General features: G+C 47.1%; 6 protein-coding genes and 4 long non-coding RNA genes across 24 annotated transcripts; 4 read left to right on the top strand and 6 right to left on the bottom strand.

Annotated features, from left to right (window-relative positions):
• Positions 1 to 3622: 3622 nt before the first annotated feature.
• LOC135315939 (uncharacterized) lies at positions 3623 to 6740 on the bottom strand. Its single transcript, XR_010375430.1, has 2 exons — positions 4695 to 6740; positions 3623 to 4099 (listed from the first exon to the last, which is right to left on the bottom strand). It is a non-coding gene; the product is annotated as an uncharacterized LOC135315939 (long non-coding RNA).
• A 3081-nt stretch (positions 6741 to 9821) lies between these two features.
• On the bottom strand, positions 9822 to 13721 carry LOC135315938 (uncharacterized). Its single transcript, XR_010375429.1, has 2 exons — positions 13587 to 13721; positions 9822 to 12164 (listed from the first exon to the last, which is right to left on the bottom strand). It is a non-coding gene; the product is annotated as an uncharacterized LOC135315938 (long non-coding RNA).
• Positions 13722 to 35227: 21506 nt separating this feature from the next.
• On the bottom strand, positions 35228 to 89835 carry MAP2K6 (mitogen-activated protein kinase kinase 6). The gene is made up of 12 exons (XM_064467523.1): positions 89257 to 89835; positions 64011 to 64077; positions 63021 to 63069; positions 60409 to 60522; positions 58698 to 58817; positions 57798 to 57914; positions 57280 to 57331; positions 55077 to 55204; positions 54279 to 54356; positions 53356 to 53495; positions 50382 to 50427; positions 35228 to 46904 (listed from the first exon to the last, which is right to left on the bottom strand). Exons 1-12 carry the CDS (start codon positions 89270 to 89272, stop codon positions 46827 to 46829), a joined length of 1005 nt encoding a protein of 334 aa, XP_064323593.1. The 5' UTR covers positions 89273 to 89835; the 3' UTR covers positions 35228 to 46826.
• Positions 89836 to 103123: 13288 nt separating this feature from the next.
• Positions 103124 to 137706, top strand: ABCA5 (ATP binding cassette subfamily A member 5). Of its 7 annotated transcripts, none has more exons than XR_010375489.1 (41): positions 103720 to 103897; positions 106805 to 106910; positions 107566 to 107679; positions 108409 to 108613; positions 109710 to 109868; positions 110078 to 110175; positions 110840 to 111069; positions 112563 to 112704; positions 113448 to 113636; positions 113990 to 114137; positions 114926 to 115094; positions 116688 to 116746; positions 117302 to 117412; positions 117643 to 117818; positions 118259 to 118378; positions 119171 to 119309; positions 119473 to 119563; positions 119767 to 119906; positions 121417 to 121536; positions 122546 to 122747; positions 122987 to 123156; positions 123923 to 124056; positions 125003 to 125140; positions 125777 to 125890; positions 126246 to 126416; positions 127360 to 127473; positions 127723 to 127860; positions 128360 to 128434; positions 128986 to 129077; positions 129614 to 129740; positions 129836 to 129953; positions 130059 to 130150; positions 130307 to 130482; positions 131048 to 131123; positions 131207 to 131301; positions 131696 to 131815; positions 132023 to 132172; positions 133135 to 133214; positions 133448 to 133503; positions 134268 to 135292; positions 136105 to 137706. XR_010375489.1 is itself a non-coding variant. In XM_064467516.1 (41 exons), the coding sequence occupies exons 4-41, from the start codon at positions 107575 to 107577 to the stop codon at positions 134373 to 134375; spliced, it is 4947 nt and encodes a 1648-aa protein (XP_064323586.1). In that variant the 5' UTR covers positions 103720 to 103897; positions 106805 to 106910; positions 106988 to 107035; positions 107566 to 107574; the 3' UTR covers positions 134376 to 137706. The 7 variants fall into 7 exon arrangements, 6 of the variants coding, with proteins under 6 accessions (XP_064323588.1, XP_064323586.1, XP_064323591.1 ...); XM_064467516.1 differs by adding an exon at positions 106988 to 107035 and having other exon boundaries at positions 134268 to 137706; XM_064467518.1 differs by lacking the exon at positions 103720 to 103897 and adding an exon at positions 103124 to 103224 and having other exon boundaries at positions 134268 to 137706.
• A 5-nt stretch (positions 137707 to 137711) lies between these two features.
• LOC104045444 (ATP-binding cassette sub-family A member 9) lies at positions 137712 to 165732 on the top strand. The gene is made up of 40 exons (XM_064467522.1): positions 137712 to 137801; positions 137905 to 139986; positions 142862 to 142974; positions 143505 to 143715; positions 143938 to 144096; positions 144646 to 144746; positions 145123 to 145349; positions 146018 to 146156; positions 146681 to 146866; positions 147441 to 147573; positions 148222 to 148393; positions 149157 to 149215; positions 150188 to 150298; positions 150779 to 150954; positions 151282 to 151401; positions 151751 to 151889; positions 152431 to 152521; positions 153101 to 153240; positions 153702 to 153821; positions 154372 to 154531; positions 154831 to 154997; positions 155417 to 155544; positions 155978 to 156115; positions 156674 to 156787; positions 157213 to 157383; positions 157544 to 157657; positions 157827 to 157937; positions 158882 to 158950; positions 159504 to 159595; positions 160596 to 160716; positions 161059 to 161176; positions 161463 to 161554; positions 162299 to 162477; positions 162957 to 163032; positions 163690 to 163784; positions 164395 to 164514; positions 164797 to 164937; positions 165114 to 165193; positions 165286 to 165341; positions 165463 to 165732. Exons 2-40 carry the CDS (start codon positions 139872 to 139874, stop codon positions 165550 to 165552), a joined length of 4944 nt encoding a protein of 1647 aa, XP_064323592.1. The 5' UTR covers positions 137712 to 137801; positions 137905 to 139871; the 3' UTR covers positions 165553 to 165732.
• A 1666-nt stretch (positions 165733 to 167398) lies between these two features.
• LOC104045443 (ATP-binding cassette sub-family A member 10) lies at positions 167399 to 192050 on the top strand. 2 transcript variants are annotated; one of them, XM_064467012.1, is made up of 40 exons: positions 167399 to 168030; positions 168114 to 168163; positions 170348 to 170457; positions 170848 to 171058; positions 171470 to 171628; positions 171870 to 171970; positions 172792 to 173018; positions 173344 to 173482; positions 173855 to 174040; positions 175202 to 175349; positions 175854 to 176022; positions 176584 to 176642; positions 177057 to 177167; positions 177260 to 177435; positions 177822 to 177941; positions 178303 to 178441; positions 178576 to 178666; positions 178989 to 179128; positions 179744 to 179863; positions 180040 to 180235; positions 180986 to 181152; positions 181890 to 182017; positions 182389 to 182526; positions 183074 to 183187; positions 183479 to 183649; positions 184011 to 184121; positions 184768 to 184896; positions 185711 to 185779; positions 186231 to 186322; positions 186759 to 186879; positions 187216 to 187330; positions 187772 to 187863; positions 188236 to 188414; positions 189010 to 189085; positions 189363 to 189457; positions 189904 to 190023; positions 190236 to 190376; positions 190653 to 190732; positions 190813 to 190868; positions 191457 to 192050. In XM_064467012.1, the coding sequence occupies exons 3-40, from the start codon at positions 170356 to 170358 to the stop codon at positions 191553 to 191555; spliced, it is 4887 nt and encodes a 1628-aa protein (XP_064323082.1). In that variant the 5' UTR covers positions 167399 to 168030; positions 168114 to 168163; positions 170348 to 170355; the 3' UTR covers positions 191556 to 192050. The 2 variants fall into 2 exon arrangements, with proteins under 2 accessions (XP_064323082.1, XP_064323081.1); XM_064467011.1 differs by lacking the exons at positions 167399 to 168030; positions 168114 to 168163 and having other exon boundaries at positions 168951 to 170457.
• Positions 192051 to 203152: 11102 nt separating this feature from the next.
• On the bottom strand, positions 203153 to 237201 carry LOC135315949 (uncharacterized). Of its 3 annotated transcripts, none has more exons than XR_010375440.1 (3): positions 236786 to 237201; positions 207125 to 211024; positions 203153 to 205667 (listed from the first exon to the last, which is right to left on the bottom strand). It is a non-coding gene; the product is annotated as an uncharacterized LOC135315949 (long non-coding RNA). The 3 variants fall into 3 exon arrangements; XR_010375439.1 differs by having other exon boundaries at positions 203153 to 207243; positions 207340 to 211024; XR_010375438.1 differs by having other exon boundaries at positions 203153 to 211024.
• On the top strand, positions 237093 to 252907 carry FAM20A (FAM20A golgi associated secretory pathway pseudokinase). 4 transcript variants are annotated; one of them, XM_064467084.1, is made up of 12 exons: positions 240289 to 241644; positions 241724 to 242064; positions 243354 to 243538; positions 243961 to 244011; positions 244447 to 244525; positions 245710 to 245802; positions 247350 to 247465; positions 247880 to 248060; positions 248385 to 248494; positions 248864 to 248945; positions 249034 to 249093; positions 252228 to 252907. In XM_064467084.1, exons 2-12 carry the CDS (start codon positions 241952 to 241954, stop codon positions 252490 to 252492), a joined length of 1335 nt encoding a protein of 444 aa, XP_064323154.1. In that variant the 5' UTR covers positions 240289 to 241644; positions 241724 to 241951; the 3' UTR covers positions 252493 to 252907. The 4 variants fall into 4 exon arrangements, with proteins under 4 accessions (XP_064323151.1, XP_064323152.1, XP_064323154.1 ...); XM_064467081.1 differs by lacking the exons at positions 240289 to 241644; positions 241724 to 242064 and adding an exon at positions 237093 to 237574; XM_064467082.1 differs by lacking the exons at positions 240289 to 241644; positions 241724 to 242064; positions 252228 to 252907 and adding exons at positions 237093 to 237574; positions 249366 to 249928.
• LOC135315950 (uncharacterized) lies at positions 248941 to 254591 on the bottom strand. The gene is made up of 3 exons (XR_010375441.1): positions 254432 to 254591; positions 250470 to 250581; positions 248941 to 249274 (listed from the first exon to the last, which is right to left on the bottom strand). It is a non-coding gene; the product is annotated as an uncharacterized LOC135315950 (long non-coding RNA).
• An 846-nt stretch (positions 254592 to 255437) lies between these two features.
• On the bottom strand, positions 255438 to 272149 carry PRKAR1A (protein kinase cAMP-dependent type I regulatory subunit alpha). 3 transcript variants are annotated; one of them, XM_064467085.1, is made up of 12 exons: positions 272032 to 272149; positions 270862 to 270925; positions 269774 to 269952; positions 264241 to 264414; positions 263517 to 263608; positions 263232 to 263293; positions 262639 to 262685; positions 261860 to 262018; positions 261144 to 261204; positions 260740 to 260861; positions 260271 to 260352; positions 255438 to 257918 (listed from the first exon to the last, which is right to left on the bottom strand). In XM_064467085.1, the coding sequence occupies exons 3-12, from the start codon at positions 269948 to 269950 to the stop codon at positions 257746 to 257748; spliced, it is 1149 nt and encodes a 382-aa protein (XP_064323155.1). In that variant the 5' UTR covers positions 269951 to 269952; positions 270862 to 270925; positions 272032 to 272149; the 3' UTR covers positions 255438 to 257745. The 3 variants fall into 3 exon arrangements, with proteins under 3 accessions (XP_064323155.1, XP_064323156.1, XP_064323157.1); XM_064467086.1 differs by lacking the exon at positions 272032 to 272149 and adding an exon at positions 271985 to 272007; XM_064467087.1 differs by lacking the exon at positions 272032 to 272149 and adding an exon at positions 271594 to 271613.
• Between the last annotated feature and the right edge of the window lie 10146 nt (positions 272150 to 282295).

Here is a 282295-nt window from a genome sequence, read left to right as displayed (position 1 = left end):
GCTCCTCACCAGAGGTCCATGGTCACCAGCAGCAGAAGACCCTCTTGGTTCATGTAGACCTTTGCAGAGCTCCGTTGGAGTCAGCAGGAACTGGGGCTGGAGACCCTCAGCAGGTCTCTAGAGAAGCCTTTTTGGTACTGCAAGTTGTTATTTAAGCCTCTAACTCCAGATCTGCTATGCAAATCTGATGAAATTTGTTCACCCCCAAATTTCATGTCCCTGGAGAGGATCTCTGTTTGGCTAGAAACTAGTGAAATTTGTCATAAAGTTGGATCCCTTCCATATAAACAGTTACACGTGAATAAGAGGAGGGCTGTTAAATCCATCTGTGTATAGCATGGGGAATTTTTGCTTTATGCTCTGCCTATGTTCAGGCTTCATGGCTTCATTGCCTGCCAAAACAAAAAACCAAACCAAACCACCCCCAAAGAAGTCGTGTGATCACTCCAGAGTCCTTGGACTGGAAGATAATTTTGAATTAAGAACCTTACATTTACCAAAGGCTCATCAGCACCTTGTGCCTTTTCTCTCCTGACGGATTACTCACTTCTAGTAAGCTGATACCATTTCCAGGTTACATGTGATACAAAATTGCTCCAATATAGTGTTATCATCACCTTTTAGCTTTGCAATTCTCTTGCAAATTACCTCTTCTAACTTGGTATATCTGTCTGTCTGCCAGACATTGAAGGCAGGGAGAAAGCAAGACACAGGCAGAGAGTTCATTTTTCCTACTGGCTGACAAATTTCAGGATTAAGAAGGGATGACTGTGGGCATGAACTCAGCTCTCTGTACGGTTCAGAGGGTAGAGTCTTCCTTCTCCTCAAGCTCAACAGATGGTTTTGGAGGTAGGACCATCTTCCAGGGGCCATCTCAGCTTGACAGAACAATTTTGAAGGAATTTCAAAAGACTTCACCACTCCTCTTTCTCTTTTGCTCTCTCCTACAGCTATTTTTGGATTCACTGGTGTTGCTGTTCCTGATTCTGGCCAATCTGCCTTGCAAAAGACCATTTCCCTGCATATTTGCTGAGTGTAAACATAATCTTGCAAAATAGAGTATGTGCTTGCAGAAGGTCTGAGGAACAGCAGAGAAAAGGGGAGTTGCTCAAAGCACAGCTGATGAGAGATCTTGTATTAACAACAAAGAGTTCCTCAAATAAGAAATTGGCTGCAAGATTTCAGTGTCTCGGGCTACTGGAGCAGTTAATGAGTGAGGAAATAAATAATAGATGGCGAAAGCAAGCCCTGCAAGCAGATTGGTGTTTTAGGCAAAACTTAACTACTGCATTTAGCATCCTGGTATGAGGTTTCCTGTCTTACAGGGACATTGAAACATTAGTCCCCTCCTTGTATCAGCTCTTCAGGGAGCTGTATCCCAAATTTACATGCCTGGGTTGCTGCTAAATGGGGACAAACCAGACAAGCCTCAGAAGAAGCCGCTCAGTACAGACCGGACAGAGTCCTGCCTCGTAGCCAGTCTGAATTTTCTGAATGATACGTCAAGGCTGTGCAACACCAGGGCTACCTTTCGCTTAGCAAACGTCTCCCTTTTCCCATCTGCAAGGGCAAAGTTTGGTTTTTCGCCTTTGCAACCACTTTCAGAGACTGCTTAAAATTTAAAAATAAAACACAGGTTCTGCCAAGAAAACAGGTGTCCGCTCATTAACTCCTCATCACATGGATTTTACAGCAAGTGAAGGGACAATGAACACATGGGAAAATATACGACTCTGATAGTGCATTGTTTCTTATATTTTTATATCGATAAACACTGACTCACCTTCAAAATCATAATCCAAAAACAATAAAGGGAAGTACATGGGGATCTCATGGTCTTTGCTGACTTTGTTTTGCTTATGACCCCAAAACACTGTAAAAGGAATATCCATAATCATGTCCTCTGTCTGCAAAGTATGGCCTACAGTGCTGTGTAAGAGCTGAAAAATCATGCAGAACCTCTGCTTCCTGACAGGGAGCTGCAAACTTTGTGGAGTAATAGCTAATCACTTCAAGTTTGCACATAACAGTTGTTTTTTTCTAGCTTTAACTTCTTTCAGAGAATGAAAACGTACCATATTTTTCTCATTTGTCTTTTTCTGTCCCACCAAGTGCTGCATTTCATAACATTTGAAACGTTGGTAAAATGTATTTCCGATTCTTAAAGGGGATCATGCATGAAATCAACTCCAAAAGGGGCCAGCAATGCTCATAACTAATAAACATCAAAGGCGAACATTCTTCTTCGTGCACTGCTTGCTGTAAAAGCACCAAAATTCCCACTTCAAAGTGGATCTGCTGTGCTGCAACGACGGACGTTAGGAACATGTCCCGAACACAACATACCAGTATTTTGATGAAACACAACAGAGAAGTGACCCTAAAAATACTGCGCAACCACATGTGCTAAGACAAAGGTGATGAGATCTCAAGCCTCACGCCCTGATCTCTTCTGCAGGGAAGCAGGAAGGATGTCCAGACCTGCAAGATCAGGAGTGGTTTGAAGATCATCCCTATGAGGTGTAGACTATTGGCAGAAGGAAGGAGCCAGGTGTCTGTGGGCATTGATGCTCCGGTCCAGCACGGCAAATCCTTCCTTGCAAATGTATAACTCAATGTGAAAATTGTCCTACGTCCAAAAAGGCAGTGGGAATTTCTTGTTATTCTCACTAACACCAGGATATTACCTTACATGTCATAAAGCCTACCAAAAATCATTAGAAGTCTTCTCATTAAAAAGGAAAGAATGAAAAAGGCAGAGCTTTTTCTATAGGTTTGTGATATGTGAAAACCACACTGCCGGAATTTAAACGTCATCCTTTAATAGCGTTCATTTGAGCTCGTATTCACATATTCCCCCGAGGCTGAGGAAGATAAGATATAGGTACCTCGGCTCCCCAGCCAAGATTGATTGCACAGCTCTGAGCGGATATTTTGGTGGCAACAAGTCCTGGACAAGAAGAAGACGATGGTGAATAGTCAGAGCAGAGCCCCTCACAACAGACTTTATTGCCCAGTGCAGCCCGAGCAGGGGCAGGGACTGGCTCTAGCAGACACCCACCAGCACACCAGGCTGCATCCCTCTGCCTGCAGAGACAAAGTCCTCTGCTCCCCGCGACACAGAGGCGTGGCGGTGCCCCGCGCACTACACGGCAATCGTAGCTGCAGCCAGCTCTCCCACCAAAATCCCAGGGCACTTCTCTTGGTCCCCCTTTTCCCTGCGACGCCGCGCTTGCTCAGCCCGTGCCTCTCCCTGCACCGAGCCCAGCAGAGGTAAAGAAGCTGGTGTCCCGTTGCTGACAGCTTCCCTGCAGCTGGGCTGGGGGCAGCGGGGCTTCAGGTCTCAAAAAATAACTGGGTTGCTAAAACAGAGCCCTTGTCCTGTCTGCCATAGCTGTTTCTCTGTTATTACTTTTACCTGCTGTTCCAGGAAAAGTAAATACTTTCTTTTCCTTGATTTTCCTTTTATCACACACAAACATCCCACCCAAATTTCTCTATGTCTTTTTTTTTTTACTTAGTTACCACATAACAAAAATGTTTCTCTTATGTTAATTTTGTTACTCAGGCAAAGTAAACCATTGCTCCTCAGTATGTCGTATAAAAGCCAGAAATGGAGTGACTCAGTCATGCAGGATTTTATTTAAACCATTTGTCCTGTGGTCAGAGTAGATTAAAGGCAGATCAGGTTGCCCTCGGAGCAACACTGGGACAGTGAGAGTGAGAGATGTTGGCACTTGCTCCCTAAACCACATGCAGCTCGCGTGACTGCGGCTTCCTCCGGCCTCTCTTCGCCTTCTGTAAATGCGTCTCCGCGCAGGAGCACCTGCGCCCACGTGGGCTGGGGGGCACATGTGGGGCACCGCGGTGTGGTGACCCCCAGGGATGGCCAGCACGCACCAGGGATGGGCAGGTCAGGAGGAGGAGGTGGTGGGAAAGCGCACTTACCGTTTCCTTCTCCCTCCACATACCCAGGGGTACCTGCTGGGTTTTTTGCCTGGCCTCGTGCTGCTCATCTGCGGAAGGATTAATTGGTCTGGGAGCGTGGAGTGGGTACGTCAGAGGTTTTGGGGTGAAAATCCAAAGCCTCACAGAAGATCTGAAACAAAATACATGTGATAAACTCGCTGTTCCCTGCAGAGACATCCCTGCTGGACCATGGCAACTGCAAAAAGGATCCAGGTGTGTTTTACTTGATTTTAATAGCTGCTGTCGCAGAGTCACCACCATGTGCTTGGTGCCGACTTGGGGTGAGGTGAAAGACGGTAAAAACCAAACCCACTGGAGGTGCCCCAGACCATGGTTTCACACTACGAAGTGGTCAGGGATGATTCTGGGTCCTCTCCTCTCTCCGGCAGTGTCTGCTTGTCCTCCTATCACCCCGAGCAAGGATCCTTCCCCTGCCAGCACAGCTGGCCACGTGATTGCACAGTGAACCAGACTGGGAGTTGATCTGGCTTTAAAATAACCCAGCAGCAAAATAACATTTGGTTTAATTTTAAGGAGCATCATTTCCCTGATCTGGGTCTCAGCACGTGCCAGCACAAGAGGAGCAGGAACTGTAGGATGGGGAAGGAACCGGCATGGGAAACACTTTGAGCTGCAGGTAGCCTCTCTGAGCTCCGGGAGCATTAACCATTTTTTTAGAAATTTAATTTAGGGCTTTATTAGCTCTAAACAAAGCATTTACAAACCTGAGTCTGTCTTCTTTCTCCCATGATATATATGGTGACTCTGGCAGCAGATGGCCAGGGTCTCTCCTGGCTGTCTCACCAAAACACAAAGCACAAGAACACTAAAGTGCTGTAAAAAGAGAGAATAAACATAAATTTGCAGTGTGAGCTGTTGCAGACTGTCCTTTTCATGGCTACAGACGACATTTCTAGGGGCTTATATATACACACACGTGTGTGTGTGTATATACACACATATATATTTACGTAGCACACAGGAGGCTGGCTAGCTAAGCCCAGGCAGTGCCCTTGCCATACACCATAGATTTATGCAAAGCTTTTCTCCTAAATTTATCAATCCAGCAACTCGCATAAACAATAAATTTCCCCATATTAAAAAAATATGTTGAAGGCTTTGATTAACTGCCTCATCTTTCTGAATCCACCCATTAGATCCAGGTAACGGGGTTGCAGTCTGGGATGCATTCTGCTAAGGTCAAATCAACTCATTACCCTAATCCTCCGAGAAACAAAGCCTGGCAGCCCTGCATGGATTTTTATTACAGATTACAACTCTTGTGATCATTTAATCCAAGAAATTACTCAATTCTTCCAGTTTACGAAGTCAAAATATGATTGCTCTTCAAAGAATGCAAACTTGTATGAATTAATCTCTTCATCTAGGGATCTAATGGTTTTTTACTAATTTTATACAAAAATATTACCATGTGTGGGCTCCATAAATCTGTCTCACCCTGTTACCAGTTACTTTCCCCAGATGCTTTGAACTTTTGCGAAAAGTTGCTTAACCAAAAAAGCACAGCTGCCACATGTTGTAATTTCCTCTTTGGGGGCATCTGTTACCGTCTTTACAAAGGTTTTGCCAACTTCCCTGAGGATTTTTTCTCTATTTGTTGTATTTCTCAGTATCTTTTAAACTTTATCCCAGAAAACAAAGCTGCTTGTTACTGTGTTTTCAGCACCTTCTCAATACCCTGAAGGATGCAGTTGCATAAACTCAGGTTATATTCAACATTTAGCAAATAAATTAGATTTCCCAGCCCTTTGAACTCTATCAGACAAGTTTTCCAATGCTTATTGAGTGTCTGACTTTTTGTCTGACCAGCGTTGGTGTCAAGTTCAGGGGAGGAAAGGAGAGAGGAGAAACTTCCATAAGACAATAAATTAAAAATAAAAAAGAATAAAAGGTCACGATGTGAAATGTACCTTTATGTTCTACAGCCCAAATTCTTCCCCTTGTGCTCATGAGTCCTTCTCCTGGCTTCAAAGGGGTTTTTTTCAGAGAAGGTGAGTAGGACTTGGCCCATGTTCCTGATGACAAACACTGACATTCCTCGGGTGACCTCTAAGCCCAACACATCAAAAGTTTTGCTTAAGTTGCACCTACAAAATATGTCTGCAGAGGCACAAACAGCTGCTCTATTGTAAAATGAGCAGGCACATGCCAAAATGTATAAAGCAACAAGCAGAAGGCCACGAAGATCTCTGCTCTCTCAAGAATGGGGTCTTTGAGATGGAAATAAGCGAAATTTAGACTGGGGTAACATGCACCACAAAGCAATGTGGCAGCACTTTCGGGGTCCCCCCACGGTGAAGAGCAACCATCTGGAAAATGCCCGGCCATGCCCCGCCGTGGTGGTGGTCTGACATTTGACACGGGGAATGGAAACAGCGGTAATGTGGTCCTGATGCTATCAGGGTCTGTAACACACGTCGGGGGTGCTGGAGGAATCGGGGGGGTGCACTGGAGGAATGCTGCCTCCGTGTGAAATGAAAAATTACCCAGAAGTTTGCATTGCAATGCAAAATTATTTGCATGAGTGTTCCTGGGTTGCAGCTGTATCCCCTCCTCACTGGCCTGATGCATGCTGGTGCACACAAACTGCTGCTCCTCTCCAACATGCAGCAGTGCTGGGGGCCGAGCGATGCTCCCCAGAGCACCACTCGTTGCTTTTTCCAGCCCAGAAGCTTCCCCACTTTTGGAAAAATAAGCAAAGTTTGGCAGGAAGGGCACTAGCTGTGCCTCCAGTAACCACTGCCGGCTCCTCAGGCTCGCTCCTAGGTACCCTCCTGCTTGTCCTCAGCCACCATGTGCGGAGGTGAGTCATGGTGGCTTTCCAAACACTGCAGCGGTACAGAGATACGCCACAAACAACCGCACACCCACGCAGCAAATTGGCTCAATTACTCCATCTCTTCTGTAGTTTGCATTAACTAAATGGTCTAAATAACCATATCTATTTCCAGGCCTTGAGGGCATAGGTGCCATTTTGCAGCAACACGCTGTTTCCCAAGAAAATACGAGCATTTCAAGGAGCTCAAGCAGGAATCTTGACTCATTGTTTTCTAACTATACTTGAGGATCTGTTTTACTGTGTGGCCTTCTAAAAGTTTATTTCTCTCCTGACTAATACGAGGAGTGACTGAATGATTTTATTTGGCAGATATTGCTCATTTCTCCCATTGTTTTTTTTTACTGGCTTTTTTTTTTCAGTTGTTTCTTTTTTAAACCACAGATAAAATTAGCTGAGTTTGAGTTTTGTTTTGCCTTCTGCAGCTTAATTTTAAGTGCAAACCTTGTCATCATTCCCCTCTCCCGAAGACAAGGAGCTGAGAGAGGAGTGTGAGTAAGCCAGAGTTTCTCATCTCCTTCCTGCAGAGACGTGTCTCAGGTTCTCAGAGCACTGGTAGCTCTGAGATAAAAGATCAGCCTGAGACTAAATGTTTGGCTTTTCTTCTTAGATTACTCTTAAAGAAATCTACCTTTTACATTATGGCTAAAGCAAATTTGATCTAAAAGCTGGCATGGCTCAACAGGAGTTGCCTGTAACATGAATGTCAGAGTGCAGAGCCCGAGTGATGCAAGAGGAGCGACCCCAGTCCCTCCCTGCTCCTGCACGCTCCCACGTGAGCCACCACTCGCCCCGTCCTACAACCAACCTCCCGGCGGAGAGACAGACCTACATTTGGTGGAGTCTGAGTTGTCTTCCACGTTCCTTATTTTTATTGCACTGGCTAATATGCCTGGGGTTTTTCCTATCTCCCCATCAAGGCTTATGGACACGGTTTGAATTGTGCCTGAAGTTGCTATTTAGGGCTTAGGTGGTAATTACCAGTAAGCACAAGGGGAATTATTAGGCATCTCCCTACCCCATATGACTGGCCATTCATTATAATCCTAGGCTTAGTACCCATAGTAGCTCTGCTCTTGGAGTAATGCAATAAACTGCCAGAATTGCAGCAGGACAGTTTTTCAAACACATCATTTTATGGAACGCCAGCATGAAATTTGAAAAGGAAATAGGGAAAGAAAGGCCATCCTAAGCTCCAGGAGCTCAGCACCTCCAGGAGCTGAGCCCTTCAGAAGCAATACCCTAGCAGTGGTCCCTGCTATCGTTCTCTTTTAATGATCCATTTGACTACAATTTGCAGAAGCAGACTCTGTAATATAATTAATCTTTGACTATAAAGTAACTGCTGTGCTGCAGTGAGGTTGAGAAAAACATGCCTTCTGGAAAGTGCTTCGCCTTATAATACGCTGCTCTCCTAATATGTATTCTAATAACAGTGTAAAGGGGAAAACCATTTGGAAGGGTATGTTATATCTTGGTGCTTCGTGTTGGAATTCATGTCACTGTAGAAGTTATTATTGTAATAAAAAGTAAAAATGAGTTCTCAAAATACACTATAGCATATTATTCAGGACAGCCTGTAAGCAGAGCCTTAATGTTAAGCACATGCATGGATCACTCTGAAGTCAAACCAAAGACTTCTGCTGCGAATAGGGATGAATTTAAGTTAGTTGTTTTCCTGACTCAGGACTCCACGCCGACCCTCCAGATAATACAAAAAGACAGACGCAAACTCTTGGGGAAAAAAAATCCTAATCACGTTAAATCAGTGGTAAATTCCCCTTCACCGTATTGCAGCCCAGACTTCATTGCTAGTTCAGGACAGAGTAAATAACTCTGTTTTTAGAAACACTTGCGCGCTAGCTGTGAAGCCAAGCATGCACGTGGCGCTGCATTCGTACGCTCCTTGCCTTTGCACAAGACCCATTTCTAAAGGGATTAGACTCCATTGTTTGGTTGTTTTGCCTCTTCACAACGAGAAGGTTGTTCTGGTCCCTCTTGCTCTGATGGTTAGAAACCTTCCCCACTGCACCCAGGATCAGTGTTGCCTACCCCGTAGTTTACAGCTCCTCTCGCTACTTACGGGTTCTTCCTGATGTTCTTGTATGTATTTTGAGCCTTCGTTGTACAGAGCTGAGCAAAACCAACCTCTCCTATTTTTCTGTAAGAGGAGAAGTTCCATGTTCCAGTCATCTAATAAACCTTCTCTGAATCTGTTCTAGTTTAAACTAATTTTTCTTGAAGAGAGTGACCAGAACTGCAGTTTTTTGAGATGCCTTTGGCTAGACTTTGCTCAATGACAGGAATCTTATCTCTCTGGGAAATAATTGGGTGGACACATGGAGAATTACGTTTGCTCTGTTCATCAGTGCATCATGTGTCACAGTGTTGTTATTATACAAGAAATGTGTAATGCTCCATCACCTTCTCTCTGGTTTTGAGTTCATGAAATTGCTTTTCAACCTTAGCTGTGGTTTTTCACTGCTTGCACCTTACCATCCTGCTCCTGCACCTCTGCAGCTTACAAAGCCAGAATCTCAGCCGGGGATCTTCCTGCGCAAAAGAAACCTGGCTCTCTTCATTTCTTTATTTCTTATATTCTTTATTATTATTTAGTCTTATATGGTTTATTTCTTATATTCTAAAAAAAAAGTCTCATTTTTAAGACTATAATAAAAAATTTAGGATAATGCTTTCAACATTTTCAGTAGGAAATGCTGGGCTCCCGGTGAGGTGTCCCGCTATTTTCGTATACGTCCCAGTCTATGATCGAATTCACGCAGGAGAACTCTGAATGCAGGAAGCAGCATCGAACAGTGCATTAGGCTTGCTGAGGATGGCTCAAGCCATCGTTGCTCAAATTTTAATAACAGAGAAGGGCAGCCATAATCTGGAGCGACGCGCACGCCGCGACGCGTGCTGCCTGCTGCTACCCTGACAGCACAACACAGAGTTCTGCCACCGGTGGAGAAAGCAGCTCATCAACACAGAAACGTACATGGGACAGGGTTTTTAATAGCAGGAGAGGAACACATTGCAGTGATGTTGGTTTCATAGGGCATTTCAGATGTATGGCGTGAAATCAGGGTCTCTTGAGGTCTTTGTTTATCAGAATAGGTGAAAGGCTTGTTTGGGTGTTGTAACTCAGCTATCGCCTCTGGCTTTACACATATTCCTGCAGTAGGTTTCCTGGAGATTTCTCTGTTTTATTAAAGATTTATTGCATTATTTTCTTGCAGAGAAAAAAACAGGATGCCTTACACTCCGGAAACTAATAAGACCATAAGAGCTGCCCCACCAGAGCAGATGAGCTTCGTCACCAGCATCCTGTCCCTGAGAGGTGGCTGCCGAGGGAGGAGTGTGACATACAGTGACCCCGTAAGGATGGCTCCTGAAATGCTCTGCCAGCCCAGCGACCATGGCTTGGGCACGTCCCAAGCAAAAGCATCTGCGAGAGCACCTGCTCTGCGATCCCTCATACAGGTGGTGCTCCATGCCTCCGCCATCGCCCGGTCCCACGGGGCTGTGTGCCCATCCACAGCTCTCCTCAATTGTTCCTGATTAACAGGGGTGGGATGATGGCCTCAATGTGGCCACTGACAGATACGCAGGCGACCTCAAAGGGAACACGAAAATCCCTGACTATTTAAGGAGCAACTGCAGGAAAAGCAGTAAAGCAGAAAATGTGGCAAATACAGACTGTCTGAAATGCCGGGAGATTGAAATTCTGCAACTGAGGATCAGGTTGTTCAGAAGATTTACAAAGTATAGTAGTAAGCCGCGCAAAACATTTTAACAAACCCTCTGCATGGTGTTTCTCATCAAAAAAACCCCACGTATTGGAGTCAGCACAATGTATTTGATCTTTCATCTGGTTCAACTTCCATCACCCTGAATTCAGGGGAAAAAAAATGTAATACTCTGGAAAGATTTCCCAGCACTGAAGTTTTGTGAAAAGCGTGCTCTGCCATGCAGGGATCTCTAGCAGAGACAACTGGTGCCACCTAGGCCAGGAAAGCTGATAAGTCTAGCAGGCAGCAGATAAATTCCTCTAATGAACAACGAAAACAAAATAATGCCCACAGATACACCCATGCAAACTCACTTAAGGCATTGACACTGTATATGAATTGAAACTTGTCATTACTAAAGACTTTCAACTGAGATCATGAAATAGGGATGCAAAGTAGATGGAAAACATGCCGGCAGTTACGACTCCTGCTTTTTTCTTCTTATTTTTAAACATAGGTGGTTTTGTAATGCTTCCCCAAGAGGTGAAACAAGCCACTACTAACCCATACCTACACGTCTGGTGCAACCTGCCAAGACCACAGCTCTGCAAAATCCATAACCTGTCCCTGCTTTATCAGGAAATATAGTGTGTAATAACCCATACTATTGCCAGTTAACGTGATTCAAAGACGTATTTCTCATCCTTTCCATCTCTTCAAGATAGTTGCTCATTATGAGAACTTATTCAGGCAAAAGTCAAGAGTGAAGCGGCCTTCCTTCCTATTGTGCAATTTGTCAAGATACTTAAAGGAATTTTAGGAAAGCAAACCCACACTGAGCATCAGACTGACAAGGCAGAGAGCTGCCAAGTTATTATTACAGCATTTTGTTATTATTTAATAGGAAGCATCCCAGACATCTTAACAAATAGGAGTCCCTTGCGGCTATTTTGCACAGTATTTCTTGGATCCTGTGACTCAGCACTTTATCAACACAGCAATGATATAAAAAATGAGGCTCGAAGAGGCAATGAACAGCAGTTGCGGTGGATCAGAAGTGCTGGGTGCACTTGTCAGGACAGCCTTGGTGGGTCCTGTGCGAACCGCAGGAGGTCCCGGACCTCTGGGCTTCTCCCTTCCAACACCCAATTGTCCATCCCACTGCCCAAAGGAAAGACTCTGCACCGATGCTGGGTAAACAAGGTAACGTATCTGTCTAAAGGAAGACTCAAGTCATGCTAGTGCGTTTCCCAACCTCCTCATGGTGGCCATATGAGGGATGAAAACTGGTTTCACACCAGCATTTGCTGACAGCAAAATATAATGAAAAACATTTATATGAAACAATGTAGACCACATACTAATTGGCATTTTATGTAACCACCCTGAAGATCATAAGATTTCAATTTAGCATAGCTAATCACGGCATCGATTGCGTTCCCCTGGAGCCATGCACTGCTCCGAGGGCGTACGGCGGCACTGCTGTCCTGCGGCTCCAAATCACGTACGTCCGTGGATGTATATTCTCATCTTGTCAAACCCTTCAAAGCAAAACAAATACTGAGCACAGGAAGCCTGATGGTGGTGGCTGCGAAACAGGTCCACAGCTGTGAAACAGGAAAAAGAAGGAATTAAAATTCAGTCCAGTCCATTGAACTTGGACACCAGTGGTGTGTCAGTAGCTGATAGGAAGCCTGAAAGTCTCTTTAATCCTCCTCAAGGGTACCTGGGCCCTGGGGCCTTTGGACTTTACATCTTAGGTAAAGGCATATAAAGAAAGGCAAATGCAAGGGGACAGGAGGACATGGCTGTGGAGGACGGGAGGACAGGCAGGTGGACACCCAGCAGTTTCTCCACCTGCTGTGTTGCTGGTTCTGCATAGGACAGTGTCCCAACCATCAGCCCAAGGTCACCCAGGACATTTCTTCCACAGCAATGAGCAGATGCCCCAAGGTGAGATCTGAGTTGATCCTGTTTGAGAGTTGGGTCCGTGTTTTCAAAAATACAGACATTTTTAAATGTCCAACCCATCCTCCTACTGGTTGGCAAGAAAGCAAGCTCTGAGCTCCGGGCCACGTCCAGGGATGGGGCAGCTGAAGCAGCACACCCAGCGTGCGAGACCCGCCGGGCCGGCAGCTTCGCAGAAACCCTCACTCGGTGGTTTGCACCACTTGCTAATGTCTGAGACCTGGCATTTCCTCAGGACCTGGAAGTGGAAACATTTGCGTGTGCTGTGACTTCCAATGAAGATTGCCAGGCTGAGCATCTTGCTTCAGACCTGGAGCTCATCCCAATCTTGTCCACGAGGTTAGCAAAAATTCATGACCGACCTCCTCTAGGAGTCTCTTCTTTCTACCAAATATTTGCTAAGGAACCACACACCAATGCTGAACTGAATGAAATAATTTCATGTGCTGGTCATGACCTGCCACTGCTCCTGTGTGAGTATGTAAATAAAACTGGTTGCATCACACCAGTTTTTAAACTTCTGAGTCATTCCTGTATAAGCATCATTTTTGGCATAACATTTCAGGTGTTTTCTACCTTAAAAGTTGGGGTTTTTTCTTTGCAGGAACCCCATCTACTGTAAAAACCTTATTTTTACAAGAATCAGGGGTTGGAAAAAAACAGCAGAGACTCTCCCTTTCGCAGGCTGGGGAAGGCTATGCACCGGTTTGGTCCCTCTCGCGGTTTCCCTAAGCATCACTCTGCTCCCCCGGTTACCCCCGCAGTCACCCCCAGCCCTCTTTGCTCCATGTCCTGAGAGCCAGAAGCAAAAAAAGGCAATGCAGAAAGTATGAGTGGATTTCCCTTCCACGGCTTCGCAGAGCTCTGGCATGGGGCTGCTCCGCTCCTCCCGCTCCCACCTGCTGCAGACCTTCTCCAAGGGAGCAGCAGCATCTCGCAAAGAGCCTGAAACCTCCAGAGGTGCATTTTGCTTCCATCCTCTCCTCCCCCCCTCTCCAATCCAGGGCGTAAAAATACAACCAGTCACACAAGAGAAACATTAAACAACAACAACAACAAACCCAAGAGCCAGCTGCTGCAGCAGCAGGGAGGAGAGAGTGCTCGAGCAGGTCCACGGCCGCTCTGGAGGGCGGGTATGTGGGCGGCCGTGAGTGCCAGCAAGAAAGTAGGTCCAAGGTAATCAGAGTTAAAAACAAACCCACCATGTCCCGTACCCAGGGTTGTTGTTTTCTCGTGTGAGGTTACTCAGGAAGTTTGCAGCAGGATATGCCGATGACCTCTGCTCGGGCAATCGCGTTAACGCTTCGCTTACCTTTTCTTCCACAATAAATGGCATGTTTCCTCCCTGGGAATCTGGCTTTGGCTGCAGGTTTCCTGTGCTGGGGAGCAGCTTAACCCTTGGGAGGTCCCATGCCCCAGCCCCCCCGCGCACCCCATGAGGTGGTGGGGCCGAGATGCGTCCCATGAGCAGGTTGGGTGGGTGCAGGTGGGGCCTTTTTGCTTCCCAGCGGGGACACCGGAGCCAGGGAAAGGTGGGATGGGGTGTCCTTGGAGGTGGCGGGGCTGCCATGCAAGGCTTGGGGAAAGGAAGGAAAATGGAGGAAAAGGGGAAAAGGAGAAATGGAAGAAACCAGCATTGGTTGGTATTTCCAGGCAGAAAGCAAGCAGCATTTCAGCTGGGGGATGGAGGGAGATGGGCAGGTCCAAGCCTGTGGGGATGGGTTCACATTAACCTTTTGTCTGGAGTCACCTGGGGGGAAGTAGCTGTGTTGGAGATGCAGGCAATGCAGGAGATGGGTTCAGCCCTTATGCAGGAGCCCAAGGATGGTCCACAGGGCTGCAGGGTGATGGGGAGGGATTCCTGCACGGGGATCTTGGCAAAAGGCCAAGGGTGGGCTGGCGGGAGTTTTCAGGGTCTCTCATAACCTGGCAGAAGAAATGCTGCAAATAACACTAGGATAACACCTATGGATAGTTAGCGGGTACAGGACATCCACCTCCTCCACGTGCCAGAACAGCCCAATCACTCATGGGGCTGGTGGGACTCTGCCCAGCCAACCGCAACGGTTCCCAAGGTTAAGAAAACACTTTGTTCTCATCCAAACAAACCAGAAAATAAATCTGAGGACAGGCCATATCGTGACAGTTGGACGCAAATAATATCCTGGGGTGGCTGGGAGGCACCCCAAAGCCCAAAAGGGCTTGGATGTGGGAGACATAGTGCAGGAATAGCCAAGCTGCTCAGCCCTCCCTGCTGTCCCGAGGGATCCCTTTGGGATACTGCAGCAATTTGGCCTCACTGGCTGCCAGCAATGCTGTAGTCAGTTATCTGTGCTATATAGGAGGGAAAAAGGAATAAGTAATGAAAAGCAAACCAGCAAGTTGTTTGTTTGGCTTTTTTTTTTTTAATTTAAAATGAAATTGAAGTAATTTTCAGTCAAAAAATAGTCAAAATTCAGGGTCCATGCAGGGTGCTCTGCTTAATGCCATGACCATGGAGGCCAGAACATAGGATTGCCCATTCCAGAAACATGCGGAGGTTCTACCACGCAGATGAAAAATAAAGGTTTGTTAGCCAGAAAAAACATCTTCATCGTGGGGAGTTGGGAAGTCCTGTGGGGGCACCTCCCTGGAAGGAGCATGGGTAACTCCCTGGAAAGCCTTTGCTTTGTACTAAGAGCTACTCTGTCCCCACTGCTCACCATTACCTTACAGCCCCTAATAATCTTTGGACTAAATATTCAGGGTCTGAGGGGTGGAAATCACGTCCTACCCACGTATTTCAGCTCCTTTGAAACTAGAAGTAGCCTGGAAGAGAGCCGGGAAATATTCTTACCCTCCACCTGCAATACCTGCCTTTGCTGTGTCCATCCAGGGCTGTTGCATTGCAAGAAGGAGCAGGGCAGCACCATCCCCCAGGCTCTGATGGCTCCTACTATCTTGGTTTAATGGCACTTTGTCACTGGGGCGGGGGGGCCACAACAATGGCTCAAAAACAGGCTCTGGAAAGAGCGACTCACTTGCTGAGCCGTTGAGGATGTTGTTTATATGTTAGATCCTGTTTTCTTCCTCCAGCAAAGTGCTTCTCCTCCCAGGTGCATCTCCCGCAGCTCCCCACCACGCCGGGGCGAGAGGCGGCTTCCTGCCGGTGTGACCCCGCTGGGAGAGGCAGGGCTCAGCGCGGGGCAGCCCCCGCCGCGCAGGGCAACGCCGCCTGGGCCAGGGAAGAAGTGCTGCAGCCGGGCGCCTGGGCTGGCGACATTGCAAGGCCCCTCGCCTCCGTGGTGGGGAAAGCAAGGCCTGTATCGAGCACGACGCACGCTGCTGTCTCGCCCGGGTTATTTGGGTCCGTGCGGGGCTCCGGGCATCCTTCAGCCTCATCGGGGACTAAGGGTCCGGGGAGCTCGGGGTGGAAGGGGTCATCATCACCACGAGGCCCTCCATGGGCCACGGCTGCCCGGCCGGCCCATGGAAAGCCCTCAGGAGCTCGCGCGAGCGGCTTTAGCTGTGCACAGAGGCTCCCAATGCTGCGGGATGATTTTCCATAGCAATTATTCCTGATGATGCTTCCAAATGATAGCAAATGGGACACTGGTGCCGTTTCCAGCACATACTGCTCTGCAGGGGGACACTGACTCGGGGGTCAGGCCAAAAAAATCAATATTTCTAATTTTACTCCAAGGGAGGGAAGCTGTGAGCCCGGGGAGGCAGCACAGGCGCCACAGCGGTGCCATGCACGGTGGTGCCACCAGCCCAAGGGGCTCTTGCTGCAGCCTGTGATGCCCAGGGGACCCCTGGGGGGCGACCCACCTCCCACCCTGCCTTCAGCATCTCCCGCCTCACCGGTGGCCGAGGACGCTGCCCGGGCTGACACGTCCCCGCATTAGGGGAGGGGAGACGGGAACCGGGACATGAGCTGGGAGCGCAGCAGCTGCCAACATGGGAATGTTTGAACAAGGAGCGAAACCTCATTTAAACAAATAAATAAACAAGCTGACATCCTCTGGGCCCAGGTTTATGATAATAAAAACAGAGCGCACAGCTTGTGGGAGGAAAATACATCGTGTATTTTCACATCTCCCGTTTCCTCCTAGACCGTCGCAAGAATTTCCTCCGAGTCCATCACTTCCTTCTGACATTTTTGAGCTCAGAAATCCCTATCTGAGCCTGGTGCCCACTCCTTGAGGAGTGACGCAGGAAGAAATGGCTTTGAAGGATACCTCTCAGCCAGATTTTTGTGCCTGGTTGCTTTGAAGTGCTGGAGGCCGGGCAGAGACAAAGCAGAGCCAGGGATGGGAGCCAGCCACGTCCCAGCCTGGTGTTTTCCCCTTTTTCCAGCCTCATAACAACCTCAGAGGGCTGTGCAGAGCAGCACTGTCCAGGTTCGTTTACCCCCATGAGGGTCTTCTCTAGCTAAGCTCTTCCTATTGATTTTCAGAGGATTTTCAAGTGTATCCCTAACTCTGAGAAAATAAGATGCAGCTGGGACCTTCATTTGCACCTCTAGCTGAACACATTCTGGTTCGGGGGTATTTTTTTTGTTGTTGAAACCCTCTCTTGCAGTTTGCAGTTGAGGAGTGGATAGAAAAGTCCACATCACACCGATGCCACAGGGCTCAGCAGTCATTAATTCAGTGCAAAGCCACGGCTTTCAAGTGAGCAAATTGAGGCACCAAGAAAACAGCTTGCTTAGTCGCCCTCCCAGCTCCGTTGCAGAGTCCAAAACAGACTCCAGAAGCCTTTATTACTATTTTCATGTGAGGGTGCTTAAAACTACCTGTGCTTTCAAAAAGAGGGGATGAAGTGTTTTCCTGGTGTCTCAGCGCCTCTTGTGCTAGAGCAGCGCTTATTTTTCACTGATTCGCAAATGAGCTTGAAAAATTTGTGCTAAATCTAAGATTACAGTAAACAGGTTACGGAGATGTGAGCTGGGATATCCTGGAAAGCCCCAGCTGCCCTGAAAAGGAAAAAAAAAAAATAAAAATGTTACAAGTGCATGCCGGAGTCCTTTAAATTGAGGTGAAGTTGCCCTAACTCTGGCTCCAGCCAAGGCAATTTTTTTCCCAGGGAGTGGATGATTTGGGCACCTTTGCCCTAAAGCAGTGACCTTCAGCTTTCACCTCAGGGCCGTGTCCCCAGGGCAGTGCCATTCATGCTGCGCTGGCCCCCGAGCCTGAGAGAGACCCAGCGGCAGTATCACAGGGGAAAAAAATAAAGTCACCTTGGGAAGAGAATGCTTCCCATTTTTTGGCTCTCAGAGGTGTCAAAGGAAGCAATCTGACGTCGAAGGGCCGGAAAAAAACAGCTTCTTGGCTGATGTTGCTCATGTACAGCGAGGTCACTTAGAAAGCTATCAGTGGCTTAAAAATAAATGCAGCATGGAGGTTGCCATTCAGCAATATCCTGTATCCGAAAGCTGCAAGGGGTGTAAGCAGGAAGAAACTGGAATGACCTTCCCTCCCCCCACCCCCATTCCCACTTTTTTTTGTTTTCTTTTTCATGCTCCTGGCAGTAAATCACTGAAATTTCTGCATTTCAGTGATTGCGCTTCATTAAAAATAGCCCAGGGAGCAGCCTCCGGTGGGTGATGCCCGGCTGTGCGTGCTCCTGCTCACCCCCGCGCCGGCCTGGCAGAAGCGGGTGCAAGGCTGACCCGTGACGGTGAGCGGTGCTCGTAGGCAGCGCTGAGGGAACCGCTGCATGCCGCTTTTGTGCTCCCTGCCTGGACATCTGCGGCTGGACGCCGAGCTGAACATGCACCCTGGCCCTGGGCAGCATGGCAGCACTAAGACGATGATGGTCGGCTCCAGGTAGTCGGTACTCCATGCCCCATCCTGTCTGCAAAGTAAGTTCACAGACATGCTCCTGGGAAAAAAGAAAATCCTCTGTGTAATATATTTAGTTTTTCATAGCTGCTGCTTCGGCAGGTTAAAAAGGCAGCACAAATACATCAACCTCTTCCTAACATAACTTTTCCAGGCAAGAGGTACTGCAGTTGCTGTGGGGATGCTGGGGATGAGCACGTGGAAGGCAAAGTTGTTGGCAGCGACGCAGGCAATGTTTCCTTGCTTGAACAACAGCTCAGTGCTAGGAAATGCTCTGACATTTGTAGATCTGGCCCTGCTCACTATTGCCCTTTGGACTTCACCATTTTCTCACTTTCCTACCTCTCTCTGAGATGTGATGGAAGCTCTCCTGGGTCAGGCAGGGGCCTGAGTGGACAGACCCCTTTGGGAAAGAAGCCCCCAGCCAATGTAAAGGCTTAAGATTTCAGGCATGTTAAACATGGAGTAAAACAGACCTTGGCCCAAATGCCTCTCACCTAAGAAGACACCAAGGTATTGTTTCTGCCCCATCACTCAGTAGGTGTTGGAAGAAGCACCATCACCAAACCAGGCAGCTGTAAGGCTCTGTGGGAACGGGGTGCCCGCGCTCATGGCTTCCCTCCCTTGGACTAAAATTAGAAATACCAGTGATTTGGCCTGCAACCCCAGCTTCAGTGGGGCTGCTCTGATTCATCCCAGGGATGTACATGGAGGGGATGGTTTGGGGAGCCTGGTTCTGCTTCTCTCCATGCCTGGCCACGCTGAAAAGTTGGCACCACCATTGCCAGTATCAGTGAACCACTGGAGGCCTCTCCCCACCGCAGCAGCGCAGCCTTGGGTTTAATAAACCAGGTCTGTTCACTGGCCAGCTCAAGCTCCTGCTCTCCCTCCTGCACCCGGCAGAAAGGACCTTTCCCTTTGGAAAAGACTCCTTCCCAATGACAGTACATTATCCAACTAACGTTCAAGATAAGAATCACCACAGTAAAAGTCTGTAGACAGATTATAAACCTGCTTGCATTTTCTCCTGAGAAACTTCGGAACACAGGAAAGAATCGACACCCAAACAGAGAAAGAAAGAGGAAGAAGATTTATGTCTCCCATGCTTAAAGGATCAAAACCAGCCGTGATGTAAAATGTGATCGAGCTCACAATCCCCTTTTGATGTCTGCAGGAAGGAAAGAAGATGCTGAGAACTTTCTCAGCTCTGTGGACGCCAGCCCTTATTTCCACGTCCAGGTCAAGAGGTGGTGGAAAGAAAAATAAAGCCCAACCGGGAAATAAGTTGAAAGAGCTCTTTCCTTCCCCGAGGCCGCTGGGCAGGGGCAGAGCCATGCCTAGGGGAGGTGAGGCGGGCAGGCGGGTGCTGCCCGGGCCCGCGAAGGGCACGAGCGTGCCAGGGACGCAGTTCCGTCCCCGCGCTGCACCGCACGGGTGTGCAACGCCCGCACGGCAGCGGCGTCTGCAGGCAGCTGCAAAAGTTTGCAAAGGAATTGAGAAACGCAAACGGCATCGGCTGCTGCTGCAGGTTGACCTGAGTGTCCCCAGCGTGTTCCCTTGAACAATAGTGCGTGATCCCGCTACACTGTTCGCAGTGGATGAAACCCCTAAATTTAGATATACCAGCTGTGAGCGGTATGCAAGGTATTTAAGGGCCTATAATTTTAGACTAAGCATAATTGTGAGACCTATTTAATCGTGTTATATCTAGGGCTGAGCAATGCCAAATATTTTCCACCGTTATTCATGCAGATCTTTACATGAATTAGCGTTAGCCGCAACCATCCCTCTCCAGAGTCCGTCACATGAGGGAGGAAAGCGAAGCTGAATTTTTCATTTTACACCAGTTGGTGTTTGTGAAGGAAGCACTCAGGCATCCACCAGAGCAAGGGAAAGAAAAATCCCCACTTGCCTGGGATCGGCCACAGGCAGACAGCCTGCGTGCAACTGGAATGGATCCTGCCCATCACCAAAGTAAACACAAATAAATCAATCAAAAAAGGGGGTTTATCAAACAAGCCAAGAAATTTAGGGAAATTTTTATCTGCTCACAGATTTTCTGCAAACAAAAAGAAGGGCTGCCGGGGCCAGGTCAGTGACTGGGGTGAAGCGGCAGAGCTGCCTTGAAGTCAAAGTGCTAATGTGTAGCAGCTGAGAAAATCTGGCTTTGAGGTCCTGGTGAGTCACCGGGTGAGTTCTGCCGGTGGAGCCGATCGCTGCCCTCCCCGCAGCCGTGAGCAACCAGCACATGCCTGTCTGCCGGGGCAGACAGCCGTGCCCAGAGCCCAGGAGCATCTCAGAAAAATCCCCTGAAAACCACCTCTGCCCAGCAGCTGGGGAAATGAGTTTTGTTTTCAGCCAGGACAGTCATTTCTGCTCACAACCTGCTGGCAGCCGTGACCTTCCCTCTGTAGGGATGGCTAACACAGCCATTCATTTTTATGCCATTTTCTGGGCAGCTCCAAGATTTTGTAGGAACGCTCCCTTTGGGACACCTTGGCATGGCAGGATCAGGCTCCGTGGGAAAGGGCAGCTCCAGGGACTCCTGGAATTGCATCGGGGTGAGAAAAGCCGGGGTCCCAGTCACTCAGCGCGATAGGCTCAGCGATGTGGCAAATATTTTACTGCCTGGTGTATGCTTGGGGATTTTTTTTAGCAGCTCCGCTTATTTTCCTAGACCAAGTGATCGAAGGGAGCCTCTCCTGCTGCAATCCCCCTTCTCCACGGTTCAGGCTTTCATCCCTTTGCCAGGGATGTTGTGCTGCAAAACCCAGAGCACCTTTATTTTTATAGTCTGCTGGGGGATCATTCCCAGTCGAGCTGTCGGTCTCAGTTCCTGCCCTTGCCAGGCAGTGTTTTAACTTATGTCATTTTTAATAAGTCACAGCTAAAATTCTGACTAGATCGATTTTTTTTCCGCTGGCTGAATCCCCACTATAAGCACTCGTGTGCCTGCTTAGTCCTGATCGCCTGTGTTGTCTTAAAGAATTCCTTCGTGCCAGTTTGAATTATTCTGGGCAATGGAAATCCCGCTTGGCGTGCTCTGGGGTGCTCCTCCCGACAGCCCGGCACACGCCAGGGAGACAGAGAGCCTTCAAACTGCACCTACAGTGTGCCTTCATAAACTCTCCAGCCTCCAGAAAAAAGAAAAATGAAATTAACCAAAACAGCTTTAAAAGGAAGGACATGGTAGTCGTGGGGCTCGTCACTGAACAACGCTGGGGAGAGCAATTGTTGCTGCGGAGAGGCAGCACTGCGAGCGGGCACGGGGAGCGCTGCCCTGGGCAGGGAGGGACCACAAACGAGGCATGGGGTGTCTGAAAGAGCACCTGCCAAAGCCAGTGTGGATGCCCTAAGTGCAAGGTCTTGCTGCTCTTGGTGCTTTTTGGTGCTGTCTTTTAAAAAAAGGTGGAAATCTGGAGAAACTAAACCCGCTGGATTTTGGTAGGAATGCCAATGGGCTGTTATGCCAAAATCAAAAGCCATGATTAGTTTTGTCTGAATTGCTCTGGGATCTCCTGCAGCGTTGCAGAAAGGTCTCCTGGAAGGGTCTGTCTCTCTGTCATGCTGTGCAGCATCCCAGGAGCTCCCACAGGAGCATCATCCCGTGTGGACCGGTCCCTCCCCTACCCCATGCCGTCCACAGCTGGACCCACCGTGGCACCAGCCGATCCCAGCTGGCCCCATCTGACAGCAGGCGCATCATCCGTGATGAGGGCAACCAGTCTTTTCTTCCCTGCAGTGTTTCCAGAGTTCAGTGCTCTAAAGGCCAGACGCAAAGTCCGCTGCAGCGTTTTAGCTCCCAGCACTTCCCGAATAACCTCGCGCAGGATTAACAGGCATTCGTAGGCATTGTGCTCTTGGGGAGACAGCGAAGTCATCAGAGCTTCTCCAAGGAGAAACAGCTGCACTTTTTAAGCTGTCCTTATTTCCTCCTCCTGTCCCCTTCCCTTCTTCCTTTCATCTTCTTGTATTTCAGGAGGGAGAGGAGGAGGAGGAAGGAAAGGGTAATTTTGACTGATGACAAGGAAATAATTTGGTGTAACTCTAGCCAGTTTTTTGTCAAACACTCAGCACCCAGCATCATTTTCCCCAGCCTGGGGAGGCTCATCTTACCATACTACCTGGAGGGTGTTTAACGGGCTGCGTCCGTCCCCCTGGCAGGTCGGAGTTTTCCAGACCTCTCCCAGCACAAGCCTCTGCCCAGGAGCTGAAATCCAGACACTTCTATGGAAAGAGGGGATCTGTGTTTTGTTTTTTTCATTTGATTTTTTCAGACACGACTTGTCCCCTCTGCCTTGGGGCGGGCTGGGGAGCAGCTCCTGAGCTGGCCCCACGCTGCGGGAAGCAGCAGCACCTCTTGACAAAGAAAAAAATCCCAACAGATGGAGAGACTTAAAAATTGCCATTTTGGCTTTTGTACTGGAATATCTTCAATAGGGCACAAAAGAGGGAATGTAGGTCTGCAATATTTATGCTGGTAAGAGAAGACCAAAATGGATAGGAAAAGGCCGAACTACAGTTGCATTGGGGAGACTTGATGCAGGTCTGAGAATGGATTTTAATAAAAGTCAACACAAAAACATGAGTGATCGAGAGCTGGTCCAGCTCGCATGGGCCACAGGGGTCTGAAATTTCCTTCTAGTGTTTGAGAGGGTTTGAGCCCCTGTTTTGGTACCGCTCCCTCCCCTGTGGCGCCTCCAGCTCAGCTCATGGGGATCCCTCTTAATTTAAAGAAGTCTTTCTGCGCCAGCCTCTTCTCGATGGTGATGACCAAGGAAAGGGGAGATCACCCAGTCATGCTTTAGCCGTACACAGCCCTCACTTCGTATTCACGTGTGTGAATGTGCGTAGTCTTGGCTGATAACACACTGTACAAGAGGGTATAGAGGGAAAGGTGAAGGAGCTCAGAGGAAGGAGAGCTGGAAGAGAGGAGTCATTGTCAGGGCATGAATCACAAGGATAGGCAAAGACATTGTCTGCGTTATGAATAACACTCCTTCCTTAGCTGACTAAAAATCATTAACTTTTAAAAACCCGACTGCTTTTTATTATTAATGTTCTACCTGAGAGGCTTGCACTTGTGAATAAAATAAATATGGGTTGATTTCAGACTGATCTTCAGATGGTTTCACTTCAAGCATTTTAGAGATAAAAAGTGGTTTCCAACAAAAAGAGATTTTTTTAATATGTTTGTAATCAAATGGTTTCATGGACATATTCTCAACTCATAGAAGGTTTTTAATTGATGGGGTTTTATATCTGATGATTGCTTTGAATAAAACAGAGTTTGAAATTGGTTTGTTAGTTTGGTTTTTCTTCTGATTTGGGATGAATAGAGGTACATGGCATCTGGTAAAGTTGTGTGAGCATGTGGCTTAAACCTGCCTCGAAGCAGTTGCAGATGTCTTATGCATATTTGTCAGGGACAGAGGGATTATAATATGATTATTCACTACTAGTCAATAAAAAAGGAATTATCATAACACCTTCCATGTCATACATGGGATCACGTTGCATTTAGGAAGGAAGAGCCCACAGTTAATCACTCCAAATGCTTTCTTCGTGTTTTACAAGGTACCAAAGGGAGCGTTTCCAGGGAGAAGTTACAACCTGAGGATGCTGTGCCTCAGCACTCGCTGCCTCTGGGCAAAGGCGAGGGTGCCAGGACTGAACCAGCTACATCTTCCCGCAGCAAGGATGGTGGCAGCTCCGCAGCACCGGGCATGGGCACGACTCTGCAAAGCCCTCCAGCCAACATCTCTTTGCCACAGAAATCACTGGGAAGAGACACAACTAAGAGGATTTAGGACCTGAATGACTTCTGCAGGCCTGGGCAGATGTGGTCCTGTATCACGGCCAACATAGAAGAAAATTTAACCCAATTCCCTTGCATTAATCCCACTATGGAAAAAGAGTTTGTGCAGGGAAAGCAGAGAGGGAAAGGGCTGAGTGCTGTCCCTGGATCATTTATCCGCATTCGAGGGGGAGGAGAGGGGCAAAGGGAGTGGTGACAGCTGCCCCCCACCACGGCAGGATGCTGAATTACCTGCACGATGCTACAAAGCTGCTCCCTGTCACTGCAGACTATTTGCCCTCCAGGGACGACACCAGTGCCCATCAGAAAAGGCAGCGATTTCTAAACCATCCCGTATTCTGATCAGTACCATGAAATGGAAGAAGCTGCCTATGCTACTGTCAACGTATGGAGGTGGTGAGGGATGCGCGACTCATTTTTCTCCGTTAGCTGCTGAGGTGGCTGGGAGAGAAGTCTCTCTGTCATCACCCAGGTTCATTTCCCTGGGCTTCGAGGGGAACGTGCACTCATTTTCCAAAGTCTGCTCTATCGTGAAGTGCATCTAGCCATGGATGTGATAACTGTCGGAACTGCTGCTGGCGCTGGGTTAATTTGCTGTTGCTGTAATAGATCACTCCTCTTCCAAGCACAATAAATGCTGCGACCACCAGCCCCAGAAGTCTCTCCTGTAATTAAAGGCTTTAGGTATGGATATTCCAAGAGCTGCTGAGATCCGGTGGAAGTGGGACAATGTAAACACCTTGGAAAATGCCTCAGTTTCCAAATGAATTCCCCACATAAAAAAACCATAGCGGCTGATCTACCAGAGCAGACCAGCAGTGAAGCCAGTGCATTGGCCCTCGTTCTGCTAAGCCACCGGGGAGATGGAAAAATACGGCGTATTCCTTCATTCCTGATCATTATGGATCAGCAGCGGTCCAGAAACTTGGTAACTGAGATCTATTATTTTTTCCCAGCTTTTGTATATAAGAGTGTCTATTACTGTTATTGATTCCTGTCCTCTTGCACTGAATTTCATGCTCTGGGATGGGTTATAGGACCTAAAAAGCAAAAGCTTTTCTTGCTCTGTGGGCAATGGGAACTGGAAACATCTGATCCACCTTGTCAATGTCCTCCATGGATTTTCCTCTCCCAGGGAGGCTGTGACCTTGGGCATTGCCCATCAGGGGTATTAGAAACCATCCTGCATATTTTGACATTATCTTCGATCAAAGAACACCTGAGGCCTTTTTACACTCATTAATTAAACTCACATGTTGCCTGGGAGGTAGATACAGGTTATCTACCTCAATTTCCATTGGAAAAGGTTAATTGGCTCATTGGACCTCACAGAGCCAGGCTAGCAGGTGCCCTCCCATTCCTGCCAAGCTCCCAAATAGCCTGGGACCAAGTAACGTTGCACCAGTGCCGTTTTCTCTTGAATCCCATCACAGACCACACAGGGGAATCAAGTGAGCAACACCAAAAAAACCCTTCCTGCCTATATCCATCGCCCGCTTCCCCTCTTGCTTTTCTTAGTATCCAGAAGAGAGAAAGGAAAAAAAAAAATTTAAAGGCAACATGAAACCACTCCACACTCCCAATGAGAAAATAAAAATGGATGTTGCAGGCTCATGTGTTCTATACGTTTCCAAATATTTCCATCTGCTCCTGAAATTTCCATTAGGAGTTGCCAAAAAGTCTTACAGAATTGTTAACACGATGGTAAATTTAGATTCTTTTTATGGAGAGACGTTTCCCCACCCTCTTAAAAGTCTGGTATCAATTTGTTCTGTCACTGATAAGCCAAAGGTATTGCTGAATTTGCCCTTTTGCCCTGCTTTTGGGCTTAGAGCAGGCAGAGCTGCTGGCTGGGATGGGGATGGGAGCTGAGAGGCAGCACCCACACAGGGAGTGGGTCCGGCTTCACCCCTTGGTCTGTCCCCCTCCGTCCTCCTGGTACCAGGATGAGCAACAGAAATACCTTGCAAGAAAATTACAGACCATCTGTAACTGGTTTCCCCAGTCATCTCTCCATTGACCTGTTCTGCAGTTTGGGAACCCCCAAATGATGGTCGGAGGCTATTTTTGTGTCCTGCCCATGCACCACCCAGGCTCCCAGACCCTGATTAAAACCTCTGATTAAAACAAACAGGCTTCTGTGCTCAGAAGGGCTCAGGGCAGCTTTGCTTTTAGCTGGAGGAGGGCAAAAGTTAAGTTGGACATGTCCCCATCAACGCACCCACAAATACCAGCGACGGCTTAGTGGCGTCACGGGGCGATGACAGAGGAGGGAGCCAGACAGAGGTGGGGACCAGAGGGAGAGCATCATTCAGGGGGATGGAAGCCAAAACAAAAGAGCAAGATGAGGTGGGGAAAGCAGGGAGAGGCCGTAGCCTCTCCTTGGCCAGGTGCCGGCTGCCCCAAGGAAGCTGCTCTCTGCATCAGCCACGTGCAGGGGATGCAGTCATGAATATTTATACGTGCAATGATGCCCCACAGGCACAGCTCTGGCGTAGCAACTTGATTCAGATAAAGTTGTGTCATCAGGCTGTTTCATCAAGGATGGTTTGATCAAAATACCATTGCTTTTTCAGTAAAACAGGGTATTCTTTCCTGTTGGAAAGTGTTTTTTGGGGTTGGCTCTTGCGTGTGCTCCATTCTGTGAATTAGTAGTGGCATCATTCAGGGCTGATGAACCTGTATTGGAGTAAGTGAGCAAGAGCACGGTGAGCACTCCACAATATTATTTTATAGCAATTATTCTCTGTGACCATTTAATAATAGTTCTATTCCCACAGCATAGCATTTTCCAGAGGAGGCACTTAATAGAGATTAAAGATTCGGAGCCATTACACAAAGGCAGAGAGCACCACTCACTTCTCCGACAGCAGGACTGATGCTGAAGAACCAGGGGAGCCTGAGCCTTACACAACCTGTTGCTTTGCCTCTTGAGATAGACCCCATATGGCTTAGACAAGCGAGTCCCTGCTGTGACCTGGGTTTCTGTGCAGTATCGGAGCCTTTCCCGCAGCCTTCCCTGCCCTCCCGTGTGCCCAGGCTGTCCTGCCAGGCCGCCTCCCCCAGTGACCCTCCATCTCTCAGGATTAAATGCGCAGTACCAGGGCTGATTAGCAAAGCCCCAGTGCAAAAAAAAAAAACCCTTACAAACACCTTTAGCTATGAGTAAAACGCTGCTAAGCACTGAGAGAAGTGGGATTGCTAGATGGACACTGTAAGGGCATTATAATGCACTTAGGGACGCTATAAATCATAACCTAATAAATCTGAGTTTTACTCTGGTTAATCTTCCTTAAGGAAGGAAGGAGAGCTGCAGGTCTGTTTTCTAGCTCCCAGGAGAACAGCATGACAATGAGCCCAGGGGAGGAGAATTAAAGATGCCTCATTTTATTCTTTTTACTTCTAAGATATTCCCTGATGTGTCCCAGAGCCTCACCCATCTCGAGGGACGCTGCTGTGCTTCCAGACGACTTTGGCTGCCTGCATAACCCGTCCAGCACCGCATGAAGGCCAGTGGCTGGGCACGGGCTGAGAGGGCGAAGCAGAAAAATCACAGCGGCTGCCGTTAGAAATGAGCCTTTCCCACTGAAAGGAAACCTATTTGATCTCTTCCTAACCCCTTCCCTGCAATTATGCTTATCATATTTCCCTCCTGATGTATTTATTCTTTGAGAGCAACATCCTCCGCTCTGGTCCCGGCACAGCGTTTCAGGGAGCGCTCTCATGCTCCGAGACACGAGCATAAATGTATTGCCACCTGCAGCCTGCTTGTAAAAGAGCCGCGCTTGGGACCGAGCTGCTGAAACCAGACTTGCAGGCTGGTATCGAACCTGCTTGTATGCTTCCAAATCCTTAGATTATTCAGGAATGAAGGGTGTCAGCCCTCATCTCATCATTGCGTAAGTTAATTAGTCCACTTTAATTCAAATTTTAGAACTTGACCTTTGTCCAGAGATGCGAGCGTGGAGGAAACAGGAAAGTTTCCATCGGATCACATGCTCAGGCAGTGTGAATTATTAACTACCTGGGGTAGTCTTATACAAGCCTTGGTGTTAAGAAGATGTCGTTAATATCTTCCCTGCTTTTAATGTTCTTGTCCATTTTCAGAGCAAAACCTCCTTGCCTTCAGTGCCCAACACACGCAGGGATCCACGGCAGCACTCCTCAGTGCTGCAGAGCTGGGCTGAGAGCGCGCGTTTATGCTGCCATGCCTTTTAATACTTTTATCTTAAACTGTTAATATTTCATAACATTGCATTTTTTTAAGTATTAGTGACTGTGCGCTTAGCCAGATTATTTTTTTTTTTAATATTTGTAGGCGAAAAAATCATATTTGCCTGAAGAAAATGTCAAAACTTGAACAGATGGGAGTTTTTACGAAAAGAAGACTGTTTTGCTCAGAAATAATTCCATTTCCAAAACCTCAAATAAAGTTTCATATCTTTCAGCAAATCTTGGACTGGGATTATAAATTCAAAATAAAAATACAGAAATTTCCTATGTTGAGCTTATAAATGCTAGTTTACGACATTTTCTGGTATCTTAATGAGAGCCATGTGACCAAAGTTACATATTATAGGAAATAGCCAAAAGGCACATATTATTTTACAGGTATATTTTTAAATGTAGAGAATTGCTTTTTAAAATTTTAACACAAGATGTTATTATCCTTTTTTAATTAAAAAATTACTGGGCAATTTTTTCCATTTTTAATATGCTCTGCACTGCATTAGAAACCGAGTCCTGTCTCCAGAGTCCCCAGCGCGCTGCAGATGATCGCACCAGGGATATTTATAGTCCCCTTGCAGCTCCCAAAAGCTGACGCCCATTTTCTCCCCTGAAGCCCTCACAGCATTGCTTCAGAAAGGGTTTCGTGAGAACAGGCCCGCTGATGTTGTTGGATAGTAAGAGCATCGTTAAAACACATTTGTTTTACTTAAACCCAGCAAACTAAGACAGTGACCATAATGGCACGTAATGGTATCAGAAGGGGAAGACCCGGGGCCGTTGCGAAGCCTCACCGGTTATATGTTATCAGTTTTAGTTAGGGAGACCTGAGCTGTGTGGTCCTCACAACTTGGTCCTTGTAATTATCCCCAGCCCCAGCCCCATCTCTGCTTGTTTGTCCCTGTTGACAGTGTTGCTGTTGAATACCCAGTAATGGGTTGTAGCTTCCAGCGATCCTCCCTCTCAGTTTCTAGCTCAGGGAAAAGACAGCAGATAAGCCCATAAACTAAAAGGATGGGAGGCCATGCTCGCTAAAGCAGTGATTCCCTGTAAAGTCATCAGTGGAGCTCATTTGGGTCTTGGGCACGTTGGACACACACCCACGATGACCCAGCGGCAGTTTCTGTCTATCTATATGGTGCTCAACCTGCGCTCAAGACTCAGTCTGCAACCAAATCCATCAGCCGGGCGGGCATCTTGAGGCTGACCTAGGGAACAAACACACCAGCTCAGGTTCAGGAGCGGTACGGAGAAGGCCTTCACCTCGGGCTGGCTCATGCTGGGAAGGAGCCACAGCTGGGATCTGTCCTGGCTCAAGTCTTCGTATGCTACCACGAGAGCAACACGCGTCCCTCAGACAGTGCATAGAAGCCTTCAGTGGCACCAATTTCCTTGTAAAATATTTGCATGTTTTCAATTATAATTTAGCCCAGGCAGGCTTGTGAGGCTCTTTGCAATATTGAGACTGTGTAATGGATGCATTATATCGTTCTCTTAAGCATTGCCTGGTGGGCCAGAAAAACACTGGGTTTACAAGAGTTAAGGACTGGGGGCTGGGAATTAATTGACATCTTCCATCTTCATATGATCTCAGGTGGATACTTTATTTTTTTGTCTGAGGAGGTTTATTTTCCTCCAGACTGATTGGATGAATTGTGTTCCCAGAGATCAGAGAGTTCAGATGGCAGAGGATCCTCTTACCAGAAGATGAAAGCCAATATAATCAACTGCACAACTTCAAAACATGCAGCTTGTTCTTGTTGGCTGCGCCTAAGTTTTCCCTGCAGAGAAGCTGTCGACAATGATTTGATATCAATCCAGTAACAATCCCTGGTTTCTAATAATAATTTGCACTTCAGTAGAAATGTTCATGTGAGGCTCTGAGAACATTTAGCAGATGGTCATTAGTGAAGCTCTCCAGTTCTCCTGCAAGGGAGAGATAACAATTATTAGCCTTGTTTTACAGATGGTGACACTGAGGTGAGGCACTGAAAGGTGAAATAACTCTCCTAATTTTCCATAATGAGCCAGTGGCAACAGATCTATGAATGAAACCCAGGCATCCTGCTGCGATTACTCCACAAACCCTATATCCTTATCTCTTATAGGAAAATGTGGTCAAAGAGGTGAGCCTGGAAAGCAAAAAGCAAATGACTCAAAGGCAGGATTCATGACACATTTCTGGAAATAAGGAATTAGGTCTGGGTCAATAAATAACTGGAAAACCAGGGGGACGCAATCCGAGAGGCATGTGAAATGAGGATGGATGGAAAAGAAAGAAGATAATGGAAGGGAGGGGAAGGAAAACAGAGAGTAGCGCTGACTTTTTATTTCCACTCTTGGTTTCAATCAGTGTTGTAAAATTAAAGGATGGGGCTCTGAAAGAAAGCGAGCTCCATCTCCTCCCGTGGGTGTACATCTAATGGGTGAGGCTTCCAGCGTGAACTGCCGATAACAAAACCCTCCTCCTTGCGTGTCTGATGGTACGTCACCCTGCAGCAAAGTGCCGGCCGTGGTGCAGCCAGGGGACACCAGCTGTGTTTTGGGTGCCGCAGAGACCTGCCTCTCCCTGGGCAGGGCAGGGAGACGGGGCTGGAGCTCTGGAGAACGCCGGTTCTGCCCAACAGCATCTGCACGCTCTCAGCCACCGAAAAAACCGGGCGCTGGCCAGGCTAGAGAGCACCCACCCCTCTTCTCCAGCCAGCAGCGGCCGGGCAGCAGGTCAGCGGCCGAGCTGGAGGTGTGTGGACAGGCACTTTGGGGACTAATTTTAGCTTTCAGTTACACTGCCTTTTCCTTTCTCACCCAGAATGTCTGGTCTGCTAATACTGAACCTGCTAACCGCCCTGCTAACTTCACACGTAAGTGACGAGGGGAACACAGCCCCGCTAGCTGGCCCAGCGGTGGACTTTCTAAAACAGCCAAATAGAAGCCAAAAGACTTGAGTTTAATCCGTCCAGTTAAGACATCTAGATCCCTTCTCGCCACCAGCCATCTGATCTCAATCAACAAATCTTGGCCTTGATCTCCTAACCTAGCTGAGAGTTGCAATGCTCAAGCCTGAAGTAATCTGCATGCAGAATGCTTTAGTAATGATTCCTTCAAGAGGGATTTTTTTGATTATTATTATTTCCCAAAACCACTCTAATGTGAAAGTGGTAGGCAAACCAGAAAGGTGTATTAGGAAAGTTTGCCATAAATAATTTGATAACATTCTGTAATATTCTTACAATTATTTTCAATGCCTATAGTTAATAGAAGCATATTGAAAGAGACCTATTAACATGAATATGTTAAAACCAGTCACTGGGTACTAAAATGGGATGCTTTTAAGACCAAAAATACTTCCTATTTGGCTATTCCTCTCATAACAGTAGTAGGATTTGGCAAGAAAATGAAAGCGAATTTAAGATCTCTATTAATATTAGTAAACAAAATCACCTCTAGATGCAATGTATTCTTAAGAAACTTTGCGATATATTGCTTTCAGCATCATACCGTGCACTTTCAGCACCGGGGAGCCAGAATTGTAACCAAAAGTGTGCTGGAGTGGTAGCGCATGGCTTTGTAGCAGGAAATATCAGGGTAATTTGAGAGACCAGAAATGATGTCCGCATTGGCAAGATCAAAGGTACAGTTTGAAAAACCATAACCACGAACATATACGTGGATGCTGCCATTGCAGGTGCTCCTGAGGGGCACCGGGGTCTTGCTGGAAGGAGCGAGCGCTCCCCAGCAGCTGCCTGGCATGAAAACTGGGAGGGGGATTTCAGAGTGCTTCCTTTGGCATATTTGTGTTTTGGAAGCAAATATTACTGCACACCCAGAAGGGAACCCAAATGAGAGGAGAAAAGAGAAGACCGAGGAAGGGAGCCATGCTTGTGCTAACTGCAATGACATTTTTCATGCTACAGAGAAGATGGCAGAGTAGCTCATGCCGAGGAAGAGTGTGTGTCACCTCCAATACTCTTATTTCCATGCCCTATTTTATAAAACCTAATTGCTAAATTTCATGGCCACAAGGTAATCAAACAGCAGTGGAGCCAATCTGCAGAGCAAGAACTATATTTGAACCGGTACTGTGTGCTTAAAGATAATTCCTGCAGTTTCTTCAAATCCTTGGTCCATAGTCCTGGACATCTGTCACCATGGAGAAGTATTAGGAAAAAGCCATTTGTCAGGCCAAAGCGTGTCCCCGTAACAGTCACAAATCAAAGCTGGATTCTAGAGATATTCAAGGCTATCTTTAGCAAGAAGAGTTGTGAAACACATCTCTCCAATTTTATAATCTCTCATGTCTGCAAATTGTTTATGCCTCAGCATTTGCTTTCTCTTTATCATCTCTTTCCAGTTTCAGCAAGCACCACATATATGGAAAACGAGGACACGTTCAGAGGTTGAGGTACTTTCCACGAGGGCAGGGACATTTCTGTGTGAGTGCTACTTGCTGTGCTGGAGGATCGCTCTTGTGCCGTGAGAAGAGAAAATAATCCACAAAATAGTGTGTACATTCACACATGCACAACCACCGGGCAAGGGCATTTCAGCAGCCACCTCCTTCTAGCTTTGAGGATTTCAGAAAGCCTCTAGTAGCAGATTTATCACCATTATTAGTACAGAAACCTTAAGGCCACATCCCTTGTCTTGCATGGGTGCAAAACCAAAAGGCAGGAGCCCCTGCCTCACAATTGCTTCAGTTTCTGTAAAATGGCTGTTCTTTTTTTAACTCAGTTCCTTGAGACTGCTGCCAATAAAAGTTATTTGGGACTTCATTCCAGCTAAATCTGCATTTCTCTTAGAGAAAGATTCACCTTTGGTCATGCTCCGAGTGGGTTAAGGCAGGTGCCTGCAACTTCTGAGAACCCATTGCCAACCCAACATTGGCCCTACAAGTCACGTCCAGTGGGAGCGACTCTGCTTTGCGAGAGTAATCTAAAGAAGGACCATATAAAAGATATGCTTTAGGCTGGACATGTTTAAATATTGTCTTGCACAGGGCTGCAGATCCTGTTTGGCTGTGAGGACCTCAACTTTCACTCTTCTTTTCCTCATTTCAGTGTGACGTTAGTTGTGATAATGCAGGGCATAATTTTGCAATTTCATTTTCTGCACATACATGAGATACTACATAGAAGGCAAGGGAGGCGGAGGGAACAAGATCTGCCATTTCGCCAACTAAAATAATTGTATTACAAAGCTCAGCATAGCTTACATTATTGTGCCGTGTTCAATCAAACTCCATCCCAAAGGTGCACACATATCTCCAGATTATTTTGGGGGTTGGCAGCTGCTTCAGTACTCCTTTTTTGGTTTGGTTGTTTTTTTTTTTATCTTGGGGCTTTTAAAATTGATGGGAGGCTGAAGGCAAGAACTGATGCATTGTAGATGACAACAAAAGAGGCTCCATAAAATTGCTTTTGGCATCTCGTGTGCGTTCCGTCTACATCTTATAAATTACTGCTGCATTTCAGCGATAAAAATAGTTTTGTATTTGGAATTGATTACAGTGAGATAAAGATCTAATAAAAAAAAAAGTACTGATGCATAAATATTCTGAACGTACAAGGGTAATTTGATTTGATAAAATAGAAGTATGGCTCTTAATTTGTTCCTTTTAAACAGAACACACATACACACACACACCCCACAGTGCAGATAAAACTTGGGCAGCTGTTTTGCTTAGGATTCCCAGAAATGGTTATGCGTCTCTTGCAACTCTTCAGACATTTTTATGGCAATCTCCGTATCACCGGCATTCCCATCACCGACGCCGGGTAACGTTCCCCCTGCAATCTGAAAGCATTCAGCCCAGGCCACTGCGCTTTCTTCTATGTGATAAACATTGATTCCTTTCCTGTGCCCTTAAAAGTTAGATATTGACTGGGCTATTTTTGTTTAGTTCGTCCCTTAGCGCATCAGCTCTGCAACTAGTGCTTTTGCCTTAACTGGGACTGCAGGATCAGCAGAGGGAGCTGATATATTTTCAGCAGTCCTAACAGAAATGGAAGCATAATTTTATTTACATGAGAAAGAGGGAAGTAGGGATTCATGTTTCAGTATGACCCAGACCAGCACACTTTACTCAAGCAAAACGCTATTTGACTTAGCCTAATAAATTAAGGGTGAAAGTTGGCTTTACATCATGACAAATGCACAGCCTAATAGTTAACCTTTAAAGAAATGCAAGGCTTAATTGCAGATAATAGTGATGGGGCTGGCAGTGGAATCATGGTTTGGATCCAGGACCTGGTGAAAGACAGAGCAAAGCACCCTGTCCGTTTTCCCGCTGCACAAAACCCACCACTCTCTTCGGCCACATCGGTGCAAGGTGCTGAGCGAGGGGCTTCCAACCCCAACAGCGCATGCTGGTGTCAGCGCAGCCCCAAGACCCACACCCCCAGGCAATGCTGGCCATGGAGGCTGTGTCCACTTGCAGCCCCTTGAACCCCCCCATCCCCGCTGGAAAGCTGCTTTTTTGGGGGGAGGCAGGAAGCTGGCTCCTCTCGTCGCACCAGCGCCCTGCCAGAGCCGCGGCGGGAGCTGGGGCTCGTGCCTTTGATGTGGGCTGGACGGGATGCGGATGCGTCTGCTCTCACCAGCCACGCTAGCCGAAGCACAGAAAGAAAAACCAGCGGCAGAAAGACTGACAATTGTTTCTGTAGAGCAGCTTGAGCATTCCTGAGTTGTCAGTAATGTTCGATAAGCTGTTACGAGTCAGGTGATCCTTAAAAACCTTCCATATGAATAGCAAAAGCAGCACAAAGCGTGTCCCCAACAACTGGTAGTACTTCCACTGGATAAATACAGGTAGACTGACAGCACATTACTTTTAAATTTCATTTATTTATTTTTGTGTACATTTTTCTTAATTTGACAGACATACCATTGCTATAAAGATGCCCTGCTCTTTGAATATTTAATCCAAGACCACTAGTTCAAGTGTGGTTATGGAAAGTCACGGCAAACATATGACTGGAAAGAGGTGGTTGGTTTTGACTTCCAGGCAGTTGTCTGAAGCATTTCATAGATGCACACAATATTCAGCAGAACACACGCACACACAGTGCTGAGTTTAACACACGCACGCACACGCACACGCACACACACATCTGGAAAACGGTTACAGTGGTTGAAGTTTCAAAAAGGTGTACTGTCCCCTTCTCTCAGCAGCAGTGATAAACCTTTGGATATCCTGAGAAATAAAACCGAAGCGTAGTAAAGAAGATTAACTTACTCCATCAGCAAGCTTTGGGTTTTTTTTTTTTCAAGTTAAATATATTCTCCCAATCTAAATTATTTTTTTTTAAATGAAGAGGGTGGAGGGAAAGGATCTGGGGCAGCTGGGGTTAAAGAATACCAGTTCAGTTGTTCCACCAATATCCTTAATCCAGTACAAGACAGACCCTAAAAGCATCTCATTAAAATAACAGCAACATTAAATAAAAGCCTATCTAATGTTATGCACATGATCCTACTGTCAGTCTCCTTCTATTTATCATCTCCATAGTACAAGGAACGGCTTTGAGATGAATGAAGACAACACAGGTTAAGAGAAGTGTTTCAGACGGAGAGGACGTGAAGCCGTACAGGTGGGCAGTCGGGCGACTGCTGAAGTACTCTGGAGCACAGGGAGGACCCTGTGACCTTTGAACATCTGACTGATGAAATTTCGCCTGGCTGCAGACAGGAATAAAAGCTCAGAGCGACGGCTCGTCACAGCACGGGGCAGCACCGCCTCCTGGCCACCGGCTCTGCACTGCTACAAACACCGGGCAAAGCCCAAGGGGGCCTTAACCAGCACTGACAAGAACCTGGGTGCCATCTCACAAAGCTGCCTGCACCTCATTTCTTTTAAATATATCACTAGCACACGTTCACAAGATCTGGCCAAGGCAGAGAGAGTCTTTCTCAAAGCTTGCTATCTCTGGACCAAGCCACCCTCCCAAAGCTATGAATCAGGGTCTTGCCTTAGGATGCGGGCACTTTTGGTTCTCATGAGGACAGTTTCCTAAACAAGGCTAAAAATTGAAAATCGCTCCTATTGCATTGTCCTGCCTTTTCATCTAATGCTACTTTTTCCCTTCCTCCCATCGATGTGAACACCAGTGCTTTCCCTGATGAGCCGCAGAGCCTGTGCTTCTGTGAGCTCCCCTGTGCCATGCGCTCCCTCGCTGCGAGAGGGGTTGTGTGAGGTTACGGCTGCTAAGTAGCAACAAGCACTGCAGAGGAAACAGGCCAGCAAAGACTTAGACAACAAAAACAAACATGAAGCAATTAAAAGAAGGATGGGAGATGTGGTCTGATGTACTTTTGCCAAGAAATAAATATTTTACATTGCCTTTTTCGAAAACACTTGCATTGTGTTTTTTAAATCTCCAAAATGGTAGACTTACTCACTCCACCCACCCATGCACAACACGTGCGCACACACACGCACTCACACACATACACACGCTCTAATGCACATACGTTTCCAGCTTTGTAGAGCTACTGGATTTACTTTGAGACAAGTTTCTTGTGCATTTTGACAACTTACTTTGAGAAAAGTTATTTGCAAGAAGGCAAAGTTCATGCACGGCTTTGACAGTTCCACTTTCTCATAAATGGTTTTTGAAAAGCAGAAAGCAAATGAGGGCCAAAGCTCCATTTAAAGTTCACCTCAGATGCCTGAAAAGCATTTATACCCACATCCTTCTGAGGTCCCTGCTTTATGAACTTCTAATGAATTCCACATTCTGCTACCCAACATTTCTTATACATAGGGGGAAGAAAAAACAAACCAGAAAACCAGTGCAAGCTGTTTGAAAACAGATGCACCACAGCATTCTTTATCAGAAAGGCTGGGGAGGCTTTTGAAGCAGTAGAGCAGCAAGGCACCTTTGCGAAGAGAAGAAAGGGAATAAAAAGAACAAAAAGCTGATGTTTCTGAGCCCCCAGTCGTGCTTGTCTCACACAGGTCACGCTTACGGGATTTCACCTCAGCGTCTCTTTCAGAGCAGAAGCAGCCATTCATTAGTCGCTCCATCATTTCTGGCGGACTCGTGTCCTCCACACCCAGAGCAGATCTTTGGCCAGAGTGCCTGAGTGGCCCTCAGCCCTGCTTCGAAGCAATCCTGGCAACCCCGAGCCTCACTGGCTCAAGGGCTAAAGGAAAACTCCACGTAAATTTCATACAGAAAAGCCTGGTGTGAGACTTGGACGAACCAAGTTCATCACAAACCTGGTTTTATTTTTCAGGTGGAAAACTATCGTTTTCTCAGAATTCCAGTGCACTTTTTGTTAATGATGTTGTGACACAGAGCATTTTTACCAGTTAAACTGAACCCTTACACTAGCCAATCCTCCCTTGAAGGAACAATTACAACCCAACTGGTGCTTTTCCTATTAGAAACAAAAGAGTGAGTAGGTTTATTCAGATCCCTCCAAGATATTTAAAGAAAAAATGCAATCTTTTAAAAAAGATTCCTTATCCCCATCCCTAATTCTAGGTCAAACCAGGTTACTAAAAAAAAAAATCTAAATTGCTATAAATATAATTTAAAATAATCATTGGCCATCTACTGCCATGCGCCATCCCAGTTGTTAGGAGATATTACAGTGATTCCATATGGCTCCAGGGCAGGCTGGGGGACACCTTCAGCACATCTCGGATAGTACCAGAAATGGATAAATAATAAATAATAAGAACATGAGAAAGAATAATCAGCCTTCCAAACGTAAGGAAAAGCAGAGACTTTCACAGTTATAAAACAAATTATGTTATTGTAAAAAAAAAAATCCTAAAAATAAAGTAATATAAGGACTTGCACTACAACAGGTTGGAAAGCCTTCTCTTTTCTAACGTGTTCAAAACACAGGAGCTTTGCCTGTGCCCTCTTCAATACCAGCAGACCACTGGGAACTGGTTGCTTTTCCATTGTGCTCATATATGTTTTATTTTTTTCTAGCGGAAAGTATGTAGAAATATCCTTGTTGCCAATTTACCACCATCTCAAGAAAAAGCAGATTTCACACCTTAAGACAGAAACTCTAGAAACTTCATGTATTTTGATGCTAAACATGGATCTTTGCCAATAAAACTGTAATTCCTTAAATTGAAGATTTTGGACATTTTTAGACGGTTATTTTTTCCTACGAGAAATGACAAGTTTTACTCCAACACATTTCCAGTTTGCAAGAAACTACATTTAGCAGCTTCCCCCCAATGTATTGCTATTAAAAAATAAATGCAAAATTCCAACTATTTTGTATGTTGTGACTATATCCAGCAGCCCCACTGGCACAGTGACAGCTGTCACCAAGCACAAGCTGCTCGATTCACAATTGTGGAGGAAACAAAACGGTGGCAGAGCTCTGGAAATTCACTTCATACATAGATTATACAGGAAATGTTTGGAGCCAAATCCTGGGTTTGGTGATACTGTATTTTGAACCAGGCTTTTTTCTGCCTGTAGAGCCCTGATCTGCCAGAAGCCCACCAAACGGCACAGTCCGTGCTATTAGATACTTATGCAAGACTCATGACTAAATCTGGGCTAAATGTGGACGGAGAGCTCTGCAGCTGCACCTGTATATGTGAAAATTTGATCCTGACTTAACAGCTATGACAGAGACTGTAATTTATCTTTAAACACACCTTTTTGGCTCTTACGAGGCACTTAATCTACATCTCTTCACTTTGGCTGCGTAAATCAAGGACACCTGGCCCTTCCTGACTTTTCACAGTATCCGTCCTAGAAAAAAACATACAACTGAGCTGAGAAATACTGAAGTTTTTCAGATATTGTTCCAGGACACTCTGAGATGGCTGAATGTTCTTTACTAGAGAGAAAAAAAACCTCTAGACGTGGCAGACCCTGATACCTCCATCACACAACCCCTGGGGAAACCATATCTACCTATGTTTTTGGAGGCTATGGACAGGCTTGCTGCAAGACTGCTCTTTCCAGCCATCAGACATTGGCCACCTCTTACCACAGCACGATCTCCATCTGCCTTCTGGCACAATTTGGTGCGTACCCTTGCGTGATGGGTCACAGCGCTTTGGAACGACCATGGTCTGATCTCTTGTTTTCTCAAAAAGAATAACTATCTGGGGCAAAACAAGACTGAATTAGGATAAACCCTGAGCTGGCCTGAATTATTCCTGTAAGAGAACCAAACAGAAACTTTCCTGATCAGTTCAGTAATACTTGGGGTGTGTTTACTCTTTATTTAAAAATTACACTCTTCTGAGTTTCCTGGATTTAGCTAGGCCCAAAAGTGAAAGTAACATATCAAAATACCCTCAAATAAACTTCTAGGAAGGGTTTTCAGGTCTGGCTAAAACCACATAGCTTTGGAAATTGCCGAAAGACGTCTGATCTTTTGAGATTTCCATCTCTATTTCCAGAGCGTTTCGGATGCTTCCAAGTTTTTCCCAGCTTATCCTCACGGTACCTCACAGCCACTGGACTTTTGCCCCATCATTTAGAGAAAACCAAGAGCCTTTCGAGGAAGGAAATGCAGCCCATCCTGCAGTCCAGCTGCCAGCAAGGGCAAGCCACCTTGGAGCAGGCTGCTGCAACTCCAGTGCTACTCCACTTCCAGAAAGGGATTTTTAATGCAATGGCAGCAAAGCACAAAAGGAGAAGCTCTCACTTCAGCTGGATACCTGCAGGGTAGCTAGCCCTTGGCTCACAGCTTCCCGCTAAGCAGGCACTGGATAACAGGCAGGCAGCTCCTTCCTCTCCCAAAGCACTCTGCGGAGGGCTGGCTGGAGGCCCCTCTCCCTTGCCTTCACTCTCACTAACTGCCCAGAAAAAAAGGCTGCTAGTAAAATCCCCAGACAGTAAAATACAAAATGTACAGGTGACTGAGACGTAAGGTGTCAATGGAGGCAAAGAGCTTTCCAGCAACCCAGGAGTGCACTAAAGGAGGCCATGAAATAAGCATCATGCAGCCAAAATAGTTCCCAGTGGAATGGCACTGCCGGCTGCGTAGGCCCCCAAAGAATTCATTTATCCCTGTGGCCTGTAAATTAGATATTGGTACCATTAGGCTAGTTAGAGACCACCTTAAAATATATACCCTCTTCTTTCTCTTTCCCCATCGTTTAAGTCGGACCTCTCAATCTCACTGCCGAGCTTGGCAGGGGAAGCAGCACTGCACAAGGCCATGCAGCAGGCAACAAGCATCAGCTCGCTTGCAGTTTTTCTCTGTGGGTTTCTTCTGGGTTTTGGATTTTGTTTCTCTTGCTGGAAGTGGGGATGGAGCGGCAATCTGGGACTTGTGAGCAAACCCATTACCTACAGGTCTGGGCCTGAAGGAGTACATGGCATGAGAAAAGGGAGACAGGCTGCTCTCACCGGGCTATGCACTCCATCGAGTCCCTTTTGCCCTCTCTTTCTGCTCCAGCCTTCCCCATCAACTCCAGAACTTCCTTGGCAGAGTGGCTTGACACCAGCTGCCTATCAAAGGACTCATTTTGTCCCTATGCCATTAAAACAACCCTTGCAGTTTATTACACTCTCTTTAAGAGTCCTCTTCATTTATACAGCACATGAACCTTTGTGTCCAGACCACCGGCGGCACCACCTCCTAGCTGTGTCTACACACATCTGCAAACTCATAAAAGCTGAGATTCAACTGAGCTTTTTCTGGCCCCCTTTATTAACTAAATCAACTGCTTTTATGGTGTGGGGTTATGTGAAGGAGCAGCGTCCTTTCAACCTGCAACACAGCTGCTTACTGCACAGAAAGCATCTCTTCCAGCCACGGTCCAGGAAAGCGAATCTCACTGCACCACAGAGTTCTGGCCTGCCAGACTGCACGTCAAATTTCATACTATCCATCTGCTCCAGTAAAGGCTGAGCTGAAATATTAATTAGGAGATCTGATCCCTTCTCACCAGAAACAATCTGGATTTTATAGCTCAGCCAGAGGCCAGCAAAGCAGACAAAGCTCTGTGATACATCCTTTGCTGCTGGTTAACGGCTTTCAAGGAAACAACCAACTTGGGGGGAGGACACAGACTGTAAAACACGTGGACATCTGGTCTGTTTTGTCCACCCTTCATCGCCCCCATGCTCAACCCCCACCTCCTAAGTGCATGTTCAGAACAGAGAGAGACGACTCCTCTAACGTAAACAGCTATAATATTGCAATAAAGATTAATGAGTAAAACTTGCCATTTTATGTATAATCCGTGGGGATTTACAATCATTAATCTTTATTAGTGTGTAATAACTGTTTAGACATTAAGGACAGATTCTCAGCTGGACAAAACTGGCCTTATTCCAGCCAAGCCAATGGAGCAATGCCAGTTTACACCCTCCATGACCCTAGCTCTAAATGAGACCCATCCCCATATGCAGGAATCATATCACTAACAGTATTTCCCCAACAGCAGGGGCAGACCAGTGAAGGCAACTATTTGTCTTTCTCTGTATCCGAAAAAGAGAACTGCATGTGTCCAGGAAGCTCAACAATAGACATGTCAATAAACATGAGGAAATTCAATGAAAAAGCAACAGCAACAAAAGGAACCCCAAGGAGCAGGGAAGTGGATGATTTTTTGAGGCAAGACTATAAGATCTGGTTTGGCAGGAGCGTAACTAAGAGGGATGTAGCAATCTTTGGCATGTGAAAGAGTGAAAGCACCAAGACGGGCTCCCAGAGTCCCTCTAAGAGAAACAAGATGGAAGAGAGAAAAAAAAAGAGCATCTTGGCTGGCTTTTCTGAGAGAGGAGTTTGGGTTTTGTTTTTAATAAAAAAGAAGTCTATTAAACAAGGGAGCTGGTGGGAACCTTGTCTGAACTACATCAGACCAGCCACTAAAGCAATGCTGCACTGACCGAGCAGGATTTCCTCTTCTAAAATGTCTAGGAAAGAAGGGAAATGTGTAGGTACATACTTAGCTTGCAGCAAGCACGGAGAAATCCCAGCTAAGGTGTGCACGCCGGTGTCTCTGCCCTCAGCACCCCGCACTGCTCTGCTGCATGGGCGAAGGTCCTGGCAGCCCCTTCCCCCCAAGACAAGGTGCAGCTAGCACTGACGCAACAGGCACACAGCCGCCTCCCTCTGCACCTGCTGAAGAACTGGAAGCTCAACTGCGTATCTTTTTTTAGAGCTTTTTCTGAGTAGTGACCCGACTGCCTCCTCTGTCACACAGGGGACGTCAGCTGCCTCCAGAAATGGTGTTCCCACCTCTTTAACTAGTCAGAAATGCCTCCTTCCTCACCAGTAAACCCAACAAAAGTCAGGAAAAATGCAGAAATACAGTACAAAGATATCTGTGTAAAGTCTTGTACACCTGGAAAAACTCCAGAAAAGATGGGTATTTCACCCACTGCAGCAGCACAAACCTGGCGTTTAAAAACAGTAACCAGCAAATGCCCTCCAGCTCCCCTTTCAAGTTTAAAGGACCAGTGGGCTCTTGGGGATCCAGAAAATAGCTTTCCTGCCAGTGACATTTCAAGAGCTCTAGCGATGGCAAGGCCTCAAGTGTCCAGGAGGTTGTAGGAGCATCAGGAGCTGTATGGTAGAGGGAAAAAGAGGATGAACATCGTGCCCTGGTGGTCCCCCACTGGCTGCCACAGGAGTGGGCTGTGCATCTTTCATGCAGCCCGATAACCATTGCCTGTGCCAGAGTGGAGAGGCCCTCCCTGCCTTGCAAGTGGCTAACTGTGGGGGAATTAATTCACGCAGCCGATCCAGGTCACAGCTCAGTGCTGAGCTCTGAGCAGCTTTTTTCTCCTCTCCACCCCCTGGTGTGTTTTTGGTTTGTTTCAGGTCTATGGCACAAGACCTGCTACTTTTGCAGTTTAAAAATCCAAGCTCAGGACACTCCAACATGCTTCCCACAGTCCTGTGCAGTCTGAAAACAAAAGAGCTTTTTGAAGAACAGCTTTAAGCTTTAACACCTTGGTCATTCAGGGGCACGGTTGTTGGGAAAGGCTTAAAGTCCCAGAAACCGTGCCTGTCCCACGCAACCCTGTGCTCATGTTATAGCCAAGCAAAGTTCTGAGCGCTGACCAAAGGCTTTTCATCTTCACAGAGGTTACAATCGAATGAAAGAGAAAAAAAATCTGATTTTCATCTTGTAGCCCAGCATGTTTTCAGAGCTTTTAAGCACAGAGGAGTCCCTGGCTCTCCTCCCTGTGCCAAGGCCACCAGCTCAGGCTTCTCTCTAAGAAAATCCTGAGTCAGGCCAAGCTTTGTGTCCACACATGCCACAAGGGATGCAGAGACAGCCAGCCAGCCTCTGCATTTCTCTCCTGCCTTAACTACCTTCCACAGTGGTGATCTCTCCGATCACTGTTTTCATTCACACTGGTCATATGAATTCACACTTACTCTGGGGTGATGCAAATGACTTTCAAAGGAACAAAGTCGTGGAGAATCAGGAGGGAAGTGAAGTGATTTGTTGTATGCCCTATTGTAATGTCATTAAAACAAAGGGGTTAGGCGGCCCAAGCACTGCAAGAGCAAAAAGCATAAAAGAAAGCACTCAGCCTGTAGTGTCAAGGCATGTAGGAATCATTTCAGAGGGTTACTAGCTGCAGACAACACTGACATTAATTTTCTATTGGAAAACACTGGTGACATTAATATCTGCTGTTAATACTGAACTTTGACAGTATCTCATAAATTCAACCTGTCAATTACAGTGGCACTGAAATAAAGGTGCTCTGAGGTCAAGGAGATGTGGTGTCCAAATGAGACTTATATTCCAGGAGAAAAGCGGCAAAAACAATCTTTAACAAAAGCATCAGATCCATATGTAGGAAAACCAAAGGGTGGTTTTAAATGTCATGTTTTTCAAAGAGAGAATCGATGCTGGAACCAGCTCTATAAACTGGCTGGCTGGACTTTTAGCTGCAGCTGAGGACAATCAATCAAAACAGCTCTGCGACTCTGAGAAAGTGAGAGAGAGAAAACACACACACACACCATGGAATATGAGAGGGCAGATTATGAGCCATGTGAGGCCTCTTAAAATTACACTGCAAAGTACAACATCCTTGTGTTTCATCCGCAACAAAATGTAACCTGAAAGGTTCCCCTCATCACAAGGCGGAATACAGAGCTTATCGTTACTGAGGGCCCGGCAGGCTCATGAAACACAGATGAGGAAGAGGAACCTCCTCCCCAGAGTCCGCACGACTCATCAGCTTTTTGCAGCAAGGAAAACCCCGCACCCCAGCTCCTGCAAGCCTTCCTTAAGCTACCCTGCTTTGCAGCTGAGGGGCACAAGGATCGATTAATACCCATGAGCAATGCTCCCCTATCTCCTTTGAGGTTAGCCCCACAGCAGAGCTGCACCATTTTAGGGTTCACGGCCACCACTGTGGGCACTGCCAGCCATGGCCGCGGCAGTGACAGTGGCAGCCCAGGCACTGGCAGTGTCTACGTGCACCTCTTCAAAGTGGTTGGCACGTCCCTAGCACAAAAGGTACCACCGTGTGGGAACCCCTGCTCTAAATACTGCCCTCCCCATCAGCCCTTCCAAGGGATCACTTCCCAAACAGATGCCCAGGCTAGTCCAGAAGCTCAACCTGCACCAGCAGAGACTAGAGACACTGAGGAGAGAAAGGTCTGGATCCCAGGCTGAATTAAATCCTGCACAACTTAAATACTGGAGAGCAAGGCATGCTTCTAGTGGGATTTGACTCTGAGAGTCTGCACTGAAGTGTTGGATGGGGAAGGGAAGGATGGGGGGGAGCACAAGGCATGTGTGCACGCTCCGGTGCAGCCGCACGCAGAGGCACTCTCCTTCGCAGGGCCAGGGGAAGGAGACGCGGGCAAAGGCAAAGGACCTCATAGCCAAGTGAGGCAGCTATGCAGGTTTGGCTCAGTCAAACCAGAGTCAATCTGGAGCCAGTGGCCTTGCTCCAAACTCACAGCAACACCTTGCAGCGCACAGTCCCCCGTTCCTCTAGACAGTAACCGTGTTACCTAAAAGCAGCATGACCTGCTGTCTTCCCCTCCCACCCCAGCAGGCCCCATGCTCCTGCCCTTGGCTAGCAGCTTTTCTCTGAGGACCCAGCCAACAGCAACGAGCTCCTGGTACGGGTGGGCTGTGGTTTCCCTGCGTGGTTTCCCAGGCTGCATCTCTTGTGGGGGACACCTGCAGCCCGTGCCGGAGCCCAGTGCTCCTGGCTGCCTTCAGCATCCCAACCAGAGCTGGATATGGCCCAAACCGCATGCCGGCACAGGCTCCAGGGGAGCTCGCTAGCACTCCCAAAGTCTGTGGGCAAGCACAGAGGGATTGCTGCGATGCAGTGCCGAGAGCCCTGGAAACTTGCACTGAGATATCCCATTTTTCACAGATGTCATGCTATGCAGACTGTTATCCTTTCCCATGGGGAGAGGGAGAGAGGAACTCCCTTTTAGGCCCAAAGCAGCTCATCCCCAGCCCAAGGGAGCCCCAGACACTACAACACTGCTGGGCTCACAGGCAGGTGGGGACTGACCACTGCAGCCTCCTCCTGGTCTTTGTGCAACTTATCCGACAATCTATTTCCCTCTGGGCTTTTGTCCCAGACACTATCCCAGCAATGTCTTCCCACTCCAGACCTCATCACCCACCCGATACAGCAGGGTAAGTCGGTGGGACATAGGGCAGGGGCTTTCCCTGGGCAGGAGGCTGGCAGTGCACCGCAGGTGGCAGGCTGGCCGGGACGCACCAGCCGGACTTGGAGCGCGGTGTCCGGAGAAGAGGCGACCTCGCGGGACGCTGGGGCCTCCCTCCCTTACAGAGTCACTGCCTCGCACCCTGCCTGCAAAAGCAGCCCAAGTAGCTGAGCTGAGAACCTTGTTTATAAATTCTTTTTATGATGCACATTAAATATTTTCCACAACACAGACACTTACTTCTCTTCTTTCTCTTTTCCTTTGACACCTTTTCCCCAGCAAAGCCCTACAACTATTGCTTGCTGTGCCCTCATTTAGCATCAGCATCATCACCACGCATTCATCCTCATAAAACAGAAATCTATTCCATCAAGCACTTAACATAAATATTAAAATAATGGAAGGGACAAAATATAAATCTACATACAACTTCATGACTACCATAGCACCTATTACCATGACAAAGCAAATTCTGGTTCAGGGGGAAGGGAAGGGGGAGGAGGAGAAATTTAGGAAGAGGGACTTTGACTGTCATTAAATATGTAAATCACTCTTAAATTTTTTTTTGTTTTGTTTTTGTTTTAAGGTTACCAACCTTATTAAAATTCATTTCACTAACCAGCTCGTTCTATGTCACTATGGATACCAAAGAACCCTTTTAAAAACTTCAGTGAGGCGGGGGTTTCTCAGAATAAAAACAAAACAAAACAAAACACGGCGACTTTCTGTTGGTGCTTTCATGGCAAGTCCTGCCACGCGCCCCTCCCCTGCACCCACCAGTCCACAGAAGGGCAATTCATTTACAAGTCCAGTTCTCAGTCTCCCAGGATGAGTTTGACAAAAGAGGCGACGTCTGTCTCTTTGGATTCGTGCAGGGTGAAGAAAGGATGTTGCTGGGAAAGAAAAGAGAGAACAAATAGGAAAGTTTATTATTCACGATGCTGAGAACCAAACCTAAAATCTTTTCAGACAATCTTCGAGCCAGTGAAAAATATTTTGTCACTAGTATCATACTATTGGGCTTTACGTGTTTTGCAGCTGTGGCAAGTCGGGGAGCCTGAGGGACCACTTCACGAAAGCTGCAGATCTGTGCTATCCTCTCAGATTCCCCCTAAACCCTGCCCTCTCTGGGTCAGCTGAGCTGGGCTGCTCTCGAAGCAAGGGAAAGTATTAAAAAAACACTGCCTCCATCTCTAGCAGATCGTGTCCTTTGGCACACAGTGGCTGAAGCTCTGCGGTGCCCCGGAGATGCGCTCCTCCTGAGATGGTGGTTACCCACCCCACCACACAGCAGCTCCAACCAGAGCAAGGAAAACCTTGCAGGAAGGCTGACTGCAGTGGGTTTTCCCTCAGCTTCCTGCTTTATCTGTGTATTTACCCTCTGGTGACTTTTGAGTCTCATTTCTTCCCTGCAATTGCTCATACTCGCAGCAGGAGATGGCTACTTTACCCCTAACCACCGCAAAGAGGAAAGCCATCCCGGCTGGAAAGCCATCCACAGCTGTATGTTTAACTACTTAATCGCAACCAACATGGGAAGACATCCTGCCAGAAAATCTTGCCTACATTTCAGCACAAATGGAAAAATATGTGTAAGGAGAAAAAACCAACCAAATGCCCCCTGACAGCAACAGCAAAGCCCCTCTCCACTAGCACCAGCGATTCAGTTTGCTACCAGAGGCTGCAACACATCAGCTGAGATCAGCCAACTACCACCTGAAATCACCAAACACTGTCTGACACCCACTGTCCTGGCAGTTAATTCTATTTATTTATATGGAGGGTGTCCGAGAGAACCAAAAGGCAGCTGGGGCCCTGCAGGGCTCACAGGTGACCTCTGCTCTGTGCAAAATGCTGTTGTGCTTCCCATACACAGGCTGGAGGAGCTTGGTCTGATTCCTGACCCTCTCGTTTCAAGCCAGATTTTTAAAGACAATTTGAGGTTTCCGGGGTTTTTCAGAGCTGCCCCTCACATCAGTCCCTGAATATCGGCTATTTCAGTGATCATTTACAGCAGTGGCCAGGTGGAGAGAGAAGAGCAAAGAAAAGAGACTTTCCAAGGTGAGCTTGAGTGAAAATTTAAAAAGTGAAGAAAAAGAGGCAGCTCTGAGCAGCCGGGAAGCAACCCAAAGACACACCAGCACGGAAGAGGAAGCACAATTATGTGGGAAACAGAGCTGAAATGGGCTGAGGCAAGGATCCAGACATAATTTAAGGTCTCCCTGGGTCAGACAGTCACGGGAATCGAAGTGTCCTGAGTAACTCTCAGAGAGATGGCCCAAATGGCCTGCTCTGTTTTTATCCCAGTGGGATGCCACTGCTCTCACATCCCAACTAAGTCACACCCAAAGCAGAGCTACCACAGCCTGGAAGCACCTGCAAACGTGACATGGGTGCCAGTGGTGGCCTCCAGCCCCATCTCCCAGTGAACCCCAGGCCTTTGCAACAACTGAGTCTGGTTATAGCACAAAACACCCTGTGCCAGGTGGGATGTGCTCCACGCAACATGCAGACCACCGTGGAGGAGTCCTGCAGTAGTTTCATGCTCCACTTCACCTGGGGAAGTGGGTTTTAAAATTAAATTAAGCACCCGTATCAGTTTTCCTGATGCTCAAGATAGCACAGAGTCATATTTTCCATGAGAAACCTCAATTCCACAGGAAAGCAAGGGAGAAGTCTTGGTCTAAATGACAAGTCCAATCCAGTACCGCAACTTAATGCCATAAGAGAGAGAGGAGGGAGAAAAAAAACCCCAACAAAACAGCAACACTCAACCACAGGACCTCACAACATTCATGTCAGCCATAAAATACCACAGCATTGAGATACTCTGGAGAGGTGATCCAAGAACCTAATTCAATAGAAATGTGCTCTCTTGCCAATGGGTATTAATGCTGCAGCAGACGGAGCTGCTCCAGTGAACCTTTTTGATAAAAGGCCATTTGGCAAACTTCAGAAATTTGCTTAAAATATATATGTATTTATTCAATAATAAAAAAAAAAAAAAGAAAAAGGAAAAAAAAAGCCATAATCCTCAGGCCTCCCTTTGTCTGAAACCAGCATTTGGGCAAACTGTGAGTAAATCAGATCTATATATAGTCTGATTGCATTATAGGGCCCAGCAAGAAATGCCACAGGAATTATTCATTGCTTACAACTCACGTTCAAAAGGTACATGGATTTCCAGCATGTCTTGCAGCTAGAGAGCACCTTAAGCCCCTGGCTCCTTCACACCACAGAGGTCCCAACACCTCCAAGCAGTGTGAGGTAGCGATGAGGCTGACCCCCTGGATAGTGTAACGCACATCCTACAAGTTATGGGGCAGGAGACACTAATGCCCGAGGAAATTCTGCAGCAGTTTTCACCCTTAACACAGAAGCTCTTGCCAGTGGCACTGGACAGGGGCGGGCATGTTGGGACAAGCAAGCATTTGGGTCAGGATCGTCAGAAATAACGAAGTTAGGCACCTTCCTGACTTTAGCAAGCTGTGAAACAGCTGAGAATAAAAAAGGGGCTAGATTCTTATGGGAGTGAAACACTGACTTCTTAAGCTCTCCTGCTTTTTGCCAGCTATTAGGAGCACGAGGATCAATACCAGAAAGTCAGGAGAGAGAGAGGCTATGAAGTTGTGGAGCCCTATCAGAAAAATCTCACCACAGAACCTGTTCTTGCCAGCTCCAGCCCAGAGCTCTGGCTGAGTATACATCAGTGTCTGCACTACTCAGAGTTCATCGGCAGTTAAGTGCATCTGACCTCAAAGCCCTGCACTGCCTTGCATTTCCACTATCATAAGCCTTTATCAGCATTTTCTTCCTTAGTTACTCCTCTGTGCTAGACGTGCTCACAGCAAACAGTCTCTAAGCAGCAGATGAAATTCAATAACTGGAATTATTAGTCACAGACTTGTCCCTGTCCCTAACATCCGGGAATTACTCTGTCCAAAAAGTCTCCTCTCCAAGGCACCATGACAGTCAAGCCTAGCAGGCCACTCAGCTCCTGCAGCCCGTGTACAGCATCCGTGGGGCATCCCTTTCACTTAGGTGTCTGAAGCCATCACACAAACCCAAGAAGAGACTGACCGGTTCTTCACAGCCTGATTCTTGTTCCTTAGCAAATTTGTTCTCATTTGTTTACATAGTTTCCTCCCTTAATCTGATTGGAAGAGCACCTGAACAACATTTCAAAGAGTATCTCTGATTTGTAGTCACCCTCCCAAGATCCTGAAGTGCCATGATTCTCACATCTGTTACGGAAAGAGAGACACTGAGTATCCCAAATGATCAGTCACTACTGGAAACCCAGCCCCCAGCACCTCATTGTAATCCATCTCAGCTCTGAACTAATACACTGCTTAATGCAACACACTCACCATAAGCTCTGGGTATGTTGGCCGTTCTTTGGAATTCTTCTTCAAGCTTTAATGAAAAAAAAAGAAGAAAAATTTTACAAGTTACATTCTGTATGCAGTTTAAGCAAGGCCATACACCTACACCATGACAAAAGCAAGGTTTGAAGCCCCCGTAGAATAAGTTCAACTACTCATCCATATATTAAGCTTAGGCCTTGAGGACACCTACAGCCAACACAGCCTGCACACAGGCCCGGCATGGTACACAGTGCTGAGTACGCACAAGTGCAGTGAGCTCAGTCAAGGTCAAACAAGAGATCTGGAGACACCATATACACCAGTCAAGACACTGCCCGTTGCTGGGGGCCAGATACAATTGGTTTTCTGGGTACTGTCCAGTAGGCCAGCGACTAAGGGAATGGATACAGCCTCCAACCTCTGATTGGGAGTGGTGACCGAGTGGATCTGAAGCACGTGTACAACTATTTGTTTATCACCATGCTGTTATCAGCGGGGACGGTTACAAGGGACATCCTTTTTTCCTCCTCTCCTACAACAGATGGCTCTGGAGGGTTGTAGCTGGAGGTTATTTTGGTTTCCCTCCAGCAGAAAATAGCTTTTAAAAGACAGGACGTAATCTCTACTCACTTCCTGACAGTGTATTTAGGGGAAAGACACTTGGAGCAACTTGAAAAGATCTTCACACACGTACACGTTGGTGGCGGGGAAAAGGTGTCACACTGAGCAAAACAAAAGTGAGAACCTCAGCAATGATAAGTCGCTCCTCTGCTGGGATTTGCCGGAGCCCAGAGGAAGTGGAGGACACACACTGAATAGATATTTCCTGCTTGCTGTGTGTAGCGGGCTCAGTTCAGTGTCATGTTGTGAATGAACAGAGGAACCTAGCAACGATACGTGCCAATATTGCCGAACTGAAGGTATGGGATGTGTCACATCCTCTGAGCTCAAAAGCAGCCCAAGCTGAGATGCTAAGGTGAATTTGAAGGTTAGGTGTGTCCAGAAGCAGGATTTGGGTATAATCCTCCTAATTCAGACTCTCTACAAACAAACCCCTTGTTCACAGGTTACTAATACCAGGAAATCTGGTAACAAGTTACTGAAATCAATGTAAATCTTCAGGAATTAAAAGCCATATTTGGATCTAATCTTAACTCAGACATCCCAGGAACTTCCCTGCAGTGGCTATAGGTAATCAGACTTTTGCTGTCCCAGGCAGCAGATGGTGTGATTCACTCTGCAACCTCTTGAATTTAAGATACGCCTAAGCCAGGCCAATCTTGATACACTGAGTTGATGTGACCTGGTTCGGTGTCAGAAGGAACTCTCATGCTCTAACAACACAAAACTAGCGTGACCTGCAGTCAAAGCACACTTTTCCGAGTCCATGCCACTCCATGGCACTGAGGGATCTTCAGGATCCTGGAGGATAGGATTTGCAAAGGGAGGAACCTCCACGTGCTCCCCAAAGCATGAGCTTTCAAAACATGAGTGCTGCTCAGTGGGGTCATTCTTCCCTCTGCAGTCATCATGAACGGCTGTGGATACCTTACTCCTAAACCAGCCCACAGCTATAGCCGCAAGACACCATGCTTGCCAAAGCAAAATATTCAGTGGGGAACAACAGCCTGCCTGGCACAAACAGGCAACTTCGCAATAACAATTAGCAAGCCAGCAGCATGGGAGAAAGGCAGCTGGTCCAAAATCTCAGCGTGGGCCTTGCAAAAATGGTGGGCATTTTGTGGGAGGGTTTTTCCAAGATAGACACAGAGCAGTGTGGGCATGGGCAGGTATTCCCCAGCGCAGGTTGGTAGAGAGGCGTGCAGGTGAATCATGGGGACCTCAACAACATGTCTGTGCAAGACTCTGAAGAATCTGAGTGTCGGTACTTAAAGTCCCTGGGCAGGAGTGGCTGATAATCCCCTTCCTGGGTCACAGCAGAGTGGCCAGGCTCCAGGCCCTGACGCTGGCAGCTCAGGAACAGTCTCACATTTCTGTATTTGTCGATCTGCCGTCCTTTCTTGGCTACCACGCAAACCCACCATCCACCTGCCAACTTGGCAAGCCGCGGATGGCACTGCAGCGCCTGGAAAATAAAAACGCCTCCCAGGCGGTTTCCAGGGAAGCTGGAGGGAGAAGCAGTCAGGAGCCGCGGGGCCGCCGCCAGCTCTCTTTGAACCATACGATGAGGGCAGCTGTGAGTCTCCTCGGGTGCTGGGAGAGCCTGTGCTTTTATGCAGCTCTCACAACCTCCAGACAGCGCGCATCTGCTCCAACCCTTTTCCTACACCACAGCCAAACTCTCCCGCTGCTTCCAGCTCCGAGTCCCATGGAAAGCAGCGCAGCAGCGCGAGGGCCCCGGTAGCGGGACAGCTGCCGACGGGGGCCACCCCGGGGCAGACTCTGCACCGTCCCTGCCCTCAGAGCCGCGTCCCCCGGGAGCGGGAGCAGCAGGAGGACGCAGCCATTCTGCGCCCTGCTCCCCTTCGCCGCCCCATGCCAGGCCCAGGGACGCGAGGGGCCCAGCGGACCTGCCTGCCCACACCTGCCCGTCCTGCCAGCCCTGCCACAGACACCCTGTGCTGTTGATATGGGGGGAAATGGATGAGAAAGCCTGCTAAATCCCTTCCTCTTGCATGCCCCCCCAAAGCGACCAAGCCTGTTCCTCACCACCTCAGGCCGGGAAGACCCCCACAGCCACCATCACCGGCACTCTGGCAAAGGGTGCGTGTTGCCTGCACAGCGCCAGGGCCCAGCCTGGCCCTCACGGCTCAGTGAGGACATGAAGGCCCATCCCTTCACCCAGGGGAATGTTTTGTTCAAAAAATTTGGGTTGTACCCCAGAGAGACACCTGTAGGGACCGGGACATGGGAGGCAGCCGGCGCCTGCCCTCCTCAGCCTCCCCGCAGCATGGTGGAGGCGAGCAGGGCCAGGGTGAGCGGGACTAGGGCAACTAGGGCCAAGGGGGTATTTTACCATTGCGAGGTAAAATCGACAAACTCCGCCGAGAACTTCTCTGCCGGGAGCTGCGGCGATGGCTCCTCCACCACCTGCTTGAGCTGCTGGAAAGGTGTCCCCCAGGAGTCGTAGGGAAAGCGCAGGATGGCCAGCTCGATCTGGGGAGACAGAGCCCACGCCTCAGACATTGGGTGCAGACACCCCATGGCTCGCCCTCCTGCCCCACGGATTTCAGATCCCTGTGTGACCAACCAGGGCTGTGTTTTTTTAAGCCCTGCACAAATACACAGCATTTCCTCACCCCACGTGGCCCCAACACCTTCCTTAACCTCCCCCAGCAAAAGAGAAAGGCCTGAGGAGACTCAGTAGCCTCCATATTCACTCCTGTGTTACCCTCGTGTTAGACATCACTTGGGAAAGATTAGAAGTTAAAAAACAACCCCATGTTGCAAAGGGTAACTGTGCTATAAAATGACTCTGCAAGCAGATGGATTCCCCCTAAACGCTGCGTGGGAGACGCTACCCATCCCTCCTCTTCTGAGGGGGACTTTGCTAATCGCTAAGTGCTGGGAGTATTTTTTTTGTGCTTGAAATCCAACCTGCTCCAAGGCGACAGACATACGGCACCAGGCGCCCTCGCCTTAGCCCATGCTGCCATCTCCCGGCAGCCCACGGCCACCACAGTGGGGTTGTCCCTGCCAGGGTGGCACCCCACCAACACGTCCAAGGACAGCAAGGAGTTGACAAAGCAGCTCCATCCTCCTTCCCTTCATCCCTGCGGCATGCTCCTTGGTACCCCCAGAGGGGTATTCCCATTCCCACCCCACCACCTTCCCAGGGAACCAATGCCACCAGTGTCAGAGGGACTGTGGGGAAGAAAATGAATCCACGAGCGACACTCATCCCTCCTGGCATCGCTGCAAGCCCCCAGGTCACCCTACCATTGTGATCCCCAGGCTCCAGATATCAGATTTGACGCTGTACCCCTTCTGGTTCAGCTCCGGGTTAATTCTTTCAGGCTGTGAACAGAGACAAAGGTGGTTGAGGAACAGGGATGGTCCCAGTGCAATGCCCGCACCCAGGGCTCACCGACCTCAAATGGGTCTTTTCATGGTGGCAGGCCAGGACCACTTAGCCCATGCCACCAGCTTGCTCCCTTGGTTGTCATGGGGCCAGATGTGGTCCCACATCCTTGCCAGTAAGGGCAGGCAGTGAAATGGGTCACCAGAAGCAGATAGTACCTGCACCGGGGATTGGGGTGGTGGACCCGACCCCGCACATCTGGCTCAGGGGGGTGACAAACCCCAGTTCTCCAGGACCATTTTCACTCCGTGCAAGTGCTCCACAGAGAGCGAATCCTGAACAGCAGCTTCCACGAGGAATCTGAGGGACCCAATCCCTGGGGACTTTTCTTTCTCTCAGATGGAAAGTACTATTGTCCCCACAGGGCAAAAAGCAAAAGTGCAACACAGAGTAGCTAGAGACCTCCTCAAGGTCACAGGGAGGTGATAAGGCAGCAGGAAGCTGTGCCCAGGAGATCTGATCTGACCCATGAGATCTGTCTCCCCTCTCTGCCCCTTTACAAGTAACTTCAGGGATACGTCTTCCAAAACGAGTCCCCAGGACACATGCCGGAGGCTGATCCTTCCCCCTTTAGGATGACCTGATGCCCAGGCTCATGTTCCTCTGGCTGATCCCGCAGCAGCTTTCACACACAGCTTCTCCGCGGCTCAACTTACAGCCATGTAGGGTTTGCATCCTGCATCCATGGTTTTAGCAACTGAATCAACGAGGTAACCGCTAATTCCAAAATCGCACATTTTCACCTGCCCCTGCGTATTGATCAACACGTTAGAGGGCTTTACATCTGCAAGAAGGAACACATACCACAGTCACTGTCACGCATGGGTGGCTGTGCCAAGCCAAAAAAAGCCAAAGAGCTTCCCATCAGCAGAGGGCACCAAAGGTGCCTGTGCAAACCCCTGCGCTTTGTGCGCGCCAGAAGCCCGCTGGCTGCAGTTCCTGCAAGTTCAGGTGACTGCCTCATGGGCCTGTCATATGTCCTGCAAGTGTCCCTTCACTTGCCGACTCCCCTCTCTGATTTGGAGGGGTGGGAGGTAACCCTGCGTGTAGCCATCGTATCCCACCGCACAGGGGATAGCCACGGACATCAGAGCGCTCAAAGGGGAACAGCTCAGCAGGGCTGGAAGCATCGCCAGAGGATGTCTGCAAACGGCTGGAACCCTGGCAAGTCCCCAGCTGGATCTGGTCTCATGCCAGCAAAAGGAAAAACCCATGGGGAAAGGATGAGGGGTGGATAGGAAAGGGTGAAGAGGAGATGGGGTGGCAGGGGAAGGAGGGAGCAGTAAACTAAGAAGGATCAAGGTTTCAGAAATGGCCTCTACTTTTAAGGATACGAAGCTTGAAGGCAATGTGAACAACAGCAGGCGTGTGGGTGCTGCACACCTTATGGAAATTGGGCCAGTGTCTCATCTATTACTGCCAGATTTATCTGCTTCCCATCACGGCCTTATAATCCTTGGTGCATTCACACTTGCATCACACTCATGAAGGTAGTTATAATCACTATCAGAAAGGGAAATTAACGCACAGAAAGAAGCTAGTAAGTGATATCCACGAGAGGTGCTTTCCTGCACAGCAGGCAGTCACTCCCTGTGAGGCTAATCCCAGATGAAATCTCAACATAGCGCAGGTAACAGAGGCTGCCCTGTTTTCTCTTGTCCCAGCACTGCCCCTCAGAAGGGAGCAGTCCTTACCCTGTTGCCACCCAGAAATAAGAGGTCTCTTCTGCAAGAAGGTCCTGTGTCTACATGTGATAAATATTAAATAGAAGAGCTGAAACGCCATCTGAAGGAGGCCAGAAGCTGCTTTTTGAGTCCTGCTTATTAGAACTGGGTGGTTTACAGTCCGTTAACATCTGCTCTCTAATCAGCATTTTGCAATCAAAAGCTTCAGGTATCTCCGATCCTCACCCATCTGTTACTATGCTGAAATAAGACAATTTTCCATAGAAATCAAACAAGTAAACAGAGATCCAGAAGCCAAGCAGCATTTTCCACCTACTGTAAATGATACAGAAGGCAGAAACTCAACCCCCAGCCACATGCAGAATGTACAAAATGTGACTGCCTGCTAGAGCTGAACTCTGTTTGCTTCAGATGCTCCTTTCCCTGGCAGTCACACATTCCAGAGAGGGCTTTTTCCTCCTCATGACAAAATGAAAATGACCCTTTAAAAATGAAGGTGTCAAGCAGCAACACTGCAAATTTGTTTCTTTCTAAGAGTGTTCACGACATCTTTGAGATGGTCTAGAGGGGAAAATGTCAGAAGAGTTTAAGGAGGGTATTTATGACTTCACTTGAGGCTATTTCAGGTATCAAACTTTTCTGCCCCACCAGTGCTCAGGGAAGCTCAAAGAAGAAGATGAGGATGGTCAGATCACTGCATGAGGCATCACACTGGCATGGGGACGCCTCTCACTGCCTTCAACATGGAGCCATTGAGCTAAGGGTGAAGCCTTCACAAAGCCTGATCTGAAGCCCACCAAGGTCAGAAGGAAAAGTCTGTTTTAATTTTGCAGAGGTGCTGAAGCAGACCATGGGTTTAGACCATGCATTAGGGAAATGCAACTCATGGGGAAACAGCCCTTTCTCTTGCCAGCACAGTCAGGCTGGTGCTCGCTTCTCCTCCACCTCGAGGGAACACTGGGACCAGCATGCAGGTTTTAAAGAGCAAACCAGCAGACATTTCCTCTGACAAGGTTTTGCTAGTCATGAGATGTGGGGAATTTTTTTGCTGTCAAAGGCTCATTTTATCTCAGGTATTTTGGGAGCCCTGTGCCTGGCCGCAAGGCCCTTGCAAAGCTGAGAGCGTGCGGCATAGGGCAGACAGACAGGTCATGGCTGTGTGCCTGGCACTTACCTCTGTGGATCACGGAGAGCTTACTGTGTAGATGTTCTAGTGCTTTTACAATCTGAAACAACAAATCTAGAGTGAATCCCAACAGGCAGCACCACAATGAGGAGGAAATGCTGTCTGGCTTCACCTGCCCCATCCTCACCAGACCTCCTTGGAGGGAAGGAACTGCACCTCCCACAAGTCCTGCACCCTCACAGCAGCCCGAGGTGACGGTGGGTATCCAGGGATCTCCCAGGGGCACCAAGACCCTAATGAGAAGGCAAAGGAGCTGCAGGGCCCTCCCCACATCTAATGCTATGCCGCCTCTCAATTACATTTACAGGCACCTTTTGGGGTATTTATGCCTTATGAATAAAATCACCTCAGACAAGATACTGGAAGGCAGCTAGGAAAGTTCATGTGGGCTGGCCAGGGGACCATGCTCTTCCTGGTGCAAACACAGCAGGGAGACTGGGTCATGTAGGTCTCGGTTTAGAAGAGAAACATCCTTTCCCTTCCCTCCTCACCCTGTTAATACTCACAGATACGGCTATTTTTCCTAAGATGTCCTCAGGAATCGTCAGGCCTTTGTCAATGACGTGTTTGTAGAACTTGTCCAGTGAGGTATCCATCAGCTCCATACAAATCCACACGTCTCCCTGGAGGACAAAGAAAGCAAATATCTGCCCACTGGAACGAAGCATCCTTTCCTTTCCTTTCCTTTCATGCACAAAGGTTGTCATTGGCACTTGCCTTTTGCTGGCCTGTCTGCCTCTTCCCTGTCTTTTAAAAGTCATCCAACAAAACTGTACCGGGCTTTCTTTTTCCCTCCTCCCCAGCTGGAATGAAGTGCTGTCCGCTACCATTTAGGGTGTATTTTCTGCTGTCTTTTCCCAAAGCAGAGTCCCAGTGATTTAGGAGTCCTGAAAGTCATCAGGACTGAGGTTCCCTACATGCTCAGGTCATTGCAAATGCTCAGCCAGGAAAAGTTCAGCTCTGCAGAGCTATGCTTAAAACTGTTCAATAAATCTTGCTCTTCAGAGCTTTTCACATTTTTCCTCCATGTGGCTTTCTCATTGCAAGTCAGGACAACATTAACACTAACAGATCAGGCTGTGAGTCGGTTGTCCCCATCTCTCAAACCCACCACCAAGTCCCAGTGTCTCAGCACAGGGGCCTCGCACATTCCTGGCACTGGGACTTGGCTGCCCTTGGCTCCTCCTCGCGTGGGACCACGTCCCTCCCCGCTCACCAAGAAGTAACTGTATGTGACAGATCCTTAGGCTGGGATTGAGCAAATCCATATGGTACCAAGTCTCCATGTCTAGATGGAGATTAAACCCCTGGCGCTTGGAGGGAGTCTAGGCATGGGAATTCAGTCTAGGCATGGCAGATGATCCAGTCTCCTGGGGGTAGCGCAGCTGATCTCCAGGATGCCATACCTCTCGGAAAAGTGCCCCGTAAAAGGTGACAGTGAAGGGGCAATCTACCGTCCTCATGGAGATATCCAGATCCATCAATAACCTCTTCTGCTCCTGACTGTTCACTGTGGCTCGGATCCGCTGGAAGACAAAGCATTTTAGCGTTGGCTGTCAGCACCTCCGTACCACGCTGCTGCTGCTGCTGCAGGGGACTCACCACAGCCATACCCATGCTGGCCACAGTGCCCTGACATCATGCCTTTACCGTTTTATCACACCTCTGTGTGTCGTCCTTTTATCATCTCTTTGTCATAGGCACATCACAAGCACAGCACCCACAGTAGGAGCACCCCGGTGCAACAGAAGGTAACAGTGGCTGAAGGGGTCTTCTCACCTCAGCCCAAACTGCAGGTGATTTTGCTCCTCCCTGCAAATGCCACTCTTTGCAACAGCCAAAAGCCTCTGTGGCGTGGGAGAGGAGGAAGGAGCAGGAAATAAAATTCCAGGCTGGTGGAAGCCTGTGATTTTTGGAGCTGCAGTGGACACCTGTTTACATCAGCAGACTTTGGTCATAAGAGAGGGCTCCAGCCCTGCAGCCAGAGCCCATGTGCTCCCCATGGCTTTGGAAAATGGACATTTCCCAGTCTCCCAGGGAAGAGATGTCATTTATGTGAAATACCCGGAGCCCCTCAGCTGGGAAGCACCACAAAGGGCCATGGCACCATCCAACACAGGTCACATACATATTCCAGGCTCCTTGGCCAAAGTCACTCGAGGTCAGTAATGTGATAGAATTAAACCGTTCAGCATCGCAGATGCAAGTAATAGCCTGAATGTTCCTGCCATACCCTCTCCAGATCTTCCATCATACTCAGAGAGGTCTTTTGCAGTTCGGTAAACCCCAAAGCAAACAAGAAGACCAAATGCAGAGCACAGAGGCCCTGAGACACATCTCAGCATCCACAGCAAAGTCTGTCCACAACTGAGGAGCTAAGAATTTTCCTTCAGTTTGCTCATAGCTTCCAGCTCTGCCTCTTTTTTAATTTTTTCTTATTCTGAAAGGAAACTTTAGTTAAAATTCAGCCAAATAAAAATTGGTCCTTCCCAAAATACAAATTTTCCCATGACTATTTCCCTAAGCTGCAAGCTTATGAGTCTAAACTGTTGTTAGAAAAATTTTTCATAATAGTATCTACAAGCCTGTCATGAATCAAGATCCCACTGTAGCAGGCAAAATGTGAAAATCCCAACACAAATTTCCTGTTCCAAAAAGCCTAAAAAAATGTCCCAGCTGAAAAAATTATCTTAGGCAATTAAATTTACAGTACGCTCTTCTTTTCATACAATTAGTCTGCAGAGCCCTGAACCCGAGGGTATACCTACATTAGAAAAAAAATGCATATATAAAAAATGATGGCAAATAGCTTGTAAAGTCCTAACAAAAACAGGAATATTGTAGACAAAGGTTAACAATATGTTTGCATGCACTGCAATGGTGGAAACACGGTGAGCATCACACTTTTAAAAACACACCCCTTTTCTTGGTTAAATGGCCCAAATCTACCTCAGCACCCTTTGCCCTGTGTAGAAAGAGGATTTCATAAGGAAAGAAGTAAATCTCAGTAAAGGCATGTGTCAGAACAAGCGAGATTAGAAATGTGCACAACCGAGAGCGCAGAGGGTGGCCACACACAACGACACAGACAGAAAGCACCTCGGAGGCTCACTCTACCTTCACTGCCATGATCTGCCCGCTAGGCATGTGCCGCATCTTCTCCACCACCCCGTACGCACCTCGTCCCAGCTCGGAGATGGGCTCCAGGTCATCAGCTTTCACCTCAAAGTTCTGCAGGGGAAAAAACCATCAGGGCGAAGGTGGCCGCTGCGAGTACGTGCTATGGAAGGAGTGAATTGCCATCCTAAAATCTAGCCCTGCTTGGCACATAAATTCACCCCTGTGCGCTCCCCTCCCTTCCTGTGTTCATGAGGCTGGAAACATGGTCCTCAGGGTCTGTCAGAGGGATTAACTGCTGTGCGGTCATTAGCAGAGTTCTGAAGAGGGCATGTACATCTCTTCGTAGGACTCATAACGCATGGGCAGGGAGCCTGTGTCGACGAGCATCCTGAGCAGGGTGGGCACAGGAAGGACCGCTCCCTCGGTGGCAGGCTGTCCCCCGGCCACCCGCACCCAAGAGCCTCTCCCAGCCACCTTTAGCGGCCAGCACCTTCAGCTTCTCCATCCTCAACGGGCTGGGATGGAGAATGCCACGTGCAGCTTCTCCCCTAGGAATCACCTTCAGTCTCTTTTTTTTTTTCCCCCTTCCATCCTCCTCCTCCCACAGACAATCGTGGAAATGTCTCCAGGTTTTTTTAAGGCCTGTAAAAGCTTATTTCACCAGATCTGTAGATGGGCCAAATACCAGCTGAACGTGCCCCATTTTTAAACCACAGAGGACTTATTTTGTCAAGGATTTGAGATCTCCTTCTCCTGGCCTTACACAAAGGATGACTTTGTTTGGAGCCCTGCATTCTAACCTGCCCTTCTCCTTTCTGCCGCGATATTGTGCAGCAGCTCTGTTTTTTGCTTATTATTATTTTTGGAAGTTTAAAATATGTCTTTGCTACTAAAACCAGCCATTCTGTTTGCTGAACGCACAACCACATCAGTCAATCATCCTACAGAAAGAAGCTGGTTATAATGAACTGATTCACGGTGCATAATCCCACACCGCTTTTTGATGGCACAGCAAAAAAAAACCTGCAGCCTGAAATGTGCTGGCTGGGGATGCCACGGCGTGCAGGGCCCATACACTGCGTTACTGTGCGCTCGGGCTCCCGGTCACTCACTCGTAGCTACGTCACCTGCAAAAGGAGCCCTGACTAACATTTTTGTGTTACGGCAGAGATTTAAGCATCTCTGGCTACCAGACACTGCTCCTACTGTTCATCAGGACCCTCTCCAAAGAAGCACTTTGACTCTCTCAAGGACCCTTTTAAATTTAGCAGCAAAGTTTAAAGGGAGAGGAGGGAAAATGGCTTTCCCTAGGGATCAGGGGTGAGTGTAGAAAGGCTGGTGGAAGAGGGAGCACATCCTAAAGGAACTTGGCTAGACAAGCAGGTAACAGATCTATGGAAAATGGAAGCCATGGCATGTCAGTCCCTCCAAGATAGCCACATATCTATGTCTGTAAAAAAGACTGAGCTCTGGGTTTTACAAGTGCCTTTCTCTTTGCACCGTCCAACATGGGCTCTCTGCCTCGATGCATGGAGCCTTTTTGGAGCGCTTGAGCTTTTCCTCATCCCTGGGACTGCAGGGGAGAAATGATTTTCTTGGAGCGGGTGCCTGCTCTAGCAGCAGGCATTTTCTCTGCCTTGGTGCTGCACCATTTTGCTCCAGAGGCATCTCACACTCTTTCCACCTTCCAGCCCCTGCTCCATGCCAGGGAAAATAAAAAATCCAAAATGAAAGAAAAAGCATCCAAAGATAGACATTATAAAACACTATCGGATTAACATTTCACTTCATAAATTAACTTGCTGACACCAAGGCCCGTCTTTTGCACCTAATAAATTTATTGCCCAGCTTTAAAGTGCTTTTATGAAGGCTGCTGTGCCATTTTCTCCTATCAAAAATGCTGTCCTCCGTTTTGTTTTTTCCCTGCTATAATAGCAGGTGGACTGGTTTCCATGCTGTCAGAAGGATTTGCTTCCAGGACAGGAAGATCTACTGTGAGTTAGACTCCTGATGAGATGGCCTTCAATATTAGCAAAAGGAAATACTTTGGATGAAGGCTTTAAATCAGCAAAGCAACTGCAAAGGAGAGTAAAATCCGCTGTTAGCAATCCCCTTGTTTTGTAATTGTTATTTCCAGGGGATTCCAAGGAAGGAATTTGCAAGGTGGAAAACTTGCAGGGGACCCAGGTGTCATGGGATGCAGAGGGTGAGCATCTTGGGACATGTTCATCAGAGCGGTGACAAGCAGTAGGTCACACCGCAGCTGGCATTGGGGCCATCGGTCCCACACAGACAGCCCTTGTTGGAGAAGCACAAACACCAGACACTAGTCGGCTCTCTGTGGATAGAGGTGGCTGTAACGGCTCACACAAGCTCCCTGGCTGGCTCTTCTTAGCTTTTATTCATCCAGCAACTGCTTTCTATTTCAAGCAAAATGGGCTACATTTTTTTCTAATAGCTGGTGTTTATTAATCTGCCCTTTTCTACGGGCTGAAGTTAAGCAATCCCATGAGCCGCCTGCCTGGACAAGCAGCCAGAACCACAGCAGTCAGCCCAGGATGGTCACCTGTCCCCAGAGGTCATCTTCTCACCATAACTCCTAGTCTTACCTCCTCGCCAATAGAGATGCAGGCTTTGGAGTCTAGATCTCTGGGTGGCCTGCAGGAGAGAAAAAGAAAAAGATGTGAAATGTTCCTTACAAAGATCAAATTTCCCTCAATAAGTAAATATAACCCCCATGGTCCCCCAGGCCATACCCTTGGACCTTCAGGCCAGCAGCCCTCGCAGCCCTGAGCAGCCTAACCCATTTCCTAGCTTTGCAGGGTCAACAGGTACAGCCAATATTCACAAAGTCACCCCAAAAACAGGGCAGGAAGGAAGCTGCTGGAGTTGGCATTTCTTGCATCCAACTTCCTCATGCAGGAACCCAGAGAGATTCATTGCAAAAGGCAAGCCAGGTGGCAAGCACCAAATCTCTGCCAGCCTGTATGAAAAATGGATTAAATGGGCATAAAGGTCTAAAACCACTGTAAATTATTACCTAAGTCAAACAGCATGGGTTAACAGGCTAATAAAAGTCAATCCTCAAGGAAGCAAAGAAAGCCAAGCAGGCTGGAGTTGCACAAATTGCCTAAAAAACACACGGTTTTCTTTTGCAAGGTTGAGTATTTAGGGAAGGGGATGCATTTTCACGGCTTGACCATCAAACTGGGTGGCAAAAGTGCCACATCGGTTTAAACTGGGAGCCCATTCTGTTTTTTCCTTTTCCTGGGCACATCATTAAGCAGCACATGAGAGGTAGCACAGGCAGTGATGGGTAGACAGTGATGGGCTGAGCCCCCCTGGTTGCACCTGGGGCTACAAGAGAAAGACAAGGGTTGTTATTATCCTCCCTAATGGTGCCAAAATTAAACTAGGTGTTTTGCCCCTGTTCCTCGTGAAGGGTCCCCGTTATCCCAGACAAGCAAGCATGAGCCCTGGGTGCTGGCCACAACCAGCTGCCAGCCCCTGGCCATGGCAGTGCAGGCGCTAGCAAAGGCTGGAAGGCAGCTGGGGTTCGTGGTTTTCTTTTTATTCTGCCTTAGTGTTTGCAGACTTACGTGGAGCTTGTCTGTGGTTGCTCAAATGCTTCTTTAGGAATTTTCAGCCCAGGGTTTCTCTTCTTGCCTGTGAAACAAGAAAGAGGCAGAATTAAAGAAAGGCGCTTTTTTTGTTGTTGTTTTGTTTTGTTTTAATTTGCAAAACACAGCTTGTCTATATTTGTTGACCTTATTTAACATAAATGCCTGGCCAGGCTGGTGTAGACTCAGGGCACAGAGTTCAAAACATAAAGTGCCTTTGTTCAGTAACGCTTCATTTAGACCTGCAAGGTCTGGCTGCCAACTTGGTACAGAAAACAGGCAAGAGCTCTGGCAAAGGCAGGCCATGTGAAAATGCAGAGAGAAAGGTATTTCTCCTTCATCAGCCCTGCCCACATAGGATCCCTTAAAATGCTTCTTAGATTTTAAACTATTCCAGATACATAACTGCGAAGCCTGTCACGATTAAAAATCTTTTTAAAATTGAATCTGAAAGTCCAGAACCAGATTCTGGTTCTGTTTAAATGAATGTTTCACCTCTTGGTCATTAAAGTTGTGCAAACCCAGCAAAAATAAAGCAAAAATTAAGTTTGCAGGCTTCAAAGCCGTTTGTTTCTGTTCACACTGACCAGCCAAGCTTTTCTGAGCTGGATGAAGCTCAAGCTCTGAAGTAGTTCAAATGCAGGCTCTCCTGTAAAGGGGGTCCAAGCCGGCAGACACAAGAGCCAGGCAGACTAGAGAAATACAAGAACCTTTTTATGACTAAACATATACAGCCACATTTCAGCACGGGGTTTTGCATTCATGGATAAAATAACCTGAAAACATAAGTCATGTCACCAAAACCCCAAGGTAAATATCTGGCTGTTTGGCTGTGAAATAAAATCCCTGGTCCCCAAAACGGCACAAGCATCTAATTTCGGCGTTAAGCATTTTTAATCTAACAGTTTATATCAATTACTGTCTTTCTTTTAAGCATGAGTTTTACTCTCTATTCCCAACACTCTCTTTCAAACTTTACCTATACATGTTTGAGTTTGTTCTTTCTCTTGACACAAACTCATGTCAATAGATGTCTGTGCACCCCAGTGCCAGAGGGGTGGTAGATCGAAGTGCAGGCACCCAGAACTGAAAATGACCTTTTTGAAGCAATTAGACAATTCAGATTGCCAAACTTTTTTTTTTCCCCTTGTCTGCTCCAAAAGACAGGATCACACTCACTCCTTTTGGCAAAGAGTCATTCCAGGATGGGACAGGCTGTGACAACCCAGCCGACACCTCGTGGGAAAAGCACTTATTGGAAACCACTGTGCACACTCACTGTTGTTATTAGAAATCTACAGCGCTGCATATTTAAAAAAGGGGGTTGAGGGGGAAAAAGCCCCAAGGAACTTCCAGTCTAGCACAGAAAAGGCAAAATAAAAGAAGCAAGGTCACTCAGAAGCATGAAGAATAGCTCTCAATTTTCCCAAGAGGTAAAAACTGCTCCGTAAGGAAGTAAAAACATTGTAAAAACAAGTGGAGGAATTCCTACAGTTAGCAGAGCTGTTCTTTGACCCTTTTCCTTCTAGTTTTCTTAGTTGTACTACATAGGTCTCTAGAAGGCACAAGTGAGAAGGAAGTCCTGATGTGCAAGATGTTCTAGATAGCATTTCTTGCTCAAGCTGCGCCAAGTGCACATTGGATCCAACAGGATGCTAAATGGGTAACAGTGTTCTTGATGCTGTCATGCTTTAGCTAAAAAAGGAATCTCAAAAATACAGGTCTTGCAACGCAGGCAAACAAAACCCGTTTCTCTGGCAATTTCTAAGGCTGCCATCCCCGTGACCTCTCTGCCTCCAAAACCCTTCCTGCATCCTCTTGCAGTTCAAGCAAACAAGGCAACCACAGGCACAAGAAAAGCAGTATCTTCATCCTTATTTTGCACGTGGGATTCAAGACACAGAAATTTGTTCATTTGCCCACAGAGGCAGGAACTGCCTCTTCAGATCTAGAGCTGAACTCTTCCTATTAACGCTCACCAGCCGTCTCATGGCATACTTCTACACATTGACCATCTATCTGCACTGCTCCAATGACATTCACACAACCACCAAAGTCAAAAGAGAAACAAGCACAAATTTGCTCTGTTCTTTCCTTTTTTCTTTCTTTCCTTTGTGGATTTGCTCGTACAACCCCATGTGCTGTACCTGAACCTCAGGAACCTGCTCTCAGGCAGCTCTGCGAGGGTGAAAATGAACCTACTAGAAATTAACCTAATTTGAACGTGAACCAAAACAGGTTAAACAGCATTTAATCTTATCATGGTTCACAAGTGGTGTCAGCAGAAGAAGTAGGTAGCAAAATGCCAAACCCAAATAAATATTAAAAGCCTTCCGCCTTCTGGTGAAATAAAATCTGCACTTTGGGGAGTTTATTTTCCTTGTCTCTTCTTCACAGAATACAATATTTTGAAACTTTGCCATTTTTTTGAAGCACAATCTGTTCGCGTATTCGAGTTGCCAAGACACAGACACAGTTTAACGTTCTTTGGGGTTTTCTTTTCAAGAAAGAAGAACGCAACAGCAGTAGCAAGAATAAAACACGGATTTCACGATGGCACTAGGAGAAGGGATTGCAAACAGGAATTGCCACAGCTGGGACTCGCACCTGCAGCACCAACAGCTCCTGCAGGATTAGCTCGCAGTGCGGAGGGGGAAAGCAGTTACCTCTGCGCCGTGGCTCACCGCATGGTTATTTAATGAAAGTCTTGGGCTGCAATCAGGCAATTTCATGCCTCTCAACTGGATCAGGCAAAGTTTCTGAGCTCCTTTTGTTACAACATGCAAAATGCTTGTCTCTCCAAGCCTTCTGGGGCCGGTGTCTGCAAGTGTCTTGCAGGAAGCGTTAGCAATCCTGAACATGACACTGCCTCAAAACCAGAAGCACGGAGCAGCAGTCAGCACCGCTCTGCAGAGCCATGGCTGCCACCCCGGCAGGCTGCAGCGGGGTGCAGGAACCAGGGTCCCCCCCCAGCCCTGCGACGCAGCTCCCCGGCTCCCTGCCGCATGTGGGGGGGAGCTCAGCTGAGGCTCTGCAGCTGCTCCGAACAAGGGTCCAGGTCACACGTGCTTGAAGGAGTTTCTCCTCAAAGGCAAACACTGATACTTAGAGGGCTCTTTTTTTAGAAAAAAAAAAAATAATTGGAAGCCCCAAGATCAGTTCTCTTCAATAACAACTGCCAAGCAAGTATCTTGCTGTCAAAATAAAATCCCCCAGTTTACCATAGCAGACATTGGCTTTGAAAGATGACGCTGTATTAAATTGCAGTTTGCAGAGAAAGTCATCTGTACAGGAGCTCAAAATGTGGAGGCAGCTTAATAACATACAAAATTGGATGTTACCTGTTCCATCCACCAGAAAACCAGTATTTTCCGTAGTGTTTTTATGAATCATTATTATTTTTAGCTTTGTTTCCTGAAGAAAATCACCGCATGTGTGTATTTGACAGTCTGCATCCCTTGTGGTAAGTGTAAATCCACTGGCCAGTTTCAGCCCCATTTGACAGAGAAATTGAGCTTTTGGAGACTGCAAATCTGATAAAAACAGGTGACTAAATAAAGAAGTCCCCAACTCAGAGGCAGGCTGAAGCACAAAAGCAACCCATGGCAGACACCAGACATCCATGTTTGAGCTGCGCAGAAGCCCCTGGTGTCTCAGACACCAAAACAACAGCACGAGGCTCAATCCTGAGGCACAAACCAGCCGGGGCTTGAGCATCAGTGCAGGGGGTTCACAGCAACTCCTTGGGATTTGCAACAGGGAAAGTCCCAGCGAGCCACCATACAAAGCATGAAGTCTAAACGTGGCTCCTTCTGCAGAAAGGTTCACAGTCCTTGTTGATCAACAGATGGGATCATGCATCTGCTCCCCGGCATCCAAAAAGTCATGAGTTTTCTGTGTAAACAACCACTGGTGGCTTTCTGGTCTCTGAGCCTTCAAGCTAAAGCACATTTGAGAGCTCTCCCTGCAATTTTCCACACGGAGATTTCCACAAGCACTTGACTCAAAAGCCAAGTTTTAAGAATAATTGAGGGAAAAAAACAGACTGGTTTGGAGTGATGCTGAGAGACATCTCCAGAACCAAATTTTGATTCAGCAAAACATGCAGGGTATCCATAATGTTAAGCACAAGCTTAAACCTACTTGGTTTTAGCAAAGCAATCACCCACAGTAAATACTGAACCGACCAGTGCTAGAGAAGTTGCCACCTTTAAAAAAACCTCAGTGCTTTCTGGGCAAGTGCACTGAGCAGGAGAGCAGCGATGCAAGCACTGCGCTGCAACATTACTGCAACCTGCTGTGCCCAGCTACCCACGCCTGCCTCCCCCACGGGCATTGGCTAGGCCAGCCCAGGAAAGTCAATGCTGAGAACCAAGTGAGGCCCGAAAGCAAAATTGTAATAGGAAAATGAAAACCTGACTTAATGAAAACACATTAAATACTTCCCTGTGAAGGTCTTAAACCCAGATCCTGAGGGAGGGGAGAAAAATACAACTTCCAATGGGCTTGTTAACCTCTTCCCACCAGCACTGACAGAGCGTACAGAGAGATTAATGTTGCTAGCCCCTTCCAATTAGGGCAGCGTCAAATATCAATATTGAAAAAGGAAACTTCAAAGTTTCACAGCAAAAGGGTAGGAAGCATAACAGAGAATAATAAAGAAAGGGAAGACAGAGGAATTCACTGCCCACATACGCTGTAACAGAAAATAAACTTTTACTTCTGAAGGAAAACCCCATTCCCCAGTCTCCAGGCTTCTCACTGAAGTCAAAAACTTCTTATGATATAATCCAAAGTAAATGGTACCTTGCCACAAAAAGCTCCTATTTCCTTCAAAGGATATTAACCGGTTCTGTCTTCACCACAATTTATTATTAATGCTGTGTTCAATAGCCATGTAGCAACACTTTCTTTCAAATAACACTCTTTAGCATGTAATTTGCTGGTAAAATTTCACAGGTGAGAAATGCTTCTTTCTGCCACTTTTTTAAGAGATAGAAGTGGCTCATTTACTATTCCTGCCTTTCCTCAGGACTTTTTGTCTGATTTCTTGAAAGGGTTTGAAAGCCAAATGATCTGCTTTTCCCTTATCAGCTGTACTCAACTGCATAAGCAAAACCCTCACCCCTAGAATAAGGGCAAAATGGAAGTGCTGGATGTGTTTCCATGGAACAGGAGTGGACGGGCATCTCGTGGGCTCCGCACGACTGAGCCCTGTACCACACAGCCGCACAACCAACGCTCCACCTGACACCGACGTGCCACTGCGCCCACTTTGAGCTGGGAAAGGACCCGTGGCCATGCCTTAGGTGCAAAACCCCAAACTAAGATTGTTCTTGCAAAAGCAGGAAATTAACTTTTTTTTTTGTCCCAGATGCCCTGGAAATGGCCAGACGGAGACAGCTCTTTATGCAAAGACTTGGCCTTCAACTGCAAAGGGCATCTCTTACCCACAGTCCAGTTCCAGCCCGTATTTCAGGAAGCAATGGTAGATTTGATGCTGCCAGAAAGAAGTTCAAGCCTTACAGGCCAGGTGGAAATACCCAAACCTCTGAGGACTTTGCCCATTAACATGCCTGGACCCAGGCAGATAAATACTAAGATATCTTAAAGCTGCTCATGGTACCCAGGGCAGAGCAGGGTCACCTGGAGCAACGGCTGCTGTAGAAGACGTAGTAACCCCATGTTTAGCATCAGTCTCACACAGGATGACCGAAGAGGGGGAAAAAATATTTTTTAGACAAGTATTAAAGGTCATCCCACAGGTTTATTATTGCTTGCAATTTAGTAGAGGTTAAGGCACACATCATGGTTAGAGCTGATACAAACCCATCCTGGCACACACGAGAGCTCGACGGCAGGTGATGGACTTGCCCTTCTCCTTTGGTCCTCAGTCATCTGCCCCAGCAACCGCTCATCACTGCTCATCAGATCTCGAGGTGAAAAGCCTTTAATTCTGCCCAAGTCTCTCCACCAAGGAATCCCACAAGTGGGGACACCCCAGCCCACTGCAAGAGGAGCGGGAAGGCTGGGTGCGTTCCTGGTGTCCCCGCAGTCAAACACTCACCACCTCTAGACTAAATAACAGTCATCGAGCAAAGACACTTGACATTCCCTGCCAAATCGTTGAGCTTAAAAATTAAAATATATGTAGATAACAAAGTGTATTTTAAATGCGTGGGTCTGAGGGAGAAGCCGTGCTGCCAGGGCTGTACCTGGACTTATTTTTACAAGCTGGCTCTGTTCCAGCTGAAATGAAAATCAAGTCCTCAGTCAAAAAGAGCAAACAGAAATGGGTGTAAATTAATGAACCAGCCACTTCTGGTGTACAGAGGTGTAGTAGTACAAATGCATCTTCCTGGGCAGCTACTTGCCAGAGGCAGCCCCAGTTGCCTTCCCATGGGTTGTTGTGGTATCTCCACAGCCATGACCACAGCGCTTCCTGCATCACCACTGCTTTCCTCCATGCGCTTTGGCTGCATGAAAGCCTCTGAATTTTGCCATAATGGCAGTCAAAGCACGGGATCAGACCATGCCTTTTTGATTTAAATATTTTTGGGACAGATAAAGAGGCTGGTGTCGGTGACAGTGGTTTGGTGGCTGGGGTGGGCAGGTGCAAAGGAAGCTCCCTCACCACCTCTGCCTCCATGGCTATGTTGCGTATCTCGGTAACCCTTTGGTAAAGCTACATAAAACCACATTGCACGATGCTCAAAACAGGGTGACAGGGGCAGGGTGGGTGAGTGCCTGAGCTGTGCTCACCACCCAGTTTGCAAACGCAGAGCTTTAGTCAAGCCCTAGTTTCTGGAGAAAACCAAAAGCTAGATGTTCATGTAAACACCAATATTGTGGAAGTGGGCCTGAAAATCTGTTTTCCAACACCCCATTAAGCCACAGAAAAAGTATTTAATGTGCAAGAGATTCTTAAAACCTGTTGAAGTTTCAACCAAAGGCCAAGGGAAGAGATGAAGTGGATATTGTGCTTTATTTGCCTCCTTGAAATATAATTCATCTGCTCTCTCCATAGCCCTGTCAATAAGTAAGGGTGTCCAAGCAACACTGGCTGCCCCTCCAGCACTGCCATGAGCAACTGGGTCAAGTCGGAGGCAAATGGAGATGCTCCATCTAGGAACATGGTATGTCCTCTGCATAGGACAGGGACATTTCCTGCATGTCCTTTATCTGTGTCTTCCCTCGCGGTTGTCTGCAGTAACTCCTTGGAAACAGCAAACCTGAAATCTGTTTCCTTAACAACTCATTTCAGGGCTGCTCAGGAGAAGGGAGCCGAGCCTGCCGCGGTCGGGGGCTGAGACGTCTCCCAGCTCTGGGCTTGCTTCCTCCTGTTCTGGTGCCGCAGAGATGTCGGCTCATTTGGTGGCCGTTGGCACATCTGGGTCTGAGCACGCCACTGCTGCTGCCAGCCCCGTCGCTGCCCCCCGTGTCCACCCTGCAAATCACACCTTTATATCTCAAGAATTTAAGCCCCCCCGACAGGAACTGCATTTCCGGACGGGCAGCAGGAAAGGCAAAAGCGCTTTTATGACTGTGATGGATTTTGCCAACATGCATGGGAAGCAGGATATGCCTGAAACACTGCCCGATGAAGAGGTGCCACGGACAGCCCTAACTTCCTCTGAAGTCCTAGTCCTCCACTGCTCCTCTTGGGTGCTTTTTTCCAAAAATAAATAAATAAGTAAATCTCATTTCATACCAAACCTGGAAATGCCAGCAGGCTAAAGGGAGCACTTGAGTCACTTCTCCTTGCTCTGCCTCTCCTTTCTGGCTCTGACAGCTGAGACACACCACACCGAGTGGGGGCAACCTGCTCCTCCCAGAGACTTAACCAGCCAACACACTGCCCCAGGTGTGACCAAATTTGCTTTGGCAAAGAGGAGATGACCTCAGAGCCACAACCCAGAGGCAGATACTTTCTCTTCTCAAAGTCAGTTTGAGCAATGAAAACATGGAGACAGAAAAACCCAGCATCTCCATCTGGAAAACCAACATCTGGAAACCTGTACAATAGGAAACCCTGAACTGCTGGCACAAAGCCCGAGCAGATGATGCTGCATTCATCTTCCATTTTAATTCCCGAGGAGATAAGAAGAGCATGGCATGCGACTGCCTGGGCAGAGGTCACCCAGTACCTGTATACCGGCCGATCCCAAACTGCTTGCCAATACCGTAGCACCCACATTACAATGCTGCACATGTAAGTTGCTGTCCTGCCCCGTCGGCAGCCGTGCCCCAGCACCCAGCTGCCCCGGGGTTTCTCCGTCACAGGGCTCAGCTCGCTCCTCTGACTCAATTCTGCAACCTGTAATAAACCTAGTGCAGAAGAGGCCCCAAACCAAAATAGCAGGGCTTTTGCAAGGAGCGACAGAGGTGCACCGAATGAACCGCATGGCAGAGGTTGTGCAACGTCTGCTCGGATCACGCCAGGGTTATTTGTGTCTCAGGGCCTGTCTCCACTGCAAGAGCGAGCTGCGTTTTCAACTTGCGGCCGCTGACGTAGGTCAGCTCTGCTGAGGCACAAACACAATGGAGACAAAGATCTTCAGCTTTACTGCAAGGTAAAATCACAAGGTCAGTCCTTCGTGCCTGCCTCGAGATTGGCCTCCAGCAGGAGTCAGTTTGGTGGCGAAGCTCTGAACAGCACAAGAACAAAACGCTGGAAGAAGGCAAGCAGAAAGCTTTGCAATAAGGACTCCAGCAGACTAATCTCTGGATCCTGCGGTGCAGAAACATACAGAAATGTCACCAAACTGTGCAAATATCAGAACCTATTTGCCTGCCTTTCAATAAGCTCTGTATTTCAGTAATTCAATTTTGAAGGTAATTTCCTGATTCAGGCTAATCTCTCTTACTCTGGCCATTTTCCTCTTAACACATCCTGCAAAAGGGCTGCAGGCTGCTGTGTTTATTCGTGTCAATATAGAAACCAGAGGGATGCAATTTCTTCTTATCTATCTGCACATTTTGGTTACAAGAGCCTGTTTGTCACTCTGATAAGAGTGCACCTCTAAATTTTACAGGAGTTAAGACCAGAGTGTGAAGCGGAAGAGAAGCTTTGATAGAGATTAGACACGAGATCCTGTGCTAAGATATGCACTGAACTCAGGGCTGCAGGGACTCTGGGAAGGGGACAGGGAGCCCATTCTGTACCCTCCTGTAATCCCCCACTAAACAAGCTGAGCCCCTCTGCAGCTCTAGTCCGTAGGAGCACTGGGATGATCATGTGCTGGAGCAACCTTCCAGCAGGTTTTGTGGACACCAACACCCAACGCCAGGCTGGAGATGAAGACTGGCTGTCGGATGGAGGGGTAGTAAAACGCAACTGCATGGGAGAGGGTATCATGGTTTAGGATGATCTTTTGTGTCCCACAGAAGTTGCTGCCACCTCACTGAGCTGTTTCATGGGCTCCAACACTGCCTTGGACCTTCCACTGCCAGGACCTTACACTTCACCTCCCAGCTGGACTCTGCCCCGATGTGTTCCCTGCACCCTGCTCCAGTGTTTGCTTGCAGGAATACCATCATGAGAGAGGAACAGGGCCTTCAGCACCCATTTTCATACTCAAAGACCAATGAAGAGCAGCAACATGCTTCCTTCTGATGCTAACAGTTCAGCAGAAACAGGGAGGTGACAACAAACAGCTTTTCCAGATGATGCCCCTTCCAGCCCAGGTACAGAACCACTCCCAAACTCAGCGAGGGAACGGCAGGCCCAGCGTGGGGCCACCTATCATGTCCCTGTTGAGCTGGTGCCAGGACCACTGTGGTATCTGCAGATGTGGCAAGGCAAGACAGAGTCCTCCCCTGACATCCTGCACTGCTGAGGCAACCTCTAGATTAGCCAGTTTTTCTTCAGAGAACAGATGCAATGCAAACCAGCCCTAAATTCATCGCACTTTAGGTGCTAATGTAAGTGGGAGATGGTAGATACGAGAGGTTTACCTGCATACAGCTTTCAGCTTAGGGCACAAGAGACTTTAATATTAAAAACCCTGTTACAACACTTTGGCTGAACTCATCTGGCATGTGCATCCAGCTGCTTGAACTTCGATGGCCCCGGGGGAAAGGGCACGGCTCCTCCCAAACAGCAGCACCTCTGTGCAAACAGTGGCAACATCACCTCGCAGGAAAGGCACTCGATGCAGCAGAGCTGGGAGCGCCTGCTGTCATGGAAATTCCAGCCCCGTTGGGGCTTGGCTGCCCTGAGCTGACCCCCAGCACCAGCTTTCTCCCTGCATACCTCTCCAGGGATCAGCACCTTCCTCCTCGGTGCTGGGATCTCCCAGGCAGGCGCAAAGTGGAAACGTTCAGTTCTCTGCTGATTCACCCCAGCTGTGAGATGCTCTGTCAGGGACAGACGCTGCCTCGTGACCCATCGGATAAAGAGGGGAGGAGGCGATGGACAGAAGCAACTGGGCACCGGGATGTGCACGCTCCAGTTTCAGCTCTAACAACCCTGTCCATGACCACAGGAAAGTTAATCACAGAATATCTCAACTTGGAAGAGACCCATAAGGATCATCGAGTCCAACTCCCAAAGTTGCACAAGCGTTGTTTGTGTGCGTGTCCCCTCTCTGCCTAGCACACAGGTGTGCTGCAATAATGAATTAAGACAAAAACACCTCTGTTGCTTTGGGCTCTGACTCACATCCACCAAAGCAAAGAACTTCCATGGATGAGGACCGTGGCAGCTGCCAAAGGATGCTGCCCACATTGCATGGGGGCACAAGGCAGCACAGGTTCACACCACCGTCCTGTTCTCCTTGGCACCTGAGAGTATTAGCCCAAACCCACTGAGGTGGTTCAAGCCAAGGATGGGAGAGCAGCACAAATCCCCACCAGGCTTGTGAGCCTTCTGTGACGCCCTTTGGCTGGAGGTTGCCAAGGCTGGAGCCATCTGCGTCTTGATGCTCCGGACATGCTGGACCCTCCAGAGATGGTTGTGGAGGCCCATGCATAAAATCACAAAATGCAAAATTCAACAGCTTGCCTACCCACACCCCATCTCCAATAATCTTATAGAAATCCTATAAGGACCAAAGCCTACTCCTTCTTCTCACCTTGCTTTGCCTAACTAATTTTCCACCCATCAATTTAATTTCATGGGTGCAGCCAAGCCTTCCTCATCACGCACAGACAAAAAGCACTGCCACTCCTCTTCTCCCATCAGGCCGTTTCAAATGCCCTCAAATCCTGCAAATCACTCACGGCTGCTCGACATGAGGCTGCGAGAGACAAAAGCTCGGGGCGATCTTACTGGGGTCGAAGCAATGCCACAAGGGACTTTCTTTTCTGCTCCTCATAGTCACTGGAGCAGGTCGCATCCCTCACGGGGCTCCTGTGTCTCCAGCATTCGGGCAGCTGCATCCTCCCGTTGCTCTGGGAAAGACGCGATGCTGGCAGAGACCCCACAGAGGAACAGAAGTCACCAGGAGCCTCGTGGCCTCTCCTCTGGCCCCCAATATCATGAGAAATCACAGCAGTGGAGCTCCGAGGAGGCGAGCGGCAGGGGCAGTCACTCCCTCCGGTCACCAGTACACCATAAATCAAGCCCATATTTTTCCCCGCCAAGGTCTGCTGGCTTCGCTGCGTCCCCATCCCAGAGCCTGTTTTCTTTGCTGCTTATCTCAAATTAGGAAATCCACAGGAATTGCAGGCCGGGGAAGCTGTTTGTCAAGAGCCTCCAGCCCTCGTGGGCATTTTTTATGAGGGACTTTTGGTTTAGTTGCTGCTTTGTTTTCGAACCCTCGGCTGTCTGCTTGCAGTGGGAGTTTGCTGGAATCAAAACTGGAGAAAAGCTCTTGGAATTCACCCGGGGAACAAAAGGGCTTTTGTGCAGGAGGATTTGGAGGACGTGGCTGTTTTCATTGCCGCTACCTTCATTTCTATTTTCTCCCTGCCAAAGCGCACCTGCCAGCGGCGCCGGAGGAGGTGGGCTGCTGCCCGTGCCCGTGCCCGCGCGGGCAGGAGGGCGGATGCCTCCCGTGCCCACAGGCAGCGGAAGCAGAGCGCTGCAGGCATGAGGATGAAGTGCTTTCCAAACTTGCATGCATCGCGGTGTGCAAGCCTTACCCAAGCCTTTCAGCCAAGCTTCCTGCGCCCTGCCCTGGCTCTGCCCCTTGCACAGAAGGAGGGTGGGCTCTGCTCCTCAGTGCAGCAGCAGCATCCTAAAAACTCTCCCAAGGGACAGGCAGGCTCTGCCGTGCCGGTGGGTGCTCCCACGCAATGCAGCTCTGTGGATGAGGGGCTGAAGCTCCCACAGCCAATGTGTGAGTGGGGATGCTGTAGGTTCACCCACAAGCTGAGCATCATGCGCAGGACTCTGCTCTGGTTTTTTTACTTCCTTTTTTCCACTGAGATTTCACCTCAAAACGCAACAGTAAGTGACCACATGCAACTACAGGGCTCTGACCAACTTCCTACACGAATATTTAGCAGGCAGCAGCAAGTCCCCTATGTGCAGCATAAAGGCAGGTGCCCTGTCTGCCTCAGCCAGGGTGGGAGCAGGATGTGCCTTAAATCCACCAGCACCAGCCCAGCTATGAACAATTCTACACTTCCCAAACCTACCGCTCCCTGGAAAACTTGGCACAGTAAAGGGGCATCCACCTCCTTTCCCCATTGCTCTACAGAGCCTCAAAAACAACTTTCCCAGGTCTGGCTGCAGGGAGGTGATAAGGATGCCCTCCCCATCAGACACACTTTATTGCTAGACGTCTCCCTCCAATTTCAGTTTTGGTTTTCAGGTTTTTTAAATGCTTTTGGTGCAGCCAGGCTTTGCTCCCAGCGGGACCTGCAAGGTGTTTTTAAGGAAGCATCGCTGGTGGAGCAAGGGCCCCGCAGCAGAGCTTCATTTCCCGTGAAAAAAACAGACCAGCTTCTGCATCTGCCCCATCTGCCTGGACGCCGAGCGGTGACGAGTCCATGCACCCGGCAGAGCGGGTGAGGGGCAGCCGCCCCGGCAGTGTCGGCACCAGCACCACGCTTTCCGAGCCAGGGCCTCTTGGAGCTGTCAGATGTGCTGCCAGCCCAGGGAAATGCAAATTGCTTTGGAAAACGAAGGTGACATTTCCACCCGCTTGCTGATTTCTGCTGTGCTGCAGACTCAGAAGCCTGATTCAGGCTTGTGGCTCCAGCTATGGAGGTTCTTATGTCTTGATGGTGCTTGCATTTAAGCACGTGCTTACTGTAAGCATGCATTCCTATTAAGGCTGCATTAAGTGACAGGCTGAGCAGGAATATGTACATAAAGGCTATGCCAGACTTGTCTTTCTTAGCCCTTGCAATAGCTGCAGCAATTGTCCGTCCCCTGGGTACCCGGCTGCAGGCTTCAGCCCATTTTTCAGCCATACCCACCAGAAGGGACACCCCGCACACAGGCACTGGCAGAAGTTCCTCTGCAAGCAGTGGTGCCAGCCAGGTTGCAGGTTCCTCGTCATTGCTTCCCTGTGCCTGAGATGCTGCCCCGTAGCATCCACTGGCAAAGCTACGTGGGCAAGCACTGAGGCTTTTCAGCCAATAATGAGCCAAGAGGCTTAAACATGGGAAAAGAAGGACATTGCTAAATCAGGAGGGTGTGATGGGCCAGGAAGGACTCCCCTGGGGAGCTCAGCTAACTGGCCCTTTGGGGTGTCACCATCCCCAGGAAAGCATACACAGTTATTTGTCCTTCAGCTCTGAACGGCTGCTCCCCACGTGTTAATGCAGCCCCATTTCTCTGCAGATTCCTTTGCTCGCTGAGCACGATCACACCTTGTCTGTGGGACACTGGTCTTGGTGTCATCACCCTCGCAGCAGGACAGAATAAAATCTAATCAATACCACAGCGCAAATCTGAGCTATGGCTTTATTTCTCTTGCCGGGTGCTCCGGGCAGCCACAGCAGTCTCATTCTACCAAGCACAGATTTAATTTGTTCAGCATATTGTAAATGTTGGACATTTAAACTACGTCGCTATCAGCTGTCTTCTACAGCTGATATGCTGCATATAAAACTCAGGTTTATAACTTTCTGCTCATAAGTAAAGGCACCTTAGGACAAGATGGGCAATTTATGTTCCGCAGAGGGAAAGCTGTCCGCTGATTTTGTCATTCTGCAAATTAAAGAGTATCAATAAGTTTTACAGTGAAATGGGAATACCCATGGAAATAGAGGAATGCACCACAAGCCATTTCTTTAGTGAGTACCCTCACCCTCTGCTCCTCAGGGGAAAATGGCACCTCTGGGTTGAAAAGATTTAATAAATAGTGCCAAATTTGTACAAGACACCTCTAGACTGAATTACTTCTCTTCAGTTCCCAAGTTGTGCTGTTCTGTTTGGCAGCTGGCAACTGTTTGTTTCAACTAAAAGTGTTGAATTGAAGATAATTTTAGGATCACTTTCCTCTTCTGTGGTGCAAATAACACTCAGAAGAATTTCACATCAACGCCTAATTTTCTTCCCAGGGATATGCTGCTCACGCTCTGGCCTTTACTTGCGGCTCGGTCCAAACAGATAAATTGATTAGAAATCCGGTGGCAATCTCGCCTGGAGGTTTTCTTGCATGAGCCCAACACCGCAGCTCCCGCAGCACTGACATGGAAGGAGGGGATCTGCTTCCTTGCTTAACATTTCGTCATGGGGAATTTTTTAAAGGCTCAGCCAAATATTAAGTTTTCAACACAGTCAGGACGTTGGCCAATCTGCCTTTGTGCGACAGTGTTAGACAGATCTCTTTTGCTATTCTTTTTTCAATTTATGATTTTATTTGCTTTTTTTTGTACCTAAATTATTAAAGATGGTATTTGACAGCTCTGGACAGTGCAGGTGGGAGGAACTAACTCCTGCTCCCTCTGCTGGCAATGCCTCCCAGCAAACGTGTGGGTCCTACTTTAAAACCACACAGGAGCCCTATTCACAGTGAGAAGCCAAGGGCAACTGCAGGAAAGGCAAACCCACGGCCCCTCAGAGCCCCGGCACCCACCCAGGTCTCCAGCATTGCAACTTTGGGCACTCCCCCACCACCAGAGCAGGACAGGAGGCACTAAGAGAATATCTGCACCCAGTTTGCACTGTCAGCAATAACAGCAGCTGCTCCAAGAAACTGCTGGCAGCAGAGACGGGCGAGAACCGGAGCTGCTCCACCACCACGACGGCAACAGCGAGACTGTCCAACCACAAACACAAGTCTCGGTCCTGCAACCGCTTCAGCAATGTATCTTTGGACACGCAAGAAGTCTCAGAAGGTCAAGGCGATGCACCTGAAGGTCTGCAGGATGCAGCGCAGCTCTCGGGGGCTCCCAGGGAAGCTCCTTCAAGTTCAAACGGATTTTAGCCAGAGGTCAGAGAGCATGAACTTCCAGCTCCCCTCCCAGACACCTGCTAAGAGCATACGCTTGCTTGTATGTCATATAGTAAAGTAAATCAAGCAGTATGTAAAGAACAAAGCCTTTCCCTGGGTTTTATCATGCAATTTTATCTCAGTTTGGAAAGCGTGTTGAAGAAATGGATTATCGCATAGTACCTTGGCAGAAGACAGCAAGTCTTCTCCTTTTTTTCCCCCAATAGTGTCCCTGACACAACTGGGCAGATTTTTTCCTGTCCACATATGTCCACATGGATCAGACCCCATCAGATTACATCCCTCTATCCAGCCTTCTAAATCAGGAGCTGTAATTACAAAACGGCCTTTATAAGCCTTTCTGTCAAAGCCTCTGTAGAACTCCCTGTGCGAGGTTCAAGACTAGTTTCAGCTGTATGCATACACACTCGCAAACACGATACTGCTTTCTAAGTTGCAAGAACAGATAAGCAGAAATGGGAAAAAAGAAACCCAGAGAAAGCAGGGCAGTATAAATCATCGACACAGATCCATAACGTCCATCCTACTTAGCAACCAGGACAAAATACATCCGCAACCTTGTAAATTCTTATGCGTGTGCTCAACTCCAAGCACATTCAGTCCCACTGACTCCTGCAAAAGGACTCATATGCTCCAAGTTTAGCACATGCACAAGTAGTTTCAAGATCAGAGTATAAAAAAAAAATCCTATTTAGCTTCTTTTTTAAGGGGAAAGAAGATTCTTCAGACCCCACTCGTTCAAATGAGGGCCCTGCTTGGCTACAGCTGCTCTGAATCGGCTCTGATTCAATCTCCCAGATTGTTCCTTGCTTTTCAGCTGCAGCAATGCCTTTTTAAAGCAAGCTCCTGGAAAAAGGGCCCCCTCTCTTTAGCAGGAGGTGCTGGCTGGGGAGATGCTTGCACAGGATGGGCCCTAAATGAGTGTGCTACAAGGTAAAGTAAATGCTTGTTGATGCTGGAAGTGCTGGCATTGTTCTGAGGTCTGCGCAGGAAGAGCGAGAGGAGGAATGCTCTCCTATTGCAGGAAGCTGTTCCAGCCTCTTATCAGACATAAAGCTTCTGATTTCTTGCGGGGGAAGTACCAAATGTTTTTGAGGGGAAGAAAAAAAAAATCACATGCTTAGCTATAAAGGAAGCTGCCTAATGACATGAATGAAACTGAAGTCATGCTATGTGGAAGCAAGCTTGCTGTGCTGCCTAGCTCAGGTGGCTACAAGCAAGAGTGTGTTCCCATACTGTCACCCTGCAAGGACCTGGAGAGGTGCAAGCCCGGAGGTCCTTCCCTCTGCCAAAAAGGTGCAAATTCAGTCCTCCTTGTCTCCAGAAAGCAACTTACTACTAATCATCCTTGAATGCAGTGTCTGTGTCACCCTCCCCAGCTGCCAGGGACTATTTTGGGCTCTGCCTCCAGTTCAGATGCTGCTCTGTCGGGGGGCTGGCTTGCGATGTCCTTTCACGCAGTGCACTGCACCGATCTGGTCTTTTAGTTAATTTGTAAAACTGATTCCTTGGCAGGAATTCAAGTTCTCTGTAGAGATGTTCCAAGTTTTATTAGCAATGAGCAAATTCCTGGTGTCCTTGGGAAAGGTAAGGAAGTCCGAGTCTATGTTAATTGCCTTTAATTTTTTTGTAGAGGGTATCCCCCAAAGGCAACTCTATGCCACATAGAATGGCTCTCTGCTTATATAAGGACCTGTATATATAATGGCTGTTGTGGCTTGTTGCATAGATATTGGTGTGAACTTCAGTTTTAAGTGTGTTCACTATTTTATCAGACTTTGTGCTTTATTTGAGCCAAGCATTTCTCATTTTCAGCCCAGTTTCTCCTGGTAGGTTATTAGGGGATTATAGTTTACATCTCCTACAGTTAAAAAGCAGAAAACACTTTGGAACAGGTTGACAAACAGCAGCATCTAAAGCAATGCCTTTCTTCTCGTTTAATAGGCTACTCTGTCAGCCCTGTGCTTGTTAAATGAGAGAAAAATCTGTGGGCATGCAGTGAAGGTCAATCTTGTGGTTTTTGAAAACATTTAATTAGTACAGTTAAGTACTGAGGTCTGCTTGGAAGTGAGCTTCTGCATTAACCATCGGCATCTTTCAACTCAGAGAAGCAAACCTGCAAGAGGGGACTGCAGGTTAAGTCTACATCTCCATGACCAAAACTTCAGTGGTGGTCAAGTTTAGGACAAAAACTGTTGCAGCTCCCCTGTCCTGTTGCCAGCTCCAAAACCTGCCCGGGGTTTGGAAATCAAGCTCGATCTCTGTGCATCACTAACACCAGAGTCCCAGCTGGCCAGATCCTGGCTGCCTTGTGCAGCGGCTCGGGTGACCCTTTGCGCTTCAGGGACCCATCAGGGCTGCCAAAAGCCCTGTGCTGTGGCTTGCGCTTCTGCAGAGGCATTTTTGCTTAGTGCTGAGGTTCAGTGCTTAAACAAATCTACTTAATAAGTAGCTTTGCCCAAAGGGGTTTTGGCATTTTGATGATAGCGTGTAAAGTCCCTGTCTTCATGATACATCTAACGGGAAGAAGGGAGACAGCTGTTCTAAGCTCCTACAGGTGTTTCGCTCATTGAATAAAACTGCAATAAATGTCACATATCTGTGCTTTAATCCCTGGGCAGTAGCAGGCATAAATGCTATGATCACAGGCTGACAGTTCCTTTTTAAAAGGCCGCAGCATCAGCTGTTGGAAAGAGTAAATCAATTTCGGTCTTTTCAAAGCCAAATTTGGTTTTATTTCTTCATACTTTTGCAGCATTGGAGACCCTAATTGTAGGCAATGAAAGCAGCTCTAGGAAGAAAAGGCTGTGTTGAAATCAAAGCTGGAAAGTGCCTCTAAACGGGTGCCTGTTGCCAGCACTGGAGAAGTGCCGCAGGAACAAGGAGCTGGCGCCCGGGGCAGTGCTAGGCGCTGCGCAAACCCTCCACGCAGAGCTGGTGCCAAAAGGACCTTCTCATCTCAGAGCCCTGTTTAAGTGAACGCTTCACCTCCTACACGCAGGTACTTGTGTGAGCATGCAAGTCCAGCGGGCTCTTACTGGGGCTCCTGTGTACAAGAGATGGGAGATGCTGAGAGTTGATGAGAGCAGATATAATGGAGCGAGTCCAGGGAAAGAAACCCAGTAATCAATGCTGGGTTTCCCTTCCAAATTTTTTTATCTCCCTTTTTGATGTTGATACTCTGGCAAGGTTTGCCTTTGCCAGATGGGGACTTCCATTACTTTAGCGCTGTCAGAACAACAAAAGACTTTGAGTCATTTTCTATATCTGACCTTGAACTACTGGAAAAACACTAAACATCCTTAAGAGTAATGATAACATGGAGTGGAGCTGAAATTTTTGTATTATAACTCGTTGCTTAAGTGCCAAATAAGCCAGGCTGAAAACACATGAACGAGGAACTTCAGGACCAGACCCCGCTGCAGGATGAAAACAAGCACAAAAGCATGTTGCCTGGGACTTCCACAGAGGAGCAGCCAGATGATGCTCTGAGGCCATTTGGCACCGATAGGCATTGTTTCATTGAGTGCAATTACATATTTTTGTTTAGAAAAAAGATTCTCCTTCAAAAGCAGCTACCAAGTCTATGCTGATTCAGCCTTCATTAAAGGCCTCTTACTGCAGACACAGTGAAGTGTTGACTCCTGTCCTTATTTTCTATTGCTGCTTTATCTTTGGCATCTCATCTGCAACTTCTGCTGGTTTGTGGGTTGTTTTTTTTTCCACTGGTTTCATGTGAGTGCAGTAAAAGTGGATGCTGCTTGGGCTTCAGTTCTTCTAATGATTTTTGATCCGCTGGGGTGCAGGTGAGGAAAATCTAGCCTTGATTATAAAATTGCAAGCTAACTAGGCTAACAAAACAGATACAGCAGGAAACTGGATCAGCTCTGCTCGGTGAAGTTTTGCTGTTCAAACGGGGGGGGGGGGGGGAATGCTTTTTCTCTGCAATCTTTCTTACACATATGAAACTCTATCTCAGCTGCAGAGGCTGCTCCCTCCAGCCGCTTGCACAGCGCTCCCTGGGCTTCACTGCACTCAGCTTTTTGCAGCAGCCTAATATGCCATGGCCACTGCTCCTACAGCAACTATGGGGGGAAAGTAGCCTGAGTAGCTCCTACCCCCAACTGTTCTCCTGATGCGGCTGGATGCTGCTTTTACTGTGCTCGTACAAATTCAGGCCCTTATTTGACTATGGGGTGCAAAGCCAGAGTGATGTTCAGCTGCGGCTTTGCTAGCACCAGCACAAGCGGAGCTTCCATGAAGGATGTTCAGCCTCTCTTTGCAACACGTCCAAAGTAAAGATGACTCAAAAGTGCTTTAGCACCCCAGAGACTTTCATGGTGGGATGAACCCTCTGAAACATCAACTGGGTGTTTGGAATTTCTAGCTTAAATGTAAGGATAGCTTTAATTTTGGCTTTGAGACAAAAGAAAGCCCTACAAGCGAGACTCTCAGGCTTCCCCTCTCCAAATTCCTTTTTACTGAGCCAGGATTACTGAGCAGAAGACACACTTCCATTCACACTTGTCAACGTGCAGAATATTGTGGATTTGGAAGACAAAAGTACAAACAAACAAAAAAAAACTTTTTGCACAATGAGTAGATATGGAAATTGCACCAAACGGCCTTCACCACTCTGCCCCCACGGAGTGCGATATCTAATGCGGCACGGCTCCAGGGTCCCCAGATCTGCTTTCCTGCTAATGTTGCTCTAGCTGATAATCTCTTGAACTATTCCCAGACAGGCCCTAAGGAAGGGAGCCAAGTAACTCTACAGGTAATGAAACTTTTTTTTTTAATTATAGCTCTGGCCATGTCTAAAATTAAAAGAACAGTCCTGCAATTTAGCTGGCCCCCGGAGACTGACTCGACACTTCATATAATGATGTTGTTGGTGGCCACGCTGCCAAACTCGTACAATGCCCTGATCGTACCCCAAAACGTGAGTGACCGCAGTAAGGGATGCCTGTGTGCTCTGGTTTCTACCCCTTCCCCTTACGCAGAATTACTCGTCCCACCCTCTGCCGTCGGGAGGCTGGGACCTGCCCAGTGAGCACTGCCCGCGGGTGCTTTATCTCCCCGTGAGACAGGAGCAGAGAGGCAGAGCTTTGCCTTCAGAGCTGGAGGGGACCTGTGGGCAGGCCGAGCATTGGAAATGCAGGTTCATGGGTGAAGGCAGGGAACGCCGTGGGAAAGGGCTGGGAATCACGGCCGTGCCCAGTGATCGGGATAACAGACACTGCAGTCCTCCAAGTGCATTCACAGAGGAGGACTGCAAGTGTGTTCCCACTCCTGTGCTATCAAAGCTATTTCTTCTTTTTCCAACTTAAAAAAGGGCCCGGAGCTTGTTTCGGATGTGGTGTTTTCAAATCCTTTTTTGAGAGGCTTCTCTAGATGTTGTTATGGCTCTTTTCAGCAAGAGAAAATGGACAAGTGACATCAAACGCATGTATTGTTTGCAGGGGAAAAAAGGGAACTTTTTAGTCATCTTGCGTATTTGCAACCACAGTACACAGAATTTGCAAATCTGCCATGTGACTTTGAAGGTAATTGTGTTCCATTAATGCCAATACTTTTGGAGGAATGAAGTGTCTCATCTCTCTAAATTACTCCTGCGGTTTTAATGGAGTATCATTTGCCTCACCTTAGCAGCTTATGGATGTGTCATGGGAGGGAATTCACCCCGAAAGAAGCTCCATTTTTTTTTGGTGACTAAAGTAACAAATAAGCAACGCTTACTGTGGTAGTAACAAAAATAATTATTTTTCATCTGGGAGGAAAAAACAGATCTTTGCTCCTTTTTCCCTGAAACTTAGCACTTTTATTGCTGTAATTACTTCTATAGTTTGAGCTTTTAAATGCTTGTGTCTTCCTGTCCCTGCCGAGCTGCCCGCTCAGCACGGGGGAGCTGCTCCCCTGACCAGCGCGTTGCCGGCTCTCGGGCCGTGCCGGGCCATGGGGACAGGGCGCCCTGCAAATGCACTCTGGTTTTTGCGTGTTGCCACATGGAGCGGAGGGGGCGAGAGCTCCTTCCCTGCGCAGCCCAGCAGCTTGGCAAGCAGATGCCTCCTTAGTGCAACGCAAAGGGAGCAGGCAGCAAAGGACAGCAGCTGGAGGGGCTCCACTGGGCGTCTCGGCTCCCGCTTGCTCAGCGGTGCAGAGCAGTGATTTGGCTTGTGTCAGACATCATTTCTAGCCTAATACTTTCTACCCCAACTAGTTGGTTTTCTTTTTCCCCATGCTGGTTAATTCCTCCAGCATTGCATTGCATGAAACTTTTAAGCCTCTTTATAAACATTTGACCCCTCTTAACCCAAAGCAAGTACGCACGCACCTCCGTCATGAAAGCGGTATAGCAGAGCAAGCAGCACATGCAACAGGGTGAAACGGTAGTTTAACATGGCATCCTCAAAAAAAAAAATTAAAATAAATCAACAACTCGAACTGAAATTGGCTGTGTTTGCTGGTAGACTAGGCTTTGCTAGGCTTGCACCTCACTGCCCGTGCCACAGCTTTGCTCACCGTGCTCTTGCAAAGCGTGCCCTTGCCAAGTGCCTATGTCATGGGAGTGTGTTAATGGCGAGAAGCTGAGGTGGTGCTGACGAGGCAAGCTGCACATTGCACAACCAACGGGAGCCTCACGCTGCTTACGGGTTAATTTTATACTAGCAAAAACCTGCCACCTACCTAGGATTTAAAAAAAAAAAAAGCAAGCTACCATTTATGCTTTACATCTGTTCCACTGAGACTTCTAGCTGGAAAAAAAAAAGAGCATTTTACATAAAATGTAGTATTTTGAATAGGTGCAGAGCCTTTGGTCAGAGTCCATAGGGTACATGTTCAGGCAGCATCACGTGGAATGTGGTTCTCATAATCTCCGCATCCTTTTTCAGCTAGAGCACAAAAAATCGTATTTAAAACAACAAAGTCTAAGAATGAGGAATGAGATCAATGGACAGCAATATTTAGTTAAATGTAGCTCTTTTCAATATACTGTTTATGAATTAATGCTCTAATGGAGCTGCTCCCCCTTCCCTCTTCTTATTTCAATGGAGAAATTTGCATATTTGCAGGTTGCTTCTCTGATGTGGGCTTCGTGAGTGAATAATTCCCCCATTACAATGAATTTGGAAGACTCTTGAATGTATCTGCTGTCACGAGAGTTCAGATTTATAGCCTCAAACTGTGTTTAGCTTGTAATTAATATGGGCTTCCGCATTTTTTTCTCTTCCAGAATAATATCCTATTAGTCATGACAGCCAAATGTGCCACATTTGGGCAACAATTCAACTTCTTCTGAACTACCATCAACATCGAGTCCCACTTGTCCGGAGCCGACTCCTCTCTGAAGGTGAGAAACAGACTGCAGGGACCTGTGGTGCTTGGGGAAATGGTGTTTTCTACGGATTGCTCCGTCCAACTAAAAATACCATTTTGCAACTTGAAGGAGGGAATGAAGGTAGAGATGAGCACGGGGTGAAATGCAGGAGTTCGGCGCCGGTGGTGTCTTTCTGACTTCATCTGTATTTTGTCAACTGCAAAGTCTTAAGGAGTCCGTCGGGGCACAGGTAACGTGGCTGAATACTGCAAGCGCGATGCTGGAGGCATCTGCTGCTTTCTGCTGTGGAAGCGGCCAGAATGAAACCGTTGCTTCCAAACTCCAGGGAGAGTTTTATCTCCTACAGCCCATGCTATGGCTGTGCAGAAAGCGGATCACCTCCGCTTCCTCGCGTGGCGCAGGCAGGGTCCGAGGAGCGGTTCTACCCTCTTTAACTAGGTGAGATTCCTTGCCGGGAACGTGTTTTATCAGAGAATAACCCTCCTGATTACTGTCCCCCCGACAAGCAGCATTAAAAAAATTAATCTCTGGCAAATTCTCAGAACAACTTTGGAAACGATTCAAAGTAGGGAGAGGGCTCCAGAGCTCAGCAGCTGGCTGAAGCTCTGTGCAGTATTTTAGAAAGCTGACGAGGAACCTCCTGTGCAACACATGAAAGCTGATCCTGAAATGCAGATTATGCCTCCCTTAATTCATCCTGAAGAACGATACCTCTGGTGCAAACCCCTTCCCAAGCAAAACCTCAGCCTGAACAGCTGAACGCGGAAAAGTTATCTGTGTAAGGAATTCAAACTTAGACACTCGTATTGCAGAGCGTGAGATGGACGGAAAATGGATTCAAGAATGATGCCATTCATTGAGGTCATGTTTTGTGGGTTGGCTACTTGTATTTTCCCATTTTCCTGGTACTGAGAGGGATAGACAAGGCCAGAGCTGGCGAGCGTGGGGGCTGAGCGGCGCCCCGGGAGGGTGGGCGGCAGGGCCACCAGCACAGGTCCCTGCCCGGCGCCGGCTCCGGTGGTCAGGCTTTCTGGGGACCCCCAGGGAGCGGCTGCTCCCCTGCCCAGCCCCTGCCCCTCCACGGGTCTCGCAGGGACCCTCCTGTGAGCGGCAGCGCGCCCTGGGTATCGTTTGATTCAATTCTGCATTATCAAACTTCCTTGGCTCTTTCTGTTGGAAACTTTTACAATTCTCTGCTTGGCTGGAAAAGATGACTGCAGCAAACCCAAATTAGGAATAAATTATACAACAACTTTACATTTTTCTTACAAAGGAAAACTGTGTGGCAAGAGCTGTGAAAGCACCTCCTTCTGATGTCCTCCCAGCAAGGCTTGTAGTAGAAGGCCACTGACTTCCCAGATGTCTTTTAAAAAAAAACAAACGCCAAAACCCAACAACAACAACAACACGAAGCCCCCGCCCCAGCTCGGGAGCTGCTCTCCCACCAGCCGTGCACTGTCTGTCACCCCCCCGCTCCCCAATACGTGTGAGGGCTGCAAAATTGAAGGAGAGGCAAGCTGCAATATCAAATCCAAACATTTAAAACAAGCTCCAAAAGCCGCATCTGTGTGGCCAGTCGCTGACATATGTGCATCTATTTTCACAATGAATGGCCAGAGCAACTCCTCCTTAAACATCTCAGCCTGGTCTTGCAGGGACTATTGCGTTCCCACAGCATTTTTTGCAATATTAAATTCTCCACCCCCGCCCCCCCCCCCCCGCCTCCCCCTTGCAGGACACAAGGCAGAGCCACGCCGGAAAAATCATCAAGTTAAAAAGCAAAGACTAAGCCTTCCCCACCGCGCCGGCACGAAAAAAAAAGAGAAAAATTCTAAAAAATCACTGTTGTCCCCTACCCAAACGCGCCCCTCCCGCTCCATCCGAAGTGCTGAGCCCCTGCTCCTAAATGCTAAATAAAGCAGCCCTTCTGCATGCTCTGAGCGATCTGGTGTTACAAACCACACTGCTGCCTCTGACCAAAAGTTACCAAATATTAAGGGGGAGGGGGGAATAAATCGGTGGAAAATGATCTCAGTCCTGGCACAAGAACAATACTTTCCCATGGAAACATAGGTATATATTTAATTCCTGGTAACTCCACTCAAGTTTCACCTTTCATCTCCTCCACGGACTTCTTTCAAAGTTTCATTTAAATTTGCACTTGAAATTAGCTGCAATTCGCATGCATTGTGCCCATTTTGCACGCATATATACAGTAGCGAATGCATCTGCTCTTCAACACCCTTTATCTGTCCTGACTGTGCAAAAGGCAAAAAGGGCTCAGTAATCCCCGCAGAAGAATTCAAATAACGTCAATGCACAGCTGAACTGCAAGCCCTGCCTTACAGGAACTGTGTGTGTGAGTGTGTGTGTGTCTGCAAAAAGGCACATACTAAACAGGAAATGCAACTGAGCCATTGAAAGCCTCAAACTTCAAAATGCAATTGCATCCCGAAAAATGCATGCATGCACTTAAAAATGCATGCACGACTTTTTGCATATTTGCAACGAACAGAAGTAGGAGCCTTACCTCTCGACTGAGACATTTTCCCCTTTGCTTTGATGGGGGAGGGGAGCACAAAAGACTTTGCCTTGCCTCTCTTCTGGAGCTAGTTTTGCAACAAAGATGCAAACTGCAAGCGCTCAATCTTCATGCAACTGGAGTTTTCCTGACTTGCTGCAGCAGCTCTCCTTGCAGCGGGGGGGGTGGGGGGGGCCGTGCAATTGCACACTTTGCAGGGCAGCTTGCAGAGCGGGGGGTTTCCTCCCCCCCTGCTTGCAATGGTAGGGAAGGCTCTGCTGCACCTACATGATGGGCCAGGGCTGGCAGCTAAAAGCTCCAAACTTGGAGCTGGGGGCGCAGTGCGCAGGCGCGCTGCCGACGGCCGCCGCGCGGCCGCCTGGGTGCTGTAGTCCCGCCGCGTCCTGCAGGGGGCGGCGCGGTGCTGCGCGCCCGCGGAGGCTGCGCGGGGCGGGGCGGGCGCGCAAATAGCGCGCAAGCCGCGGGGGCGCCTTTTCCCGGCGCTGCGGTTCCGCGGCGCTGCGCGGGGGTGCCCTGGGTCGGCGCCGGCTCCGCACCGCCTGCGCGGCGGGTCGCCTTTCGGGGGTTTTGGGTTTTTTTTTTTCTCCCGCCCCCAAAACTGCTGTGGCTGCGCGGGAGCGGGCCCCTGCCTGCGCCCCTGCCTGCGCCCCTGCCTGCGCCCCTGCCTGCGCCCCTGCCTGCCTGCGGTGCAGCTCCTCGGTGCTCCCGGCGCGGTGCGGGAGGCGGATGCGGTGGGTGCTGGATGTCGCTTTTCTGCTACCGGGTGCGGGGGGGGGTAACAGCGGTACCCGCCCAAGGCGGACGCTTCCCCGGCGGCATCCCGAGGCTCCCCGGGGACCAGGGAAACGCGCCGGCTCTCTGCGGCTGGAGGTGAACGCGGCGGGATGGCCGCGTCCGGGGCGATGCGGGAGCGTGGGAGCGTTGCCCACGGGGGTCTTCGCGCAGTCGGCCCCATCGCCCCCTCCACGCGCTTGGGGCCGGCCGGTGCTGGCGACCCGCAGGTGCACGCACAGCCTCTACCGCCCATCGCCCCGCACCGGGCGCGGGGCAGCCCATCGCAGCGTCCTGGTGCGCCGCGGTGAAAACGAGAGAGATCAGGGTGGAAAAATACAGCGGAAGGAGGAGAAAAGACCTGCTCCGTTTTGTCTCCCTTGGCTTTCGATTTTAAGGATCTGCTGGAGAAGAGCCGCTTGCTTTTGTGCTCGTAGGATGCCGGGGGCACTGTGCTTTCTGCGTAGCACAGTGGTGCCCTGGCTTAACCGCGGCTCTTGGCCACCTTATAGAACATTAACAATTTCTTCATCTTTTTTTCTTCCCCACTCGTGGGCAGAGCAAATAAAGCGAGTTTATCCCAAGTCTGAAACGGAGTGTTTCCCGCGGTGGCCAGCTCGGCCCCTGCGTGCTCACGGAGGTCACGGAGGGGGGACACGGTGGGGTGACATCCCCCTAGGGTGAGGATGCTGCCAGGGTCAGAAACGCAGCTGTACGCTGCGGGGTGGTAGATGGGTACCCCCTTCTGCACGCAGGAGCCCTGCTTTGGGAGAAGCCCCTATGGAAAAGATAGGCCTTCCTAAAGCGGCACTTACATTAAATATATGTTTCATTATAGGAACACCGGAAGAAAAAAAATAAAATAACTAAGGGCTAAGAAACGTGCACTTTAAGAACATTCACAGCTGAGTTAGTGCCGAGGATGTTTGTTTACACCCCAGAGAAATATTGACGGCAAAGGTATAAAATCCGGTGTAAATGTTGCATGGGGAGCACGTCCGGGATCGTAAGCGGCGCTGCCGCTTCTAGTGTCCTTTTTTCTTGGGCTGGAAAATACATATTTCAGCTGATTTTGTCACGGCGCCCTCGCGCCGCTCCGTCCCCCGGCCGGCCCCGTGCGGCCGAGCTCACGCCTCGCTGGTGTGGCTCAGGATTTTGCCATTTTTAGCTGCAAGGGCCAAAGTCTGAAGGAGGCCGTAACCCTCAATTAGGGATCTGTTGGTGTAACTTTCTAATGTTCGGGGTGATTGTTTGGGGTGAGGGAAATATGCTGCTGTACGTAGTCCTTCCTGCCAAACTTGCAGCTAGAGCAAATCCTTATAGGCAAGCAATAAATCCCCAAAATGAAAGGTTTACGATGGAAATGCTGACAAACCCTTAACTAACGCATTACAAATTGCAGTGTTACAATTCAGTAGCTATAAGCTGAATGAGCGGCGGCGCGGGCAGCCTTCGAGGATTGCTGTGGTGAGCCAGCCACGGCCCGGAGGCCTTGTCTCGATAAAGATGTGCAGCGAGGCAATGGCCTTTAATTTGCTTTTAATCTAACAAACTTTTGTTGGTCTAACTTGCGTGCAGGTGCAAAATGAGGGATGCTCCTTTGGTTTATCGTGAAGTTTTTGGATGACTGTTGGAAGAACATCCATTGGGTGAGAACAAGGGCCCGGTTGTTTTAAGACATTTTTCTCCTATAGAGGATGGAGTCCTTGTTCTCCGCAGTTTCCCGGCGTGCTGGCCACGTCCCTTGCGGTGTCCCTGGTGCCGTCGGGTGCTCCAGGATGTCCCTGTCACATGCACGAGCTGGGGCAGCACAGCTGTGTCGTGTTGCTGGCGCCCAGCATACAGCATAACATCAGCTTTAATTGTTTTTTGATGCTTTCCCTGTTCCCCCTCCCCAAGGGCGTGCAGGGATCGGGGATCCGGCTGCAATGCAGCCCTCCTCAGAATTAGGGCGCCCTTGTGCAGCACCCTGCTAACACGGAGGGAAATTTTCTCCTGGCTTTAATGAGTTTAGGCTGAGCCTGGGACCTGCAAAGGCTTGTCCGCCCATCACGTGCTGCACAGCGGTTCGTGTGCGGAGGGTGGGAGGGCGTGTGAAGTTCAGCTGGCGGGCGGATCTCGGCAGGCTGCGGCGGGACCAGGCGGTGCGGCCGGGGAGGTGGGGGCGCGCGGCGGTGCTACGCCCAGGCTGGGGGGCTGCCCCGGGGCGGGTGAGGGCTGCAGCCTTCCCCGGCGCCTGCGGGATGCCCTACCCTGCCCCAGAGCCCAGTGGGGATGTCGGTGGGTGACCCAACATGAGCATGAGTGGGCTTCCACGGACAGCGCATCCCGGTGCCGTGAACAGGTTACCATCAGCTTTGAGTCCAGTGGTACCAAAAGACTTGGTTATCTTTATTGTTCACGATGGCTCAGCACAGTGCCCAGCCTTCAAGCTCGATGTTTAGTTTCCCCTTGGCAGATCTTCCTACTTATAAAGCCTAACTTCTGCAGACAACATGACCAGATCTCCCTTGTCCGAGGCAGGGTTCAGCCTCCCGCCCAGTGACAGGCCCAGCTCACCGTCTCTGCTGTTCGAACCGCCTTCTCTGCTCAGCAGCGCTTCCAAGCTGCAGAAAAGGCCGTTTGTCTTCTGAGGGCTTGTTAAGTAGTTTTTTAAACTTGAGTTGCTGTTTTTGTTTGCAGTAAAACACACTGATTTGCCATGCAGCAATTAGTTCACGAGAGCAGATGCTGAAGCAGAATAGCAAAACCTCTTCAGCGGTTACGTCCGTAAAGCTGCAGGGAGATGCGCAGAGGAACCAGCGAGGTGCCTGGTGTGAGCCCGTGTCTCCCTGCGCATATCAGTAAATGCTCTGGAACATTACCCTAATCATCACGTGTCAATAAGTAGTGCCATGTGTGTGCATCCCTGTGCAGTGACTTTTTAGGAGCGAAATCGTCAATTATGAGTGGTGGTGAAATACAGCAGTATTGCAAAGTGCCTGGGAGAGAGCAGCTCAGAGGGAAGGGGCAATGCACAGGGCTGAACGGAGGGATCTGATTTCTACGTCTGGGTCTGGCCATAACTTTTTCTCTAGTACTTACTGTCTGTATATAAGTTGCTTGAATTTCATACAGGTTATGGTTTGTTTATTCCTCCTTCCAGCTTGCTCCGTCATTGCTAAGAAACGAATTTGCTGCAGAGAAATTGGACAAACATGCTGTGGTTTCAGGGCACTACTGAAAAATCTCCACTCTGCATTTGTAAATAGGAGATTTGCGCTGAAATATGTATTCATTTTAGACACTGCTTAGTTTCCAGCGTTCCCTTTGATCGGGGTGCTGGGAAGGCGAGCCATGTCATGTGGCGGTTTTGTCCAGTAAAAATACAATTAGAGGCTTTGGTTTCAGTGTTTGCGTGAACGATCGCTTGTGGATAATTTAGAGGCCAAAAATTAATCCCAGCTCTCTGGCCACAAACAACGGCGAGCTGGAGGGGTGCAGCTTCGCAAAGTCGTCCTGCTTTATTCTTGCATGAACATTGTCAAAGTTTCTTTATATATTTCAATTTCTTACATCCTGATGGGGAGGGATATGTTTGCCGCTGGTTCATATCCCTTCACTAGGAATTGTTCAGAAAATTCAGAGGCTGGTCATGTGTGGCTTATAACAGTTGTAAGCATAGAGGGTGTGAAACAGGAGCAAAACTGGTGTCCAAAACACCTCTGGTACCTCCATGTACGACCCTGAACACTGAGACCGGGTGTCACGCAGCGTGAAGGTGCCGTCGCTATTGCTCTGAAGCTGTTGTGTATTTTGGATGACAACCCTGTGCAGGGACAGACAGAAGTCACGGTGCCTGGGAAGTGGGATCTTCCAAAAACAATACACTTTGCAGATGAAATCAAGCAGAGCAGTGGAGCTTGGTCAGCCAACTTCCATGGAGCAGGAGGTGGGATGGGCTCCAGCAGGACCTCTGCAGAAGGACCCAGTGGCTATTTCGGTTTCCTTTGGTTCCGGCTCGCGTTTTTGTTGGATTACGCTGCTTCCAGCCATCACCTCCCTTCATGGAATGGGAGCTGTGGAGAAGGAAGGATGTTGTGGGACAAGTATAGCGAGGGTTTGGCTTGGTCTGTCCTGTGAGAGTGTAATGATGGATTTTAGAGACAACAGGCAGGACAATGATCTTTTCAAGTGTGATCCTATCCCTTGGACAGTATCCCGTGAAATTTCCCATCATTTTTTAGCCGAGGTAGTGGTCAGCCCCCGTAGGGAAGCAGAGGTGATTGCATGTGGACGGGTGAATTTCAGACATTTCCCCAATGCCCCCGGGGTGCAGTGGTCTCACACTACCAAGCTGAAAATGAAAAATAGGAGGAATAAGCACAGCAAGGGCTCTGCCTGCTATGGGGCAGGCAGAGAAGGCAGAGCTCTTTGCTACAGAAGATGAAGAAACTGTAGGAAGTTCTCCAAGACAAGAGGGACCAGCTGGAAAAGGGATGCCCCTGAGGGGTTGTCTGGGGAAGCAGGTTGAGGAAAAGCCAAAGCAAACAGTGGGTGCAGATGCTGAGGAGGAGAATACGGCTTGAGGAGAGAGGAGGTGAGAAACAATGAGCCGTCCTGAGCAGGAGCCGCTTGCGGGAGCAGAGACCATCTGCTCTTCACCGGCCTGAATGGTGGTGCCGAGGGATATCCTGCATTCCTTTGTTCCCCGGTTTAAAGGGAACTGCCGGCTGCGAGCATTTAAAGCCAAACACAGTCCCCAAGAGTTCAGCCATATTTTGCCTTTTGTCTGAATTTCCCCTGTCTCCTCCTCAAGCTTTTCTCTTGTGGCCGTTAGTTCGTAGCCTGTTTTCCCACCTCAGACCTCGAGTAGGTGGATGAAAAGCCCAGGAGGACGTTGCAGTTGGCAGAAGTTAAACAAACGGTGCTGCCCCGATGCACACAAGGTGCGATGGTTGGCAAAGTCTCTCTTTGTGGCTTTATCCAGATAGCTGGGGAATTCAGAAAGGATAAAATGACCCAAGAAGTACGTGCAGCTCATAAAAGTGGCAGAGGCCAATAAACAAAACCTTGTTACAACTTAGTAACCTCAGTAATAATAAAGTCTTAGAGCCGTAAACCCAGCTAGTTAATAATAATGGGTTGAGCACGCTCTTCCGGCAGGGGCGAGGGTGATGCTGGTGTCTGTTAACCTGAAGAAGAGGGACAGAGATGGAGGTGGGGAGCCATGGCATGTAAGAGCCAGATAGGATTTTTAAATTTTCTTAAAAAATAATGAGGCTAATGCACAGATGAACTAAAGCAGCCCCATACCTCTGGAAACCATTTACCTGGGGGCTGGAGGAAAAGGTGTCTTTATATGGCATATCTTACATTGCATGTCCCTCCTTCTGAGACTTGCAGCCATGCTTTTGGTGATGTTTTTGTCACTTCTAAAAAAGTCTGAAATTTTACCTGATACATTTTATGTGGTCACCTTTTTGCTGTGTTGCTGTGCAGAGATGTCCGTGCTCGAGACATGCCCTGCGTGCAGAAAGCCCCCATCAGAGGTCCCACCCCTCTGTCACACACGTAAGGGTTGGCATGGTGGAAGCAGAGCTAAGCGCTGTGGCTGCTTTTCCCTCGGCTGCTGCTGTGGGTTTTGATGCTACAAATATCGCTTGCTTTTTTACTGTTTGGATTTCCTCCTATCTGTACTCCATGCATATATATGTCTGTAATAGGCTCCCTGTTTACTTTGGTGAAGTAATAGACCAAAATGCATCCTTCAGGCATGTTGTGAGCACTTAGTTCAGTCTTCAGTCCCAGACCTTTTATGCTTTGCTGGATTTGCAGTGCTGGCTCCGCGTCCTTTCCCCTCCACCTACATCCCCAGCCTGATGCCGTGCTGCAGGCTCTGCTTGCAGCCTTGCGACCGCTCATCTCTGCCAGGGGGAGTTGGATGGTTGAATGCTTTTTGGGGTCATATCCACCCCCTTTAGCCTCCGCAGTGGTCATCATTTGAACGCCCAGCAATGCAGGTTGGCTTCGTCCTGAGGACAGGAGCAATAAAGCAAATTCAGATTCCTTTAAATTCTGCCCATCCACCAATATCCGAGCCTTTTCATAAGGCTGAGCAAAGCAGCGCAGCCACCGCCCCGAGAGCTGAGAGAGCATTTTAAATCATAGAACCGTAGAATCATTTAGGTTGGAAAAGACCTTTAAGATCATAGAATGGCCCGTTCAGGGTTCCTCATGGCACGTTTGAGCTGCCTGAAATAAACACCAGCCAGCTGGCCTCTGTTTGGGGAGTGATTCTCCCTCCTTCCCAGGCAGGCAGAGGCGAGGGCAGGGCTGTGACGAGCCAGGAGCCGGAGCCACCAGCCCCGGGGCACCGCTCGGTGACAGCGGCGGGGTTGCTGCTGGCTGGCTGTAGGTGTAGGCACAACCTTTGGCCCGGCGGGTGGCAGTCCCTGTGAGTCACCTGCCCCGCATCCCTCGCTCCCTGGCTTACGTAGGCATTGGGGGTTTGGTTTTTTTTTTGCCTTGTGTCACTGCTCTGTACTTTGGACTTTGTTTCTCACTGTTTTTCCCTGCCTATTTTATTCCACCAATTTATTTTTTTTCCCCCAGCAAAATGAGTTGCAGGCTCATTCAACAACACAACCAAGGGTTCAATCATAAATGTCTCATTGCTCTGGATTCCCCCCGGATGCAGGCCCGTGTCTGCAGATGCTCCTGCACGGGGGCTTTCTGCGGGGTCCCGGGTCCCGCGCGGGGGCTGAGCGTCGGGGGGGTCCGAGGGCTTCCCGCAGGCAGGCTCCTCGCTGCCAGGCTGGCGCTGCCTGTAAGCTCTCCGGGGTAGGGATGGTCTTTATCGTTCGCTGTGTACAACCACCACCACGTGAGTGTTTTTGTCGAGGTGGTTTATTAAACCTTTATTATATTTATGTAGCTCCCAGGGTAATATGATCTGGAGTTAATTACTGGAGCCAGTTTTCTTTGTGAATACATCTGAAGATTTTGTCAAAAGCCTGCGGTAGTCTTTTGCGCTCCTGTTTAACGTGATACAAATTTGGATGGCTTGGTGTAAACATCGGCGTCAGGGAGGCTTGGAAAGGTGCTGGAGGTGAAGGAGAGCCCTGCGTTGCTTTGCGGGGGGCTTCGCCTCGGCACGGCAGCTCTGTTGGCAAAGCCCTGCCTCGGACATGGGCACCCCATGGTTTTTTGGGTATGGATGCAATGCTACACGGTGTCCCAGCCACCTGGAAACTCACGGTACGGAGGGTGCAAGGCAAGGAAAAGCCCAAATATTCAGGGCTAGGAGCTGACACCTTAGCGGCAGCCAGGGAGAGGAAGGAGGAGGAGGAATCCACTGCAAAAATGTTCTCAAACATGGTTGAATGAGGTTGAGCAGCTCCAAAAGTGAGATTCTGAGAAAAGCAGTGCTAAATAAGGACAGGTAGCGGCCTCTGTCTGAAGAGATATTTTTATTGGGCCAGCAGCAGGAAGCATAATTTTCTTTAAATGACATGTATATCTAGAGTATGCTGTAGTACAGAGTCAGCCAGTGCGGTGCTTTTTTAAAACGGGAAATTACATTTCATAACCTGTACAGCAAAATTCACTGGGAAGGGAGCACAGCTGGTGGTGGGCAAGTGTTTCACAGCCGCTGTATTGGGGGATGCTGCCACGCATGACAGTAGCACTGACAAAAAATACTTGTTTTCTGCCGCGTCCCCATCAGAAACAGGGTGCATTGACCCCCTCTGAACTGTGCTGTTCCAAAATAGGCATTTTGGTTCTTTTTTTTTCTATGAAACGAGGTGTTCAGGGCCAGGATGGATGTATGTTTGTACCGATGTGGCTGTAATTACGGTATCCTATACGCATTGCATACAATGTGTATATTATCTTTGTACCTCTGGCACTGCTGTTGTTGAGTGTCTCTTGATGCTGCAGTTAGAAAACTTGTTTTTTTTCTGGAGGTTTCTAACTTCCCATAAAAGTCTATTCTGGGCTGAAACTCGCTGTGCCAACTCTTAGGCCAAGATTGAAATTTCTTTTATGAATTTTTATTTTGAGCCAGTTTGGATGTTGTAGAAAGTGGATAAGGGGACAGAGTAAAATTTGTCTCTCGCGTGCTATGAGCAAATCTGACTTCTGAAGGACTTGCATTTTGCATAACCCTTTATAGGGGTGCGAAATGCTGCTGTTCTCAACAGCGGTTTTAACCCCTTTTCTTTCTACACAGGTATAAATTGCTGTTGGTGTTGGTCTGTACTTGATAATCGTGCCCTGCTTTTGAATATCAGGGAAGTTTTTGGTGGCAAAGAGCTCGTGCCTCTGGCAGTGGCAGGGCACCCTTCTCTGCTGGGTGCAGCTGCAGACTTGAGCAGTTGATGCTGAAGGAACTTGGCTTTTGCAGAGTTTATTTTAGTCTCCTTTTAGCTCACAGAAGAGACAGGCCTCTAAATTAGGTGCTCTGAATTACTGTCGAAGGGCTTCTCTGGCAGAGAATCTGGGCTGTAGTGTTAGATGATGCAAATGCATCATCTGTGTGCAGGTTCACTGATGCAAACTTACCATTTCCAGTAAACGTGGAGTATATCTCCTCTTCAAAGCCTGTTCTGCCTTCTTACAAGCCATTGTCTCTGCTCTGGAGGGTGGAATAAATGCATACAAACAAAGCTACCTGTTCTCTGAGAATGAGTTTAACTGTTGGTGGCAACTTGTCTGGTTAATTAAACCTAAAAAATTCCCAGGCACCCTGTTTTTTTTAAAAGCTTTGTTTTGTTTTGATCCAGCTGAATCCGCAGCAGGCGGAGCGAGCCGGGAAGCAGCAGCGGTTCCTGCTCGGTTTGTGCTGCGCCGGGCACCCCCGATGCTCCTAAGGATGGACCGTGCCACATGCTGCCTCGCAGCCGAACAACACTCACCGTAAGGAAAAAAGGCACAAGCACATTACTGTGGTTTTGTTCTCCCTGCCTGTGCTCTGCTGAAGTGCTGGGCTCTCAGGAAATGCTGTCTCCAGACAGAAGCGGGACACAATGGGGAACTCGGTTTTTTTGCCTGTAATTTGGTTCTGCCCGGCACAGTCTCTAATAATGATCCCTCGAAGAAAGAAAAGAGCAGTCCTTCAATGCAGACCCTCAGCAGCAAGAAGGCAGGCTGCTGGCATGAGGCAGAAAACCTGGCGCTGGTGCTCGGCTTCAAGATAACCGCGACCTCGGAGGACTTGCAGGCACTGGTTTGGATGCAGGAGGAGCCCTGTGTTGGGTGCGAACATCTGTGCCCTCCGACTGTGTGACAAGAACATCTATGATTGACAGTATAAATGCTGTTTCTTTTTTTATTTCTGCTTTCTGGAAGGCAACAATACTCTTAGATGCAGAAGGAAGAGCGTGCCAAGGACTCGCAGCGTAAGTAGCCCTTAGGTTGTGGTCGCTCGGTCTCCCCTGCAACAGTGACGTGCCCGAGGTCAGGAGAGTATCTGCAGCAGAGAAAAGGCACAGCCAGTGCCCGAGCCAGCTGTTTGCAGGAGAAAAGTGGATCTAAACAGTAACAAGAAATGGGCCAGGAGTAGGACTGGAGTCAGTAAATCCAAAGGAAAATGAAAAATAATTTAGTTTTATTTGTATTTAAATCTGAGCAATTTCTGTGGCAGGCCTCTGGTTCTCAGAGGGCTCTGCAAAGCTTTGATAAAAAGAGAAACAGTGAAAGAGCAGCTGCTCACCTGAAGCTTCTGCATCACTGGACAAAATCCTTTCAGCATTCCTGGGCTTTTTGCAAACCCTCTGCTGAGCGTGAAGAGCAGTCGGAGCGGGCACGCTCTTTCCAGCTGCAGCATAAAAGCTGTGGGGGGCAGAGGGGCCGCATCCACCACAGTGAAACTCAAGAATAATGTTCCAGCTCTGGCCATTTATTTGTTACCCCGATACTGAACTTGTTCTCCCCTCTCAACCCTCCACAAGAAAGGACGGGCAGAACCTCCCATGTCTGACTGCTCTGCTGTAGGCATCTCCCTCTCGCTCTGTCGCGCGCCCAGCTCTAGCAGGCGTTGCACAGTCCTTTCACCGGCACGAGGAGCAGGGATGCTACCGAAGAATTGGGAAATGGTCCTTTGCGATTTTAATGCTCACTCTTTTTTTCCTTTTTACATTAAAAGGTGAGTCGGTACCTACTTAAAGAAAGGAAATTCAGTTACTTCGTGTTTCCTTTCTGAAACGTGATAGATTAGCGCATGAACGGCCATTTCCATAATGTGCTGTTCGCCGAATTCCTTAGGTGAGTGCCTGTGCATGACTTTCTTTTTCAAAGAAATACTTCTGTAAGGAGATCCTTCAAAAAGAAAGTGGAAGAAGTGGCTGCCCACAGTCTGGGAGGGAACAAGTGCCATTCTGTGTGTGCCACTGTGGCTTCAGAGCTCCCAGCGCGATGCAGAGTCCATCAGCCCAAAGTGATGAGAACTGGGAAAAATTCCCACTGCTTCAGCATGAGCTGTCAGTCATTTGGGTACAGAAAACAAACGGACTTGCTAGCATAACCACCAGCAAAATACGGAGTTCAAATGTTCAAGATTTCTTTAAAGTTTTGAATTCTGTATTCCAAACTCAAGCTCTGCGTAGCTGCATACGCGGAGCAGAAACGGCGCGCAAAGGAGGAGCTGAGGAGCGAGGACGACACCGGCACTAGCGTCGTCGCCGTAGCTGTTGGGTACCTGGAAACCGAAGACAGACTGACCGCTGGCGCAAAGGCGCGCTGGCGGGGCTGCCCTACAGCTGAAGGACAACTTCTGCCGCCTGCTCTGAAAGGCCCGCGCCGCCAGCAGCCGCTCGGGCTTTGTCGGGCTGGGATGTCACATCACCCCGCTGATCTCCAAGCACCCCCTCATTAATTCCCCCTGCTTTTAAGAGAGTTTCAACTCAGTTTTCCTGAACGCTTTGTTGTTTTACCTTTTGTCATCAAACTCACGTAACTGGGTTTAAGCAACAACTCTTCCAACTGCAGCGTGTTTACACTGAACTCCTGAGCAGCAGGAAGAAACACCCCAAACTTTCAAATAAAAGTGTAAACGCTACAGCCCGCTCCCTGGGCTGAGTTGTGCTGCCAGGTTTGTTTGTTATTGGCTTTGATGCTGATGGAGAGACCCCCGCTGCAGATGTGGAAGCCTCACCATTATAACTAGAAACCAGTTTCCATAAAGAAAACCAGATCGTCTGTACCCACCGAACCTTTGTGCGACCGTTCACGCGGCTGTGTTGCCTTTGGTGCCACTGCCCGGGTGTAGTTGCTCAGATCTTTATTCCAGTTAAAGAGATGAAATTGCTTTCTTTTGTCTTTCAAGTTTTTTGCTCGCAAGTGTAAGTTGGAGAGGTGTCTGGTGCCTGCTGCTTGCAATAAGCAGTACCCACCCCGCCTCAGATGCAGGCTCCTTTTGGCCTTCAACAAATTACATCACCCTTGGCTTTTTGTATCTATAAACGGAGATTGTGTGTAATGCACCTAAGCATACAGCGCTGTTGTAAAAATTAATTAGGTAATGTTCTTTGAAGATGAAAAGCATTGCAGTGCTTAAGGTGATAATTACTCTCTGGAGGCCCTCTCCCTGTTGTGCAGGTTGGTTTTGACTCTCTCACGCCGATGCTGCCGCGTGTGTGCTCGGTGGCTCTCCAGCTGCAGCAGCACCCCGTACCATGGGCGTCTCGCCTGTCTGACAGTAAAATGCATTTTAGGTGATGTTCCCTTCCCAGGTGACATACATAGCCCAGTGTTTTGGAGCACCCGCACGTGAAACTGCTCCTGTGCTTCCTGCAAGCCATTCGCTTTGCCTTGCCACGGACTGCGCCGAGGGGGGTTATTGCTGTAGACCCCAAGCTCTGAGCTCCTCCCTGGAAGGACAGGGCTTGAGGCGGGCTGAGGTGTGAACCTGTGAAGGAGGGGCTGTTGTGCTAGAATACCCTGAACTGCAGGGAGTTCAAAACTTTGCGGGTAGAACATGAATATGAGTCGTTACACTCTGTAAGTATAAACAGGGATCACAACAAACGTCAGAATGACCAGAATTCAGCCCCAGACGGGCTTCTCGTCTATTTAATGCTAGATTGATGAAGATAAGAAGTTTGGTGGTTTTTTATTGAAGCTCAGGTTACTCCATTGTGTTTACTCAGTATTCATTAGATAAAACTAAAGGGCATTCTTTAATTAGAGTACTTTTATCTAATGCTCTTTGTTAAGGTGGAAACTAATGAAAAAAAGAAAGTTTCCAGTTAAAGCAAGCCTGTCTGATGGCTTTATTTTTTCCCCCTAAAGGAAGTGCTAGCATAAAGATCAGATGGGATTTGACCATTTTCTGTATGTGGGGTATCTGGGGAAGCCTGGACCCAATGCTGCTGGACCACACCGCTCTCGGGGGACACCTGGTGGAAGTAGCCTCCTCCCCAGAACCTCCCCTGCAAAACCTCCCCCCCAAACCTCGCTGTGCCAGCCCATGGGATTTGTGCTGCTCTGGGGCTGCAGCAAAGGGTGCCTGTGCCTAACGAGGGCCCTGGGACCGGGGCAGGAGCTTGAATCCTCGGTATTTCCAATCATCGCTGCAGGTGAAGGTGTGAATGCAAAGGCTTCAGCACAGCCGTGACACCTACTCATACAAACCGTGCTTTCCATTTAATACTGTGCTTTGAGACTGTTTTGGTTTTTTTTCTGGATGAGGACACAGTCTCCAGATCTCAGTTTTCCAAGTAAAAACATTACGTCCGTATCGTCGTTACAGAGCTGCGCTTCAGCACAGGTGCGTACGGTGCTCGCGCAGCTCCTCAGGTGCACAAACACAGCTCAGACAAGGGATTTCATCCACCGCTCCATCAAACCGCTGTGCTGCTCTGCAGGAAGCCGAGCCGACAGTCCTCGGTGGAGCACAAGAAGCTGCCGAGTTTTTTCCTGAGCACGCACGCAGCATCCCTGCTGCAGGACTCCAGATGCTCAGCGACACCTCTGGGTTCCTTTTTCAGCTCAGCCTTTCCCAGCGATTTGCAGGAGGCATTTAGGAAAACAAGCACGTCGGATTGCGCTCGCAGGGCCAGGAGCGGGATCGCTGGGATCTCAGAGGTTTTCATCACATCCCGCTGGTCAGCAAAAGGCCGGTCGTGGACCAAGGCGAAGGGCCTGGCCGGAGGGTGACGAGAGCACTCGGTGGGGAATATCACGCATCAGCAAGCTGTCGAGGTAAGGAATCAACACACGTAAACGGGAATTCGGGATTTGTGTTCACGGCAGCATTTTCAACGCTTTAATTTTATCTTGAGTGATGCAATAAAATACTGGTGACCTGCTGGATGCAGGTGGGGACCCGCAGCACCGGGTGTGCCGAGGCGGCTCCCACCCAACCATAAACCGTATTTCCAAGCTTTTTCCTTCTCTCCGTGGCGAGGCTGCACTTGGGGGGGGGGGGGTGTCCCGGGAGGGGGGTGGCCCCGGTGCTGCGGGGATGCGCGGCCGGGGGCGATGGTGGTGGAGGTGGTGATGGTGGCGACGGGGGCGATGGTGGTGGAGGTGGTGATGGTGCTGACGGTGGTGGAGGTGGCGGCGGTGGCGGTGGGGGTGCAGCCCGGCCCCGGGCCCTGCGCTGGGCGGGGCGCGGGGCGGGGCCGGGGAAGGGCGGGGCCGGGGCGGGGCCTCTCCCGCCCGCCCGCCGCTGCGGACGGAGGCGGGGGCGGGGGGCGGCCGCTGGAGCGGGGGAAGCGGCCCCCACCGAGGTGTGCAGAACGGGAAGGGGAAGACAAGGAGAGGAAGAGGAGGAGTTTTGCTGTACCTGGCGGTGCGCGTCATCGCTCTGGAGTAAAGGCTTTGGGTTATTTATTTATGCATTTATTAAGGTTTCGTGGCTGGGTGAGAAAAGGTGAGGAATGGGCATTTGGGGGGGGTTGGGGGGCGGAAGGGGAGGGACGGACGGACAGACAGGCGTAGGGGTGTCGGTCGGTCCGTCCGCGCCCGCGGTGCCCGGGGGGTCCCGGGGCGGGGGGGTCCCTGGGAGGGGGGGTCCCCGGGAGCGGGGGCCGTGCGGGGCCCAGCCTGGCGCTGCTGGGGGTCGCTCCGGGGTCCCGCAGCTCGGTGAGGCTCATCTGGGGGTTCGTGCCCGGAGCTTCGTGGGGCCCGTCAGCCCCGGGCGTTTGGCTCCTTTGGGACCAGATAAGGAAGAAAATGCAGCCCGTTTTGTAAAACGCATAAATAAAGCATTTAGCTTAAATAATTTAAGACGGCAGAAAGCACATCAGTTTTTCTGAAGTATCATTTAAGCTGTTGCCCTCTCGCAGCAGGATCGATAATATTTTCTTATTTTTCTGCAGGTGTTTTTTTTTCCTCAAGCCGCAGCTCATTTAGCTGAGGCTTAACCCCCCCCGCCCTTGTTGGGTTGAGGGGTTTTTTTAGCTGAAAAAACAAGGGAAAGGTGACATGAGGCAGTAAATCACATAATCTGACTCCTAAAGCCCACTGCCCGGTTGATGTCTGGGGAAGCGAGTTCAGATGGTGAGGAGGGGGAAGGATACTCTTCCTAAGCATCACCTGATCGTTATCCCCCCCCCCCCGTAAGAAGCACTGGCATCTCCAGTGGAGAATTAAAGTACAAAACCAGTCATTTCCTTGACGTTGCTTTGTTCAAGGTGCCCGTGAGTTTCAGCTACTTCTGTCAGTACAAAATCTTAAGGAAGTGGCTAAATTGGGGGGACTTTTGCAGGTTAAGAGTATATTCATTTTGTCCAGTATTATTCAAATAAATGCCTTGGCAGCTTCTTTTTCTCTTCAGCCTACGTGTTCGTTTGCCTCATCTGGAGTTTCTAGGAGGGTTTGGGTTTTTTTCCCCAGATATGGTTTTTCACTGTTCAAAGTGATAGTTCAGTATTCGTAATTGCATGTTGTGTCGCTTTATCAGCTTATGTGGAGATAGCAGGTGTAATATCAAGAAATTAATTAACGTTCTTAAAACGACCCTTCCTCCACCCTAGGTGATGTAAATTAAAGCATGGGAGCGTTCCAGTGGAGGTGTGGAAGTATTACTGGTTTGGTTTCTTTATAACTGGATAGAAAATAATTAAAGAAATAGTAACCGGCATTAATGATTGAATCTGATTAAATCAGCTTTGCCAATTTTCTGGATTTTAATAAAATAGAGGAGTGTGACTGAGGGAAGGGGTTGCCACTTTAATGCGGTGTCATGGTTTTAGCTGCGATAGGGTTAATTTTCTTCACTGTAGCTGGCATAGTGCTGTGCTTTGGACTTAGTATGAGACTAGTATTGATAACACACTGATGTTTTAGTTGTTGCTAGGTAGAGCTGGTACTAGGCAGGGACTTTCCCGTGCCCTGCCGGGTGCACAAGAAGCCGGGAGGGGAGGGGGCACAGCCAAGAGAGCTGATCCAAACTGGCTAAAGGGATATTCCATATCATATGCTGTCATGCCCAGTATGTTACCTGGGGGGAGGCAGCGATGGTGGCTTGGGGACCAGCAGTGTCGGTCAGTGGGTGGTGAGCAGTTGCATCACTTGTTGTTTGGGTTTTTTCCCTCCTTCTGATGTTTTACCTCTCTCTCTCATTATTTTCCTTCTCACTATATTATTATTATTTATTATTATTACCATTTTAATTATTAAACTGTTCTTACCTCAACCCATGAGTTTTCTTACTTTGGCCCTTCCACTCTCCCCCGTCGCCGGGGTGGGCGCAGGGAGCGAGCGGCTGCGTGGTGCTCGGTTCAGCAAGGACCTCGGTGGGGCTCTCCTCTTGGAAGTGCTCTTGAAATCTGCTCCTGAAAGCAAACAGTGGAAGTCCAGGCACTTATCAGGACACGCTGTGAGCAGAGGGGGAGACGTGTGTTATTTTTTATGACCTGTAAGCAATAGCTGCTGCTTTTGATTATTTTTAAAATGCTCTGCTGTCATTTTGAAGCATGCAAAATATGCAGAGCATTTGTATGTATTTTTCCTGCAAGAATTAGTTATTAGCATAGGTTGGTGTTTAAGCATTTTGTGGTTTTTATTTTTTTTAATCAAAGGAAAAAAAATTGTTTCGATTTTGGAGTAGGTTCAGTGGGCTTTTATCGGAAGCACTCCAGGCTTTAGGTGGGATCCCTTCGCAAGGCGTTGCCTTCAGTGATGCGCAGCCGTGTCTGCCGCAGGTCCCCAGCTGCGTGGGCCTGCTGGGGGTCGCTGCCCCGCGGAGGACCCCGGCACCGGCGAAGGAAGCCGTGAGCTGGGGGTTCGGTTGCTTGTGGACACCTTTCCCCTCCTCCCTTCCCTCCGATGCCCAGAGAAATGCAGGCTCTGACAGAGCTCTCTGACTATAAGCAGTTTGTGTATTTGAAGTTCGTCAAGCTCAGCTCATCGCAGCAGCGCTGACATCTGAGCAGCCTCATTTGTTTCGTCAGTGAGGCGATGTCTGTACTCCAAAAATAGATTTCCTTATTAAAATACAGCTGGGGAAGGAAGCTTGAGCCGTGTGTTGCCTAACAGATACAGGAGAACCCAGGTCCTGCCACAGAGCTGCTCTGAACGTGCAGTCACCAAAAATATCAGTCTGCTTTTTGAATAAGTGTCGGGAGCTGTAAAACCTGGAATGTGGATAAATTCTTAAAATCTGTACTGTGTTTTGGCTGAAATGTTGAGAAATTAACTCAGCTGTTCACCGGTGGCACATGAGCGTTGCTGCAGGTGGGACTTACGGCCGGAGCCGGAGGGGGTGGCGTGCAGACCTGCGCTGTTCTCGGGCTGTCTCTGCTGAGCAGCTCACGATTATATTTCATCCTCACAGGTGAGGAAGCGGAGAGACATGTAGAGTGACCAGTGACTCCAAACCTCAAACAGCAGGGCGGTGGCAAAACTGGGGATAGACACCTGGTGGTGCCGTCCCTCGCCAGGTACGTCCTGGTGGAACACGATGCCGTCTCCTGGAAAAGCATCTTCAGTTTTATTCTGATTTTTTTTTTTCCCCCAGAAGATTATCTTCAGCACTACTGTGCTGTGCAGCTGGCCTAATGAAAAGGTAAAACGTAATGAAAACAAGTAGTGTTGGATCTGCTCCAGATGAAAAGGACTTGCTCACAGTAAATCGCACAGTTTGCCTGGCGCGAGGTGGCTCCTGCTTTCGGAGGCGTTGGTCTCGTCGGCTGCCCTGAGCTCACGGGCTGGGCACTGGAATTGTGCTCTGAGAGAGACGCTTTGGTTTGTAATTTATATGTAGCAAACTAAAAATAAGCCCAAGTTAGCTCGAGTCTTGTGAGCTTGCAGAGAGCTGACGTGCCTTGGGGTGGGCGCTCAGGTGGCATCCTGAGGCCTCTCCCAGCCGGTTTGCCCAGCTTTCTCATTGCCAGTGAGTACCGCCAGTTTCCTCCGGGAATGGGCATCTAGCGTGTGTATTGGAAGGCGTTTAAAATACGAAAAATTGAAAATGAAAGATGTATATGAAAATACATGAGCTACTGAATGCTGCAACTGCCTGGCTTTTGCTTTTTAAATTATTTTGTTGTTTAACATAGATTTTGGTTTTGTTGGTTTTTTTTTTTCTTAAATTAGTCTTGAAAAATGGCACCAGCTACTCCAAGAGAAGCAGGAGTGTGGAGGCAAACCAGAGCTCTCTTATTCAAGAACTGTCTTATTAAGTGTAGGACTAAAAAAAGCAGCGTTCAGGTAAGTGGAAGGCTTGTTTACTGCTGCCTTCATGTCCGCAGTTATTCTGCATATAAGTGGCTCCTGAGTTGGAGGCAATGCTCAGTTTTATTGTTTCTGAAGCTTCTAGGTCTGCTCTGAATTTTGGGTTGAAATAGGCTGTTTCAAAAGGTATTCTGTGATCCATTGGTTGAAAGTGTATCCTCATGTGTAGACATTATCCAGAAAATACCCTTGGATTAATATTGCAATCTTAGTGCACTTTTAAAAACACTTGCACCCACAGCTGAGCAGTGCAGTGGGTTAGACCTCTCCAAATGGTTTTTATCTTTTCTAACAGTTTAGCCCTGTGTGTAGGTGATGTGTATGATACTTTAACGTGAATTTTTGAGGTGAAGAAGAGACAGTACAATGCTTGGCTAGACTAGTTTATGGTTGATGGTTTGTGTTTTGCTGCTTTCCAAATAGCATAAGTTTGCTGATATTTACAGCATGCAGAATTATCCCTTTGTACTTTAAAATGGCTTCTTAGGCTACTAATAGGTGCGATTAAAATCCTGCTTCAGTGCCAGAGAAGGATTTGGCATAAAAATTACTGTTGCATTGAAGATGCACGGGGAGCTTTACAGTCAAGTAGTTAAACTCACAGCCCCTCCTTTAAGCTTCACGTATCCAAGATAAACTTGTGGAAATCGTTGTTTCTATGACTGCTCTTTGACGTTTTCATATTTCTTTATATTTTTTGTACAGGAGGTCCTTTTCCCACTCTTTTTCTTGTTTTGGCTCATTCTGATGAGCATGATGCACCCGCACAGGAGGTACGGCGAGGTCGCCAACACCAACCTCGGCACTCTGGATACCTCCATGCTGGTGAATTTTGTCATCGGATACACGCCGCCAACCCGAATGGCACGAGAAATCATGAAGAAAGTGGCTTTTGATCATTTTGAAGATGGTATTCAGAACCTAAGCATTTTATTTGTCTCAGTACATCTCATGCCGTGGCTTGTGTTTGAAGAGGGAGCTCATTGTTGCTGGTGATAGAAACAAAAGCATTTCTTTTCCATTGCAGATAGAGAACAGACTGCGAAGGCGGGTTTTTTTTTGCTTGGTTGGCAAATGTTCTGGCACTGCCATCTCAAAGTGGTTTGTGTTCTCCTGTTGCAGCCAACAAGTGTTATGTGGCTGCAGGAAGGGTTTTTGGAGGACAACTCCAAATGCAAAGTACAAAAAGCCCCTAATCAGCTCTTGGGCTAATTAGTGACATCCTGGGGCAGATTCAGGAGATGATACTGTCGTGCAGATGTATTATGTCACATTTTCTATGCTGTTGTTACAATCAAAACAACATTTCAATTTTTTTTAAATGACAATTCCCATTAACATACTGTCACCTTTCGAAAGCAATTTTTCTTCTTTTATAAAGTGCTTTGCCTGTACATCTGACATATCTAGTGGGAGCCTATCTCTCCAAAACCGCTCTGATGTATTTTTAGCTTGGTATCTTTCATTGTCTTCCTTGTGGTATGCGTGCTTCAAAGGTACCGTGGAGAAACAGCCCAGCCCAAGATCTGCATTTTCCTTAGGTGCCCTCAGCTGCTTTGAGCAAATGGTTCCACTTTCCGCCTTCGCAGCCCATCTTCCTCCTGTCCTCTGCTGAAGTCAGTGGCAAAATGCCATGTTTTCATATATTTAGCCCTCTGCACTGATTTAATCTGCCCTTCTTGAAAAGCACTGGTGCTGGAGAATACTCTTGGGTAGCCGGCAGAGGATTGGGGCGCAGACGCTCTTGGAGCAGTGGAAAATGGGAGAAAAAGGGGAGGCCTCAGGGGTGAACTTGAATTACCCACCCTGCTACTGAGTGATGCTCCTGCAGGCTTCTGTTCAGGAAAATACTTCCTTTATTAGGACAAAATTACAACCCTTTATATATCCAAACCCAAATAAATCATTAATTGTTAGCATGGCACTTCTTTAAAGCAGTGTTGCACGGTTTTTCTTCCTGCTGTGCTGGTACCTAGATCAACATGATAATTTCTTCTATCTCACAGGCATCATCACAGAGGAGTACTTAAGCGAAGAGGAGCTGCAAGAAGCTAGTGCTTTTAAACCCTCAAACTTTGTGGGTGTAGTGTTCAACGACGCCATGTCCTACCAGCTGAGGTTTCCCGATTCGGTCGCTATGTCTTCCATTTACATGGAATCGAGAGGTAAATGTGCACACTCTTCTACGTGCTCTGTAAGGGGATAAACTGAAAAAGCAGGCCCCTCTTTCATCTTAGGCCTGATGTTGCATATATTGGGTCTTTTTCCCACCATTTATGAGGGATCGACTCTAGCAGCACCATCTTTACACTGGGGATAGGGCAGCTGTAGCTCTGGCATTTTGCATTTCAAAAAGCCCTGCTTTATTCTGCAGCCAGTTGCTCCAACCTGCGGAAAGGATGTGAATCGGTAACGTACTGGAGCTCGGGATTTACAGCTCTGCAAGCCTGCATCGATGCCGCTATTGTACAGGTAACTCAGAACAAGTAACTTAAGGCCAAGGAGATTCAAATCCACGGGCTGCCTTGGCTCTGCGTGTTGTTGTGGTGGTGTCTGTTAATTGTGTAAAATGCTATATCAGAAATTACCTTGAACCCGATGAGCAGGCAGGACATGCCACGTGTGTTCTGCCGTATTTTGTACAGGAGTGTTCTCGCCCAGTTGCATGATGCGGACATTTGTCTCCATCTGTGTCCGAATGAGCCTGAACCATACATCACAGCAGACATCAAATCGCAAAGGCTCACCCCAAAATGGTCTTTAAGATGCTGTACCAGAAGGGGCTGCAGAATTTGCCTTACTATTTCATTGTCAGTATTCACCAGCAGTGCCCCTTTCGCTGCCTCTCTCCCGTCATGCTGCTGGCAGCGAGAGCGAGTCTCATCCTTTTGGGTGCTTGGAATTGCAGAATCGTTCGTTTTGTCTCCCGGTGCTCAGACGTTCTCCAGTCCCCGCACTTTTGGACTAGGATTTGGGGACAGTCGGGCTTCGGGGTCTCGGCCCCCCCCCGTCTCGGCGGGGATGGAGAGCACGGCGTGACGCGCTGGCACGTGGGGGCGGAGCTGGGGTCGCTGCTGGGATGGGGCTGTAAAATGCGGAGTGATGCAAAAATAACTCTTCCCTCTCTTCCTTCCAGCTGAAGACTAATCAGTCGGTTTGGGAGCAACTTGAGTTGACGAGAGCAATGGTCATGGGAGAGGCTGCGGTGGTGGAAATTGATAATTTTCCTCGTGCGATCATTTTAATTTACCTAGTGATCGCTTTCTCACCGTTTGGGTATTATTTGGCAATTCATATTGTGGCAGAGAAGGAGAGGAAGTTGAAGGAATTCTTAAAAATATTGGGACTTCATGACACTGCCTTTTGGTATGTGAATGTTTGGTATAACCCATTCTTCATAAAGGAATATAAAAGATATTTAAAAATATTCTAAAAATAACACTTTCAGGGAAAACTCCTCTATCCTGTCCTCCAGTTGTTTTAATTGTTTCCAGTCTGATTAACTGAAAACAGCCTGAAAGTAAGATACTCTGTGAAATCAAACATAGAGATAAATGGAGTATCATGAAAATAGGAATATTTTAGTAAGTAAATACCACAGTTATGCTGTTGCATTTATGCACATAAAGTTACACCAGACTTAAAGGGATTAAGTGTGATGATGTGTGAAATTTTTATGTAGTTTGGTTTTTATTGTTTTTAAATATTTTTGGCTCAGTACCTCCTTTTCTGGAGACTCGGCAGGTAACCTGCAGTCTTTCTTCAGAGTTTACCAGCAGCGTTTCCATGACACATAATTAAATGAATCTCACTCTATAATTTTAACGTGACAGAGCAGCCTAAGCAACAGGTTTTAGTTTGTTTCCTTACCATGATGGAAATTATCCTATGCAATCTAATGGGTTTTTCTTCCAGGTGAGAAGATGTGCTAATTTGAAATCATTGTTAGTTGCAGAGATAAAACCGGGTTTAGCTTTGCCCTTCGCTGCAGCGGCCGACAGCATTTTAGTATCGTTGCCTGCTGCGCTGTAGCAGCCAGCTGGGCTTCTCTGGGTTGGGTTTTTTGGGGGTTTTTTAATATTTTTTTTTTCCTGGTTGCTTTTGTTTTATTTCTGCACCCAGGCTCTTTTCTGGCAGTCAGTTCGCGTTGCCTGCGGTACGCCCTTGGTGGCACATCTTAGTTTCGTCCTTCCCGCACGGTGTTGGGCCGCTGTCCCCCCTCGCGCATCAGCATTGAGCATCTCTGCTCTGGAGAAGATCGTTTTGCTTTTCCCAGTGCGAAATGGGAGTGATCTGCAAAGGCGCGCTGGTAACGCGGCCTCGATCGGCCGCTGGGTATGACTCAGAGACTTGCTTCTGAGGAAGATGGGTCATTTTTTACTACCTGTACGGAACCTGCCCTTGTTCCTGAGGTCAGAGTTGCTCACAGACTTGAAGCTCTGTTCTTAAAAGAAAAGGATTTTATTACCCTGCCCAGCTACTGGAATGGCTAGTGTATTAAATTTTAAATAGAATTTCTTTAATTATTAAAACCTACTACTCAGTTACCCTCTTTTGGTTGTTCCAGGGAATTAATTATGCAACTTTAAAAAAAAAAAAAAAGACGAGTCATCTAATTGTGTATCGTTTGATGCCGTGGGTATCGATGTGTGTGCTCTAATGCCGAGAACAATTACAGGGATGTTCACAAGAGCTCTTTTCATCTGGGGGCGCTTGTTTTGTTGCAGGCTTGTCCTTTGGTGCAGCTGTCTGGAATATTAAAGAATGGTAGTTTTAGTTATTTCTGTGTGTGAATAGTTCAGGCTGGGAATTCATTGACTTGTTTCTTTTCTTTTTTTTCCCTTTTCTTTTGTTTCTAGGCTTTCTTGGGTGCTGCTCTACATGAGCCTGATTTTTGTCATGTCCATTCTTATGGCAGTGATTGCGACGGCCTCCTCCCTCTTTCCCCAGAGCAGTGCCTTTGTGATATTTCTTCTTTTTTTCCTGTATGGAATCTCTTCAGTAAGTATTCCTGGGCTCGCTGAAAGTGGGCATTCCATCCCTGTGGGTTGTTTTCCCTTCCCATCCGATTTTGTCCTCTCTACTAAAGCATTTGGAGCTAATGTAGCTTCTGTAGGACCAAAAGGCGGTGGGTGTCTTACCTGGCCCCAGCCCCTTCCCTGGGTCCCCTCTGGTTTGGGGTGTTGTACAGGTCTCGACCACCACTATGAGAGATAGCTTTCCTTACTGAAATATCTCAGTTTATAATCATCTGTCTTTGAACTGAAAACACTGTCTGTATAGCACCGTTTTGAAGTCCAAAACCATGCCCTCTTCTAAACACTTGCTATTACTATGTAGTGTAATGTTAATCCCCTAATTAAAGGTCAGAGACTTAATTTATGCAGCAAATTGCTTGTCTGAGTTCACAAGCAACCAATGCAGAGATAGCTATTTACTGTCTATCATTTCCAGGTGTACTGACCAGGGTGCAAATGCACGCTCGGCCATACGGCTCCTTAGTTTTCTTTTCTAATGTTTTTCTGTGCTCTGTCCCCTGGCACCTCTGGGAAATCTGTCCCTCCCGATGGCCTGTTTGTCAGGGAAGTGCGGGATGTGGGTGAAGGCTGTAGAGACTATACCAGGAAAATTATATGCCTGTCAGAGGCAAAATGAAGCAGCTGTCTTTTTGCTTCAGTTTTTCTATACCCTGTATTATTTTTTTAATATAGTACCTTCTTGTATTTTTTTTAATCTGTCCTTAGGTTTTCTTTGCACTTATGCTGACGCCTCTATTTAAAAAGTCAAAGCACGTGGGTATAGTGGAGTTCTTGGCGACGCTGGCTTTTGGTTTTGTGGGCCTTAATATTGTCCTGCTGGAAGATTTCCCCAAGTCTTTCGTGTGGATTCTCAGCCCCTTATGTCAGTGCAGCTTCTTGATTGGGATCGCGCAGGTGAGTAACCTTCTCCTCCTCCTGTCGCAACCTCATCGTGCTCGTTTGTCTGGCATCATTTTCAAATAGGTAGTGATGTAGATATTCTTAAATATTATTTTTTTTCGTAAACTGATGATAGTAGGGAAAAGTGCCTATTTTAATGGCTTCCCATGGTAATTTAATATCAAGTAAAATACAGTGCACCATCAAGCAACTGTTATTCTTTGTGTTTCTTGCTGTGATCTGCCATGTTTTGTTTTTTTTAAATTTTTTTTTATTCTGTTGCTGAGTTTTGCGCTGTGCTGTCGTGTCTTTCCAGGCTGGTACAGCGCCAGTGTGTAACATCTCCATTTGTCTGTGTTTGTTGGCAGGTCATGCATCTAGAAGATTATGAAGATGGTGCAACATTTTCAAATCTCAATCAGGGTCCTTACCCACTCTTTATCTCTCTTATTTTATTGGTGCTGGATAGCATATTTTATCTGCTTGTAGCTGTCTACCTTGATCAGGTTATCCCAGGTATGTTCATGAGAAAGGCTGCACTGAACTGTGCTAGCATCACCAATTCCTCAAGTCCTGAGGACGTTGATGTGGCTGGTGCAGCTGGTGGCATTTCTGACGGTTTCAGCTGTGGAGAAAGGAGATTCTGCTGTTTACAAATACATTTTACGCTGTGACTCGGGATACTTTTAGATGAAATAATTTCCATTCTGTTAAAGCTGGGAGATGTGAGGAGGGTTGCTGGCATGTTTAGAATTGATGGCCTTTACCTTCCAGCTTAACTTCGTTTCCCTCTTTCCAAAGGAAGAGCTTCCTGACTGGGTTAACTTGTGCCTCAGCCTTTGCAATTTGCTCTTACAGGTTGAAAATTGAAGACTAGCCTGTTCCAGGTCCTTCCTTGCGACGGCAGTAGTTTAACATGAAAGGCAGAATAAAGTTGTTCATCTTGCGACTAATGCCTGGTTAAGCCCTTCAGCTCCCTTTGCCTCTGTCTCTCTGGCTTTATATTGCCTGTGTTGAAGTCACTGTTCTTTCAGCACTGGGGATCTCTCTCACGTAGAAAGAGGTCTGCATGTATATTTGAATACTTATCAAAACTGCTAGCAGGTTCCTGTTTTGCTGCGAACCGTGGCTTAAATGCAGATAATGTAAACTTGGATGATGAAATCCCTCCAGAATGGAGGTGTGAGCTGGCTCCTAAACTTTTAGCAGGATAGCTTATGGCTTTTTATAGCTAACACCCAAAAGCTGAGGAATATTTGCAGTTACTGTTAAAGAAATTGTCTTTTTTCCTCTTTACTATCCAGGGGAGTTTGGACTGCGCCGCACGCCGTTTTTCTTTATGAAGCCGTCGTTTTGGTCAAAGCACAGAAAAAATTACAAGGAGTTGTACGAGAGCAGCATCAACGGCAGTTTCAGCTTCAGCGAGATAGTTGAACCCGTGCCTTCCGAATTTCAGGGGAAAGAAGCCATCAGGTACGATTCCCACATGCCCTGTCCCACATGCGGTTTAGCAAACCTGAGTCCCTGACGTTTAGTGTGTAATTTGAAAATCAATCTCGTTTCTCCAATCGTTGGATTCAAATAGCATATGGTATGCATTGCAGAGAGCCCCCCACACACGGGCGGCACGGCTAGTTTCCATTTTCAGTGAAGCCCCGTCATCAGCGATGTGGATGCTCTCCAAGGATAAGTCGCTGGGCTTGAAGAAAGGGTTTGTTTGTGGATTGTATTCCTTCAGTTGGAGTCCTCTCAAAACTGGACAGTTTTCCATTCCCTCAGTTTCACTGAGGCCGTGAGAGGCGTAAGCGGTTGCAGATGTTGAAACGCCTACTCTCTGGGAGGGTTTAGTTTCTGGTAACACGCGTTTGAGGAGAAAAAAAAAGAATTCTAGGTTTGTGTGAAGGCTGTTGTGTTCTCCCTAGACCAGAGAACTTTGTGGTGGTTTTACCCGGCTGCCGTATCTAAGAGGGTGAAAAAACCCCTGAAAAATAGAAGTCCATGCTCTCATCTTTCACCTTGCATTTTGTCACCTGTCGTCTTGCATCAGGACTGTCATGTATTTTTAGTGTGTCTCAGAAGTTATTTTCAGTACCTTCCTTTTAACCCTTGTTTCCATCATTTTCCAATGTCATCACCAGGTGTGAGTTGACGAACTCTGCGTCTTCACTCCTTCTGGTTGGCTCCACCAGTCTCAAATAAATATTTGAGCTTAATGACCAGAATGAGTCTTGTGTTGTCCACAATATCCATGTCTCTTTGGGCATCTGCCATAGGTTGAAGGCTCCAGTTTTAATCCTGATGTTCACATGAGAACACTGTGGCAGTTTTTGCATCATTCATCCACACTGGGCTCTTTCCATAGCATCCCTTGACCAGCTCTCCAGGGTTTTGCAGTATCTTGTCATCTTTACATATACAGGTTTTGCTTTCGTTCATACCCGGTTTTCCTCTCCACTATTCACACCTGTAATCCACTCCCCATCCCCATTTTCAGGGTGGCCAGGCTTCCAAAACCCACCCTTCACGTGGTGCCTTCAGATAAACTGGTTGGTTTTTTTGATTTTGAAAAACAGTGGGGCTGGAAGGAAGGTTTTTCCCTTTCTTGGAGAGAAAGATACCTGCTTTCATATTCCTAACTTTGATCAAGAGCTGTCAGTAATCACATCTTTGGAGTCTGGTGTACTAATACCTATTTTCCATACCCTGTCTGTTGAGCCTTCTGTTGTATTGTGAAATCATTGGGGAGTTGCTGCGCCCTTTTCTAGCCTGGGAAACTTCTAGTGCATCGTTCTACCATGTGAAAGAAACACAGATTTGAAATAATTCAGCCTGTCATCATAGGAAATACCTTCGAAGGTGATGAGAAAAAGCTTTCTGATACCAGGGTGGAGGAGGACTAAGGTCTGCGATAAGATGCCCCGTCTCTTGACGTGCCTCTATGGGTCTTTAACGTGTCTAGTGCCACTTTGGCATGGCTGTCTTGTTGTGACTGTGCCAAGTATTGATCGTTTAAAATGACGCATGAAGATCCTAAAATAGTTTATAAAATGACATGTCTTCTTTCAGAATCAGCTGTGTTCAGAAAACATTCAGGAAAAAGGGGGAAACTGTGGAGGCTCTCAGAAGTAAGAACATTTTAGCTTTTTAGCTGCTTGCCAGATGTGGAGGAGCAATAGCTGAATTGTTGAGTGGTCTTTTGTGTTTCAGTTCGGGCTTTTTGGTTTCCTTTAGCGGGGTGGGACGTTGGAGCGTGAATGCCAGATGTGCCTGTGTGTGTCTTCTCTCACCGCTTTGGCAGTAATCTTGTTTAAAATGGCATCCCAAAAAGAAGAGCCCTTCCGACACTAAAGAAAGCCTGCTGACATCATCCCTGTTATTCCTCCTCTGCCTGTGTCGTTAGTGGTGTGATTTTTCCGTGCCCCATCTCCCAGATGTTTTCATCTCATTTCCCCGCGTGGCGTTTAAACGCGGCCGCCCCGCAGCCAGCGCGGGGACTGTCCCAGCCCCAGCGGTCCCGTGCCATGCTGGGCTGTGGGGGAAAGGCGGCCCTTCGAACAGAGAGTAAATGCATACCCCATATGTCAGTATTTGAATTTACCTCTGCGGTAGGAGCCAGCTCCAGGTGCCACGAGCACATCGCTAACGTCTCCTCTTTCTCTTGCGCCTGCCTCGGGGACCAGATTTATCCTTCGACATCTATGAGGGTCAGATCACAGCTCTGCTCGGGCACAGCGGGACCGGGAAGACGACGCTGATGAACATCCTTTGTGGGCTGTGTCCACCCACGGACGGTGAGCTTCTCCGGTGTTAGGAGGTTTTGAGTACCCTGGTTTTGAAAACCCAAGCAGTTAACCTGAAATAACCATAAAGGTTGCACCAATTTTTTGTCTGGGTAATGTCTGGAAGAGTCGACTTTAGATTCATGTTCCTGTTATCCTGCTTTCCAGCTGAAAAAAAAACCCAAACCAAAACGAAACCCCTTGGTTGATTGCTTCTGGCTTTTCTTTTTTTTTTTTTTTAGGGTTCGTCTCTGTCTATGGGCACAAAGTCTCTGAAATCGATGAAATGCTTGAAGTGCGACAGATAGCAGGTGTGTGCCCGCAGTCCGACATACACTTTGATATATTAACCGTGGAGGAGAATCTCTCCATATTTGCTGCAATTAAAGGAATCCCGCAGAATGATTTGATACAAGAGGTAAGTCAGCTGGGCACAGATGTTGTCTTGTATGTTCATTTTTAACCTGTAGGGCAAGGTAGCTTTACATTGTACAGACATTTCCTTAAGACCAGTTTGCAGGGGAATATTACTTTACAGTGTAACAGACAAGGGGGCAAAGTACAGACAGATGTTTTTACGTAGATGATCTGCTAAATTTTCCTAGGAAACTAAAATGTCCATGAAACACTTCAAACCCTAGCAATTGTGTTCAAGCATAGACACCTTTTAACTTCTTCAGGTTTGCTGGAGCTTAAGGCCCTGCTGTGGACGTACAGGTTTGTTAGCAGGGCGCGCAGCTCAGAAACCGAATACGCTGTGAATTAGCGTCAGTGAATTGGAATGTTAATTGTTAATTATCTGGTTTAGAAAAAAAATACAGCTTTTTTAACAATAAATGTGTTTCTTTTGTTTTAAAGGTGCAGAAGGTGTTGCTGGATTTGGATATGCAGCCTATCAGAGACAACCAAGCTAAAAAATTAAGTGGGGGGCAGAAAAGGCGGCTGTCGGTGGGCGTTGCTGTTCTCGGGAACCCAAAGGTGAGTGTGATGGAGGCGTTCCCAGCTTCGTGTCACTCATACACCTACGGGCTGATGTCTCCTGTCAAAACCAAATAATGCATATGATATGTAAGATGCAGAAATTAGTGCTATGAGCAACCGTCACTTTTTCTGCCCCTCATTTGTAGTTTAAACAATTAAAATCGCTTCAGTAGCTCAACTTCTGTACTTGAGGATGTTAATGGCGTAGGTAATAGCAGTAGCTCTGGATTTGATTTCTTTGAAATAAACAGCGTGACAAGTTTTATGTAGTTTCTGGCAGGTAACATTTAGCCCCCAACAGTGACGCTGTTGGAGACTTCCCTTGCAAAGCCATCCAGGCACTTGGAGCAGGGACGGAGCCAGAGAGCTCCTTTGTGCTACAGATCTATTATTTCTAGCCTGTAAGAATGGGAACTGCTTTTAGATCTGTATTTAAAAGTGATGCATGTGACAGTTCACTGGGATTTTAAAAGCATGTGTGCATATTTAACCATCCCTTAATAGGAGGAGTGAATCCATAGCTAAACGTAATTATGTTAGAAATGGAATAAATCAGGCTATAACTTACTATATGATTTTTCCATTTGTCACAACAGGAGATGAATTTTTTTCAAAGCATAGTGAAGACAGCTGCCTTGCTTACTCTAGGCTGTTTCCTATATGTTCTAGAGGACTAACTGGCAGGCTTCAAACAAAAAGCCCCGTATCCGTTGCTTAGGCGGGGTTTCCCGGGGTCAGTACCTTGCACGTGGGTATGGCTTTGCAAACGCTTCTTGGTTTTGCACAAAGGTTTTACTGCTGGATGAGCCGACTGCGGGGATGGATCCGTGTTCGCGGCACATCGTCTGGAACCTCCTGAAAAACAGAAAAGCGAATCGTGTGACCGTTTTCAGTACCCACTTCATGGACGAGGCAGATATCCTCGCTGGTGAGTCCTGCCGCAGCCCCCTGGGAACCCGGTCCCCGAGTGACACTCATGTATTACAGTGATGCTTCTCTAACCATGGTTATGCCTTTATTTGACATATATAGTTGCTTGTAAATTGGCAGTCCTCTGCTATTTTTTTCTGTGTTTGCTTGTTTGTTTCTAGATCGTAAAGCTGTGATTTCCCAAGGGATGTTAAAATGTCTTGGATCTTCTCTCTTTCTCAAAAGCAAATGGGGAATTGGCTACCGCTTGAGGTATTCTTTTTGTGTGATACCTGTTACGTGATACCATGTATCTTTTTTTTTATTGTTTTCTGTTGAAATCTGTATGGCAGCAAAAAAACTTCCTTTTATCATCTTCATACTGAACGTTTGGTGCTCTGCTGCCTGCCAGTTCTGATGCAGGCGTAAGGAGAAAAGCAAGCTTTAAAAACCCAATTTCTTGTGTATTTTCATAGCATGCACATCGACGCCTATTGCAACACGGAAGCTACAACCTCGCTGATAAGACAGCACGTACCTGCAGCCAGCCTGATCCAAGAGAACGACGAGCAGCTCGTGTACACCCTGCCGCTCAAGGACATGGACAAGTTCGCAGGTAACAGTGGTTTTGTTGCGCTGCAGGGTTGAATGGCTGCAGAAGAGGAATCCATCGAGTGCGGCTGTAGCCTGCAATTCTTGTTACTGCTGCATTTATGTGTGTTTATACATACTCATTTTTTGGCTAATACTCAGTCAGTGAGGTCTTTCTCACGTGAGTGAGGACCGCGTGGCCTCCTCCGAGGGGGTGTGGTATGTTATGGGGGATGTGGGTACCCGACGGCAAGTGCTGGGGAGACACCTTTAGCAGAAGGGTGAAGAGACCCTTTTGTCCAAGAATCCCCTTGTCCTGCAGAAGCATCATCTTATTGCAGAGAGTTTGAATGAGCAGGGCTGGCCTCCAGCAGGAAGCCAGAAAGCCCCAAGGCCTACAGTAATCAAACCCTCTTGTTGCGAGCCGCAAAGGGCATTGTGTCACAGCCCTAAAATTCACTGGTGCGAGGGAGCATGGAACAGATGTGTTGGTTTCACTAGGTGGCAGCAATTATCTGATCAGTCCGACACGGGACTCCTTGTTCATCTCCCAGGAGAAAATGGAAGAAACAGTGTGTCTTTTGCGCTACGTGGAAAGCTAAGGGCGAATCAATACTGATGTGAATGCGCTCATATTTCATAAATGCTTTTGTCCCCGTTGCATTTAAGCAGTTAATAATTTATTAGCTTTACCTTTAGCAGCTGCTGCATGTACTTTTGAAAAACAGGCATCTTTATGCAAGATTGAATCAATGCCCCTGAACTGTTCTAAGGCAAAGCTGCGGTTAGGAATATGCCTCAGCCACTGGGGCAGAAGAAATCATGGAGATCTCATGAGCACCGCTCGGTATCTGACTGCTCTTCCCATTTTAGACATCTGCATTTCCCTTCAATGTGACCTTGACTCTGAAGCTCCTCATTTTGTCAAGTCCTTCACTTCATAGGACTGGCAAGAGCCCAATAGTGCTTTTTTATCCCAAGGTGCTAATAAGTGCTCTCACTCTGAACATCATTTTGGTCTTCAAGCTATTCATGCCGTCCAGATTCTCCTGCCCATTTAAGCTGGCTTTACAGATCTGGGTATTTAGATACACATTAAAAATTACTCAGTGGTTTTATTTGTAAAATCTCTCCGTGTCTGGGCAGGGATCTGGGTAGGATGAGCTGTCCTGCAGTCCCCGTGCGTGGTTTCCAGGAGAGGGGAGCTCGCAGCCAGCCAGGAGCCAGCTCTGAGCCCAGGAGCTTTCGAATGCTGAGGTGGTTTTCGTAAACACTACAGCTTTGGGAAGACAGGCCACATTTCCCATACCTGACCACAGAGGTGGCAGTTCTGTGCTAAAAGGAGCTTATCTCAACCTTGATTCTCAAGCCATAACCCATGTCTTTGTAATTAAGCAACCTTATTTACACGTTACCTGCTGTTTAGAGTACCGTGCAGAAGGCTTTAGGGATGCCTCTGATGGGCTTGAAGACCTCTTGGGAAGACGATGTAATCCTGTTTCAGAGCAACCAGTATGTTTCACTTCTGTCTCTAGGCTTGTTTTCTGACCTCGACACTCATTCCCATTTGGGCGTTATCACCTATGGCGTTTCCATGACGACACTGGAGGATGTCTATTTGAAACTGGAAGTTGAGGCAGAGATAGATCAAGCAGGTGGGATGGACCGCGGCTGTTTTCCTGTTTTCCCTCATATTTGATTTAGTCTTGAGTAGTGTAGAATTGTCCGTGCCATGTCACTGCCAGAAGGAGTTTTGCTATGGAGGTAAGAATAAAAAATCCTGTTGCGGAGTGCTACACCCCGCAGTATGGGGCTCCTTCGGTCTCACGGCACTCCAGGCTTTTGAAATATTTAACGTGAAAAGCACGCAAAAGCAGCGAGTTGGGTGGGGAGTGATTCTAGGAGGATCCAGGGGAAAAGCTTTTTACTGGCTGTCTCTGCAGTAATTAATGTTTCATCCAGTGTACTTACATCAAACTTCTTTGCTTTACAGTTGCACTTTTTATGGCTGTTTTTTTTAAAATGTGCTTTATTTTCCTAATGGAGCTGGCTGTCAATAAATTGTAAATGCAACGTATAAAATTTATTTCCAGCCTTCTCTGTGAACAGTAATATTAGCAGCCTGCACTTAAGGTAGAAATAGCTGAACTTGTCTTTCATCCCCTCCTTTAAATTAACTTCCAATTCAAATGAAAAGTTGGGACCACTTAATATTACTCCAGAGTTAATCAGTTCTTCTGATGTCAACTTTGAATCATTTAAGCTATCTTAATCTTTCTAGAGCTTTTTTTCGTGATACAGACCAGTAAACTATCCTGCTCTGCAAAGCTTTTGTGTGGCTGTAAGAAGGTTTAACAGCTGAATATGCTGGTACTGAATAATACGGGTGCATACATAGGCTAATGGTATGAAATTGGGGCAAGTCGCACCTTCTGAGTAGCAGAAATTTGTATCATCTGCTGTGTGGGTGATTCAGGGCTTTGGGGTAAATTGGTGTCGTTGAGCTTGGGGTTAATTTGAGAAATGGCAATGACATGAGATGGTTTCTCCAATAGCAAGGGGAAGGAACTGATGGCCACCCAGCTTTCTCCAGCCCTACCATTTCAAACCACATAGCTTTGACAGAGCATCAAATTTGTAGTGTTTTACTCTATTCTTCTTCAGATTATAGCGTGTTCAGTTCCCAGCAAGTACAGGACGAAATGGATACAAAATCCCTTGACGATATGGAGCAGAGCCTCCTGATGCTCTCGGAGACGAAGGCGCCGGCAATGAGCAACACAGCCCTCTGGAAGAAGCAGGTTTCCACCATAGCAAAAGTCCACTTCCTTAGTCTCAAGCGGGAAAATAAATGCGTGAGAGTTATGTAAGTATTGGGGCTTCCTCCCTTGTATACTGAGTTCTCAAAACCTGTGTGAATGATACCAGAGAAATGGCAGGATGTGAGTCATTTTTTTCCCCATAGTTACATTTCAACAATAACAAGTATTACTGTTGAATGCATGCTTTTTGGGGAGCAAGGGAGACGCTGTTTTAATAACATGCACATGAACTGGGTTGGCTTTTGCTGAATTTTAATAAAACTGAAACTTTTATTTCTTTCAGGTTGTTGCTTTTTCTGATTTTTCTTGTAGTTCAGATTTTACTGTTTTTCATCCACCACATAATCAAAAATTCTGTAGCTGCAATCAGACTTTCCCCAGATTTGTACTTGCTGAAGCCCGGAGAGGACTCTCACAAGTACAGGAGCCGTCTCCTGCTGCAGAACTCCACAGGTAGGAGAGCAGCGCTCCGCAGGGGTAGCTCCTGTCTCCACCTCTCTCTTTAAATGTAGCATCTCACATGGTGGGGCAAGATGGTGTGTGCTACTTTGGGGGTTTGGAACAAAATTTTTCTTCAAAATTAACCCAAGCGAAGAGTTTCCAAGTACCTAGAGATGGTAGGGAGTGAGTACCCTTTGTGCCGTAGAGCTTGCCTCAGAGATCCTCCTCCTCCTGTGCCTGGTAGCCTTGCGCTTGCTACACGTAAGATGACCCATATGAAGGAACTGGCCAGAGAGACATTTAGATACATCAACGTTAAAATCCTGCTACAAAGCATTTTGGAAAATTCCTTTTTGTTTCAACTTAAGAAGTTTTAAAAGCGCGAGCAGTGATCTGGGCACTAGAAGTGAGCGTCCGTTTGAGCTATTGGGAATTTCTGCTTAATACCAGTTCATTTCTCTCTGTTCAGCTGAAACTCTGAGTATCCTGATGATGCTTGTTGGCACCTCCGCAGCCTCGCTGCTGCATTTGACTTGCACAAATTAACTGGAGAATACAACCAAATAATTTTCTTGACTGCTTTGAAGGCTGCTGAGCGGGAAGCCGAAATAACACTCGTGTTGCCCAAAATAGCGGAGGACTCTCTTTGGTGGTCATGTGGAAGGAAATAGTGATCTTTCATCGTAGGATTATGTCAGTGGGAAAATGCATCAATAATTTTGTGTTAAATACTCCAAGATGGTGCTGAGTAGTCGATGTTTTCTGTGTCTTACCCCAGAATCGGATATCAATGACATTGTCCGCTCTCTTGGAAGCATGAACATACTCTTGGAGATGTTCAATGACAGTGATTACGTCTCAGCTGCACCTCACAGCGCAGCCTTAAACGTGTTTGACCTCGAATCCAGACAGGTAAGACGGAGAGACGGGCTCGGCCGTATCCCAGAGAGCAGACAAGCAGCTGGTTGGGGGCTGGTTTTGTTGTACGCTTGCCTGAAAGGCGCGTATTGAGTCATATAATCAAATAATACCATATAATATTGTTTATACAAGAGGCCTGCGAAGAGGACTTGTATTAACAGAATGGAAGTACTATCAAAATAAATGTTCTTCCATAATTATAATTATGGGAGGCTAATGAATCTTCCATCCCCCTTTCTTCCCCACAAGGATACAAAAAGCCAAGAGAAATATTTTACTTCACAAGGGATCTGGCATAAAAATTTATTTTTTTTTAAACTTATACTGGCTGAGTTATACCATTTGACAGAAGTATAATTCCGTGGTGCTCTCATGTGTAAAGAAAAAGGAGTTTCTTGGATTGTAGCTATTCATTTCAGTACGGTCACTGAAGGAATGTCAGAAAGATTTGAACATCGGGGTCATATTTAATCTCCAACAAAGGAAATGCTTTGCAATACGCCAGCTCTGTCTCTTGTTCCTGTTTTTATTCATTGCAAACTGTTAATATTAGTGTGGCAGTGCAGCCCTTAGCTAATGCAGATTTTTGCCTGTCTGATTTTTAAATGCGTTAGCAAGAACATACGAGTACAGGTCGTTGTGTGTTTTGTTTTTTGAGACACTAATTGTCTGGAGCATCATTTGTCATAGCATCACAGTTGCACAAAACATACTGGGAATTTCTTCCAAATAATTTGTTCTCTATGAGCATGACTGTTTTCCTGAATTAGGTTACGTGTTTTAAGCACCCTGAGCAGCCCAGAGCTTCCTGCAAAGCATACTCTGTTATGCAAAGGCTTTTCCCAATATTCAGGTTTAATTAAGCCCATAGGAGAGCCCTCTCAGGATATTACCCTTCGTGCAGAAGAATTAATACAGCAAACACTTTCCTTTCCAGAACTATGTTTTCACGATCATATTCAACAGTACCATGGTGCATTCCCTGCCAGTTTTGATGAATATTGTCAGCAATCTACTTCTGCGCAATTTAAACGTGACAGAGAGCATCGAAATCTGGAGCAACCCCTTCATTCAGGTGAGCAGCACCCGCGGCTGCAGCGGGGGCTGCGCGGCAAAAATCACCCTTAAACACAGGGCGGGTGGCAAAGCATCCCTGGGGTCGGAGGGGGAGCGTAGGAACGTGCTCTAGGGGAAGGGAGAAGCTGTTTGGGAGTGTCTGCAGCACCAGGGGCTGTGCTCTGCAGAGCACCATCGGGAAGGACTGGACCCAGTAGCCAAAGCCTGTTAAGTCCTTGGCGGTATGGACCTTTGCAGAGTTGAAGAGGGCTTGAAAGGTGCTGGGATTTTGTTCTGCAGCTTGTGGAAGTGGAGAAAAATGTGGTTTGGAGGGGGGATGTGCTGCTGGGAATTTGTTACGGGTCTGCTACGGGTTACCTGCAGTTCTTGGAGGCGGAGCATGGGGATGCTGCAGGTCTGCGGCCTCCGGTGAGGAGACGAGAGGAGCTGCCGCAGGAGGTAAATGCTCTAGGAGCTTATTAGATGCTCCTATAAGTTCTCCAAAAACTTCCATGGGTGTTTTACTTCATGCTGTGGCTCAGACGATCTTGAGATAGACAGAATATATGTTTTAGCACTTACGGTCATGTTCCAGTTCTAAATGCGTGGTTTTGGTCACCCACATTCTGGTATTGAAATGTGATTTATATTTCAGAATCTTCCAGACACAATTTTCAGACTAGAGATTTATTTTGAAGCTGTGTTACTGGGAATCATTATTACTGGAATGCCACCCTATTTTGCCATGGACAATGCAGAAAACCATAAGGTAAACTCCCAGATGTGGGCTCATAGACCGCACAAGAACTAGAAAACCTTGGGATTTTGGGAAAACCTTAAGGGGTGTTTTAAATAGGGTCTTTTGCCGTGAGGGGCAGTATGGATGTGACTGCTGTTTGCTGCCTGGGGTAGAGCAGATCTGGGAGAAGCTTTGCTTTCTGTGGAAATGCTTTTTGCTGCTTTGGCAGCTAAAATCAGCAGTAACTGGGTGACGCAGCGATACCACGTCAGCGTAAAAGCAGCGTATTGGAGGGAAAAACAAGATCCTGCTCACACACGAGGCAGATTAACATGGTGTTAATTTTAATTAACATTTAACCATGCATTTCCTTTTCCTGTTGCAGATCAAAGCATACACACAGCTGAAGATAGCGGGGCTTTATCCCTCTGCTTACTGGACTGGGCAAGCTGTCATCGACCTCCCGCTGTTTTTCTCCATCCTTGTCCTGATGATAGGCAGCCTCTTTGCCTTTCACTACGGCGTTTATTTCTACGTTGGCAAGTTCCTCGCTGTGGTGAGTGCGGTGGGGACCAGAGCACAGACGGGGATGTGAGAGCATGGTTATGTTATTTTCCACCAGTGTTTATTTTTATTAGGTGGTTCAGCAGATTTTTCCAACTGAGATACAGGGACGATGCCTAATTAAGGCTGCTGGTGCGGAGGCACCAGTCAGGCTGCACCAACGGCAAAACAGTACTGCTTTTCATGGGGAAAAATGCTCAGGTTTTGGAATTTCATTCAGAACTGGAATAAAATGGAGCTTTAAAATACCAGGATCTTCCAAGGAAATGCTCCGTCCTTCTTCTCCCCGCTTGCTCAGTCTGCTTTGTGCTCTTTGCCGCCGATTGCTAGCTGCTCCCTTTGATCGGCGTGCTGCTGATGACAAGGTTACGGTGACTTTGAACGCAGACCAGCTCCGCAATGAGTTGCAGCGTATGATTGAATTGAAGAGACTACAAATCTTCATGTCTTTTATATTCAGAGCGGGCTTTCCTGAGATATTGGCTGTAATTGAAAAGAATCAGATTTCCCTAGCTGCTTTCGGAGCAGCTCTGGGTTAATCAGGCTTGAGATGTGACCGTTGTGCTGCAGGGCTACTTATCTACCAGGGCATCTACCCTTGTTCTAATTTCTGCAAAAATGCTAAGGCTGAAGGATGGAATTCCTAATATTTGCCAGAATCTTCAGGTCAACTTTTATGAGAGCCAGTGTTACAAAAAAATGGGAAATAGTTTAAAGGAAACAGAGAGAGTGAGGTTCCTGCCTACCCATGAACTCCTTTATTTGTGTCTTTATATGCTGTATGTACCGAGGCAGCAAAACATGTCAAATTAAGTGACAAAAATGAACCCAGAGTTATGTAGCACACTAAAGTAATGCCAGTTGATCCTTATACAAAAAATTCCCCCCTGGGTCCTTGCCATAGATTTCCTGAGAAACCTTTCCTGTCTTTGCAGATATTCTGCCTGATTGGTTATGTCCCGTCAGTCGTGCTCTTCACTTACGTGGTCTCCTTCACGTTTAAAAAAGTCCAGAACACAAAAGAATTTTGGTCATTTATATTTTCAGTGGTGAGTAACTTCACCTTGAGTTCGGTTAGCTGGGAAGATTGGTTATCTCCAAAGCCACAACAGGCTTCCCAGTTATTTTATTTAACTGTGTGTCCTTAATGCCAAGAAACTTGAAACATTTACTGATGTATTACTGTCATATCCTAAATCCCAAAAGCTTTAAAAAATGTGCCTCAGATTAGATAACTTAGGCTTAGAGGGCCTGAACTGAATAAAAATGGACTTTTTTCTCCCTTTTCTTTTGTACAGACAGCCTTGCTCTGCACGGTTGTCACTGAAGTGGCCTTTTTTCTGGACTATTACCTGGTAACCACCATCCTGCATTACGTCTTCTCCATCTTCATTCCTATTTATCCCCTTATTGGCTGTCTGATTTGTTTTATAAAGGTAAGAGGGCACAGAAGATCCTCTCCAGAGCTTTTGTAGATGGCTGGCGTTGGGTGGGCGTCTTTAATGAGAACGAGACAGCAGTTGGCTGCCTAGTGCTGGAATATCCATAGCCATTTAACACCTGAAGAGTAGCAACTGCTGGTGAAGAATCACCTTTTTCCTGTAAGGAAAGTGTTGCAGTTCTAAAATGAGTGAAGAAACAAGTTGTCCATTAAATATCTAGAGGAAAACCGTGTGTTTCTCAGCGTGTGGACTGGGCAAACTCAGTGATGGGAGATGGGTTACTTGGGAGTCGGTGGCTTTAAACTGGGAGCAGCCCCAGGGACTCTGATGGAGGTTTATTGGTGTCAGGCTCATGCAAGCAGGGTCTCTGCAGAGCCCAGAAAGGGCTTGAGCCACGCAGTTTAAATGGCTGATTTGAGACTAAACTGCGATACAGAATATGCAGTTTCTGGGAGGTGATTATTTACCTGAATGTATTTTTTTGCATTGTCAGGTCTCGTGGAAAGGCAAGCGAAAGGATGGAGGGTACTACGACCCCTGGGACCGGCTCCTGGTAGCAGTTATAGCTGTAAGCATGGTTATTTGATTATTTACCATATTTGCTGTAGAGGATTGCTGACTCCTGCTGGGAGGCCCCTTCTGTTCAGGCATCTCTGTTAATGAGGATTGGATCTAATGATCAGCCTCGCTGGAGCCTGCAGCTTTGCAACCTGTTGCAGCATGAACAGCATCAGTAAAAGCTGCTGCGCCCACCAGCTCAACATCTGCTCCTTCAGTAGTCTCACTAACAGTGCCGATATTAATCCTGATGATTATGGGAGTCCGTGCTGATGGAGCAAGAACTCCAGAGCAAGGGACAGTCTCTTCTCTCTCCAAAAACCAAATAATTGCCATTAGCTCTAAGCAGACTTTGGCTGTGTGTCCTCAGCATCGACCCACCGAGCAGCATCTAATGATGTATTTCATCTTCTCGGAAACATCAGCGTTTCTGGGGTGGTGAAGAGCTGGTGCTTCCTGTCACTCATTGCACTGGTGGGATCATGTGTAGGCTCACCTGCAGGATCACCAGCCTTGGAGGGCTGGCAGCGCTCTGAGTAACCAGAACTGTATTTGTTGTAGCCCTATTTGCAGTGCGTGGTGTGGCTGTTCTTACTGCGATGTTTCGAGCTGAAGAATGGAGGGAGGACAGTTAGAGAGGATCCATTTTTCAGGTGTGTCTGTTCAATAGACTTTCCAAAAGTAATAGTCTAAAGAAGCCATTTTCGGAAACAATGTTGGTAATTAAACTGGAGTGTGCAGTGTATCGCTAGGGGGGATATTGCAGAAAATAACATACCTGTGGTTATATCCCATCCCAAGTGTCTCAAGAATTTGTTCTCCTAACTTCAGTTGTCTGAAATTAGGTTAATAAAGTGCAGAAATAGTTGGGGTTTTTTTTTTAACACTTCCTTTTAAGTTATATCAGTGCAACATCAGGCATTTTGTAAGGATGTCCCCTATATAAAAACAGGAGCACTTCCTCTCCCATTGCGTGGCTGGAGATGCCGTACCCCAACAAAGAGCTCAGCATAAAGATGACGTAGTTCTAATCTTGACAGTTCTTTCTGCTCTTTCGGGGCTTCTCAGATGTGCTGCATAAATGATTACTCCTGGGTTCAGCAAACACAAATCGCTTCCCGCATCAGAGCAGTGAGCAAATCCCGACTGAAAGCCGAGCAGAGGCATCATGTTGTTTTCTTCCCCTTAGAAGATGTTTTACAAAAGCCAAAACCTGGAAGCTCCCAGACGTCCCGCATGATGAGAACGAAGATGAAGACGTGAAGGCGGAGAGGCTGCGAGTCCAAGAGATACTGAGCGGCCCCAAAAGCGAGGAGGTAACGCCATCCGCTCATGGGCACTACCCAGAACCCAAGTTCAGATGTTTCCCAGAGCTGCTGGGATCTGCAGCCACTTCTCTCTTCTCTGCTAGATGCCAGCAATCCTGGTCAGCAGCTTGCACAAAGAGTTTGATGAAAGAAAGGAATTTCTTCTTGGGAGAAAAATAAAGAAAGTGGCAACAAAACATGTTTCCCTCTGTGTAAAAAAAGGTTGGCGTTCAATTACTCGCTGTTGAGCTGTTTTATTTACGAAACCAACTCTTGAATCCATTTATCTGACCTCATGGGCAATGTTTTGTGTCATCCTTTCTTTAGGAGAAATACTGGGTTTGTTAGGACCCAACGGAGCTGGGAAAAGCACGTTAATTAATATGCTCGTTGGAGAGGTTGAGCCAACCAGCGGGCAGGTACGTTACATGCTACAAACTAAATAGAAAACGAGTCTGTGTTAAATTTTTATTATTATTATTGCAAGCAATCCCAAGTGTTTTTTGATAAAACTTTACAAAAACAGGTCTGTAACTTTAATATTACTGAGTAAGGGCTATACATTTTCCTCGCAGGTTCTGATGGGAGATTATTCTTTCGGCCTGAACAGCGAAGATGAGTCGGTGAAATTTGTGGGGTACTGCCCTCAAACGAATCCGCTTTGGCCAGATATTACATTGCAGGAACACTTTGAAATTTATGGCGCTATCAAAGGAATGAGTCAGTCTGATGTTAAGGAAGTCGTAAAACGGTAAGTAGTTTATTACAGAAATATTTTAAGGTTTAGCTATATTTTTCTTAGCATTTTTTTCCCACTTTCCTTAACACAGTCTTTTTTTTTATTTAAGTTTGATTGGATCTTTTCAACAAATTCAGCAAATTTTAATTTGTAGGTTAGGAGATAGATTCAGCCACACAAAATTCAACTAATATTTTGATATTTGGTTTGGTTTTTGGTGTGCTTTTTGTTGGCTTCTTTTGGTTTTTGTTTTGTTTTGGGTTTTTTTTTGTTTTGTTCTAAAGATACAAAGTGCGAACGATGAACTTTGCAGATGCTTCAAGGACGGGGTGTCCAGGGCTTGGAGCTGTTTCTAAGTTGTCACCCTGGGCTCCTCTAGGACACGAGGCAGGTGCTTTTGTATGGAAGTGCCCAGCTCCAATTCTGCTTGTTCCTCTGCTTGTCTTATACTTCATATACAAATATATACAGATATTTGTAACCGAGTTCTTCAAATGAGACTGCTTACTGTGTGATGAGGGGGAAGCCAAACCATCACCCTCTCAGCTTTTCACATGTGGTCCTCCCCCTTCCGCAGCATCGCAAGTGCCCTGGATTTAAAAGACCACCTGCAGAAGACAACGAAGAAGCTGGGCGTAGGGCTGAAACGCAAGGTATGGGGAGCTTTTCGAGCCGCCGCGTTGGGTGCCTCCAGCAGCCGTTGTGTCCTTACCCTTTCCCTTTGCCTTCCTCCCAGCTGTGCTTTGCGCTGAGTATGCTGGGCAACCCACGGGTCACGCTTTTGGATGAACCGTCGACCGGGATGGATCCAAAAGCCAAGCAGCACATGTGGTGAGTGCCGCCGGGGCTACGTTTGCCACAGGCTCGTTTCTCCTGGGGGATTTGTCCGATTTTATGTGTGCATTATCCCTGTTAACACTAGGGAGAGACATAGACGCGGGGAATCAACGCTGCCTTAGTGCCAGGTGCACTTCGTCTGTGTCCTCTCCCAGAATAGGAGGTTAAAAGATTGAAAGTCAAAAGGCATCTTGAAATGTAAGGAGTATGAAATTTAAGTCATCTTTGTGAAAAAAATCAGGTGTTAATTGTTGCTGTGGGAGTAGTATTGGTCCATAGAATAAAGGTTTTGTGTCTGACCATCGCAGTCATCTTCACCTACTAACCCCAGATTTACTGTGACGTGCCAGACGTTTTATTTGGGGGGTTTTCTGGTTATGTTTTGCAGGCGGGCAATTCGAGCAGCATTTAAGAATAAGGAGAGAGCAGCTATCCTGACCACCCACTACATGGAGGAGGCGGACGCTGTCTGTGACCGCGTGGCCATCTTGGTGTCCGGGCAGCTCAGGTACCACCGGAGCCCTCCCCTGCGGGCAGGGAGGGTCGGACACCTGCCAACTAGAATATATTTCTTTGAAAATATAGGTAGACAGTTTTTTGCACCTTAAACTTGGAGAAAAATTAAACCTAAAATGCAAAAAGGGTCTGTTGGGAGTTAGGCGGCTGCTTAAGTGCAGTGTAACATGTGCAACTATTTTCTCTCTGCAATTGGTAGGTGTATAGGTACTGTCCAACACCTGAAGAGTAAGTTTGGCAGAGGATACTTCCTGGAAATGAAATTAAAAGAAACAGCAGATGTACAGCAGGTGGAGTATCTGCAGAGCCAGATTTTGTACATCTTCCCCAACGCGAATCGTCAGGAAAGGTAAACTTTAAGAAAATACTGATATTAATACAAGCCCCTGATTTCTCAGCAGCTCCTTGGCACTGAGTAAGCAGTGCCACGATACTAAAATTTCCAAAAAATATTTACACATAGCTTAAAAAATAAAAGAGGAAGCATTCTGCAGGGCAGCAAAAGCTGCCAGGGTGGTGGCCGTGAGCCCTGCGTGCAGATGTTTGGCACAGAGGAAGCAAAACACAATTTCTGCATAGCTGTTGCTTGGAGGCTTCCTCCTCGGCCAGCCCCCACACACCCCCCCCCCAGGAAGTGGGGGTTAAAATATGAGTCACTGAGTCACTGGCGCTTATCTAGAAATGCATGAACATTTTCGGGGAGTCCCGCAAAGTTTGAGCGTGGGTTGGTTGGTTTTCCCCCACAGCTTTGAGTTTGCGCCATATGAACTTGAGGGCCTGGCTTGGTGGCCACGGCTGAGACTCTCCAAAACAGGCGCTACAGGCGTTGTGTAAGGAGCATTCCTCGGTGCGGAGGACTTGGAGGACAGTTTATTTTTCAGAAGCAAACGTGTGGGGTAGAGCAGTTCCCTGTCTTGGAGTCTGGCTTGCAGGAACCGCTGGATCATGCAGAATCCCAAGGGATCCTGTGACCTCCCTCTGAGTTCGTTTGGAAGGCAGAGCCTCATAACTTTGGGACTCCTGGCAGCAGTTTTTCTTTCATGAGTTTATAGGCAGAATATAAATGGTTGAATCATAGCTGAAGAGCATATAAATCATAGAGCAGTCTCAGGTGGGTCTCAGCTGATGCACCAGCATCACCAGCTGACCTCCTGGAACTGCACTGTTCCTGTTGTCTTACATGATGATGACTAGTCAAACTGCCTGGAGTAACCTTCAGGAATTGAGTTTAAATCCATTCACTTGGATATTAATGTTTTTGCTTTGAATAACTTTACCTGAAGTTAAATTTGCTTTGTTTCTTTCTTCCAGTTTTGCTTCTATTTTGGCATATAAAATTCCTAAAGAAGATGTACAGTCACTTTCACATTCTTTTTCCAAGCTGGAAGAAGGTAATCATGCACTTGCCTCGCATCACATACAGAAATCATTTTGTCTCCCATAACTGACACGTTTGCCATGCAGTGGCACGTCGGCATTTCTGTGCCAAATTTATTTCATTCCCCAGCTCTGTTTCTTATGAAATCAAGAGTAAGCACTTGTACCAGCTTAAAATGCTTTAAATCCAGTTGTGTCAGATAGTGAAGTATCCCTAAATACGCTCTCTCATTAATTCTTCCAACAGTAAAACATGCCTTTAACATCGAGGAGTACAGCTTTTCTCAGGCAACACTGGAACAGGTATGTTAAAGCAAATTATGTTTCATGGAAGTAAACCCTGTCAGTCCAAGGTGTTGCATGTGTTTTAACGGGCTTTCCGCAGGCGTCCGGGGTGGGCTCGCTTTCCCCCTGCCGTCTCGGCGACGTGCATCCAGTCTGGACAAGCTGTAGTGGGTGGAGGGGCAGATGAGCCCTGCACAGGCACGCTGTCCCCCAGGCCCGGCTTTCAGGCAGCCGGGGCCGCTCTGCTGTTGCCTGACCAGGCGTTTCTGGGGAAGTCAAGTCCCCTTTTCCGAAGTGACTTGAGGGTGTCCGTTCCCTTGCTCTCGTCGTCCCCATTTTTTTCTTCCTTTTTAAAACAAGACACACCAAGTGCAGTGACTGGAGCAAAATAAATTTGTGATGGTAATGGAAATGCCACTCGTGATTTATTCAGAAGCGGGCATTGCTGTTTGTTCCTGCAAGGAGGGTGAAGCTGAGGCTTATTATTGCTTATTCTGGATTAGTTATTGCTGACAATAAATGTCCTTCAGTGGGTATTTGGTTCAACTTCCTCTTCATTGTGCTCTTGAAATGAGGCAGGAGAAAAGAGAAGCAAGGAGAAAAAAACCAAAAATACTAAAAACTTCCTACTCGGAGGTGAAGCAATACACCTAACGGTCTTTTCCAACCAAAACAATTCTATGATTCCATATCTGAGATTTTTACCAAGAATTGTATTTGTGACTGAGAAAGTTCCTGCAAGGAGAGCATGGTGTGTTCACATCCTTCCTTGTCTGTTCCAGGTTTTTGTGGAGCTTGCCAAAGAGCAGGAGGAGGAGGACAGCAGCTTTGGCACCCTGAACAGCACCCTGTGGTGGGAGAGGACGCAGGAGGACAGAGTCGTTTTCTGAGCTCCTCGTGGTCCGGGTCTGCTCGGCACCTCGTGGTCTGAGCAAGCGATGATCCTCCGTGCACACGTCGGGGCGTGTGTGTGGAAAACATCGGAGCTGGGACGGACGAGGAAAATCGTATTTGGAAGCACTGACCCTTTTCCACCGTCCTGGCCTTAGGAATAACGCCGCAATAGCAGTGGAAGCAGTGAGCATCCCCACCGTTACTCTGGCTGCTCTGAAATTCCTTCTCCCCTCACTTTTCCTGGTTTGCGTTGAGCGAGAAGATGCTGCCACGACAGTTGGTCACCCTGGTGTTGGTTGCTTGTGCAGGGGCACCTGCCTGACCTCCTCCCTCGGCCGTGCTGTGCCCGCATCGGGGCTGGCTGCCTGAGGTTGGCCTGTGCTTACTGGGAATCGTGCACTGGAGCAAAACCAGTTGCCCCTGGAGCATCCTGCCCCATGGGACCCACTCGCTGGTTCGCAGGGCCTCGCCTTGCCCCGTGCCCTCGGTTGGGCGTTGCTGCCTGCCTGATGAGGTGCTGCGCAGACACGTGTCCCTGCAAGGTCCTGCTCCCCCACCGGCTGATCCGTCCCTGCTTATGCGTAGAAGATGCACCCGCTTAGAAGAGGGGAAAAAACCACTCCAAAGTAACTGTATTCACTGCAAAAAGGGTCTTGAATTACACTGCGAGCTTAGCTTGGTATCCAACCGATGTGAAAATGTTCATTTACAGACGTAATATGGCACTTGTTGACACATTCCTTCCTCCTGCAAGCTGGCAGATGTGCTCACTCCCGGTGCCGCTCTGGGTGGCGCTGGTGTTCGTAATGCATGCCCTGTAAAGTTAAAGGGGGTGTACACAAGTGGATGCTTTCTTTCCCCAGCTTGGGTAAAAGTACAAAGACGTAACTGTAGTGACAGCATTTGCAGAGATGTAAGTATTTCTCACCTTCGTTAAAAACAGTCTAATTCTTTGGCTGGGTGTAACAACGTATATCCTGCCAGCTGTTTATAGACACAGTCCTTTTTAGCTATTTTCATTTTTCTTGACAGCTAAATCATATTTACACACAACAGCGTTTCCTAATCCATCTTTGTTGTGAGAGCAGTAATGCAGTAGCGTGCTCAGCACAGGAACGATCGCTTTGTCCTGGCCTGGCAATTTTTCATTTGCCTTTGTAAATCAAAAAAAAGAAAGATCCACATTCACAGCCTCATCAGTAGGAACGGTGCCTTTGGCTTGCATAGAAGCACTGAGAGGAGCAGAATATGTGATCCTTTATCCCAAGGTATGACACATGTATGTTGAAAATGTATTTTTTTTTGTTTTTTCTACACTAAACTATCATCACTTTTTTAGTTTTATAAGGTGAAATTAAAGATCGCTATCAGTTCATTGTGTTGTGCAATGAACAAATATAGAGATAGAGATGCATTTATGTCAAAACACGGGCTTCATAAGTCATATCCATTATATATCTTCACGTTAAAGTTAGAAAAGACCTTTGTTTTGCTGTGAAAACTCAAAAAACTGTGGGTTAAGGTGGAGTTCTGTGTCCTAACTGTAATTATCAGGCAATAATATATGTTATATGCGTGATGATAGTTTATCATCGCATTGAGCCAAAATCTGGTTTCATTAGTTTCTTACTCTACTATGGGGAGATGTGAACTCTTTATGTACAACTTTTATTTCCTCTTTTGTACTTGTAGATTGCAAATAAAGATACAAATTTTGTTTTGTAGTTAAAATTTGAGCCCAAGAGCTGCAGTCAGGAGCGCAGACTGCGAACCTGCCCGTTTCGATGAGCCCTGAGCCGTGGTACTTGCATATGCCCAACTCTTGTGCTGGAAACAAAACAGAGGTAAAGAACAGGATTGCAGCTCCAGCCTCTAAACTGCAGCTCCGGTAGCAACCTTTCAGGAAGCTGAAGTTTCCCTGGAAGAAAAGAAAAATGATGCAAATTGAGCTCTTTTGTTTATGCAGCTTTTCATTTATCCCCTGAGAACCCCCAGCCCGTTGCCCCCAGCTGCATCTCTGCTGCTGGCCGGTATCTCTGTGCGTTTTCCTCTATTTGGAGCAAAGGTGGGACCCAGAATTCTGTCTCGCGATGCCTTCCCATGTCTGTACGTATGAGCTAAGCGCGTCTTCTCCAAATCCCACGCTTCTTACTTCCATCTCTTTTTGTAAATGGTTTTTTCAGCCGAGTGTCACCTGCACGTCTCTCCAGCAGTGTACAGCACGCTCTTTCCACGTGACCTTGTGAAAGTACAGTTGTGACCTCTTGGCCTTGGTGTCTTCATTTTATTCTTTAACTCATAGACAGAGTTAATAGTCTGTAAAGTAGTTTGATACTGTCTGGACAACATCACCCGATTTCAAATAGTTTCTTATTTTCTAATGTTTCAAATGGATCGTATGAAAACTTTCATTAGCACCTAGATTTGCTCAGCTTGATGCTTTTCTTCTTTATCCTGGAGAAACGCGGTTGGCGGTGGCACACTGTTTATGCAGCTACACGTACAAAGACTTTGGCTCATTAGCTGCATATTTGGGTAGGATCTTTTTGGCGTGGTGACATCATGTGTCAACGTGGCGTAAGATGCCACCCCAAAACATCACTGTAATCAGAATGTGTTGTAACCAGAAGTCTTTCAAAGTGTCATACCATGCCTGTAATTGCCAGAATAGGGAAAAGCACATGCAAAATTAAACGAGAGAATCCCCTGGAAATGTGAGAGTTTTTTTCCTGCCATCTTAAGTCCCTTTGTTCAGCTGTTAGCAGTGACATGCCAAATCCCAGCCATACAATACAGACACCCCGTTTGTGCTGCAGGAGATAAAACGGAGTCGAGGCAGCTGGATTTGGGCTGACAAATCCAGCTTGGGGCAAATCGAGTTCAGGTTGTGTCACTGTTCCTAAGTATAATAGTTTGAGTTACCTTCCAGGGTTGTTGTGAGAAATAGTTAATATATCCAAAACCTGGAAGATGCGTTTACTTTGTGGTGTTATTATAAGGTTTTATTTTTCTATGGAGGAATTTAATGTGCCTGATTTTGTTTACATTATCAAGAAAAGCCCTTATTAAAAAATATCTCTGTATAGCGAGTGAAGTCTATTATGTAGCCAACATCCAGTACTCTGTTAGCAGGAACAGAAGGTGTCGGGTCTAAAGGTGACACATTTGTAACGCTCTTCCTGACGGTGCCTTCAGGCACTTCGCATCGTTTGCAGTTGATTTTATACACCTGTCGTGTCTTTTACCACTTTACGAATACAGTCAAGGTTTTTCCTTTTCCAGCAGGAAGTACTACCAAAATAAAGATGGATTGGATTGTTAAATGCCTGTGTCGCTATCATGCGTGTGTTTTGCTGTGTTAGAAATAAGGGGACTGTTCTCAAAGGCCTTTGCTGTTCCCTGGAGCGCAGCGGGGCGTGCAGGTGAGCAGGCTTGGGGGACTTGAGCAGAGCATGGGGGGCCCCGGCTCTTGGCGTGCCTGGGGGTGTCAGGCTGCAGTAATTGCGTATTTTTAATTGAATCCAGGGACTTGCAGTATTGCAATGCTTGGGATTCGGCCACCTGCAGCTGTGCCACATTTTGCAGCCAGATTAATTAGCCCAACTTGGGGCTAGAAGTGACCCCGCGGCAGCTGTGCGCTCCTGGCACGCTGCATCGTGCATCTGCAGGGATGAATCATCTTCGTCCACTTAATATTTTTCTGGTTGGACCCGTGCCCAAGACGAACTCGCTGGGTGGCTGGGTGGGTGCTCGCTCCGGCGCGAGAGGTGGCAAAATGCTGCTGGTGAGAGGTTTGGCTGAAGCTGGAACAGGAAACCATGGTCTACAGGGATGAAGTGCGCTGCCCGCTCCCAGCGTGACCTGCTGCCGAGGAGGAGGAGGAGGCCCACCTCCTCCCCGGACCCCTCAGAGGGGAGGAAGATAACCCCAAAGAAATTTAATCTGAATTTGGTGAAAGTTCCAAGGTTTTCATGCTGGTTTTTCTTCAATGGTGCGTTAAGGGCAGCATGCCTTTTTTTTTAAAGTTGTAAAATTAATCCATTCCCTTGTAATGCTTCCTTTAACAGATCTTCATAAAGTCCCTAATTTAGCATGCTGAATTGCTCCTTGTTGAGAGTGGCCCGGAGCTGTCAGTTCTCCTTTTTCCTGAAATGCATTGCTTTGAGTGTCCCCCTCAGAGGATGCCGGCTCCATCCTCAGCCCCTCTCCATCTCCTGGTAGTCGCAAGGGCTGATCTGAGGCTGGTCTTGAGTCCCCTCCTCAGAAATCCTGTGGAGCAACTGCTTGGGCATTTAATGAATGATATTTTGAGATGCTCTGCACTGTCCAGCTGCTTTTCAGGGAAGCCCCACCAGGTTGCCTTGCACAGGGGTCCCACTCCAGCGGCAGAGCCCGGAGCAGCGCCCAGTGCACAGGGCGGGGGACCCCGAGGAGCGCTCGGAGCAGGTGTCATTTTTATGTTAAAATGCGTTTTCTGTAGGTAACGTGCAGGCACGGCAGGGCTCCGTGCTGCGCCACGTACTACCAGCACGCTATGTGTGGCAGAGGGTATGTATCAGGTACTTATTTTTTTAGTGAAGTGCATCTGTGCTGTGCTTTTTTGCAGTTACGAGTAGCCTTCCCCATTTCTCGCTAGTTGCCCAATAGGAAGTGATGCAGGAAAATTCTGCTCCTCTCCTGAATGAGCTCATTCCTTGAAAATGAGTGAATAGGCAGCTGCAGAAGAGCTACGGCCTTTTGTTAAGCAACAACCAGAGAGCTTTTGTGTTTAATCAGCTCTGCAAATCAGATGCAGAGTCCTCAAGCTGTTGAAGTTCCAGGCCAGTCAGATTCCTTTAACTACTTGAATTATGGTGTGGCTGCACACCCTTCCAGCTCATTTGGATTTCCTGGCTTATCTGATTTCCTCACCTCCCTGTTTTGAATGCAGATCCATTGGAAACCTATTTTTTTAAAAAAACCCAAAACCTATCAAACTCTATTCTCATCCTAGCTGTGTGACAGCTGCCGGAAAAGCAATTAAAAGGGTGGAAACTGAAAAAAAAATATTAAGAACGCAGGGGAAGAGAGAAACAAGAAATAAAAATCCTGTCGGTCCTCGGATGCAGGGTTCGCCTCTGCAGAGGAAGGAGTGCTTGCTGGCTCGGGCTGTGAGCAAGGGGCGGAGAGGTTGGTGAAGTTTTCCCTTCGGAGAAGTGCAGGCAGGGATGAGGTTGCTTTGCCACCGGTCGGGAGCTCTCGTTCTCCCCGTCTCTGGGCACGCAGCTCTCCCGCTGCTGCTCTCCCCCAGACTTGTAACCCCGGTAGAAACCTGCTGTTATATTGCACATAGTGCACGTGTCCTGTTAAATACTGCAAAATGCATTGTTAATAGCTGCAAGCTCTAGGCCGGGCAGTTGTAGGTATTGCTCCCTAGTTCGGCTGTTGCTCCAGAAGTGCTGAGAGCGTTTGCACCACTGGGACCAGACTCTGACGTCAGGCTGGAGAGGGGCATGGCCATCGGGCTGTGCTACAGCGTTGAACCCTCTCCAGGACTGCAAAGAGACGAAGAGCCCAGACATCTCAGAGCTGAAGGAGACATATTTCTAATGGAAAACACATTATCAGGTAAGGAGCTTCATGTTTCTTTTGTTAAGGGAAAAATTATACCTAGGGCATTTTCATGCAGGAGTTGTGTTTGGTGATTAATTTATTCCTTATTATTTTAATAGTGTTATGCTCAATGCATAAGAGCTCTGTCCTCTGACAAAGCTTAAACTTTGCATCAAAATGTTTAAGAGGTAAAGGAGCAAAAATATTCTGCTTTTCTGCATGCATGTGGATTTTGACTGTTGCTGCCGATGTACTTTGGGTCTAGGCAAAGAGCCAGCCACAGGTTGAGCGCTGGGTCCTCCCAGCTAACAATCCCTCCCTTCACTCCCCCTTCTCCAGCCTTGCTGTCACCAATAAATGCTTCTAAAAACACGGGACACCCCCCCCCCCCCCGATTTCACTTCTCTGTATGGATTAAAATGCTGAACTTTGACACAGGGCAGGCTGAGAGCTGTTTTACTCAACTGAGAGTAGGGAAAAAAACCTGTTTCAAAAAGCATGTGTTAAGAGTAGAGTCAGTACAAATCTGTCTCATGTTTCTGAGGAGGTGGAGGCGGGTACATAGGGGCCAGATGCAGTTTTCTGTGTTTGCAATAACTGGCAAACAGGAGGGTATGGAAAGGGCACGTTCACCTTTGCGCTCCCCGTGGGCAGGGATTAATCATTGGCTCTCGGAAAGCCAGCGGCTCCTCTGGGGAGCTCAAGATGCGTCGCTCATTGCTTTTATAGCCAGCATCCAGAGGTTCCTGCCAGTGCTCCTGAAGAGCAACTTGCTTTTTGGAGTTAGTCACGATATGCTTTGTTAAATTTTTGTTAGAGGGGAAAAAAAGTCTGAGGAGGTGCCAAACGGAAAATCCCCGAGACAGTAAATAAATGGTTATATGGGACATGCCTTCCTGAGACAACCTTTGGTGTAGCACAGGAATCCGGTAAAAGTTATTGCAATGCCTGAGGCATGTGTTCCTGGAGAGCAAGAAGTTTGGGTGCCCTTACTGAGTGCCCTGAAGGGAAATGCTCCCAGAGACACCCAGTTTTACAAGTGATGCTCTTACTGGTTTAAGGCTTCTCAAACACTGTTGCCTCCAAATACATTCCTGATGTTTATTTTTGTCTTCTGAGTCTGCAGGTTTGAATCTCAGTTCTTGTAGAGGCATCTTTCCTGCTCACATTTTGTGTCAATTGGTATCTAATTCAAATTGAAATTCTTCCTGATGAAGTTCATGCAGCATTTGTAGGCAGCATCGTTTGTTTAACGTTCTGTGTTTGTATTTCAGCTTCCAGGGGTATGTGCTTCTTGCTCCAAAGGGAAAAACGAGATCCAAACTTGTAGAAAATCAGTTGAGATTTTTAGAAAAGTTTTAGATTTGCTTTGTCTCTTTTTTTAATGAAGCGAGTTTACGCCTGTAGAGATTCAGTGCCACTTTTGCAAGACCGTCATGTTTTCCGTGTTATCCAAATACTCCAGTGTGAACCTTCGTTCACTGCCCCAACATCCTGGGCTGGGCTGATACTTTCAGTTCACAACGACTGAAATCCAGGCCTGGTCAAAAAAAGCAGCAATTCCTAGAAATCCCATCCTAATTGCCTTGTTGTAGGCTGCAATGGGGAACCACAGGAGAAAGCCCCAGGTAGGGAGAGCAGAGCACCGAGGAGATAAGCCTTGTGCTAACAGTCAGAGGGTAAACGGGAATTCTGGATCCATCACCTCTGGAGTACGCAAATATTTAGTTCTTCCAAAAACCAACAATGAAGGGAACAGAGTAGTAGAACCATTTATTAACTCCAGCTGCCCAATCTGTGAAATCAGGAAACGACGTCCAAGGGGAAAAGAGCACAATGCGTTTGAGGTTGCTTTGATTTCTTTGTTTCAGCCATTTTAAAGGATTAAAATACAAAAACATGTTCTGAGGTTTCCTCCTCTGCTCTCCTTCCGGGAAGGTCATGAAACCAGTCATTCTGAAATTGCTGTTGTTCTTGCGTGGGATATTTGCTGCTTGGCCATATGATCGAAGTTGGAGCTGAAATAAATATTCCTCATAAAAATATTCCCTAATGAATACCCCCCGCTCAGTACTTAGGAGGATATCAAGAAGCGCTTTGGTGTTCTAATGCTGCCCTGCTCTAGCTATACTGGAGTTATAGCTCATTACATTAGCATTTGGGTGAAAACATGAGAAATTGGTCTCTTACCAGTCTGCTTAAGGGAGACATTGGCAGCATCTCTTTTAGGCTACTTCTAGCATCTAACCACTTCCTGGGCGGCAGCTGCCTTGCCCCCGTAGATGCAGGGAAAAGGCATGTATGCTGTGTGGAGGTTGTAGGGTCTAGAGCCGACGAGCAGTGTTTACCAGCAAACTGCGTGTCTAAGTTGAGAGATAAATTCGTTGCAAGGAATGCAGAATCCAAGGCTCAGCTGTATGTGCAACGTAAACCAGAGCTACTGCACTCAGGAGCTGCTGCAGATCATGTTTGTTTTAAGTATTTTGAATAGCTGCATAAAAAATAAAATTAGAATTTATATCTTCTTTCTTCTATATGCCATTCAGTAGTCTCACGTTTCTGGTAGAGGACAGACTGGCTTTTCCTTTGTTAATTTTATTTAGATGAAGAATCAAACTACAGCCATCTGAATGCCTCTCTGGGATGAAGAGTGATGAATCTGTGCATGCGGAAGAGGCAGCTGAGTCGAACCCAACTCTCTGTTCCCTTGCGTGATCTTAGACTATCTCCTTTGAACCTCTCCTTGGTTGTCCAAATTGTAAAATGGAGAAAAGCTCTTAGCCTTTGGCATGTTATTGGCTTCCTCTGAAGTCACATTTGCCTGAGTAAATATATTAATTCCCAATGATTTATTATATTCTAACAGATATCACTTTCTTTCTCATCCTAGCTGGGAAAATGCAGGGGATATTCAAGACAGCCTCAAAAATATTTCAGCAAACGCGTGCTCTCCTATGGAAAAACATTCTTCTGGTGTGGAGGATGAAGACAGAGAGCTTTCAGGCAAGTATTGGTTCTCCCGAAGGGAAGTTAGGATTTCCACTACAAAATATTTTTACATTGCATTGTTTTATACTAGGTGATATATGAGAAGCCTCAGCTGGTAATGTGGTTCTCTGGAAAATGTCAGCAGTTCCGCTTCTTCCCGTCACACTACAATGTCCCGGCATAATAAGGGCTTGTTACAAAGCTGGTTTGTTGCCTTTGGTTGTTGATCCCATTTCTGCACCGTCCAGAAGAACACAATGTCCAATTCATGGTTACCGCTGTAAAATTATCAGCGGACCTCGCTGGCTCTGGTACTAAGAAAACATCTTTTTCACTTGGAACATTCCTCATGTTTTCAAATTATTACACCTGTGAAATAGCTCTTCCTCATTTACAGAAAGAAGGCATTCAGGGCCGGAGGAGCCGGACCGTAGCGCCAGATCAGAGATCTGGATGAGCAAGGTCCTTGAAGACGCTTTCAGTACCACCCAGCCTCCAAGCCACTCTGCTGCCACTCACCTTTACCCTTCCTTCCTTTCATCTAGGAATGGATTACACTGGTGGTCTTTCTCTTAATAATACAAATGTCATCAACTATGATATTCCACTATCCACGGCAAGAAATCCCTTACGAGTTCCTCGGACGATTAGACGACCCTGCCTTTAACGCTACAGGAGTTACACTCGCATACACACCTGTAACCAACACCACCAGGCGAATAATGAGCAAAGTGGCTTCGCGTTCTGCAATGACGGGTAAGGCTGTTCTTAAATCCTTGGAGCTGCAGTGCCTGGACGCACCCCAGTGCGGTGGCACCTCGGTCTTCATCGTGGTGGGGGGGAGAAAAGGATTTGGATAACACAATTTTTTGAGGATACAAATGGTGGCTGGTGCACATCGTCATGTTGTTCCATAACTAATCAAAGTTTCAGCTGTCATGGTTTTATTCTTTTTTTTCTTCTTTTTTTTAATGGCAGGTGTAATAATAGAAGAGGTAGAAAATGAGACAAGACTGGAAACACGAGGAATTTTGGAGGAAGACGTTATTGGTGTTGTTTTTAAGGATGACTTCTCCTACCGCCTCAGATTTCGAAGCTACAGTGTGATATCCCCAAATGATGACTTTGAGCACATTGGTAACAAAATAAATCATGCGAAAGAACTTGATTTTACATTAAAAAAATGCTTAGCTGGATCTCTGTAGTGCCATGCCACTAAGAAGGGATCAAGGGTTTTTGTGCTAAAAGCTTCAGGAAATATATTAATTAGAATTTTAGGTTTTGTTCACTCAGAAGGAAACAAATGTCAGGGAAAAAAAATTTAAGGACACATACAGGTTATCCACAGCCCTTGTTGTCCCTCTCCCTTCTGTGTCTCACCATGTCAAATCATACCCTGAAAATGAGCGTTGTGTGTGTGCACTAATTAAGGGCCAGCCCTTCTGCGCTGTGGTGACAGGGTTGGTGCCACATCAGGTGGCCCATGGAGCCGAAGCCACCAACTCCCAGTGCCACGTTATTCTTGGAGAAAAGTGGCTGCTCCAAGAAAAAGGCTGAGTAAAACTAAACCTTGGTTTCCTCTCTTAACTCAAACACATTTTCAATCCCTCACATGTGCATAAGCATGTATACACACATATATGGAAATACATAGATCAAATTCTTCATTTTTTTTCTTTCCCACAGATACCTGTGCCAATTTTTCATCAAGTAACTGCAAAGTCCCTCTGTACTGGTATGCGGGTTTCCTATCCGTGCAGTCCAGCATTGATGCAGCGGTCATAGAAGTACGATCACGATGGAAAATACGTTTTCTGTTCTTTCCAGAGTTACGCGTAAACTTAAAAAAACAACCAACCCAAAAAAAAGAAAAAAAAGGCAAACCAAAACCCAAACCCAGATCATTTTCTGTGATCATTAAGTTTTTTAAGTACATAATGTGATTCAAAAGTTAAAAGGAGGATAGATCATTCCGATGGCTGAAGGCAGTGTTTATGACAAGGCAATAGAAAAGGATACTAAACATTGAGGTTATTTGCCACTTATAAATGTAACATTGTTATTGACAAACCAATAATTTTAATGTTTATGAAAACCTGTTTGTTCTGATGTTGGCTGTTTCATTACAGAAAATCAAATTAATGGCTGATTTCTTTTCTTTAGACGAAAACAAACCATTCTGTCTGGGAAGAGATGAGGTCAATTAGCGGCGTTCGTCTGACATCACCCTTGATCAAGCCCGTCTATAAACTGGATTATATTTGGTTCATTATTTACATTATATTGTGCTTCTCCCCATATATGTACTTTTTAACAGTGAAAGTTATGAGAGAGAAAAAGAAGCTCAAGGTATTAATGAGAGCAATGGGTTTGCAAGATATTGCATTCTGGTAAGTCTCATAGAAATAAACTGTAATTATAGGAATTATCTTATTTATGTATATAGGATGTACCGTGGCTTGCAGGATGGCTGTGGGTCTGGTACCGCTGCTCAGCTGAGAAGCAGTAGTGCCCCAGACCCCAGCAGCAGTCATTTGCAATTGCCTAACCGTACGTCTGGGCTCTCTGAAGCCAAGTTCTGTATGTGGTTGAAGCAAAACCTTTGCTGCTTTTATCTGTAACGTACCATTTGCTGGAGGACCTCGGTTTCCAAGCACATTGCTCCGACACAGGGTTTCCTTTGTTTGCTCTCCTCCCCCAAGAGAAAGAGCACTCTCCATGTAGCAGAGATGCGTGCAGCGAGGTTCTTGGTGTTGAGGTGTTGCCTCCAGGAAATGGGCGGATATATGCAGCGAACACAAAAAGTGAAGAAACAACAAATTTTGGAGAAAACTGCAAATGGTGAAGGACAGGGGGGCGGAGGGTCTATCAAAACAGGCTTCCAAAGCCTCTGAGCATGAGTAGTTCACATCATTAGGAAAAGCATAAGAATAAGCGTTCCTGGCTTTCCAATCTAGAAACTGAAATGGGACTGTATTTGGGAATAAAGAAGTGCGTGTCTTGTAATGGCAAGTGCTGTCAGGTACAGAGGCAAAAATAATTGTGCCTTCGTTTGTAGGTTATCCTGGAGCTTGCTGTACTCTGTTTACGTTGCAGTAACGGCAAGTCTGCTGACACTGATCACGATTAGAGGAGTCATCCATGATTACAACTTCTTTGAAATATTTTTTTTTTATTTCTTTTACGGCATAGCATCTGTAAGTCTGCTCTTGTGTTCTTAAATGATGCACGATTTTTTCCATTTCCTAATCAAAACACCTAAAGCTCAAAGACTACAGAGTAGTCTAGGGCTGGGCACTATATGAGAAAGTAACAAAAACTTCTCAACTACTGGGATTTCTTGTTATAATTTGTAGGCTAATATATCACTCCTATTACATTTTGGGAGATTCTGACTTGAAATCAGAGTAAAGAGAGGTGCTAACGCCAACATTAATGGGAAGGCTGGTGCCGTGTGCCCCTGGGGCCGGGGCTTCCTCCTTGCATCCAGCCTCCTTGGGAGGCCAAGAGGGGTCTGATCTGTCTGCCCCTATAGACCTGCCCTGAATATCAGAGCTGTCTGCTAAATGACCCAAGCCTTGTGATGTGCCACGGGCATCTGTAGGGGACAACTGAAACTCAGCTGGGTTTCTAATGTTGCTTGTTGGATTTTCACGTTGTTTATTTTCCTTCATCACCAGCAGAAACACATTCTGCTAAGTACTGTTTTTCTTTGCTGCAGATTCACTTCTGTTTCATGCTCAGCTCGTTGTTAAAGCAGCCAAATATTGCCAGTTTCGTGGGATTTGTCCTTTACATCATCTTTGGATTGCTGGGCTTTTTGACATTGTTTGAAAAACTACCGCCATCTTTGGAATGGATCTTTAATCTCTTCAGTCCTTTTGCCTTTACAGCTGGCTTCTCAAAGGTACGTTCAAAATAAAGCCAGTACATCATAAAAGTTCAGCCCACAGCAAACGTGCTGCAGACTTTGGCAGATAACGGTAGCTGCCGTAGATAATTTCCATTGCTGTACCAACCCAGTCATGCCCCTCTGCCCTAGTATGCTTTGTAAAAAGAAAACCTGACTCCAAAAGTACACGCTTATTCGTAACAACTATAGTTAGACTCTCAACTGCATCACGAATTTTACTAGCTCTGTATATACAATCATTTTCGATCTCTGGAAAATTATTGCAGCGGTGGGATGTGTCTGGTGGGTAACAAGGTCTGCAAGAACTGTGAGTTCCTGAAGTGCTGCCTCAGCGTATACTGTGTGCATCGCTCTCCTGGTGTGGTAACTTCTGCACAATTTTGAATTCAGCTTACTGAAGCACTTCTGATACTTGTAGTCATAATAAAGCGTTGCCCTGCTTGGAAACAGTGTCTTGATCACGAGCGGGCATGGGTTTTTGGTGAAAATGGTCATGATGACAAAGCAGTAGCTTGCATGTAGTATTTCTGGCTAAAGAATCTGACTTGCGCTTTTTTCCCCCCTCTAGATGGTAAAATCAGAAAAATATGGACCAGCCTTTACACCAGAACTGTACCCTTTCTTTAACCTATACATCATACTGACCCTTGACAGTGTCTTGTATTTGCTGTTGGCCATCTATTTTGATAAGGTTTTGCCGGGTAAGTAGAAATGTGAGGGAAAGAATACAAATTTCCTTGCATTTTTCTTCTATAATCCTCTCCCCTCCTAGGGGGAAAGGTGTCAAAGAAGCGGTGAGATAGAGATGAGAAAGCTGTAATCTACGTGGAGCAACAAAAAAGGTGTCCCAGGTAGTGAGCTGGTCAGGTTGTAGAATGGCATCTTAATAGCAATAAGCCAAGTCACATTATGTGATGGACTGAAAAATGCATTTGCTGCATTGCTCGGGAAAAGTCCTGTTTTCCCCAAAGCTGACTGAATGTACGTACTTCATTTGGCCCTGCCTCAAGAACAGGCTCCAAAAGGAATGTTAAATCTTACATATCCTTTACATCTATGCCAGCAGCCCTAACCACTGGGTTTAAAAGGGTGTTGTAGGACTTGACCTGATTTTCCTATAACTTCTGGGCCAAAGAGGTGGTCAATGAGGTCTTTGCTGTGATTGTTCCCCACCTGCATTTGCCGATATGACGAATGGATAACTTTGCAGAACTTGGCAATCCTTTTACGCTGCCAAAAGGCTGTATTCTGCAGCTGTCGAGGAAGACCCTGCTAGACATGACATTTGTCAAACTTCGGTTGACATAAAGCAGTTTTGGGTTGATATTTCACCTTTTTTTCTGAATTAGGCAAGTACGGGGCACCATATCCGCCTACGTTCTTCCTGAGACCGTCATACTGGTGCAAGCCCAGGAGTGGGTACGTGGGGGTGCGAGCTGGTGGCGAGAGCAGCCACGATCCTATCCTCAGCAATAATACTGAGCCGATGCCTCCAGGCTTCGATGGGAAGGAAGCAATCAGGTAAAGACTCCTGTAGGCATGAAAAATATGATGCTACATGTTATATATGACTGTAGAGAGCAGAGCCGTAGTACATGGGTGAATGTTAGACAGAGCTGTCTAACAAATACAGATAAGGTTAATGGGAAATACATGAAAGGGAGGGTTTGTTCAGTGTTTCATTCTGCTTCAGAGCTGGATTTGAACTTTATTGGACATGGATCATCTTCTGTGCCAGGGACTTACTTGCTGCACAGCAATTTCCTCCCTGCAGAACAGCGGCGGTGGGTCTGCTCCTTTCCACCATCATCTTTAAGAACACTGCTGCTGGAGCGTGCTGCATAAGATACTGTTATTTACACCCTTACAGGGTTAGTTTGGCCCATTGCTGCTGCTGCCCGTTGTTTGTTACTAGAAAGCAAATACAAATCTGCTAAAAAAATAGCTAGGTTATCACTTTTAATTACATAACCACGTGTTTTCTCATTCCCGAGGGCTCCTACTTTGTTCACCAACAGGTCATTGAGTTTGACTTCGAAACCTTTTAAGCATCTTTCAGAAAAGTACATTAGTTAATACTGCTTTTAAGAGTACAAGAAATGAATTATATAAAGCAATTCCTTCAGATGGAATTATGCTAACCCCTGATGGTGACAAGCAGGACCAATTTGAGGAGAAGGTTGAGAAATATTCTTCCAATAGTTTTCAAAGGTTACTCTGAGGCAGAGGAAACATGCCAATTTTGTGGGATTCAATAGTAATGGCTTGCTTACCTTTCCTTTAGACTAAACAATATTAAAAAAATATACAAGAAGAAGGACAAGAGAACCGAAGCTTTAAGGGGTAAGAGAAGTTTTCAAATTCTTTTAATTTCATTTTTCATTAGATATGAACCCAAACTGTTTTGAAAGGTACTGGGTGTACTTAGTTCTGCCTCCAGCACTGTTAAAATGCATTATGCAATGGTTATTTCTGCTGGGATAAATTACTGGCAGATTTCTACCAGGTTGTTATCTTCCTTTTCACTCCAGGAAAATGACTATTTATTATTTTTTTGCAACAGCAGAAATCTCCTTAAAAGGTGTGGGGTTTGCAGGCATGAACGACCGTAAAAAACACCTCTCAAACCTCCCTTTCAAAATGTAAACTCTTCTGGGTAAACAAAACTTTTTTTTTTTGGTCGCTGGCGAGAGCCAAGTCTGCTGTCACAGGCTGACGGGCGTTGTCCGAGCACTCGCCCATCTGCCAGCCGCGGGTATGCAGATAGCTGGCACGGTCATAGCATAGTCGTGGGATATTTGTTAAATGCCTTTGTTTAACAAGAACTCCAAGTGATGGTGAAAGTATCAATGTGGTCTCAAAGGTTTATACTGAGTAAAAAAAAAAAAAAAAACCCAAACAACCCACAAGATACAAATAAGTTGTCTTTTTTTTTTTTTAAGGAAATGAGGTAGCAAAGTCTGGATGCTTTGAAATAACTCTTGAAACCTCATATGCTGGAAAGGCTATGGGCTCTTCTCTTTCTGTGGGCTCTCTCTTGAGCTACATTAAAAAGTTATGACCTTATAGAAAACAAAATTCCTTAAATATTGAAGTTAATACACTCGTTCCCTCAGTTCAATCAAGACATGACTGCGAGTTCTTTACTAACTTTATTCCTAACTTCTGAAGATGCAACCCATGTTTCGGGGTCTGTGTTTTTGCCTCTTGGCTTCAAAGGAAATGTCACTCCTCTGCCATATTTGGCAGCAACCTACAGTTATAAGTCTATTTCTCACAACCTCCCATCCTAATGTTATCCTATTTCTATTCTAGGTTTGTCCCTAAATATATACGAAGGACAGATCACTGCATTACTTGGTCACAGTGGATCTGGAAAAACCTCTCTCTTAAATGTGCTCAGCGGATTTACCAAGCCTTCAGCAGGTAAGATGATGGACCTGAATGCTGAAGAGGAGAAGCTGTTTGTTTTTTCAAGTGTGAGGGGGTAAAGATGCAAAACCCCAAGTTTTCCCTCAGTTATTCAGCCTGGCTCATCGTCAGTGCAGATTGCTCCTCCTACACGAGCTTCAGGGCTAATGCAGCCCTTGTGGATACGCTCATGTGTGCAAGCACACACAGGTGGTTATTTCTCCATCTGGATGGCTCGATGTTTTCCCTGAGCTGCATACCTGTAGGAAACATGTTTGAGTTCTTAAGGGAGAGATTTCGTGGTCTGAAATATTTTTGAAAGCTATATAAAGCTTTGGACAACACAAAATTATTTTGCCTTTTTTAATACATTTTAGAAACCCCCACAATGCTGGAATTAATGTCAAAGGGATGAACACACAGTGGCCTGCTTTCCCCTCATCACTGGGAAATGCTGTCCAGTATGAAATTCGTTTCGTTCATTCCCGTGTGCAGGTTCTGCAATGATATACAACTACAAAGTGTCTGAAGTACAGGATATGGAAGGAATTCAGGCAATGGTTGGGATTTGCCCCCAGTTTAACTTGCATTTTGAAGCCTTAACTGTGAAGGAAAACCTGAGAACTTTTGCTCACATCAAGGGGATTCAGCGACAGGAAGTAGAGCAAGAGGTTGGTATGTGCTTACCAGTCACTTCCTCTGTTTTACAGCATCTTGGACACTTTGAGCTTCCTTTATAAAAGATTATCACCAGCATCTTGTTCTGTGGAAAAAAGAACAACCCTAATTTAAGGGAGAATTGTTTTTTCAATTTTCTGATCCTCATGTCATGAGAGTTTTAACTCAGATGTGCAGTACTTATCTCTAAGCAAAGCCATTTAAAGTAGATAACTTTAAAATCTCCAAGCCATACTCGCCCGTACTCTGTGTAGCCATGTATGAATTAAAATGCGACCAGTGCTTTGGAAATCTGGCTCTTGTCTTTGTATATTGCCAAGGTGCAGAAAGTTCTTGTGACGCTGGACCTCACCGACCTTCAGGACATCCGCGCTGATGCTCTGAGTGGGGGACAAAAAAGAAAACTGTCTCTTGGAATTGCAATTTTAGGGAATCCCCAGGTAGGGACTGGTCATATTTACACACACACAACGCGTGATGCTTTAGCACGTAGCTTTGCATCTTGATTTGGCATGCAGACATTCGTACTTTTCCCCTGGCACTCCAAGTCTGCTGACCTGCTAATTCACTTGGCTGCTGGAAGGATCAAGGAATCTAGGTCAATAAGAATCGTATTTTAAATGAAAAGGGTAATAATATTGTAACAAGAGAAAGAGCAATTCATATGGCTGATATTTGAGGATGCATTTTATTCTTAGAGTGAGATCATCAGAAGCATGAAATTAAATGATGTAAACATGGAAACGCCCATTTGGAGTCACGGAGGTCTGGTCTTGTTCACTTTCGCAGGTGTTGCTTTTAGATGAGCCGACAGCTGGGTTGGATCCCTGCTCCAGGCACCATGTGTGGAGCCTTCTGAAGGAACGCCAGGCTGGGCGCGTGACGCTCTTCACGACCCAGTCCATGGAGGAGGCCGACGCTCATGCTGGTGAGCCCAGGTCTTCACACTGGGGTTGACTGCGGTTTGAAAACGAGGGTTTTCTGTTGTAGAGCCCACGTATGGGTCCTGTCGCAATGCAGCCTGTGCTCGCTGGACACGTTTTGTCTGATAGCAACCACTCGACCTGGGCTGAGCAAAGGCTAAATCTGGATTGACATGCCTTTCCAAGACCTCACTTGTGCTCTGCTTCAGGATGAAGCAATTGCAGAGTATCTGGATGTACCACTAGCAGCACCCACACGAATGGGTGATACTGTTTGAATTCATATCTTTCTTATTTCTGCTTTGCTCCTGGGCTGCATAGGAAATTTTCCACAAGCCTGTAAGCATAGATAATTAAAAGATTAACCTTGGTGCTTAGGAGAAAGGCAGCAGTTGAAAAGGAAAAAAAACCTTCAGCACTGGCCTGGTTTTACTCCTCTCAACTTCATTATAAAAATGTTTGTTGAGCTCAGAAGGAGCAGAGCGAGGTCAGTCTGCTGCACTCTTGTAAATCCCCCCTAAATCCTTTCTATTCATACCGTCTTAGATCGGAAAGCTTTTCTCTCAAATGGGAGTTTACAGTGTGTTGGCTCATCTCTGTACTTGAAGAGAAAATGGGGAACTGGCTATCACTTAAGGTAAATCCTTTTCTTTTTGGTCATCGCTCTTTTTATGAAAAGCTTCCTGTTGATGTGTTTTCTTGTAGAGTTTGTCTCTCTATAGGGTTTTTATATACAGTAATGGAAATCTTGACAAGTCATTTTAGAAGAGTTTTGGGGACCTTGCTTTGGATAGCAAGCTGCTTTTCTTTGGAACCCAATCCTGAAAGCTCTGCGCATGTAGCTAACACAACTTTGCAACCTCCTTCACAGATAGAAGGGGACCAGAGTAAGATGAACTGCAGTTACCACATGCTCTGTGGTGCCAGAGTGATGTACAATGGCTTTAATGTAAAGTTGTTTTTCTTTGGATTTTAATTTCTGTGTTCTTGGTTTAGTAGTACTGGCCAGGATCATTGTTCTTAACCTCAACTATTTCTCGCCTGCATGGCAGAACCAGGGGTACTGCAGACACCCATAAAAATTCCTACTGAAATGCTGCCCGGTTTTGGAGGTTTCCCTATGGCTTGAAGAATCACTGCTGGTTTTGTATTTTAAATGGATGATGCATTTTTGTTCTCATTTAATATTAGAGCAGTTGCTTTCTAACGCAAACAGGGTGCGCATAAATGACCTGTGTGACCCTGAGCTTACATCATCCCTGGTCAGACAGTACATCCCCGACGCCGTGCTCAGAGGACAGAAGGGGGGTGAGCTGTGCTATACGCTACCTCTGGAAAACACTGACAGCTTCCCAGGTAAGAAAAGCCTGTCGCTGCACCAGGGTTGTAAAGGGAAATCAAGTGGTGGGAAAAGCAGAAAGCAAAGCTGGTGTGAAGAGAACAGCTATATTGCCTTGTCCATACTGCGTGGGGTGAAGGAGGCCAAGAGCTGCTTAAACATCAGCCTTCAAGAAAGCCTCTAACGGACCTGCTAATATCAATACTGCAGAAGAACAAAAGAAAATCCACCAACTACTCTACAAACTAAAATCCATGGAGTGTCCTCTGGTTTCAGGATGAGATTTCTCCCACCAGGAAGACCCATAGTAATTTTTCTACTTACCTCTAAGGGGCACAATAATTTTTCTGTGGCTTTTAAGTTATGGAAATTTAACAATGTGAATGCTAGAAAGTACAACGTTAATCATGCCAGTCTGAATTTTTGCTCAACACTAGCCTTGGTTGCTGGGCTGAGCCTGGTTGTTTCTATCGTACAGATCTGTTCAGCCATCTCGAGAGCAATCTTTTGCAGGGGGTTGTTAATTATGAGGTTAGCAGGACAACCCTGGAAGATGTTTTCCTGAAGCTGGAGGGTGAGGAAGCCATTGGTCAAGAAGGTAAAACATTGACTTCCATTTGCAAGTGTGGCACAATTAAGGTTCCATATATATATATATGTTTTAATTGAATATCTAATGAGTTTCTGTTAAATGTGAATTTTGGTAGGTTTTGGTAGGTCAAGAGTTGCAGTTGTATTCAGCTTTTATCCTTTAATGAAGGATACCTTCTTGAAGAAGTCTAGATGATTCAGTCTCAACTTCCCACAGGCTTTTAAGCACAAGTTACATCTCATGTTGGAAGGTCATTTGCTTTTGAAGGATAAACTGCCCAGACCAGGGGGTGGGAAGAGATAAACTAGCCAGAAGGCATTTCACAAGGCCAGTGAAGATGTTGGATGTGTTGCCATATGAGCCCAGGTTCAGCCAGTCTGAATTCACCGATATAAATTTTGTCCTGGGTAAATTATGGCCCCTCTTCTCTGCCCTTATTTCTTTTCTGGCTAAAAATGAAAATGTTCCTTTACTCAGAACAGAAGATCCTTGTTGGTTGATTGTGATTAAAATATGTCCTTTGTGGATAATGGTATTTCTCGTGGTGAACATGCAGAAGACGGCGATCTCGAGGAGAAGGACCAAAGCCTCCTGGTGTTTTCCGACCAGGGGAGCGCGGCAGTGAGTGGGATGGCGCTCTGGAGGCAGCAAGTGTGTGCCGTGATGAGAGTTCGCTTCTTAAAACTGAAGCATGAAGGAAAGTTGCTCGGGTCCATGTAAGTACGGGAGCTCTCACCTACTCCGCAGCCCTCGCGCTGTCTTGGTGTTTTCCAAAGGATTTGATCGTTCCCTTGAGTGACTGAGGGAAGGCTTAAATACCGGTGGAGATGTTTGGAAGCTAAGAATTAGGTGGAAAATGTCTAAAAGCTACAGTAATGAGGATGGTTAGAATTTACGGGTAGGGCTGTGAATTGCTTAAGTCTTAAATTTCCCCTTGTCTTTCTCAACCTAAATCACACAATTAGATAAAGGTGGAGTTCCCCTGGACCCACTTATGGTCTGTTTCTCCATCTAGATTGATGTTCTTTGGAATATTTATCCTTCCAATTCTTATGATTTTAATTGGATTTCAACTGTGGAACAGCTCCGGCAACTGGGAAATCGTGGCTAGCTCATATTTTTTTCCCACCGAAGAGAAAATTAAAAATAAGTCGACAAATCTTCTCATCTTCAATGACACAGGTGAAGAAGGACATGTGATGTTCATTCACTTTCTGCACCACTCTGAGTCCTCTTAGAGTTGATAGACCAACCTTGCCTGGCTCTTGTATGTTCCTTTATATATCTGTGGCTTTGGGAAGTGTTTTCTTTTGAGCAAAAGCAAATCCAATTTTAGTGGTGATAACAGAGTAGCTGTTATTTAAAAGAATAATGAACCAGGAAAATTTCTTTTTTAAAAAAGCAATAAACTAAGTGTGGAAACATATAGTGTGTTTAATCACTTTTAATTAGAAAAAAATACAGAAAACATAAGTTTGCTTAGATTCTGAATGATTTTTTTAAAATAAACCTCTGCTTTGCAAGTTCAAAGTTGTCTATAAGAAACAGCTTATATTTAAAGAAAAAAATTATTCTAATTTCTGTTCTTGACCTGATTTCAGGATTAGAAATTGAAAATTTCATTTCTGCTTTGAAGGCTCAAAACATAACACCAGAAATAACTCTTGAGAAAAACATCACAAGCATTCCTCTACATAATGGAGCTATAAAAATATCCCTGGAAGGCAAGGTAAGTGATATTTTTTTTTCTTCTTTCATCCTGTATGTCAACAGGATTTTCTGAAATATGTTTAAATAAGGCGCAGCAAAATACACACACCAGCTAAAGGAAGAATATTTGTTTGACATATTTTAAATAATATCAGTAGACCTGTCTGTGGGAAACCAGGATATTTGGTTCTTTCCACTGCATGCTTCTTTACAGTGATCTTTCGAGAAAAGCTTTAATGCAAGTCTTTCGTGCTTTTCTCCAGAAATTGTTGTCTTTATCGATCACTGCACTCGTGGTACCTGTTAGCACACTTCCAGGCCCCCGTGGTCCCACCGATAAAACTGTCTGACTGCCTTTGTCATTGCTTTTCTCTAAACCCCCCACTGCTCTCGGCTCCTCCTCGCGCCTTTCACGGGCACGAAGGTAACGTCTTCTGCTCTTATGTCTTCAGAGCTACCGATTCACGGTCATGTGCAGTGCAGAACCCATCAACTGCTTCCCCATGCTTGTGAATATCCTCAGCAACACCTTCCTACGGCTCTTCAATTCCACTGCACGCATCCGCATCTGGAGTGAGCCCTTTTACAGCGTGAGTCTCCTGCCTTTCTTGGTGATAACTGAAATAACCATGCTGAAGTGATAAAGACTGGATGGGGTGGAAACCTGGTTGGATGAGCAACCCCCAAGGGCTGGGGTCAGTGGTCCAAGTGCTGGCCAGTTCCTGGAGGGATTGCTCAGCAGTCAGTGCTGGGGCTGTTTAATGAGAATGTCTGCAGTGTTCAAGAGCTCTATAGGGTTTAGTGCCGTAAGACATTTAAGCTTGTGCTATGTGGCAATATGGTAGGAATACAACAGTAATACCTGCAAACCCCATCTTCCTTCAGCATCTGTTTGGCAAGAATCAGCATCAAAAAATTGGTCTCCATCCTCTACAATTTAGAGTAATTCCAATACTTTTTCACAACTTTTAAGATGCTAAGTGGTGGGTTTTTTTTTTATTGCCTTGCTTTGTGCTCTCAAACACAGATGACTTGCCATTAGTGTTATTGCTCACTTGTGTGTTTAACCATCCTATGAGCGTTGAGCTAGCCAGATTTTCTCTGGGCAGCTGTTGGTCATTGATGACTTCTGAATTTCTCTTCCGCAGACACAAAGCCCAGAAATAAAGATCGATTTTTTTTTCATCTGTCTCAGCTACATGATGATTTTGGCTGCTGGTTTGCCACCTCATTTTGCAGCGAGCAGCATGGAGGATTACAAGGTAGAAAGCATGCACTGAAAGTGGTCTTACACAAGAAGTGAATGCAAATGCGATGTCTCTGGATAGCAGTTTGTGTGCCAGTGGGCTGGCCAGCATTTCTAGTTCGGATGCTGGAAGAAACACAGCCACACGAGTATGTTGTACCAAAACGGGTTACCCTCCGTATCAGGGAATCGGCTTGGGCTCAGAACAATTTGGGTGTTCATAAAGATTTTGGGGTCAGAAGGATTTTTTTTTCCTCTTTAGGAATGATGTGTTTTTAAACCACAGTAAAACTAAGAAAGAATTGAAAGTGCTTGGAAGAGAGAGGAAGGCTCAGCCAGGGAAGGGAGGAGCCAGGGTAATAGAGAAGGAGGAGGAGGAGGATCAGAAATGATGTTTTGGGCTCTGCTGTATCACTTCCCTTTTCCCATTTGCTTTCGCAGCTCCAGGCTCATGCCCAGCTGCGGCTGGCGGGGCTCTTCCCCTCGGCATACTGGTGTGGGCAGGCGCTGGTGGACGTGCCACTTTTCTGGACCCTGGTGTGCCTCATGTTTGGGGTAGTGCTACTCTTCAGCCGTATCTGCCCCTTGCAGGCCAGCACCGTGCTGCCCCTGGTGAGCTCTTTGCCTGCGGGGAAGTGGGCAGACACAAATCCCCCTCCCTCATCTTGCAGTGAGTTTGTACATTAAATATTTTAATTGAAATGGGCTGCTGTAGGCAGGTTTTCATATACCCACACCCATCTCCTAGTCACTGACATCAGTTTCTCTCTAGATCATTTGCGTCATTGGTTACGGAGTATCTCTTGTCCTTCTCATCTATTTAATTGCCTTTAAATTTCGCACGGGACGAAGCAATCGTTACATTTGGTCTTTCATCTTCATTCTGGTAAGTGAAGTGAATCTTCACTCTAAGCTGTTTGATTTACACATCTTGCCGCTTGAGCTTTCATTTCAACTATACTGATATTCAGCAGAGTAACTCAAGTCAGTGACAAATAGCCTATTTTTAGCAACAATACATTTATATTGGAAATACTTTTTCTGCTTCATTCCAGGTGAATATCACTCTCTATATGCTCAGTGACCAACATGAGGCACTTTACTTCACCTTCTCTTCTTTGATTCCTGTGTTTCCACTGCTGGGCTGGTTGATCTTCTCTACACCGGTAAGTAAACATGCTGTACTAAATTCAGTAATGGTCCTAATGGTGCAAACTGGAAAAGCAAGAGGCATTTTCCAAATTCCCCGTCTCAAAGTGCCAACCAACACAAAGAATGAGCAAATACAACAGCAGAAGAAAAGGTCCAGACTGGGGAGTGAGAGAAGGGACCAAGGTTCTGGAGCGTGTCCAAAGAGCAACGAAGCTGGTGAAGGGTCTAGAGCACAAGTCTTACGAGGAGCGGCTGAGGGGGCTGGGGGGGTTTAGCCTGGAGAAAAGCAGGCTGAGGGGAGCCCTTCTCGCTCTCTGCAGCTGCCTGAGAGGGGCTGGACTGAGGGGGGGGTTGGTCTCTTTTCCCAAGTAACAAGTGATAGGACAAGAGGAAATGGCCTCAAGCTGTGCCAGGGGAAGCTTAGATTGGATATTAGGAAAAATTCTTTCACTGGAAGTGTTATCAGATATTGGAACAGGCTGCCCAGGGAAGTGGTTGAGTCACCGTCCCTCGGGATATTTAAAAGACCTATAGGTGTGGCACTTAGGCACATGGTTTAGCGGTAGGTTTGGCAGAGTTAGGTTTACAGTTGGAGTCAATGCTCTTAAAGGTCCTTTCCAACCTAAATTATTCTGTGATTCTAAGATTTGACCTGTTACTTCTTTGTTTGATTGGGATATTTTTGGTTTGTTTCGTTACAAAAAGCTGCTACAATGACTATTTTGGCAGCCAGGGTAGCATGGGAGGAGAAGGTGGTAGAGTGGGAAGACCTGCAGGGAAGAAGTGAGCCGCAGCTCTTTGAGGCAGTATGAACCCAAAAAAAAGTACAGATCAAAGCTCCTTAATCCCACCCTGCAGCAAAGCTAAGCGTCCCTACACCCCGCACTTGCTCTGACCCTGCACTGGGGCACACCGTGCTAAGGAATTTTTCTAACTGATTGATATTTTTTTCTTGTAGCGCTTCTCACTGTTTTACAATATTGGTCTTCTCGAGTCATGGAATCACATCTTCGTAGCTGTCTTTGCAGTAAGGAACAATTTCATGATGGTTGTTTTGGAAAGGGTGACTGTTCTAATGTGATGGACTGGCGCTGGGCTTGTATAACTCTCCCCATAGATAAAGCGTGGGTTACACGGTCAAAGTTTCACATTAAATGTTGGCAGGGGCGGTACATCCAAGCAATCACAGGCTTGTGACTCATGCAGCCCCTGGATGCTGTACCATATGTGGGAAAATGGGGGGGGGCGGGATTTAAGTGTGTAAGGCAGAGACATTATTATTCAACTAATCAGCCTAATGCTGCTTCTACAAAGGAAAGGTGTGCTCCCTGGTCCTGTAGGAAGTCTGTTGGGGTGAAGATTATCTGAGCTAAAACTGTGGTACGAAGTCAAGGTTTCTGCTAATGATCTGCATATGAAATGGAAATGTATGCGAAGCATCAGTTTAGCTTCTTCCCCTTTTGAACCTTTTCAATAGCTGAAGTAAATTACATGGGTCCCCGTCTCCCCTTATAATTAAAATCAATCAAGTGTGTTGTTACCTCGTCTCCATACAAACCTAATTCATTATTGCTTTTCAGCCCTACATCCATTGTGTGATTTTTGCTTTTCTCCTGCGCTGTCTGGAGATGAGATATGGAGAGGCAGTTACGAGACTTGATCCCGTCTTCAGGTGCGTCCCAGGCAGCCGGGTGCCGGGGTGCCTTGTGAGCCACGGTTATCCCGGTCTGCAGGGTGGGCTCAGTGCTGCACAGCCGGGCAGGGCCCTCCTGGCTCACTCCTGGCAGCAGGAGTGAACTCAAAAACATTTTGCAAAATGTGGATAAAGCTCATATTTTTAGTTTTAACCAGTTTATCTGGAGGGGAGGAAATTGAGAATGAAGGGAGGGAATTTTTTTATTCCTTTGGGTCATTACAGTTTCCGACTTTACTTACTGGAGTTTCCCTAATTGTGTCTGGAGGCAAATTCCCACCCAGTGTGTTGCAATAGGTCAGTTGAACTACAACGTCCTAGAGAAAACAAAAAATGTGATTTTCGCATTGTATAAATCAAGCTTCACAGCTGAGGTTTCAGGACATTTCACTGCAGCTGGCTCAATTAATAGTTATGAATTTAAATCCAATGTTTTAACTCCTTTTCAAATGTGTCAGTATTGCTGACTGCTGGTAAGTCTCTGCAGGATGAAGACTTACCCTAAAGCTTCATCAGGATGGGGTCTTCTGCTACCTGCTCTCTGCTCAGCTGCTGCCAACAGCATGCGACTGACCACCCAAGTCATGTGGGAGAAGTTTTGTAAAAAATATTAAATTGTCAAACACTAACAAACGTCGCTCAGTTAGGAGTTAGATGCCCAAATAGATTGAAAACCTGCCCCATGTATTTTAATTCTCCTTGAACAGATCATTGGCATGTGGCAAGCAGGGGACCAGTCCATACTTAGTGGTGAAAGAAAAGCTAAGGCTGGCCATTATTTTCTCATGCATGCCAGTGGGTTTTCTTTTTTCCCCCCCATGAATAAATATTTGAGCAAACTGTGTCTGTGGAACAGATCACAAAATCCAAATAAATTTTGCAGGGTGCTGCACTGGCGCTGCCCTGGGAACAAACTTATTAAACCAAGCCTTTTTGGAAGTGATTCCTGGTGACACCATCTCTCCTCCTCCACTCGCAGGATCCAGCAGAGGAGGCCAGTCGCCCGCCAGAACAGGGACCAGCCTGGGGAGGAGACCCCAGAAGTCCAGGCAGAGAGGGAGAGGGTGAGGACTGCGATGACCTCTGTGCAGCAGGAGGAGGTGAAACCAGCCTTCCAGCTTGTTTTATTTTTCATTCTCCATCTTCAGGTCTGTCTCTGCATTCGTAGCCCATGCACTTATTATCTGCTGATCTCCCGATGTCCAAGTGCACATCTCCCCATCCAGCCCACGCTCCCCCGGCAGCAAAGCGAGTTTAGCTGGCACTAAATTTTTATTCCAATTCTGGGTTTTTTTCCTTTTTTGTTTCTCCCTGTTGCTCTGTTTCCTGGATTTTTAATTTAGAAATTTTCTCTGTAAAGAGTCATACTTAATGGTAAGAACAGATGAGCTGTCTCATGGGACAACAGGAGAGTTTTTATTTCCCACGTCATCTCTCCACAGGAATTGGTTATCATTGTCAACGGTTTGCGCAAGGAGTATGAAGACAAGAAAGCCCGTTCCATCTTTAAGAAAAAGAAGAAAGTTGCTGTCAAAAACCTCTCTTTTAGTGTTAAAAAAGGTTCGAGTATTTTGCTGCACCCCCTATAAATGACAGAAATCTAACGTGAAGGCCATATTTGGAGGCCATATATTTGTTAGAACTTCCTTGTGTGCAACCAGACCCAACACACCTGTGCTTCTGCATTTAATGGGATAAGTTAATGAACAACCCTTTCTCCTACTGTACTTTTAGATATTGCCTAGCACACAGGGAACATCATCTTCCTTTGTAAACTGTATACAATGTATAAAATTTGCAATATTAAAAACAATTGTTATTAACAGTTCTTGCATATTTGTTCCAGGGGAAGTGTTAGGTCTGTTAGGACCCAACGGAGCTGGAAAAAGCACAACTATAAACATGATTTCTGGAGACCTAACAGTGACTGCTGGGGAGGTAGGTGATTCCTTTGGAGCATTTGGGCGTTGATCTTGATGCCTTTATAAATGAAGGATGTGATAAGGCAAGCTGGCAATGCAGCCCTTAAGTCAGGGAATTTATGTGCATGCAACCCTGGATATTTCTAGAAGTAAGAAGAAAGTGTTGATTTACCCAAAGTACATTCTAGTGTCCATCAAAATCAATGTTTCAGATTTAATGGTTTGAGCTACAAAAATTCTGCGGTGTGCATTTGAATCCCATCACGAAATTTCACAAGCCTTGTACGAAATATTGACATATTTTTTAAAAAGCCACTCTTCATAAACAGCGTTGCAAAACCAGGAAATTGAAAACGAATGTGAACAGGGTTGGGCTAGTAACAAGCCATCACTTAATTATGTGCAGGACGATTAATGACATGTGTTGGGGGAGGGAAAATACCATTGCTGTTACAGATTTGGGACTGAACGTTTGAAATAGGGAAGTATTACTAGGAAAAGATAGTCTCATGGTGGTACTATTACCCAAAATTTTATGGTAGTAAATACTGTTTGGTTTTGTGAAAACGCTGTCCTGGATTCAGGCGAGCAGAAGCCGTGGTAGGTGGGGATGATCACTCCAGTGATGCTGGACCGCCTTTCCCCTGTGATAATGAGGCTCCTCACAACGCAGGAGAAAACATTACCGCGTTTCCAGGAGGTTCCTTGGTTCACCCCAGAGTAAGACGCTACAACCACGGAGGCGTGTGTGTTTGTGCAGGTGCTGCTGAGGGGCCGGGACGCAGCCGCCCCCTCCCCGGGGCAGGGCGGCCTGGGGCGCCTGGGCTGCTGCCCGCAGCGGGACCCGCTCTGGCCAGACCTCACGGTGCGCCAGCATCTGGAGGTGTACGCTGCCGTGAGAGGCGTGAGGGAAGAAGATGCACCCGCTATCGTCAGCCGGTACAAAGCCCAGTGATTTTAGCTTTCGGTTCTTCCTCTCTCCAGAGGTGTAGGGCAGGGAATGGTTTTCCTGCTAACAAACCTGGCTAGTGCGAAGAAGAGACAGCACCTTCAGTGCGTCTTTACTTTGGAGAAGCAGGATCTCCTGATGAGATCTGCTACTTTATACTGTTCTCAATCCCTTGTGTATGAAGATTTTCACCCTAGTTTATCTGGAAAACTTCAGAAAACATTGAAACTTGCTCCACTGCATGGCTAGTTTCGTTAGTAACTCGCTTCTCTCGTTAGCTGTGCTTACTGTCTTGAGTTTCTGCAAAAAGTCCTTAGTTTACCATCTGAGTTCAGAATAAAAATCACCAAGTAACCCAAAGTGATGCATATCGGCCAAAAAAGTATGTTAGTCTCTAGTTCCTCAGCACCCCGACCGCTGTGTTAGCAGGGGTGGTCATTTCAGCATTTTTCCTTTCCATTCCCCACAGCATAGCAAAGGCCTTGGATCTCCAGAAGCATTTAAAAACCCGAGCGAGGAGGTTAGCTGCTGGAGAAGCCAGAAAGGTATGTGTTAGATGTGTTTGCCACTCGAGCAAATCCTGCTCTTCCTTCCGTGAACTCGGTGCACAGAAAACCTTTGTTCAGGCTCAGGGATGTCTTGGATTCCATGTCCTGGTGTCAGTGGGAGCAGAACATAGTCCTTGATGTTGCAAAAGTTTTAATTTTTTGTTTCACAAAGTAGAAGTTTTCTTCTTGGAGTGAAGCCTAAAATTTTAGTTGAATAAAAAATTCTGGAAATTCGGTGGGCTCATTTAAAGATCCTACGCTTTCGAACAAAGCAGCATAGAGAGCAGAGTGGGTTCCTGACATGATTTGTTTTCATCTATAGCTTTTGAATCCAGCCCGGTAGGCTCCTCCCTCTCCTCTTTCCCCATTCTCCCACATTTTGTGTTTAATAAACACTAACAGCAGGTTGGATTTAAAGGGTCTCTTTATGCCCCATCTCATGTATCTGTGAGTAAATGGGATGGAAAACCATTTTCAGATCCTTGGCAGGCTTGGGAGTTTTGGGGAGAGCTGATTTTTGGAGATTAAAATGTTAATTAAGAACACTTCAGGTGGGTTGTTTGTTTTTTCTTTTAATCCTTGTTCCTCCTGCTTTTTGGAATCAAGTCAGGGAAAAGCAGACCTGACCTGAGCTCAGTGCCTTTCCCATTTCAGGTGTGTTTTGCACTGAGCGTCCTGGGAGATCCGACGGTAATGCTTTGGGATGAGCCATCAGTGGGCATGGACCTGACAGGGCAGCGCCGTATGTGGTGAGCAGCCTGGTTTTAGCAGAACTGAGAAGTGTGTAACAGACTTAAGAGGGGAGGTCTTACCTTCACAATCGTAGTAACCGTTGGGCAAGCAAAGAGGTTGTGCCTCCGTGTCAGAGTACACCTGTATCTTCCCTTTTTCCTAATGCAGAGGGGATCGGGTGCCGCTTGCTAAACTCCTTACTCAGCAGGCGGTAAATCCTTGCTAACCATCAGATTTAATCTTAATGGCAGTGCACCCAAAAAATCTGAGCCGGCTCCGCTGAGCCCATGCGTTTGGTACAAAAGACGAAATTTCCTGTTTTCCTCAGAGCATGAGAAAAAAAGTATAGGTAGTTCGTTCTTTTCATCGCTCAGCCCTCGTGCTTGCTCTAGCTTTTCATCAACAGTTTATGCTGAAAGTGTAAAATCTGGAGGGATGCTGACATGACAAATTGCAACATAGCATTGCCATCCACGTGCCATCTTTAAGCAGTCTAACTGAAGTCTTTTGAAGTCATCCACTTTTTTTATAATTTTATCGTTTCATTTGTTTTTTGGGAAGGAGACATAAACCAGGAGATTTCCTTTGGCTATTTCTGGGAAGTAACGGCCATCCCTCTCTTCCCAGGAAAGTGATCCAGGCCGCCGTGAAAGGCAAGGAGCGGGCAGCCATCCTCAGCACGCAGTACCTGGAGGAGGCAGCGGCGATGTGCGACCGGGTGGCCATCCTGGTGTCGGGGCAGCTACGGTGGGCACCAGGGTTGCGTCGCTCACCAGGATGCCACCTGATTTTTAGTCTGTTTTTTTTTTTTTGTTTTGCTCTTGTTTGTTTATTAGAAGAAAAAACAGATAATGTTAGTTTCGTTTGTCCCAAGTGTGTAACAAACATAGTTCTGCGAGGAGGTAGCTTGTTTCAGCAGCACAGTATAAACAGATGATGAATAAGAGGACATACACCTGCTGCTCATGTCCAACGATTGCTTTATTTGCTGCTTGTGATGTTCTGAGCACTGTTTTCCGTCCTCTGCAGGTACATCGGTTCCCCTGAGGATCTGAAAAGTAAGTTTGGCACAAATTACCACCTGGAAGTCAAAATGACGGACGCGGGGCAAAGCGATGCTCTCCACGCTGAAATTCTGCGCCTCTTCCCGCACGCAGCTCGGCAAGAAAGGTCGCTACCCCCTACCCCGTGGGCTGCACGCCCAGCCCAGACTTGTGCTGGGATGCTCTGTTGCTCCTACTGACCTTGCTGAGTAGTTTCCTGGGAGTACAGTAACCCTACAAGCACCCCTAAACCTTGATGCTGAGTCACAAAATTATGGATTAATTTTTAAATTACTTTTTCAGGACTTCTTCTTTCCTCATCTACAACATACCAATGCAAGATGCACTACCTCTGTCCCAGTCTTTCTCCAAGTTAGAAGCAGGTAAAAGTAAAATATCAATCAAGTATGAAGATTGCTTTCAAGTGGCTTATATGGATTTGTTTATTAAGGATGCCTTTTCCATCCCTCTGCAGCTAAACAGAATTTCAGGCTCGAGGAGTACAGCTTATCGTTGCACACTTTGCAACAGGTATGTCGATGTAGAAGTTACGGGTTAGAAACTGCCTGTATAAAAAGAAGAAATAGCCTCAGACCAGCTTAAATACAATCCTTGGCAATAACGGGGGTGTTTCCGCTGCGGTGCGTGGCAGGTGTTTCTAGACCTCGCCCAGGACCTGGAGGAGCACGACCTGGATGCAGCGTCCAATGGGGCTGTGGAAAGGAGACCACTTCACCCCTGAGCCCTTGGAACCACAAAGGAAAATATTCAGCGTATTTCATTGGTGTTACTGATCTCTGTGATTGGATGCAGCCCTAGGACTTAGTTGCCTGTGTCACATCACATACAGCCGTGTAGGTTTTCTGCCTCACAAAGAAAAAAAGAATTATTATTTTGATAAATAAAGCCTTTTTACACCTGCCATTCATCTGTACCCCTGCTCAGACTGACTCATGGAGATTTGCTGTGCTGAGGAATAACGCTGCTGGGATGAATTGCTGGTCCCCAGGCAGCAAGGCAGGCACCGCAGCTGCGCGCGGGGGGCTCAGGTGTCGGCGAGAATCATGTGCAAACTCAGAGGTGGCTCCGAAACCCTGTCATCCATGGCAGGAGGACACCAGAGCTTTGGCTCGCTCAGCCCTGAGAAGCATCCTTCGGCTGGTGTCACGCAGATAACGAGGGTGGTGCTTTCTGGCCGAGGGGCGCGGGGCTGTGTTTTGACCCAAAAACCAGTTGTTGCTGTGTGTTCCAGCTCAGCCGCCTTGTCCCACCTCTGGTCACCACCACTGGGGATGCAGAGAGAGGAAAGGACTTGGTGATCCCTGGAAAAGTTTAATGAAAACTGGCATCTCTTAGATCACCATCTTCCAAAAATATAATTATTATCTGGAGTCAAAATAAGTTGTGCTTTGACCCAGAGTAAAGCTGGAGCAGGACAGTAGGTTGAACAGGTCATCTGGCCACAGCAGGTGTCTGATTTGCTTTGGTGGTTGGGAAGGCAGGGTGGGCTCCTCGCTAGCCCCCATGTCTGTGGGCGCTTGGGGGTAGGGGGGGTCAAGCACCAGCACCCTGACCCTGTCTGAGCAGATCAGCATCTTTTCCTGGACATCTGCCTGCCATCTAAAGGCAGCTATATATCTATATAAGTTAGATAGGTATATAACTAATATATCTATAAGTATATAGTTATATAAGAAGTATATATTTATATAAGTTATATAAATATATAAGTATATAGCTATATACATATAATATAGCTCTAATGTAGGTATCTGTGTATCTCTATATAGATATATCTCTCTCTCTAAAGGCTGGCTTTAAATAATAAACAAGAAATAAAACAGAAACTCCCTACATTCAGGCATCCAGGTGTTTCCCCTGGTGCCCTGCCACCCTGTTGCCCAGCACCCCCAGCCTCTGGGAAAGGGTGGGCTGGGGATCCACTGGAGAACAGGCACGGTGCCGTCCTACGGGACAGACACAGCAACAAGCCCCTCGCCCACGCCATGAGCTCCCCTGGCTCATGTGGGTGATGCTGGAGATGCCGGTCCGGGTGATGCAGGTATGGTATGGGCGATGCCATGGCACAGATGCGTGTGTAGCGATGCAGGCAGGGATGCGGGTGAGCAGGTACCAGCAGGTGGCTGCCGTGGCTCAGTGATCGGCTGGTCCTGCCGAGAAAAGCCCCAAAAGCAGCCACCCCGCACACCCAGAGAGCTGCTTTCAATATGGATCTGGAAACATCAGTGCCTCTGTCAAGGAAACAGGCAGGAAGGTGTCCTTGCTTGAGATGCACTGACCGTGACCTGGCGTATCCACTTCTCTGCTTAGTTTTTTCTCTTTGTGAGGAGGGGCTGAAAGGGGAGAAGGTTTGTGTACCTAGGAGATGTACTAGGACAGGTCTTAACTTGATTCTGTGTCCTGACTTATTGTGCCTCTGGAGTCTGCCTAGCTCTAAAACATCTGAATATTATTTAAATGTTAGGGGTGGGTTTTTTCTGCTCTAGCTAAGCAGAGCAAAGGGAAGCAGATCCAGTTCCTCTGCGTTTGCAAGCCCAGCCTCTGTCCCAGCTGGTTGCTTCTCCCTTCCACCCTTGGTTTCTCACCCTTGCTGGGGCAGAGGATGCTGCAGTGAATGACGGAAGGACAGGCGTGCTTCACGGCCATGCTCTCAGCCTCGGGGTGAAATCAAATCCATTCCCTTTAGAAGCACAGAGTTAGTCAAGAGAAGTTTATTTCAATGTTCACAATATGTTTTGTAACTGGAAGAGCTGTTCCTGTCTGGGAGGCAGTGCTTCACTGCTCTTCATACACCAGGGCTGGTGGCACTAAAGCAGTTTGCAAACACAACCTTTGCCGTCTGGAGGTGAGCGAGAGTCCCTGTCTGCTCCTCCGCATTCAGTAGCATGCCGTAATATTTCTCTTGACTTCAGCCTCTCTTGCTGCGCTGAGAAACATGATGGAGTTTGCCAGAGGAAGGACTTTTTGTGTGGTTTGTTGTTGGGCTCTTTTTTCTTCTCTTGGCCAAGACTCAAGAATTTCCTGAGTAACTTTTCAGAGAATCTGCTCCAGCAACTCAACAACAATATGCTCTGTTTGCTTCTTATAACATAAATAAATCTGAAGATCTGCCAAGGAGGAAGGGGAAAGGAAGCCAGGGAAAAGTGAAGTGGTGGTGCGAGGAATGCCTTTTGGCCGAAGTGCCTGAGTGAAAAAATGGGTGCGTGGACAAAGGAGCACTGAGAGACGCTGGGACAACTGGTAAGTCCATCCCAGGAAGGCTCAGCGTCTCTGCTTTTACAGGCACTCTGCGAAGGACGAGCTCTGGATTCCTTTCAAACCTTCCTGTTAAGGTAAGGCTTAAACATTCTTCTTAAATAAAGATTACTCCTTAAAAGGTATGAAAACCTCCAGTAATTAATAGCACCATTAATAATACTGGATAAGAGTATGAATGCAGAGGTGGGACACCAGGCATCGTCCTAACAGGCTGAGTTAAGCTTGTGATTAAGCTTAGTGACTATTTAAAGGCAATAGTCTTTTTAACCTTACTTTGACATGAAATAACACACAAATGGAGCTCATTTTACACTAGAGGCGTATTTCCAGTGTTTCTCCATGCTAAGAGGATGTGGTATGTTCAGCTCAGTATTTTAAGTAATCCAGCACACAAGGAGCAGATTTGTTTCCCTTCAGCAGTGTAAGCTGAAGATTTAATTTAATAAGTCTTCTGTCCATCTTACACTTTTAAATATTCCCCTGAAACACTGAAGAAGTGATGAGATCAGTTCTGCTGAATTTCCCCCAACTGCCCCAACTCTGCAGCAGGCACAGCTGGGGGTCAAGAAGCACTGAGGAGTGATGGGGCAGGGCTAGACATGAGATATCTGTGATGGGTACCTGCTGCACTGGCTCTCCATCCCACCTGGCAACTCCTGGGTGTGAAGCTGAAGTTCCAGTGGTGTGTCAGCTTGTTGAGGTTACTCTTTGTGACCATTAAAATGAAGGACAGACTGGAAACCTGCTTTAGCTGTGACACAAATACCATTTCAGTTGTGGAAATCCATGCGAGTGATACATACCATCTTACACCTTGCTTCCTTTATGTGAAAAAGTGACCAAGCGATGGAAGTTGGACTTCACAGTCTCCTCGAGGAAGTCTAGAGATCATTAGCACAGGCTAAATTAAAATTTTTATGTGCCTGGATTTAGTGAGGTTGTATGTAAGAGGAAAATCTATTCAGAGAGTGATGGCAAAACCGCAGATCTCTGCCACTGAGCCAATGTCCCTGCCCCATCCTCCCGCCGTGCCGCACCAGTGCGTGTGTTTGCAGCGTGTACCTAGGGACCACCATTTGTTGCAGCTGCTTTTCCAGCATTTCAGTGCCTGCTCCTCGTCACAGCAGAGATGTGCCTCTCCTGTGGGCTGAATATAAATATTTGGAAGAAGATAAATGCCGTCTTCCCTGTCAGCGCTGTGAGGCATCATTCCCCAAAGGGAACAAGACAGCGTAAATCCTCCTTCTGTATGACAGGAAGGTTTGAAAGGATTGGGTCTGTAAGTGCTCTGATATCTCTACCTGAGACTTCACTTAGAGAAGATCAAGATCTTGTCTGAAAGCCTGTTTTAGCTACATATGTGACAGCAGAGCAGTTTGGCTACCTGAGTGTAACCCTTTTGCATTTGGATACTTAGTCCTTCTGCTCACTGGAATTATTAATTATGATTTTACTGATGTTAATATGGACATATCTCACCTGCAAGTTACTCTGACAGCTTGCTTTATGCCTATTTCTTTCCGTTTCCACCACCAGCATTAATCCAGGCAACAAGTCCTTTTTTGCTTTTACCGCATCTTTCTAAGGATGCTGCCACGTCTTTTGGAGTAACACACCAACGCATGCGCGTGGCTGTTTCTCTCTTGTTTCGCATTAATATCCCCGACAATGACAACTCTCCAAATGCACTTCCAAGAATTTGTTCTCTCGTAGCTCCGAGTTGCCTTCAGTCAGCGCTGCTTTCCGTATGAGCTCAGCCCACACCACAGCCAGGAGTTGCTCAACACATCTTGGTGTGAAGCCTATAGCGCATTAAAAATACACGCAAAAAGATTTTGATTATTTTAATAGACCATGTTGTTGTCATTATTTCTTGGATATTGAGGCCACCCAAGCCAATTAGGCCATGTGGTCTGATCTTCCCTTTTTTATTTCGTAACTCACTCCTCCCAGCCTTACCACGCTGCAGCACAGAAGTGTGAAATTCTGGTTGTAGTCGGTGTCGTACCGCTGAGCTGCAAGGACTGGGAGTACGTTGAGGACGATGAGGTCTCTTGGTCCCTCACTGCTAGAAGCTGTGCTGCAGGGTTGGCTTGTGCTCAGCTCAGGAGGCCTGAGGTGTTTCAGCTCTCTTCCTTGCAGTAAAAAGGGAAAGAAAGTATTACTGTGCACATGTGCAAGGCTCCAAATAAAAGCAGTCACTGCTGTTCTACCTTTTGTTGTATTTGGAAGTAATTTTAAAAAAAAAATGTTTGTAGGTTTAAAGATGAAGACACGTCAGAGGAATATGAGTGTATTCCAGCAAACTAGAATTCTTCTGTGGAAAAATATACTTATTAAGTGGAGGATGAAAATGCAGAGCTTTCAGGTAAGCTAAAAAAAACAAGCAAAAAAAAAAAAAGTGAGAAGCTGACTACTGACGAGCGGCCGATCCCTGCCTGCCCCTGCGCCTCTACTTCGTTTTGTAAAGATGAGCATTAAAGTACATTTGAAAAGCCCTGCCTGGGAACGAACACTTCACGAGACTTTACTTTTTTAACTGATATTTCTGTCGTTTATGTGATGTATGAGAGCACAGACGGGCTTTTTGACCGGAGTAATTTATTGAGGTGATGTGCACAATGCAAAGACCTTGTTAGTCAACATCTAAGAAAAGGGCGTGACTGAGTGCCTCTTGCTTATATGTTACTCCTACAGAAAATACGCCCTTACACCTTTATATGATTAAACTCTCTCCTCCGCTCTCCCCCTTGCCTAGGAGTGGATTCTGTCTCTGCTCTTTCTGCCGCTGATGCTCACAGTGTGCACGTTCATGATGAACATCCGCTACCCTGAAGTGCCTTACAGCAACCTGGGGCAGTTGGACGATCCTGCCTACAATGCCACTGGGGTCACCGTCGCTTTTACACCCGTCACTGTGACCACGAGGCAGATAATGAATAAAGTGGCCCTGAACTCTGTAATGATAGGTACGTTTTGCCTTTTAAACATTTTGCGTTTTCATTATTTAACCTATTGCATGTTATGTTTTAGGGGTTCTCCAGTATCTTCAGTCAGTAGAGAAAATTCACCCCAAATCCTCCATTCTCACAAATAGTTCTTCTCTAGCGTTTAAATTACTAGTGAGGTCAGTGTGGGCTTCCGAGCTGTAAAGCTCTGCCTTGTAGAATAATACTATTAAGACACATTGGTTCATTCTTTTGAAGTTCACTTCTTCCCAACTGGTAAATTAAGAAGTATTTGAAGGTGCCACCCTGCTCAGTGAGGAGAACAGGAAAAGAGGAGTTGCAATGCTAAAAAAGCAGATATATAGCCAGTGCCTGTGCACACTTTTCCAAACCTAGAGAAGCTGATTGCTATGTTTTCCTTACAAACTACAGGTATAAAACTAGAAGCGCTGGACAATGAGAGAGCCCTGGAGGAAGCCTGGATTTCAAATAATGAAATTATAGGGGTTGTATTTAAAGACAACTTCTCCTATTACCTCAGGTTTCCTACTGGGAATGTGGCTATTCCAAATGACAACTTGGGATACGTAGGTAATACGAAATGAGGTTTTATGGGTGGGTGGTGGCCTGGTGTGTGAAGGCATTGCTCGGCTGGAATAATCCATATTTGTTAAATGATTTAATAAACTGATAATTTTTTTTTGTCAGTGGGCCACTCCATTTGAAGAGTTTCCCATAGTGCATATGCATGTTAATCATCAGCTTTTGTAGTGAAAACCAAATAAATTTCACGGCTCTTACCTGTGATGCCCTTAACCTCTCGTCCTTGCAGATAACTGTTACAATTTCTCTTCGCGCTACTGTCACAGCCCAAGGTATTGGTACAAAGGCTTCCTGTCCCTGCAGTCCAGCATCGATGCTGCTATTATAGAGGTAAATTAAATCTGTGAACGGATGTAGGTGTTCTTTTAATTTAAATTTGGTCCAGGAAAGCCAAATTGTTCTGTGACAATAGCAAGAGATGGGCTTGTCAGAAAATTCTGGAGAAAAACAAATATCTTAAAATACTCGGCTGTCTGAGTATTATTGGCAGTGACAGGGAGAACTTGAATGCAATTGGCAGTTCCTGCAGAAAATTACTGCCTTCTATTTAATTTTGAAGACATGTACCAACTTCTGTTTCTCTTCAAAATGGCAATTTCTTTTAAAGGCTGGGAACCAAGTGTAATCCCACTGTTTGGTTTAGAGTATTTCTCAGATTCCAAGGAAAAGGCAGTTCTTGCAGGAGACGGGGGTGGTATGAATATCTGCTAGATGACTTGGTTTCAGAGTAGGCATGTCTGTCACTTCTTGTCCTTTCTTTCCAAATTGTTCCTCAAAAATACACCAGGGCAGGGATCGTTCCACCTGGCTGTGCACCTCAGGCTGTGCAGGCTGCTTTCATCACCAGGGATGATCACCAAGCAGGACCTTGGGGAGCAGGAGTCATTTGTGCTTGGATCCTTACCTCTGGAGGAGCTGAAGGGTTTATCCCTCTCAATAGACAAGGGAGGGAGTCTAGCTGCGGTGCAGACACAGAAATGAGCCAGATAAGCCCTTCCCATAGGGCTCTATTGCATTAATTGTTGATGTTTTTTATAAAGCTGCATTAGAAAGTAAATCTAGGGATGATGAATCAGAAGGTTCCTTATATAAATACATCCCACTTTAGAAAATAACTTAAATACTGAGATGTTGACCTTGAATTCCTTTAGGTGGTGGCAAATCATTCTGTTTGGGAAGAAATGAAAACAATTTCTGGTGTCCGTATGAAGTCCCGTAGCGTCATCTCCTCGATTACACTTGAGTACAGTTATTTCATGGTTACTATCGTGATGTGTTTCTCTCCGTTCACGTATTTCTTATCAATGAATGTTGTAAGAGAAAAGAAGAAGCTCAAGGTGTTGATGAAGACGATGGGGCTGCAGGATATTTCATTTTGGTGAGTTCTTTTTTAACTAAAGTATGTTTGCCAAAAATCCGTATATTCCCAGGCACTTGCACAGCCAGTTAGTATGTTAAATGAGTTCATAAGTTTTCTTCAGTACTCTAAGGGTGAGCCAGAAGGGCTGAGCATGGCAGGCGGTGTATTATTCTTCCTTGGGTATTTCCTCCTAAGGCGGGTTATGTGATCTGTTCTGCCTAGGATGTGAATGAGTTGACCCTGGGAAATAATATTTTAATTTAAAATGGTTTTGCCATGCAGATGCAGTTGTAACAACAGTTTTTAATTAAACAAAAGTATAATGCTGCCTTTCCATCTTCAGGCTCTCCTGGAGTCTGCTGTATGCTGTTTACGTGATGATCCTCTCCTGCCTGCTGACAGCTCTCGTGGTGCAGGACGCTTTCTACCTCAGCAGCTTCCCTGCAATCTTACTGCTGTTTTTCCTGTATGGCCTAGCATGTGTAAGTCAGGTTTTAAAGCCAAATTTTCTCACCACATCATCTATTACTATGCTGATGAACCTAAGCATTACTCCAGAGCCTTTTGCACAGTGCTCAGGACGGTACCCTTTGCCTGGTCATACTAATTGAATAGCTAGCTTGATTCTCTGACTCAGCAGCAGTGATTTGCATTGCAGCCTGAAGGTCTGAGAGGCAGTAGGCTGGCTACAAAAGACCTGATCTGAAACTCTGATCAACACACTAAGAAGGACTTTAATGTATTTTATTACACAGACTCAGCTCACCGGAGATCTGTTTGCCTGGCAAGTGAAGGTGCTATTGTTAAAGAGATTTATTTCCTTCAGTGGCTGAAGGAAGCTTCTGTTCTTACAGATCCACCTGGTTTTCATGCTCTGCTCCCTCTTAAGGACCTCCAAACTTGCTGGTTCCATGGGGTTCCTCATCACCTTTCTCTTCGGATGCCTGAGCCTTGTGGTACTGATAGAAAATCTTCCAGAACCGTTGAAGTGGTTTCTCGGTCTCTTCTGTCCTTTTGCATTTAATGCTGGCATTGCGAAGGTATGGGGCATCATCTCTGCAGCTGAACCTTCCCAGGAGCTTGCTGTCCTGGGCCCTCTTGGTAGGGACAGAGTACATTTTGTCACAGACAGTGGCAATAAAGGACCCTGCTGTGCTTTGCTGATAGGGAAGGGCATAGGAAGTCACAGTCCTCACTTCAAAATACCAGCTTTTCCACATCTGTAAAATCTTCAGGTACTTTTCATTCATATCCGCATCCTGTTTTGAAACCTCCATGTGAGCTGAGCTTCTGTTGGGCAGCAGATCAGATGCCCCCATCCCACTCCCCTATTTAAAAAGCCGATGAATGCAAAGGAAACATGGCCCTTGTCACAAATGATCTGCTGTTGTGCGCTTCTGTAGCATCCACATGAACCCAAGGAAGCCTCAGTGAGCCCATTGCCGCACACAACAGCACCATTATCCTCCGGGGCTGGACCCCAGGCAGATGGGAGTTGACTTGGGGACATCAACTCTTTGCTGCCCGGTCATTCCCCTCTCGCTGCAGTGACTCTTCCTGGCAGCAGAGGCTGTGCTAATACAACTCGAGTTTTCTGCTGTGGCTGTCCTTCCTCCATCCCTGGTTTGGATAATTCTGTGCAGTTTGGATAATTATGACAGTTTTCCATCAGTCATATCTCCATAGCTATGAGAGATGATTTCTAGATCCAGTTATTTAATATTTGATTTCCTGATGTATAAAAAAAAAATCTGCCTGGAAGAGGAGGTTTCTGCACCAGCAGAAAAAGAAACTGAGTTTACTGTTAATTTACCATATGGTTAAATTAGTCACTATGTAAAATTATATCACCTTTGTCGTGACTCTGTGATGTCAAAGGTGCCAATATCATGTTTCTTGGTTGGACTTGATGATCCTAGAGGTCTTTTCCAACCTTAATGATTCTATGATTCTTCAATGATTTTCTGTAAAACTCTGATCTTTTCTTCTGCTTCTGGATTGTTCTGGAAATTGCTGAATGAAAACATAAGGTCTCTATGTGGAGTAAATTTATTTCCCTTCCTCCCTAGAAAGAAAGGAAATAAAATTGGTCAGCACTGCAGATGATTTCTGGGTTAACAGGGTCAATTGCATCCATGGTTTGATGGCAAGTGCATAGTTTTTCAGCCTGACAATTATTCTTCTTTGTCCTTTATTTTCAGATTTTCCATTTAGAAAAATATGGAATGGCTTTCTCTTTTTCTAGCCTTATGGAGGAATCCTACTTTTTATTTTCGACTTACATTATGCTGGTCTTTGACTCAGTCTTGTACATGCTGTTAGCTATGTATTTCGACAAAGTGCTGCCAGGTAGGTATGAATTACGCTTACGATCATACTTCTGCCTTTTATACTTCTGATTTATATGGGTTGCTTGTAATATCGCCTCAAGGAAATGATGGGCTGCTCCATTCTCTGAGTCAACCCAAATAGCTTTTGGACTAAAAAAATGTATTATATCACTGAGTGACTTTTCTGCCCCTGGCACACACCAGAAATTCCCAAAGACAATAAAGTGTTCAGTGTCTTTTCTTTCTAATTATACTCTCGTTGAACTGTTTATGAGAGATCAGTGAAATAATGTGTGGGACAATATTTTAATTCATTAAGTAAAATATTGAATTGATTAGATACAGCCCTGAAGCCACCCTTCTTGTCTCACTACCCCAGCTCCAAACCTCTTTTTGAACTGGACAAAGTACCAATTTTGAGGCAGCCAAGCACTTATTAGAACCTCTGAAATGTTTAGTCTAGGGTGATGTCTTGGTTGTGGCTTTGGTTAATGACAGGTTGTCTTCTTTGCTTTCCTGTCAGGCAAATACGGCATCCCGGATCCCCCTTTTTTCTGCCTGAAGCCCTCGTACTGGGTGCGGAGCAGGAAAGGCACCACGAGCGAGATGCCCAGTGCAGCAAGCCCCGAGGAGCTCCTCGGTGATGGCGTAGAGCCGGTGCCCCCTGAATTCGTGGGGAAGGAGGCCATCAGGTTAAGACAGAAGTAGTTTCTGTTCATGCTTTTTGAGTTGGGTAGCTTGGGTTTAATGCTCCCACAGACCACCACTTCTGCCATCAGCTTTGTTTTGACTTACCCAGGCAATTTTCATGTTCATGAAGCTCTTGCAAAACACATTGTTTCGCAGAGCAATATTAGGGAAAAATAGATAACTCAAGCTGGTCACTAATGGTGAAATTTGGATAAATTCAGATTTTAAAAAAGATAGGGCTTTTTGCTTTGGACTTTAAATGTCCATTAGGGACAACAAGGAGAACATGGAGGGCAGCCCCTGGTAAAACAGGCATCTGTTGCAGTGGGTTTGACCCTGTCTTTGCAAGGCTTAGTCCTCTGGTAGTGCTGCCGGGTAGTGACGTTCGTGTCTCTGTACAGAGCATGTCAAACCCTGCTGAATCTCAGGGTTGCTTCCCAGTACCTCTTACTTTTCATGCCATTTCTGTCATTTTAAATTAAGGCCTGTAAGAATGAAAAAGGGCACCAGGGAAATGTATTTATAGGAATCCTGAAATAATATCCTCCTTACCTTCCTTTTAGACTCAACAGTATTAAAAAAACATATAAAAAGAAGGACAAGAAGACAGAAGCATTAAGAGGTATGAAGGTTGTGATGTTGATTCCTGTTAAAGATGAGGAAAAACAGTTGTGCTAACAGTCAATTAAAGAAATAAAGCAACACTTGCATTGCTCGAAAACTCACATAAAATATTAATCAATGTAACCAATTACTACTTTGTTCAGTTTTTACTGATTTTCCATTTTTAGTAAGACTAAAGGGAAGAAAGAATTTTTTCTCTCTTATTGTATTTCTGTCTTTTCTGCTAAATACAGAGCAGCTTCTTATGCCTTTAGTTAAAGTTCTGCAGAACTTTGCCCCACATTGCTTAATGCACTTTTGGCTAATTATTGCTACTTAGTTCTTATATTTCCTGACTTGTGTTGCCTTCAACAATGAGTAGAGGCAAGTCAAACCTCATTTCTTCCCAAACTGGGTGTTGTTTTTATTCTAGGTTTGTCTTTAAATATTTATGAGGGTCAGATCACTGCCTTACTCGGCCACAGTGGGGCTGGAAAGACAACGCTGTTAAATGTGCTCAGTGGACTCACTTTGCCTACTGAAGGTAGGATGGCAAAAGGCAGGATGGGGTGGGCTTGATTCAAAAGCTGTAAAGACCACTTTGTTCCACTTCATCACGTTTATTCCTGTAAATAGGCTCTGCAACCATATACAACTACAAACTCTCTGAAATAGGAGATAGGGAAGAGATTAGAGAGATGATTGGCATTTGCCCACAATTCAACATACAGTTTGAAGTCTTAACGGTGAAAGAAAACTTGAAAACTTTTGCAGAAATCAAGGGCATCAAGTCCAAAGAGGTAGAGCGAGAGGTAAGTCCGTGTTCCCCTGAAACGCATCACTGCACAGCAACACGAGGCTGTAGGCAAACCTCACGTTTCGGTAAAGGCTCCTTTTGCGCTGGGAAGCTCAAAGGGTCCACCTGACTGTGTCTTCTGAAAATCAAAGCTGGTGTCAGGCTTCGACCAGATTGGTAGGCAAGCTTGTGGGCTTGATGCAACCACAGCAATTCCTCTGCTCAACCCAAGGAGAAGAGGGGATGTAGCAGCCCCTGTAGTGGCTGCTTCTGCTGGTGGTAGTAGACCTTGGTACATGCTCTTCAAAACCATGTCTTCAGTCCCAGCCAGATGTCCTGCACGGCTGATAAAGGATGGAAGGACAACTGGTGCTGAGAATGGACATCTTTGTGCTGTTCTAGGTGCAGAACATTTTGGAACTGCTGGATATCAGTAACATTCAAGACACTCAAGCTGAGAAACTGAGTGGTGGGCAAAAACGGAAGTTATCCATTGGAATAGCCATGCTTGGAAACCCCCAGGTAAAGCAGCAGGCAATTCTCTGTAATGTAGAGAAAATTCAGGTCCAACATAACTAAAACCGTATGCATGTACTTGGCTACAAGTTCGTGCATGATTTCAGACCTCTTCAAAGAATTAATAATTATTAAAAATAATAAATTTAATAATTTCATTTCATTAAATTCATAACCCATCTTGCTAGCCTAGTTTTAAAGCAGATAGTTCCCTGACCTCTGCAGAGCTGCCAGAATAGCTGTCCTTGCATAAAAGGTGGCCGGGGTCTCTTGCCGTCAGGACCAGAGGCTTTCAGGGGAGCACCAAACCCAAAAGGCATGCAACCTCTCCAGCAACGAGGAGTGCCTGATTTCATCCTTTCTGCAGGTTTTGTTGCTGGATGAGCCAACCGCTGGGTTGGATCCTCTTTCCAGGCACCAGGTGTGGAGCCTCCTCAAGGAACACAGAGCTAGACGGGTGATCCTGTTCAGTACCCAGTTCATGGACGAGGCCGATATCCTCGCAGGTAAGCACAGGCTCAGCCTGCAGCATTTCTGCAGCGTGACCCTGGGGCAGAAAGTGCACGCGAGGTTCAGCTGCAAAAAAAGTTTTGAACAACTGCTCTGCAGTACAAATTCCTTTGACTTTTTGTTTCTTTAGACCGCAAGGCTTTTATATCCCATGGGAGGCTGAAGTGTGTCGGTTCTTCTCTGTTCCTGAAGAAAAAATGGGGGATTGGCTATCATTTAAGGTATCTACTTCAGCCCCAGCAGCGGGTATCGGGGAACGTGCATGTACAAAGAGCCACCAGAATGACTGTAAGGGGGGAACCACAGAGCAGATGTTGTCAAAGCAAGAAAATTAACTGAATTAATATTCAGTTAAATTAACTGAAGCAGCACTTCAGTCCAGAGTAAGGAATGAATGAAGTAAGCTGGAGTTTTCTTTTTATGCATCCTAGCAAACACAATGGTGGTGGTTGGTTGTTTGGGGTTGTGGGGGTTTTTTTTGTTTGGTTGGTTGGTTTTTTTTTCAAAACTAAGCATCTTTTTTTTTGTTTTTCAACTGAACAGGATCCATGTCAGTGAGTCTTGTGACTTAGAGAACGTGACATCTCTGGTTAAGCGGTACATCCCCAATGTCATCATCTCAGGACACAGTCAATATGAGCTGAGATATAAACTGCCACTAGAAAATGTGAATAAATTCCCAGGTAATATATATTAAAATAATTAAGAATCATCCACAGAGAAAAAATAATCACATATATGGGGAAAGAGAAATGAAGAGATTTTCTACAGGAGTCACATAAGGACTTTAGAATAGTTGCATTTTTTCCCTCCACAATTTTAGTGTCCATACATTTAAGATCAAAATGTACAACCAATGCTTTTCTACTGTTTGTAATGAAAAACCTAGCAGGCTGAACTGGGCCACGTGTGCTTCTAAGAGCTTATTTTTTCTTTTTGTTAAAAGAGAAGATAGTGACAAGAGAAAACTCCGTACAGCCAGTACCGCTCCTGCAGTGGCAGCAGGCAGACCCTCCCTCACCGTGTCCATCACAGTCAGTCTGACAGCCCCACAGCCCTACTGCCTCAGAGGAGGCAGAGTCTGAAAGGATGGTGCTAAGTAGAAACACGTCTTCAAGGAGCTATGGATCTGGCAGTTCTGTGTTCCTCCAGACCCTTTGCATCCCGGCAGCTCGCTGTTTTATCATTTCCCCTGTGACTGAAGGTGTTCCAGGCAGGTTGACTCAGCTGAAGCAAAGTCTAGTCTGGTCTGGAGAGTCGTGCTTATGTTTGAAACCTTTATTATCTCTGTCCTGCAGATCTATTCAGTGGCCTTGACCACTGCTCCAACCAGGGCATTATCAATTACGGAGTTAGCATGACAACCCTGGAGGATGTCTTCCTGAGACTGGAGGAGGAAGCCACAGTGGATCTAGAAGGTACGATCATGGGTGCAGATATGCAATCAGTAGCCAGAGAGAATGGCTACTTTGCAGTAAGCCCTGGGCATGCCTCCATCTGCCCATTACAAGGTGGCTATTAATTTTTCACACATTACAACATAGAAGCTAAGCTGGTCTCAGACATAAGCGTGCATGTGGAAAAATCTCTGCAGATGAGTGCGTCCTTGGGGAGGAGTGGGCAGAAGCAGGACCACGGTGCCCCAACGAGACAGAGCCGGGCTCCTTGCTGCTCTCAGACACCGGGAAGGTGGCACTTGGTGGCTTGGCTCTCTGGAGGCAGCAGGTCGCTGCCATGGCATGGGTGCACTTCTTAAAGCTTAAGAGTTCAGTGAAAAACCTGCGGTCAATGTAAGTACCAAAGTGATTCTCTCCTGCAGATCTGGAACTGGACACAGTTACAGCAGGGGGGACGATTTTCACACCCATTTTGATGAGTGTTTGCGTTAATTGATAGCGGGTTTTGGCGGTGAATGATCTTGGTAATCTGCACTCACAGGAGAGGAAGGCTTCTTCCTTTCCAGTGCCAGTAATACAAAATCTCCCTTTTGTGCATTTTCATTTCTATACTGACTTATTTATGCAAGAGAAAATTTCTTTCTGAATAAAAGAATAATTTAAAAACACTTTTATTTCAGATGGAGGAGGAAGTTTTAAAATAAACTAGTGTGTACAGAGAGAGGAGGGAAAATACTTCTTTCAGACTTCCTCTTTAATTTTTTAAAAAAACTTCTTTCATTGCCAGTGTCTGAATTAATTTGTACCCAGTGGGCTTTAATCTGGCATGCTGGCATTTCCTGGTGGGGCACGAGAAGCAGAAGGGAGACGCTGATTTATGAAAAACTTATATCTTAAGGAAGTCTGAAAGTTACTTCCTGGCCTTAAAAACTTGAGCATTCCAGATCTGAGGTACTCTTCCTGCTAAATTTTGAGGGCTTTTGTAAATGATCAAGCTTTGAGATTTCTGAAAATAAAACTGCAAAAAAAATTTAACAGAAGAAGCATTGGGTAACGTGAATATAGTACACCAATCCCAATACACAAAAGTGTTCTGCTGAATATCTATTTTCAGAGTGTTTATTCATCTCTTTCTTAATGTAGTTTGCTGCTCTATGTGGTTTTTCTGCTTCCTCTGGTTTTGCAACTGACCCTGGCTGCTGCCTGGCAGAGTGTGAGTGCCTGGGAGCTCTCACCTGCACGGTACTTCTTGCCCCTGGAGAAGAGGGCTCACTCCGAGACAACCAGCCTCCTGGTCCACAACAACACGGGTGAGAAGAACAAGCCTTTCCTCGTCCTTTCCTATTCTGGGGCTTCTTGCTGTTGCAAAGGAAAATAAGTGGAAAGAGGAGGCAGTTGTAGGGTGGAAGGGATCCAAGGTTTTAGTGGCGGAAGAGCATGGAAATTGTCATTTTTAAGGAGCTGTGAATGAAGCCTACGTTGGCTTCAGCAGCTGACGAGATCCTGATGTAATGATGTGAAAAGGGATATCATAGCAGATGGGATTAGAAGGAACCCAGTCCTTTCCCTGCCCCAAATCCAGATCTCTATCCAAACAATCTCTGCACTTTCAGAATGCAGGGTCCTCAAGCCAGGTACCACAGTCCAGTAAGGGCTCACTAATACAGAGCAAAATTAAGAGTCTACTTTCAGAGCTTTATCTTCAACATTCCTATTAGTGGATGCTATTTTATGTTATTTTTGCCAAAGTATGATATTGTTGGCTTCGTTGGATGGCCAGCAAGGAAAATACATTTTGAAGCAACTCCGCAAAGGCAGGAAAAAAATGAGAATGCAAGGTTCAGTCAATGAGACTGAAATCCATTAACTTCACAGAAATGAATGTGCAATGATCCATCACATACGTGCTGTCTGACGTCCACGGTTGTTAGACTTTCTCTGTTTTTGTTTGGTGGTCATGGATTTAAAAAACAAAACAAACCCAAACCATCACAGACTCCCGTGTTGTTCAGTATTATGATTCTTCTGCTTTTGGCTTTCACACCAGGTACAGGCATCGAAGACTTTATCCACATGCTCCAGAGCCAAGATCTCACAGTGGAAATAACAAGCGAGGAAAATATCACAGAGGAGCTAAAACACAACGGGGCTATAAAAGTGTCTCGCAAAGGCCAGGTGAGGATTTTTGTCCTCTTCCTCCTGTTTCTTCCCAACCATTGAATAACTGAGCAAAACGCATCCATCAGCTCTATCTGTGGGATGGTCTTACTGAGTAAGGCCCACAGGTATAAAGATTTGGAAGTGTTTTAACCAGTAAACTATATGCTAGAGGAGACCTTATCTCCCTCATCCTCCACCTCAAACTTTTCATTGCTGTGGCAAAGTTATATAGATTTCCAATACCTAATAATTTGGTTTTCAGCAAACAAAGCATAGGCAAAATTAATTATTTCAGGCCCGGATTCTCCCGGCATGCTTTTTTTCTACTGCTTCCCTGCAGGTGAGAAAAGCCAAGAGTTTTCATCTTGTTTTCTTGCTCTTTGAAGAGCTACAGGTTTACTGTGTTATGCCACATGGAGGCTGTCAACTGCTTCCCGGTGCTTGTGAACATCATTAGCAATGCCCTGCTGAAAGCCTTCAATTCTACTGTGCACATTCGGATCTGGAGTCATCCATTTTTCTCTGTAAGTGTCGGAGCCTGACAGCCAGAAGGTGACAGAAAAGAGTTCTTAAATCTGCTTAAGGTCTCAGTAAGTCATCAGATTTTAATGGGAAGCCATGTGGGGCTGTCTGTACCTGTAGACCCACCTTCCTCAGCGGTGCCTCTGGAACCATCACATTTCACTTCAGGAAAACTGAAGCTAATTTTTGCCGTGTGGGTCTCAAGGGCTGCTGAACAGAGAGGGTGGCTGGGAGGGTTTCTTCAGGAGGTTCCTTATTCTCTGTGTGACATCGTTCAAGCTGTGGCCCATCAATTGACAGAAGAGATAAGTCACCGCAGCTCTGGGACAGAGGAGTGGGACCTGCACCACCCATCTCTCCTCACCAGTGGCAAGCACTTTGCAGGGCTCTGGTTTGGGGAAAACCTTCCTCCTGCCAATATTTGGTTTCAACTCCCACTTTGTGTTTATACGGCCCTGTACTTCATGAGAAATGCAGTAAGATTAATCGTGGCATCTAGCCATTACATTGTGGATATTTACTACAAATGCTTTGTTCTTCTGTTTTCAGACAGATGATCCACGATTCTGGGATTATTTTGTTTCCTTTTACCTCATTTATATGCTGCTGTTATTCCCTGGTTTTCCTCCTCACTTTGCAATGGGCTACATGCAGGATTATAAGGTAAATTCCTTGAAATGGAGCAGATTTGGGGCGCGCAGAATGGATTAAAGCTGCATTGCCGCAAGGACATTTGAATATGATGGGCAGCTTGAGGCTTTTCTCTCTGTATTGCCATGAGCAGCTTTGCAGCCAGCACAAAATGCTAAAAGAAAAGAAGAGGTGGAATATTACCTCTGTAGCACAATGGGAACAGCTTTTTGTTAGCTTTTTATTTCCTGGAGCCATTCCTATGGGTGCAGTTGGCCAACCAGGCACTGACAATAAACTGCCCTCTGCGTTGTGCCTTCCCAGGCGGGAGCTCGTGCACAGCTGCGGATCTCGGGGCTCTTTCCCTCGGCGTACTGGTGCGGCCAGGCACTGGTGGACATCCCGCTGTGCTGGCTCCTTCTCTTCTCGATGTTCGGGCTTCAGTTCGCAATGAGCAACAAGATTTCCGGGAGCATCGACAGCCTCTTCTTGCTGGTACATCCCATTCTGGTGGTTGCTGGTTCACTAGGGAGGGATTGGGGTAGTATTTTGAGCATGCGGGGGGTAGCTGAGACGCCGTGGGTGCAGACAGTGCTGGCACACCTCTGGGTCCCGAGAGGCTTACTGACCTTCTCCTTGTTTCACTTCCTATCGTTTGTGTTCCCCCAGCTGGAAAGAAAAGGCAATAAATCTTGCCTTAATATACTCTTTTACGCTTAGCAGTAAAATTGTGGTAGTTTCTCAGTGCCCTGATCTTAATGTATGATTATTTAAACTGAACCAATTTGCTGTTTGTAGTTTTCTGGTTGTTTAGATCATTTAATTTTCTCCAGTGAAAGCCATTTTTTTTCTGTAGATCATGGCTACTTTTGGCTATGGAATTTCTATTGTTCTCTTCATCTACTTGATCTCCTTCATCTTTCGCAAAGGATGGAACTGTGATTTTTGGTCTTTTATCCTGATAGTGGTAAGCATGTGGCTAGATATTGTGCTGTAGGGTTTACAGAAATGTATTTTGAGATCCTAAGAATGAACTAGAGGTCAAAACACCAAGTATATGTGTAGAACACAAATATGGGCATGTGTTTTAAAGCAGTCAATTCTATATTAAATTCATGTCACCATGTTCTGTTCCCACTATCCTACTGTGGCATGGGGAAATGCTTGGATCTACCCTGAGCTGGTTCAGGAATGGAAGCAAAAAAGGCTATTTATCACTCTGTTCAATACCTCACATTCAAGACATGTAAGGTGTTGTGAGAGATGAGCCATCACGTTACACACAGACAGCCCAAGCCTGACCTGGAAGGAGGTGGGTTATTTGGCATGAACGGGATGGGAAAGAACAGTGCGGGAACCTGTGCTTTGTTCCTCTGCCCAAAGCAGCCTTGTGTCTGGGAGGAAGTTTCCCCAGCTGACTCAAACCAGCAGCCCGCCATCAAGCAGAAATGGCTGAGGACCTCCTGAACCCTAGCCATTTCTCATCTTTATATTTCTTGTCCATTTTTAGACATTCCACAGGGAATTGAAAAGGTAGACCCACACAATTTTTAAGACCAGTGGAGAGCGTAACCCTTCCCATTGGCTAAGTTACCCTCTTCTTTTATTTTTAGGTATGCTTTGTGTCTTATATCATCAGCAGACTCATGGATTTCACAACTGATGTTACAGTCTCCCTCTGCGTTTTGTGTCTCTTGATTCCCGTGTACCCACTGCTGGGTGTAATAATCAACTGCCAGCAAGTAAGCAGTGGCTCTGGGTGAGGAAAGGCACAGCTCTGTGTCCTTGCAAGCAAAGTCTGGTGGTGACGGCACACTGCATTCTGGGAAGGGTCATTAGTTTCCTCCTATGGGTGGGATTTTCAAAACGGCCAGAGTGCATCGTTAGATGACCGTTTCAGATCAGATCTAATTTTTCCAGCTGTTCATTATGGTTATGGGCTAGTTCTCGTGTAGTTGAGCTGTGACTGTAGATCAGGTAAGCACTCTTAATTTTTTCCATGCAAAGTCAAGCAACTTGGCTTGAATAATCATAAGAGAAAATCTGAAGTTACACATCTGACTTTGCATGGAGACTGAGTGAGCATTAAGAAGAGTCATAAGGCTCTTTGCTCCATGTCAGCTGAGAGTGGTCATGGAAAGTCAGCTAAGAATTTAACAAACCCCCCCCAGCTACATGCCAGACTATTTATGAGCATTAAATGACTTAGGAGTGAAGTCCAAATAGAAGAGACGCTTCCTTTGTCCTGTCCCACCCACCTCCACCTCTTCTCCACTGGGACCCTGAAGGAGAGGAGACCAGATGTTCTCGTGTGATAGGCCAATTCCCCCAAAAGGAGAATCTGATAAGTGTACTGAGTGCAGTGACATTTTCTGGTATAGGACTGGGATTCCCAAAGTCAAACATCTGTATTTTTTCATCTCTATGTTGAATATTTTGGGTAAATCAGAAGCTTTTGTTGTTTGCTTTAAGCCTTCCAAAATTAGCCAGTGTTATGCTAAAGAATTACAGGTCTTCATTGTGGTGTTTTTTTTTACTATTATTATATTCTTACAGATTTTTATAGAAGACGCTGAGATATTTGGTGTGACTCCAAGGAATGATGTACTAATAGCTGTCTTTGCAGTAAGAAAACATTTCAGATTACTTTCATTTAGGAATATGTGTCTCCTAAACCCCACCCTCAGTTATGAGGAAGCAGGCAAGAACCCTGAGCTCATCTCATGCAGAAGGTGGATCTCAGTGGGTCTGGATGACAGACTACCTCCCTGTGCAAAAACAGCTTTCGTCCTTCGAGATGGGGAAGGGAAAATTAAATAAGCCTGGGTCACTTAATGCTGCCCTGTTATTTCAAAAATTGTGTTTTTCTTCTACCATTGGTATTTTCTGCAGTATAGCTAAGTGATGGTAGAGTTCACAGCCCTGAGGATTATCCTGAGTTTAGATGTTAATGGACGGTATTTTCTCATGCTGTGTTTTTCTCCCACATATTTTATAACACTGCCACCATCTTCTCAGTTTCAGACATAGTAGGATGGAAAGCAAGGCTGTTAATGTGGCAACCTCTTTTTTTCAGCCTTATATCCATTCTGTGGGTTTCATTTTTCTTCTTCGATATTTGGAGATAAAATATGGAAGAGCAGTTCTGAGAAAGGACCCGATATTTAGGTTTGTATAAACACACATGCACCACAGGCACATGAAAGATTTAAACTCCTACCACACTGCTTTTCTTGCAAGACAACATTTTGATCGGATATCATTGCCTTTTGCCCCTCTATCTAAATATTTTTTTTAAATGCTCATGATTTTTTAAAGCTAAAATAGCCCCTTAAATACTACTGTCCTATAATAATATAAAACAGCTCTCAAGCTTGTTAGTACCTCCACACGGTGTTGCCTGTGCTGTGTGGATGCCTGTGCTTGGGATGTACCAGCTTGGTTCTTTGTACAAGACAGTAAGATTATAAATATATATATATAAAAAGTAATAAAAAACCACAAGAAACATTGAACCAGAGGGACATTCACTCTTGGTCTATCCAAAATACATTGGTACAAGGGTAAAGAACAAAATGCTAAGATGAACCTGGTGGGTTTTTAGGATTTCCCCGAGAAGAGAAAACAGCCACCAGTACCCCGAGGAGCTCGAAGAGGAAGATGAAGATGTTAAAGCTGAAAAAGCAGCAGTGAGAAATGCCATAGCGGATCCGAGTCGGGAGGAGGTACGACCAAGCGTTGTCCTTCTTGTTTTATTTTATACCAGTAAGAAGCCCACTGGTGAAAGCCAAAACACCAAGTATAAGACGTGCAGGTCTGGCTGTGTTATTCTCACTGGGAAATCAGACTCCCAAATGCACAGTGTGGGTCCCAACAGGATAGAGAAGAAAGCCGTAAGAGGAACGTAGATAATAAAGTGTCCTGTTGCACCTCATATTCTCAGTGAACTATAAAACAAATTCAAAGATCTTTAGAAGGTTTTCAGCCTTTTTTGATGGGAAAATATTACCGAAGGATTAATGCTATTCAATATAATAGACTAATCTTCTCCTTGCTTTCAGAAATCAGTCATTATTGTCAGCAATCTCTACAAGGAATACAAAATAAAGCAAGCTGGCTCCATTTTTAAGAAGAAGAAAACGGCCACCAAAAATATTTCCTTCTGTGTTAAAAAAGGTGAGAACTGGACCTGTGTCTCCTAGGCCTTCTTTTGGACCCCTGCTCATGCCCAGAGAGTTAACTCTCTGCAGATCCTCAGTTATCTGACGCAAAGAGTAAATCTATTGGCTTTGTGGTTAAGGTGTGTTCGGTCTGTGGCTGATGTGTTAATGAACAACGTGACATGGATGAATCCTGTTAGTTACCTTTGACTCTCTGTTATCCAAAATATAACTAGGCCTCTCTCTCCCAGGACCACTTCAGCAGTAGTATATGAGTGACCTGGGAGCAACGCTCAAAATTGCAGCATCAGAGTTGAAACGTTATGGGCTCTCAGAGCATATATTTATACTGTTTATTTTTATATGATCTTTGATATTAGCAGTCTTTTATGGGACTGTGCCTGATATATTTGTTGAATGGGGAGTATTACTAAGAAATTATATGTATTGATTCCAGGAGAAGTATTAGGACTTCTGGGACCCAACGGAGCTGGTAAAAGCACGGCTATCAAAATGATTGCCGGAGAGACGACACTGACTGCTGGGCAGGTAGGAAGCGTCTGGAGAAAAGCGATAGATCCATGATAGAAGTGCAAAGTGCAAACCTTGTACCTAGGCTAAGCTATAATTTTTTTCAAAGCATTATTAGGGATCAAGGTTTTAACTGAATGCACTGTGCTATTAAACTAAATAATGTATTAATAAAAAAATATTGTGAGCTACTTCTGACAGGCAGTTGTACCTACCCTAATTGGCCATGTTTCTATGTAGAAACCATGTAAATGAGGGTTGCAGAATCACTTCCTTGCTCTTTCGGTCTCCTCACCTATATCCCAATGAAGGCCATAGTCTTCCTCTGAATCGTACCCTTGCATCTGGGCAAGGCTACATGAGAGCAAAATGATCAGCCTAGTTGTGCAGGTACTGATGAAGAGGGGCGATGGAGCAGCCTCCCACCTGCAGGACCACGAGCCTGCTTTCCTGGGGTACTGCCCGCAGGAGGACCCGCTCTGGCCAGACCTCACCGTGCAGGAGCACCTGCGTGTCTACGCGGCAGTGAAAGGGGTGTGCAAGGAGGATATGGCTGCTGCTGTCAACCGGTATGGACGGAGGGTGTTTCCAGGGGTTGGTCAATGTTTTATCCCCTAGTCCTAGGGCATGGGGAGTGGACCAGAAAGTCAAAATTCCCCGTGAGCCAGAGGCAACCTTGAAAGAAACTCAGGAAATGGAACTGCAAAAGGGATTTTGTGCTAAATGCCGTGATTAAGTGAGTGGGTTAAGAAAATCTCCAGTTTGCCTAAGTGCGTTTAATGGGGATAAATTTACCACTAATGTCCTTTTAAGTATGTTATCTTTAAGAATCATTTCTAAAATCTCCGATGTTACAGTTAGGCACTGCAAGAAAGGGTGCTTAAGCACTGCCTGCTCAGCTGACACTGGCAAGGTGGAATGGATTTATAATGCTGTTGACACTAATGACAGGTTTAGAAAAAAGGTTGTGGCTTATTCAGTACACTTTGCTTCAAATATTCACTTACATTTTAATAACACAATAAATGTTTAATGAAAACAAGCAGGAGTCAAGAACAAGGGGAAGAAAGTTCCTTTTTCTTATAATTTTTTGAATCCTTGATGGGCGTATTGAGTTGGGAATAACAAAAATGTTATTTTTTTGCTTGTTCCCTTTCCCCACAGAATAGTGAATGCTCTGCAGCTTCAAGACTATTTAAGAAAAAAACCCAGAAAATTATCTGCTGGGATAACCAGAAAGGTGTGTTTTGTTTTACCTATAATGAGCACTGCAATGCCCATAGCACCAATCAGAACTCCCCTCTGTGAGTGGAGGGACCTACCTGTGCATTCAGCTACTCAGGAGAGCACCGTGTTGTCCCCCTTCAAGGGTGTGGAAATTAGCCTTTTCCAAAACCACATTTCCTGTAAATCAGAACCGTGATTCCCATAAACAAAGCGGTGCTGTCCGCAGCTCTTTGTAGACAGAGTGCCAGAGGCTGCAAAAGATTTGACTCAAACCCCTTTCCCCGTCGTAGCTGTGCTTCGCAGTGTGCATGCTGGGCAACCCTGCAGTCCTGCTCCTGGACGAGCCGTCGACTGGCATGGACCCCAACGGGCAGCGCTGTGTCTGGTGAGTGTCTCAGACACGTGCCACCACAGTGGTAAAGGGGTTGGAAGCCAAGAGCCGATGCCTAAGGTTAGGTAGTGTTTTGCCCCTTCTGCGGTTAGTGCTGCTCATCACGTGCCAATGGTTTTATTAGAAACTCCATTTTCCTGGTTCTCTCTAGCTAAAGGATGAGCAAGGAGAAAGAAAAACCACTTTACCTTCACCCTTGTTGCAAACTTTAGGACAGTCATATATGGGATTTGGAAGAATCCATAAATGGACCTGAGTCAAAAATATTTCTTTTTGTCTACTATTTCAAAGTACTACCATGTGCACATCAGTCTGAAGTTGCTGTAGGTAAAGTTTTCACACTTCTTTTAGGGCAGAGGCATTTGGAGGGACAAAGGTGTAAGAAAAAGTGCCTGGTATTCCTAAAGAGTATTAACTTTTCCCCCCACTCTGGTCCTCAGGAAAATGATTCGTGCCACCCTGAAATCCAAGGAGACAGGAGCCATTCTGACGACACACTACATGGAGGAGGCAGAGGCAGTGTGCGACCGCGTGGCCATCGTGGTGTCTGGGCAGCTACGGTGGGTGGCAGCTGGGAAATGCCTCCTGGCCCCAATTTGGTCCATGCAGTGACAGGGCTTCTCCTGAGGTCTCACCTACCTGAGCACATCACCATGGGCTTTATGAAATTCTCCCCATGGTTTTGCCAGCAGCGTAATTTGGGAAGGAGCAGATGGTGGGGCATCAGTGGTTTCACACTGACATCTCTCTTTTTTTCCTTCCTCCCCTGCAGGTGCATTGGCTCTATTCAGTACCTGAAGAACAAGTTTGGCAAAGGCTATCTACTGGAAATTAAGGTCAAGGACCCAGAGCGCAGTGATCTTCTCCATGCTGAGATTCTGAGGATTTTCCCAAGTGCAGCCCGTCAGGAGCGGTAACTATAAAATACAAGATGAACAGTGGTTCCAACACTACCCCATCCCTAAAAAATGTGCCCAGTGTGATGGCCAGACACAGGATCTCAGTTGGTGGAGAGGGACAAACAGCTCAGAGTCTCTATGCGGGGATCTGATGCGGCAATGTCACCACAGCCAACCCTCCTGCAAAACATCCATACATCCAGCGCATAGCCTAAAGTTTAGTGACCTAGAGTTTTGATTCCAGAACCTCAATACAGAGCAAGAATAGCCTTTTCTTCTTTTTCTTCAAGATTCCCCTCTTTGCTAGTCTACAAGGTCCCAATGGAAGATGCACTGCCCCTCTCTCAGGCTTTCTCCAAGCTAGAGGAAGGTAAGAGCTAAACAAGATGACTTTTTGAAAAGGTGGAACACAGACTGCTAGTTTCCAACTCTCTTTCTATTTCTCCACAGCCAAACGAAACTTCAACCTCGAGGAGTACAGCTTCTCTTTGAATACTTTGGCTCAGGCACGTGATTTCAAGGCTAGACATGCTGTAAAGGTGTGAGCAGGAACAAAAACCACAGCAAGACCCTGGCCAGTGCAGTGGCAGAAGGCTGCTCCACCAAAAAACCTCCTGGGGTGGTGGGCAAGAGGTTCTCCGCTGGGAAAGCGGTGGAAAAAGTTTGGGATTTTTCACTGCTGGGATTTAGCACAGTGGGAACAAACCTAGGCGAAGTGTTGATGTATGACTCAACTCACCCAAGACGGGCACACAGCACATCCTAGGGATGGATGCCCTTGGTAGATGCCCATGCCCAGCCTCTATGGTTGCTCCTAAAGCATCAGGTTATTGCTGCTTGTACAAGGCTGGTGGCAAAGCTGAAGAATGCTTATGTCAGTCCACTGGCAGGTAAAACCTACTCTACGGATATACCTATGGGCAGCCGGTGCCTCTCAGCAGGTTATACGAGAGAGCACAGGATATGTGATCCCCACATAAAGCTACTTCACATAACTCTCATAGGGGTTGCAGAGCTGTACCTCCTGTAAAGGACCATCACAGTATCCAGTGAACGTCAGAGAAATAATCAGAGCTTTATCTTGCCCATTTCAGGTGTTTTTGGAACTCTCCCGAGAGCAGGAAAAGGATAATTTCGATCTGACTTTGGATGGGACTTTCGAATGGAAACAGCTTCAGCAGGAGGATAGTTAAAGATCTAAGATGCTCATTTACGCATTACTCAGTATTAATCTAACTGATGTGACACTGCACATAATTACTACCATTATCAACGTAACATGAAGAGGAGCAACAGGCTCCATCTTTCCAGCAAGCATCATCTGAGGGCTCCTCTCGGATGCAGAAGACTCTGTAGGTGTCTGCACCAAGCCCTACCCCAAATTGCATTTCCAGGGGCTGGTTGATGAAATTGTGCCTGCACTGGTGAGAGCTCTTGTCAAGCAAAGCAGTGTGGGGCAGGGGGACAGAATATTTTGCAGAAAGAAGGGTCATAACCCATCTCTGGGGATTGAGGCTTTGCTTTCCTCAGTGGATGTGGGTGCATCAGGGAATCTGGACACACTGCCAACCTTCCGGGCTCTTCTCCCACCAAGGTGTGGGACTATTTGCCTATGAAGTGTTTAAATACATCTTACTGAAACTTGCACTCTATTTTTATACCTTTCCAATAAATGTCTATAGAAGCCATGGTTACACCCTCATATGTCATCATTGCTGTGGGCCTTCAGGAGCAGCTGAGCAGCTGAAACTCCTTCCCCTGGGGATGGAGTTGGCTGCAGAGGGCCCAGGGCTGCTGGCCAGGTTGTTGTAGTCCCTCATGTTTACTCACCCCTGCCCTCCCTCCACGCTGGGGTGAGTGGGTGTCACTCCTCCCTCTGGAAATCAGCCTGGCTTGTTCAGCCTGGAGAAGGGAAGGTTCTGGGGAGGCCTATTGCAGCCTTTAAGTACTTAAAGGGGGCCTATAAGGAAGATGGAGACAAAGGGCGATGTTTTTGAATTACAAGAGGGTAGATTTAGACTAGATATAAGGAAAAAGTTTTCTACAACAAGGGTGGTGAAACACTGGCCCAGGTTGCCCAGAGAGGTGGGAGATGCCCTGTCCCTGGAAACATTCCAGGTCAGGCTGGACGGGGCTCTGAGCAACCTGATCTAGTTGAAGATGTCCCTGCTCACTGCAGGGGCTTGGGCTAGATGGCCTCTAAAGGTCCCTTCCAACCCAAACCATTCTATGATTCTATGCCCTCCTGACAACTCAGGCACATGTAATGCCTTTCATAAGGTTAAAACTCTCACAGAAAATATTAAGTCCAATTCCTTTTATATAATCTGCAGTGGTGGCTGTGTTGCAATCAGTGCTTTTGTACATTCCCTACTCAGCTTCAAAACATATTTTGGCAGTTGGAGGACACATATTTAGAGACATCATTATTATTTCCCCCCTGGTTGCACAACAGCTCTGTTTCTGCTCCCCAGCCCTGTGAAATGGGTAAGTGAAATCACCGAACATTTTGGTCACCTGTTCAAACACTCAGCTCCGGGGAATGGGAACTCGGTGAAAGGGAAGAGTTTTATTTAGTTCCCTGGGGATATCGGCGGTGGTGGACAACTCAGGCCGTGAGCCTCCTGATACAATGATAGTTTATGTGATCCATTCCTATTGGGTTTTGTTCATCACCACTTTGTGGTTGGCACCTTTGGAGATGCTGCTAGAGAGATGTGCCCCTCTGCTGCGACCTGTAAAATGCACTGGCTTCTCTCTCTTCTGCCCTCTGAACGTCTGCTTTTAAAGAAAAACCCTTGCTTCTTTAACTGGGAAATCTCTTTTGTACCACACAGCATGAGGGGAGTGGTTCCCTCTGAAGGTCTTTGAATGATGTAAAGATGCAAATAGTAATAAAAGCCCCAGCAAAAAAGTCCTGTCCCAGAGAGAGCATCTCTGGGAGCTGGAAGAGGAGTGCAATGGGATGCAGGGAAGACAAGAAAGCAGAGAGCAGGACTGAGGAGTGAAATCTTGTGGCAATTGTATTTCCTTCTCTGGGGTGAAGAGCATCTCCTGCCTTAGCTATTCTTTCCAACATGGCTTGCACATTTGTTTCTCCTAAGTAACTACTACCAACCCACTTCACCTTCCGTTACCACAGGTTTGACACATTATGCTCCATGATATTTGGGGCTTTCCATTGCAGGGAAGATGAAGCAAGCAGAGTTGGCTCTGTTCTGAGCAAGAAGGAGAGGGAAAAAGACCCGCAGAGTCCCCCAAAGGTGAGCTGGTTGGAGCTGGGGCTTTTCATCAGCCCAGAGGGAAGGGGGACAGGGCTCCTGGCATTGCCAGCACACAGCTGAGATTTCCAGGTCCTGGCCTGTGGCCAGCGCTTGGAGAAAGGGGTTCTGTCACCAGCACAAAGCGGAGATTAGCTGGCAAGAGGGAATGAACAAAAGTTCTCAAAAAGTTCATGAGGGCTTAGTTCTTCCATTGGAGAGGAAAAAAAAAAAACCAGGAGAGAGATTTCCTGGAAATGAACCAGCTTCTTAAAAATTCCCTTCACAGGTTGCCTCCACTTCTCTCCTCTCCCCTGCCCTGAGCCGAAGGGCTGCAGGGGAAAACCATACCCCAGCCACTGCAATCGCTCTACCTGCTCTTTGCGCGCAGGGGCTGACAGCAGCCCAGTGGGAAGCACCCTGCTCCAGCATGCAGACCAGCTCCAAAACTGGCCTAACATTTTGGCTATCCTCCTGGTTTTCCAGGACAGCACAAGCCCTCCATGCACACAGAGTCTTTGCTGATAAGCCTGAACCAGAGCATGTTGGCCATGCTGCAGGGTGCATCATCGTCCCAGCACAAAGGGAGTGAGGCAGCTCCCTGCTGTGGATGCTGCACATTCCTTGCAGCAACTCATGCAATAACTTAGTCTTATTGACAGGGAGATTCTTATTTATTAGATTTAATAATGCCCTCTTTATAAAGCAAAGCGACAAAGCGCACAAAGGGCCATTCACCAGCAGCTGCCTCCGGCACTGGTCCCCAGGCACTGTGCCCCAAACAGGCACCCCTGAGCAACAGCAAAGAGCAGCCCAGGGCTTTCACGTTAGGTGAGAAAAACATTGCTAGTCAGTAGTTTTTGAGTGTTGGGGCACCAAGGCACATGCGTGCTCTAGGTTTGGGAGCTCAGGGACAGTGTTTCACGCTGCAAGGTTTTGGTGAGCAAAGAGGTATCTGAAAAAAGTCTGGACAGGAATGACAGGGCTTTTAAGGTCTCCCCATCCTCTCGCAGCTGTGGGAGAGATACGAACGTTGTCTAGTTCAAATGCTAGTTAAGCAACTTCCCTTAAGTGAAAGTAAGCAACAAAAAGTGATATTTCTAAGAATTTCAAGGAACTTCACAAAAAGCAGTGATGCAAGCTCAAAATAGCCGAGACAAACTTCTGTGGCGTAGGAGGAGGGTACAGCCGAGCAATGTTAAGCAAAGGACTGGTATCCTGCAGAAGCCCAGAGCAAGGCTGCCTGCATGGGCCGACAAGATGGTGTCCTGCCTGCAGACACCCTGTGGCATAAAGGCAGCGTAGCCCAGCCCTGTGCAGCTCCTTGCAGCCCCTCCTGCATCCCTCTTTTCACAGCAGCAGTGCCACAGCCATGGGTGGCACCTCCAGATCTCGTAGCTCACCTGAACAAAAAACATCCTTTCTTCAGAACAACCTGGGGGCGGGAAAAAACCAGGAGACCAGGACCAGCATGAAACAGGAAGTTATTTGTGTCTGCTCTGGAAGGCAACACACCATGAACACGTGGTGTCCCATGCCCTGAGGGCAGCGAGCATCTCCAGCCGGGCAAACCCACAAGAGGCTTTATCACAGCGAGCACAGCTTATTCCTGTGCAACACAGCTGGCCACGGGCAGCTGTCCCAGAGCAGAGCCAGATGTTCTTCAAGCAGAAGAAATGAGGCAAGGCAGATGTTGGCAACCTCAATGGCGTAGGAGTCCAATTCTCTTTTTCCATTCATTTGAGACAGAAGAGGAAATCAGTGTTGGATTACATCTTGGCATGTGAACCGTGGAGGGGGTGAACAGGGTGTATCAGGTCCTCAGCTAATGTGAACCGGCGTATGCTCTCCAGTTTGCAGCACATGAGCAGCAGGATGTCGTAACAAGCATCTCTCGGAGTATCTAATTTTTAAGGCGTTTCAGCTTCAATTACTATGTACATGAAAGCTGAGAAGATTTTTCTCTTGCATTGGTACTCTTTAATTCTACTCAACACCTCAAAATCCTTTTGAGGCTCTCAGCTCAAAATATTCTCTAGTTCTTTAGCAGCAGATGGATAAAATATCAGGCAGAAGACTATGTGTGGCTGTGACAGCAGCCAAACCCAACAAAATATTTACTTCAAAGCAGGCAGAAGGATAGCCTGTCCAGCTGGAAAAAGCAGGAAACGTTTTTTAAAAGAGTGGAATTGGGGGACAGCAAGGGAGATGATTGTGTAAGGCACGATTAGATCATGCCTGAATGATAACAGAAGTTCACGAACTTATGTTCTAGGCAAAATGGAGGTATCCAGTTTGTCCCTGGGCATCTTCATCCTGGCATGGGCATCAGATGGTGTTTTATAGACAGGTAAGGAAGGACATGGGCTGTGCAGTGGTTAAGCTAGAAACACACCTGTGTGTCTGTGGTCATGATGCATGCCACTGTCATGGGGACAAAATACATCCCTCCTGAAGGGTCTTATGCTTTTCTGAATGGATTTTGGCTATTTGAAAATATCAGAAGTCATCTAGCCCAGTAATTAATGCCCTGGGAGAGGGCTTGGTTAGGTCAGAGATGGTTGATAGATGTCAGTGGGAGCCCAGATGCCACAGGCAAATCCTTCCCATGGATTCGGGGCATCCTTCTGTGTCACTGTGGCAGTAAAATATCATGGGTTTGCTGGAAAAATTGTCACTACCATCAACCCTATAATGCCTAAAAATAATCAGCTCTCTTTCAAGTGGCCACACCAGCCTCATTCAGACTTTGAGCAACTTTCCTCTTTGCAACGGTCTTCTCGCTCCTTGTCCCACAGCCCTGAGAGCCAAGACCCCAGCCCAGCCATCAGCTCCTCCAAGGGCAAAACCTGCCAAGATGACCTAAGACTTCTTCCTTCCCATCCAGGAATGTGAAGGAAGCTATTCTTGCCCACCATCACCTGTCCCAGACCCTGGTGGCATTCCAGCCTCCAGCAACCATGCACCAGGCTCAGCAGGTCTCCAAGGAGGTAACTGATAGCAGCAGCAATTCCCTGCCATGAAGGGAGGTAGTACTGTCAGGATTGAGTTCTAAATGGTCTTTTTTAGGTTTCTTCAGCTATCTAAGTACTGTGTCCACAGGTGGACTAAAAGGCAAGGTCTGCACTGGGCTGCACTGGAAATATTTCCTATGTTCCCAGTCCCAGCAAACATTTATTATCTGACTTTAGAGCAAGTGCCATAGGATGTGAGGAGGATTTGAGGCAGTGCTGAGCCTCACCTTAGGCAGCTGAGGACATCTACTTGCTGGCACTGGCTGCTGGCCTGGGCCACAGCTTCCTCCACCCACACACCTTGTATTTCTTTGGCCTGACTGTGAGGAATTCATTTCATGTTCTAAATGCAAACCCTCCAAAGGGTTTTCAGGATGCTAAGGAGGAATTAAAAAAAAAACAGCAAAAAGAAGCAAGATTTTTTTTTTCTTTAATTTGAAAAATATCTGGCCTTGAAACCGCTATGTTTTTTCCCCTCTCAGGATAGGGTGGAAGACTCCTGCAAACATTATGTAGCAGGGCTATACCGCATTTCACATGAGGATTTGTAATTGCCTCTCACAAGGGACTGAAAAGCGATAAATGGGCTCCAGTGAGCAGATGATTGCACAACATCTTCTGCATCTGATTTCTGGCATTTGCAGAACATCTATCTACTGTCCTGAGTCTTTCCTGGAAGTCTGGCTGTAGCAGTTACAGGGGAAAACAGATGGGGGGACTCTGAGTGGGAGCGACAGAGAGCAGCAGCTCCATGTGCCCCCCATATGCCCTCCATGGGGTGTCCTGCACTACCTCTTCCAGCCTGAGATCGGAGGGCATAGAATCATAGAATGGTTTGGGTTGGAAGGGACCTTTAGAGGCCATCTAGCCCAACCCCCCCTGCAGTGAGCAGGGACATCTTCCACTAGATCAGGTTGCTCAGAGCCCCGTCCAGCCTGACCTGGAATGTTTCCAGGGACGGGGCATCTCCCACCTCTCTGGGCAACCTGGGCCAGTGTTTCACCACCCTTGTTGTAAAAGATTTTTTCCTTATATCTAGTCTAAATCTCCCCTCCTTTAGTTTAAAACCATCACCCCTTGTCCTGTCACAGCAGGCCTTCCTCCCTTTAAGCACTGAAAGGCTGCAATAAGGTCTCCTGCAGCCTTCCCTTCTCCAGGCTGAACAACCCCAACTCTCCCAGCCTGTCCTCCTAGGAGAGGTGCTCCAGCCCTTGGGTAATTTTTGTGGCCTCCTCAGGCCCTGCTCCAACAGCTCCATGTCCGTCCCATGCTGAGGGCTCCAGAGCTGGACGCAGCGCTGCGGGGGGGTCTCCCCAGAGCAGAGGGGCCAAAGTCCCCTCCCTCGCCCTGCTGCCCGCGCTGGGGACACAGCCCAGGATACAGCTGGCCTTCTGGGCTGCATGACGTGAAGTTAGCTGCATCCATGAGGATGCTGTGAAAGCTAAAGGTTGAGCTGGCTTTAAAAAGCACCTGGACAAATTCGTGCAAGAAAAAGTCACCCATGGGGAGCTGCTAAAGCTTCCCTCAGGCTTGGAGACCCCTGAGCCAGGGAGCAGTTGGGGAAGCGGCAGCGGCCACTCGCCTTGTCCTTGTGATCCTATGCTCAAAGGACCCCAACAGGGGCCAAAGGAGCTACTTGGTCCTGCGCTCTTGGGACCCCATTAAGCCACTGTTGACTGTTTCAGTTAACTCTTGACAGGTAAACTCAGGAAGGGAAAACCGAAAATTTGGAGAGTACAAACAGTTTTCTGGGAAGAAATCACCTGGTTTTGTTATAAACTGGGCATGGGCTAAGTGGTATAGTATATTGTTTACCAACTATAGCAATGTTTTTCAAAATCACCCGTTCAAGTGACATAATTTTTGTGAAGTGCAATGTTCCTAGGAGAAGCACTGTAGGTCAGTGAGCCATTGAAAGCAAGTCTTTCTTCTCATCTATAATGTCTCATCTCTTGATTCTACATACTCTGTTCTGCCTTTGCTAGAATGGGAAAATTGCCAATGTTTAAAAAAAAATACTGTTTTGCCATTTCCAGCTGTATCGTCTCAGACACAGGTGCCTGAAGAGTGCTCCCACAAGTGAAGGTGGGCTAAATGCGCCCTGTGGGGAAAACGCATCTGATCCCATCTGGGGATCAGCAGATCAAGACCTGCAGGTGGGAGGCTCAGGGGCCACGAGCTTTCCCGTGCTCAGCCACGGAGACCTGCAGATGTTGCACTGCTGCTGGGTCTGCTTTTCAAAGAAAAAAACTCTGCAAGCTGCTGACTATTAATATGATAAAAGCCATAAATGATGTTTTCTTAAGGAATGTACTGACAGATGGGATATCAGGGCAGTGAACGAGGGCACCAGACAGAGGAACAGGAGTCAGCGGAGCCTCTGCTCATGCAGAAAGGCCATGGGGACTCAAGACAGTGGATGTCCTGACAGCTGTGTATTTTCAAAGAGGGGGAAGTGTGCTCATTTTTTCCCTTCTCTCCAAATAAAATGTGTTTTTTGTGCTTTTTTTAAATTTTTTTTTTCCATGTGAAAGGATTTTGCACAATGGGTTTCCGAGAAAGAAGATGCGAGACGTTTCTTCCCTTTCCTGGAACTGCCCTAATGAATCACTTCGCTCCCCTTTTCTGGGGGGGGGCAGCTCGGCGGGGCGCAGCCCGCCTGCCCCGGGGGCCGCTCCCCAGGACCAGATCTCCATTCGTGCTGTGCCACCTCCTGGTGACACCGCCGCGGTGCACGGCGGGGACTCCCTCCTCAACACACCCCCCGGCACACCGCCGGGACACCCCTGCCTCCCCCCAGCCAGGCAGCGGCAGCTTTCCATCTGCAGGAGTTTTTTGCCACCCAGTTATCCCACTCCCATCCCTTAGGGTGCCGGAGCAGCCAAGGGGGACTAGGGGCAGCTGTGCCCCCGGTCCCTCTCCGTCAGGATGCATGGTGCCCCACGGCATCCCTCGCCCTCTGCGCCTGTGCGTGGTGAGTCCAGCTCTGGCACTGAGGTCACCCTTCGCTGGCACTTTGCAGGCTGAGGTAGGGTCGGGTGGGAGGGTGTCGCTGGGACTGAGCCCCCTGTGCTGCTGTGCACGAAAGGAGGTGAGTACAGGGGTGTGCGGGGTGGGGGTGAGCCAAAGTCCTGGAGCCAAAGCCCTTGTGTGAGCAAAATACGTGCTGGGATCAGCCTGAGAAAGGACTACGTAAAGGCAAATAACATTCAGGATTGTTCCAGTGACCTGCCAGGGGACGCCCCGGCCCAGCACTCTGCTCCAGGCAGTCACAACATCCCAGCCCGCCTGTTTCAGGATTGCTTTTTCACTCAAATGGGAATATGGCTCCCACCATGTATTGCTGTATTAGAGAGACAGTGTTAATGAGAAATGAGGGCAATGAAGAACTGCTTCATGCACAGCCTGGAAGAGATTTAAGACTCTGGCACTAGCCCAACTTAGACCTTAATTCCCAGCCAGGAGCTGGTGATACCTTCGTCCAGGGCCATCAGCAAGGGAGGAGCGCTCACCGCGTGGGACCACAGACTCCAGAGGCAGAAACATGGGAGGTGAAGAGGATTGTAAAGGGTTGGGATGAATCTGGGGACAACGCATCAGGTAATGCTGTATCAGTCAAAAAAAGGCTGCTCAGAGTTTCTCCCTTCTTAGGGAAAACTTAGAACAACAGCAGAATCATTCATCAGAATATTTCCAATTTTCTGTGCGAGGCATCCATCTGAGGGAAAGCCCCTGCTCCCAAGTGAATCCTGCCTGTCCGGGAGAGCCCCCTGCCCCTGGGAGAGGGGCTCAGCCGCCCCCAGGCCTGGCCACTCTGTGCTGAAGGTGGCACCGCTGCCTCTCTTATGAGCAAGAGCTTTGTTTTGCTCTCTCGACATCCAGTGGCTTTGGATGCACGCCGAGGATTTGCAGATGGAAGGAGGTCAAAAAGCTGGACCACAGATGCTGCGGACGTGGCTGGTGTCCGCAGGAATGCAGCAGCCACCACCAGCAGGGATGGTCACTTCTTCAACCTGTCTGCGGTGAACCTCCCCGAGGAAGTTTTGTTTGTTCAGTACGTGCACAGAGCTCGCTAGCAGCATCGGACCTGGTCCGAATTTGAGGGGGGATGGAGGTTTTGGACTCTGCCAAGAGGGATGTCTTAGTATCAAGTATTTCAACTTGCTACTGAAGGAGGAGACAGGAGAAGTAAATGGGTATTATTCTAATACATTCCTCTTCTCCAGGCCAGATCCATGTGCCAGCATTGTTGCGGTTCTGATATGATGAAAAGGTATCCCAGCACTATCCACTGCAGTTTGGGATTATACCTATCTGCAACCTTTAATCTCTGCTCAGCTGAAGATGGTGTTTCTGGTCACTTGGGCATTAATGCTGCTAAATCAGACTCTTGGTTTTTTACAGTCATAAAACTCCACCCCGTCCCATGTTGACCTCAGCAGCCATAAATCTGTGCCCCCTTTCTCCTTCAAGGGGCTGAAGATGCCCCTGATTCAGGGCAAGAAGGAGCAGTTAATTGGTATGAAAGGAATAACAAGTGTGGGCACAGATCCTAAACCAGGATTTATTTAGGAAGATTTTCTGGTTATTATCTACTTAGGAACAGAGGATTTGTCAGAAAAGATCAGAGTATTTTCATCAAATCTGGCATCCTGCATGTAGCAGAGATAGTGAGAGGATGGATTAGTGGAAAAACTCTCTCCAGCCTCTCCCAGAAGTGCAGGTACAGGGTTTGATGCTGTTTTGAAGGGGATCAGAGGCAAACTGTGGGTAGAAGCAGAGCTGGCTGCAGATGTCCAGTCCCCGTGAGACTAGAGCCAGCAAAGGCAGCTTCAGCCTGACTCGAGCCTCGGCTTGAGCTGACCCAGCCAAAGTGGAGGTGATGCTCCCCTCCTGCATGCAGGCTGGGCGAGAGCTAGCCTTGGGCTACAGCATGTTAATCTAAACCCAAATGTGTTTCCATCTCACCCCCAACACAGGCCATATCCAGCTGGCTCAGCCGAAAGGATCCATCAGTCGTCTGCGTCACATCTGGCCGCTGGGAGATGGGCAGCACAAAATCCCCAGGCTCTAGTAAGAAATACATTTTCTGATATTTGCACTGACATTCCAGTAACAATAACATCTGAAACACCAAGCGCTTGGGAAATATTTGTTTTACAAAGTGGGGTAGGAGCTGCTACAAAAACAATCCCCATTTTTAAAAATAAAATATTTCCTTGTCAACAAGGAAAAAAAAAAAACCCAAAGTGTTCCTATCCAAAGGCAGGAGCCCTGGGAAATGGCCCTTCCCATGCATGATGGCAGGGCTGCAGGGGCTCCGGCAGGACAGCGGAGGCGAACCGCTCGATGGCAGAGGGTGAGACGATGGTGTGGTGTGGGAGCGCTGGGCCTGCGGTGGCCCCAGCCACGGGAGCCAAGTTCCTCGCTGCTGTTTTCATTTATAAATAGAAAGGCAGCTAGTTATTATTAGAGCTTGTTGAGTGGGTCTGGAGGAACTACAGAAAACCCTTCCAAACGAGCTGCTTTCGAGTTCAAGCAAAGCTCCTGGGGTCACGCCTGGAGGAGAATGTCACTAGGATCACCTTGAGCCTCCAAGACAGGTCTGGGCTGGTCCGAGCATGAAAGGCTTCACCTTTGCAGTGTGTCGCAGTGCTCCCAGCATGGCTGGGGTTGGTGCAGTGGACCCTAAGGATGGCTGACTACATCCCACTCTGCGCACCCGTTTCCCATTCCTATAACAAGGCAGGGCATCAGCAGAGAAACTTGCCTTGGAACCTTCCCCAGGAACTTGGAGGACACAGCCAGCTCCTGCACTGTCACACCATCCTGACACACATAAGGAAGCTGTTCCCCACACCAGGTAGGTGGCACTAGGAGACCTTTTCATCACAACTTCAAGCTGCCCCAAGACCTCTGTGGGCTCATGGATGGGCACAGAAAGAAGAAGCTGCACACCCAGAAAACCCAGAAGGTGGGTCAGTTCTCTTGGTTCCAACAGAAGAAACACCATCAGGTATGTTAGGGTGGCTTTTGTGTGTGTCCCCCATGTTGTCCTTATATCTGGCCCCTGTCACCGTCCTCCAAACCTCTCCTAGAGAGCAGCACACAGACTGTGCCTGCGGGCTCTCAGCCTCAAGATTATTTTTGGCCATTACTCCTTAAATCATTGAAGACAAGGTCTTTCAATAGCATTCATCTCCTGAAAGATGTACCTAGGCACACCGTGGGCTCTCTTATCACGTGTAAGCCGCTCTGTACCTCTTAATTGTAGAGGTCCTGCTTTTATATCTTATTTTTCTTGTCTGTTGGAAACCACATTTTTCTTTCATCTATACATTATACCTTCTAAACTCTGTCCCTACATCTACAAGCTGCAGTCAGTAATGCACAGAGATGGAGGACTGAAAGGATTTCGTTAGTGACTGTCCTTTACAGACACAGCAGGGTCAGAGGAAAAGAAAAACAACACACACATGATCAATAATTTTTAAAATAGGATTTGAAAGCAAAGCATGAGAAGCATCTATCTGGTTTTAATTTCAAATGAAAATGTATGGCTATTAATATATGGCAATGCTGCTCTACTGTAAGAACAAAGTGTAGATAAAACCTGCAAGCTTAACGAGGCTCAGGAAAACTAAAATTTGAAAGCAAATCTTTGAAAATCTCTAGGTAATCTCTGTTCCATTTATCATGCTTTGGCAATCAGAAAGTAAAACCAGGCTTAGCATAATGAAGAAAATCAAACAGGCGCTTTTTCCCCTGCTGCTCTTAACTCACAGAAGAATATAGTAATGGAAAAAAAGGGGAAAAAAAGGAGGAACTTCTGCCCTCCTGCTGGCGCACAGGGAATCTAATTGCAAAGGTTTCTTCCTGCATGTCTGAGTAGACTATGCAAGACTGGAATTTTTTAATCACAATATTTAAGCTCTACTTGGCAACACCGAACTAATGCAGTGGTCCTCTCCTGATCTGCCAGATACGGGAAGGTAACAATGGTTGATAACTGAGTCACAAGCTGAGAATGTGAAAAAGCCAAAAAAAAAAAAAAAAAAATACTTCCCTCAACCCCTCCGGCCGGGCAGGTCAGCAGCGCGGCACCAGCCCCGGCCAGGCTGAGAACAGCAGCGGACAACACGGCTGAGGAGGCTTTGCCTGTGTTTTTTGGGGTGTGAAGTGCTTTGATGATTGCAGACCCCTGAATCTCCCAGTCACTGGAGGGGGATTGGGTCATGCGCCCCGGGAGCTGCTACGTGACAGCCTGGCCAAGCGCTGCTCTTCCTGTCCAAGCGTTTTTGGGGTAGACATGGGTGAAGCCCAAGACATCATATCCAGCTGCTGCTGGGTGCTGCCCCACAGCACTGGTTATCTCTGGGGTCTCTTGGCTCAGTGGCAGGAGCTGCGAACACAGAAGGGAAGCTGGTATTTGGGAATGACGTCTCCAAAAGCTGCAGATGGTACCGCTTCACTCTGTGATGGATGCTCCCCACCGTGATGCTGCTGCTCCTGCAGACCTGGAGGTGGCCCACACCCAGATGGGGTGTAAGATGTCCTTGGTCCCTGCAAACTTGAAAGTGGTGGCTCCCAAACATTTCTACTCGCAGCCCCATTTCCTGGGCCAGCCCAGATATCAGCAGAAAGGTCTTGTTAGCAATTGATATTCTGTTGGGCTGGAAGTCCCGGCACAGCTGCTGGGTCCCTGCATGGCATTGCAACCCTCCCTTTAGAGACCATTTCTCTGCAGAGCCGCACAGAAAGCCACCCAGCAGCCTTTGAACTACCTTGTTTGGCTACTGATAGCACCGAGCTCAGAGCAGGAGCTGTAGCATCGCTGTAATGTGTCCAAAACATCTTCAAAACAGCAGGCTTGACCTGCTTGTCCCTTCTCAGCTCCTTCAGCTGTAGTTTCCCCACGGAGCACAATCACAGTACGGCTCTCTTCCCTCCCAGTACTACAAAGCTGGGCTGTTTCACGACTTCCATGTCTTCTTGCCTATCTAATCAGGGCTGTGTGGAGCTCCTTCAGCTAATGGTTCATTAGAGAGCAATTTTAGATCCTTGGGTGAAAGATTAAATATCTAGTTGATGCATTATTCCAGTACAAACCGTGTCTGTTGCTATGGACAAGGAACACATGTGGGGCCATTTGGAGGTAATACACGTTGCTCCTACCTCCTATTCCCTTTGGCAGCGGCCACAATTATTGTGCTTTGAAATCACTCCTTTTGTAGACAATTAGGAGAAGGGAGGAATTCTCAGCCATTAGTCATCTAAATCACATATGAGCATAAAAATAAGAATAATTGCACCTTCTTGAGCTCACTGCAATGAGATTGGACACGTGCAACTCACATATATTCATATTTTGTCTCCAGAGCCAACACTACTAAGGATTTATTTTTCAGCAGTGCTGAGTGCAGCATGCTGTAAAATGGGCATTTGAATGTTGTCTGTCTTCCCAAAGGTGCTGTAAGGATCCGAACTGCAGTGAGCACAAAGCATTTTAAGACTGTGCAGGCAGCATTACAGGGCTCTTCCCAATACTGCCCTTAATTCTGCTCAAAGCGGGTGTAAAAAGAAATAAATAAACAATGCTCCAAAGCAAACTTCTCCAGGCAGAAGCTTGGCTGGCTGGGGCTTCCCGCCTCCCTAGGCTCATGCTCTTGGGTAGGACAATGGCAATGAGCAGCTCGGGTTGCCTACTGCAGGGGGAAGGCAGGGCTGTATTTAGTCTGCCGGTGCTGGGCGTCCAGCTAGCTTCATGAAGGTATCAAGATATCAGCTTGCTCTTCTCTTCTCCTTATGTAGCTATTAGCGTGAATGTTCCAAGTCTGGATCTGATGAAGCCACAAAGCTCAGACTTGAATATTCCCACAACCACAGGGCTGGTCCCTGCAGCCACCTCCAGCTACGGGCAGCAGGAACAAATCACAGATTCTCCATCTCTTTCTCACCTCCTCAGGTGCCACAAGTCTGGGATGCTTTCTTGGAGACTTGCCTGTAGGTTCTTGTGCTGAAGTTCCCATGTCTGCAGCCAGGACAAACATTGGAGAAGGGGGATTTTCCCCTCATGCTCATGTGACAGCCTCCCTGCCTCCTCTCAGTCTCATTCGCAGCATGCATCGGGATGTTAAAGCTTGCCAATAGCAGCAGGTATGAAGAAGCAGTGACTCACATAGCCTCGCAGTGCTGTGCTCTCTACAACCCCTCCACCCACCATGTCAGCCACCCCATCACTCCCACCAGCAGTGCCAGAAGGATTTCCCCCAAGACCAAGACAACCATCCAATTTCAACAGAAATGCAGAATTTGAGCCCTGCTAATTGTCTACACGCCACACATGGATTTGACCCCTGTTAAAGAAGAATGAACAAAATCCATCTCTAGGCTGCTCTCTCTGATGCTGCCCAGTGCTCACCTCGGCCCTTGCTGCTTTTTTAGAAACCAGGTCTAAAAGATTGCACATAGAAGATCTGCAGTGCCTTTCTGTATTTCTTCCTTCAAAAAAAAAGCTTTCCTCAGATGAAATCTGCTGAAGTCATAAAAGTCACAAGGGGGCTTTTTCAGGCACCAGAGATATGTTTTCTCCCAGAGAAAGCTGGCAAGCTAGCTGTGACAGATTCCTAGGGACTCGTTGCTCCTGTGCTGCCCCCGGCACACGGGCTGCTCCGTACGCCCACCGAAAGGCAGGGCCAGTTGGCATCTGCACACAGGTGGAGGAGGCCTGAACGCATCTGCGTATCATCCCTAATAATGGAAAAATCTGCAACGGCAGCCAGTAATGACTATTACTCTGGTGCAAAAGCACATGGTGGGAGAGACTCCAGCAGACCCTCCTGAAATCTTTTTTGCATGACTAACTCCAGGAGAGAGGAGCCCTTCTGCAAGAGCCAGGGAGGACTCTTCCACATGCAGCCAGGCTAAAGCAGAACCACATTTTCCTCTGTAATGAGGCATTTTAACTTCTCTGTGCTGCACCTTGCAGGGAACAAGTCCTTGCAGCGAGGTGTTTGCAGCATCCTCTGGGACCTGAGAAGGGGACAGTGATGTGGTTGTCCCAGGGCTCAGGGGTTGCTAAGGAAGGAGCTGGGTACACATCCCTATTCCATTATTTTTGCAGCATAAGGAGATGGCAATGCAGTAAAACCCACCAACAATGCCCAGGTTGTTCCTCATGTCATTCTTTTAATCTGTTCCCAAAACAAGACAGGCCACCGGCTGCCACCAGCCCGTCCCACCATGAAAGCTGCTAGCAGTGGGATGCTGAGCAGTGCAGCACACCCAGCCCCACTTGTTTACAATGACATTAGTCACTCCCTCCCTAAATCCATTGGAAAAAAACACAGCCACAAGTCCAATGCTCCAGCCTTTCTGCTGCCAGACTGACATCAGAAGCCACAAGAAACGAATGGACCAACTTTGAGGTCACTTGCACCCTGCAGTAAACAGAGAGGGTGAGGCTAAAGCAACATCCCTTAAACCCACCTGGTAAACAAGTCCCAAGTGCCTTTTAACTCTCCACCTTTGCAGGTCCCTGAGTTCATGTCATGGTTTGGCTGCTGCCATGTCATGTTTGGCCTCAGCACAGTATCATCATTTGGGATCTGGGAGGGAGAAGAGCTTGAGCGAGGCTGAAAAACAGTCACTGAAACCCACCACCACCCTGGCTGGCATTAAGTCAATCTTGCGCAAGGTATTACCTGGAAACTGCTGCTAGGGTCCTTCAACGTCCACTTCAAGCTCTTCGATGAGGTTAGGAGGGTTTTGCCATCCTCTCCTGTCCCTGCAGCTATCCATAGCCTCCAGCTTGCTGCCCACCCTTGGTGGGCTGGGACCCACCACCCAGCGCGGAGCCTGGCAGCACCCTTCTGCCACCGGTCCCTTGCAGCATGCACTGCCTCAGGCACACTGGTACCCCCAGCTGCAAACATCCTCCTCTTCTCTAGCATCTGCTGCCTTCAGCCTCCAGTTTTCACACCCGTTCAACACTCTGCCTGCGCCAAAGGAGAGCTCGTTTCCAGCCCAACACCTGCCTCCCCTTGCAAATGCTAACTCACTGCACTAATGAAGCACCCGACCCTGATCTTTTATGGGTATATTTGGACTATTCCCCACTTTCACACTCAGTAAAACCCAGCACAACCCACACGTGACCTCTGTGTTACTGGCTGCTCAGTGCAGGGTCTAATAGGGACCGTATGCAGCATAAATCAGCATTTAGCTTCTGGGGCTTCCTCCTGGTTGCAGCAGGATGGGTGCTATGCTAACCACAGCTCCGTGTGTGGTCAGAGCATGTCTCGCCTCCCCAGCCTGACAGCAAGTGGCACTCTCCCCATGCAGAAGCCCGCAGGCTGTGGCTGATGTGGCCCATGTTGCCCCGGGCTGCCTCTCTCACAAAAGCAGAAGGAACCCATCATCCAGCCAAAGAAGATGCAATTCCCCGATACAGGATGGCACGGCGCCAGTCCCCTTCTCTGGCCACTCTTCATTAACCAAAGGCAAAGCTCTGCAAAGCAGAACATTTCACAGCAAGTTGCTTTTTCCTGGTAGGTGGGGACAGGATCTGATAGCTCCACCGTCACTGTGTGGGACATTGAGTTGGGTGCCAACCTCCTCTCCATCGGCCACGTGCATGGGAAGGATAACATGCGTGGTCCTTGACAGGTCCCAGCACAGGCTGATCGCTGCAGGAGCGAGACCATGAAGGTTTGTGAGCTGACCCAGCGTTATGATCTAGCCCGCACCACCTCAAGACTGGCTGACACAAGGATGCCTCCCTCCAGGGGCAAACTGAGTCTTGGTCCAGGCTGCGGCTCTACGTGGATTTAGTCTGAGGTTGGATCTCTAGAAATCGACTCAAAGAGTCTAATAAAAACATTTTTAAATGCATGTGTGTTATCTGTTTGTTTAAGAAACATCAGGAGAAAACATGGATAAATTGCTCTTTGCCAGCACGGCTCCAGCTGGAGCCCCTCAAAAGACAGAGCAATTCTTGTGAGCTCTGAGCAGGGATGCTGCGGTGAAGTGCCCCCGAGGAGCCCCGTGAGCGTGGTACGGCTGTTAAAGCTGCTCTGATCCTGCCATCAGCACGATGACATGAACATCCTGACCTGGAAACCCGCAGGAACGCTGGCTCCAGCGCAGCACTGGGACCGTGGTCCTGGCCCAGGCGTTCAGAGCACGTCACTGAAGCTGGGAAGACACAAAACTCACCCAGTCTCACATCCCAGGCCAGCGCCCCATCCATTTCAGGATATGTCCCAGGAGGACAAAGTCCTAGAGTACAAGTTTTCCTGGCTTGTTTGCAACCTGTTTGCCCTGAAATAAGTACAGGAGCTCCTGGGCCTTGTAGTCAGCAGCTTTTCCCAGCATAACACTGTGAAAGCTGAGCCATTCTGTTTTACTTTATGTATTTATTTATTCTTCCTCATTTGCATGTGCTATATTACAGCCACTGAGTTACAGATACTGCCACTAACAATAGCTGGGAAAAGTTTAAGCCATTTATGGACACTGAAATGCTAGCTACATAGAAAAGCTTTTGAACATTTTGCAAGACCAGCTTTAAAAACAGGATGTGCAAATCCTTTATTTTGGGATGTGTTTATCCCAGCGATTCCACCCTGGTATATCTGTCACAGCAATAAAATCCCTGCAAAAATTAAAAAAAAACCCAAAGCACAAACTTTAAGTTGAGCCCAGGAAAAAAACGAAAGGAATTGCTGTGCTAAAGTGGGAAAAAATGTGCTGCAGATTTCAGGGGTGCCCACTTTTCCCAGCAGCACCCCTGGGGGGGGGTGTCTCCCAAGCCACAGCTCGCTGCTCTTCGTGCCTGCACCGAACCAGGGCAGATGCTGGGATGCAGCAACATTCCCTTCACCTCCTCCCCTTTTCTGGCACCGGGATGAATTAACTCCACTCCAGGAGCTGCTTTTCAGTGCAAGGAAAAAACAAAACCCCAGCCTTCTGTCACGTAGGGAGAATTTGGCACTGTCATTTCAGCCAAAGAAGGCATGTGGAGGAAGAAGAAATGTCGGGGCTGGCGACACAGAAGAGCTGATGCATTCCTCGCCGGGACCCGCCTGGCAGGTGCTAAACACAGACGTGCTCAACTTAATACCTTGTGCCGCTTGCAACACGTGTGAGACGGAGCAAAGAGGCGGGTCTATCCCTTGATATTAAAAATAGCAGCTGATGGGTTTAGCCGGAAAGCAAAACTGAGCACGGCGAGCAAAGCACGTCAGCAGGATGAGGACAGGTTGCTCTGGCACGGGACATGCCATCGGCCACCAAGCCAGTAGCAGAGGGTGGCTGTCCCTGCAAGCCGGTGGCAGGAGCTCAGGCGGGGGGGAGAAAAATGTGTTGGGAAAAATGCAGAGGAGGAGAAATAGGTTCAGGGTAGGTTTTAAAATGCATTCCAAGGCAGCCGCACGTGGAGGTGGATGTTGGCAGTCTCCTGATGTGGTGGCAGCCCGATTTTTGTAGGGATTTTACTTCCTCGTGAGCAAAGAGGCAATGTGGGAAGCTCAGCAAAGGGGGAAACTGGCTCGTCCTTTAGCCTTGCTGCAAACAAGGTAAATCACCGGCGCTGCTGCTGGCAACAAGCTCAGGATCTAATGATTGCTGCTGGTTGAGAGTGATGCTAACAACGTGAGGAATTTTGTTTTATAATATACAGGGTTTGAAGCTCAAAAAATCCTTTAAAAGTTCCAGATAAGCATTCAGAGAGATGCCTCCCACTGCAGGCAGACCCATGCCTGTGTGTTTCCAAGCCCCGGCACAGAGACCTCCTTGGACCTCCAGCACCTGGGAAGAGCACAGTGACTGTGCTGTTATTTTGGATGCTGTCTTTCAGGGTCTTCTAATTTGGGGGTACAGCACTTTTGCCCCATGCACCCTTTTGCCCTCACAGATTTCCCTACTAGACTCCTGAGATCTGCAAATCTGCGGCTGCAAAACAGACTCGTAATAACGTCCTCTCCATCTCCCTCTGCAGTCCCACTATTCTGCGGAGCAGCCTGTCTGATCTTTAATCCCCATAGGATGCAAAGGGTCATGCAGACACCCAGAAGCCCTTGAGCTGGGGCCTGCTAATACATCTCGCATGGCTCTTCCTTCCACTCCGAGGGTGGGATGCTGAAGCAGAGCACGATGCTGTGGCTCACCCGTGGTCAGGGAGGAGGCCCCTGTAAAGCTGGACACGACTCGCCGGGCGAGCTCACCAGCTGCCAGGCCAGTCTCCTCCTCTGCTGTCCCCTGATGCTTTCCTGGGAGACGGCTCATTATTTATGGCGCGTCACACTCCACTCACGAACGCTCCTGCTACATTTGCTTAACAGCCCAAGCAGGCGAAACCTGCAGCCATGCGATCTCTGAAAGCACTACCTGATTAAAACATATAAAAAAATAAACCAGAGATATAAAACTGCCAATTGCCCTCAGAATCATATAAAATTAGTTCAGCTCAGCCTCCCCCATCTTTCCTTATTTCTCAGGTAATAAAATCACTCACTATACAAATATGTAATTTCAGGTGTATAGGAAAGCAAGTCATTGAGCTAACAGGTTACTCGGGGCAGCAGGAGAGCTCTGCCCAGCGCAGGGATGTCCTGGGGCAGCAGCTCTCTCGTATTGTCAACTGCTATTTATATGCACTTTATCAAACAAATAAAACATCGGCTCTCCACCAAGGGATAGGCAATAAGTGTAGACCACGACCTTGCCTGGAGCCGTGGTGGCTCCATGCCGTGGCTCCTTCCCATGCCGCAGACAGCGACACGGAGTCAAGGCAGGTTTCTCCTCCACCAGTGCACATCCATCTGCTCTCTCCTTCCCTGCTTGCACGCTCGGGAGCCACAGTCCACCTTGCAGGACTGTTGAGGGTCCAGGGCAGCTGCCAAGGGTTAATGTGTAAAATATGCTGTATGAACCGTGCTGTTTAATAAGCATCTCTCCCCCAGGTAATGACCAGTGATGAGAACATGCTCTGCTATGGTAATGCTTGCAACATAACAGCCCACCGAGGAGGGAGCTGGTAGGTGAAGTGAGACAGTCCTCTCTCCTCAGCTGGAGCGCAGTTTCAGCCAAGCTCATCTGCATTAATCTTACGCTCATTAAGCTCAGTTCTTCTGTTTCTAATTCAACCAGTGCTGCCAAGCTCAAGAATTAAAAATTCATGAGCCAACGTGTCTGGGGGAAAAAAAAAAAGTTCATCTTAAGCAGCATAGTTTTTTAAAACAATCATAAAAAACATCTAGTGGCTCCTTTGTGCCTGAAGCTTTCGCCTCGCATTTTCATGAGGGATAGGAAAATGAACAAAAGCTGAGATTTTTACACAACCATGTAACTCCAGAGGCTGGTGCTTCCTGGAGGCAGCCTCACAATTTGCATCACTTCTGATGAAAACCAAGAGACTGAGCAACACAGGGGGAGTGAGCTCATTTGGTTCTTGCCTGAAAACAAGAGCTATTGCTGAAGTGACAAAAAGTCCACCCTGCAGACCCCAAGGCAAGCTGTCCAGTGGGTGTTACTGCAGTGAAGTCAGGAGCCTAGAAATGACATCAGCAATATTTTTCAGCCTTGGTCTGGACAAGCACATAGAGCTCTTGGCAGCCACCACCCCCTCTGGAGACATGACGGCAGCGTTAGGCCCCTAACAGAGATCCAGGACATGAGACCTGGTGTAGAGCCAGCCACAGGCAGTAGCGAGCAAAGGGCAGAGTTGTGGGAAAGACCAAGCCACCACATTACAATAGGTCATGCTTTGGTTGGCCTCCAGCAACCCTCATGCCACCTCTGTGCCCCTCGGTCCCCTTGTCCACCTTCCCGGCACCCATCCCGTTATTTCTGCCCTTGAAGTCTACATGGACAAAAAGGACTTTCCTCTCCAGCAAGCAGCCAGACACTCTCATGGATGCAGGGCAGCACCCAGGAGGAACACACAAGTTAACAGTAAAAGTAAATAATTACTTCTTAATTCTGTACGCGTGAGTGACAAACAGGACATGGTTTTTAATATGCTCCTAATTAAGGTCACCAATGACAATAGCTGGAGACAAAGACAATAAACACCATTTATATGAAGCAGATGGGAACTCAGAAAGGGCTCCTCAATATTTTTTCCGATAGCCAAAACTAAACGTTCCAGAGAGTGCCAGAGACCTCCTAGCCCATGAAATCACACAAGATCTCAAATGGCCTTTGCTGGCTCAGGCTAGAGCAATTACACCGTGCTGTCTGGGTCTGTCTCCACAAATGCTGCTATTTTCCTTTGGAAAAAGGCACCATGTTTACAAAGTAAAGCTCAAGTAGGAAAACTTTGAGCCAGGCTAATGCAACACCCACCCTGGGAAAAGGTTAGGATTAACTCCTCTAGAGCAGAGTAGAGTTTGTTTCCTGAAGAAGAAGGAGCATAAATAAAGATGGGTTGTCAGTGAGCACAAGCGAGCGTTGCTGCACGTATTTATAGAAGGCATTCATTTCCTTCATGATCTGGATAAATATCCATTAGCTTTCTAGGTAATTAATCAAGTACTAATTAACCTGCTGGGGGAAAAAAAATAATGTGGACATTAATGTTTTAAAAGGAAGCTTCCAGCTGAGAAGAAAAGAGAGAGAGCTAATCTGAAAATTTCCAGTAAGGCCTTATTGTATTGGAAAGGAGCAACAACCAGAGAACAGACCTGTTGGATACGCTTACTGGGAACGTCAGTCTCTGCGTTGGCAACAGGAAAAAAAAACCAAACAAACCAACCCCAAAACCTGTGATCTTGGCATGTCTACAGAGCTTCAGGGTGGAGAAGGGCTTGGAGTAAAAATTTAAAGGGTGTTTTTCACCTGGCAGCGACATCACCCACACTTCTTATAGCTGCCACCTCTGGGCAGGGCACAGCCGCCGGGTGCCTGAGCCAAAGCCCCTGCCAGCACAGAGCCATCCTCCCCAGGAAACCATCACACACCCTCGCAGAGTGGGCAAAGTTATTTCTCCTGAAGACACTGATGCAACAACTGGGTTTTTTTCCTCTAGATGCTCTAGATTTCCTCTAGATTTTTTTTCTCTCTAGATGTTCAAACTACAGACCAGACCCCTCTTCTAGTGCAAGCAAAAAAAAATCCAGAGCAACCATCAGGAAATCAGAACATGCTCTGGTTACTACACGCTCACGTAAATGGGGGGAGACCTTGGCCCTCTGAGTCCCCACCTTCCCTCTGTCCCATTCAGGGACCAGCTCAGCTAACTCTCTATTTTTTGGACTTCCCGCAAACCAGCAGCATCCCGTGGAGACCGGTGGGGCTGAGCTCAGTGTAAGCATGAGTAACACAGAGAAAAGAGAAATATTTCCTGAAGATGATGACTGTTTTCTCAGCCAAAGTGCCAAAATGAGATGTGACACCAAAGCTGGACAGCAAAAAGAAACAAATTTCCTGGTGGCACTGATACAAGACCTGCAGGACCGCCATACCATCACCCTCCCAGCGTGTTGGCCTGGGACCGCTTGGCTGTGCCCCTTCTCTCTGCGGAGCAAGGCAGCTTCCAGGTGACGTAAATCAGAAGTTCGGAGTGCCTATTTTACAAACTGAGACACAGCTCTCCCATAGGCGAGGAAGCACAGAAGATCCTGTATTAGATGCGATCTTCCGGATCAACTTCCTTCGCCGTGCCTGTGCTGCACCCCCACGTACCCAAACCTTTAACAACTTCAAGCTTTTTTTATTTAAGAAGAAAAAAAAAAAAGCATATGCAGTCAGCCTGTTCCGCCTATTTTTAGCTTTTTTTTTCCCTCTGCATATTCCCCAGTTCTCTACCCACACTACAGACAAACTATCCTAAAAAAAAATTGAAAGAGGCTAAAAAAACAACAGTAATCCAGGGCGTCATCAACTTCCAGGAATGCACACTGGCTTAAGAAACCACAACTTCTTTTTGTTGTTGTTATTTTTTGCATGGGGTTTTTTGTTTTGTTTTGTTTTTTGTTGGGTTTTTTTTTTTTGTCTTTTACAATCTTCTGTTTTAAAAAATAGCATGAATTCACTCCTCACCCTCCTCAGCCCTCTCTCTCCCCCCAGATATATTCAGAAAACATTTCTCGCCAGCCTTGTTTAGCTCATATTTCGGGGCAGAGCAAATGTGTGTGCATGGGGGGGGGGGGCAGGGATGATGAGTCAATTAGGCACCTAATAAAAATCTGATTATAAAAATTTCCTTTCCGACTGCGAGCGTGACGCAAGCTGCGGCAGTCACAAACCCAGTGCTGTCAGCTTGGTCCGGGCTGCCCAGTGCCTCCGTTGCAGATAGAGAACGGTTTCCTACAGTGAAACCACTCTCATCCTGCATTAAATGTCACGTATGATGAGGCATCTGCCACTTAATGTGAAAGACACTATCACAGCCTCATAAATCCCATTGCCAGAAGGACTTTTGTGCTATCACCAATGCTCTTTTAACTCTACAGCCCTCCCCCTCCGTATGTTCCCGTTCATCACCATGCCTTGCAGACCTCACGTATTACAGCTGATTAACTCAATCCCAGAATAGGCAGCCGAGCTAAGCTCAATGAACCCACTCGTCTTGCAGTCACCTCCTCTGTTGTTCCCATCACTCCAGCCACAACTTTCTGAGTCTGCAAAGGAAAGCCCTAGAGATGCACCATTTGTCAGTCAGATGCCATTCGTTATACACACAGCACCTACCGCTGCCTTTTCCCAAGCATGCACTAAATTGGAGAGGGTGGATGCGAGCGATGGTGTCTGTTCGTTCTCTTTGCAGATGGTCAAGCCACAAAGCACCCAAGTGAAGCCGCATGTTTCCTTCCAACCTCCTTGACTTGGCTGAGACCCAAACCACCCACCGGTGGAGTCATGTTGGACTTGCACGATCTCTCATAGCGCAACTGTCCTGGCAACGCGTCTAAATATGTTCATTTCCCACGTATGCAGCGCAATTTGAGAAATGTGACTATTTCAGGTTAGATTTTGATTTTGTGGAACTGGTCGGGTTTAGACGAGAAAATGGAACAAAACGTCCTGAGCTTTAGCCCGTTAGAGCAGCAGTGATTTCAAGCAGAACACAATACTGCAAAATTCATACTAGTAAAAATGAATTCCATATTAAGAAGAGCTGAATTTTAAAAACATCACTGTAAAACCAGCCACTTCACAAGCAATAACCCTGCAGGATGCAACCAAGCTGGACATCACAAAGGAGCACAAAGACGTTTCTGGGACTGCATCAACCCTCCATGAAGCCTGCTACGAGGCACGTCAGCCAGCCAGGCTCACCAGCAACTACTGATGCCCGTGGCCAACTGGACTGGGATGAGGACTGGTCTGGCTGTGCTGATCATAGTCTGGAGTAACCGAAATCACAGTGGAGTGGAAGGCCGTAGGATCACGGTGTGCTTGTTTCCATTGACAACTTTACATCCCTCCCACAACGGAGCTGGTGGTTTCCTTTGTAAGAGAGACTATTCTGTTGCACCAGGAGGGCCCCTGTTTAATTTTGCTCTTGCTAAATATGACTAGTTTTGTGGCTGGGTGAAGAAACTTAACCCATTATTCAACCAAACTTGCTTGCACTTTTATTTTCCTCTTTCCTCAGCGAGCCCTGGGGACACCAGGAGTCATCCAGGCCAAGGAGGGCTCCGAGCAGGCAGCAAGCCATGGCCGATGGGCTGCTCCTCCAGCCAGGGGAGCTCCAAACCCCCGCGAGGACGAGGTCCATGGGCTCAGCGCCAATGCCAGCAAAACAGAACAGGAAGAGCATCAGCCGGGTAAGGATTTATCTGCCAGCCCAGACTAATGCATGTACTTTTCACTGGGCAAGTCTATCCTCCTCTCACCAGCACAGTCCAGCCCAAGGGAGTGCTGGCCCAGATTGTAAAACCTGGGTTTCTAGCTGCTTGCTGGAGATAGCAGATCCCAGAGTAACCAAATGCAGGGGAACAATGCTGCCCTTGGGTCTGTCCTTTTCAGCCATGAAAACAAGTTAATGTTGGTGTAATTAGAGAGTGACCGTTATTTGCCATTGAGCATCGTAAAAATGTGAGGAAAGATGTATGCATTTTAATTAAGCTCCAGGGGAAAAATATGTACCTGGCTAAATTGCAGAGAGATTAGCTCATTACTTCATCCATGTCCCAGTCTGCTGCCTATTTTCCTCTGCAACAGAATGATCAGTCTAGGCTGCAGTCAGTGACTTTAAAAAGCAAATAATCCAGAAGAGCCAGGTCAGCACTTTCCGATTCCTACATCTCTGAACTGGGAATCTTCATACAGCCACATTTCTAGTGAGACCGATGGGCAAGCATTCAAAATATTAGAAATCTGAGGGGGACCGCTCGGCAAAACAGGGCATCAGGAAAGGACCCCAAAGGAGCTAGCTACAGACTTTTCCAGCAGCCAGACAGCTCCTGCAGCTGCCAGACTTTTCCATAGATTGCCCAGCTCTGACTTTCTGCTATGAAAGAGCCTGGGCCTGAGCTGCCCTTTTCATCTCAGGAATGCACAGCTGCAAAAGTGAGGGCTTGGTTCCTCATGCAGAACGTGGCTCCAGGAGTGCAGATTTGTGTCCAAGCCATTAAGGCCACGCTGTGATCAAGAGGCACATCCGTACTCACTCTGCATACAAGTGAGGGCTGGGTAGGTGGGGGGTGCAGGCACCCAGTTGCCTTTAGGTGCATGGGAAAACGAAATGGCAAAACCCATCGGAGTCTGAACAGCAAAGTAAAACAACCTAAACCCTTAACTAGATCCAGGAAGTTTCTAGGGCGTAGAGAAAGAAACAGCAATCAGCAGCACCTCCTCTCCCCCGAGAGCCGGCTGAGCAACCTTCCACATCGGAAAACAGTTTCTGCTCTTAAACACTCAGATCCCTGTGAAAGTCACCATACCTCTAACAGAGTCAGATGTGGTGTCTGTGGGCTTTGTAAAGGCTAAATAACCTGTTTGCTGTTATTGCTCCTTGTATGATTAGATCAGAGCAGGTAGATCTCATGCTTCAAGGCGCTATCGATAGTCCCAGGTGTCAGGGAGGAAATCCTGTGCACGGCCACATGCACCAAGATCCCTCCCCAGCCAAACGCTGTCTAATCCCTGTGGAAGTCAGTGAAACCATGTCCTTAGAGTTAAGCACCTCTTTAAGTGTTTTGCCAAACAGAGAGACTTGTGGAGCGAGCCACAAAGGGGACAGAGATAGTGCCTTCAGCTTCATCCGCCGCGTGGGGTGGGCTGATGGCACAAGTGTGATGCCTGGTCCAGGCAGGAGAGTGCTCAGGGCAGCAATGGGACTGGACCTTCATAACACCTTTACAGTTAAGCAAGTGCATCACCGAGCTGGGGTCTCATGTCCTCTCAGCAGCTTTACACACCAGCCCTGCCCAAGGTGGGACAGTGGCCAGCAGTAGTACACTCTGGGGTAAAAACCTTGCATTTCACAAAGAGCTGACAAAATTGGGCAACATCTAGTCTCTGCCAGTGACATGGTCTTTGCAGGCAGGGAATTGAACCAGTCCCTAGAAGCTGCAAGACCCAAGACCACAGCTGTCAGAGATGTTGCCTGTCAATACTGCAGAGGTTTAGCTTCGCCTAGCATGGACACAGGCTCCCTGCTTTTCCCGTCCTGCTGGGAAGAGCTTGGCTCCAAACCCAGCAGGCTGACCACAAGCCCTGTCTGCATGAACATATTTGTTAAAACACTCATTCACACTGTAGCCACGGTGCTGGCTGGAAGAACATATATCAGGCTTTTTGTCAAACAAAACCCACTCCAACTGTCTGCAAGGACAGCAAAATCTGCCATCACACTGCTTTGAAGGGTTTACAGTTCACTGCAGCACTTTATATCTGCAGTTGTTTCCATAACCAAGTCCAAGAGAGCCTGTGAACAGGAAGGAATTAGGCACTCGTGCAAAGACCATTAAAGTCAAGGGGAATCTTTCCATTGACTTGAGAGCGTTTGGCTCCCAGTCCTGGATATCAGGGTCTGTTGTGCAGGATTTAGAGCAGGAAATGGGAGTAGGACTTTGCAGGTTTTCTCAGCATTTGTTACGGAGTTTAGCACAGAAGCTCTCTGTGCCCATTTCCCTGCATGTAAATTAAGAAGTGACTGCTCATCTGAGATGCAAAGCCCTAACTGACCATCCTTCTGTTCTGTCTAGGCATCTCCTCCATCCTTCCTGGGGTAGACAGACCTAACACCATAAGAGGCTAGACCAGCTCATTCCTCTGGGCAACAAGATTTCTTTATGGGTCCTGACATGTCAATCCCTGGAGCAAAACCCACTTATGACATGTCAGTCCAAGAAGCAAAAATACCGCAAACCAGAAGCTTCAGCAGGGTCTGAAAAGCTTGTTAATCCAAAACTCTAATTCACATTGGAGATGAACCTAATACTGGGATCTAGGCAGAATTTCACTCATTTCAGTTCTGCCTGTTCAGTTACAGCCAACAGTTTTGCACAGGAATGTACTGTCTTCCGATGGAGTGCAGGAGCATGCGCCAAAATGACAAAAGATCTGAGCTGCCTCCATTTTCACACCAAGAAGCAGAGATCTGCATTGCTTGAGACTTAACCTCTGGAAACCCCTGCTCTCCAAGGAGTGTCTTTCCAGGCACCCAAACTGCCAGCACACGAACCACAAAGTACTCCGGGAAATTTCAGTCTCTTTTAAAATACTGCTAAGATCTTAATTTCCTGCTAATAGGAGCAGGGACGCTTCTCTGGGCTTGCAGTAAGAGAGCCTGTCAGGCGAGTTTAGTGGAGCACTGTGCCTTGGTGTCCGCAAGTCAGGGTGGAAGGCATTGGCACCGAGGGTGCTGCATTTGGAAGAAGCTCATTCATTTTCTGCCTCAACCCCACACCCCAGCTTCGTTCAGCACTGTCATTGCCTCCTCTCATGATAAAAGCAGGGAGGATATTTCCCCATTCCGCATGCCATGGGAAAGGTCCTACACAGACTCCAGAGACAGTGAAATGAGGAGGCTTTGACTTGATGCTAGAGCGAAGGCAGCGAGCCTGGCCCGTGCTGCGCTCCCGTCCGCCCGGGCTGCTCAGGCCAGCGAGGATGCTGCGTGCTGATGGCCATATGCTGCCGTGGGCTTCGCAGGAGACAGCATCCAGCGCTTAGAGATGTCCTCCCGCTCCTCATGGGCAGCGTCTGCCTGGGAGAGGAGCAAGGCTGCAAACAAGTTATTCAAGCCACGGGCTTAGGGAAAACCTCTGCCTCCTGGCAGATGCTCGTTACTTGGACTGGGTTTAGAAAAACAGAGGTGCCCAAGCCCTGCTTCAGCCTCAGTGGGAAATACAGAGAGACAAGCGTATGCTTAACTTCAAGAAACTTGAGCCCAGAAAGAGAAGAAAGGAGGGTGGAGGAGGAAATGCATCTTAATGCCAGAGGCAACCCAAACCAACCCTGCACAGCCACGCTCTGCCAACATATCTGGATACAACAGAAAGATCTAAAGAACAGACTGTTTTTGGTGGCTGCAACCTCACCTAGACAGTGCCACGTTAAACAGGATGGGCTCGAGCAGCGGGTGTCACTTTGCTAAGAAGACTTGATAGCGGTTTGACTCGAGAGCGGCGTGCCGGTCCAAGGATCACCTCTGCAGAGCAGTGGTCTACAGGCGCCCTGCGCAGGAGCATCCATCCCCATGCCCAGGCATCTCCGCTAGCCTGGAGGGAGATGTGGTCACCCCACCACGGGAAGTCAGGTGTGGGTTTTTTGTTTCCAGCAGGATGTGGTTTTAGGAAATGAGCTTTGCTACCACCTGCTGTAAGTTCACCGGTTTAGTGGGACAAATTGCCAAATCTGACAGGAACTAGGGTCTCATTAGAATGACTGAGGCTTTGGCAGGGCCAAGGCATCTCAGCTTCCATTTATAGGACGCGCTGAGAGACGCCGTGGCAGGAGTTCAAGGCAGGGCAATGTGCACCATTGCATTATGAAGTCTAGACAGCGCTGGAGCCCTGCAAGCCTGAAGAATGCCTTTTCCCTGCCCCCATGTACTGCTCAAAACCCAGCAGCATTCCTCAACCAGGAGCGATGTGGGGAAATATTTAATCCCCTTGTTCAAACAGACCATTTTGCACCATTGCATCCCATGAAAACCCCCACCTCCAAAGCTCTGCCTGGAAAATGGGAGGTTGCCAGCATTGCTGCAGCCATGCCAGCATGAACTCTCATTTGACCAAATGCTGCCAGGCTCCTCAGAGGAAGGATGTAGGGAGCAAAAATTTTAAAAACCCATGTTTTTATTCCTACCTGGAATGCAAACAGCACCTTTGGAGCCATTCTTGAAATATCTGCTTTTAGCTAGTTTTACTCCTCCCTTTTCCTCACTCTGAGCTGACCGGGAAAACCCACTTCCCTGAGATTTCATTGCCTCTGTAGACCTCCAAGCAGTGGTCCCTCCTCCATTAAAAGACACCCAGCTGAAAAGTGTCCAAGCAGCTGTGCTCATCGGTATCTGCAGCCAGACTCAAAGAGAGCAGAAGATGTTTTAAACCTAAACCAAAAATTAAAACAGCAGTAGTTTTAATTTTTTGGAATATTTGTTTTGAGCCTTAACTGCTAAGCGCACTTTTCAAGAGCTGAGGGGCAACTTGTGCTTAGACAGCATTTCAGCAGCTCCTGAACTACAACCCTGGGGCAAGGCTAGGGGAAATGGAGCAGCATTTTCCTACCCACTGCCAGAAACGGGGATGACGTCTGGGCAATGCCTCCCCACCTTTGTTCAAACTGCAGCAGGGTCCGGTGGCAAGGACTCAGTCATTCAGCAGCAACTGAAGGACAAAATAGGATCAAATGATGATCCTTTAGAATTTGCCAGGCTGCCTCTGACTGCACACCAAGCACGTACACTCTTTCCTTAAGTGGATTGATAAGTGCTCTGAATCAGTATTAACACATGCCAGATGCTGGGGAATCATCTCCCACTTATGGCAATTACGAGGATGTCCCAGAATCCAATAAAGCAACTGAGAAGATGAGCATCTGGTGGTGGTTGTCAGGCCCCGACACAGCGAGATAAATCTATGTAATAAAGAGGTGTGATTTTTTTTTCACTTGAGTCATATGCTATTTAGCACTTGAAAGGTGTGATTCCTCCTTGCTTTGGGGGTTCTCGGGAGGAGATGAGCAGAGCATCCTTGCTCCAGTGGGATGCTGAGCTGTGCTCCCCTGACCCTGCCCTTTCTCTGCTGAAATCCAGCTATGCCATGTTGATCTCCCAACCCCATCAGCATCACCCCGCCACAGTTCTTCAGAGGGAACTGTGCAAAGCAACCCTGCACAGCCATCAAACAGCACCTCCAGCCAGAGAAATCACCAGGTGAGACCATCACGCTCTCTCTGACCTTGTCCACTCCATGCTTCCAGCCAAGGGCAAAACCCCACAGCTCGAGATAAGAGAATCCGCTGTGTGTTCAGGTTTGTTAAGACATGCAAAGTGGTGAAGCAGTGAAGGTTCCTTCCTACTTAAATGAGCCAAAAAATAATCATCGTGCACAGGGAGCACTGGGGATTACACGACAGCAATCCCATCTAGTGCAAACACAGGTGCAAACATGGCTGAAAGCATTTTAAAAATACTTAATGGATGATTCCTAGAAGTAGTAGCCAGCAAATTTTACCCATGTGCAAGGCAGCAGAGCTGAGCTATATTTAATAGAGGGAAGAAGATAAAAGTAATCTCCAAAGGTCTGATAAAGCAGACTCTGCGCTTAGCTACACTTCAGTACATCTCTATGCAGTAAATGCCAGTGTAGCTACAAGGATGTTTTTCTCTGTTTGGATAGCAATTCAGGGACTTATTGGTTTAAAGATCAGAAGCAGCCATTAAAACATCTCCTATGACTTGCTCTCCACCACAAGCCAAAATGTTTCATCCAATAACTGAACAGGGCTGGAGGTTTGATAATTCAGAGCTATTTGCAATGAGTGACACACCAGCCTTGGCCCCCAGGCACGGCCAGCCTAGCTTCAGCCATTCTCACTGCCAGGGCCCTCCTCCCACAAAGGCTGCTCTTTAATTCAGTCCCTGCCCTCACAAACAAATTTTACTCCCATTTTCCTTCCCAGAGCTTTCTCGCATGTAGAAAATGAGCTGAGGAAGAGAACAGAATCAAGAAAAGTCAGTGAGCAAAAATTGGGGACCATCAATGCCAGCAGATGCCACCCATCTGGGACCATGTGCTCACCCCAGGAGGCCCCGGTGATCATGGAGAGCACCCTCCCAGGCTCCCAGCCCTCCAACCCAGCTGAAAAGCATCCTGCCAGGAAGACTTCCAGAAGCCCTCCAGACACAGCAGTGCCTGGAGAACCCGCTCTTTCTTTTCATTCCATTTTCCTTTGAGTTTTTCCTAAAGCAGAGCTTTTTCTCCATGTAATTTTCTACAAACATCTGAAAAGAAGCACGATCAGCCTCTGTTGCAAAAGCAGCAGCCATTGAAAAAACATTGAGCAGACCCACAGTCACAATATACTTAGTGTGTCACTTACAATGTTAACATTGTAATAATTTTAAGTCAGTTTTTATGTAAATTTATGCTTATTGTTTACTTTTGGTGAGATTAAAATGCTTGGCATCAGTTCCATGTTTTCAGGACTGTAGATGCAATTTGCAGAGGGTGCCTGGGAGAGAGGGGGACCTTTTTTCCTAGAGAATAATACCGCTTGTTTGAAACACCTTAAAGGCTCTGAAACTGTCATCCTGGATCCTGGTTTGTGCGAGAGCCAAAGTTAAAAAAAAAAATACATTTGGAATCAAACTCACCTTATTCCTTTCAAGAAGCTGCTGCTTTTCGTCTTAAACCTTTGTTTAAATCTGATCCGCTCTGTGTTTGAGCTCTGCCCTTCTCTTTGTGGTCGCACTACCTGGGCTAACAAGTTCCCCTTCTGTCGCTTGGGATCTTTGACAGCACAGCGTTACAACTGTATCAACTACATGAAATACACTTTTAATGTTCCCATTATGGGACACTAAAAATGGGCTTTAAAGCATGAATGTAATGACTTAAGATAAAATTTAGAACATACCCAGTATTTGACTTTAAAAGCATTGTGTAAATATTTCAGGAATTAATGCACAAAGTCCCATTACAGGGAACACGGTTAAGATATTCTGACTCCCATTTTTCACAAAGTGACAGAGCTTTCCTAAGTGTTTGTGCAAAGTGCTGTCAGCACCAGCTGCAAGGCTGTGCAGAGAAAGGTGCTGTGCTTTGGGGACCGAAAAGGTCCAACCGCAGAAACCCAGGGCTCAGCGTGGCCAAGCCACCCTGCTCTCCCAGGAGCCCGCAGCTTAACAAAACCAGACTTTTTCACCTGGTCTAGGGACCTCTACACTATTTAATTAAATACAATGTTAACATTGCCCAAACCACAGAGCGAAGCTGCAGTGGGGTGTTTTGCTCCACTGAGCTCCGTGCACAGGAAGGAAAGGGACGAGCGTGTGTTTGCCCAGCTGGATGCCTTCAGAAAACACATCCATCTCAGTGCCTCTGGGTACGTGTCTGTAAAGTGCTGAACAACAGGAAATCATTTGACTTGTATCAGACCAAATCCAGAGAGTATCAACCCTGCAATTAGCTATAATTAGAAATCCACGCCAGCAGCGCTCCCTCAGGCAGAATCCATACACACCCACACGCGCTCAGGTGCTAAACCGATGCTGGCAGAGAAACGCATGATGACCACCTCTCCAAGGGGTGGCCCACGTGCTCACTGTGGGCTGCTCTCCCCCACGAGGTGCAGGAGCCAGCCTTACACCCGGCTTACCCACGACCTCCCACATGCCCAGCGAGGAAATGGTTTGTGCCGCGGAGTCTTTACAGCTAAGCCTCCCAACCAGCCAGCTCCCTTCCCTGCTGCCCGAGGAGCCGTCCCCTGGCCAGCCGTGCCAAGCCTCAGGCCCAAATTCCCCTTGGATAAGTATATAGAGTTATCTTTTTAATGTGTCTTTCTACACTGCAGCTTTTCTGTCTTTAAAAAGAAAAGATCACCTGCTGATGTGAGATCCTGTGGTGAGCAAAAATTAATTCCCCAGCCTCCTCTCCAACCATCTTCAGCCCTTCCTCTCCACCATCACCGGAATAGCAAAGGACTCCTAACCAACAAAGTGGATGTGGCCAAACCCAGTGCTATTATCACATTGCTAATGCCCCTTGGAGCCTGTGCCAGCTCTCAGAATAACACCCAGAACATAATGGGAGAAGCTCAGTCCAGATAAAGAAAGATTGAGTTGTCACCTTATTTTCAAGGAGATTTTGCACTTGTGGTTCCCTGGCACTTAAGATGCATTTTGAAAGTTCCCTACTTAACTGTGTCTCCAGCAAAAGCTAAACATTGCCATATGAGCGAAAAACCCCAGCACTTATGAGGTCTTGGTACTTGGGAATCTGGTAAAATGACGGCAACCTCAGCTATAATTACTGCCCTGTAATCTGCATGTCATGAATAACTACGTAATTCAGCAATAGCTGCAATCACTGCACACAGTTATTTGCTCTTTGCGTTGAAATAAAATGGTGGGGAAGATGGACAGTAATTGAGAGCTATGTAAATATTCAGTAATTTTCAACCTTTTTCTATCAACAGACCCTTAATATTTTTTCCTGTGGAGGCCCCATGCAACAAATAGAGCAAAGACACGCACAGGCTTTCCTCGCCAAGCTACCTGCTGCATGTCCTCAAAACCACCCATCAGGGCCGCTACAAGCTGAGGGCTGGGAAGAAAGGTGGGTAATTTGGAAAAGGAAAATAGCCTTTAACCACAACTAAAACTGAGTCTTTTCTCTTGCTGTTCTTTGAGCCATTTGGTTCACAGATGTTTTTAAAAGCTTTCAGAGTGCAAGAGTCAGAGCCAACAGGGCACCCACACCATGGCCAAGGGGAAAAATTGCTATTTTGATGTTACTTTGGGTGCATGGACTAAATGTTCATGTTTTGTACAGTGGAAAAGTATTGAATATTTCGATTTGGAAACCATGAGAGGCCCTGTCCAACCAATGCAACACAGTGCCAGGGTGGAGGAAGGGAATGAACACGTCTTGTACCTCCCAGCTCTGCTAGGAAAGGTTATTACTTCCAGCTATTCAACACATCTTTGCACATTAGCTGGTGTCCTCTACAATTTATTTTTGATGAAACAAGCTAGGTTAGCTCTGCAGTCAATGTCAGCTCTTCAAAATTCTTACAGCCAGCTGGTACCTTCACTGGACTGAGATGGCAGTGCTGGCAGGTCCATGGACAGACCAGATGGACACCAACCCTGGGCACAGGTGATGCTGAGGATGACACCAGCCCAGGAGCCACAACTCACCCATGCCAATGTGATCAACTCACACCTGTACAGCAGGAGGCCCCAAGCTGCAATTCCCATGAGGCAGGTACAGCTCAACCTCTGAGCATACCCAAAACCAAACTTTTCCATGTCCTCAGAGATCAAGACCAGCAAAGCCAAAGCTGTTGCACAAACACAAGCCTCCTTCAACTGCAATTCCCACTGAAGAAAACCACATCGACAGAAACCTCCTGACTGTGCTAAAACGTCCCACGCAGGATGGCATCCCCAGCATGTGACTTAAGCACAATGATTGAATGCTCCACTGCAAAACAGAAAGGATAAGGCCAAATCCACGCTTTTCCACTGCTAAATCCACATGATTCTGTTGCTTATAATGATGTTTATTAAATTACATACGGTTCAAATCTTTCTTTAAAACTCTTAGTGCTTCCATATGCCTCTGTGTTCATATTAGCAGCAGAGATGGACACAATGGTCATTCAGTGATCTCATAGCTCCTTCTTTCCCAGTATCTCATTTGTTCATAGACTGAAGAGTCCCTGGCATTAATAATTACTTGCTTTAAATTAAATGCAAGAATGGGGAGACGAGAAAAATCTTTCTGAGTGTGGCAGACTTCTTTATCTTTTGCTAAGTCTTCCTCCAGAGCTGTAGCTGTTGGTGCTGAGAGACAAAATGAGCTGAGCTCAGGACCTCAGCACTGCACGCTGGAGGAGTGCAATAAGAGATGCCATAGGAAACGCTGTCACACTCAGGCCAGGAGAACCGTGCATTGAGCTGATGAGGTTTCACTGACCTCCACCCCACTATGTGTTACAGGAACCATGCTAAACTCCAGCTGGCTCCACTGAGAAAGAATAAAAATTTGAAGGCAATTTTCATAGGTGACCTAAAACACCTCTTATGGGAGCAGAGAGACAGTGTAAGGGAAAGATGAGCCAAAGGATCCCACTTCCTTGAGCAAATTCGGAGCACAGGAGCGAGCACAGGGAGGTGACCTTGTTGTGAGACCAGCACCCATGTAGAGGGGAGGTCTCTCACCCCTCTGAGCCCTAACTGTCCCTCTCCCGGCAGTGATGCTCCACCCGTCACCCTCTGGACTTCAGAGATTGCCCTGGGGTGACAGAGAGACCCAGAGGAACATCTGGAGCAGCAGCAAGCAAAGAGACAATTCAAGCAGTTTGCAGGAACAGCTGGGGCTTCTCTCACTGCCAGTTAAACAGTTTCCCTGACCAATTTTTATATGAAGATTAGACATCCCTACACATCAGCGTGGCTGTGCAGTTCCACCAGCCAGGACACAAATAACAAGGGCTCCACAGCCTTTTGTTTCCCACCATCACAGAAGACTAACGACCAAGGGCAGGAAGAAACGCTCCCTCTCTGTGGTTGTTGCACACAGCAGATGAACAAGTCCGTTTCATAGTCATTTACCTCCGGATGAGCAACAAAGGCAGAAATGAAAAACCCCAGAACGAGCACAAGCCCCCGGCAAGAGCTCTTGTGTTATGCCCTGTAGCTCACTGAAGAAATGTGATGCTATAGAAATACTTTGGCCCCAGCTGAATCCATGTGTGAACATGAAGTAAGTGGAATAATTCATTGTGCATCGACTTGCACCACGGCCCTAAGACTCAAAGCTGTGTTCCTTCCAAATTACTGTAATTTTCAGCCTATCTCCTGTGATGATGTACATAGCTAGCCTGAAACTCCCCTGTGGCACTTTAATAAATAGTTTAACCTGAGATATAATTTACTAAGATTTAAGTGTGCGCTCAGGAAGATCTATTTCTGTTGCAGGAACTTGTACTAAAATTGGCATCACCTGTCTCCAAGGCGCTCTCCACTGAGCGCACTCTGCTTGGGAGAATCTGTCTGCGTCCTTATCCCATGGACCGCAGAGGTTTGTAACTATGGAGAGAAACAAGGTCAAAGATATGTTCCACTCTTGGAGGTCCTAGGAGAGGGCAAAAGGGACCTTCTCAGGCCCTGTCCAGAGACCCTGCTTGCATCCTGGTTATCCAGGCTTCTGTTGCAGCACCCAAAACTTCACGCTGCTGGGACGCAGTGCAGAAACAGAAGCAGAAATAGTCTTAGCTGCAAGTGATTAATATTTCCCTAAATCCCAGCAAAATATGCCACGTAGGAACCAAGGATTAACCACCATAACCTCCAGACCAGGTGCAGAGATGGCAGCTCACCCCTGCTCACCTGGCTGAGGTTACCAGCTTATCCCCATGTCTCCTCTTCCTGAGCTGCCCCAACACCCATCCTGCTCCTTTTCTGTGCATTCAGCCCCCTTCGGGCAGCAGCTTTGTTCAAGTGCATTTCTCAGGGGCTTCCAGGAAAACCTGCTAATTTTACTATGTGCCTGAAAAATCAGCGCAGCTGTAAGCAGTCCAGGTACTTCTGTATTCAGCCTGTTCACCAGATCAACCTTTTCCCTTCAGACAGCAACTTGCTTTCTGCTCTACACGGTATTCCCTGCCCTGGTGCTCACCCGTTGGTGGTAACTAAGAGTTAATAAGGAAGTCGAGGAAGCACTGAGCTGAATAACAGCTGGATTTTCTGCTGATAAGAGGCTCCTCCTTCTGAGCCTCATTAAAACTATCCTGATTATTTTCTTGCTTCAAAAAAAATACCATATTGCTGGATCTCCAAGAAGACAGTAAGTTTTCTGCATCCCTCCAGTGCAGGGATGAACCCACTGGGACTGACCCCAAAAGCAGTACTAGAGGGCAGATGAAGTCAAAGATCATTGTTCTGGCTCCAGAACCCATGTTTAAAATACTAGAAACATTTTATACAGAGATATTTGAACCTACAAGAAGTCCCCATGCCATAATTGCATCTTAATTTGATCTGAACATACAACTGTGCTGAAGACAGACACAGCCTCCTCCTGGGTGAACACACGCAGGCTCAGTGGCTCTTTGGCAGCGTGCTAGTTTTCTGTTAGTGCGAGAGATTCACTGATTCTCCTTATTCTCCATGCTACTGGCTAAAAAAAAAAAAGGAAAAAAAACCCTCAACATTACTGTTGACTTCCAACGAAGTGAGAAAACAGGAAGCAAAGCTGACAAGCAGTTAAAGCCCAAATAGTTCAAGCTGTTCTGATGGCAAGAAAGCCGGAGGAGCCGGCAGGCAATCAATCTGGAGGTCGATCGGCCAGATCCAGCAGACACTTCCATTCTGGCAGCGTTAGAAATGGAGCAGTTGTCCTCTTGAGGTCCTTCCCAGCTCCTCCATTTGTTCTGATTTTTATTTTTCATTTATGCTGCATTTATCACAGAATAAGCTATTTAACAAATTCTTGTGGCGTAACTCCCTACACAAGTGCTCTGTTCCAAAATTGTTACTTTTATTACTGAATACTATGTCCACAAAGAGAGGTCCCCCTGAAGAGTTATTGCCAAACAGCCCGTTCCCGGCAGCCAGCCGCCAAGCCAAGGTTAAGATGACCCCACTGAGTGGCAGAGATTAATACAGTCCAGAGGGGGGAAAACAAAATGCAAACATGAAAAAATTTTTTTTAAAAAGGCCCAGGAAAACCTGAACAGGGATACGGTGCCACAAAGGCTGCCTGGGAAGAGGATGGATCTTCCCTACCAGCTGGCATTGTGCTTATAAACACACCTACAGCAGCCTTACCTAGTGAGAATCAACACATTGCTGCTGCAGTTTGTTTTTGACCATCCCAATTTATTGCAGCTTATTAACTATCAATTTTAATTGCAGATTAAAATTGGTTTGAAAGTGCTTTTCTTCCTCCCATCAGTAAAACAAACAATACTGAAAAACAGTTTGTGATGAGAAGTTCAGTCCCTTTCCTTTTCTTTCCCTTGCAGTTTTAAAACACGAGGGCATTTCCAAAAAACTAAGGTATACAGAGGTGCTGGTGATTTAATAATACTAATAATAATAATAATAATAATAATAATAATAGGCATATGCTTGCTTTTTGAAACTTGTTACTAAACCCCAAGCCAAATGAGTGCATGGTTGCCTTCAGACTGAAGTTTGGGGGACCCAGCTCTGCCCCCCAGCCTGCCTCTGCATACAGCCACGAATGAGGTCTGGAAGCGTTCTGGAAGCTCAGGGCTCCGGGATCCCCGTCCCTTACTCCCACACTGCTCTGACACAACCACTGCCTTGGCAGAGATGCCCCCACCAATGAACCAGCCACAAGCAAAGTGCCCACACAACCCTGAGGCTGTGGCTGGTTTTTAGGTTTTTACCCTTTTTCTTCTTAAGCTTTTAGGGAAGGGTCGGGGAGCCGCCATCTCCTCCATCCTTTTCCCCCATCTCCCTCTGCAGTGCCCTTTTCACCCAAAAATACACAAAGCCAAAGTCTCTCCTTCATCCCATGACTGATCCCTTGGTTCTTCCAATGCCACCCAAGGTCTTTCTCAAATCTGCGGTCTCACCTGTAACAATATGTCCCCAGGATAAACAAAACACAACCGTCCTTACCTGGTTTAACAGTTTCACTTTATCTTCCTACTAAAAAAAAAATAAAGCCACAATTTTACAGCTTGTCTGCCTGTGGTTTTTGCTGGGACAAGATGCGCAATCGTAATAGCAAACAGCAGCCAAGATTGTATAGTTTCCTCTAAATAATTTAAAGCACTGTTCTTGCAGAAAAAGAGGAGTCAGCCAGCCTCCTCCATGGGGGGCATAATGTACAAACTACATTTAACTCATGAGATAACTTATTATCTACTGATAAATTAATGCTTTTCTCTTTTTTTGAGAAAATATACTCCTGAAGATAAAGGTGTCCCAGTTGCTGTTACAGCCTACTATGCCCAAAAACCAGAGATTGGCTATTTTCTTTTGTGGTCTGGATGAACTGGTACTGGGCTGGGAGTCGGAGGTTTGCATCCATCTGCGATTTTCCCATCAATGGAAGACAGCACAAAGCCTTTCATTTTCTGTTTTGTAAACAATCCTTGTCTCATCCACTGACACGCTCTTAAATCATTATACAGGGAGTCCCACACCAACTCAGTGGTTTTACTAAGAAACTGGTGGGCAGATGAGCTATTGCAAGATTTGCAAAATGTTACAGCAGCTTCAGAGGGAGGCTGAAACCCTGTGCCCTGGGTTTGGGTGCCTGGCCCAGCCAACGGCTGGGAACATCTGTGCCTCTTCCCAGCCCTTCTGCTTGGTTTCCACTGCACTGTCTGCTAACAATAGAAAAAAATAATAAAAGTTCCTTTCTTTGAAAGCCATTAAAATTAAAAAAACCTATGTAAACAATCTGCATTTTATCTTCTTAATAGCTCTAAACCCTCCACTTGTATCCAAAAATAATTGCACTCAGCAAGGGTTGAAGAATATTCATGATTTTCAAATCACAGACCAGATGTTCCACTGAGACCATCACACAGTTAACTACCAATAAAAGTAATTCAACAAACTAAATACTGATTAAAGAATGTGCACACACAGCCCAGCACCATTTGCAGACAAGAAATGTGATGTGCTGTTATTTAACCTTTAGCGACACAAACGCGCTGTTCCTTTCCTCCTTGGCAAAGGCGACGCCAGGCAGCGAGTCCGGCTGGTTTGTTTTTACTATCTGGGAAATCAGATCTCACAAACTCAACGCAAGCTGAGCTACTGGCTGGACAGCCAAAAAGCCAGTGTTGCTTAAGAGGTCAATGCTGTTTTCCAGTCCACCCTGGCATGTCCAAGGCAAACAGCTCGTGTCACCCACTCTGCAGGGGATATACAGGCAGCGGCAAGAACAGGCAGCCCTGCCCACGTGCTGGGTTGCAGGCAGGTCACTACCACCTTTCTCATTGAGCTCTGCTCATTACAGACCATTTTTTAGGCTCCAAGGTTTGATGTCCATTGGTCAGAGTTCAGAGGAGAGCACAGGGAGCTCAGCCAGAGCCTTCTCAGACCCCAAGCACAGGTCAAGGGTGATGCGGCTTGCTCACCATCCTGGGACAGGCTGGTCCGGTGTTGGGCTCGACCATAGGAACCCGCCACAGCTACCCAAGGCTTTGCTCTAAATACATACACCAGCTTCAGGGACATTTAGGGGGAGAGAAGTGAGAGGGAAAAAGCAAAGCTGCGCTGGAGGAGACAGCCCAGAAATGGCCCCAACACACGACAGCCGCTCTCTTGGACCACGCAGGCAGTTTCATCTTGTTTGTGATTAGCAGCACAAAAGCTAATTGCCAAGTAGGATAGGAACCGCCCGGCCTCCCGAGCCCAGAGCAGCTGAGAGCTTGCCAAGGCCAAGGGGATGAGCCCTTGGAGAGCAGCCAGGAGAGGTAGATGGGAGGTTAAAAAAGAAACCACGAGCTGATGGGAGCTGCTGCCAGGGCCTGGCAGGTTGGACAGGGAAGCGTCAGGGGGTGCTGTGCCTGGGGCACCTCTCACCTTCTGCCTTTCCTGTCCTGCAGCAAAGGAGGCTTCAGACCTCATTCCCACTTTGCGTGTTTCTCAACGCTTCCTTCTACACCCTGTAACTGCATTTTTGTACCAAAAAATCCCCTGAAGTGAGAGGCTTCCTCTCTCAAAAGATTCATCTCCAATGCAAGTGGAGAGGCACTAATTGCCCTGTCAGTGTCTCCAGGGCTTTTCTCTGTATTGTTAACTAACAAAAATGTGTTCTTAATTTAAGCGCTTAGCCCAAACGTTTCATTTTTCATTACAAGCTGAGGCAGAGTGCCAGACAGCCCAGAGCAATGGCGAGCTGGGAGATGCACTTTAGGGACAGGGACCACAACTCCCTCTGCCCTCCCCAGCCGCTCACAGGCAGCACTTTTATAGGCAGCCCTGCTCCCTGATTGGTCCTTCCTGGCCACGCCTGTTGGGTGGGGCTCCCAGCCCATGGCTCCTCCCCCAGCCCATGGCTCCTCCCCCCACCCCAGGGGCTGGCAGTGACCCACCCCTGCCTGCAGCCCTTGCCTGCACTGCCAGGCGCTTCGCAGCTGGCAAAGGGGGGACCTGCTGCTCCAAAGGCAGGGAGGGAACTCACACCGTGTGCTGCCAGCCAGGGGCGTTTGGGTCTGGCAGCTGGGCTGGGAGCAGGCACTCGGCCCTGAGAGCAAAGGGGAAAGGGGGGATGAAAGCCCACGAGGGTCTCAGACACCTCCCTGAGCCCCGAGCGCAGTGGCCGGCACATCTGTGCTCTATCTGGGACCCTCCCTTGCCAAACATCCGGGTCGGATGCAGCCGCAGAACATCTGACGCCGGGTGGGAGCCCAAGCCAGCGGCTCTGTCTCCTGAATCATGTTAAGGGTGGAAAGGGCATGTGAGAGGAAGGCGGCAGAGGCGGCCAGCTCTGGGCAGGCTCCTGCTGGGCTCCAGCTGGGACTCACAGCTGAAGTCCCACGGAGGACAGGAGAGAGCATCCGGACACACGGGGACAGCCCCGCAAGCCCCGGCCGCAGAGGCAGCCAAAGCGATTTGCGTCACGGGGTCAGGGAAACAGCAACGACCTCAGACATGAACTTGTGTTCCAGAAGAGCCGCAGATCAGCCCGGTTTTTCCCTGGGAGGCTCCAAGCTGTGGCTTTGCCTGTATTTCCAGCCCTGCGCTAACGCATTCCCAGGCTCCCTGGCTCCTTGTGGGTTTTTCCCCCTCCTCACCAGCGATACAAACTAGAATCACCCTTTTTCAGCAGCTCCATGGGCGGACCAAGCCCCTTTCCCCACTGCACCATAGTTCTCTGTCCCCCATCCCATCCCAGTTCCCCCAAGCCAGGGTCACCCCCAGCAGGGAGGAGCTCTGGTGCATAAAGAGGGAGAAGCTGGACCTGGTGGTCTGAGCCCCGCCTGGACCAGCTGGACCCAGAACGGGACCAGAGCCGCGGGATGTGCTTCTGGCATTCCTGTGCCGCGATGTGCTCAGACACATCTTGATAGTAAATCAGCAAATGCAGAACTTGGCTCCCCCAATTCATATTTTTATTTTCTCTATAATGTTGTGTAGCTGCCTTGGCATTTAATCCTTGTAATTAATGAGACAGCGAGAAAGGGATAGTTCTCATCTCTTTCTCCCTTTTATGAACATTATAATCCGCAGGGTGGGACTGGGTCAGTTCGGTAGCACTTCAAGTACAGTAAAACAGACAAAAAGCAGCAGACAGAGGCATTTTCCTTTTGGCAAGTAAGAGGCTTCTCTAAGGAAGATGATTTTTAAATCAATAATGTGTGAAAGAATTCAAATTACATACATCTCCAAATATTTTAAGTTGCGCATCTGGAAAAACAAGAGGAATATCTTGTGTTTATTAAAAAATTCATTTAAATTTTATTAAAAACTTTGAAAATTACCTGACTGGTTCCTACCTGAAATACAAAGGATGTATTTTTTAACATGAGATGTCATCATACATTTATTTAAAACTTTAATGATATGTTTTGGGACATCATCTACGCCTGAATGTTTCTCCATTGCAGTTGTCTAGAAGAGAGAGCCTTTTTTTTTTTCATCTTAAAATAGTAAATGAGGCCAATTATCTCATGGTAATTCCAAATGATAATTTGATTCCGCTTTAGCTGTCAGTCTCCTATCAAATCAGTTTTTGCAGGTTAATTTTAGGAACACATCTACCCGTTCCGGTCTGCCTGGATGAGCCCTGCTGAGGCTCAGGGTGGGAAGTGGGGCTTACCTCCCAGCCCAGGGACCGCAGCGGCTGCAAAAGCAAAGAACCGAACAACCAGAACATGGTGAGATGCTGAGGGATGTGCGTGGGATGGAGACGAGCTCCAGCAGGATCCCCCTGCTCCCCCGGGGCTCCAAGCCGTGGCTGAGCAGGGCAGCGGTGCTGGGCTGGTGGCCGTTCCAGCAAAGCCCAGGTAGCGCTGGCATTACAGGGGCACCACTGAGGTGTTTTAAATAATAATGAGAAGAGTGATTTTGCATTCCAGCATGTTAGGAGCTAGTAGTCACTAATGCTTTGGGAAGGACCATAGTGCTTCAATTTATTACAGATTAATGGGATTGATTTATTATTTTGTGTTTCTTTTTAATTAGCCTCATTCAAAAAATGAAACGATCTTCCTGTGGAGCAAGCAAATAACACAAAGACACAGGCCCAGCTGATGCTTTGTTCCTGATGCATTTGTTCAGAATTAGCGTTGCAGACCAGAAAAGAATTAATAATGGTTTCTGGGAGAGATTAGCAATGGGGAACAGCTCAGGGAGGATTAAGAGCAAAGCAAGTATTAGCCAGTTTTGTGATGGCGTGTTTGTCAAAAGTTGCTCTTTCAGTTTAAAGTGAGTCAGTGAGTGCCCTTCAGTGAGCTGACAGCCACAAAGCAGTGCTTGTTCCTGGTGATTCATTCAGGTTTGTTGAATTCCAGAGTTTGTTAACTTCAGCTGGTTAATCTCATCTTTTTTAAAATTAAATAAATAAATAAATAAAAGAATCCTGTTGTTAGTCTCAGGCCATTGCTTGTTATTGGGCTTACGATGCCACTGGTTTGGAGACGCTGCCAAGCTGACTGGCCTGTGGAAGGGATGAAGAGCGAGGCGCCCCCATGTAGACCGTGCCGCTGCAGCACAACACCCCTTTGCTCTCTCCTAAGCAACATGGCCAGAGAGCTGGTGATCATTTTTCCCCTCTTTACATCCAGTGTTTTGTCCTGAAAGCTTCTTCTCTCCTTCGGTATCAGGAGGATCAGCTATAAGGCTGGTGGGAGCCCTTCCTGTCCTGCAGACCCTAACCCAGCACCTCTGAGTAGAGCCCCTGCCCACCCAGAGCCCCCCAAGCCTTTCCAGGACAGGCAGGACCCTAAAATTTTCCCTCTTGATACGTCATGTCTTGTTTTGAGCACAAAGGAATCCGAGTGTAATCATTATACCAATTTTGTCCCTAAAGGGCACAGAAGTGCGGGCACAGCCAGTGTCCCCAAGCAGAAGCAGAGCAGCCTTGGGTGCACATCATTTGCTCCCGCCAGCCCTGGCCGGCCGTAGAAGCACCAGTTTGTGCTTATGATTTTTCTGACATACTGTGGAAAATACTCAAAACTAGGTATTATAGGAAAAAATCTTAGAGCAAGACCCCCAAACCTGAAACCCAATCTCAAAAGATGGAGCAATTTTGAATTTGCATTTCTAAATGAGAGTATGATCTAGCCCCTGTCTTTCAAAGACCAAGAGACCAAGGGGACATAGGTGCTCCAGGTCCCTCCAGCCACAAGCCAGGCCAGCCCAGGGGACCATCTCCTTGTCCCTCCTCCACAAAGAGAGCATCCCGGGCTCCGGGACAGATGCTCCCCAAACAGCTCCACTGATGGCCTGCTTGCACAGCCCCAAAACCCCGATCCCAGCACACTTCCCGGAGCCTGCCTTCGCCGTGCTGCATGCAAAACTGAACTCCGCTCCAGCCAGCTGAAAACATAATTGACTTTTCCCTCTCCCTGCAGTTTATTTTTTGTTCTCCCTTCAGGAGTGCCGGAGCCAGGCTAGTCTAGTCACGCTCCCTTTGTTTACAGCCCGTTTCTCCTCCGTTTCCCTCCCTTGGCCTGGCGCTCCTCAACCTGTGCCTTGCTGGGCTCCTCACGCCGCTCGGAGCGGCTCTCTCCTTCCCCCCTCGGTGAGCTCCAGGGTCCCAGCCCAAGCACATCCCCACTGCCAAGCCTCTCCGAGCAAACTGCAGGGAGGAGTTTCCTCCACTATCTTTTTTTTTTTTTTTTTTCAGGAATTAAGAAAATAAAAGCAGAGTCTGAACCATGTGCTGAAGAACACCGCAGAGCGGCTGCAAGCCCAGCTCCGGAGCCAGAGCCCCCCCCCCCCGGGCTCTGCCCACAGACAGCCGGAGGTGTTCAGGCACCTCATCCCCATACCCCGACTCAAACACCGCCCCGAGTCACCTGCAGCAGCGACACTCGCCAGCTTCCAGCGCCTGCCAAAGGTTTTGGCCGCCTTCGGGGGAGGGGGCAAAGCCCCGCTGAGGGAGCCGAGGGGCGAGGGCCAGGCGGGGGCAGCTGCAGCCTGCCCGGGGCAGGGCGGAGGGGGGCCGGGCTGCTCCGGGCGCCCCGGCAGCCGCGGGCGGGGGGGGGGACGGGCGGCAGAGCCCGGGGCGGCTCGGCTCGGTCCCCACGCCGCCTCCGGGACAGCCTCCGCCCGGCGCCGGAGCCGGACCCCTCGCCCCCGCCGGGACCCCCCCCCCCGCGCTCCCTTCACCCCGTCCCCCATCGCCGATCCCCCGCCCTGCCCGGTCCCCGCCCCGAGGTGCCCGCACCCCCCGGCTCCGCCGCTCGAGCTCCCCCGTGCGCCCTGCCCCGGGAGGCGGCGGCGGCTCCCGGCGCTGCCCCTGCCCGCCGTTCTCGCCTCCCCGCACCGGCCATGCCGGGGCCGCGCCGGGACCGCCCGGCCGTCCTGCTGCTGCTCGGGGCGCTGCTGGCGGCCGACCTCTACTTCCACCTCTGGCCGCGGGCGCGGCGGGAGCTGGCGGCCGGTGCCCCGGGCTGCCCCTGCCGCCGCCGCCGCCCCCCCGCGCCCGCCGCCCCGCCGCCCCGCGCCCGCGGCCCCTCCGCGCTGCGGCGCCTCTTCGCCCACCCGCTGTACCGCCCCGCCGCCCCGCGGGGCCCCGCCGAGCCGCTGCTGGGCCCCCGCGAAGCCCTGCGCTACTACCGGCGGAAGGCGGCTCGCTGGAACAGGTGCGTCCCGCCGCCGCGGCACCCCCGCCGCGCCCGCACCGGGCGCCCCCTGCGCGGGGACCCCTCCCCGGCCGCCCCCTCCACGGGCGTCCGTCTCCTGGGCACCCCGTCCCCGGGCACCGCCTGCGCGGGCACCCCTCTCGGGTACCCCCTGCACAGGTACCCCGCAGGCACCCCCTTTCCGGGCAGCTCTTCCTGGCACCCCTGCTTAAGTACCCCCTTGCCTGGGCACACACCCCCCCGGGGTACCTCCCGGCGTGCCCCCCCCCCGGCCCGGCTTGTGCCCCGCTTCCTGGCTCTCTGCCCCACCGTCCTCCCCCTCCCCAACAACCAGCACCCCTTGGACAGGCAGGGCCGGGCCCGGGGGTAGAGGGGGCTCTGCTGGGAGGGGGCTTCTTGGGGTGCCTCCTGTCTGCTGTAAGATCCCCAGGGGAGGGAAAGGGTGGCTGCAGGGACACAGGGTGAGACCTTGCGGGCCAGGTCCTCCCACGGGTAAGCGTCTTCCTTTGCTCTGCATTGCCTTTTCGACTCGGGGGCAGAAGGGGAGCCAGCCCCTGCATCCACCAGTCCTCAGGGTGGGTGACAACTGGAACCCCTGGTCTCCAGCAGCCACAGTCCCCCAGGTCAGAGCCCTGCACGTCTTGCTGTCTGCCTCCAAGCAATTACATGGGTGTCCTCTGATCCACGATAGCGGTGTTGGGGTGCTGGCTCCCCGTTCAGCCCCTGTCCTGTTCCCACTGCTGAATTCTCTGCAAGAAAAAGTGCAGAGGCTTTTACTTTTGGAGAGAAAGGGACTCCCAGCTCAGAGCCCTCTTGCTGTCTCTCCCAGCCCCAGCAACCCCAGCAATGGTTGCAGGAAAACTCCCCCACCTCCTGCTCCTGGGGTGGGACTGTCACTAACCCCCATGGCCAGTGCCTTGGAGGGCACGGTGACACTCAGCGCCAGCTCTGAGCATCGGCCGCCTGTGCATGACCCGACTGCCGAGGCTCCCTACGCCAGGGCTGCTGAACCCCCGACCTAACCCCTCTTCCAGGAGGGTTGCATCCAAGCTGGAAACAGCCAGCGCTCCCCGGCGTCTGCTCCTCCCTGCAACCCAGCTCCTTCCCTCGTGTGCAAACTGGGATCCAACAGGGATGGCCACGGTGGTGCGGTGCCGGAGCAGGTCGCCGTGGTGCCTCCACGTGGAGGCTCCCAGCGTGCTGAGCTCACAGCATTGCCTTGTCAGACCCTTCATGGGACCACCTCGGCGCTCCCTTTCCCAGCATTTCCCTGCTGCCCAGGTTTGGTTTCCAGTGTCAGACCCAGCCCCTGCTCCTCCTGCCACACAGGTGCTGTCTGCTGAACAGCACGGGCATGATTTCCAAGCCCAAACTTCCTCCACTTCGATGTGTATTTCTCTTCTATTGGACTCACCCAGTCGTGGTTTCAGGCGCGATTTGCAGGAGGAGGCGATGGGAAGTGATAGTGGAAGGGATGAAGAAAGACTTCTGTGGCCTGAGCAGTGCCCGGGGCCTGGAGCTGCCCCATGTGCTCAGCCGGGGTCACCCCCGCGAGGCTCATCCCTTGCACAAGTCAGTCTGGAGCAGGTCAAATCCTGCTTCGCATCATTTGAAGTCCATGGGCCGTGGGTTTGGGCATCCCTGGTGACAGGCGTCACGGCCAGGCTGTGCTGAAGTGCCGTGGATCCCCCTTGGGTGCATCTTCTCAGAGCTGAGCAATGCCGCCTGAAGGCATCGGGATTTGGGCAGCAAGATGGGCGTTTCCCACACAAAAGCCCAGTGGGGTTGGGGGATTTGAACCAAAGCCACTCGTTGCATGGCACTTGATGGCTTCTTGAGCACCACCAGAAGCCCTGAGCACCCAGTGCCGAGCACTTGCCGCGGCACTGGCATTATGTCCGCATCAGTCTCGCCCGTGGGACAGCCCTGGCTGTTCGGTAAGAAGTCTGCATTCCCCGACTTTATTTATTGCTTTGTTTAGATGTGCTATTTACAGCAAAGCCGTGGCTGCACATTGCCTTCTGCTCTGAGGTTTGGTTACGATGTGGCCGGGAGGAAAGCCGTGATGCCGTTTGCCCTTGATCGACTTCGCTTTGCACCTCCAGGAAGGAGAAGGGAGGCAGAGTATTGATTATTCCTCAGTCACTTTGAAACAAAATATATGACACTCATAAGCAGGTAGAGCCTTCAGAGAGCGTGCACAGGCCGAGGTGACACACAACCTCTCCTGCTGTTGCCGCTGCAAATTGAATATGTAATAAGGCGGCACTTGCCAGGGTTGATGTGTTTCATAAGACCGTTAATTTGCTGCGGTCATGGAGGAATTTCTGCCTCACCAGAAGTGCTACAGAGCCCACGTCCTCTCCAAGGTGGTTAGTGGAAAAGCCATCCGTAGGTTTGCCGAGAGCGAAGGGCAGTGTCCTGTGCAGGACTCGGGAAGCCATGGCTTTCTCTCCTAACCCATAGGTTTAGCGAAGCTGCTGCCGTTGTTGAGGACTGAAGATAGTGCTGTGGGAGCAGGGCCCATGCCAGCTCTCACCGAGGTGTGACCACATCCACTACCAGGGAAAAGAGGGTCAGAGCTGAGTGTCCATGGCCATCCTCTCCTTGCCTTGACTGGGTGACGGCGCGTTTCTGCATCACGTGTAGGTCTGGCTGTTGGCAAAGCAGCTTTCAGAGTGGCAGGGTGACCCCGTACCTACAGCACAGCGTGCCTGTCTTCATTTCTGCGGCCAGATGGACATCAGCTGGGCTGGGACTCTGCCAGCTCATGGAGCGGCCCCAGAATCCAGCCCGTTTTGGATACCCACTGCCAGGGGAGCACAGCAGCTCGTGTCCTACCTCCACAGTGCTTGCTCTGTGCCGGCTGCTGCCCATCACCATGCTTTTCCCCAGCACTTCAATTAGGACCATGAGTTTGATTGCAGGATGCAGAACCAGCTGGAGAGACTGATGGGGATACAGGAAGGAAACAGCAAAAAAAACCATCCACACCTCTTCAAAACAAACAAAAAAATCCTTAAAAACTCCAGAGCTTATTTTTATCTTTGAAGCAGCAGCTTCAAATCCCAAATTCTATAACCAGCTCTGTCCTGGGGGGAGACAGGGGGCGAGCAGAGCCAGTGGCTTGTGCCCAGCATCACCCATGCCATGCCTCTCGCAGCCCAGCAGCGAGCTGGCTGAGCGGAGAGCTAGGGCAACCTCAGGGCTATTTATAGCAAGTTAGAAACGAACCCGGTTTTTACATCATTATGTCTTTTGCAGAGCTCTGTTCTTACAGGGAAATATTTCAGGAATCCTGAAGAAAACGGGGAGGCAGAGGGAGCTGTATTTTGGGTTTAAGGGCTGGGAAGGGGCTTGCTGGCCCTGCAGCCGCTCACGCGGGGCAGGGACCGTGCGGGCACTGGGCTGGGAAGCAGCAGCCGGCTGGGAACTGCCTCCTTTTGCATAACTGCTGCATTTTTTTCCCCATCAGTAATCTATTGCTCACTGCTACCCCGGGGGAGGAACAGTCTGTGTGTATGGGAGGCAGGAGAGCAAATATGGTAAAATATTTGGGCAGCTTCCCTAGGGAAAAATCCTGAGTCATTCTTCTGAATTACACTGGGGTCCTTATTGTCCCTGGCTGCAGTGGGGCATTAAGGTTGTGCCTTAAAGACTTGCCCGTGTGAGATCTGGTGCACAGCAGCACGCTGGAAGGTCGAGGCACGTCCGCTGGAGCTGACAGCATCCCGGGGCCATGTCCTCATGTGCAGCGTGCCAGCCAAACCCACTGACAAGTCTTAGCACGCTCCTCCCGTGTCCGCCTCCTCCCCACTCGGGGGGACCTTCTGCCTCCTTTGCAGATGGACTGAGCAAACAGACATCCCCAAAAAGCCCTGTCCTGCAGAGCGGCCGGCGTGGGGCCAGGTGAGACCCTGCCAGCAACACACCCTCCTCCCCTCGGGTGCTGGGCTGCAAATCACTTGAGCTTCCTCCTAAACCAGATCGATGGATAAACGCTCCAACACCCTTATTCCTGACCACGTGCACGTGGACTTCGTGCTGCAGCTGACCCGATCCAACTGAAAGTAAACAAACTGGGAGGGGGAACGGGCTGCTCTGACCTGCAGATATGCCACGTCTCTCCATTTCCTATATTTCTCCCAGGGCACTGCTGAAACATGTCCCTCACCACCAGGAGGGTTCATCCCTTGCTCATGGTTAGACCGGACTAACCACACTGTTAGCCTGCCTGGAGAGAGAAGGATGATGGAAAAAAAAAAAAATCTACTGAAACCCAATGTTTTCCTGCTGGTCTGAGCAGGGAAGCAAAAAAACAACCAGCAATGCCCATGAGCTCTTTCCAGCCACCAGCACCAGCTCCTTGGCCAGTGAATGACTCTGTGCATGGTCAGCACCTGCTTGCTGCAGCCACCGCTGCAAGCCACGCAGCGCGGCAGACCCCGGCGGAGCCACGCTGCCGTCCCAGAGGACACCCTGCCGTGCCTGTGGGTGCCCGCATGTGCTCCCCTCTCCCACCGTGCTTGAAAAGCCTCCCTCTCCTCCCTGCTTTTAGTTTTGTTTGCACTGGGTAAAATGTAAAAATTTGGAAACATTAGGAAGAATGAAAGGCGGGCAGGGAAGAGTCTCTTTTCATCTTTTGTGTTACCTCGAGCGTGTTTTGCTAAGGGTCTGGATTGGGTCTGGTGAGGCACGTGGCACCTCCCTCTTGCCAGCCGCTCCATCCCAGCCTTGGTTAATGCCCCACTCGTTATCAGCCCACAGCTCCTGTTTTCTTTCACGGAGGTATCTTGGCTCTTTCAGTGCAAACTGAACTTCGTTTTCCCTTTATCAGGACCAGCTACTCTACATGGCTCTGCTGGTGTTAATGAGAAACTAACACTCTGTCCTCTGCTGAGTGGAATGAGTGACCTTTTGGTTGCAGTTTAGCAAAGCGTGGGTCCCAGCCGTGGAGGTCTCAAGGTCAAGGAAAATGCTGATCAAGTGGGGAGATGGTTTGGGGTTATTATTGAACGCGGGAGGCCCCTTTGGCTCCATCTGCCAAGAAAGAGCCGAGTTCAGCCTTGATTTTAAAAGATGATGGGCAGGATGCTGCTGGCCAGCCTCACCGCATCCCCTCTCGCCGGACAGAGGGCTGTAAATCTGGTAACAAAGGCAATTTGTGGCTCCAGCTTGGTGATTTTTTTATTTCCCCTGCCTTTGACCTCCAGCTTCAGGAAAAAATACTGGCAGGAATGTAATGACTGTAAAGACAGTCCTCTGAGGAGGCATACTCGGACAAGACCCTGTTGTTCTCCTGGGCTCTCCAGACACCTCGCTGGGCAGTTAAGACCCAAGTTACCCACGATCACATCACATCCCCTCCCCAAAACTGGCCCGGAGCCTGCAGTCCCTCCAGGAAACACTTCATCCACCACACAGGCCCGCTCTTGTGTTGCTGGAGATGTGGTTTAGTTCTAGCCATGCCCTAAGACCTCTCCTGGTCCTGATGGGGCGAGGAGAAGACAACAGAGTGCCTGGTGTTCCTGCTTGGTGCTGCTTTCCCAGGGCTTTGGAGAGGGAAGGAGACGGCACAGTTTGTGAGACCTTTGACCATCTCAGTCATTGCTCTCTGCCTCAGTTTCCCCTCAGGTAGCACCCAGAGTGCTTATCCATGCCGTGCCCCCAGCTCTGCTCCCCAGCACCCTCCCCGCTCCCCAGCAGCCTCTGGGCTCAGAGCAGTAAGGGTTTCCATCCCAGGCCTCATCCTCATCACCCCATGACCATTTTCTTCCAGGAGACACAAGCTTTACAGGGAGGAGCTGAACCTAACCTCCCCAGCAGCACCGCTGCTGCTCCGGCCAGAGGCCAGCTGGCTCCAGTTCCACCTGGGCATCAGCCGGGACGGGCTCTACCCACGCTCCAGCCCCACCATCAACAGGCTCCTCCGGGACATGCAAGACTTCACCACTATCAGTGCAGGTAAGCACCGTCCTGCTGCGGGAACGGCGCCGTTGGCAGCTGCACGGGGCTGGGGGGTCTCTTTTGCAAACAAGGCAGGGGCTGTCGCCCGCTGGAAGAAGCCCAAAGCCCTGTGCCAGCTTCCCAGCAGGTTTTGTGCTGTGCAGTTGCCATGCCCTTACCTTGAATTGGGATGAAGGATTTGGCTGTAGCCCTTGATGCAGCATTTTTTGGTGCCAGCCATGCTGGGCACCTGTTGCATGGCAGTTTAATCCCAACAGGCTGCTTCTGCTGCAGCCCTCGCTGTGCACAGACGGTACCGGGGCTGCCAGGCTGGGGCAGCACGGCCAGGCAGCCCCTCCCTGCATGCCCTGTGCCGGTAGGGGGGTCAGCAACAAGAGACTGAGCCCAGTGGGGTCTCACCACTCCTCCTGCCCTTGCAGACTACAGCCAGGACGAGAAAGCGCTGCTGGGGGCCTGCGACTGCAGCCAGAGTGAGTGCAACGCTCCGGGACCCTGCTCTCCCCCTGCATGCCATCCCGTCAGCTGAGCCCAGTCCCCAGCTCCTCCATCCTAACCTCAGCAAGGGAAATGTAAAGCCAGGCAATGCCAGGCCCTTCTCCCTCCAATTAAACCCCACCACCCCAGCAGAGGCTGGGATGTGGGTGCCAGGACGCCACTAGTTTCTACTGGGGGAAGGAAAAAGTCCCCAGGAGGATGTAACAAATGGATATTGGGAGAAGTGCTGCAGGGAAATCTCCTCTGTGGCACAGGGGAGAGGGAGAGAGAGGAAAAATAACTGCAGAAACAGAGGGAAGGAGCAATGGGCTGCGCTCACAGGGGTGGAAAGCCAAATCGCGCCGCAGTGTGTAGCCGTGCGCCGGTGGGTGAGGCTTTCCAGGCAGCTAACGTGCTGTTTCCTCCCCAAGTCGTGAAGCCCAGCGGCGTGCACCTGAAGCTGGTCCTCAGGTTCCAGGATTTTGGGAAAGCCATGTTCAAGCCCATGAGGTAAGGCACCCGGCAGAGCCCCCACCGAGCCCCCCGCTGCCTCGCGTAGCCATGAACCAAGGGGCCCCGCAGCAAGAGTGTGAGCATCCCTGGCAAGGACAGGCACACCGCAGCTGCATCTTCCCTCTCCTGTGCTCAGCTACCTTGACAGCTGAAAAGGTTTAATTATCATTGGCTGCTTGCGCAGTCCCAGAGCCGCACACAGATGAACGCCGGTGTTCCCACACTGCTTATTGACGTTAGAAATTTCTCGGTTCATAGATGCCAGGCGGCGAAGGAACCTGGGGCTCTCATAGGGACTGCCCATTTCTCCCTCTTCCCCAGCTGACTTTGTGCTTTACCTTGTTTCTCCTTGGATTACCTGGAGCATTTCCAAGAAATAGCCACCAGTTCCAGTTCCAGTCACCTCAAACAGTTTTAAATTGCATCTGCACTTACTTCAAACCCCTTGGGACCCCCTCACTTTACTTTCCGCGCACAGGCAGGGCAGCTGGCAGCACACTGACTGTGATGGTTTGCTCATCCAGAAAGCAGCCAGCTCCTCTCCCGTTGGTTTCCTTCCACCTCTGCCCAGTGTCTGGCGGTTCTGGGAGGGGAAGGAAAGCATCCAAGGGCTCAGCAATGCCTGTGGGCTTTCCTGCAATGCACAATGACCTGGGAGGTTGGGTGTGCAAATTCCTATGCTACACATATTGGGGCACTGCATGACAACCAGGACATGAAATTAAATAAGCTGATGTTCCCATCTCAGGGATATGACAGCATCAATCCTGAGCTCTTCTCTGCCTCCCATGGGGACATGGCAAGTACAGCATGGCCTCTAGCATCTGCCAACGTTATACCCACTCAAAACACTGCCCTAAGCAAGTGGGTCTAAACTCTGGCACAAAAGGTTTTAAAGCCCAGAGTCAGCCTTTCTGCCTGCCTTACCCAGCCGGCACGGGCACAGGGTGCAAGTGCTGCTCCCTGGCACGGTGGCACAGCTCAGCACTGGGCATTTTGGGTCCTGGCCTGGGCACTAGGCGCTGCTGGTGGCGGTGGCACCAGCGCGGCCACGCAACGGCTACCCCGGGGTGCACTGTCCTTGTGCCACCACTCCGTGTCCAGGCTGCCTCCAGCTGCCCGCACCGGTGCCTGCCTGCCCTGCTGTGCCTGGTTACATTAACCCCCTTGATTTCTCCCAGGCAGAAACGCGAGGAAGAGACTCCCGAGGACTTTTTCTACTTCATTGACTTCCAGCGGCACAACGCGGAGATCGCCGCCTTCCACCTGGACAGGTAGGGGCCTGCCACAGCACCTGCCTCCTCCAGCTGCCAGCGCCCAGTCCTCTGCCCACAGAGATCTTGGCATGGGAAAAGCCGTGCCTCGCGAGTCCGGCAGAGCTGCTTGGCCTTCGATAAGCAATTGCTTTGTAGCACCCTTTTGGTAGTTGCTGCATTATTTGGGGTTGGGGCGGCTCTAGCTCTCATCTGAAGTCTGGGATTCAGCTTTGCCTCGGCCCCTGCACAAGAACAGGCTGGCAGATGAAGTCCAGGTTGCAAATGGGTCAGCTGTTTGTCACATGGCCACACGCACCTGGTCCCTCCCATGCATTGAAGTGCAAAGATGAGCTCTGGGCGCAGCCTGGATCCCCTCCCGGTGCGGGAGTCACACGCTCAATCAGCAATCAAGGCATGTTTTGGATTGAGATAAACTACAGCAATGCAGTTTCAAGCCCTCAGCTAATGAGAAATTAACCTGGCACCCCTTCCCAGCAGGCTCTGTATTTAATAAAATCAAAAATACCCTTATTAGAAGAGGAGGGCAGCAGCCTTCTTCCCCTTAATGGGCTGAGTATCAAACATCAAGGGGAAGTGATCCCTGATGGTGATCTCAGATAGGGGTCTCCTGTTCCCAAGCCCAACTTATATGATAAGCAGGGCTAGAGTGTAAGTCTTGTAGCTCAAACTCTGAGTGAGGGAATGAAGAGAGCTGAATTCCCTTTCCAGCTCTGCCCCTACTTCACCGCAGTGACGCTGCCTGACTCAGCTAGCATTAGCTTGCCTCTCTGTATCCCAGCTCCACCGCCAGAAAAATGAGGCTGGACTGCTTTTCTGAAGTGCTTTGTGGTTTTTAGAGCTGAGAGATGCTAGATGAAAGCAAATTATGTTTTTTTCTTTAAACATTGCTCAATAAGTAACAGGCTAAATCCTGTTTTGTGCCTAATTCTCAGAAGCAGAGGGTATTACCCAAGGAACAAAGCAGAGCATTAGCCGGTTCACCCCATGTTACTGACTCAGCAGTCAACGGCAGCTTTCCATTCACTGACACGAATGCCTGTCTGCCCCAGGCCCTGATTTTTTTAAGAGTATTTGGGATGAATCAGGTAGGCATAAGTGACTCTGAGTGGGGTGACCCCTCCTCACCTCCCACTGTCTCAGCTGCGGCATACCAGGTTCAACACACCTTTGCTCCATGTCAAACTCCACATCATAGAAGGGCCTGAAGGGCTGTTCCTGAAGGCCCCAGCTTGCACATAAGGCGATGGGAGAAACCGGTTCGGAAAGAATACATGAATCCTAGAAAATGTCCAGGCTGTTCCAGGTAGCAGCTATTAAAATATCGAAATCCAAACTCAGCCGCATTTTGTTCCAGAGGGTAAATGATCCTGGCTGTTTGCTAGAAAGAAGCTGGGAGAAGAAAAATCCATGTGGGTGCAGTCGTCAGAAGGCCCCTGGTTAACCAAAGGAAGGGACAAGGGCAGCTTCGGCCATCCCACATTGCCGTCCCGTGCAGTAACGCCGCCTTGCACCACAGGCTCTGAGCTGCTGTCCCTTTTGCGCAGGATCCTGGATTTCCGGAGGGTGCCACCCACGGCTGGGAGGTTGATCAATGTCACCAAGGACATCCTGGAGGTCACCAAGAACGAGATCCTGCAGAGCGTCTTTTTTGTCTCACCAGGTAGGCGAGCGCTTGGCTGCCGCGAGCTGGGATTAGACACGTTGGTCCATGGTGGGTGGAAGGGCAGGGTCTGCATGCAAAACAGGCTTGGGTTCTTGGGTGAAACAGATGCGCAAAGGCGAGGGTACAGCAGAGGCGTCCCTCAGCCTCCAGCTGGAATCATCTGCCAGATCTACTCTCCTGCCTAGTTTTCCCCAGCCTTTCCCCTAGCGTGGGACCAGGTCTGTCCATCAACCAAAATCCAGGTGTCCTCCATCAGTCCTGCCAAATGGCAGTTTCACAGCCATGATGTGGCTACATACACCACAGTATACGCAGTCACCGTCACACGCGGGGAAGAGGCCAGTCCAGGCTGCCTTAAAGCCTCCTGCAGATCGTAGCTCCTTTCCCCAGTTCTCCTCTCTCTTCTCCCAGCCAACAACGTGTGCTTCTTTGCCAAGTGCCCATACATGTGCAAGACTGAGTACGCCGTGTGTGGGAACCCTCACCTCCTGGAAGGGTCCCTCTCTGCCTTCCTGCCATCCCTCAACCTGGCACCACGACTCTCCATCCCAAACCCATGGATCCGGTCCTACTCGTTTGATGGAAAAGAGGAGTAAGTGGGTAAATGATGCTGCTTCCCATATCTGCACTGCAGGGAGCGCGCGGGAAGGAGAATGAGCAGGGTATAGACACAGACATACGTATAGAATTTGTACATCCAGGCAGAGGAAGGCTAAGGTTCAGAGACTGCCCATAAGTAGTCTAAGAACTCTCAATGCCTGGGCATTTACTGGGTTTGACTTCCAGTCTCCTGCATGCACAAGGAGGGAGATTTAAGTTCTCCTCCATCTCTGTATGGGAGGCCAGCTTTGGGGTGCTGTTGGGACATGGCAGCAACCACGTGATGCATCTTCCCCTCCTCCTCCATCTCCTGCAGGTGGGAAGTGAATCCGCTCTACTGCAACACGGTGAGGGAGATCTACCCCTACAGCAATGGCAACCGGCTGCTTAACATCGTTGACATGGCCATATTTGACTTCCTAACAGGTATGACGAAGGGGGAAATAACATTCCCTCCTTCCCTGAGCACCTTCAGCATCAGCCTGTCCACCCTCCCACACCACGGTCTTTCTCAAAGCCATCCCTTCTGCTCCAGAGACAGTTTTGGGAGACTGCTGTCTCCCCATAGCCAGCCAGCACGACCCCTCCTGATGTGTGGGTGAGGGGAGCCCCAGGCCCACCCCAGCCCACTCCCTGGGGGTCCAGCAAGATGAAAGCAGCAGCTCTGAGCATCTTAGACACTTCCAGCAAGGCAACAAATATTTCAGGCAGATCTGAAATAAAATGTAGGATAGTTCAGAAGATTACTTGGTCACATGCAAGGGAAATGCTGTTCTTCTGTCTGCCCTTCACCAGGGAACATGGACCGTCACCACTATGAAATGTTCACCAAGTTTGGGGACGACGGCTTCCTCTTACACCTGGACAACGCCAGAGGGTGAGGTCCAGAGGGTGGGAGGACATGGGGATGTAGGGAAGGGGGTGGGCAGGCACTAAAGCTCCGCACTCTCTCCTTACTCCCCCAGGTTCGGGCGGCATTCCCATGATGAAACCTCCATCCTGGCCCCGCTCTCCCAGTGCTGCATGTAAGTGCCAGCTTCATCTTCCTTCCCAGACACGTTGGTGTTCCCGCCGTAACGGACTGGCAGTGCTTGCTGCTGGAAGTCACCCAGGCCCGGCTCCATCCAGCAGCGCAGGGAAGACCTCCTGCTAATCCCAGCCAAGGGGGCAGGCCAGACACCGGAGCACAGGAATCACGAGTTGTCCCTGAAACAGGGATTAAGCTTTTATATCAGTCAGAGTAATAAGCTCTGTTGTGCTGCAGCCTGCTGCGGCGTCATACAGCTATCCTTCCTAGATACTTTCCCACTGAAGCTAAAAGGCCTTGCAAGTGTAAAAGTTTTGCCGATAGACCAGGAGACACTGTCCATGGGATCAAACCCTTCCAGAGCGTCTCCCGGCATCTCCCAGCCCATCGACATGAGGTGCTATCAGCCCCATTCAACTGACACGAAGCTCAGAAATCTCCATCCAAAAGCCTGGTAGAACTTTGATCAGGCTTCTTCCCATGGCATTAAGCAGAAACTTAGGAATTTTACTGTTTGAATCTTACCTTTATTAATTCACATAAATCATCAGCTAAATCAGTTAAATTTGAGAGACAGGAAAAAGCTACTCTTCCCTGTGGCTTCTCTTTAGGAGGTGCCTAACCTATTTCCTCGCTGTACCTGCTCCACCTCAGCCTCAGGGTGCTAACTACACTCTCTCCCCCCACACTTGTATTACTGGATCTAATTTTAAGAACTGTTATTTGCACCCAGTGAGTCTTTTCATTTATAATTGCAGGCTCACGGTGAATCCTTCTCACAAACTCCTATTTTGTGCAAATTAAATTAACTCTGCCTCTTAATATGACCTGTATACAGTAAGATCCACAGATCAGATCCTTCCTGTTTGTCCGGATCCACCTCCCAGCAGCTCTTCTTAATTTAGTTCTCCTTGTAAAACACAGTGGTAAGTCCACCTGCAAGTTGCACCTTGTAATAAGCCAGCTAGGCCAAGAACAGCATGAAAGCAACCCCTGCTGCCTGTGGGAGACACACAAAACTTCATTTCCCACAACAGCCAGTCCATTCAGAACGGAGGAGCATCCAAAAACACTCAAAAAGGAAATAAAAAGGTTTCTTTGAGAAAGTATAGAAGCCACGGGTGTCAGCCTGCCCTGACCAACAAGCTGGACTCAGCCCACCAAGTCACCTCCTTGTTCCTGCATGAAGCTGAGCCGCGCACACCTAAGCAGGAACAAGTCCTCCGGCCCCTCCAGGCAGGAGGGACCACTCAAACCACTGGGATGCTGAATAACAGGCTGTTCCTTCCCTGTTAAACACATTCATCTCCTTCCCAGCTGAGTTCTCTAAGTCTGGCTTCCAGCAGATATAAGTCTTCTGGTATTTTTAGCTACCTTTCACAGCTCCCACACCAGTCCTTGTCCCACGTGTTGAAGTCTGCTGCTCTCCTCTCCCAGCATTGCTCCGAGTACAGTTAGTGGCACAAATACAGAGATGGTCCTTTTCCTGAAAGAGTCAAAGCCCTCAACAAGGCACAGATAAGCCTGAAAACAGCCCCCAGTTAACCCGGCTCATGTAGTTTCTTGGCTGATGAAATCCCTAGCAGGCTCTAGGTCAAATCTTTAACAATTCAGTACAACAGCGGGCTTGCAGCCGCCCTGTGGGAGAGCAGTAAGGCCAGTGGCAGGATTTTCATCTCACACTCCTTTCCATATTCTGCCTGTTTCCTATGCTGTTACAGCATTAAATAAGCCATTCCCCACAGGGTCAGACTATCCCGTTCTCCACCTTCAAGCCCCATCGCTGTTCGGACCAGAGCAAACACAGCTGGTGTTTACCCACAGCAGCTCCTCAGAGTCACCCCTTGCCTAGAAGGAGAGAGTGCACACGCGCGTTTGCTGCAGCTCACTTCTGCTCTGGATAAGGCTTTCTCTGGCGGCAGCAGCAGCACTTCACAGCCATGCTCCAGCAGTGATTTAAAGCCTCGTTGCCAGCCTCAGCACTTGATCAACTGATATTTTTTTTCCCAGGGATATTAATGCAAGCCTGGCAGAGGGCAGCCAGGACAAGAGCAGCAGTTTAGGTCGCCGGCCCCCCGTGCCAGCACTGTGCAGGAGGCCGCCGGTCACAGCACTTTTCTCCCTCCCTTGTGCAATGCAACAGGCATCGCTGACCAAAGACACACAACCTCGCTCGGCTGCTCCAGAGCACGACGAGCACCTGGTGCAATTCAGCCCCTGCTCAGTCAGGCACAGCAGCAGCAACAAGCCTTTCCCCCGGCATCTGAGCAGCGTGTATCCTATTAGAGTTGCGGAGAGCCATATCACTGTTCCCGATCGATGCCCTGGGTAAATAGCAGGCATACAAAGGCAAATCCTGGAGCTGGTTAAAGCGTTTCTCACTAGACCTTTTTCCATCTGAAAATTCTGGCTCAGCTGAACAGCAACGGCTCCACAAACATGGACTGCTTTGTTTCCAAAATGTAAAGGGCAATAATTAAAACCACTCATTAATTTCAGTGTTAGAGAGGCTGAAATCAAAACACTTTTGCTGAGGATTAAACAAATTATTTCAGAATGCTTAGTTTTGTTCCCAGAAGTGTTCCAAGATTATACCTTTTCATCCTGCTTTCTGTCAAAGGGAAATAATATTCAAATCTCAGTACCTCTTCAGGTGAAAAGTCACAATTAAATCAGTTCCAGGAAATATTCCCTCTTTTTGCTTAGAGTTTTGACAGATTTCTTTTTTTCCTCATTCATGCCCCTTCATTTTACCTCCCTCTGCCCCCACCCCATAAATATCATCCTTGGGAACATGGCACCACCCTGCAGTAAGCTGGGGAACTGGGTCATCTCTGACCCAGAGAAAAAATGCTCATTGCTGATAACTTCTATCACGTTTTTCTCTCTGATGACAGAATTCTGCAGTACAAATACTCTTCAGTCTGGAAAAACAGGAAGAAGCAGAGGTTTCTGCAAAAATCATCATTTCCTTCAGAAAGGGAAAGCTTTTGTTCCAAAGTGCTTTGTCAAGTTTCTTCACCCACCTCAGCCCTGCCTCCTTCCCCCACCACCAAGGGGCTCAGACAGCTGGTTCGTGCTAGGACGCAGCAGGAAGTTTGCATTAAGATGTCTGATTTCTTTTTTTCCCAGAATAAAGAGGACAACATTACTACGACTGCAGCTCTTGGCCGAGCCCGAATACCGGCTCAGCGACGTGATGAGGGAATCCCTCCTGCAGGACCGCCTGGCACCTGTCCTCACCGAACCTCATCTCTTGGCCTTAGACAGACGGTTACAGCTTATCCTGAAAGCTGTGAGGAAATGCATAGACACCTACGGAGAAGCCAAGGTGGTGGCCAATGACACCATGCAGCCCGAGGCTCCTGCATCTGACAGAGTGAAGCTGACCACTTAAACTATCCTTAACATGCTCAGAGGTGGGGAAAACCCCTGCAAGGCAAGTGTTTTAGTAGCTGGTAATTTCCATCTACAAACACTTGTAGAGACTGAAAGGGGAAGCTCTTCAAATTGTCTTCAGGAATCACACTGGGCTTCTCTGCTGGGTACTCAACCAAAGCTGCTGTGCTTGGCCCATGTGTTGGTAGGTTGTGGTCTGACTGCAGCAGACCTTTACACCCTGAACGCCAGCTCTCTGGTGGGAAAGCAGTGATCTCCGGTTCTGTAGCCGGCCATGCCCTTGGGAGGGCGGGGAGCACATGGCCCTTGGTTTGCTCAGCCAGCACAGCATCTCAGCATTGCTAGTGAAGGACACAAACTAGATCCAAGGATGAGGCTTGAATAAAGAGATGCCAGGAGAATTTTCCTCTTAAGTCTCTGTTCTGTAATCACGACGGTGTATTTGAGAAAGGAGCAATCCTACTTCACAAGGGCAGTACCTGCCACTGAGACAAGACAGCACATTGGTTCAGCATGGTCAGACTGGAGAGCACCTGCAGTGTTCACCATCGAGCCCGTCCGTTGCCTCTTGGCCTCTTCTAAAGCAATCAACCCAAATCCACTTCGATCTCAAAGCCCACTGCCTCACAGGGCAGTAAAACCACTTCTGCTTTCACCTGCCTCATGGGTGGAAGGGCCAGTCTGGGTTAGAAGAGAAAGGCGGGTATTTGTTGCCTTTGACCCTGACCAAAGATTTAAAAACAAAACAAAAAAAAAAACACCAAAAAAACCCCCAAACCTGCTTGGAGGCGTGGGACTGTATTTACAATTCAAAAAGTCACCCACTTCTGGTGAAAACATTTTGCCAAAGTGGGTGGATCTACCTCAGGTCACCTCACTTCTCATAGCTTTTAAATCACCCTGGAAAACAGAAGTGGTATGCACCACCCCCCCGCCACTCCCCCCTGCCCCATCTCTGCATTTGGAGGAGATGCAGTAGGAACTGGAGACAAAAAAAAAAAACACACAGAGTGGGGAGGGAGTTTTTGGAGATCTTTCAATTTGTAGTTTTCCCCTTCCCTCTCAAGGACAAGGCTAACGATGGTTTGATTACTGAAGCTCTCTTTAATAGCTTTTTCCTTTAACTGTTCAAGAACAATTGCACCGAGCGTTCTGGCAGCCTAGGGAAAGTAGTGAGAACTTTGTTGATAATTTATCATCCTTAAGGGGGGGAAAAAACAAACCCACAAAACAAACAAGACCCCACTGCAACCAATCCACTACAAGCTCACTCTAAACTAACCTTTAGGTTAAACCAAAAACATCTACAGCACTGCAGGCCTTTCAGAGGAGAATCCTAAAACCATAGTACAAGCGTCACCAGGCAGCAGTTGTTACCAGGTTCTCAGCAAGCTGCTGCACCTACCGCTCCCTCATTTTCTCATGGGCTAGCATTTTGCCCAACCTGAAGGGAACCCAGTGATACCTGGATCATGCAAGGAAGGAACAAAGCTTGTTTGGCCACAGCTATCATTTTTCACAGGTGACGGTGCTGACATTTACTTCAACTCCACAATTATTCTACAACACACCTGTCTCCACACAGTAAAACTACAGAAGACACCGTAGTGGTAATCTGAGTATGTCCCTGCAGGTGCCTATTCTCTTTATTTGTAAGGGGAAGTTTGGAGTGTTTCTACTTAGCAAAGAGATTCCTCCAATATTCTGAAGCCACAAAGGTTAGCAAGACCCCCAGGTCAACCCAACCGACCAACCCACACCACGTCCCTTTAGTCTCTCCCCTCTTGTGGTTCAGCCATATCCTTCCATTTCCAGCTTTCACAAAAACAAGGTTTTAAACAGTCTCAGTCAAACAAACAAGATTCTCAGCCTTGGTGGGCTTACAGACCTTTTTACTCTTGTAGACAAATAGATGAAAATAAAAGGCTTTAACTCACTCTCGGCAGGCACACTGCGGCAGTTGTTTCAGTACAAGGCGCTGTATTCCCAAAGTTGTATCTCCCTCTACCGGTGACTTGTTGTGCGCTTGCCACACATGACAAGCCCAAAATTTATTTGGTCGGTGTCACAGAGTGGTTACTGTTGGCTGCTTAAACAGGAAGAACATGGCAACAGAAGATAAGATTAAAAGTAAATTTATATGGTCAGAAGTGGAAATTTTAAAGTTTCGTTTTAGGTAATAGTTTTCAGCCTTTTTTTTTTTGTTTGTTTTTGTCAAAGGGGATGTCAGAAAGGGAGGGCAGGGTAAAGGAAACAAACCCGCAGATATCTAAATAGCTGGTACACTAACAGGGACAGCAACGTTACTTTCTTATTTATGTTCCCCTTTACATGGTAGCTTTTTAATGTATCTTCAAAGTTGGGTGACAGCTTTCTCAGAGCTGGGCACAAAACACATCCAGTATGCATCACTTCAGGCCATCACTCTTCACATTTTTTCCTACTTCGTCACAGTGTGAAAATCCCCCTCTATTTCTCGCCGTCTGTCCACCAGAACTCACTCACGATTAATCATCGCATGTTCAAAACTTAATCATTAAGGGTATGAGCAGGCAATGTACAGAAGCTTATGTTCTCCGATAGCAGTGGCTGGAATTAACAGCCTTAAGAGATCGAAGCAGTGTGAGCTGCTCAGAGACACTCAAGCAAGACACGGGTACCTTCTCATTTCAAAGGCTGCCACATGCACCCAATGCCTGAACTCCAGAGGAGCTCCTGGGTCACAGGCACAGTTGGTTGTGGAGACCCAGCTCTCCCGCAGGCTTGAGGGGAAGGTTCAGTTGTGCTGTAAGACAGGACTTGAACTCAAGCCTCCAGAGTTAACACAAAGCTAATCCATTAAGCTGCTTACTTTCTACCACCTCATTAATAATGTATCCTCTCAGGCCAAAGGAAAACACAATATAGGGATGGGGGGGGCGGGAAAAAGAGACACTAATTGCATTTAAGAATTTAAATCATTTTATTGCTTTACCTGCCATTAGGACGATCTATAACAAAAGGAATATAATATAATATATTAGCACATACAGTAAATCAGACTTATATAGTCAGGTAACAATACAAAAATGGTCCTCTGGTTGACTATAGCTTTCTAGGGCAATAGACATCATAAATTCGCTAAAGGTGGACTAGCAAAAAATTACTTCTAAAGCCCTGAATGTTAGCAAAGGCAAAACTATGCCAATTGTTGTTTCAAACATATTTAAATTGCACACAAAGGTAAAGCTATAACTGTGATTAATATTTAACTCAGACGACTTAGCTGATTCATCTTAAAATCTTGTAGGTAAAACTACAAAAGGGAGTAAACAGCAAGCTAAAAAGATGCAGTAGTGAAACTGGATTAGAAAGCCTTATATAAAAAAAATGTGCATTTTTTGTGGAGCTCTAACTAGTTTACACAGTTTTTGGTGCTTTAAAGTAACACAAAGAACACATATGAAGAAAAAACCTGGATAAAGTCAAAACTTAAGAAAATAGTTTTACAAAAAAAAAAAAAGGTAGCATTTGCTTACTCCTTAAGGGCTCTGGCAGAAATCCTCTACCCATCTTCTGAATAGAGAACTCAAACCACAAGCATTTAAATCCCCTTACTGGGATTTCAGGTTTGGAAATACCCCGAAATGCTTTGTAAAGGCTTGATGCCCTCAGTATTATTTTGCTTCAATTAGCAGACTCTTTCTGATTATCTACATGCCTGGAAGAAAGTGTGGAATTTGAATCCATATCACCTCCGAAAGGAAATAAAATGAGGGCTCCATCGTTAGAAGTAGTTGCACAACAAATGCAAAACTGCTTGCTGTCACTCCCAAATACAAACCTACGCTACTTTATATAAATTACAGTTTAAAGGAAACCTTAAAAATCGCCTACCATTATTGAACCGTGGAATTCAGTAAAAACTTCTGGGAAGTATTGGTGCACAGAGAATAATGGAACACAAAGCTGGTAAATACTGAAATACATTTAAGACTCCGCAACATATCGAGCTTGGAAAAAAAGAGTATGAAATACGTGTCATGTGAATTCCATAAGCAAGGAAAGAGAATGCACCTTTTGTATTTAAACTAGATTTGTAATTAAGCATTTTAAAAATTATGAATTGACTGATTTAAAAACTTAAAATAACTGAGGAAAGTTAAAACATTCACTTTTTCCTGCCTCAAGTTCTCTACCAAGAATAATGGCATCTCTGCAGACCAGCAATCTTGCCACCTGCAACCGATGCTGGCCAGAAATACTCAACATTTATTTTCCCTGGTAACAAAGGGTCACCTGAACTGATGATCACTTTTTAAAAAGTCAACTGAGGAATACAAAGCAAGCAAGAGTCACAGGGAAAATAAAATGTTTGCTTCCACTTCCTACACCGATCCAAGTACTTGAACATTACTAACAGCTGGACAGCTGCACCATCCTTACACCTATCTATGTACTAGAGACCAAAGTTAGGCATTTAATGTAACATTTGGTTCTTGCCACTTTGAACAGGAAGAGTTTTAAGTGGCATATCTATCGCTGAAGAAAGAACAAGAAAAAAAGAACCAGTTGCGCAAGTCAGCAAATTAAGTAACATCTGCAGTAGTTCACCAGAACTATTAACCTTGTAAGCTTTGATTTACACTTGACAAAAACATAACTAAGCAATCTTAAACCAGCAGACACAGGAACAATTATACTGTTAAATTCCAACTGTGGCTTTCCTAGCAGCTGATGCCTCAAAATTGAACCCAGGATTACAGTACCCAGAAAATTAAAAAAAAAAAAGAAAACCCCAAGCCCTAAGAACCTCAATTACAAGGGCAGCTCTCATTTGAAAAGAAATACAGCAGATTATAACCACAGCCTTAAAATCTGTCCAGCAATTTGAGAAATACCTTTTAAAAAATCCCCCCACCCCTCCCCACCCTCCACTGTCACCTCCTCACTCTATGGCAATGGGCACGGCGCCAGGAGATCTCTCCCTCGCTGAAGCAAGGCTGCGTTTGCCTGAGTTGGACACCTGCACAGAGAGAAGCCGTAACAGCAAACGTCTCCATAGAACTTTTTCTATTAATTTAATGGGACAGAGAGCACAGAACTAATATGCTCTAAATTAAAAATAGTGCCATGATAAGCATTTTTTTTCTTTTTTCTTTTTTTTTTTTAACAGACAGGAAGCTGCAAATGCCAGTGGCAATGTGGCTCTGCACAAGGGTAATAAAGCAGTCTGCATTCATGAAGCATGTTTTGGATAGGGAGGAAGGTTTCAGACAGACAGCGATACAAAACTGTTGTACTGCTGGATGTTTCGCTTGAGAATATCCGAGCACGGACCCAGGACACGTTCGAATCGGGGTCGATCCAGCTTTACACATTTCAACAGGCCACGAGCAACAACTGTGGCAGCACGGGGACGGTTCATCAACAGAGCTATTTCACCTAGGGCAACAGGAAAGTGCAAACAGCGTTAAGAATCAATGTGCAAAAGAGTCAAAAGAAATTACCCTGTTGTATTTCAAACTGCTGCAGGAATTGGACAGATTAACGTTGATCAGAACAAGTATCTATGTAGTTACTTTAGAAACAACTGTGAAGGCAGTTTAAAAAAACTAGTTTGTTTTTTTTTATTAAAAAGACTGTCCACATTCAAGTCTCTCTGAAGAGGGCCTGAAGAATTTTCAACATTGGTTCTATTTGACAAAAGGTCACATTTCAATTAACCACATAATTTTCCCAGCCAACAAGTAGTTATTTTTTAAATATAAAAGGTAGCTACTGTTCAATTCTGGTGTTTCAAGGAAACTCAGGACAACAAGACCATGATATTGAAGTAAAAACATTAACGCACAAGGCAAAAGCCTTTGACCCATAGCGAGCCAGAATCAAGCATCTGGCTTTGCCATGTGGCTGTGGAAGGCGACTGCCTTGAAGTCCCATTGCGTTCCCATTTCATAAGTTACACACAAAGATGCCAAAAGCTTTGTTTCAAATACCTGTTACAACTGCTGAACAACGCATTTGGAAATGAAGTTTTCAACAAGCCTGTTTCCACTGGTGATAACAGCTACCCCTAACATTCCTAGCAACAAGCACGAAACAAACCACAGCATCAGCTTTTGGGTTTGTTTTTAAGCAGTTGGGCTGGTTATCAACATGTTCAGGACCGAGGAAAGAACTCGGTGCTCCTCGGAGAATAAATTTGCCTGCATTATCAGAAGGGGTGTTCAAAGGAAGTGAGAAAAACTTTTCCTCTGTGCCCAATTAAAACTCTTGGACTCGCTAGCCTCCAAAACACAGGCTTGCAAAAGAATAAGTAGGTTCTAAGGGAGAGTTAAACCCCTGGGGGATGGGTCTGCAGCACCTGAACACGCTGGTAGGGATAACATTTAGTTTAAGAGTGGGAAACTCAAGAGTACACATCACGAGAAATATTAGAAGAGACTGAAACAACATACATAGAACAAAAATCTAGTACTAGATACTGAGCTAAGCAGACCTTTGGTCAGATCCAGCACTGTGAGTGCACTCTTGAGTACACCCCACTTCAGGCCTTGCAACACAGTATTTGTCGATTACGTTATCTACAAAGCTGAAAAACTGAGCAGACAAGCAGAAGGCAAGAGGACTGCTCAGAAAGAATAACAAGAAGAGAGTACCTACGTTAAACAGAAGAGAGTTAGGTGTGGGATTATTTTTTTTCTTTTTTGAGAGAAGGAAGTATTTAAACGTTAAATAGTAGGCTCTGAACAGGTGGCTTGCTTTGTTTCAGAAGTGCAAGCCACTTTTCTTCTGAACCCAAAATAAGGCTGCTGGGAATATCTTGTTATATACTGTTACATTATACTCCAAGAACACTCTGTGAGCATACGTATCCAGTCCTTATCTGTGATCCAAAATAAATCAACATGCACTAGACAAGTCATTAGTTCCATGTGAAGATTATTTCAGAGTCTTCACAAGGAAGTATTTATACTAGGATCTTTTTCTTTGCCAGCACACATAAGCTTTTTCAAGCCAAAGCAACTTATATACCACGTAATTTTTAGCTGAGAAAGAACACCTTCAACAAATGGAGAACAGACCCTGATCTGCGCTTGGGAGGCTACATCCAGAGTACCACACAGTTTTGGGGTCCCCAGTACAAGATGCTGACAAAGCAGAGCAGGTCCAGCAGCACCACCCAGGTGGTGAGGGGACTGCAGCGCAGGACGTACAAAGAGCTGCTGGAAGAGCTGGGTTAATATGACCTGGAGAAAAGGCAGCTAAAGGAGGAATCTTATTGCTGTCTTCAGCTACATAATGAGCGATTCTACAGGCAAGACTAGACTGCTCTCTGCACAGTGAAAGGCAGAGAGAAAGCAACAAGTCGCAGAACAGGAAAACCTTGTCAGGCATAAAGAGTTACTCTTCACAACAAGGCTGGTTAAACAGTGAAAGAAATTGCCTAGAGAGGTTGTGGGATCTCCATTCCTGGAGACAGAAGTGACTTGACTGGACACATCCCTGAGACACATGATGCAATTTCAAAGTTAGTTCTGCTCAGAGTAGAGAGGTCTGACCAAATCACCACCAAGCCCCTTCTGAAGTACTCTAGAACCATCACGCTTCTGTGACATACATGCACACCTGAATGCCAAGTGTCTCTAATACTCACCTGACATTGGTGAGACCACAAGAGTTAGCCAAAACAGTAATTAAGTAAATCCATCCCATCACTATCACCCACAGTCATCAAACACAGCACAGCTAAAAGGGTGACAGTGTCCTCATAGCTGTCACTACGTAACTCACCAAAATAATCAGAAGGTGCCAGTCTGCCCACTTCAACAAATTCTTCATTTTCTGATCGACGCTGTAACACTGCAGCTGTGCCCTTTAATAAATCACAGCAATTGAACAATTGGAATTTCCAGCATCACTTGAAACACTGAATTCCACAAGGAATCAGCTGCTTGGCAGAAACAATTGTTACATCTCAGTCTTTAAAAACCACTTCACAGTCCTTGAATAGTTCACCAGACTGCTCTATAAAAACAGCTGGTCCCCCCTCCTCTCTAAGCATGAAATGTATTTACGTATCCACAGCACAAAACTAAATATAAGCTTCTGCATGTCCAGCAATATAATATTTCTTTAGCAATTCTCTACAAGTATATTCTTACCGTTCATTTTTCTCCCAGTGTCTATCTAGGGGCAGAATAAGCCATGTTAAAAAAAAAAAAAGTTCTGAGCCTGAGCTTTTAATTTTGACCTTACTTACCTCCAAGATAATGAAGAACTCATCTCCTGGCTCTCCCTGGACCACGATCTTTTGCCCATCCTCAAACTGTACAGGTTCCAATGCATCAGCTACCGTGAGACGCTCCCACTTGTCCAGCGATTCTACAGAATTAACAGTTCATTAACAGATTATCTTTTCAAGGCACAACTTATACTTTTTGCTCTGTCCCTATACAAAGGTCAACCTATTTCTGGCTACATTTCTACATCAGATAGACAGGCTTGAATTAGAATTATTTTGGAGTGATGCAGAAAAGGAGTACAGGCTTTGCAGCCAGTTTTAAGAGACTGTCACAATAGCTTGTAATCATAATAATGCTGGGTAACAACTTTATTACAATAAGGCAATTTATTCCACTTCAGAATAAAAATCTTCTCACTTACCCAATATAGATACTTTACTAAGGAATTCCTCGTACATCTTTCTCTTTCTCAAAGTACTCCCCTACAAAAAACCCCCAAACAAAAACCCAAAGTAAGTTTTCTTTCTACTTCATGTTTTACATTAACTAAGACAAAAATATATTTAACCAAACATACTGCATCCTGTCTCACAGACCCCAAACCTACAACATTAAGTCTTTTCAAATTTTATTATTTCAATATTTCGGAGTTCAGCAACCTTCACAAAGTACTTAGCATTTATTGCAGCCTTAATATTTCTTAAATGCATTCTTACTGTATAACCTTACCAAAATTTACAAATATCCTCAAGTTAGTTACAACTGTTGTTCATACATACTACTTACAAATAGCACGCTAAATAGAGTGCAGAATCAAAACATCTGACAAGCTAACCCATAGGTATTACATTTTTAGTCCAGTTTAATATTGCATTGGTACCGTTTTGTTCACTAATGCAAGACTCCCCATGGGTCCATGCCTGATAAACGTATGCTGAGCGATCAGCTTTCTGATTACAAGAGACAGCAGGATTTTGAATAAAATAACTCCAGCAAAGGAAACAGAAGGCACAGATAAAAGGTGAAATGACCAGTGTAAGCTGAGCGAGTAATAAAACCAAAAGCATAATCCCAGGTTAGGCACACAGCTACTTGAGTCAATGGCACAAGCCACACATCAGCTAGAAAAATACTTGCCATCAGGATCCTTCTATAGCTATCTCTGTCAATGCCCCACAACTTCACGTTTGTCTTCGCTTTGACAGTTGCAGCACGGGGAGTTCCATATATAAGGGCAAGTTCTCCAAAGCTTCCACCCTCACCAACGCTGGTTGCCCACTCGTTGTTCACATAAACCTGAAAGGCAGTACATGGTGATGAGCCAAGGCCCACGGTGCCTAGTGAGCTGGTCAGAGGCAACATGAAGCGCCTGCCACCCCATATTTCCTTTATGGTAAAGGAAAATTCTGACGTCTGTAGAATCAGAGTTGACCATTCCAGGGTTTTACCAACACTTTACATCCACCCCAGTCCAAGCTACAGTTTTCACTTTCATCAACAAAGGGACTCTCATCTACATCACATGCACAGTGACTGTGCACATAGACTCCTGAGACCCTTTGACAGGAAACAGAATCTCAGCAAAGTCTCTGTCAGAGAAAGCTACTGGTTAGTTGGACTGGAAAATAAAAAGCCTGGTCATTCTTAAGGCCTGTCCCCACCCTGCACTTGTAAAGCATTAGTATTGTGTTGGTATCCAAATCCTTCATTTTGAAACTCAGCACAACCCAGGGTCTGTGCAGCCAGACTCAGCCGTTGAGGAGCAAAGAGGCTCCAAAGCAAAAAAGCTTCTACAAGTAAGAATTCACTAAGAGAAAAACTGCTAAGGGAAGGGCCTATAGAAGAGGCCTACAAATATCAGACTCTTCCTCTGCTAGAGGCAAACATGTCATTAATTAACTACCAATAATGCTTACATCCATTTCTCCTTGATCAACCACATAGAAGTTATCGCCTTCATCACCTAAAGAAGAAAAAAAAAATTTGAACACACACTAAAAAGAGTAAAGCTATGCAAGCCTTCATGGTTCACAGAACTGGGATCTCTGCCAACTTTGATGTTTAGAATCTAATAAGGTTGGCAGAGACAAATTTTGCACAGCTTACAGGGGGAAATTTCACATTTTGCTGATTTCACACTCCTCTCAGTCCTGTGAGGGAGGACATCTACTGGTGTGCAGGAGACCAGCAGAATTTCCAGGATTACTGGAAAGACATACCAGCACCGTAAGCTGACATAACGTGTTGTACAGACCCGTCAAACAACAACCTTTCCAACAGGTAACATGCAGTGAAGTCACATCTTCCTACGATTGCTCCACTCCTCACTTTAGTATGAGCTGTGCTCCAGGTAACATAACAAGAAAGGGTCACGGCACCCAGACAATGTTTTTATGTTTAAAAAAAAAAAAAACAAAACACACCAAGAACCCAAACACTAACAAGAGCACTAGGCCAGAGTCTGCTCACCATCTCCAACTTATTCATCAGTGTAAACATTGTCACTTGCCTTGCTGTATGACAGTCTCTCCTGCAATGTAAGTGACGGGGAACATCGCATCAAAGATGTCACTGAAGAAAAGGATACCAAAATTAGACAAGTGCCTGGACAGGTGCTGTGCATGCATATATTCATACATCTGCGCCTCCAGCCCGTCAACACTCTTCCTATAGCCTCCTTACGGTCACACTGCCTGTTGTAAAGAGGCTGTGCAGCTTTGTACCTTACAACACATTTAGCTCCTCTGAAGTCTGCACTTTAAGAAACTTTAAGACTGCAAAGATGTATTCCTACCTTCTTTCATTATCATCAAGATGGGCAAACAGCACATTCTTCTCAATAGCTTTTGCCAAAGCAGCCATAGTCTTATAATCTTTTGGAATAACCTAGGATATAATCAGAAAAAGTAACTGATTAATTTTTTTGAAATAAAAATGTCTGCATTGCCCTGGGTAAATAAATTACTCAATTGCTGTAAAACACTGGCTGTGTTTTTCTAGTTTCTTTCAAGCACTATAGATCTGAAACCAAAAACAGTCCATGTTCACAGCTAGTTTATGCAGAAGGTAAATAAATCTTGTAATATTTTATGCAACTGTAAAAGCATCATTCCATGCAGTCTGTAAGGGTTTTTTTGCAAGAGTACAAGTATCTGCTCCACCTGTGTTTTCCTATGAATAGCAGCAAGTCTGCTCTGCCATTAGGCTAAACGTAATGTTGTTGCAGCTGTCAAATAACTGGAAGCACTTTGTTATATATATAATATATAAATATATGTACAAGTAAATATATATTACTTTAAAGGGAACAGGTCTATGCTATGCATAAATCATTTAATTGCATGACAGTTTATTCTAGCCTCCAATTAAACACCTCTACACACAGGTCTGCTTTTTACAGTTACAACAAGACTTAGGCTACAGGAGCTGTGTTATTAAATACACTGGATAGAAGGTAGTCTTAGATAAACTCTTGGATTGTAGATGCAATTTTTAGCAACATTTAAAAGTTAGAGCACCTTTCTAACATAAGATGCAGCATCCTCTTCTGTATAGACTTCCGCACTGATGGCCCCACGCCTTCTTCGACCCTTAACCACAGGGTTCATAGGAGGAGGAGGAGAGATTTCATCCTCCCGTGAGTCTGAGCGTGAACCAGACTTCTGTTGATTCAACAACTGTTTTGTTTCCTCCTAAACAGGAAGGAAGACTCGTTTATGTCACATAATCCAGTAAAGCAAGAAAGCCATTAGATATTATATTCCAGTTTAGTCTGCCAGTGCACGGGAGCTTCCTGTGTACTGTCACTCCCACATTAAGGCAAACAGGAGACTAGAGCAACCGAGATCAAAGGCCTTTCAAAATAGATGGTAGATATGCCTTCCATTCATAACATTCATATCACAATGGTGTTTATTTTAATAAGTTACATTAACAGTTTAATAAATCAAGAAATATAAACAAGTTGATTCTACTTTCCGCTAGTGTATTCAACAGGCGATGAAGACATTCTGCAAATGCTAAAGACATTTTCCCAGCTGTAAACCCAGCAGTTCTCTCCCTCAGCAGCGAGGTGTTAAACCTTTTTTGATTTGAAAGACAGAAGAGCGATTCCTCAGAAATCCATGTTACATGAGACGCTTTTGAAACAAGGTCAAGTCATGGACCAACTTGATACTCAATAACCAACAGTTATTTTAGGAGAAAGAAATATGAACGCTGCTTACAAAAGAGCTGGAGGAAGGATGCTAGAGGCCAAAGAGTAGGATTTTTACGCAAGCCACAGCTTTGTCAATTTTGCACAACGTTACACATTTTCTTATTTCCCTCAGTTACCTGTTGTACTGTATTGTAGTGATATTGTAGAAGACTACTTACAATAAAATGAAGTCTAACTGACGCACAGAAATTTGATTCTTCTATGTACCAGTAGATTCTCCTTTTAAACAACTAAAATCAGATTAAAAACAAAACAAAAAAGCCAACCTTGGAGCCAAAGCGTTTGCATCATAACAGCTCAAATGACTTCCTCCCAGTGTTAAGGAAACAGGGTTCTGTGACATGCCTTAAAAGAACAAGGAGTCATCTGTTTTTGCGAGTTCCTGGCACTTTTAAAAGCCAGGTTTGTCCCGGTGTCCTTGATCAAGCCGTCCCCTGCCCAGCTGGGCAGCTTGCTGCTTGGCTGCCACGCTCCACTCCGGAGGTGCACAGAGGCTATGTATAACAGCAGCACTTTGAGGAAAGAGACATCAGATAACCATTACAGTGAGTTTACATTTTACACCTCTCAGATAGCCAAAGAACAAACACTGATCTGTCGCATTACATTTCACTTCCTGCCTATTGCTCATTGATAAAATAGTGCTACATTTCAAAATGATGGGGGCAAAACATATTTAAAACCTTGTTTCTATCTTGTGGTTTTAGAGAAACAAGTCTCAACTGAGATGTTGTTAAAAATAGCTTGAGCAGTAGTTAGTGTTCAGTTTAAACTGCCTCTCTACAAAGTGGGCAACACCACCAAGCACAGAAACATACTGTTCGTTCATATACAGAATACTTCGCCCATTAAAAAACCCAAACTTGACACTTTTTAAATAAGTGAGCACCAGCTGCTGTGTTTTTTCCAGTATCACATAAAATACAAAATATTGAGATCCTGTAACTTCCAGAGGTAGAAGCACTCCAGCAGGTTTTAGCAAGGGAGCTGAGTATTAAACCACTGTTCAACACGAGGCTCCCCAAGGTAATGGTCCACTCAGGGAACAAGGAAACTGCACCAACAGAAAAAGTACAACTGGTAACTTCTGTCTGATCTGAGATTTAACATTACTATATTAAAAAGGAGTACGATATGGTAGGGGGTGGGCACAGAAACCAGTTACAGACAGGTAAGATCAACTTAAAATATACTGGCTACTCTAAACAGTCTATATACACGCTCATCTCAAGGAAGATTACCCCCAAATAAGACAAATCCCTACATATTCACATCACAAGACGACACTGCATCATGGAGTAAGTGACACGCTAAAAATCTCACTCTTTTCATAGCAGTAGCTATACATGAAATGTATTCATCTTTTTAAAATACATGCTATATAATTTCTGATACTAAATCACATATATTATACCACCAGATCAGAGAAAAATTACACTAGGCCCTAAAGAAAGTGTGGCAGTTGTTATTCTCTGTTACCTTAGAATCTAGCCAGCATGTATGAGTGAGAAAATCTATCTGTTCAGGTTTAGAAGCTCTTCAAATTAAACACATACAGACAAAGGCATTAATTTTACTCTGTACTGATCAGCATAACCAACACCTGGGATTTAAGAAGGTTTATTACTAAGGTTAGCCTATTTAATACATCCAAGTGTTGATTCTGGTCTTCCAGCTGATGGAGCAGTTCGAAGAGTTTTCACCAGTGACCACTAATTGTAAATATTATTTTTCCCGACAAGGAAGAAATAGTTATTGATTCCATTTAAATTATTACAAGTGAGAAACACTGAAAAGATGAGACTTCACATACTCGAATTTTAAGACTATCAGCTACTGAAGACGACCTTCACAATTTTAGAATTATGTTTTACACTATATAGTCCAGCATCTGGTGAATGCCATCACACCAGGAACAGTCTCAACTTCTTCTGGTTGGTTTGTATTTAATTTACATCAGCTCTCCATATATTTAAGAAAAAAACACTCTGAAGGTAAAAAAGCAGTGTTAAAAGCTCTGCCATATTTCACAACTGCAGAGTATATCCTTCTTAACTACCACATTTTGCAAAAGAAACACTTAGGAAATAGGAAAATATTCAGGTACTTTGGAAGCAGGGCAGGCGGTGGGGAACAGACACAGTAACTAGACGTCTATCACACTTCATAATTCCAGCTTTCTATAAAGCCCAATATGCACATAACTATTACACACAGTATTTCAAACATGCACTTATTCCAGTGGACAGCCATGTCCAATATCCAAGGTTCATCTGGCAGGCTGTAATAACGATCTCTACATTAAATTTCCATAGCTCAAACAACATTACAAAGCCAAGCACAGCACCAGATAGCTATTAGTTCTCAGTATGCATCGGTGTTAGCAGACATGTTTGCACAGCAAAGAGAACAGAGGCCTCAGTACACCACAAACAGATAAAATAAAAACATTTATACAATCAATGTGTAGTAATTAGATTCATATAACAGCTTTCATAACTCAGAAGGGGACATCTACATTTTTATAGCAGCTACAACCATCTCAGATGCAGTAATTTTAATGTTTCTCAACATAAATTCAAAAGAGTGTTTAAACTTCTTCAATGTATTTTAATAACATGACAGTGAATCAGCTTGGCGCATGCATGCAGTGGAAGAGATGACTTGTCAGGATAGTGAGAGAGAAAATAGTAACCTCGCTTCAACTTTAAATGGTATTCCTTCAAAATTCAGTCTTAAAAAAAAAAAAGTACCGTATCTCAACCTCAATTTCATCCAGTCTAACAAATGAACAGATTTAGAAAGTGTATTGAGAAGTTGCTCTGCTTTATTAAAGATGTAACAGACATTACTTTTGGAAGGTGAAGCAGATTCCCCTTCAAACACTTTTGCTCTACCACAGCTAACTACCAGGTTAGAGCCGGTTAATGACCGTACTTAGCATCTGTGCTTTCCAGACAGAGATGTCAGGAGTTTTCTAACATAGCACAGGATGTTCACTGCTCTGTTACTCGATAGCTACCAAGGTGCCACATTACCAGGTTAAACTAAGACCAATCCATTAGACTGAATGGTGAAATTACTTACAGAAAGCTGTAGCAATTTTTACATTAAAGAAGGCAAGGAGAAAAATACTACATTTTCACCTTTAGCTATAGCTGCACCAGTGAGCACGTATAACCCACACCAACACAATTCATAGAAGATCCTGACCAAAATTTCAAGAGAAATTTAAGGGGAAAAATATTACCTATGCAATTCTATTTTCAACCTCCTTATAGGCTGACAGAGTACACAGCCAGCCTATTTGCACCAAAATAAAATCTAGAGTTACTCAACTCCAGAATACATGCAATTAAGTTCAGAGCTAGACTTGTTCTCTTGCTAAAGCAAATTAAGTTTCCTTTAATCTTAAATACTGCATGTTGACCTTAAGTCCACTACACAAAAGCATCCAAATATTCCTATTTTATATCCCTATATATGGATTGGTTTACAATTTAGTCTAAGTGCAGTGACGCAGTTTACTTTGTAGAGTTTTGTATATCAACACTTGGGGTGATATTTTTAAAATTATCTATCTATCAGTACTTTGAAACATAAGAATCCAAGGTGGGAAGGAGGTATGGTAACAGGGAGCGACAGTGGATTTTTAAAAAACTGATGACTACGTGGCTTGCTGCTAGTATTCCCTCTGAAAGAGAATGCACTCAAGATGCGACCACGCACACAAAAAAAAGTCAGACATATAGAGCTCTTGGTCATTTAATAAGCAAAGTGTTCCTCAAATACGCAGTGAGTATAGGGGGTTAGCTGGCAGCATTCAGTCATTTTCTAGTATCTACCTTGAACACTTCCATTAAAAGATAATTTCCACTCTGCACACTTATGATCTCTAGTGTTTCTTCTTTACACCAGCAATTAGTAACTAGCTAAAATAAAAAAAGACATACCTCCCATATACACAAGCACAGAAAGCAGCACCTGCAAATGACTGCTGTAGAAGGTCACAGCTACATTATTTTCTAACAATGTATTCTGAATAGAGCCGTTGTATCTAATCTTTCCTCTGCATTAGGCTTTAAAACCTCACATTTTCATATCAGCTTCTCTTCCTATCTGCTTAGATATCAATATATAAAATGAACAGTTCAAAAGAATAGGAAATCACTGTTTCACATATGACCACTGAGAAGACAAAATGCTTTTCATTCCCAAGATCCCCGAATTCTTCCAACAACAAAAACACCAAAGAGACCTTGAGGACAAACACAAGAGGAAAAACAAAGCAAAACACCAACACTGAACTCCCAAGAAACAGCAGAAGCAGGCTTGCTCTCCTAGATATTTGGAACGTAAATGCTCGTTTGACTTCTGCTAGGCCTGGATAACTACCACTGACCTACTTCTGTGCTGTACCCAAATTACTGTAACCCATTTGTCTCAACGTAAGAAACCAAATGCCTATTGCCAGTGTCTAACCAAGGTCAAACCCCACGGTTATCATCAGCTACAGACACGACCATGTATGCTACCTATTAGCTTCTATGAGTAAGCATTACGTGGGGATTACATCTGCATCCCAGCTAGGTAAGTCTCCTTGTCAGCTTATGTTCTGCCCTACGTGTTTTTTTAAGACAGAGGTGCTTTTACACCGTGATCAACTGGCATAAACTACTGGAAAATACGGTTTGTTTTCCAAAAGCGTCAGTTCCAACTTCACACGGCCAATGTGAACACTGGTCAAATCTGAAGCTCAGCCTCTAAATCACAAAGAGATCATGTAAATTTAGGTTGTTCCACTCTCCTTCCCTCCTGCTATGTATTTTTACCTTCTCCAATCTTTCAAAGTATTCTCTGAGGAATCCCATGGGTCTTTCAGGTCTCACTGTGCATAATTGTACAATACAATCCTTCAGAAGTTGCTGGATGTTGTGTTTTTGGACGTAAAGTTCGCATTCCCGAAGACTACGCTCCTCCTCGCTGCTGCTGCTGCTAGAAGCTGCCATTGCTGAAGATAAGAAAAAGAGAAGGTTAAATAACTACTGCAAACAAAGACGCTGCTGTCCAATGTAATCAGGCACATTATGCTGCATTATCATCTTACTGATATGACAGCACAAAACTACCTTTACCTGTAAGACTAGTAACTAAGCTAAACCGTGAATGAAAAAGCTATGAACTTATTTAGCACCTGGAAAGAAATAAAAATATCTGTGTGTCCTATAGCCACAGGTGCAGAAGTAAAAGCATTTGATCAAGCTAGAAAAGCTTCAACAACTCAAGCTCTGTGAGCACTCAGTCAGGGAAGCTTCCATCTGAACTTTCTGCTGATTAAACCCAGTATTTTGTAGGACTGGAAGCTCGCTTCATAAACAGAGCTGTGTGGTCTGTATGGGGTCACATGGATGATGATCAGGAGATGGGTGGGTAGAAGCTGGGAAATATGAGAGGCAAGTATGAAAAGTATTAGGAAGGGAAACTTGTTAAGACTGGAGCCAAAGCCAGTTCACCAAATGCCAATGCTGAGTCCACTAATGGAAATCATGGAAGCAGAGCTGTTTCCCCTAAAAAAACCTACTCTCCAGTTTAATCTGGTCCATACTTCATAACTATCTCCGTGGATACACTGCAATCCCAAAAAATGGGATTTTCTTCAACTGTAAGTAATCCAGAGTGCATCTTTAAAAACATGTTACAACACCAGGTTTTCAAGAGACTTTATAGCATCAGCTGTAACACTTTCAAAAACATCCTTAAGCAGGTTCCACACCCCTTCAGGTTATAGAACCATTTTAAAATATACTTTTACTTACAGATATAAGCATTTCATGTCATTTTTGTCACAAAGCAATTAACACTGAGACAGTTAAAGAAATAATTTCTCAGGGCACTTTTCATTAAATATAAAGAAAGTTACCTGGTACGGGGATGGTGGCAACAGCTTATGAATATGCAGCAAGATATGTTGATCCCAGGATCAGCTTTTGAAAGGGGAAAAACATGGGATTCAGACAAAATAATTTTGAGAAATGACAAGTCACTGAAAAGCCAAGTGGTACAGTCATATTATGCAGTTTATCCAACTGAGGCAGCAGATTGAGACACACAGGCCACACAGGCAATATAACACTGTGCCCCTTGAATTATGCTGCTGGAGATTACAGGAGGACTAGAGTTAATACGAAATTGCTAACACTTCAAACAGGTTTCATTCTTGTCACAGTTAATCCCTGCATAAGTATACGCAGACAGATGTATTATGTGCTGCATAAACACCAAGTACGGACTTCGCGTGGACTGCAAAAGTGCCTTAAAGTTCTCCAGTTACTTCTTTTGTTTTGACAACTCGCACAGCGAAGGTCAGTACTAATTAACAGCCCCAGAGAACCTCGGTGGCTCCGTGACAGACTGATTGCAATCTGTGGAAAAAGCATCACGCTGCTGATAGACAGGGGCCACGGCTGCTCATGAGCACAGTGCGGAAAATACCAATGAAATAATGAAAACTTGGGCAGTTTATAAGGTAGTTTTTCCGCATACAGCAAACCTCAGGTTCTCCAGAGCCCCCCAGCGTACAGCTGCACTCGGACCGCCCGGGCCCAACCTGCCCGTGCCGGGGCTGCCCCGCCGGGCCGAGTCCGCCCCTCACCGCAGCGCCGGGGCTGCTCCCGGCTCCCCGCTCCCTACCACGGCCAAAGCAACGACACGGCGTTCCTGGGTGGGGGGCTACCCCAAATCCCCCACGCTGCGCCGGGGGCTGCTTCAGCGCCCGAACGCCTCCATCCCCAGCGCCGGCAGGAGACGCCCGGTGCGGCCCGACGAGCCCGCGGGGGCCCTGGGCAGAGCAGCCTCTCTCCCCGCTCGGACGCGGGGCCTCCGGCCGCGGCAGCAAAGGAGATCCCGGCGGGCTCGAGGGCTCCGGGCCGCTCCCCTCAGCGGGGCCGGCCCCCGCCCCCAAGGCCGCAGGCCTCCCTCTCCGCGCCCTGCCCGTCCCTTCCCGCCCAGCCTCGCCTCCCGCCGCGCCCCTGCGGCTGCCCTACCCCGCCGCGCCGGGCCGGGCCGGGCCGGGCCGGGCCCTGCCGCTCACCTGCCGCGGGCGGCTCCGCCGGGCCCTCACCGCCCCCCGCCCCTCCCGGCCCGGCCGCGGCCTCGGCGACAGCAAGCGGCTCCCACCGGAAACCGACCGGCCCGGCCAATCACCGCCCGCTGTGACGTCAATGCGCCTCGCTCTCACCCGGAGCCGTCGCCGCGGTAACCTTAAAGGGGCAGCGCCGCGGCTGCGCGAGGAGGGATCCGCCTGCTGCGGTAGCGGGGCCGTGCGGCGCCGCTCCCGCAGGCGGGCCCTGCCCGGACCGAACTACGGCTGGGCGGCAGCACGGGGGAAGGCGCTCCGGCCCGCCCTGCCGGGCGGTAAATAGCGATGCAGCTACAGGTGGTGGCGAGCTTCGGCCTTGGCGCTGCCGGGCGGAGGGATCAGAGGCTGCCCCGGGGCGAACATGAGTATAGAATGGAACAGAGCCTGGAAAAGACCTCTAAGATCATCCAGTCCAACCCCAACCCCCCCAGGCCTCCTAAACCGTGCCCCGAAGTGCCAGGACTAGACCTTTTTTGAACCCCCCCAGGGATGGTGACTCCCCCACCTCCCTGGGCAGCCTGTGCCAGCGCCCGACTGCTCTGTCAGTAAAGGCATTGCCCTAACACCCAGTCTAAACCTCTGACACAGCTTGAGGCCATTTCCTCTCATCCTATTGCTAGCAGCTTGGGAGAAGAGACCAACCCCCCACCTCACTACAACCTCCTTTCAGGTAATTGTAGAGAGCGATGTCGCCCATCTAAAAAAGTCTCTCCTCAATTAAAGTTTGGCTAAGATTTCACTATAATCGATTTAGACTCTGCATGAAGAATTAGTTCATGTGTCTTCATAACTGAGCTGAACCCTTTGAATCCCTTCACTTTGCATAATTGAAGCCTGTAAGAAGTCACCAATGATCTCAGCTGTGCTGGCAGGGGGACACAGACCCCATTAAGGACTTGGGGAAAATGAACCCCGAATCCTGCGGCTGCTGGTCTCCCCGTAGCTGAGCAGATAACTCGGTTTGGCAGCTCAACGTTATGACTGCTACAAGAGCGTTTAAACCAAAATTCACCGGTGCTTAACTCATTTGGGAGAATCATGTAACATACAATCAAAATTATTCCAGTAACTAGAGATTAATGTATGTTTTGAGATTAGAAACTATTGGCGCTTTTGCAATGACATGACAAGCCATCAGGAACTACATGGCATGGTGTTTCTTCTTTACTAGTTCTCATATTAAAGAAATACAGGATAACAGCTTAGGTCTACATTTACGACAGACCAAAGCTGGCCCCTGAGTTCACATTCCTTAGATGTTTGATAGCTTCTGTCTGTTACGGGTTAATTAGGAGCCAGGGTCCACGATTTTCAGACATTAAGCCAAAAGCTGACTTGTAAGGAATCATTAATATTTGTAAAGTATTGTCAGTACTTCAGTACAGTATTAGTAAATATCAAATCTACCTGCTCACCTGGTAACAGAATATTTCTTTTTGTAACTGAAGACTACCAGAAGTTTCTGAACACTTGAAAAGAAGTTTTGTACGTTCCCCCCTACATACTTTTTTTGTTTGTTTGCTTTTTATCTTCTCTTTTTGCAAGCTCTCTGCTATTGTCACATCTCACTCCTCCTTGTTTGGACAAGTCCGGGTGCTGTTTTGGGATAGATCCCATCTGGAACAAAGACCAGACCCATACGTAAAACCTGTTCTGCAACATTCTCTTTATTAAGAAAACAAGTATATTGTTGCGCAGTGTGATCTTGATGCAATCCTCTCCTGAGCTCTGGAGCCAGAGAGTTCAGATGGCAAGGCAGGAGCAGAAGAGAGGGAAGGGAACGGGCCTTCAAAAGGAGCCTTGGGATGCCAGCCTGAGGTCCCTCTTGTTAACTGTGTACAGCTCCTTCGCTGCAAGTAGTGCTGACTTATCTTTGATGGTTAAATGCTTCTCATAAGCATATGTTCGTACATATTCATGTGTTAATTCCTACACTGTTAAAGACATAAGAGAAATTAAAACCAAACAAAGCCCTGTTACATTTGGTCTGGTCTGAATTACAGTCAAACCCTGATCTTAACTGCCTAATTAAATAATAAACATTCCTGAGTAAATAACTTGCATTACCGTCAGCACTATTCCCACAACTTTCTTTTCAAACAATTTTATGCACTAGAGTTTCTCATGAAGCAATCTGCTGCCTGAGGCTGTGGCTGCTGAAGAGGAGAGGGGAGCTGCCAGGCTGCCGGCAGAATATACCAACGCAAGCATAAGAGACAAAGCATGACCCAGCCCACCAGTCACCATGAAGAGGGGTAAGGTGGGGACTATACTTTCACAGAGCTGGCCTAGCTGCTTTTACTTACATTTAATAAGAACTCCATAGAATCATTTTTCTAATTCAGTTTCATCTCCTATCCTGTAGCTGAGGCTGTCCTAAAGCACAATTCTATTAGTTTTTTAGGCAAATCTAGAAGTCAGTCCTGGTTCAAACCCCAGTGGCAAGGGCCAAGGGTTAGCATGGTAGTGATTTCAGTGATGGTAACCATCCCATGTCCTTAGTGGTGGGACCTTAAGTTACCTACGCTGGTAAATACTGGCAGAGCCTTGAGTGTGGACGAGAAGAGATGACTCCCCAGGCAGGGGCAATGAATCATCATGTGTCACAGCATGGACTTGCAGAAAGCTGCAGATAGGACTTCCTGAGTTTTAGCAGCCTCATTGCTCTTGTTTTTAAACCCAGAAATGCTGCCTGAGGTATGATATTTCTAGGCAGATTCTGGAAGAAAATGTCCAAAGATATGTAGGTCCCTGTAAGTTAAGAGGCATTCACTACCTAACTTCCTTGGAGAACCTGGACCAGTATGTCGACTCATTTTTGTAAAGTACTCCACTGTTAGGTTTCTGTATTTAGCCATTTCTGTTTCAGCCTCAAAAGGAGGACTCAAAAGCATTAGTTTCATGACTAAAAACAGCAGCCCTCTTCAAGATCATCGCAATTCCTTCATCAACTGAGTGATAATGCCACCTCATCCTTATTAGGTATTTGGCTCATCTCCATTCTGCATTAAGTCATGTAGGATACATATTCCTGGTCTCATAAAAGACCAATAAATTTGTCTGTAAAAAGCATCTGAAATATCCCAAGTGGGAAGATAATTTGTTTGTTTTTTAATAAAGCTTCCCAGAAGTTCTTACAAAGACTAAATTTATTACTCTAATTTTTATAGTGCTATTTATCAACATGGCGATCAACAGTAATAGAAGCTAAGAATGGTCACTGGGAAGGAAAGAAGTCAAGGCTTTCTATTTCGCTTACCACCATGCAATCATATAAACCCCACAGAGATTCTGACTGACTCAGTGTTATCCTGCAAGCATAAAGAATTACGGCATTCACCGAGGAAGTAAATGAGAGCTCACTGGCACAGGGGGTTAGCTGCGGGGAAGGAGATCCAGGACAGGGTAGCCAGGTAAGAAGGCTGTGTATGGTACAGAAATGATGACATGGGGAGAGGACACGAGGAGCAGTGTTAAAGGGGTGTGAAGAGCAGCTTGAAGCTGAAGTGGCCAAGGAGTCACTGGATCCATCTGAAAGGAAAATAAATAAATAAAAAAGAAATCATAGATCACTAGGCCAGAAAAAATACCTCCATAAGCAATCACAGTCTGCCAGGAATAACAGTGGGCAGTGATTGGGGAGCTTGGGGAAGAGAAAGTTATATGAGCCAAGACGAGAAATAAGAGCATACAAGGAGTCTACCCCTGCTGTGTGCAAAGAACAAAAAAAAAAGCTTCCTAATAGCTACTTTAGCAGCAGTGAAATTAACAGGGCCTGTGAGTATCTGCTATGCTGCACAGGAGTTATAACAGCATGGTTTTCTACTGAAGATGCCACCCCAACAGTATCACATTCTGCCTCTGAGTGTTTCAGACAAGTTAGTGGGATTGAAAGCAAATGAGCCAAACAAGTGTTGCATTGAAACAGCCAGTGTTTGTCACACACACAGTTTTACTTGTTAAGTCATGCAAGTCTATCACCTTTAGTGCACAAGCAGGATCCAAGATCAGTGCACGCTCTTGGGGTGGGGGGAAAGGGGAATGGAGAAGCTTTAGCAGTACAGAACCCCATTGTGACCTGAGCCATGGGCTAAAAAACACTCTGGACCCTGAAAGATGGTGTGTGGAAGCTGGCTTTGGCTTTGCTGCGTGAAATGGTCCCCAGTGCAGAACAAGTTTGCTTTGAGCAGCAGATCTCAAATCATTTCCATATGTTACTTTGAAGAAGAAAATGACTGGTAAGACTCAAAACAGAGTAACCAAGAGCCAAGAAAAAAATGCCCTGAAGTGCCCAGATCTTAAAGATAGGCCAGTCGGGGAATCCATTTACATCTGCAAGACATGCCTGCTGCAACCCAGCCCTTCACACGCTCAGTGTGGTTCCCAGCTGGAAGGTTTCCAACACCCAAGGGGCAAGTTGGGAACACTTTACCTCCTGAGTAAATGCTAAACAACTCAGCAGCGTGAGGGAGGCAGTGCAGCCAGCGGGTGCCATCGTTATCTGAGGTATGTCACGCAGCTCCCCTGTGTTTGCTTAAGGACCGGCTCAATGACACTTTGAAAAAGCCATGATACCCTGATTAAATTCTAACACAGATAACTGCCTGCTAGCCAACCGTGCTTAACTTGAACTCAATATTCTCCCTTTCTTCTGACCTAAGGAGTTGTGTCTAGACCAGCAATTAGCCTGCACCTCAGCAGCGGGGCAAGAAGTTTCTAAGCACCTTCCTGAAAATATTTATTGGATACACCTTGCTTAGGGGTCTATGCACAAGTCTGAAGGACTTCAGGGACTCTCTCCTCAACTCTGAATGAGGACAGGGATTAGCACAGTGGAAGGCAGATCCAGGTCAGGGTACTAAGCTGCCTCACAAGAGCTGGGAGATAGAAAACAGCATCCAAAGCACTGCAGAAAAGACCCTGTGAGGCTCAGTCCTCCAGAGAGAGGGAAGGAGATGGGAGAGCAGCAGGTCTTTGCCTCCTGCAATTCCGATGCGAACCGTCTTTGCTTTGCATCGTTAACTTTATACAACCTCTGGGCTGCTTCAGCAGTTCATGAACTGGCCAAGCATCTGCAAATGTGATTCTTGACTTTTAAGATCCCTCTGACGCAAACCAAATTAAAGAGCAAAGAGCTAGTGTGCAGCTACTGTTGACTTCTTTTCCGGGAACACATGTGAAATACTACCAGTGTTTCTTTTGTAATAAAATGTAAATACCCGCAATGAAAAATTCCTCAGTTCCAGTGCTTTTAACATAGAAGCAGTCTGGGGAGACCTCCCTCTCCGAGCATCATCTCTGACACAGTTCTGTTGCAAGCTAAATGCATACATAAAAGCTTTCAAAACAGCCATTTGCTTATATGCTCGTCTCTGAAAGCAGGTGGCAAAGTAAACACATCATGCAGTCGGTCAGATCCACTATTCTTGGTCTGGACTGACATCCGAACAATGCCTGGACCGACATCTAACAAACTGGCTACAGAATCAAACGATTTCTGATGCAAGTTTCTGCCTCCCTCCCCCCAAGATAATAGAACATTTTCCCAGATGGAAGGAACCCACTTTAAAAACAATAGGTCTTTGAAATGTCAGCTAAGGCTTGCTTGGCATGTGCTGTGTGCCGCAGGAATACGATATAGCCTTTTTCATTCTCCAGCTGTAACCCTTAAAACTGAAGCAGCAAGATTAAGAGATGCAGGTCGAGTTCCCTGCTCTGCTACTGATTTGCAGCCTCTCCTGTGGAAGTCTCTCAGCCTCACTCCATCTCCACTTTCCTCAGTGGGATGAGGATAAAAGCGCTTTCTGGGCTGAGGATGAAGCCAAGCTCATGAGGTATTTGCATGCTCCAGTAACGGGAACCAGTAGTTGAATTACTTGAATAAGGTTTAAGCCCGTCACAAGAGAAATAATCCAATATGGTTAGCAAAAGAAGTCACGAAGCTGCATCCACATGAACTTGGAGGCTATGGCTACCAATGGCTATGGTTACCTTGGCTCCACGTACACCACAATCCCATGGACAATGTAAATGCCCCCCTGCACTCTCTGTTTCAACAAGAACCAAGTTGTTTCTGCTATGAATGTATTTATTATACCAATGTTTTGTGCCATTTCTCCTCAAAGCCCCTCCTTGTCTCCTCTAGCGTGAAAGGAGAAAGTCACCCAGGTCATGAGACAGACTTACATGCTAGGAGCTTGGGCAGTGAGCCTGTGTCTCCCAGCGTTACCCCTCCACAGCCTCACTAAGCAGAGCTGCTCCTCTGGTCTGGTCACGCCAGGCTGTGCAGAAACCCAACATTCCCCTGTCTGTCAGGACCTCTGTGTGCTCCCAGTCTTCTCTTGCAATATTACCTGTTCTAATCTCTCATGTCAGAGCATTCTTTGGTTTTTAGATAACTACAGAGGAATTACACTTTGTGCAGTACCCAAGAGTTAAAGGGGTGGCAATAGTTTCTCTCTTCCACCTTCCAGTTTTAACCCCTTTGCTCTCTGTGGTACAGGTCTTATGGTTCTCAGCTGAAGAGACTCCAAGAGTTTGAAGAGTCCAGTGCGCACCCCCAAGAGACATGAAGATGAGCGACCCTGAGCCTGCACCACTCCTGTGAGCAGTGTGTCAAACCGATTCGTTAAAGCCTCCAGCGAGATAATCCATTACCAGGGTAAGTGTGATGTCCTAATCCTAGTTAAGGAAATGGGATATTTGCCACAGCAAGGACAAGATAAGGAGCATTAATCCAACTTACAAGGAAACGTGGCATTAGATTGCAAGCTCTTCCCTGACCTTTGCAAGCACTCCTGAAAGGGCTGCTCACAAACAACAGCTTGTTGAACAGCAGGATCTGGCTCAGGGTCAGTATCTAAAACTGAAAAAGGACAAACTACTAGAAGAAAAGCTCTCAAAATTTTGGTTTCATTTAGACTGTCTGTGGAGTCAGGCATGACCGCTCTTGTCCTTCCATCACCCTGGCTGATGTAAGTGCCAGCAGATGGCTCTCAAGGTCTCGATGCATCTTTGCTGATTTCTGTACCTAAAGAGTGCAATGAAACTTGTTGTATGCACGTGGCATGCACACTTCCACGGTGTGCCCCTTCCACTCCCCACGTTAGGTTAGTATCTGACCCATCAATTTAGCAGGACAACTCAGTCTGCTGATGACTGTCACAAATATGTTCTGTCCGTTGTTTCTTCTTTCCCACATTTATATTTGAGACAGGAATCATGATACCCCAAAAAAAAGGCTTTGAGCCGATGACTTCTCTGGAGTCTAGATCTTGTGATCAGGGTTCTTCCAAACTCAGGTTGGCTTCTGACACATACAGTCCAGCTCTCTGTGTTCTTCTCACTTTTACACTGTATAAGAGAAAAAAAAACCTTATCTGTCCTGACATAAACAAGAAGTAACTCATCAAAGGAAGAGGAGGATGCAAGGTATAAATTCCATATTCCTTTCTATAGCATTCTATTAGCAGGACTACTTGACTCTCTCTGAAGTCAGTGGGTTTTCCTACAAGAGTACTGAAATCTAGTGGAGGTGCAGGTAATCCACTGGATAATCTAACGAGTAAGCAAAGACTGTTCTCTCCATTGAACAAGTACCGTGTAGGAAGTTTGCTGCGTACTGACGCTGAACCAGCATGAACAATGTGTGCAGCTGGACTTGGGGCACCAGATGGCAGCATTTATTGTCTGGAGATCCTAGAGCAGCCAGGACTGGCAGTGTAGTGCTTGAGAGTTCATGCTACTAAAGCCCTTAAAAGTTGGGCTGTAGCCCCTTCTTCCTCCTCCACCTCGATAATCATGATACCACTTGTTAAAGGTAATAGATAAGAGCAAAGCAAACGTGTATGTGCCACCTATTCCCACTCCTTTCACATGCAAAAGATGGTTTCCTTGCTATGAGAAATGCTTGCTTTCCGTATTAAAAATTCACATTTTGCCTGTTCCCTCCTGCCTGTTTTTCTCCTGGGAGGCTCTAGACCCTCAACAGGCTGCTGGTTATCATGAGTGCCAGTGAAGGATATTTAGGAGATTTATCCCCTGCCAAGACCTTATTTTTTCTTTAGCAGGTTTCATTCAAATACCAGACATATCGGTAGGAGCAGGCTTTTATCTGAGAGGGAAGAGCTTGGCTGGAATTTAAACACTGGACTAGGAAAAAGCCTAAAAGCTATCAGAAGGTACCTAACCCTTCTCATGTCGAATGGCAACACACAGGATTCCATGGCTGGGAGAGGCCCTTCTAGGCACAGCAGCTGGTTTCCCAGCTTCTTCACCTCCATTTCCTCTTTAAGGCTTGAATAAATACATCTGGGGTGGAGAATACAAACCAACAGCTGTTGTACAAAGTTGTTTGCATTGAAAAATATTCACAATCAGATGGCCACACTCTGGACTGGTTTTAGAGTTAATGACTGAGTTGAGGTTGTTACTGTCAATAGTTACTGCACACAAAGTAGAGTTACTGCAGTCACAGGATTGTCAGGAAAGGGAAGCCAACTCCTGATATATTCTTCCCAGCAAATGCACACATCAGAGCAAGAACTATCCTTCTGGTGTCTGGCGTGACTCTCTGCTGTCTCTGCCAGACCATTTTCCCCAGGTGTGACATATACCCAGATCCCAAGAAGGAATTCAGCCCTAACTACTACCTCCTTCCAAAGCTGTGCTCCTGAAAACCAGAGTTTAGCTATTTCTTTTAGACATCAGGGGCACCTCATTTCTTTACCAGAAAGACCTATAGAGCACCAGAAATTTCTACACAGAGCACCTCAGATTCTATTTCATGCCCAAAGCCCAAGTGCCCCAATCTGCCAGCGGACAGATCCTGAGCTCTCTAAGGGCTCTCTTGTGAGACTGGCCTTTGCCAACACACAGAGGCTCTTCCAGACAGAGGAGCAGCTTGCCCTGATGCTGGCCTTGGTCTTACAGCCACGGCCGTCACTGTGGCACAACTGTACTCAACAGCAACACCTGCTCCAAAGGCCGCAGAGGGTTTTCACACTGTAGCAGAGGACAAGAACTGTTTGTTTCTCCCACCTCTGTTAATTAAATAGCTATTGTAGGCAGCTAGCTGAAAGGAATATTGACCAACATGGTTGAATCAGCCAAGATATAAAAACAACTGTGTTGCCCAAGTCTCAGATGTTTCTGTGGCTCTGCTTTATCAAGGCTTCATTTTAAAAGCCATGGTGATTACCCAAGCAGCAGACACCCAGCTATAGCAGTTGCTCAGAAACTGTTTTTTTGAAATACAAGGCACTGACTCCCTGTTTTTGTTTGTCAGGGGTTTTATGTTTTGTTTTTAAACTTTTCTGTCCTCCACAACCCCATTTTTCATCTGACATCCCTGTTTCAAAATCAAACTATGCTGATCCGGGGGGACAGTCTCAGAACATTCAAAACTAGCTTTTCTGCTTCATTTTTGGGTTTTAGTAGAGCTTCCCACTAGGCCCCTATGAAGAGAAGATGTTTCCCCCCAAAACATGATGAATTTAAAATTCCTCCCCTGCTGCCTTTGCAGTGTTGCTCATGTGCTCTGTGCCCTAGGGACGATCTGCCATCAGCCTCACTCCAAGCTAACACTGTGTTGAAGTTGCATATTTTCATACTTCCTCCCCAAAATCAATCATCTTCACAGTCGCAGGTTTTAAACTCTGTAACGGGAATATTACGGACACTCAAAGGCCCATGTGCTGCAAAGGGGGATTAATCTAGGCAGATATATTTGTCCACATGGAATCTGCCTCATTTAGATGGTATTGCATGTGGCTCTTTTTCCAAAAGCCCTGTGGTGCACATCAAGTGATCTAGGGCCAATGACTTCAGCACTCACATGAGGATTACTCATCTAATTAGGGGGTTTGAAGGCTCTGCCCCTGTGTTTCTGTGCACTGTTAATGTCATTGTACTGACTTCTAGAACGTTTGTCATTTAACGACCGGTTCTAGGGTTTGGTTTGTTGTATTTTCCCCGGTGGATTGGACCCCACAAGGCAGGAGCGGCAAAGCACGATTTAGCCAAGGAGGCAGAGGGGCGGGCTGCCTTGCTTGCCGGCCCACCGTGCAGCCGTGCCACCGCCGCTTTCCCCCGCACCACGGAGCCCTCCAGACCCAGCCCCTCGCCCCCCCCCCGCCCCGGGATGACGCCTCCCACCCCCCATAACGCCGCTCCAGCCGCTGTAGGCAGCAGTGAGCCCCCCAGATGTGCTCCCCCC

The sequence above is a fragment of the Phalacrocorax carbo genome, chromosome 16 (genome assembly GCF_963921805.1).
Source record: "Phalacrocorax carbo chromosome 16, bPhaCar2.1, whole genome shotgun sequence".
Taxonomy (NCBI): domain Eukaryota; kingdom Metazoa; phylum Chordata; class Aves; order Suliformes; family Phalacrocoracidae; genus Phalacrocorax; species Phalacrocorax carbo.
Note: the sequence above shows the minus strand (reverse complement) of the source record. Positions and strands in the feature narration are given on the sequence as shown.

What these genes read in the sequence shown, in the direction of transcription:
- MAP2K6 (XM_064467523.1), bottom strand. An exon ending in GGCAGATCATGGCAGTGAAG is followed by an intron (nt 58,818 to 60,408) that starts GTAGAGTGAGCC and finishes TTTGTCTTCCAG; the next exon opens with CGGATCCGAGCCACAGTGAA. An exon ending in GCTCTCCGTGATCCACAGAG is followed by an intron (nt 55,205 to 57,279) that starts GTAAGTGCCAGG and finishes TCCTTCTTGCAG; the next exon opens with ATGTAAAGCCCTCTAACGTG.
- ABCA5 (XM_064467518.1), top strand. Translation starts at nt 107,575, where the DNA reads ATGGCACCAGCTACTCCAAGAGAAGCAGGAGTGTGGAGGCAAACCAGA. An exon ending in TCTTGATTGGGATCGCGCAG is followed by an intron (nt 113,637 to 113,989) that starts GTGAGTAACCTT and finishes GTTTGTTGGCAG; the next exon opens with GTCATGCATCTAGAAGATTA. An exon ending in GTCTGATTTGTTTTATAAAG is followed by an intron (nt 127,861 to 128,359) that starts GTAAGAGGGCAC and finishes TTGCATTGTCAG; the next exon opens with GTCTCGTGGAAAGGCAAGCG.
- LOC104045444 (XM_064467522.1), top strand. Translation starts at nt 139,872, where the DNA reads ATGGCCATCGGGCTGTGCTACAGCGTTGAACCCTCTCCAGGACTGCAA. An exon ending in TTCGCGTTCTGCAATGACGG is followed by an intron (nt 143,716 to 143,937) that starts GTAAGGCTGTTC and finishes TTTTAATGGCAG; the next exon opens with GTGTAATAATAGAAGAGGTA. An exon ending in TTTCTCCAAGTTAGAAGCAG is followed by an intron (nt 165,194 to 165,285) that starts GTAAAAGTAAAA and finishes ATCCCTCTGCAG; the next exon opens with CTAAACAGAATTTCAGGCTC.
- LOC104045443 (XM_064467011.1), top strand. Translation starts at nt 170,134, where the DNA reads ATGAGGTCTCTTGGTCCCTCACTGCTAGAAGCTGTGCTGCAGGGTTGG. An exon ending in TGAAAATGCAGAGCTTTCAG is followed by an intron (nt 170,458 to 170,847) that starts GTAAGCTAAAAA and finishes CCCCTTGCCTAG; the next exon opens with GAGTGGATTCTGTCTCTGCT. An exon ending in TTTCGACAAAGTGCTGCCAG is followed by an intron (nt 175,350 to 175,853) that starts GTAGGTATGAAT and finishes CTTTCCTGTCAG; the next exon opens with GCAAATACGGCATCCCGGAT.
- FAM20A (XM_064467081.1), top strand. Translation starts at nt 237,261, where the DNA reads ATGCCGGGGCCGCGCCGGGACCGCCCGGCCGTCCTGCTGCTGCTCGGG. An exon ending in AAGGCGGCTCGCTGGAACAG is followed by an intron (nt 237,575 to 243,353) that starts GTGCGTCCCGCC and finishes ATTTTCTTCCAG; the next exon opens with GAGACACAAGCTTTACAGGG. An exon ending in CGTCTTTTTTGTCTCACCAG is followed by an intron (nt 247,466 to 247,879) that starts GTAGGCGAGCGC and finishes CTCTTCTCCCAG; the next exon opens with CCAACAACGTGTGCTTCTTT.
- PRKAR1A (XM_064467085.1), bottom strand. Translation starts at nt 269,950, where the DNA reads ATGGCAGCTTCTAGCAGCAGCAGCAGCGAGGAGGAGCGTAGTCTTCGG. An exon ending in AGAGACTGTCATACAGCAAG is followed by an intron (nt 262,686 to 263,231) that starts GCAAGTGACAAT and finishes TTTCTTCTTTAG; the next exon opens with GTGATGAAGGCGATAACTTC. An exon ending in GCTATAGAAGGATCCTGATG is followed by an intron (nt 261,205 to 261,859) that starts GCAAGTATTTTT and finishes GGTTTTTTGTAG; the next exon opens with GGGAGTACTTTGAGAAAGAG.